We start from the raw sequence: 288,358 nt of genomic DNA on the forward strand, positions 1-288,358 counted from the left end.
ACCACATAAACCACTTTAAAAAGTTTTTATGTCTTTCTGTATTTGTAGAAGCCAACAAACAACTGTTCTGTTTCTGAAATTAGCATAACTCCCTTGCATGGGAAGGATAATAAATCACATCTGTGAAGTCATCTTCCCTGCTTACACCAGCATCTGGACAAGTAATCCCCTTTCACCAGCCTATGAAGGCAGCTCCTCTTTGCACAGCTTCTGGTCACCATCAGTCTGCACCTCTGTCTTTCTCTTCTCTGTCTTCCCCCTTGGCCAACACCTGGGAGCATTTCAGCCCTTTCTGAACCCGTAGCTATTTTCGACAGTATGGTAGGAGCGCACATCCCAGTGATGCAGGACTGACTAACAGGAGATGGAGACTGATGGCTCCCCATCATTCACAGCAGCTTCACCCACCTCAGCTTGAAACTGGTTTGACAGAGTATTTATGAGCAGAAGGCAGCCAGGCCTCTCTGCGTTGTTTCCTCTGAGAGGGAGATTAAAGGAGTCATTTATTTCAAAGGCAAGGACGTCTGTGAATGATATGAACAAGCTTTTAGCAGGGAAGAGTTACAGCCCTAGCTGTCCCCCTCCTGCTACAAACCAGTCAAAGTCACAACCTCTGCACCCTGATTTTCTCCCTATGAACAAAAATAAGAATGACAGCACTTGCCCAAAGCACTAAAGAACATGGCTGTAATATATGGACAGGGCCAAGCAAAAGGCTGGTATTGTTAAGTGGCTCTTTCTGTCTTATTTGAAGGTGCACACACCAAGGGCCATGATTTATGCCTGAGACAGGCTTGACGCTGATCTGGTGTAAGGTGCAAGCACGAAGGGGTTGTTCTGTAAACTCAACAGCGTATGTAGCTGCCAGCTCATTTTGACCAGCTCATTCTAGATTGCAACACACACACACACAAAGAGTCAAGTTGTAGGTGATGCTTATTTCAAGTAACATTTCTGAATGTGTATACAACAAAAGACTGAATGGTTACAGTTACCTATGAGTAATAGTTGAGGGAAACTTGGGGAAACAGTCTGCCAAGAGCTTGATTATGTCTTGAAAATCTGAGAGGCAGGCCACAGGGGTGAGCAGCACTGTCCAACCCTGCCCCATGACACCAGAAAACACCTGCTCACCATCCGCCAGGTTTTCTGAAATGGATCCAAAGCTACCTAGAAAAGACTCACAAGCACTATTTGTTCTTGTCTGTGTTTTGCTTCTAATATCTATTCCGTCTGAATCCTTCCTTCATGAAGATTGTTTAAAAATATCAGAGGTGAAACTCATTATGCTCTTATGAAGAAACTGTGTTTTAGATACCTGTTTTTCTGTACCCTAGATTCTGTGTCTCTAAGTGGCATGTCCTGCAGGGTGCATGCACTCCCACAGGGCTGAGCTGTAGCAGAAAAGTGAGTATTTCAGATCTGAATCATTTTGAACAGAGGGGGCCAAATTCCTCCCCCGTGTAAGCTGGCAGAGTCAAAGGTAGAGGGTGACCCATTTCTGCATTCTGCTCTTCAATCTCCCACTACAGACTATGGACACAACGCTCCTTGCCGATGGCCTTGCTGATGTCTCTGAGGGTGCACACACTGATTTGGTGGGACCTGGGCCTTTAACTGGGAATGTGGGGACGATATCAAATGCAGGAGTATGAGGTATTTTCTCTCCCCCACATAGCCAGCTCTGTCTGGTACACACAGTGCAAAACAGGGCATACAACGTGACAGACGCATTGTGAACATCAGTCACAAGTGAAATACTTAGGTTATTCCAACACTAGCCCAAACACCTGCACTCCTTGAAAAAAAAAAAACAACATACAAGCCTAAGTTATGAACTGCTTCTCCTCACCCAACTGTTTTTACTCATCATCCAGGAATCCTCACTTTGTCCACATAACTTTTAGGTTTAGTTAGTTTAGTATTTATTGGGTTATGTGCTTTTTAAAAAAATGTTATTCTCGAGGACATGTTAACTTCTGCTCATTTTAAGGTTTCCTCAGTTGGACTCCTTGTTTCTCAAATCACAATGTACTGACCATAAAGCAGATCCTCTGCCTCACCCTTATCTCTCTGGCTGCAGACTGCCACGTCTCCTTTCCCACAGATGACCAGGAAACTGCACAAGGACAGCTGACATGTATGTGTTGGCTTAAACACATTTTACTTGAGGTCCTGAGAAAACAATCTCTCCTTCCACCACCTTGTCTTGCACAGAAGTTCAGATCTAACTCTCCTCTTTGTAGAGAAGAATAAAAATAGAAATGTTTCTATGGGCTTGTGGTTTTACTGGTGGGTACCTGGTCACCCCACAAAATCAGCTTATCTGTCTAGCTATGAAAAACTGTTTCTCCATCTCTTCCTTTAAAGCACTTACAAGCACCATCCTGCATCGGCATGCTTTGCAAACTACATGTACTTGCAGATCAGCGTAACGTTAGTCCTTCTAGTTAAAGCAGTGACCTGATTCTCAGGTAATACAGGGTCACTTCAAAGAACTGGCACAGATTTCTTATATGAGCTAAGTTGCCTCTCTCTTTACAGGTGTTTTTTTTTTCCCCTTCTTTGTCTCTTTAGAACTGGACTTTCCAAGGAGACCAATGGATTGACACCCCTGATTTCAGATGGGGCAGGGTATTTCACCTATTTTGCAGATGCCAGTCTTAGGTAGCAAGCTTCCAGTGGGTTGGAGCTGAGCTGAGCATGCAGCTGCAGTATACAGCAGCTTGTGACATTGGCTTTAAGACCTATCATACTACTGGTTCCAAAGCAAGGGAATAGGATTGCTGCAGAAGACAACCCTAGCATGGAGCCAGAGGTGAATTTAGGGTTCACAGGCCACACATTGGTTGCCCTTCACCTAACAGTCTGCAGCTGAGCTATTACTGAAGGATAAATAAAAGCTGAGCTCTACTGTTCAAAGTTATCATACAGGTCTGTGCAGATCCCTGGCCTCACATTTTTTGAATCAGGAACAACGAAGCAATTCATCCTCTCCAAACAGCCCTGTTCCTTGCTGTATGTGCTCGCTACCCATGGAGCTCAGCTATGCGCTAGTTCCCCTCCTTCTCTCTCTGCGCTTTTCTGCAGTGTATATTTGCTAAATATAATCTGACAGCTTACTTGCTCAGGTCCACAGCCTCAACACCCATGCATTGCTTCTCTGTGCCAGCAGCTCTATTTTACAAGTCAAGCCATAGTCTCCCTCCCAGCTCCTCTTGCATGAGGAATGAGCCCATCCTCATGTCCTCTCCCTTTTCACACTCCACTCTTCTCTTCTTTTGGAAGGGGCTCACACAGCCATTTGCAGTAGCACACCCCTCCATTACCTAGCAGCCTCAGAGCCACACAACCAAGAATTAATTGTTGTGGTTGTTTTGTACAGGCAGCCCTCAGCTCTACTTAGTTTGTCTTCCTCCACTAGTTCTACTTTTGTCTTAATTCTAAGTCTCCCTGAAGCCATAATACATGTAGAATTTCATTGCATAAGGGGGCTCTCACATCCATGCAGTATCTCACTATTTTTACAAAAAGTGCCCATATTCCTCCATTGTGCATCCACTGAAATGCCCAACCGAAATCTACTTTGTAGTTGTATTACCTGGCCTACTGTACACCAAATCTCAGGGACCCATTATTTATTCTAGAAAACTCTGGTCCGAGTCTCTATATGCAACATCTCCAGCCAAAGGGTTCATTTAATCACCTGCTAGCTGTACTCTTTGATTCAGGAATTCATAGAGTGTTGTTTAAGTATATACATTGCTAGGATGAAGAGACTGATTTGGGGCAGAGACTGGCTATCATTTCTAATATGTAGGAAGGGGAGGAGAGAAGCACACATATACTGCCAGGCTACTTTTGTTCCTCTATTGTCAAACTGATTTTTCAAGCTGTTTTTATACAAAGAAAAAAAAAAGCAGACCAGAGAAATCCTTATCTTAAAAAAATGTCTGGGAGCTCAGTGAGTTCAGCAGTTCTTAGGATAAAATACCCGCAGTAGCCTTCCCCCTCCCCTACCTCCTCAGGAACCAGCAGTATTTCTCACTGCTTTCCATTAACTACTTTTATTATCTGAATGTCTGCCCACATGAGTAATTGAGTGAGTCACATCGACAAAAGACTTGGAGTTTTATGAGGAAGCTGCACGGTTACATTTTTTTTAAATCACAGTTTAATTTACAGAATGAGGAGTTTTAGCTGTGATGACAATTTCAAGACCAGTGCAGTAGTGGGAGAAAGAAACACAGAGGTGATAAGGATTTCTAGTTCTTGAGGGTAATTGAGAAAATGTGATTGCTCGACTCAGTTTACCCCACTGGAACAGTACAGCTCTAAGATATATAAAGGCTAATGCAGGATGTAGGTTTTGCAGTGTTTTTACCTTTACTGGGTAAAGGGACCAATAAGCTTCCTCAAACACCGAAGAGGTTCACTATGAACTATGCACATCCAGCAACAGGCCCTACCTGGTTGGTGCTGCTACCGGGGTATGAAACCAGACGCCAGATCCTTTTCTTTGCTTTATGACAATACCAGATTTACAAAGACGCCTAGGCACTTAAATAGTCAGGTAGGTGCTTGATGGGACATTCAAAATCCAAACACCTGAACAGCTTCAAAAATTTAGTTTCTAGTTACTAAAAGCCACAACTACGTCATAGGCTAATATATGAATAGTCAATGGCATTCAATGCAATCACACAGCATAAATAATAGTCACAGTCATACAAAGGTTTGCAGGCCTGGGCCCACGCCTGAGGTTAATTTAGAGCAGACTGTTAGCAAGCAATGAGTTTTCTCCTTTCTTTTACAAGAAAAATGCCATCAAATCAAGGCATAGGCTCCTGCAAATTTAATATGAATTCTGCATGACGGAAATACTAAGTGCTTCAAACACCCTCTCTGTTCCCAAATACCTCACTCAACAATGAACGTGGGGTAGCTGCAACCATTGGTCCAGCTGATTTTCTACAATACACAATGGTGTATTCTTGCAGGCATCCCTGTCAGCTCGCATTAACTCACAGGGCTCACTCTTCTCCCAAGGCACCTTTCCCCCATTCAGATTCCTGGAAGAGCTTGCAAAAACAGGACGGCCACACCACAGAGACAGGACATGGTCAGAAGGTAATTTGCCACACAGTGGGCAACCTCCTTTCTCCCCAGGCAAGACAGGCAGGCAGCCAGCCTGCCAGAAGGTACATCTTTTTGGCCTGGAAACTGTTTTTGCAGAAGCTTAGAAATATATGAGGATGTTCATATGTGGTGCAACAATGGAGCAGTTCAAGGGGGCAGCAATCCACCTACTGCCATCTAATGCCCATGGTGTCCTGAACCCCATCACTGTAACAGGCTATCCTACAAGCACCTAAAGATGGAGTAAGAAACAGCTTGTGACATACTGGATGCTGAAGGCTGCCAAACAGGGATTGAAGTTGCTGCACTTCTGCTATTTAGATATCCCAGAGCTGTCGCATCTCCCCGGGTTCAGCTGTAAGGCAAATGCATGGAGCTAGAGCATCAGTTTGTAGCACAAAATACCACAGCAGTCTGAACGGAAGGGATAGAATAAACATGATATATTTAATCAATAACTCACAGCTAACAAGCCCTGCATCAGCAAGACAGTAGCTTTTCAGTCCAAGAAATTACAAAGCCCAAGTATGCATTTTCATGTTAGTGCTGACATCAGGGCTTGAATGTTAGTCCCAGAATTTACAATAACGTATCTGCTAACAGTGAATTCCAATAGAGGATCCATAAAAAGTTAATTTTTCCACACTGCCTGTAGGCTTTATCAATCAAGACACAGGGAAGCTGACAAGGGACATAGTCACCTTAGCTAGATGAGTGTTGTTTATTCTGTATCAGGGTCTCAGCCAATACAAAATGCTACCAGGTGGCAATTTCCAGTCTGACAATATGAACTTTGCTTTTCAGACACCCTTATTTGTTTCCCCTCTCTCACCTCAGAAGATAAATACCCAAATATGACTTACTACATTTCTCTTTAGTGTTTCAATAGATCTTTGTTTCTTTATAGGATTCTCAGCCTAGGGAAATTTGCTCAGGGCAAGAGCCTTAATGGACAAATCTCATCCTCTCTTTATGTATGACTATTCTTTTCCTCCCAGCCTCCTCTCCCCAAGACTGCTAAACACAAAGAACTTGTAGGAATCATTCAGTCTATTGCTGAAACACAGCCCTGTAGCCAGCAGGGTCACAGCACTGTAGGAACATCTGGTTCAATCAGGTAACTTAAAGAACTGAATCCAGGTGATGGCTGTGCCCAGCAAGGTCTGGCTTTTCAGAGAGGATACCCAGGGCCTTCTGCTGTAAAGGGCTGAAAGGGAAGATGATCGCTTTACCCTTGCTGCAGTGTCTGAGTCATTATTGAGTTGGAAGCAACTGCTAAAAAAAAAAAAAAAAAGCCTATTTTGGTGAGATGAGAAAGTTGGCAGCCAAGCAGGCTCAGCACTGGCTGTCTCGCTGCCAGGCTTGTGACAGAGCTGACCTGCCTGGATTCCAGCAGGGAGGTGAGAGCAGCACAGAGCATGCCAGTGCCTCCAAGTTGCTCAGCTCTGCAGATAGGAGCAGAAAAGCTTCAGAGATTCAGGGGTAGCCCCAGCACTGATAACTCATAAAGAGTAAATATTTCTTGCCTAATAGTGTCACAGGAACATCCGCTGGCTACCTACAATGATTTTTCACTGTCATTGTGGCAACGAAGGCACTCACCAGGGACGCATTTTACCCAGCTCCTCTGCTCTTTCAGTTCTACATCCTCTCCTCTTTGGCCAAGGCCAAAGACCTCAGTTACCTTAAAACCACTATCACTTAGCTGAGAGTCAACCATAAAGGTCTTGCTCTGATTTACACGGGATTTAACCTGGAATGCTGTAGGTTTGTCCTTTTGACTTTGCACTGGCCTAACATTGTTCTAATTAAACTACTTTTCCCATTAAAGACATGATCAAATGCTTGGGCCAGAGATGTCAGTGCAGATACGGTACCATGACCAATGCTTCTTGCTCTTGGAAAGGCCTTTCTTTACAGGAGCGTTAGCATCAGAGCGATTGCATGTACTTAATTTATCTTAGGTTCAGGCTCCTATGTAAAAGGAGGAATGACCTGAAAAGCAGGGGAAAAAATCTTTCCACTCCAGCCCTCCCCCAAATCTTTTTGTGGGAAACACAACTGTGTTTTGAATGCTAAAATTCACACAGATTTAAATATACTTATCTTCAAGGAATGTTGCCATGGAAACCCTTATCTTCTCTCCTTCCCCACCCTCCATATGTGAGGAACATTTTCTTCATCTTTTTTTTTTTTTTCCTGCGTGTGGTAGTTCCTCTTCTCCGTCTGCTGCTGCCAAAAACCTGGCATTGAATCCTAAGAGATGTCAAACAGGCCTTTTGTTTAGTTGAAGACTGATTGCTAAAAAACAGTCCTGAGCTCAACTAGAGAGATGCCAAGATGGGTGCATACTCCTAGGCTACAGAGAAAGATACCTATAATATTTTCCAGCAATTTCTGATTTGGACAAGTGGAAAGCAGCGACAAGCTGCCACGGTAACCACAACAGTTCTACTTCCTGGTGGCATAACCCACTAGTGATGAAGATTTGACTCTTCATTACAAGCCTTTTTCATCCTTTTCTGTCATTCTTGATAGAAGGGGTAGGGAATTGAGTGAAGTCCTGTATGCTCTAAGTGCTTTCGTAAAGGTACTGCTCTACTTGCTTCCATTTGCCCCCAAGCTACAGGAGGATCTGAGCTTAGAAAAGAAGCCAGTAAGTTGTAGACTTCACTCTGCTGATTAGGATACATCTATATCCAAGGGTGCCTGCCAGAAAGCCCTTCCTGCAGAAATAACAGAAACCTCAGGAAGGTCAGCCATGCTGAGTGGTAACACCTGTTTTAAATGAGAATGCGTGCACAGCACCTGAGACAGAGATTAGGAAGGCAACACAAGTTAATTGTGGGTTAAGGAGTACCAAAATGTTGATAAATTAACTATGCAGTGAGACAGATAAGTGGTTTCCCCATTTTGCATTGCCAGCAGCCCCTGGTTCATGTAATTGCACAGCTAATGGGAGAGCTGGCAGAAGAGCAGCCCAAGGTATTTTAAATTAGCAAACATCCACTCTGTCCAACAACTGACACTTACTTTTGCAGCAAGCAAGACAGAAGTTGCAAAGACCATCCTTCCCATTTAATGACAGAAAATAAAATGTACAGTCCTCAGCCCTGAGCTGCATGCCACAGCTATTACTGGCAAGTCCTGAACTGCTGGGAAAAGAAGAGGAATATTACTACATTGCAATAATAACTCTATATGCAGCCCAGGTTAATTAAAACCTAGACATAACATCACTCATGGACATTTTGGAGGTACTGGGAAGCAAGCTCAGGTAACTTACTGAAGCAGACAGCTTACTAACTGTTTCACCAGTTGCAACCAGTATGAGGGGCAAAAGTATACACCTGTGTCAGACAGAAACACCCATGACAATCAATTTGCAATGGCCTGACTGCTCCCAGCACCTGTGCTGGCTGCCTGCTTCTGAGAGCAGCAGGTTAGCCTCTTGCCTTCCATTAATTTGTAGCCCTCTGTTGAAGCTTGTTCTACAGTAAAAGCCCAAGGAATGAAATGACAGCTTTTCTGTATACTCTTCAAAACCACCCAGTGGAATTTGTGAAGTAGCTTTCTGGTGCAGAACAGGAATGTGAAGCATAAAAAGCAATAGTTTCCTATAATATAGAAGCAACCTTCCTCCTCTCAATTCCTAGACTATGGCATTTTCTTCCACAGGTTGCAATACTGCTTGCACCCCCATGTCATGGCCAGAACGTGTGTCTTTAGTGTGTGGGGTCTATGAGCAGCAGGAGTGACAAAACCCGATTCCCTACTGACTGGACTTCTGAGAGAATCTACTCTCAGGTTTCTGCTACATTGCAGGCTCTGACTCAGGTTTTTCTGCAGGCTGGCATCTAGCAATGCTTTGGCTTTGGATGCAATCTTGTGACACATCTAGAATACACTCTCTTCCCTATGACCAGCCGTTTTTTCACAAAATTTGTAGGAACAAGGTTGTGTTGAGATTTCAAACCCAAGTCCCTGCCAAATGCAGCTATTTGACCCAAGGGCTCAAAGCTACTTCTTGTGAGAGGCACAGAGAGGGGAAGCAGTCAGACATAAGTGGGGTGGGGGCACACTCTGAACACAGGCCTTTCTCAGGAAACCAGGCCAAAAAAGAACCACTTGACAGTGCATGTGGGACAAGGGGTGAGGGGAGAAATGGAACAAAATTGGTATTTCAGTTTTCCAACTGAAATATATTAAACCTTCAGAGACAGCTCTGATCTACGGAAGATTCCCATACAAAGAAGGGGTTTTATTGCATAAGAAAAGGAGCTACAGCTGGATTGAGCAGTGGTGTGCTGCATCTTGAGAGTTAAGCTGTTTGAAATGACCGACACAAAAGAGTGAGCAATGGAAACTTACAGACTGCAGCAAACAATGTGGCTGTGCCCTCGGTGTCACTCCGAGCAATGTATAGTGAATGCCTGAGAGATCCTCACTCCCCTTCTTTCTCCCAACACTTCACACATACCTTTAACTGATGAGCCAGGGACTTTTTTGGCAGTAGGTTTGAGCAAATGCAAACTAACCATTGGCTTTCTTGAGCACTTTGAGCCACACTCTTGTCTCCTAGCAGCCACAAACTCCCTTTTGGCTACTGGCCCACACTGAGAATACTGTCTTAAAGGATGCAATACCTGTGCAGACTGACAGAAAATTTGTAACAAATTATACAGAATTACTCCTATTTTTGATTCCTGCAACTGGGTAAAAACTATTGCAAGTCAGTTGGCCCATGCAACTCCAGCAAGGCAGAGAAACACTGTTAACAAAGTCTGAACAATTACTCCTGGGAAGCTTTCTGCTGTGTGAAAGCTTCCCTAGCACCACATGGCTGTAATAAAGCAGATCTTAGCCACTCAATTATATGACCAAGTCAGCTATTCCTAGTGTGGTTCTTAGCAGGGACAGTGCTATGCTACCATTTTTTCTCCAAGAAGGCAATAACTTCCCTTCTATTTTGCCTCCTCTGTACACCAGGGATGCTTTAAAGTAAAATCCTTTACCACACTGATTTCTCCAGAAGGTTTAGGGAACATCTGCAGCCTTCAAGAAAGAGGCATTTCTACATAAGCAGTGAAGCAAAGTCTAACATGAATTGCCATCTGGGGACATGACCAACCTTCAGTTAAATGGAGGTCAGATTAGCAAAAGCTTTCTTGCAGTTCATTATAAAAATCAATGCATGAGAGGCAGCAAGATGAACTGCACAACTCTCCTTTTCCTGCCCAGCAGACAAAAAGCAGTAGAACAGAATCTCTGTCCTACATCTCCCCCAACACACACTGCACTGCGGGGGGGGGGGGGGGGGGAGGAATCTGAATCTCCACAGCTCCACCAAAAGCAGAGCTGACACATTAAACCCAAGAGCTGAATTTTCTTTGTCTGGTGCCCACAGAGGCCGGCATCAGATATTAACCCTGTGAGAGCTGAAAGGACTGCATTCAGGCCAGCACTTGGCAGATACACAACAGCCAAAATATTTTTGTAAAAGCAGCAGATTTCCTGACCTGGAAGGTGACAGTGAAAGAAATAACGTCTGTAGAAATGGGAATTGCTGTTACTCAGATACGTGAAGAAACAGGTATACCTGTGTGAAGTGTGCCCTGTCTACAGAGGCAGTGAAACTGGGAGCCACACGTTCCTGACCTTTTCTGTGACGCATCAGTAGCTGCGTGCAAAAGCAGCTCGGGCACATGTAGCTGCAGACTGAGCAACAGTTCACCTATGACAACACTGCATTTGGATAGGAAGGGGGCTTGGAACTCATGTTAACAGAGAAGTCAGGTTTACGGGGAACAGACCTACTGAGATCAGGTAAAGGGTGATTCTGTGTAGAATGGGAAGAGAAACAGAACCGTAGTAGGTTGGATGGCAATAAGTAGTACTGAGATAAAGGGGTAAGAGGTCCCTGCCTTGCAAGCCATTCAGTTGGGCTCTGAAAAATCTTCCACAGGATTGCCTGTTACAGCTAAGAGAGGGAGAAAGAAGCAGGAAAAGCACGTGAACATGTGGCTGCTTTGGCTCACACACGTTTTGGAAGAGGGCTCTCTGAAAGGCTTTTAAGTTATTAAGCACAACATTAATTCAGAGCCCTATAAAATCAGCACTCTCCCTTTCCAGTACTTGCATGTCCAGTCTCATGCTGACCCAGAGCTCAATGAATTGCAAGCATCTGTCATCAATTTCTGATGCTGATTAGATTGGACACTGCCCTCAGAACTGTCAGGATAGAGAATCCCTTTCTCAGGGCTTTGTTCTGTGGTTTTATTTCATTTCATTATATCATTACTAATGCTTCTGTTTTCTCAGGGGCCAAACCAATTTTATTCCTCCTGTTTACTAGCATTTCTCAGTCATCCTTTCTCTTGCAACCCCAGAGCACAGCAAGATTACATACTCAGCATGAGACCCGATGGTGCAATTCCCACCCCACTTTCTTTTTCTTTCTCTCACACACACTCACACATACTTCTCACAAGATATATCTGCTCTTCTTGACAGTTATAGCTCTAGCTCACGGGTAGGAAAGACACTTTGAATAAAAATACCTATATATAGAGAAAGATTGTGTCCTTGTGTCTCCAAGGTCTTATCTGGCTGGGATCCACAAAGAACTATTCCCTGTGGCACAGTCCTTTCCTTATCCAGATCTGGCTGTTGTCGGAAAGGGACTAGACTAACCAGCAGCCTGGTCTTTGACTAGCTGGAACCCAGCAATTCATATATACACTGCTGCAAGTGCTTTTTTGTTTGTTTGTTTTTGTTTGTTTTTGTTTTTGCTTCCTTTACAATGGTTTGGGCAAAAAGTAATTGTAAAGAAGCATACAGATTAAATCTACTTTAATATGACTATTCGTTGAGTTAGAAAAAGTACCCAAGCATATGTGGTTAAGAATGTGGAAGGTAACAATATATGCATGTAAAATTCCCTGGCTGTGTCCTTGTGCTGCCAGCACGATTCCCTCTATGACACTTGCCCAGGACTTCACTACTGGCACTTTCAGACCCTTGTTTTGCTTGTTCTTAGCTTCTCTTGGACACCGTAATCCAGGCTTCCTCTTTCGGTGTGGTTACCAGCTCATATTTGGTCTCCATGACTTGTCCTTTCACTGGGTGCAGGTACAGTTTCCTTACTAGGATGCTGAGCAGAACTGTAGCCACCATATAGGCAAACCTGAGGAAGGAGGCAGAAGAGAACAAAAACCTTGCCATGATATAAATCTGCCAACGAACAACTGCCAGCTTGGACAGATTGTCTCAGCAGTAACAGGAATGGGCTGAAACAAACTCCTCTTTTCTCTACCACAGAAATGCGCAGAGACCTGCTTCCCTTTGCTCACCTCAACTCTGGGCACTCCTGGCTTCCTGAGAAACCCAACAAGGAAAGGTTTTTCATGGCTGATTCCTCATTGAATCTCTCTGGGTCAAATCTACAAAACACAAAACACAGAGGCTTTTCGTGAGGGCACAGAACCCTTCCTCTGGACACATGTCCACACACACACAAGAGTAAGAAACTGGCAATGAAATACAGAATCTCACTAATTTGCAAACAGCATCAATCTAGTGCCTCCTCTCTCTAAATCATGCTGGGTAATTCCACACAGATATAGGAAGGCAACTGTGCATCACTACATCTAAGTTTCCAGATGGTCAGCTGTGCCCCAGCTTGGTCAAAATGCTGAATAACTGAGTTACTGTGATACAGGGTTAGAACTAATATGCATGAACTCTCAGCAGTGGGTATTTAGCTCGAGTACACAGCTGAGCTGATGCTTTAACTTGCCACCTATTTCCCTCCAGGGCACACACAACCTGATTTGTCTCCCTCTCCCCCTCTCCCACCCCATCTCTCTGCATCCCTCCCTCTCTCACTTCCAAAAATATTTTCCTTTTTTTCCTTGCCCCTCGCCCTTCTCTTCAAGCAGCTGGTGTGTGTGTATGTGTATATGCTGGGGGAGGGAAGCTGGTGACTCATTCAAGTGAGAAAAGTGGCTTCCAGCATTAGGATGGTGGAGGCTGTGAAAAAAAATATTATTCGGGACTAGCACAAGTTAAAACGAGATTCCCACAATCCACTAACCCAAAGGAGACTAACAGAATACCATTCAATTTAAACATATGGTATTACAGAATAAAAAAGCAAACAAACAAACCCCAGGAAATTTAATGGCCAGGAGGTAGTTCTCTTTCACTTTCTGTTAAATATTTCTTCTTATACTTCAAGTCTTCGGGTCCCTGCCTAAACATCCAAGCTCTACTTCTACCAAGGTGAACAGGTATGTGGGTGCTGACCCTCAGTTAAAGCAACATCAGGCTTACATTCCCTCTGAAGTGGCACATTGCAGATACTGTAATAGGAAAGAAATCACAGCTGTCTAGCCATTAAAAATAAATAGGGAGGACAAAGAGCCATACATATTGTTTTTATATGGTAGGTAGGACAGAAGACCACAAAGTGCTGATTTCTTGTCCCTGTCATGTACATACATACAGATCTGTCTCAGGCTCAAGCACAATCTCAACCCTCCTTTTTCTTGGAATAAACAATGTTCACAGCACTCCTCACCTGTTATTTCCCTGTGGCCCCCAGTGAACCTCTCCTAAACACAGTGCCTGCTCTATCCTACTGAGCAATCAATCCCTGCCGAGATATTCATAGGTCGTGCATCAATGCGTGACCCCTTTGCAAGACCTATGCTTGCAGGAGCAGACAAGCACTGTTCCAAGGGCTCTGTTCTTTCTCCTAGATTTCAGCTGTCTCTTCTCTCTCTCTAGAATAACTGACCCATATTTTTTTCTAGCCCAAGTGAAAGAAGTCAAACTAATGTTAGTATTTGCCACCTAGAGGCCACAATAAGCTACAGCATTTTATTTCTTTAACCTCCAAAATACTACCTGAAATCCAGAATTGTTTTCCCAAAGTAATGAAGTAGCACTTTCTTCCCCCTGAAAACAAAACTTCCGACTGGCTGTTCCTCCCTTGTGTCACTGTTTCATGTTAACAAGCAGTGATTCCATAACCATTCAAATCATTCTTTTTCTCCCTTTCTCCCCTCTTTCCTCCAAAAACCTTAAAAAGAATTTACAAGCTTGTCAGGGAAGCAGTGTGTGTGGGAAAAACAAAAAACAAAAAACAACTACTAAAACCCGACAGACACACACAAAAACAGACTGGAGCCCAGGACGATCGTAACTTGAATTACCCCATATTCCTGCCCATGGAGACCAACAAATCAAGATCTTCATAAATAGATTTTCTTACAGACTGCCTTTCATCTCCAAAATCTGCTTAAGGCAGGTCCTGCAGTAAAGCAGGCTGTGCATGGAAGTAAGATCTAAAGAGTATCAATTAAAAAAGGAAAGGAATTAGTTTGGAAAGGAATAAAGATCTTGATTCTACATACTTGTATGGTGACAGCCAAGATGAACTATCCTGCAGCATCACACCAAGAGCATAAAGTACAAGTGTCTGCAAAGAAAATGAGGACAAATATGTCAGACCAGGATGAAATGCATGATTAAAGACAACTCTGGACAACTCTGCCAGACAATTATTCTGTGGACCGCTCATTTTAGTAAGTTGTTTAAAAACATAGTATGTTATACATGTATTCATCTACGGATTTCTATAAACACACACATTAGGATTTTAACTTCTTAAGGCCCATACTGCAACTCTTAGCAGTTAGAGAAGGCCAGATCCCATTCCTTTACTCTTACTGGCATGCATGTATGCACTACTTTATTCTCTGCAATGGAGGGTACTACTCTGTGTGGGAAGCATGAGTGATATGATTAGTCCTGAAATCATACACTGTTTTGCACAGCTGAGCTCATAAACCCCTTCAAAGGATGATTCATCCCTGATGGACCCAGAACCAGAGGCAAACCTGCTCAGGAAGAGAACATGAATCCCAGAGCCTATCCCACAGAGGAACCACATGGAAAACTTTGACTATATTGCACTTACAGATGACAGACCAGCTGCTCAGATTAAATGAGTGACGGAAGAAACGCTCTCCCTCTGTCAGCCCTCCATGGGAAGAAGTATGATAGAAGAGGAAACAGCAAATTCCCCTCCAGGAAATCAGGGTGGCCTAGTACTGCCCTACCTCTTTGGGGATAGTATGTTGGTCAACTCTGCCCTCCAGCTCCTGCAGCTGTGCAGCAATGGGAGTAAGCTTTGCTGTTCGCACTGTCTCACACAGGACTTGCCGACAGTATCTGCAACCAATAAGTCTGGGTCAATTTAACCCTCCCAGAAAGATGCTTATCCATGTCCTTGTTGTAGGCAAGGAGAGTTGAGTCACCTGCTGCATTCAGGGTCACAGTCTGCTCCTGGAGCTTTCTCCAGCCACAATTAAGAGCTTCTTTTTTTTTTTTTTTTTTTTTTCCTGACAAGTAGTCCCAGCATCTTTCCAATAAGCATTAAATCTCATCAGCAACATTTTCCAGATTTTAAACCAAATTATCCCCACTAAAAAGCATAAACATACTATTCCTTTTCCTAGAGCTCTCAGCCATACAAGAAGCAGCAGGAAATCCATATGCATTCTCCTTTACTGAAACCCTAACACCAGTACAAATACAAAATACACCCAGTTGAACCACCACACACAATTAAAAAAAAAAGGCACAGTTTTTCAGGCAGCCAGGGTACTGACTCTGTGCTCTTCTCCCCTGCCCATGAACCTAAAGAGTTTCCTATAGGCACCCTGACGAGAACAGCCTGGTCCCCATTGTCTGGAGCCCTACAGCAGATTCTCTGCAAGTCATCCTCTGGTTTGATCACTTACAGGAAAAGATGCAAGTAGCTTTTGGATGCCTTCTGCTGGTCCAGTGTAGACTGGGCATCAGCCTCCAGCACATGAAGCCCCTGTCCCTACTTCACAAGATAACCTTCCACTGCAATTCCTTTCAAGGGACCCACCTAAGTTGCTCAATTTTCTCATGCGTTATTGGTCCCTTCCCTAGAACACGGTCCACCTCCTTGTAGAGATTCTGCTGGACATCTTCAGAGGTTGCCAGAAAATAGACTGCCCAGGTGCACACTAGGGAAGAAACCAAGACAATATTAGTTCAAGAAAATTCAAACTTCACTAACTGTATTTGGTTTTCTTACTTGCTGTATTTGCAATGTTATTTTTCTGACCCCAAAAAGGGTGACCTCTGTTCTCAGCAGGTTGTACTGATTCTCTGTTCAGAGGGAGAAGAAGAGGTTGAACTCTTGTGTAACAAGAGACTCTACAAGCTTAAATTCTCTTTCCAATGCTATGAGGAACTTAGAAAGCTGTGCAGGAGACTGACCCATTCACTTCACAGTCCTGGGGAAGGGACCACACAGCCCAGCAAAGCATCAGTCAAAGAGTTTCTCTTTCCCAGTACGTCTAACAGCTGTGATGCTCCAGCAATTACCCCTTCTAGGGAACCAGGGTTTTTAGACCAAACATTCATCTGAAAGGCTGGTTTGTCCACAGCATTGGAAAACCCCCTTATTTAGCTGATTTCCTCAGCACACTTCTGACAAGTGATGCCAGGCACCCAATGTCCGGGCTCCTGACAGCGAGAGAGAAGAACAATATAGCTCTCTACACCAGGATGACCAGCATTTTTCTCCTCCACATCTATTTTGTGAGGTTCTCAGGAGATATCTTCAACAGCACAATGAAAAAAAAAGAAGCCTTGCATAAGAAATAAGTGTGTAGGATGCAGTTTCTCTAAAGCTACAAGGGAATGTTTCTAGCATTCCTAACTGTCTATTCCTGAGAACTTTCTGGCAATCTCTAAGGAGTCAAGCTTCTTTAAAAGACTATCTTCCTGAAGTACTTGGAGAGTATACTCTCTGGGGATGTTATTAACATAGCTGCCATTTTTACTTTCCACGTACCCAGCAGCACCTGAGAGTTTTTCTTTGGAGTTCCAGTCCCACTGGCTAAGATAGAGGGCCTGATAATCAGGGGTTCAGTTTAAATCATCCTCATATCATAAGAGATTTTACACAGCCCCGGTTTGTATTTTCATTTGCCTTTTTTTTTTTAAATCTAAATCCCAATGTAGCTCCTTGGAAAATCTTCCCTATATGGAACATACCTATCCTCCATAGATTTAAAGCAGCCAGTCAGATTTTAGCACTCTGCTCTGATTTCTTTCCTGTGTACCAGAACCTATTTTATATCATGATCTTTGTGGCTTGCAATTTTTGGTGCTCTTTCATCAAATTTAGCATCACTTGAGTCTGAGCAAAAAACAACAGGAAGAAATTCTAAGGCTCGCCAAAAGAATGGGGAAGTTGTCAAACCTCAGTTTCAACTCATTAGCTATGAGGCTGTATTGAATGTCTGCTATAAAATTAGCTGCTTCTATACATGTGTAGCTCAAGAGTGACAGAACGACGAGCATCACTTTTTATTAGTCTAGATTAAGTCTCATGTCATCATTCTCAGTTTTAGGCAACTGAGTCCAAGGATAGAAAGTTACCTGCAATCTATACTTACAGTTAGCAGTAATTGTGCATCCTGCCAAGGAGAAAATCATTGCATCTTCCAGAATCTAGGAAACAAAATCTAGTTCAGAGAATGAAGTCTGTAAGATGCAAAGATTAAAAAGAAGCAGCACATTCTCCACTCAAGCACATGAAATCCCTTTAGTGCAGAGAGCAGGAAATTCATCTAGAAGACTGAACTCTCCACAGAACTTCTACTGTAATAGCACTTGAGACATGCTTAATACTAACACACTTCTGGTTTATAAAAATAGCAATGAAAACAGTGACAAGGAAAGCTACTGATGTCTAATTCAATTAAGCACTGTAGAAATGGAAAAAGAACCAGAGAGAATGCTGCTTTAGTAAGGAATCTGACCCCTGCCAGATGCAAAAGCTTAGATTAATCAAAGGCTACAGTGTAATGAGTTGCCAATCTACTAGAATTCCATTACTCCCAAATGACATAACAGCTGCACAGACCTGCTGGTCACTCAGGCTCCCCTGCAGCAAAGTGTCTATAAAGACATGCCTGTTGAATGATCTGCCTCGACGTTCCTTTGTGACTTTCCTTAAGGTAGATTCCATCTCCTTCAGAGCTTTGGAAGCAAAAAGAAATGGTTATTTTAAAACCTGGTCAGATTGAGAGCTGCAGAGACGTGAATCCATCTCCCCAAGCAGATTTTCAGACCAGCTGTCCTTGCTGGGCTCACTTACAGAAGCAGCCTCTGTTACACATTAGCGTCAGTTTGGAAGGTGTATCTCTAATTTAGTTGAAAATGTAGGAACCAAATATCACAGGCTGCCTACAACAAGTCGCCCTTACAGGTATAATCAAGACATGTAATCTGTGAGTTGAGATCATGTAAAGGAAGGTCAAATAAGTTAGTTTCAACACTATAACCACCAGATAACATGTTTAAACAGCTCTCATAAAAAAATAAAATGTTTGAACCAGATAACTTCTTGCATTGCCTGCTGAGTTATAATTACTAGTGCCACGACACCTCCAACTACTGATATTCTCCCTTTTGCTAGGGGTTCTATAGACATAATGCTAGAGGAAAGCTAAAATGTCTGCGGATTTTGGCACAAAGGTTCTACTTATCTGAAGATATTTGGGTGCCTAACTCCTAGTGGCTGTTCTGGGAACTGGGGAGAGTTAGGCAACAGCATCTAGGTCCATGTCTCATTTAAGTGACCTAATTCAGATAACCCAAGAAACATGGAGCAGAAGCTGGATCTGAAACTTGATTTCCCAAGATCCAATGCAACCCTTTCATCTTAGATCTATCTGTCCTCTCTCATCTCTTCTCTGTACAGGAAGGCCAGCAATGCTTAAACACCAAACCTTACCAACCGGAGTTTGTGAAATTGCATCCTTAATACAAATCAGGAACAAGTATCTGTGGCAGAAGCCCATTTTAGTGGGGTAGTATCTGACTTAAGGCTCTTAAACCCACAGAATCAGCAACATGAGGAAGGAAACACTGGGTTGAAGGATTTACAAGCAAATCTAGATACAGGCTACTTTTCTGTAACATCTTATCAATCAATATTAAGAAGTCTTAACTATGAACAACTAAAAAGACTGGAAAATTGAAGAATAAAAAAAAAATTCAATCTTAAGTGGCAGCACATTCATAAAATGGTGCATCATAGGAATGATTATACAAGCCAGACCAAATGACCTCATCTTTTTCCACTTAGCACAGTTGCCTGCCTCCAACAGAGGTCAAAAGCAGATACTAGGACACAGAACAGGAAGGTAGCAAGCACACCAAGATCTCAGAACTAGACCTAGATGCAGAGTTCTAGTCCTATACACTTTTTGTACAATGGCAGGCTTGTCACTGAACTGCAAAACAATGATTCCTTTTGATCTTCTGCACATCTATGGAGGACACATCCAGTAGCTTATGTCATGGTGATCAACTGCAGAAAAGCCAATACAGCTGGACGAATTCAGTGCTTCCATATGCTAACTAACTCTAAGCATTTATCAGAGTGGAGCAGGGGGGTGACTGTGATTTTGGAAGGAACCTACCATCTTCATACAGCTTCTTCCTAGTCGTGTTTTTGTCAAGGGACCCATCCAAGAAACCTTTCCCAATCTCCGACCAGATCTGAAAGAAGGACAGAGAGAAGAGCACCATCACTTACCACAGGCGAATGCTGGGACTCTTTTATTCTTCCCTATTCATCAAAATGAAAACATCAAATAAAGACTTTCTCTGAATATGAATCTGGTCTCCTCTTTAGAGCATCATGCCTCATCCCATTTATTACGTTTATAATAGCTGAAGCTGAGTTCAAATGAAAAAACTCTAATTGAAGCTGTAAGGGAAAAAGCATGGGCATCCTGAGTAGGAGATGAAATAGCTTCTTTCCCATCCTATCACCAACAGATTTAACATCCCCAGATGTGGACATAGCTTGACATCTCCACAGTTTTAATTTTCTTCACAATGCCAAAGAGCTTTCAAAAGATCCCTGAAAATGTGAAGTTCCACTGGCGTTCCCTGGAGAGAGTTTAACTGACATAGGTACCAAACACCTCCCAACTGCCATTGGATCTGGGTTCCTGATTCTCACACACCCTTTAGAAATATCTGGCCTTAGACTAATAACAGCAGGATTAGCAGTAGGATCTTTCTGATTGTTTTGGTTTGGCACAACTGAGTAAGAGCTCTTAACCTTAATGTTAGTTTAATGTTAATGTCTCAGCAGTAGCTTGTGCTATCCCTTACTACACTGCACACAGATGCAAACTGTTTGCTGTTGGCTTGGAAAAATGGCACAGGAAATTTCCTGGCTCTTCATGACACTTACTGCATCATGGTGTCTGCGGAATCGGATGACTTCCCGGTCATCTTCAAAACTGCTGCCCATAGCTGCCTGCGTAACAGACTTCATGGCAAAGCCCAGCATGTGCTGGCAGAGCGGCACATGTTGTGCCTCAGGCAGGGAGAGCCATTTGGCTAGCAACTCTTCTGACAACTTAAAGAGGAAAGGAACCATTAGTTGGCAGTAATAGGAGCAGCCTATTTACAAAACATATCCCAAACTGGAGGCATTCCCACCCTAAGTTGCTAAGGCAGAACATGCTTTCAAGGCCATGGCACTCATCTATTCTCTTTTCAGGGTTTCCTTTCATTGTTATCTTAAACCAGCAACATTTTAGTCTCATATATCCTGCCTGGCCGCATGGTTTTCCCCCCAGTAAGACAGCTCTGTCCATCTCTATTGTTCCCTCTGTTGCAGAAAACACATTAAACTCTGTAATACTAGTAGCTCACTATTGGGAAGATGGACCTTATTCTGGCTGCTGGACTGAGGTAACAGAGCAGTTCTCCACCTGTTCATGGTTCCAACAGCTGGTTCCTTGCTCCTCCCTCCTGTCCTGTAAAATAAATCTAGAAATCAGATGCTACCTTTAACTGCATCTGATGCCTTGGCATAAAATGACACAAGGCCAACCCTTTCCCCCAAACCCACTGGAGCTAACAGAAACCAAATTTTCACATTGTGCTCAAACAGGCAGAGGCTGTTCTATGTCTCAGATGCTTGTAGTTCCAGCACAAATCTGAATGCAGCTCCTTTATCCTAGTAATCATTCTCATTAAACTTTCCCCTGTGAGCCACACAGGGCTTCTCTGCTGCAGAAAAGCAAGTTACCTTCTGGATGAGAGCTAAGTTACTTTGAAGGGACTTGGTCACACCATTTTCATACAGCTTTCTCCTCAGGTGGCTCTCTCCTGTATCCCCATTCAGGCTGGGCTGGTACCTCAGGAAGGACTTCAATATTGCCTCGAAGGGATTTGCTGAAAGCAAGTAAAGGAAACACTATTCTAGTGTGACGACCACCTGGTCACAATAGCAAGAGTGGTAGGTACACTCCTTCCCCTTCTCCTCCATCTCTCTTGCCTGATCTGCAGCCCCCCTAGCAGATTGCCTCTTCACAACTGGGGTACCCTCCTGCTCCGACTACATCTAAGCACACAAGCCCTACCAGCTCACAAGAGTTTAGCCAGCCAGAGCTGCCTCCAGCGGAGAAGCTGCAGGTCTCTCACAGAAAACAGTGCCCCATTAAGCTACAGAATGCCTTCTACATCTAACCGCTTTCCATCTTCCTTGCACACAGACTCTTGCAGCAGTGTATAAATAAGGCAAAAACACAAATCCCCCATCTCCTATAACCACAGCTTGCTTCAGTTACATCTTTAACTTTGAATTTCATCACCAGGGGCCTCTACTTAATTAACCTGCTGAAGTACACTAGTAGTCAATGCAAAAACATGCAATAAGGCATGGTCTACTACATGCTTTTCTGTTTCTGTACAATTTTCTGTTGGTCTCACGAACTGGCAGAATCTTTAAGGAACTGTTTGGAAGTAGCATTCGGGAAAGTTTCAAAAGAGACTTTCACTATTTATCACAGTCTGTTATTTCTCCCACATGGAGAAAGAAGCCTCTGAGGCATCAGAAAACATCAAGGCTAGGCTAGACACCTATGACTCAACCTACTGTGGATGAGTCTAACATTCCCAGCAGAGATCAGGGCCTCATTATGCTACCGGACAAACATCCAACAAGAGACAATTCCTACTTTCAGAGGACTTACCAGCTAATAACACAAAGGCAGCTAATGAGGCCAGAGACAAGAACACAGTAAACTTTCCTAAATGCTTTTTTTCTCATGCCATTTCCCTTCCAATGTTTTAAAGCTTTACAGCTCGCCCTGTTTCCTACTTCAAATGACAAGAAGTGTACGCATATGCCTTGTGGCACAGCAGATGGTACCTGTGGCTCTGCACGTGGAACAGGCTGTTGTGTGACTCTAGCTGCTGCTGACAATTCCTCCTCCATGGTACTTTGCCATGAAGTGGCTGCTGCTATTCATGCCACCATCCCCTGCTGATGGGAAAGCCCACAAAGCAATCTGGCATGCAGAGGCATTTGGAGAGGCCAGAGGATGCTTAGCACCATCATCTGCAGAAATTGCATAGTTCTCCTGGTGTGTGTGAAAGAAAACTGCTGGTTCAGTGATGGGCTCCATTTTTTTTCCTTCCCCGTTCCTAGCACAAACCATCCATCCTATGCCACTGCTACACTCACTGTTGTGAGTTTGGGACTTCAGAGACTAGGCTGCCCTTTGCAGACGGTTGCCCTCATCTTGTAGTGTTTGGGTAACATCTGTTTTTCCACAACTACAGGAGACTAATGACTCCACAAGGCCATCCTCCACAAACCATCTCTCAGAAACAGAATACTGTCCTACCAAGCACTTCCACAGACTTCATTTGTGCTTTGTCCTGGTCTTGAAAACAGCACTAGGATTACGTTTACACCTTTTAGTGAAGCATATCAGACTTTTAATGGTTTGATAGCCTAGCAATACCGTTCTATCACTTTCCTTCTTTGGAAATCTGATTATCAAAGAAGCATGGTACGACCACACTTTATTGCATTTCCCACTTATCCCTTCCTTAAAAAGTATTTTTTAGCCCTCAGCATCTGTATGAGGTCAGACTAGTCTGTAGCTGCCCTGGTCACCTAACTTCCTGCGTTTAAGCCCAGGTACTGTATTTGTTTTCCTCCAGTATTTGGATACTCTCCCAAATTCAGTACATTTCTGAAAACTTGTCTGCTCAAGGGCCTGTCACCATTTCTCTGAACTTTGAGAAAGTGTCTGCTCAATGTTCCCCAAGCACACTTGAGTGCATTCAGATTTTTCAGGGTGTGTTTCCACCTTCTGGTGTGCCACTGCTATCCGCTATGTCTTGCTGATCTTTGTTAACTCCTACGCCTTTCCCAGATCATCAGCGTTTTTTTGAGTCTGACATGCAAACGTACAAGAAGCTCACCCGTCATGACCCCAGCGTAAAGTGATGCTGAGATATCTGCCTGTGCCTGAAAATAACCTACACTATCAGGTCGGAGGTGTGCAACCAGCACCTCAATCTACCCTAGAGGATGAGAACTGGAAAAACAGCAGGTTAAACCCGAGCATCAGCCTAGTCAACTTACTGTCTGTGATCACCTTCTGAAGCAAAACCTCTGAGAGGCTTACTCTAGAAATTAAAACACTCTCCCAGGACTAAGCAGGTCAACTCAACAACCAGTTCCACTAACCACTTCCAAGGCTAGAAGATCATTAGTGTTTGACTCAAAACTCTATAACTCAAAGTAAAATGAAAATTAAAGAACTTCTTGAAATAACACTTTAAAAATCTCCACATTGAACCGCACACGGAAGCTATCACAGAATATCAGAGCTCTTTTCAGACTTCATTTAGCAATATTCCCCATCTTCAATCATACTTCAAGTTGCTTTTAAATTGTACCTCAAGTTGCTACAGGATCTTCACCTGGCTGCTTCAAGTGACTAACGAACGTGATGCTCTCTCTCCACAAATATTTGCCCTTAGGCAGAAGGTAAAAGGCAGAAGCACAGGAATTTTTGACAGCCACTGAACAGCAGCAACTCTAGATCGCTGACATTCAAGTCCAGTAAGCAGGACCACAGATGTGTCTGCTGCAACTTAAGGTTCATTTTCTTTCTACTCAGAACGAAATCCCAGCTGCCTTTGTTTGACACAGATGCTCAGCAAGGCCAGAAGGAACAAATAATCTCAAAGACAAGGCAGAGGGCACTTACATATCCGGTTGGGGTTGATGTGTTGTTTCAAGAGATCAATGGAGCCAATGCTGACAACAAGGCGCCTTCCAAACCAGAAAGAGACCACTGGGCCATATTTCTCATGAAGGTTCACCAGGAACTCGTGCAGACTTCTGCTAGCAACGATATCTGGCAGATTGCCGTCCCTGAGGAACACAAGGAGGTTACCTGGGCACGAGCCGCACACAGTGCCGAGGCTGAACGTGATCAAGGTGCAGATGGGAAGCACTTACTTCTCGTCAGTCGGAGCTAGCCCGGGGATACCCGATGCTTGCCGAGATGCCTGGAGAGCAAAGGGAACACGTCAGCCTCTCTGAACTTAGGTTTTAGGCGGACTCCCCTGCAAGAGCGCTAGACCTCCGAGCAGTGAAGCCTTCCCAAGAGGGGCTCGAGGGGGCTGGTTACACGCGGGGTGCCGCAGGGCGCTGACGCCCAGCAGGGTGCAGGCGCGGCCCGGCCCGGCCCGGCCGCCACGTCCCAGGCCGATGGCAGGGGCCGGGCCGGGCCCCGCAGCCGCCCGCTGCCTGCCCCGGGACCGTGCCGCGCCCCTGCCGCCATTACCGGGTAGAGGTAGAGCACGGCGCCCACCAGGACCAGCAGGAAGGTGACAGCGAAGATGGCGAAGTCCAGCATGGCCGGGCCGGGACCGGGGCCGGGGCCGGGGCCGGGGCAGGGGAGAGGCCCGGCCCCCACCACGGGGCAGGAAGGGGCGGGCCGGGCCGGGCCGGGCCGAGCTGAGGCAGGGCGAGGCATGGGGTGCCCCCGGCGCCTGCTGCTGGTCTCCAACTCCACCCTGCACGGAGGGGGGTACCTGGGCCACTGCCAGCAGCACATCCAGAGCTTCCTCGGGGGGTAAGCGCCGGGGGGGGACCCAAGGAGGGGGGCAGAGCCCTGGGGGGCTCCAGCAAACCCGTGCCCTCTTCCCGCAGGAAGGTGAAGCGGGTGCTCTTCGTGCCCTACGCCCTGCACGACCGGGACGCCTACGCCCGCACCGCCAGGGAGAAGTTTGAGAGCCTGGGTAAGGGGGGACCCCGGGGGGACGGGGACGGGGACAGGGGAGCTCTGGCGAGTCCTGCTTCAGCTCCGGTCAGTGAGAGGGTGAGAGCAGCAGGGAGCGAGCTGCTTGCAAACTTTCACCTAGAAGTGGGTACTTCAGAGGCCTCCGGCAGAAAGCGCCTTGCGAACACTTGTAACCAGTTCAGGGAGGAAGCTCGTACGCCCGGATGCAAAGCAGCGTATTTTTATCCTCCGTAATGACACGGGGGAACACTTCTTCCCGTATACATTAAGCCTCTGCTCAAGCTGTGCACCTACTGCTAGGTGAAGAAGACCATTACTGTAATGTGCTGCAGGCAGGTGTTTGCAGGATGAGCAGTGACTGAGCTTTGCTATGAGCAAAGATCTTGCCAGAGTGGCCTACTGCAACAGCCCTAGTATGTGTCTGTAACCTTCCTGGTAACTTTGGACTTGTTACTGTAGTAACAATCAATACTCACTTCCTGGTGTATCACACTTTGCTCCTTATCTTGCAGAAAGATTGCTATCAACTGTCCATGTTCTTCTGGGGCTCCTGGCACATGCTATACTCAGTGAACCACAGCAGAGCAAATCTGTCAAAGCCAAACATTTTAACCATTACAAAAAATATGTTCAAATACAACATTCATACTACTAATGATAGAGCAACAATGGCAGACTGTTCAGACTCATAGCCGCACTGGGCAGTGACAGCTTTTTCCTCGTTTTCTAGCTAACTGGTAGTGCTCAGCAGGACTTCGTACCACAGCCAGCACCTGCTGACTGAAATGCTCTGCTGTTTTAGACACTGAGCATCTATATCTTTAAAAGAAACATTTGCTTTGGTACAGCTGCACACAGAAGCCCTGCATGAACATAGGGTATATAGCGTTTTTCCTCCTAGAGGTCTCTGAAGGTTCCCTGGTTGTATTGTGAGATGTTTGGGTAGAAGGGGGGCAGAGAACAGGATGGGGGGATTGAACGTATATTCCTCCTCCAAACTGAAGCAGCAAAGGTAAAAAAACTTTTAATTTAAGGTTACGGGCTGGACAGCATTCATGAATCCTGTGATCCAGTGGAAGCGGTAAGGAAATCTGAAGCAATATTTATTGGTAAGTTTTACTTCTTGCTCTCTGAAGAGGGCTTATATAAGATGCTGCATTAGTCTTTGGTAGAGCTGGTACTGTAGAGACAAGCATGAAAAAGTCTCACCTCACAATTAGAAGCAGCTACAGAAAACAGTACTTTATTTGGGAACAGTAAGACCCTAAATTTAGTGGTGGGAATAGAAGTAGGGAAGACCTATCAATGGAACTGCTCCTTAAGTAAGTTTCAAACTCTTCACTTGAACAGTACTTCAGCATTAAAAACATGATTCTAGATGTTTTATCATCATTTTATCAAGACTAAGAGGATCCAGGCCTACTGTGCTCAGATTGAGCGCAGTCCTAACACCACACTCAAGGGTATTAGAATAGTATCTGCTGTCAAAGAGCCAGTGTCATTTGTCAGAAGGACCTGGGACACAAGCCCGTGGCCTGCCAGACAATCATTCATCTGAAGCTTCCGGGTTTTTTGTTGCTCAAAGCAGGATACTGTCCTGAACAGAGCATTGAGTCTGGCAAGCTTGTAATGGCATCAATTAAAATCAATGGTAAAGCACATTAAATAAGCTGGACTCTTTTTCTGCAGGAGGTGGCAACACATTCCGTCTCCTGAAAGCTCTCTATGACAACAGTCTGATACAGGAGATCAGGAAGAGAGTTCTTGAGGTAACAACTAGATGACTCAGGCCAAGTCTGAATGATAGGATCTCATGCATAAACATTTGTTCAGACAAATTCAAGTTGATTCTACGTCTTTGTTTCTAATGTACTTCAAATATTGAGCCATCTCTTGCAAGCTGGTGATCTGAAAGCTGTGGCCAAATGAAGCTGTCATTAGTCATGAAAGCCTGAAAAGACTAGGGTCAGTAAACCATCCTACAGCAGTTTCTACGATATGGGACTGCAAGACTTTAGGATGTACAATGCTATGCCATACCTTAGAAGTAAGCCCCTCAACTTAAAATACCAATGAGGAGCAGTGCAAGGAATTAATCATTGGCCAAAACCCGTGTTTTTCAGGTTATGTTCACTTTTCATCTTGTTAATAGATATGCTCAAGCTGCAGGTTATCTAATAGTAAACCAACAGTACAATTTAATCTGCCTGTGCCTTTTAGACAATCAAGTAAATGAGAAAGTGTTGTAATTAACTTGGGTGTCTGTTTGACATAAAATTGAGAGAGACGAATGCCATCAAGCCCTTCCAGTCAGCAGCCCATTCTAGCATAGTGAATCTCATAAAGCACAGCAAAGATAGGTCACCAGTAGAAGACAACAGAAGCAAGGTGATCCCCTAGTAATGTGGAACTGTGAATTACTTCAGACAAATTTATGCAAGCCACAGAATGTTTGAAGAGGCCAGCTGCCAAGAATAAGGGTCAGGTAGGCCATCTTAATATACACAAATACACAATGCGGCAGCACGGTGCTCAGCTTTGGGTGATCCCAAATACCCTGTTTAGAAGCTAGTTAAAAGCTACTTCTGATATTTCCTGTAACTGCAACATAGGCAAGCCGCATCTCTTAATAGCAAAGTCTGTCTGAAATGACAACCTTGCAAGTTTTCCTCTTGTGAGAGGATCACCCTGTTGTGAGTACAGGGCATTCCCTAGTTAGTTCTCTGCCAACTATTATTACATAGAAACTATTGCCCACCTCAAACTGTGAGATCTTCTTTTTCTGCTTTTCACTTGTGAAGTTAGCAGTGAGATGAGCTAGAAGGACTAAGTCTGATCTGACTGCTGAGTCTCCAAGACTGATAGAAGATGCTATAAAATGTTGTTCCCAATTGTGTTACCTCATACTAATTATTGCTTTTGTCTTTCAGGATGGGGTTCCGTACATGGGATCCAGTGCAGGAACTAATGTTGCTACCGTCAGCATCAATACTACCAATGACATGCCAATTGTTTATCCGCCTTCCCTGCAAGCCCTAGGTTTAGTTCCTTTTAACATTAACCCTCACTACCTGGATCCAGATGATAAAAGCACTCACATGGGTGTAAGTAAAGCATGCCACAGCAAATGCAGGGCACCAAGGTGTAATGATAGTGTGCATTTGCAAGGGATTACAAAGCTATAGAATGTCTTAACAGCTGCTCCCTCAAACAGTTGGAAATACCAAAGAGGCAATAACATTTTACTCCCTCCTAAAGCTTTTCTTTGAGTGGGAAGAGGAGCTGGCAACAGTGGTACTGAGGTGGAACAAAGTGTTTTTCACAAACAGCAGCTTTGCAATGTCTGAAATAGTGTTAGTTCATACCTGGCATGGAATTGGGGAAAAACCAAAACAAAACAAAAAAAAAACAAAAACAAACAAACAAAAAAAAACCTTAATGTGAAGATGAAATGCAGTGTGTTTCTGGAAAGTCCTGGAATATGCTGCTTTGCTTCCTGATCTAGAAGACCTAATTTAAGCATACTTTAAGAGGCTTAAACATCTAAACACCTGAAATAGCTATCAGAACAGGGAAAGCTTAAGATTGCATGCAAACCTGTAATATAAGAAAATACCTACGTGTGAGTGTCCCTGCAAAGAGTACACCTTGTAACAGCCAGTACTAAGTAAACACATATACTAGTATAGCTGAAAGAAAAATGGTTAAACATCAGGCACAGAGATTGACATCTCCACTGTATGGAAGAGCTTTTTCTTAAATAGCTAGTCAGGAGCTAACCAGGAAGCAGTTTCTGGAGTGCATCCATTAACAGCCCAAATACTTTTTGCCCTTGTAATCAGAATTTCTCTGTGGCTAGTGGAAGTATTAAGAATAAGGGAATAATGAAGAGATGGAAGATCAAGATGTGCTTCTAGAATTCAGATGAAGTTGTAGGTGGTCACTTAATCTGCTCGCTTGTCTCTAGATAAGCAAGAGATATTTACAGGAAAAAGACTGCCTGCTATTTTTCCGAGAGGAGGATGGAAATTCTGTGCTGCAACAAGTACCTGTTGTGTTCCTATGTTTCCTTATCAACAAAGCCTTCTGGTTTGATTTTTTTAACTGCTGTTGTTCAGTTGAGAAGCAGCAACCCTCAGGAAACATGGCAGAGCCATTCACAGAAGAAAATTCTTCATTGTGATTCCTACTTGAGAAGGAAGAAACAGATATTTAATTAGTGGAAATCCTTGGCTCACTATCATCTTTCATGAAGAAGGCACCTCAGGCATCTGCTTCCTCTGTACTCTTGTTCTGAGAGTGAGCACATAGAGAAAATATTTGAAAAGATAAAAAAAAAAAAAAGCTGGATGAATTAACTGGAAGCTTTTGGGCTTTCAGGGGTTGGGACTATGCAAGTTCTGTTTGATCAAGCTACAATGGCTGCTAATGATGAAAGGGAAAAAATGTATCTACTGAAGTCAATCCTGCCACTTTCTTCAATACATTAGTCTAATTAAAGCATTCTCCTCAAGGGGAAGTGCCTGCTTTGCTTATCATTAAGAAGTTGCTGAGTGTCATAGTACTTGGATGGCTTTAACTTCTACTTTACTGCCTGGGCAGCTAAATCTACACTCATTATTGCAGGAGACAAGAGAGGAAAGAATTCGCCAATATCATGAAGAACCAAATACCCCTCCAGTTTTGGTAAGTAGTAGTTTCCAGTCAGGAAAGTCATGGCTGTAGCATGGTAAGCACTTTAAATGCATCCTTGCTAGTTTTCAGTGTGGGTTCCTCCTGACAAGCCTTCCAGAACTCTAGCAAGAAAGGCTAGTTATACTGTTGCTAACAGCTTCAGCCTTGGATTTTGCTCATTTGTTCCATGTGCCAGCTTTTAACTTGAAGTATAAAGTTTGCACTCTAACAAACCCAGCTTATTGTTGCTTGGACAAAAGTGAATCTAAGAATGGGGGGTTACAGAAGTAATTGTGGAACATTTTTCTTTTTCTCCTTAATGGTTTCTATAGCCTTCCTTAAAAGCAAAATTAAATACACAAGAAAACCAGCTTCTAAAATAAAATAACCCACCTACCTTTGTCTTTGCATCTTTGTTAAAAAAACTGAGCCAGGAAATCTTGTTTGTAGTCATGAGGAGCTACACTTAAAACCGCCCTGCTTGTGACAAGTGTTCTAGCTTTTCAAATAACTTGAAAATAACATTAAAATGTTTCCATGTTAGGGCTTGCGGGAAGGTGCAATGCTGCTAGTAGAAGGAGACAAAGCCACCTTACAAGGAGTAACAGGAGCACGACTATTTTTGAGGTAAATGGCTTCATTTGAATTTGAGTGAAATACAAAAAGAGAGATTTCTGTTAAACTCCTGGCCCATACTGCCTATCCCTCATGTCAGAAGTTATTTAATCCTTTGCTTCCATTTCTCTTTAGGGAACACATGAGTATTGCTTAATGTTCCAAAAGAGCAGTCAGTATGACAACACTCTGAAGTGCTATGGCACCACATACATGGATGCTCACGTTTCTGATCGAATAACTACCATTCATCCAGAGTGCCCCAGCAGTCAGGCTGTGGTCTGTACTGAAGGCCAGGGGAATGCTAATTTGATCCTAATTATACCGTTTTATAGAAAAAGGGGTCTCAGGACTTCAGTTGTATGACCATTACTAAGAAATCAAATCTGTATATCCCAGGATGGAGGCAAGGAAGGGAGTCAAAGCTGCTAGTTAGGAACAAGGATGCCTCATTCAATCCCTGGTAACAAATGGAAGAGCAGTACTGCTAGCTGCTGTGCAAACTTACAGCATGGTTGATCTTGTTTACAGGGGTAAGAAACCAACTGAACACGAGCCTGGAACAGATTTCAGTTTCCTCCTGATTGACAGTAATCTCCAGAAGCTGTAGCCTTGCATATTCTGCAGCAGAAGTCGGCACATGAGGAGGAAGGGAAGAGATGCTTCTAGTCCTAGGGTGGGTGGCAAGCCTTAACTTTATAAATAAAGATAAATATGCATTATTGGACTCTTTTCCTCCACCCTGTTCACTTCTCAGACACATTTCTTTTCCAAGAAAAATGACATTTTTATTGCAATACTTGAGTAATAATAGAATAAGAATAGCCTTACTCTGAAATGTTCTGTACCTTCCATGCATCTCCACTTTGATTCCTCCCCCATCAAAAAAGTTACCTTAACACAATTAAGTCAAGACACTGAGTCAGCTGTTCCTGCTCCCTTGTTTTACCTGTGTAATAAAAGAATTGCTCATTTAGTGTACTCCCACAGCATTAGTTTCATTTTTACACTATTAATAAAGTGAGAAGTTGTGCATTCAATTATTTTTATTGGCTTCAGACTCATGTTAAATATATACAATGCTGATCATGTACAAAAGTGTGCATGTTAAAAATTGTTAGGTTACAAACTTGCAAATCCTAGAAAAGTGCAAAATTTTAAAACATCTTCCACCATGCTGTACAGAAAAAAAATCCATCATTAGCCAATATACACACTCTCAAAACATACTGATCAAACCGAAATAAGACATACAGTATACACTTAAAGCACCCAGAAGGGAGATATTGCACAGAAGACTGACAGCAAGTTTGTTACAGGGCCCGAAGGCATATTTTTGAAAGCAGATATTTTCAACACTCCTCAGACCTAACATTTAATTCTTAAAAAGGCATTTTTTGGCATTCAAAAATCCATTTGTAATCACATAATTGCACAAGGTGTAAGAATCAGAAGATACGATTAACTGTTGCTGTAAGGAAGGACTCTATTTGCACTGCCCCATTAGCTTTAGTAATTAAAAAAAAAAATGCTGAGACATGTTGAAGTGTCTTGCTTACCAAATTTCATCACGCAAACTAAGTAGCAGCACAACTTCCAACAAAAGACTGACCAAAGGGAGGTAAGTCTTACAAGCAGTGTTTCTCTAATTTTATATTAAGATGCTCCTGCATAAGCTAGGGGTTGAATCAGAACTTATCAAGTTTGCCTTGATTTTTTTTCCTCATGGCTTTAAGTAATAGCTCAAAGCTATATATGATTAAAGCAGTACTACCAGATACATGATTAAATTTATTTTAAACATTTCCTCAAGGCAAAAAATATGGCTCCCTCAAGAGGAAATACAGATTAGATAGGAAATTAAATACACAAGTGGCCTCTAACTTCACTTAGATATATGATACATATGGCTGGATGTTTTATATTTCAAATTCAAGACACCTTAGCAGCATTAAACTATAATCTCTACTGATGATCATGCTTCTGGGATAAAACGTAAGTCAAGACATTGTGTCTGCACAGAATCTAGTCACAGACCTAAGCTCTGGAAATACCTTCCAAATTTCCCAAGTCCAGAAGACAAAAATAGAAAGCACACACAACTGAAGGAATTCTCTCCTGAAGAAAACTGAAATGCTTATTCTATTTGGGCCCTTTAGGTAAACAGTAACTAAAAGAAAAACATGAGTTTTCTTCTACAGATGCACTGCAAAAAAAGTGAATTAAAACTGAACAAAGGGTATCTTTGAATAAGCACCACAAGCAGTTCCTCACCTATGGGGTGCTCCAGACTGCAATAAGATGAATAATAGCACTTGACTGAAAAGTAAACCTGTGCAGATCATGCTGAACTGCCACTCAGGCATCTGATGACTATAGTAGTGAAGAAGGGGACAATAATATTCTACCATTTTTTATAAACTGCAGTAGCTTTTCATGAAACCCTGGCTTTCTTTAAAAGTATGTGCCTCCAAGAGCTATTAGTAATAACAAGGAGAATTTGATTCCTTGAGATAGAAAGGAAGATATCTTCCAATCACTGGAGTCTGATGTTGGTAATACGATGAACTCACATCCATACGACTGCACAAAAACTTTCTGCTCCTAGAAGGTGGAAGTATGTCTTGTGTTACTGCCTGGACCTGCACAGTCTTAGCCAAATAAATGTGCACAATTTTAAAGCAATGCAAGTTAATACAATCTGTTGATGGGTTGCCTTTTCATTAACTTCGTTATAGTTGCTGTGCTGTTACTGATTTATTACAGCACCAAATATGACTGACTGCAAAAACAAGGTTCAAGTTCAGCAAGATGAATGAAAAAAGGTCTGCAGAAGTGTAGCACTATGTGGCATATCTCATTTGAGAACTATCCACTTCTCCCATCTATAATACTTCCTGAAGGTTTTGCTAATATATGCTGGTAACTAGATCAGAGAGTATATATACTTGCACAGCTTAAGTCCATTCTCAGCAGAACTTTCACAAGCAACTGACTTCTACCAAAGTGTCACGTTTACATCTGAAAACTCCATAGGTTTTAAACCAAAAGGCATGAAAAGCCCATTCAAGAAAGCACTGAATACTTAAATTCCCACCAAATTAAATATAACCCTTTATAGTGTTTTAATCTCACAATATGTATTAGATTAGGCCTTAGGTTCACATTAGGATACATATTTATATGCAGGAGAAATGTAGTTTAAGATTGGGATTATTATTTTGTGCTGGTGTTGGTAAAGTACACAGGTGATAGAAGACATGGTTTCTAGATATCCTATGATTTAGTATTAGATAACAAGTATATTAATATGGTATAATCCGCATAAGTTAGATGCTACCTTGAACTGCAAACATTTCACTTTCTGAATGCTGGTATAGTATAAAAACTGCACAGATGAGATTCTTCACTATAGATATAAAAGACAATTAAAAATACTATCAACAGTTACAAGTAAATTGTGAAAATTAAACGTTTTTCTTGAAATAAGGGAGAGATGTATTCTAAGTATCATCCTTTGGTATACACTTTTAAGTTCTATGGAAAATTTAATCAATACTGCTAGCTGCTTGATCTAGACTATACACAAGCATCAAAAGAAAGTTTTCAATACATGTGTGTGTATATATATATATATATATATATGCATATATATATATATAGTTACACAGATGCTTCCTTACTCAGCTTCAGAGATAAGTATATATTTAGCTTTGATAAATATCATTAAAGTTGTTCCAAAAATTAAATGCAAGAAAAGTACCACCAAGAAGGTCTTGACAAATCTAGTGTTATGAACAACTATGTTTATTCTGAATTCCTATTCAGAATTGTTTCATCTCACAGCTTTACTTTTTAACACTTAAATAAATATTAGTTCAAAAACAGAGGATAATCTTACTTCACAAGTACGCATTTTTCTACATGAAAAGCAACATGGTGGGATCCAAAGCTTCACTTAACTTGAAGGAATCAAAAGTAAGAGATCAGTTCACTAATACATAATAGATTGCAATTCAGTCAACCTTAACAGCTGATTAGAAAAATGATTTTCTACTTGAAAAAGACATAAAACTAAGTTCAAACAGAAACAAAATACCAGCTAATGCTCACACTTACCACCTATATCTTTTATTTAAAGCTGGTTTTAAATAAAGGCAAAGTGCAGACCTTCAAACCTTTGGAGTCGTTCCAAAAACACTGTGATGGTATATACCCCTCATCCTCAAGGACCATATAAAAGATGAAAAGGTAATAGTGTATGTTGCCATTCTGCATAGAGCATGAAGTAGCTCAGAGTTCATCTCTCCCCATCCTCATTCTGCTGCTACTTTGTGCAGAGCACAAACTGTTCTCAAGCCTGACAGCCCTGAAACTGTCTACATTTCAGCCTGTCCCACATATTTGCGAAGATCACCCAATGCTCATGATGCACTGAAATGACAGCACTCAAATGTCAAAACTGTTCACTACAAATCCTCTCATCCTCAATTATTTCAACTATATATTTTACTTTAGCTGACACCATGTATTCAGTATTCCTGAATATTAAATTACTAAAAAAAATTAATCCATCTCTTGTATAAACTTGTCTAAAACAGAGGATGATTTCAAACCTTTATGTGATCTTCTGTGCAAGTGACAAAGGTCTTTTGTAGGGTTTGGTGAGTACATATCTCGATACTTTTTTCCACTTGATTCTGCTAACCTAAACCAAAATCTCCACTCCCTTCCCCTGCAAGCATACACTTAATCTCATATATGCATTTAAGCAGAACATGTATGTGTACTTACAAAAAACGTCACTGCAATGCCCCAAATGATGTGCTTCTTTTTTCAACTTCCCACAACACAGAAGATTCTTACATTCAAAGCTGCAATTCTTAGGAACTACTCTCAAAAGAGCTCCCCTGAAATCCCTTCTTCATGAAATCATAATGGACAAACATACTTCACATTCTCATATACACATTTAATACTTCCAGAGTATCCTTAGTATTCTCATTGGATAGGCAAGTGATTAAAAACAGTATTTCACTTCGCTTTTGGAAATGTAATGCTCTCTTGGCAAGCAACTCAGGGAAATTATTCTGATTTTCTCCTGACAATCAGACAATCCAGTCTGTCACAGTGATCAGTTTGAATATTGCAACTATGGATAGACCCACTTGTTCACAAGGCTGATTTACTATTTCATTTACAAAAGAAAAAACAACACAACTTTCTTTACAGAGCACACAATCAGTCATTAAGAGGAGGAAGAGTAAACAGTTTTCTTGAAACTAATTGGACTTTTAAAGATTATCTTTTTCCACGGGGCAAGGATTAACTTTATTTCTATAAAGATAATAAATATTATGCCAAAATTTAATGAAATGAGATTATACATAATGGAGTTCTCAGGTAGTTCAACAGGTCCCTAGTCACAGGGAATACCTGATAACCTTTACAGGAGGTACAACACATTCACATCCATAAATAAATAAAAATAACACAAAAAAGTGATGGCAGAGGGAAGAGACGGGTAGCCAAAAGGGAATATACTAGCTAGCAATCAAATTAGAGCTCTGCCTTATATTTATACTCTCCTTACGATAAAAGATGCAAGGGGAATATCTTCTCTTTTTAACAGACAAACATACATGTATATACATATATATACATAGACACATATACACACATGCACACATACCTTTGCACACCGGTCAAAAAAATCATGTTTTTCCCTCAGCACCAGGCTTTTCCAGCAGTATAAGGTTTATAACTTAAATCACTAATATTATAAAAACGCCAGAATGACAGGAAAACACAATCCCTTCTACATCATATATTACATAACAAAAAAACATTCAGTAATGGCTTTTCCAAAATACAGCAACAAATCCGTAACCATTTTGTTGTGTATAGAGCATGTAAGGATCTGATATTTTCTTCCCCCAGTTATTAAACACATCTTGAAAACGGATACATCATCTGTTTTCCTGCTTGTTTTACAGAAATAAAAATATGGATAACAACTGGTTTGGTGAATACCAAGCCAAGAAACAAACAGGTGCTTTTTCATTAAGTTGTTCTGCAGTGTTGTTTAAATGATTTTGCAGCGAAAATTTGTTGCCTTACTAATGAAGAGGATAGATCTTTGACCAACAGGGATATGTGATTTTTCCTGTTATTTCTTCAAGATAGTAACTATATTATGGGATTTCTTAGTGTGCATCTTAGTCTACTTAATATAAATAATTTTCAGCAGCAAGTATTTCCTACCTCCTTCTGCTCCTTCACCACCTTCAACTTCTTTGAAGTTATTCACGTCTGTACTTTAAAGAATTTCTGATAATCAAGTAGTGCAACACAGATGTTCCTTGCAGAACAGCCTAAAACTGGAACTACATAAAGGAAGATAGCAATAGGCATTTACAGGAACAAATCACAGTGAGTTGTTCATTGGTCTAAAAAACATACTGAAAAGGTCATAATTGTCAGCTATCCCAGTTTTGAATCATACCACTGCAACAGACAATTTTAGACTGACTGCTGGGGAATTACAGTGCTGTGAAAGCAATGCCAAATATCTTTCCTGTGATCAAGGAGCATCTGGCCCTATTCATCTTTAAATCAAATGGTACTTATCTTAAGTTCAATTAGCAAGCTTGGGTTTGGAGGTCTGGTGTTTTTGGTTTGTGTGTTTAGGTTTTTTGTTTTCCTGAAACACTGTTTTAGCAGCTGTTTAGAGAGGGATTTTGTTGTGACCAAATCAACACGGTTAAGGAAAAATGTGCAAGCAAGCTAACTTGCATGGGTACATACGCTTATTACTAAACCTCTACCGTAAGTTTGTCTTCAACAGACTGTTAACAGTCAAGCCCCTGAAAGCTGAGATATACATTTAAAGTGACCAAAAGATTAAATATGTTTCTGGCATCCATGAGAGAAGGTAGAAGCAGCAATCACTTGGAATCTTGAGTGTTATATTCAGTCTCTCCTGATGAAATCTGGCTGAGCCGTTTGCTTGATCCCCACAGCTTTCGGGAAAGCTGACCTGAGCGCATCTGTTTAAAAGTAATTCAGAGAAACAAAAGGAAGGGGAAGGGATAAGGTGGATAAATTAAAAAGGAACTTCAGACACTGATTTTGGTGAAATGCAGACATTACAATGTACTGCATAAACAAAATTACACTAACAAAAGTCATTAAAAAACAAACCAAAAGTTTACACTTAGGAATGATTCTTGGGACTGACAAAAAAAAACAAACAACAACAAACAACAGACAAAACACTAATCCCTGTTGTCTTTGACTTCGAACTGCTAAAGGGATATTGCCTAGTAATGCATATTCAATACTTAGCCAACTTTTAACACCCTAGAAACAGTGTTGAGTTTAGATATTTTGATTGGAAGAAAGAAAAAAAAAGAGGTTAATGTCAAAAAAAATGAATCAAATTAGCAGAAAGGACACTTTATTTTAGAGAATTCAAACAGAAAATTGCTAGAATTTAAAAGGAAAAGATCACCAAAACTGATCCTTGAATATTTCTTTCAAGTGATGGAGTATCACAGGACAGTTATGACAGATTGAAGGAAGGAAAAAACAAAGGATATCTCCTGGTTTCAAATTTACACCAGCTTCCAAAGATCCTGGGTGAAGTGCTCAGAGTAAAATTTAAACCAGAAATAATTCATACTGAATATCCCGTAAGTAAACATAGATAACAAGCAACCAGAAGCCATCAAATCCAGCACCTGGTGAATCTGCCATCTGACAACAATTTATAAGAAACATTTAATTCACTTATTAAGTATAGAACTTATGATTGGCTAGTAGCAATTAACCTGGCAGCTGATTAGGTTATGAAATGCCTTGCAATTTAATAAACAAGATGCATGCCTTAACAGTACAAGCTTGAGAACCATTCCCAACAGTTAGTACTATGGCTAAACTTGCTTAAAAACCGTATCATCACAGCAGCAAGGTTGTAGAAAAGGCACAGTGCTGCTTACAGGTGATAATCCCACAGGCTTTTGCAACATCCCAAACAGCTAAGAGATTGTTAAAAACACAAAAACATTTATTATACTTTACTTCATAGTGGCTGCTGTCTGTTGATGCAGAAAGACTAAAGGCCAATCTTAACACCAAGCAGCATTTCACTTTGTGCACAATAAACAAGCTATTTCCTTTTAACCCTATGGATCAGTATCACCATCAATAGTCAAAACTAAAGTGTTTTCTGTATAAGGATAAAATTCTTCTAATTCCTAACTACAAATAAATAAATAAATACCCCTCCCCCCCCCCCCCACACACACTTTGCAAGTATATTGGTTGATGCCATTATAGAAAACTAGAAAATCTGTGACATAATTTTGTTCCTCATATATGTGTGTGTGTATATAAATATATATATAATCTATTTACATGGATATTAAGCTTGCAGATCATCTGAGTTATAAACAGAAAATCCTGGAAAAAAAGTTGTTGGAAAACCTCTACATTCACAAAAGGAATCCAGACCTTGAAACAAAACCTTCTTCACAGTTAGAAAAATGTGATTAAGAACTGAAGAGGAGAGAGCTGAAAGCCTTCAGTCTAATGAAATACATACATTTCAGCCTACAAAAGATATTTTCTATGGATTAGGAAACAGAAGTGAAAGTGACTTTAAAGCTGTTGTTACAAACATATGTTTAACAACATCATAAGCAGCTCTTTATCAACTCTACAGTAGGAAAAAACTGTCCAGCTGGAAGGCAGTGGAAACTTCCCCTCCCTACTTGCTGCAACCAAGATTAGACTACCATTCCATGAAGCCTTTTTAAAATATTGAACAGCATATCTCCTATCTAAAACATTTTCAAACACTGATAAGTAAAGCTGCTCTGTTTTTACAACCCAACTATAAAATTGGGACAAACTCTTCTGGCATGTACTAAAGGTCATGCAAGAGTGGTTACCACAATTTCAAGTAAATACACTGCAGCACAATGGAAATCAAGTTATAAAGAGAGGCAAGTTTAAGTTAACTAAAGCACTTTGAAAGTTATGACAAGAAGTACTTAGAGCAAAACCTGTGTTTTGCACAAGAAAAAATGGGCATAGCTATTTGACAGATGGATGCTCTGTATTTGATATTGCATATGCAGTACCAACAAGTTTATATTCACCATATGGAGCACAGAGCATATGGGGAACCTACACAAGTAATTCTTTACGCATTACAATTAGACACTCTTAACAGCAAGTAATTTGTTTTCCCCAATGTCAGTCAATGCATATTAAAGGACATCTGATGGAAACCATAAAAAAAATAAAATAAGCTTGCTCTCTTTAGTTTCCATTTTTCTTCTGGAAATTGTTTCATCAGAAAGTGGCTGACAACACTATCACATACAGAAGAGAATAGCTACTAAGATTTTGCTTATTCAGATGTCAGTGATAAAGTCTGCAAGTTAGTCCAGCTGAGCTTCCCATCTGCGATCCCTATATATCTTTGATTCTTTATAAGAAATTTCAGTACAGCAGTCTCAAAAGTTATTTCTTTCCCACTGAAAACTGAAACTTGCTCTTAAATTTACCCTGCCATAGAGGAGACCTCTTGCTCAGCTGGAAAGCAGAAATAAGTGAACTTCCCACTGTTCGGTAGAAAAAGTTCTTGATGGTGGGTTTTACCTCTGCTGGCTTGCCAACACCAACGATAATCAACTTGCCATCCTCCAAGCCAACAAGGATGTGGCTATACTCTTTAGTGACAGAAATGCAATGAATTGGCAGTCGCATGGCTAATGGGGAGATGCTCAGATTCAGGCTGAAATGAACAAGAGACAAAGTACATTATGCATGTTTTTTTCATATTGAAAAGAATCACATTGCAGTTGAGATCACAGATCATAGGACGTGCTATAAAAGAGTTTCTCAAAGATCCAGTTTGCAATTCTGATTATTATGAACTTTTACAGAAAGCTCAAATCATACCTCAGAATACAGCTTCAATAATAAGAAGGGACACAGCAGGTTAAGTCAGAAAATTAAGAGACTCTGACTGGAAGATCAGTAACATTAGTCCTACAACTGCCTAAGTGACAAAGATCACTCCCCATTCTGAGAACCAATGGAGCTCTACAGAGCAGTGCAGAACTATACAAGGTTTGATCATGATACCAAGTTGTTGCTGAGCTCCCAATGACTAACCAGACACGGGGACAACCACAAGTTGCCTGCATTAGACACAGCTCTTTCTAAGTTTTGTCAGCAACAGGTCTACGGTTGGGATATATGTGTGGGAGGAAAGTAGACTGGTACAACTTCTCATTTTTCATTCTCCCACCTTAGTTCCCCTTAGGTGTTTTTTGTTGTTGTTTTTTTCCTCTTCAGGAACACAGAAAAAAAGCAATTGCTACCACCTATAGCACCAAGCAGAATCAATATTACAACAGCCATTTCTAAATGAACCTCTCTATTTGCATCTCAATCAATTCATTGGTTGCACATTACCTGTAGAGATCCCGTATGGAAAGAAATCCCTGTAAGCTGCCCATCACAATATACTCTCCCGTCACACACATATCTGACACTTCTTCCTTCAGAGTCTCAGAACTCAGATGCTTTCCATTGACAGAATAGAGATGTAATGCATTCTTATCCTGAATAAATCAAAAATAAATATATCACAGAGGACTGGTTGGCTTAAAAATTTATTATCTGTATATTTAGTTCACTGATAAGAGTTGACTTGGACAGTAACCTACAGATAATATCGCTGACAACAGCTTGCTTGTTGAGTGATATGAGAACTGAGCCCATGTCTTACATGTACGTATACCTGGTCCTGTATGGAAAGTTTTGAAGTTACTTTTCATTACCTCTTGAGGTAACATAACAACATCCTACCTATCAATGTAATCAATTCGAAATTTTCTGGAAACATCCATGGACTTAATGGACAGGTGTTTTTGTCTTCTGGTGTTTTTTTGTTAAGGAAGAAGGAAAAAGCCCTCTTATCTTCAGCCCCCTCACCTCACCCTGAATTGAAAAGCAGAAGGAAACAAGTTTATTTTGTCAAACTACAGCTGGAAGCACTTCTTGGACAAGGCAACAAATTCTTGATGGATTGAAGACACGGCTAACATGACCTTCTGAAGTTCTTCCAGCCTGGCAACACCTTGGTGTTTCATCTCTCCCCAGTCTTCCCAATGCAGCTAGCATACCTATATCCAATAAATTTGTCTTACAGGAAAATTCCCATTCTCACAGAAATCATAACAGTTCTACACTTAGAACAACTACACAGCCACTCAATAGACAGAGTAAGCTATATAGCAAACCTTATAGGTGTCTCTCCAATCCAAAACTAAGAAACGTTGGTGTAGTCCCTGAGCATCTTGCATCTACAACTTACTTCTCCCCTTATGAACCTCTGTTTTTGTGAGTAGTGGAACTTGCAAAACTCCTAGTTTTGCATTTCAAAACAGCTCTCACAGGATGATTAATTAGTGCATGCCTGGGCATCTGCCTTGCAGGTGTTTGGAGATTCTTGTGAAACATACAGGAGCACAGTATGTCTGTGATTTACTGTATCATCAAATTACACTAAAATTGGCTAGCAAAACTTAAAACAAACAAACAAACAAACAAACAACATGTCATGATCAAAAAAGCCTCATTTTTTAAGGAAATAATGAGGGTAAAATCATGCACATTTATGATTAAAACCTTCAGCAAAAGAAACAGAGGTATTCCATGAAGCTAAGTACCTTAAGAGTGGTCTTTCCTTCTATGCTGGTGTGAACAACTATATGGCCTTCCCAGGACACAGCCAGATTGGGAACAGTCAGCAGGAGGGAACTCTCACAAGGTGGTCGCAAAGTTCTCATGTATTGACCTTTCCGAATAGTGCGCATAATAACTGTCCCATCCTGCAGAGACCAAATTTAGGTAAGTTTTTGGCAACAACCTCTGAAGTAAGTTACCGTAACAGATACAATGAGTATTTAAATAGAAATGAATTATTTTTAAAGTACTTAAAATCTTAACTGGAGATTAGGACTTCTGAGCTTTAGGAACCCTGCATGAGGAATCCTTCCCCCTCAAGGCCATGTACTATAGGCATATGTAAAAACAAATGCAAACAGAGCAAGGGGGCAGGATAGACAACAAATCAGCCGTTTTAGAGGCCACATTTATGACTGGGCATTATGTGCATTACAGAGTTCAGAAGCCTGACAGTGCAGTACAGAAATGCAGAGCTTGAGTAAGCTGCAAAGAGCCTTCAAGGTTAAGCAAGCAGGGAAGGAGCTGTCACAGAATTGTTTCTGTGAGAAGGTTAAGTTCTCCAAATAAGTCCATACACTTAAAAGCTCATCTGTACAAACTAGCACAACATGGGTAGCTGAGGCCTATGCTGTGTAGAGCACTGTTTGAGACAGATTGATTTAAGTAGGCAGCAAGGGAGATGGCACATATGTTCTTGATGTGCAAGGCTGAAGAAAAAACAATGTGAAATAGTCACATTTTTGGTATTATTCTTCAAACGTGCTCTACCATTTTATCGAAGAAATGGCAAAGAAGGGAAAAGTATTAAAATTCTTACCTTGGATCCTGACACTGCCATGTCCAGTTCAGTGCTGATGCCAACACTCGTAACTTCATCAGTGTGCCCATAAAGGATCTGTAATGGCTTAGGTGCCAGGCCGACAGGCACTCCTCCCTGAGAGTAACAAAAAGTGCAATGACACATTCTCTTGCAGCTGAAGGACAAACAAAAATAAGTTTCTGGTATCTTCAGCATTAGTTGTGCGATATGTATATTTGACATAGGCCAAAACCAAAAGCACAACTCACCCATTCCAATTTCAATTTATTCTTTTATGTCAGCAGTCTTATTTACTGAAATCAAGGAATGAATGCACATACAGGTACTATGTGGATGTGAACGACAGAATTACTTAGTTGATTTCTTTCTAGCTATTCAGATGACTGTGTGTGCAACTACCACAGCAAGCAGTCCTAACAGGAGTCATTTGTCCATCCACCTATTTTTTCTTTGTCCATGTGTCTGGGCTTATTCAATTCTTACAGCTTACCACAGAATTAAGCACTGCCTTCATAGGTTTCATATTCCTTGAGATTAGCTATTTTTTTGCTTAAAAATGAAAGTAACTGTTCTATTTTCTAGGGGAAAAGCAAGTAAATAATACTTCTAAGTGACTGCTGCTAGTATGATATAAAATAGAAATCTTGCAATAATGCCCATTAAAAATAGTAAGCTAACTGCTCACATGACTGCAGGATGTCAAAACAATTTAATACTTTTGTTCCAGTAAGCATACTCTCAGCATATAAAGACATTCTCAGACCAGTTCTGAGGCAAGATCTGTGCTTACAGAAAAGGAGTTCTGCAGAGAACTCTCCAGTCTAGTTTGTGTGTTAGAAATCTGCCAACCAAGTCCTGAAATCCTGAAGCATACAGGAAATGCAGAACAAGTGTCAGATTAAAGAGCTGGGAAAGAAGAGACAATACAGGGCAGAGAAGTAGAACAGAAGTTGCAGTCTGCAGAACATTACTGTCACTTTGTAAAGACCAAGATAAAACTCTCATGAGAAGAATTTACAATACATAAAACATCACATATATCCACTAAATAAAAAAGTAATTAAAAATACTAAAGCAAAACAATTCTAAACGGTAATCATCTCCAGAGAAGGACTCATCATTCAACTCACTCTGAAAAGATAAACTATGAAGTTTCTAACACTTATTCTGTCTTGAGAAAAAAAAAAAAAAAAATCTGTTTTAAGCACTTAGGTCTTGCCTTTTTGATGATGCACTATTTTGTACAAAGTACAGAATATGTCTTGAAAAAAACTATAAATACTCTCATCATAAAAGACAGCTAACTTTTCACAGCATGCATCCACTAAACACAGTTATGTACCACATATGGTTTAATGTGCTAACTTTAGGTTCAGTGGTAAGAACAGGGTGACATGACCAAATGTCCTGTCCATAACATGTAACAGGCCCATTCTGCAATTAATGCTATTTGTACTTGCATGAAGCAGCAGAAATGAACTTTTAAAATGCATAACAATGGAGATACCTCACACCGAGTGTAAGCACACACATGCATCACACAACCTCTTTCACAGGGTGAAAACAATATCAAAGAATTCTAAAATGCCTATGTAAATTCATATAACATATTAGTGATATCTTTGCTAACTCCTGGTTACCATGCATCAGTACTTCCCACAGAGAAAATACAATGTTAAAATGCAACTATTATAGTTAACAGCAGCCTAGAAATGTAAAAATCCCTAACTATAAGCATTGCTTTAGCCTTTGTTCTAATTCCTGTAGTCTCAAGCAGTGTTTCTGTTCTCCCATTCTTCTGTCTGTACAATAGGGATGATATTAGCCTATCCTGAAAATAACCTGTGAAATCTTTGATAGTGCCTTTAAATAGAGCAAAGTAACCTCAAAGAACGATCAGCGTTACTGTACTTTAGCTATATAGTAACTCATGTATGTAGTAAATATTTCAAACATAGAAGATAATGGGACTAACAAAATTACTAAGTTAATCAGGTTTTATGGGCTATTTTTCCCTGCAAAGCTGGCAGAAAGGAAATCAATAAACCATCACAGCAAAACAATGAAACAAAAGAAGCATGCAGAAACAGCTTCTCAGAGTATGCCTAAACAACATACCTGCTGAACTATTTGCCATATGATACAGGTAGTATCTCTGGAGCCTGAAATTAAATGGATTCCACAGTAATCTATTGCCAAGCAGGTCACAATATCTAGACAAAGAAAGGATAACAAGAAGTTGATATAGTTTAAGACTAATTTCTCCACAATTTGACAAAAAGCACACAAGATGTCAACAATGTATCCTCTTTTACAGCCAGCATGAAGCATTCTGCTGCAATAAGGACTGATGAGATTGTATCAACCAATGACACCATTACACAACCAGATGTACCAGCATGATTTAAACATGTTTGTTACCTAAAAAAGGAAGTCTTATTTTGAAACTATATTAAACCATCACTACAATTACTAAAAAGCCATACTCAAATATATGTGTATAATTACAGTTTAAGTATTCCTCTGTTGTTACATTGCCATTCTTTTATGACCACCTTGCCTACCAGCCCAGGTGCACTGAGTATAATTTGATCAAGAAGGACAAGAGTCACGGTGCAATACATAGAATCGTAGAAACATTAAGGTTGGAAAAGACCTCAAAGAACACCTGGTCCAACCGTCCCCGTACCACCATTATTACTCACTAAACCACGTCCCTACGCAACACATCCAACCTTTCCTTAAACACCCTCAGGGACAGTGACTCCATCACCTCCCTGGGCAACCTGTTCCAATGCCTGACTACTCCTTCTGAGAAAAAAAATCTCCTATTTTCCAACATAAAACCTTTTATTTCACTTTAGAGGTACTAACCCATGTGCCTGATGTGCTGTCCGATCAGCTTTCCTTTTGTAAGAGATGTCACTCTGATGCTATTGTCCCAGTGTCCTCCACTAAAGAGGAGTTTTGCATCATGCGATACTGCAAACAACTTAGAGGTGATCTCCAGCCCAGGTGCAAAAGGACCACTCATGGTGCGCTGTGTTCTGTAGGCAAATGATGAGCAGTTGAAATTAAACTCAGTTCAAATCAAGTTATCTTGCACCTCTTATATCCTTCAAAAGTAATAAGTTCTATCTTTAGAAGAAGTTATACATAAATAAAGGTGAAATTTTGCCCCCCGATATCCATGGCAAAACTGTCACTGCCATCAGTGGAAACCAGATTTCACCTTACATCTTTTCAGTCATTTAATTCTGTACAGATAACTCATGTCCCTAGCAAATATTGGAATATTAAAGAAAAAAAGAATTTTCTCAAAAATCAAATACAAAAGTGCCGTGCTTTCACTACAGTTTAAGAATGTGCAAAGAATATTCATCTCAGATTTCAAGATGAGTTTTTATGATATGGTAACTAGAAAAAATAGAATTAGAAATAGCTCTAAGAATTGAGAACCCTGAAATGCTACTTAGAGGACTTTTTACTCGAACATTAGTATTGTTGAACATTAGAAGATATATTCTTAGCTGAAAACTTGGCCAATGAAAACAGTATAGTCCATTGATTATCAGACAATTACTGTATTTTGTTACCACAGATGCATTCATCTGTACCTATCGCCACCATTTGCTTACTTGGGATTTGTCACTGTGGTATCTCTGATGAATGTAAAATAGTTGGAGATGTTTTTATCATAAGGTAGCCAACCATGGGTTCCAATAATGCAATTCAGACTTGCTGTTACCTGAAAAAGTTTCAGAATTAAAATCGGTGAAACCCAGAGACTTATTTTCTGATATTGGAGCTTACATCAGGAAAAAAAAAACAAAAAACAAAAAAGCACAGACTTCTTGAGAGTTCACCACTAAGAAAAAAAAAAGGAACACCCCACACCCTTGCACATTAAAACAAAGTCCAGCTCAGATAAGTAGCTTCAACAAGGAAGGATCAAAAAAGCAAATCTACTTTCCTTTGCAAAGATTATAATCCACATGTGGTACTTATTACCAAGTAAAAATACTGCATGTTGTAGACAGGTCAAAGAAAGCTGATTTGTAAGAAGAAAAAGACAAAAACAACCAACCAATGCCCTCCAACCCCATACATTTAATTACGATTCTATCATTTAAGTTTTTTCTTCTCTTTGAAATAGTCACCAGTAATAGTTAACATATTAAAATAGGTAGTTTAAAAAAAAAATTGTACTACAGCTCTGTTTCTGAGAAAGCAAGGAAGAAGTTGAAATATTCAAGATTATTTTCATCATATATTTAGAATAAATACAATGAGAATTTTAGATGTTTTCAGATTCCAAGCGACAAACATACTACATGAAGCCAGGACAATGAATTTGACCTACAAAATATGAACGTCAGAAAGTATTATTTCCTAAAAAACACAGGGGCCATTATGCAGACCATGCATATAGACATAAATATGCCAACACTACCCTCCTTTCATCATTTGGACATATGCCATAGTATCAGAGCCTGTATTAGGCAGTGTGAAGTTTAATTTTAGGAACAGTATAAGCCTTTGGAGTGTGCACATGCCAGACACGGCACAGTTTAAGATATGGATTGGAAAATAATGATAAATGTAATGGTGTCATTAATAACTAACCCTGTTGTTTTAAAGCCGGACTGCTTTACATTAGGAGATTGATTGCTATTATGGAAGTGGATCAGGTAGACAACTTACAATACACCTCACCACTACTTACTCTCATGTCTCATAAACACTTAAATGCCATTCAACAAATCTGTCTGACTTCTCCAGAAGACCAAGTTTTAACTGATAGCTGATGTTCATCATAGGTAAAGGAACACATTTCAACAGGAACAGAAAGTATTTCTCTACAAACTTTGTATGAAAAAAAAAAAAAACTTTATATAAAAAAATGCACCTATTTGTTTTGACTGCTGTCAGTCTCCAAGTTTAATATTAACACGTGTAACTCACCAAGATCTCTGGGCTTCCCTGGGACATAAAGGAACGTGACTGATTCCTGGGGACAACAGCTTTGACAATGGGGACACCATCACTGATTCCCTAAGAGAAATGACATGATTTTGGTCTAATTATAAACAAGAGCTGAGGGACAAATACAGAACCTGTAAAGAGTAAGACCCAAAGCCTCTGGAATCAATACCAGACCCATAACGTACTCTTGGACATGATACACATGCTCAGTTCATACAGGTATAGAGCATAACAAATACCAGAGCTTAAACCCTGGCTCTGTCCCAAATCAGTGAATTTAGCTACCAAACTCAGTGAGCCTCCAGATATCACCAGTGTTGTTCTTAGTTTTCATGGAGTGCTGGCTAACTCAATACTTAAACAAGGTGCCAGCAGACACAAATATATCAACTTTTACAAAGCTAACTAAAAAGGCAGACAAAAATTGTATTTAAAAATATTTCCTTCAAACAGGAAGTAAGTTTGTTTTCATCTAGGTTACTGCTTTTTGTTTCAAGTAGATCACAAGTTTCAGATTAGACTTTAGACAATCTTGAATAATGTGTCTACCTCTATGAAGAATGACTTCAGTTCAGTGAGGTGCTGGAAGAGATTCAGAGTAGAGGTATCACTTCTAGTTAGTTTTTGCACTACCTCTTCTGCCGACAGCCTTTGAGGATGGGGCTCCTAGAAGACATTTGAAGGAGTATCAAATTAGACAATCAAATTAGAGAAATCTACCAATTCTTCAAGTCATACATGGTACTCAGAATCTTATTGACAATCAACAGGAAAACAGACTCTTAAGCACCTAATTCACTTCCTGAAAGAATACTAATTTCTGTGAAAATGCTATGCTAAATTTCCGTCAATGTGACCCTTATACATGTTGATGTGGCAAAGACTTAACTTTCTTAAAATTACAAACCATTATCTTTTACAAGTCCTTTGTAATTCAGTTGGATTTAACCTCAAAGATCTGACTGAGAAGGAACAAACAGCATTACCTTTAACAGCTGACAGGGAGTTTGCCCAAAATTGTTTATCATTCCTTCTAAAGCTTTCCTTTCTTTTTCGTCTGTTAAAGCATCCAAATCCACAGCCCCTGGATCACAACACGAAAGATGAAGGGTAGAAAAAAAGAAACATAAACTAAACAATATATTGAGCAAAGACATGGCAAACAAATGTAACAAAACAAATTAATTGCAGCATTCTCAGCCTTTCCCCCAAGAAAGCCTCCAAACAATGCCTCCACATAAAATATAATCTGAAAAGTCTACTCTGCATGTGGAGTTCTAAGTATATCTGCCAGTGCAAGAGTTGCAGGGCTTTGTCTTGCCACATGGATTTAATATACTTCATGTATGCAGTACACTGCACACAAAAGTCACCCAAAACTCAATTTTGGTATTAATAGACTGCGTCTTCAACATATTTATTATTTATTTATACATTTTTCCTTGACCCCAATCCATGAGAAACCCCTTCACACAAATGTTTTTAGTCAAGCGAACGAAGAGCTAACAACAACAACAAAAAGTCCCCATCACATTTAGAAACAAAACACAAGCACTTGAAATAGTCCCCTCTTTTAAAACCTTTATTAACATTTTAGGTTCACAACTTCTGATCAAAGCATCAAATATTCTAGGTGTCTGATAACAAATTATAAGTTATGCTGCCACATTTCAGCCATAATTCTCTTGCTTTACCATATGCTACTATGTGGCATGATCACAAATCAAGTCCTCTGTAGCTTATACTGAAACCCCACAATTCTGATGACAATGACAGAAAAGCATACTGCTTTGTACCTTCATAAGTACAATAATAGAACACATTGAGTGCTTCCACTGCAGCTGGTCCCCTCTGCTTGTAGCCAAAAATCAAATCTATCCATTCATGAAGATGAGCAGAAACATACTCAGATTCCTGGAAGAAAAAAACACTCTTGTAATGTGAAAAGTCTGCTCCCTTCTTGAAGTATTTACTATTTTCTGTGAAAAAGATTTAATTCCTAAACTAAGAGTATTTACAAACTAGGTATATACTAACATATAGAGCAGAAGCATTAGAATATATATATGCATTAAGTGCACTAACTGCCATGTAAGATGGAACTTTAATACAGCAAAGCAGCACATCTAAGATGTCAAAGCCCTGTCACCCAAAAACACCTAATTCTGCATTTTATCTCCTCAGGCAGCAAACTCCCAAATCATTAGCATCCTCAGGCTTTATTTTTTTCCTTCCTTTCAAGCATTTTATTTACATGAACAGGACTTTAAAGTGAAAATTCTAGTGATACTTGTAGCATCAAATTCAACACCAACTCCAGTTCAAACGTAGTCCAAGTATTTTATATTTGAGCCACAGTGACAATGTGTAGATATACTTTCTTTATCATTATTTCAGATGCATAACCATCATCTTACCAGAGCCTTCCTATGTTTACAAATGAAGTCTTCTGGAGAGTGGGCCCATTTGGGGAGAACAACATCATTTACCACTTCTTTGGATATTTGAAGCTGACCCAAGTTAAAACCTAATGAATAATTTGGAGAATTTTGTTACTACAAAATACTTAAAAAAAATAAAATAAAATAAAATAAAATAAAATAAATCTCCATTTCTTTATAGAGATTAAAAGGGTTCTTTCTCAATGCATGGGAAGGATATTGAAAAATTCTTTATATAAATCTACAATAACCCTACTACTGATGTAGGAGACTAAGTTCTGCTATGAATCTTTAAAATGTTAAGTGAAACGTAAGTTAACCAAAGCACTCAAATGATTTAAAAGCTGCAGTGCCAATCTCAGAAGTAACATTAATCATTTTCACACCTAACTTTAAACATATCTGCACTTGCTTTATTTTACCAGGATTAAGAGTCCAAAATATTTAAAAGAGAGTATTTGTTCACAGCTATGAAGTTACTTAGAGGTTTAAGTTATTGCAGAATCAAGGCTTTTAAGCCTTAAATCCCACCAGCTTTCATTAGAATAACTCTAAATATTTAAATAACTTTTGAAAGCATGACTTAGGTGTTTCAAATTTTTATAACTTAGAACTCCAGTAGACTGTAGCTACCAGACAAAATTATCAGCAGCATAAACACACAAATCTATTTTTAAATTATCTAGTAGGGAGAACAATTCTCCTATGCACTAAATGTGAGGAAAAAAATAGCTAGGAGTCCTATACTAGAATGCAATGTTGTCTTTCTAGTCAACATTACATGTTACTGAAACAGCTTATTCTCCACACGCACACATCCTTCTTCTGATGGGTATTGGAATCTTACATAGCTCTAAAATCAAGTGACTTAACATTGCATTGGTAGGTAACAATAAAAAGCAGCAAATACACCAATTGCCTGGAACAAGTATGAGACCTCACTTTTGAAGATGTCCAGACTATCACGCAACAAAACCAATAAAACAAATACTAATTAATCTCCACTAACTTCCACTATCTGCTCAGTATGAACTCTTTTGTTAACCTTCTCATTTTTAAATACCCTAATGAGTACTTCTGATCTTTTACATTAGGCAGACAACACTATTTTAGCCATCCTTAAGATCCCAATCTTAAGTTTTAAACAACGTTCAGGCTGCTGCCTAATGCAACTGGTGTCTCACTAAACAGTTTGAAGCCAGTGTGATGACTGAAGTAATTTACACAAATACATTATAAAACTTAAATAATGAGTGTTCCACAGCATTCATAACTGCTTGTATTTCTTTTCAGAAGAATACAAGAAGAGAGTTCTATGCAGAATATTCTGAGCAATCTATTTACCATTTTGATTCTCCAGGAACTCTGGGAAGTAAAAGAACTCTGGGATAAGTTCCTTGACATCATTGGGGTTATCCATGAGTGCCTGCCAGGTAGCAGGAATAGAGTGGAACTGTCGATCAGCACAGTCAAACCTGCGGGGGGTCAGAGAACTCAGATCAGGCCATTCATCCTCTTGGTAAAATAAGGAAGAAAATACAGGTGCTGTTTACATGCTCACAGTATACCTTCCACTTTGAAGTTGGATATGAAGTGTTGTGAAAGGTTCTACCCGAATGAGGTAATGCATAACACCAGCAGCATTTGAGTAATGTGTTCCATAGTGAAATTTGTCAATCATCCCAAGGGGATCCTCAAAATTCTCGTATCTGCAAAAAAAAAAAAAAACAATAAAGAAAATATTTATAACCATAAATAGAATTGAGCACTACAGCTGATATACACATGGATTGTACCTATTGGAGGAAAGGATTCAAAAGAAATGATCACAGGAATTTGTAAGATAAAAATACATCACGTTCTATTAAACATGAGAATTCAAATTCTGTCTCAGAGTCCCCAAGCAAAAGACTACAGAAAGACAGAAATGTACATGAGATGATGGATCACCCTTTTCATACTCATTCTTATACTCTTCCCTCGGCATTTGCTATCAGCCATCAGAAACTGGATAAAGGGCAAGACAAGCTTGATTTAGCATGACTGTAGATAAGAGATAAAACAACCAAAAAAAAAACCAACAGAAACACATGAATAAGGCTGAATATTTATTACTGAAAAAGGACTTGAGAGAGTTTCCTGCAAGATTAAAAAAAAAAAAAAAAACAAGCATGTGTGATTGTCTCAGGATGCAGAGAAGAGATTTATTTAACACTCATGCCTATTTTCCTTTTCTACTGGCAAACTCTCTACAGCACTGTGCCACCATCTGGCTGATATATTCTTTAAATCACAAGGCCAGAAAGAGAAATTACAGCTAAACATACTGCTAGGAAACTAGTTTCATTACAGTCAGGGATAGACCCTCATCATTCAAAGAAAATGCTCTGTGTTCAAAGTTTTCTGAAAAAAGATGGTTTTGCAAGCAGCCTGGCAAATGCAATCTGGTATGACAGCACTCACTCCTCACACTAGCAAAAAGGAAGGATAGCTACACTGATGTGTGGATGTAAGTACTTGTCACTCCTACCTACAGAGGAGTTGCTGGAAGTGACTGAGTTATATTTTATTTCAAAGATAATAATCTATGCTCAAAAAAAGAAAGAACAGGAGGCACAGATCTAGGGATCAGTGCTACCTTTCAGCACAGACAGCTCAACTCATCAGTAGGATTTCACATTCCTCATCTTGAAACAGATATAGGACACAGTATGTCTCTTCAAACTGCTGGACCATTAAATTGAGCATCTCTACATACTGTTTCTCATCTCCACATCTGAGAAACAACAGTAAATTGTCCTTTCAGTGCTGTATAAGCTAACTAATCTGAATGCAGCAGGAACCAAGAATCAACAATCTTTGCAAAACCATCTGTGATGTTATAAAACTAGCTTTTAAAAATTTTAGTGTCAACACTTTATTTATTTACACATATTATTAGCCTCGAGTCTCAGAAAAGACAGAAATATAAGCTTTCAGATACATACTTCTCTTTCACAGCCTTAGCATTCTTCTCATTTACCACCCCTATGGGTTTGGACAGATCCCTAAAGACTGCTGGATTATTCAGGTCCAGTTCTTCTGAAGTATAATCTCGTAAAATCCAGGGGAACTGAAAAAAATAAAGTCAAAGATCAAACAGATTAAAGATCCCTCTTTTAAAAACAGGAAAAGTGCACTCCCTCAGCTAAAACTAAAAAATTAATTTTTTTAAATTACCACAGGATATTGAGCAAGGTCGTTGTAAGTTCGTCCTGCCATTGTGTTCAGCTGAATAAGGTAGTCGAAATTGGATATTTCTCTATTCACCCATTTCTGAAGGACAAAAAGAAAAAATAGATACCACGGAAGTCATTATATCAAAGCTACTACTACTGCAAAATACACGTCTTGTCAGTATTTATCTGCTAGGGGATAGTATTCACAAGTAAAAGGCACGAGTCTATAAATATGGTATGAATGTTCAAATTTCTCATAATTGATTTTATTTCCCCTTTGATTCAGTGATCGTACTGCATTTCACTGAAGCATTATATCTCATTGAAATGCATTGATTGTGTTGAAATTCACTGAAATTGTGTCTGTGATCAATACCAGTTCTGTTGTAAAATACAATGCAGCTGACAATTAGCTGCCCCAGAATAAAAAAGTGGAAGCAACACAAAAGTGAAAGAAACAAAGAGAAAGAAGGTAAAACAGGTATTGAGAAAAAGGAGAACAGAAATTTGAAATCCATTAAAGTTTTAAGGTCAAAGCTTATTTATGAATTGTTCTCCCATTGATTAGCAGTACAGGAATTTGTAAATTTAGTATCCTTGCTCCTCTGTTCTATTATTGTATTTTAAACTAAAGAACAGACAGGGCTGTGTTCAGAAGGTCTCAAAATCTTTCTGTAGCATGATGGAGACGTTTCATTACAGAAAATGTTTTTCTCTACTTAGGTATGCAACATGATACCCCATGTCCCTGGGCAAGAAAAAAAAGTGAAGAAAAAGTGAAGTACTCCTAATATTCTTTATCTGTTCTGTAAAGCTCCCTCAGAGAAAACCATGATCATGTCATAAACAGATGGAAAATAAAAATATATTTAATCTATTTAGATAAATTATCTATGTTTAGGGTAATATAGACATTTTGACATTTTATTATTATACCAAAGTTACCAATTCCTTTAACACCATACTTCATACTCAATCTTCACACAGGCTTTGTTGAAAGCCTTATAATGAAGAGATAGCAGGGAACATTGTTTGCACGGGTACTGAGAGAAGTTCCAAAATGTACATTAAGAACCATGGACTAAAAACAGAAGAAAGTCTGCTGCATATTCTCCATTCTTGTTGGAACACTTGCTGTAATCACATCAGAGCTGAGCTCTATCCATTTACCATGGCATAAACTCACTGACTGCAAACACAAAACACAGCAATTCTAAAAATATGCATGTTAAAGTTCAGACACTGGACTGAGGGTACGGAAGTTGGCAATTGCCATCTAAAATACTGAAAAAAACACTCAGAACTCTGGAACCTTCCAGGATTCCTTCAAGAAGCAGAGGAATGCCCTAGACTGTTTATGCTCAAGTCTCATACCTGCATCAAACCTGAAGCTTTAAAGAGTTCCTGTGGAGATCTCGTTCCAGAAATATTTGGAGAGCGCAGGGACAATATTCGACTGTATACTTTGTTTCTTACCTGTTTGAAAACAGCATAGAAATATTTGTTCTAGAAATTAAAGCTGACAATTAAACAATTGCTCTGTTAATTAAAATGTGAAGTAAATGGAACGCGGTTACACTTTTAAGCACTCCTGTCTCTTGCTGTATAAACCTTTGGTGTGTATAGATATAACAACCTTCAATTTCAGGATATAAAGGCAGTATACTTTATGAAGTAACTTCTTTTTTATTGATGCTACACCAAAAAAATTATTCCCATGGAACTCTTCTAGGAAGACTGCTGTTCAAATAAAATTACACCATACTGATATGTTCCCTACCAAACTACTACAATGATTTATTTATTTAAAAAGCCATTTTACAGCAGCTATTCTTAAACTGACCTACTAGTACGTAAATCACCTTAAGTTCTGATAGTTCCACAATGGATCACTTAGAGTAATGCAGAGGAACACAAAGGTCACTAATCCTACGCTATGGAATACAGAAATATCAATGATTTCCAATGTTGTGGTAAAATAAAAGCTCTTTTACTTTGTAATTAATATACTCAGATTATTTTTTAAGATGCGTGGGCTTAAAGTTAGATTATTACTGATATAACTTTGGTTGAATAATAGTTCTGTATTATTAAGGAGAAAGAGACAGGAAAAAGTCTTGCTTTATTTATCCTTTCAGTTACTCAGTTTCTAGATGCCAGACTGAGGTTTTCAGAGACTGCAGTCTGATTTCCCATAATGACTGTATCTAGCAAATATTTTGTTATTAATGCTCTAGTATTATGAAAGACACCAGACTCACACTAGATACGATCAGTGAACTAAAATTTGACACTTGTGCTAATAACACAAATCAAGGAAATTTGGGAAATGTGTACCTCCTTATTGAAGTTGAGGAAGTAGTTGGTTTGATCCATAAGGAAGATCTCCAAAGCCGACCTCCTCAGGTTGTACCGACGCAAATGTATCTCTCGAATTTGAGAAAGGTGACATTTGAAATCAAAACCAACCCCTAGGAAGAACGTTTTGATTACTGACTTGAAATATATCAAAAACTTTTCATATACACACAATGCAGTATTATTTTCAATCACCCTAGAAAGAGCAAATTTTATACATGGCTTAGTTAACCATTTTGCTAGAAAATATTCCTAGCTTCATTTTCTACTGAAAGATTGAGACAACAGAAAATATCTAATGGGATGGAGAATATCTTTGCATTCTGGTCGAAGACACTTTAAAAATGTATTGACAAAAACATAAACCAAAACCCCTTTCATTTCTTAGTTGGGCTCAAAAAGAAGATTTTTGTAGATAGAATTTCCGAAAGGCCAGCTTTTTGATATATCGATTTCTTCTTTCTTTCTTTCTTTCTTTATTTTTTTTTTTTACTTTACATCTATTGGTCAAATGTTTCAGTTCACTGTTTTCATACTTAGCCATGCATATTCCATTAAAGTTCGTGTTAATTTTTACATACTACTACTTCTTAATCATCACTTACTAGAACTTTTTAATCAATGTACAGGTGAAACATTTGTCATGTAGAACATAATTGCCATTTAAGAAACAACTTAGAGGAAATGACACATTTTGTTCATTAGCTAGACAGCCAGCACACAGGTTATTTATTTTTTTTTAATAAAGAAATGCTAAGAATATTGAATCAATTTAACAGGTCAGTATGTATAGTTCCAGATTTCTGATTCTGAAGTCATCAGCTGACCTCTGACCCCCAAGAGGAATATTAATTACAGATCCTCACCATTTATTTTCACAATTAGTTTGGCACTCATTCTCAAAAATCAAGTTTACTAAAAACAGAATGCTGAATTGCACTGTAAAGAAGGAACTATTGATCACACTTACCTTCCTCTTTTTCAAGGCTACCATCAAAGAAATAGATGTGCTGGGTAGTGATCTCCAGTCTGCCAGGTATCACATCAATTACCGTAATGAGTTCACAGTCTTCAGACAATATTAGCTTTTCTTTCTGACTCTGCTCATCCTTCTCATCCCTACAAAAATACCATTAAGTGTTATGGGGTTGGGTAGATAATATAATTGCTGAGGTACTTGGCAAGAGCACAGTTCAGAGAAGAATCAAATTTGAAGTGCATTACAAGTACATCATAAATGACTATATGAAGTTACTTTCATTAGCAGTCCTGAATGTTTCAGACTAGACTACTAGGTATTTTTTAGTCTTGTTCTTCAGGCTTGCTATTTCAGTCTGATGCTCAATGAACTTGACTCCCCTTGAAGTATCACTCCAAGTAAAAAAAAAAAAAAAAAAAAAAAAAAAAAAGCCATGTCTCTACCAGACTTCAAACTGCATACACACACAAGCATATGCACAACTTCATGCATCCAGTAACTGGAGTTACTGGAATGAAGCATTTGCCGTCTCCTTCTGCCTGACCATGAACACAAAAGAACATGAAGGAAGTGCAGCAGGCCTTCTTCCCTGAATGAGAATCAGGGTATTCTCCATTAAGGGCAGGTAGGCAAATATCCACATTATACAGCTGGTGCCACATAGAACAGCTCTAGCACCTGCAGGCAAGAGCTGGTTCCACTCTGGTCTATGGCTTTGCGGGGTAGACCATTTCTTGAGAGTTATAACCAAGGTACATGTACATCATAGAAAGCCTCAGCAACTCTGCGGCATCAGACCAACTGTGGACAGTGAATCACTGATGAATCCTCACAAGCATCTTCTCCGTAATCTGAGTACTCTGCACTCAGAACTTCTCTTCCTTGAGGTTCTTCATGTATTGCTGTTTACAACAAGAAATCCAATAGCAGCTTTCTAATGTTCACAATTATCAGAGCCCTGAACTGGACTGTTAAGAACAGGCAAAGAGGGAAGTTTTGCATGCTAATCAACTCCAGAATTTGCTTCCCATTCCTTCCCACTTCCGATGCACGGAAACAAATTTCAACTGTTCTGTGCCCCTGTACTTACATACTGGAACTGGCTGTTGTGTCTTCCTCTGGTAGTTCCAGTATATCATCTTCCAAGTCACTCACTTTCACTTGCTTTACCACTTCCAGAAGTAGAGACTCACTAGAGGGCTGTGTCTGGTGCACACCTATTGTAATAGACGCATCATCAGCTCAGATTTTTTTTTTTTTTGCTACAGCATTTTTGGAAAGTTAAACTACTGAGTGTATCTTCCACTGTTGAATATTGTTTTTATCTGAGTAACAAGTAATCAGATTTCTTAAATGAAGAAATCTGTTAGGCAAGCAGAACATTTCAAAAATGCTCCTCCAATTACATTGAAATATATGTCAAATTAATTGGTAAAAGTACAGTTCAGAAAAGAATCAAATTTGAATGCCGAAGTGTATCATTACATATGTATATTTATATATGTCAATTATCTCTCTCCCTCCTCTATGAATTTCACCTAACTATAAGAAGAATACAGAAACACCTCAGAAAAACTTTAAACTCAACTGTAATGCGGACATTTCCAGTTAAATATTTTGTAGTGTTTTGTCAAACACTCTTACAGCATGCAGGCTTCATGGAAATACACTTTTTTTTTTTTTTTTTGCTAACTTGCGTTTACAAGACTGAGATTTAAATGACTTTGTTTGTTTGTTTGTTTGCATCTTGATATCCAAGAACCCTAACTTAAAGAAAAGATTACACCATTACATCTTAAGAAAAGATTACAACACAGCTTTTGGGTACACTTCAAAAAAAAACAAAAAAAAAAACAGTTCATACCTACACATTTTAATCAAATGTTTAAAGTTTTTAAAACAATACTGCCTACTTATTCTGATCTCATTGTTTATTTTTCTTGAAAAAATAAGACTACCCAAGAAAGGTATGCAACTGCTTATTTTAAAGCAAAGGAGTTCTTAATTATTTTTTCCTTCAGTAAAAATACACACTTGAATGAGCAAGAGGAAATGAAGTACTCTTTCCAAGGGAAAGATGCTGTTTCAGGTCAAAGCACCTCTCTTATGTTACACATTTTACTATAGGAAAAATAAAGACAAATCATGATTTAAGTACCTACAATATACTGATTCTTAAATACACAGATCTATCAGTGAAGACTGAGGAAACCATGTAAGCTAGTAAATACAGTAGAATATTACCTAAATTATCTCTCAGGTCACTAGCATCCTGATGAGAGTTGAAATTGTAATTCTGCACTAGTTTTAGTCTCATACGTGAAAAATTTTCCACATTTGAAAGTTTCCAGTGGATAGGATGCTGTTTCCTGTGAAAACATGAATATCCACAAAAACAGTTAAAAGGTTAAAAAACAACTATGAATGAATTAATTACAAAAGAATACGTATTTAGAAAAATCCTGAAGTCACCCCCCCATCAGTAGACTGCAAAGCACAGAAGCAGTAAACTGCATCTTAACTATAATTTGATATTGTGGCTTTTATCATCCTAAAGCATTTTGTAAGCAGTATTTAGTTTCTACTGAAACGCAGCAAATTGGTTACACTTTCTATTAATAACTATTAGAAGATCACAAAAAAAAAATCTCTATCCAGAGGTCACCCAAAAGACAAGACAGGCAAACTGTAATCTTTTAAATTGAAATTAGCTCTATGCATAAAAATGGCAATTTTTTATTTGTCACTTGGCAAAAAAATCTAGCAACCAGGTAACAGCTCAACATTGTACTTCAAACTTACCTTGATAATTAAAATACAGAAAACATTATCAAGCATTAATTCAATATTAACTTTACATCTCAAGAATGGCTATCCAAGTCAATTTGACAAGGTTCTAACCATACGAAATAGTGAGTAAATCATTGAGAAAATTCCTTTCAAACATCACATACAGTTTGATTCAAAGAACTTTGCTCTTACATTTCTGACCAAGGACCACGTTCAGAGAGCAAGTAAAGCTGGGCTGCTCTCCACTGTCTCAGAGTAGCTGTGTGTTGACTATTAAGTTGCTTTAGCATACTGTTGTACCGCAGATTTTCCTGTCGAGCCTTTCTGCTGAATGGTTCCACAAAATGCTCCTGAAAGACCATTAAAAATAAATCTAGCACTGAAGTAACAGTTTTGCAATTTGCAAGAATGCTTGCAAATGAAGAATGAGCAAAGAAGTTCAGCAATAGACATTTCTGAAAATTTAAGGTACTGCTTACAAGAGAAATTTTAAAAAGCTTAGTACTGGAAGAAATGGCACCAAACACTGACTTAAAGGCTTGAAGAGAGGGTTATCAATGCTGAATCCAAATGAAGGCAATTTTTCATGATCAGAAAAGTGGTCACTAGGCAAAATCCAATTATGGTAAATAGGCTTTTTCTTTAAATTCTGGTATTCCAGAATGTGATTCATACCGTATTCTACCTACAGTTACTAGAATAAAGAAAAGCTTACTACATGAATCTTAAGGCAACATAGGGAAAATAAGAGAAATGCAACTTAGCTATGACATTTGCTGTAGTTTAACGGTAAATTCTAGCACTTTAATGGATTCTGAACCTTATAAGGACAGGTCACTTCAGACAGTTTTTCCACACAGTAAGAACTTCTAACTGTTTTAAGTGTTTTCATTGAAGCAGGATTAAATTTGCACCACTAACTCATCTCATAACAGGGAAGAGGTTTTAATAGCTGAGCATAATTCTAGGTTGCTGTACTATGGAGGAAGACCTAATGTCTTGGAGTAACTCTGCTTATAGATATGGCGCTTAAATATAAAGAACAGAACTAAAAAGCATATACTAGAAGTATATATAGTCAAACTGCCCATAAAATCTTCAGCAAAACAACCAACATCCTTGCAGTAACTTGAATTTGGTCATCTTGGAATTCAATTTCTCCATTGTTTATGATGTGAATCCTGAGATGCAAGTTGCTCTTAGAAGAGTTCAAAACCTTACCTGAAATTTAAGCTTGCTTTCTCCTCTCTCCCGATCTCGTTTATGCATGTTCACCATAAACGCTTCATAACAATCTTTCCAATAAAGTGCCATCTGCTCATGACCATGTCTGAATGAATTCTCTTCATACTGCTTCATATTTGGAATAATCTGTTTCCACCAAAACAAAACAGAAAGTGCAACATGATTTCTGAATATGAATTCCTCTGCTGCAGTGTCCAAAAAGAGGAGAAGATGCTACAAAAAGAATCTACTACTTACATATTTATCAATGTACACTTGCCACTCATCAGAGCGGCAGTATTCTTGAAAGTCCTCAAAGAAAGAGGGGCTGCCATTGGTAGGAGGCAAAGAAGGGAGATGCAGATTCATGAAGAGAAGTTCATAAATTTTGGATACCAGCGTCCGAACAAGGGGAATCAAAAATGAATACGTTTCTGTTTTCTCTTCTATTGATCTACTCAAGATGCCCTCCAGCTTCCCCAAGAGGTAGCATGCTTCAGGTTGGCTCTCTATTACTTTAGTCTGAAGAAGGGTGTTTAGTTTGGCTGCTGCCATAGCACAGACCTACACAGGAAAAACAATGAAAAATGAATGCAATTCTCAAAATACTAATTTTGAGCACTTATCTTTTAGCACAGGAGACTGTACATATTCTTGTTGTATCTCAGACAGCTTGAGGGCACACATACATTGTATACAGGCACTGATCACTTATTTATCCTGTGATGACCAAACCCGAGTCACTTAGCTGCATTAAGACAATCACATACCTAAACTAACAGTCCTGGCTTTTCTGATGGGTTCATTATTTCAGACTCAGGTTTTTGTGCACTTATTCTATCTAAATGTGAAACTACTCAGCGTATTTTACTGTAAAGATGAAAAGTCACAATTCGGATTGCCGTCTTACTGCTACTAGCACTTACATTGCCCCATCTTCAAACAGCCTGCCCTCTATCTTGTTCACATACTCAGGATGTGCACATTGACAGGACTGCAGAGTAAGCTTGCAAAAGGCAAGACCTGATAAAATATTCGCATATACAAAGATGAAAGACTGCTATCAGTCTACTCAATGGCATAAGCAGATCCCCCAAAACCATAACAGTTACACCAAATGAGCACTTTAAACATTGCCATTTGCAGGAATTTGCAACAAACCTGTAAGTTGTCTTGTGCAATGAATCCAAGGAGTAACTGGACTTGCACCTGTGAAAGCCAGGTTGCTTCTGGGCCAGCAGAATACCAGACTGACAGGCTATCCATGAGAGTCACTAACTCCTCCAAGAGCTATCATAAAAGCAGAAGATTGGCAAGTAAAACAAGTCAGAAATCATCAGCAAATACTCCAGCTGGAGTTATAGTAATTTCAAAGAAATGAAGAATTCACACTTCGAACTTACTCAAAACCATAAAATCCCAGAAGACTGCAGCTACACCAGTCATTTGAAAAAATTCATGACTATAAAATATGGCTAGCCTAGTATGTTAACTCAAGTACCTCCCCAGTAAGGCCAAAAACAGCATACACATGCCTGTCTTCTTCCTGTAACTTAACTGCAGGAAATGCCAATTCTTTAAAAATGTTACAGATTCCAGGAACAGGATTATTGGTATGCATGCCTTTTTAGTTGCAGTATTACAGGTATCATACCAACTTGAAATTTATGGTTCAGTATTTATAGGTTTTTCTTTCTTTCTTTTGTTTTGTCTTATGCGATGTAAATGTAATACTAACATAGTTTACCAGCAACAGTAATATGTATGGTATACTGAGAAAGAAAGCAAGGCTTCTTTCATGAATATCTGATTTAGTATAATGCTTGAAGCTTCATAGCTATCAGTATCTTAAATAAGTTAGGAAACACTCCTTTCTGTCAGCAGATTAGGCGACATCCAAACTTTATTATTAAAAGAAGCTATTCCTAAGGTAAGTGACACATTTTACCGTCTAGAAATGTTTGTTCAGAACAAATATACCTTGATGAATTCCCTAATAAATTACTCAAATATTTGTTATTCCGTTCTATTCTGTTAAGGCCCAAACTCATGTGAAGGCTTCTGTGCTTGGCTGAAAGCTCTTATCTTAAAATATTACAGTGCTATTACAGGCACAGTGGAAGATAATTTATGAGAGCTCTATTATTTTCAATTCAGAGTTGGCAATAAGCACAAATCCTATTGCTCCAAAGTTCAGAACTCATTCCTAATCAGATTTCACAAAGCTAAGTCACAACTAAAAGCAAAACCTTCACCTAGAGCAGACTTTCTAAAAACAAACAAACAAATGTAAGCTTTGTGATTAAGCTATGTTTGTTTCTAAGCATGCATCATGAAAAATAGCTTAGCAATTACTCTGTTGTGATGACTCTTAACATTACACTTTTAGAAACAAGTAAACAGTAGCTTTTTAATTTTTTTCTCTCTTTTTTTTTTTTTTTTTTTTTTAGGGATTTATTATGACATAATTTAGGCTTCCATACAATACTTCTCTTGCCTTCAGCCTCAAAAAATAGAAAAGCAATTACACTGCTCAGAAAGTAAAAGAAAAAAAAACATTGCTTCTAATATGAAAAAATAAGGCAAACTACGTATCTCTAAAATTTACATCAAGAAGTCAGAAAACAGAGCAGGAAGACAAAGTTTCTTTATCTTATTACTTCCTGTGTTTGCTAGTCATTTACTTCCTCAGAATTCATATTTCTGACTCCCAAGGTATGTAAAATTAACCTATTTACAAATATATGCACAAAAGCATGGTAAAACTCCAATATGGGTAAAAACCTAGCAGTGATATTCCTCATGTTGCAATTGCAATCAAGGTTTTGGCTAGTGTTTTATTCAGGACGCATACACTGAGTCATACGTTCTGATAAGAGGTACCAAATTTTCTTAGGCTGCAACTGACATTGTTATATTAGCTCCTATCAGATCTTTGCTAGTCTGAAAAGACTTAGATTTTCAATAAAGAGTACCACTATAGACCTATTTAACTTGCAACAATAACATTATATATACTACGGGGAATATTGTTTTCCCATTAAGGGACAATCTAATTCATTTCAATATGAGCCCTCACTCCCTAACATCTAGTTTAAAAATACAAACCTAGAAGAAGTAAAATTATCAAAGTTGACAATTTTTTCATTACTATTTCAGCCTATATACAGTATTTCCATTATGCAGTTACCGTACCTTTTCTGTCCACAAGTTTGAATTAACTACTCCCTCTGCCTGCAGGAAATCTTGTACAATTAGTAAGAGCCGGAAGGCATTTTCAGCGTGTGTAGGGAGAGCTTTTGAATCCCTGTTGTCAGTGACTGCCCATTCTAACATCTTCTCCAGCAGGCTGCATGTAAAAAAAAAAATAAATAAATAAATCCCAAAGCAGTTATTACATGTTCCAAATATAAGTGGCTTTAAAAAAAATCCAATTAAGTATTTAATTGAATCTCTCACTCCACAGCTATAACTATAGTCTTCTTGATAAGCCAATCACGTAAAAGAGATTTTGAAAAGCGCATGAAGCCTGGGATACAGATTTTCAAAACCTTACAGTCCCGTTACACTGCCAAATAGGTAGCAAAATATATTGAGAATATATGAAAATAGAGCAAAGAAAGTTATATCTTGATAATAAATATCCACCCCTTTCTACCTTAAATAAAGACCCTTTTTTCCCTTTTTCATCAAAAAAGTGACAGAACCTGTCCTTAAGCTGTACACTCACTTGAGTTTTATTTCATCAGACGGTCGCAACAACTCATTAGATATTCCCAGTTTGGTCAGTGCAGAAAATACCTGTCCTCTCTCAATCCAAGCATCATCATCAGATCTTTCAATGCCTTTCCACATTATACACAGTAGAATGTCTGTAAGTAACTGTATCAGTTCATTATCACCTCCCTACAAAAGAAAATAAATATTTACAACCTTTCTAGTGCAAAAAGCTTAATTCATCACAGTCCCTATGCTTGCATGTTTTGGCATTTTTGAGAACTGTGCAGTCTAAGGACTAATCACTAAACACATGAAAATGCAAATATGAGGCACTGGCTTCCCTGAATCTGTAATACATACTGACTTGACTTCTGCATCATTACTTAAACCTAAATTTTAGCTACCCTTGATTTTTTCATATCAAGCCTGTATCACTTCTCCTTTGGAAGATAAAGGGATGTTGAAATACTGAAGGTTTTTTGTTGTTTGTTTTTTATTTCCCTTCTCCCCCCTTGCCCAAGCTATTCCAACCAGAAAACAAAAAAAGACATTACATTACAGGTGCCTCTACTCACTGTAAGAGAGCTGTATTGCTATTTCCCTTTGGAAGGTGAAAGGAAAAAAAGATGACAATGATTATCCCATTAAGGAGACAACTAAAAAAGCAATTGAAGACATCTTGAGAAATTAACCACATAGGGAAAGAATTACTTACTCCTTGGTTTTCAAATAAAGATAGATCAGCACTGAAGCCCACATCATTTATGACACCCAGATCTTTGTCAGGCTGTCCAGAAAATGGTTTTGTGCTCTCTATAGGCGACGGTGTGCTGGGCAGGCTATCTGTCATCTGATTCACATCAGCCAGTTCGTACGAGTCAACACTGGACAGATCTAAACTCAGATGTGAAGGATTACTGTGCCACAATTCTTCTTGGTCCTCTGACCTAAAAGACATCTCTCCTGTGGATGCATCTTCCAGAGGCATAGCAGAGAAATGAGCTGGGACATCCAATGATTTGTTGTCTTCTAAACTCCACCGATCAAACAAACCATTAACAGATGCAAAGTTACCAGCTTTATTTCCCTCCATCTTATCAGCATGGTGTCTCTGAAGATCTTCAGCAGGAGGCTTTTTTTCCTCCTCCCTTGAGGAATCAGCCCTGTTCTCTCTAAAGCCAATCCGGACCTCAGACTTTTCTTTCAGGAACAGTCTAACCAAAGTGTCCTGCCAGCCTAGCTGCTGAGAAATCTGTTGTGCTGCATCCAATTGGGAATGTAAAAGGTGCAAAACCTAGAGATAGAAGATATTCCATACCCACATATTAATTTTAGCTTGAAACTGCGTTAATTCTTTCAAGTTACAAGGTTGTAAAATGTCTAATTTATTTTGCCTTTTTAAGATCTTGTAAAAGGGCCACAATTGGTTAACAGAAAACATGAGTACCACCAATTAATTAAATAAATAAATAAATCACTCTTCTCATTAGAAATGTATATATTTAAAAGAAATATCATCTCAGGAATGAGAGGAAAAAAGCTATCAAAGCATATCAGTAAGTCTCCATATTTCAGTAACTCTTCTGCAATAATACCTGGAAAAAACAGTTATCACAACAAATAGCTGTATGCAGCCACTTAGTCTACAAAACGAATAAAATAACTGGCATGTGAAATATGATTGATTAGAAACTATTATATAACAATGAAGAAAACTACAATATTAATAGCTTACTGATAGCATACATTTGGTTTTCTTTGAGAAACTTTGGCAGATAGCACAGTACCTCACAGTACTGCTAATTTCAGTGACACAAGCCAGAGAGCTCAGTTAAGGAAAGAGTACTTTTTACTCTCTTCCCTGCACCCACAACTGCTCTTTTGAACCATATGTTCTATCAAAGTAACACATTAGGAATACAAACAAAATGTATTCCATGTTTGTGATCTTATGCATCCTTTGAGAAAACTCAGTAATTCAAGGAATCCAATACCTCTAAACCCTAAAAACATGCTATTTGAGCATCTTTATAAAGGCTTTGTGTTTTGTTTCCTTTTTTTTTTAAAAAAAAAAAAAAAGTTGTTTTTTTTTTAAAGGACCTGAACTTTTTTTAAAGGACTTGAACTTTGAAAAAAAAGTTGTTTTTTTTTTTTTTTAAAGGACTTGAACACACTAAGTTCAACATAAAGTGACAGATTGGCTTCGTTCCTAACATCCTAAGTTATTGCTAAAGAAAGCAGCAACAGCAGCAACCAACACAGCCACAACATCCAAATAAATAAGATACCAAACTGTATAACTTATGGACTTAACATTATTCCAGTTTTAAAGATGACAACTAACCTTTCTACAGATGACCACTCTCACGTTTATATCTGATTTATGTGCCAGATGCACTACAGCTACGAGATCTTTACAATTCACAACAGGATCTGTAGGGGAGAAAGAAGAATATACGTATATCAAACTATACCATGCAAGTGAACGTAAGAGCTATCTGTTAAAAATAGCTTTGGAGGTCACTTCTGTTTCCTTTACTATCCCTGGATGTAAACTTCAGGAAACTAAGAAAACAACTGAGGCTACTGTGGACTGCAAATAAAAACAGATCTGTAAGGTAACAGCTCTCCTTCCTTAGCAAAAACCAAACATGTTCACCTCTGAGCAACAGGAGCTTACTAATAGCAGACATAACACTTCCCAATTACCTGCATACAGAACTTGGTTAAGAAGGTTTTTTATGAGAGAAACAGGAAGTGGTGATTCATTCAGAAGGAGTCCCAGTCCAGAGTATCCCACTTCTCTCAGTCTCATACGGTGCTTACTGCGTTCGTAAACTTTAGTACATTTCAGCATCTCTTCCACAATCTGCAGGAAACAGTACACACAAATGCAATATAAGCAGAAGGAAACATCCAGACCTCTTAAACTTAATAGTGAACGACATAGCATGCTTTTCCATAGCTTACAAAATAAATTTTAAAAACAAACTCAAACAGCACAGACTAATTTTTAAACTTATGCTTGACATCAAGAGAACACTAATTCCATTGCGACTATGGCAGTAAGCAATAATATCTAGCTAACTTATCAGAAGAAAGAATTCAACTTGAACAACTAGCATCTTTCCAAGTGCATGCACTTCTGCAACCAGACCATTGGAAAACAGATTCATGTACCAGTGATTAATTTATGAACATATCATTCAATTTATTACCTTGAACACAAGTTCTCTAAGCCGATCAGAGTATCTTTGATGCAGTAACAAAGCGTAAAGAATATCAGCATTTCCTGGTTCAAAAAGCAGTAAAAAAAGCTGGTCTGGGGTTGGGCTGGAATGAAGTAGGCTGAAGAGAATATCCAGAATTCCACAAAGCTGCAAAATTAAGACCACTGAATGAATCCACAATTCATGCAGACTTCATACTGTGCATGGGGGAAATTTTCCCAGCTTTTAAATTTCACCCTTCACTTGTTATACAATGTACCTTGTCTGCTCATTATTACCACATTTAAAATTAGGGTGTTTTTCTTTGGACTACTTTGTATATACAGAACACTTTATCAAACTGCAATCAGAACTACAAAGCAAATTCAAGTAGTGAAAATATCTACAAAATAGCGATCTGTATCACTACAACAAGTGATCTGTTAAACTGCAATTCATTTGGTTTTGTAACCTAAAGGAATTTTTCTAATGGCAGTATTACACATGTGCTTTTCTGCCCCTCACCTGCAGAGCACTTTTGTCAAGGTTCTAGTGTGTTTCTACATACAACCTGCCTGAGCTACATCTAAATAGAACTATATACTAAGTAACACTATGCTTGTGGTCTTGCGCCTACTTTTTAAACACACAAAACATTAAGAACTCTAAACAGAACAGTACAGAATATCCCAAGTTGGAAGGGACCCACAAGGATCATTGAGACCAACTCCTAATCATCATAAAACAAAACAAAATCACTTTGAGTTTAAAGTACTAATTTATGTCATATTGGATACCTGTTCCTCTTCAGTGGTGGCAGCAATGTATCCTATGATGCTCTGTATTTCTTCATGTGTTCCACCTTTGCTTAGGAAATATTTGATCAGTCCATAAAGGGATGTCCGTATTGTTCTCAGGTCATCAGGAGCCAAATCACTGTCTCTACAGCCACTCCTACGCATCAACAGACAAGAAAAACAACTCAAGCAAGTGCTCCATGATTCAGTAATAGCTATTTGGTTGTGCTGGTTTGGAATTTTTCATGTATCTTGATATTACGGCACAATCTTTCTACTGAAGTAAGGCAACTGAGCAGCAATAAGACTTACCAAGCCTATAAAAAACCATGAAATGTAGTCTTTTCCTGATCTGAATACAGGTCAGAACTTCATCTTCCTCCCTCACACCCTCTAGCCAATCTTCCCCAATTACATACTTATGAATATAAGTGGATATAAATTATTTCAAGTCTACACCACGATTGAAAACTAAATTTCCAAATTCCTAAAAATAAAAATCTACTTCAAATGCCACAAGTATATAAAAGAACAAAGTGTCTTAAAATGATGAGCATCCTCTCTTTTCATAAAGGCCATCATCTGTGACTTAATTTGTGTTGTTGATAACAAGTCCTTCAAATTAATAACTTTAATGACTTTTCCAAGCCATTTCCAGTATCATTGGCATAAATTTTATATAATCCCATAATAAAAGTCAAGGATTAGTAATAAGTAAAGCAGAAAAATATTAATGCAATTTTGAAAATGAAGTGAACCACTAAAAGCCAGACTGCAGCTTTCTTTTCTCACTAGGACAAGTGGGGGCATAGGGTGAAAGACATGGACATGACACAACAGCTACACATAACAAATGAGAAGGAGTTATAAGAGGTAAAACTCATACCCATAATAAACCCTGAGTGTGTCTAGAAGAAACTGTACTCCATACTTCTTTCTGAAGAGCCTTCTGCTGTCTTTGATGATTGTAGAAAGATATTGTATATGCCCTACAATATAAAGCTTCCTGTTAGAGCCTGGATAAAGATTTATGTCAAGTGAAAAGTTCTGCGTCTTTGTGCAGTTACTGAAGTCCAAAAGCTCACCAATTCTGAAGGGGAAGTCCCCACTGTTCCAGATGCTGAAGTCAAAAAGTAAGTGTTGATACATCTGTTGTAAAAGCTGCATGTTCTTTTCTACTGAGACTTGCTCTATCAACAACTGTACAGCCATCAGTACATTCACATCCATTAAGTTGCTTGGCACCTTTCAAAAGAACACCATGTTTTAATACTCAAAATATGAAGAGATTCTTAAGATATTCTCTTTTTTTAAACATTTTTTTTTTTTTAGAAAATGAAGATTTTCTCTTCTATAGCAAGTCTGCAGTTATTAAAGCAATAATATACATGCAAACCAGTCTAGTTTGAAAAAAAACATAATACAGTATCAATAACCAAAAAAAAAGTAGAAGAGGAAATAAAGACTAAACACCATGTTTCACTTTGTAGACCAAGATCAACTCCTTATATCTTCTTGTTTTTCAGATATATGAGAAAGAAGAGCATAGATGAAGTAAGTCTTTGAGAGAAGCCTTGCATCCTGTACAAATTAAGAATGTTTCAAAGTAATCAGGACTTCATTCATAACTTGCATTACTACTCAGCTGTAACATTCATTACTATGGGTTGTTTCTCAAATTTGCTCACCTTCTGTAACAAGGCTCCTAGGGTGGCAACTCCATGGGAGTGAATCAGATTTTCCTGATTAACATGATGCCTCTGAATAAAGTGTTTTATCACCAAGATGAAAGTTGCAACAACATTCTTCTCCAGCCGTGCTTCTGCAAAACAGAACAGTAGCAAAAGCCTCATGGATGACTGTTGGACAGTGAGGGGAAAAGTAAGATGAAGTGTTTATATTCGTCACTATTTCCTGAACTTCCTTACTCCTGATGCATTATTTCCAGAGCTGTAGGCTGTCTTTAGACTTTTTTCCAATGAAGAATCAGTCTTTCATTGCCCCTCCAGAACAAAGTGACCCAGTTGCTTCATCTATCTGGCTATAGCATAGACAGACCTCTCTCCTTTCAGTTACAGGCTTTTGCATATGCTGCAGTTATTCTCCCTCTGCAGTTGCAAAGTCAAACTTTCTAGACATATGTAAGAATTGGGAGGAGGGAAATATACAAATATAGATATTTATTCCACCATCTCAAATTCAAAACAAACAAAAATGTTGTTTCCCTTGCAAGCCTTGGTTTCCCAGTGTTTGCTGACAAAAGTTTATTTCCAATTTATATCAGTAGAGTGGATTTTTTTTTTTTCTTGATTTGTCTCTGTGGACATTTTCCTAAGAAAATTAAAGTTTAACTGAAGTCTACACAGCACTGTTCTGATACTGCAAAGTTTGTGTTTGGCTGTCTGACCCAGCATTCATGTTGCAGGAAAGCTCCTCCTATTGATATTAGCAGGTTTTACATTAAAAAAATATATTTCTCAAAATAATAAGAACCACTTTTTCAGACGAGAAATAAAAATAACTGCATATTTTGACGCTAATATAAGAGTAAATCATTAAAAGAAAAGTAATGCTATCAAATACATTTATATTTGCAATATATTATTAAGTTATTTTTACATAGTGCTGAACTGCTGGCGTTCAGTAACCATATCATATGAGTAACAGGAACAGTCTGTCAGCTGTACATTGCTACTTTGGAAAACCAGCACGTAATAGAATGGCTGTCATTCACAGGAAGATTTTTAATTAAAATCAAGCTTAAGAACAATTTCATCTCAACTGTACTTTTCTACCTGATGCCTTTGTGGATGCCAATACCACCCAGTCACCCTCTACAGGAGTCACTGCTTCTGGAGGTGGTAGAGTTTCCCCTTCAGACTTCTCAGGCACCTGTCCACCAAGGAAACTGATCTGCTCCAGCAACGGAAACAGCACATTTATTCCGCCAATGCAGTTGATCATATCCTAAATCAAGAGAAATGGGAGAAAAAGGTCACTATAAATAAAACCCTCTGAACTATGTAACCAAAATCCACTCTACATACAAGGAACCTTATGAACTCACAAATCAGACTATTTCATGTCACTTTGAAACTAGTTTAAAATACTGAATTTAACAAGAGAATTGCTGTAGCTTTAGGCGCTGTAGTTACACATGCCTGCTCTTGCTCTCAAAGTGTATTTTTGCATTTCCTTCCACCTCCCCTCAACAACGCAGGAACCTGAAGGATACAACTATTGGACAGAATCTTCTATTAAAAATATTTCAAAAACAGAGAAATATATTTTTCTGTTACCTCAGTTACTTGCAGCAAGCAGGAAGGAAACTATATATCTGTGTTTTAATCCTATTCCTGCAAGATTTCAATTTCAGGCTATTTAAAAAAAATCAAGTTTGATTTTTTTAAAGTAACTTCACATATACCTCAATTCTAATCCTCATTTTTAGAATTCAAGTCTCCTAAGATACATTTTATTTCCCTTCCTCTCAAACAGGGGTAGCACAACACTTCCAATAAAGTTCCTTGCGTTAAGGTATAATATATTCAAATCACAAGATTCCTAGAAGTGATTCCAAATGTCACTTTAAAAAAATCTGGGTCTCAGATAGTAACCAGAAAGCTAGCCAGAGATACCTGTTCACCTGCCCAGCTTAGTTCAGTGAAAACTATTGTTACCTAAAAGTTTAAAAAAACAAATAAAAACAACATTCTGTAAGCCAGTCTATTAATGCAGGATATCACTCTCCCTTCCTGGAAATGTTGGAGAGAAGTGGAGGAAACCATTCTTTTTACCTCCATCATGTTCCAGTTTTTCAATTGTTACTGTATTACATATGTCTTTATGATGTTCCTTCCCAGTCCAGGTATCCTCGTGTTTATTAAGGTGAATTTAATGATAATTGAACAGAAAATAAGGAAGTTTAAAAAAAAAAAAATTTGCAAAATTTATCTCATGGATGAAGCTTTCTAGTTAGCTGGGCAAAACAATAACCACGACATTTTTGAAAGTTGAAAAAACAGAATTTCTGTGAACCTAAAGCCAGCAGTAGCTTTAACTCCTTTCAGGCTGTAGCTATCTCCTTATGAGCTCCTCCTGATCAGCATCACATTTTATGTCTTCTCAAGAGGGTGCCAAATCCCATCGTGTTTGTTAATGAAGTCCAACTATTTTTCTAAGACTTGTACTCTCGATATGCTTTCCCACGAAGCTAGAGATATTAACCATCCTCACCCACCCCTCTTCCCACTACTGGGGATAAGGGCAACAAATTACATTTTCTGCAAAGTATTAAGCGAAGTTAACTAGCAGGCATATTTGAATTTTCTTAACATTAATCTCCACTAGTTAGAGCATATGCACAGCATTCATACATTTACCTTCATTTACCTTTACTTTTGTTGTAAGAAAAGATCATCTACAGAACAGAATTGAATATAATCCATCTAAATTAAAATACCTTTTATCATGTCAGTGTTTCTAGATCAAGCTCCTTTGCTGAAAATAAGTTGACTTTCTCATTGACATTGAGAAGCCTGACTTGAATTTTTTATGTTAATATGTGCTTGTGATTTTGGAACTAATAAGCAAACAGGTAGAGGAAAATATTTATTAAGCTGGGGTGCACTTCACAGTGAGTTTTAAGTCTATAGTATAATGTCAGACCTGACCTGTCAGTCTTAGAGAGCTGATCAACCAGAAGAACATATGGATCCCCCTAAGTGTTGAATAAGAAGGAAGAGAACAAACAAACGAAGAAAAAATACAGATAGGACAGTTTTGCTATAATAGAATGTTTGAGCAAGAGACTAGAAACTGATTTAGCCAGAAAATGTAAAATCTTAATCACCAATACTAAAGAAACAGTAGTACTGTTATTATAACTGCTGGCAAAAGTTAAACGAAGATGATTTGCATGGCCCGTATGAATCAGATAACCCCATTAAGAGCAGCAACCCTTGTAAATTCTCATTAAAGGTAAGGCAACACTACTCCAGCTACAGCATTAGCCCATTAATGGTCATTACAAAACCTGTCTGTATCAGTTAAATGTCATTAGCAATATGACAATAACCTCCAGCATTCCAAAAGGTAGGTGAACATGTATGGCTACTATCACATTTCCATCAGGCTTTGCCAGTTCAGTATGCATTTACCTTGATGTCCCAGTTCACTACTTTGTTTCCAGTTAGTCTTCCATGTAAGAGATTAGCAGACAGGTCAAGACAAATTGGATTTCTGCAGGCCTGTTAAACAAATTAAAAGGCTACAGTATTATTTAAGAAACAAGGTACAGATGCTTCAACATCAAATAAGGTTTCTAAATGACGTATGTTTCAGAAAGTTTGTGCCATTGTGTTGGTAGTATTTAAACAATTTAGGACCCCTGGAATATAATTTATGTTATCTTAGATTTGACATTTGCAATTGCACAAGATAATTTTGTCCTTTTGCCAAATAAAAATAACACTTTAATAGGTTACCCTGTACAACAGTTTAAAAAAGCTCTCACTGCTCTTCATCTTTCCTTAATCACAGCATAAAAATGCTATATTCACTTGTTCTATTGAAATAGCAATAGCAAAACAATAAGGAACATCTAGAACAAGTTTGAAAATTATTGCAGGTTATGTAAACAAAGTAAAACTACATATTATTTCATACCTTTGGTGTGTAATGAAGCAACACCTTACTGGGGAGGTCTGCTACTTCAGACTCTTGAGATTTCCATGGAGTTAAGCAGTTTGGACCTATAAAATAAATGTACATAATTATTAGTTTTCATTTTTAAGAGTTCACTGAATATTAATGTTGATATTCACAAATTTTATACTACTATTCTTTGTTGGAACCTTTAATTGGACACCCCAAAACACACTTATTTGAGACATGCTTTGAAGTAATCTTTTGATCTAAGTCATCCATTCAATACAGTCTTCTTAAAACGAAACACATATTCTTGGTAAAATGCTAAATAAAATGCTATTTAAAGATATTTTAGTCTGTATAAACAGCTATGGTTCTGTCTTTAAAAACACCTGTCTCCTGATACTTGCCACCAATCCATTTGTCATCAAGCCCAAATGACCAGACAGTGAGTAATCTTCAAGACATCTTTGTTTAGTAACAGAAAATAATTCCTTTAAACGGAAGTACTTCCGTGCTTATCTCTAACAACTGCAGGTCAGTATGGAACTTACTGCCTTAACACCTTAAACCATAAGACATAGCTTACCAGAATATATATGTATTTTAAATCACCCCTAAATTGATTGATTTTTGTGGAAAAATCCTCAAGCATACATCACCTCAATGGCTTATCAACAGCAGCAAAACTTTAAATCATTTCAACTGTAAGCACACATGTAAGCAAACAGTAGGAAAAAATTAAGAACTCAACAGTGAAAATATTATATAAAATTTTAATTTTGGCAGGTTTGTGCATATAAATAGATGAGCTTAAGTAAACCTAACATTTCAAATAAAACTAAAAATACTTAGAATTCCATTTAGAGCTTTGTTGTAAGTCCCTCTTAGCAAACCCATTTAGGTTAGCTCTGCAATTCTTCTGGATTTTCACTTCATCGTTATGTGTATGTATAGAGCAAAACTCAGTGGGGTACTTCCATAACTCATCCATTTTGTTCCACTAAACCAGTATAATCACTGCTTACCTGCTAAATACAACGCTTTCACCTGAGAGGGTTGCAGTGCTTCATGAAAGATGATAACTGATCCAAGGTGTCCCTCCAAAGATGTTGGACATCCCCATTCACTATCCTGAGTCCCTGCTGAGATCATCTTGGTGATCAGCTCCGGTTTTGCAAGCATTCCACCCCAACTTCCTGGAGACAGAATGCCCCCAAGTGACGTACGATGGGGCATGATAGGGGAGGAAAAAGGTGGGTCTGGTATCTGAGATGGAGGAGGAGTCGTTGTTCTTTGGCCAGCTGAACCAATGCAGCAAGAAGTAAAAGGCTGGACAGTCAAGCATGGGAAAAAAAAAGACACACTAAATCTAAGCTCCTTCTCCCCCCCACCCCATCAGTTTGCAAACCAAATCTGAAGACTCTGGCAAACCTGAACTAAATAAATTAAATCAGGAGTAGCAAGTTCTGGCATGTCCTCTAGAATCAGTAATCCAGCATAGTATGAAAAGAATGCGCGCTCTCCATAACAGCAGAGAGTGCCCCTTCTACGATCAAAAGCAAATTTGGTAACCTCAGCTGTTGGCGTGCCAAAAAAAGCTGGCAGGAGCAGAGCCAGGAAGGATGGTACCTTGGTAAGATACCCGGGTAGATATTTCTCTTCTGGATTATATTTGAAAATACTAGCCGCAGCATATGTGCTACTGTATTCTTCTTGTTACTCCACTCAAATAGATGCCCTCATGGGGAGGCTTACCTGCCTGACATTTAGCTACATTACTTAATAGTGCTTCTTCTACAATTGAGCCAAAATCCAGAGTTTTATCTTGCAATGGAAATAGCATTTACTTGTTATACCATGACCATGTCCAATTTAAATGTTCGCTAAATGTTTACTAAATTACTAAATGTTTACTAAGTGTTTACAAAAATTACTCACAATACTTAACAAATATCAAAGGAGGACTTAGAAAAAGAGGAAAAATGGTCAGTATTGTACCCAATTTAAAAATGATTTGTTCCACACAAAGAATGGACAATGCTTTCAAAGAAAACTGAACATGGTATATACTCATTTTGATGGCTTAAATGAGATTTTAGGTTAAATACATACACATTTGAAATGTTTAGATTAGCTGCATGCACACTGCTTATCCAGCTAACAAAGCAGGTGTAAGACTAGCCTGTATTATGGGGACACACAGAAAATACAAGTAAGTATTTCTGAGTGAGTACTACCACACCAATCCTACTTGCAGAGGTGACTATTCATCATGAAGTATGTCAGTATGTCTGACAGCTCCCCTACCATCTAAACAAGGTAAACTCTTTTTTAGTTTTGTTTTTAAATTGAGATGACTATGCAAGCATTACTTGGTTAGTTACACTTATTCACCCATTTGATAGTCTGCACACTGACCAAAATTGAACATAATAGCAATACGCTAACTATCATAAACTTACTCAAATTCCTTATTAAAAAGAAGCCAACTCTGTTCTCGTTCCTCTATGCGAGTTCATCAGGACAGGGGTATGACACAGAAGGTGAACTTACTTCATTCATGGCAGGGAATCGAAGTGGAGCAGAGATCTTCTGCTGTCCGTTGACATAGATGTATACAAGGCTCTGACCAAATGGCCTCTTTCCAGGCATGTGAACAATTGTTATGTTGTGCTGGTTAATAAAATAAATAAGACATTATTAAAAAGTACTGCATGAAAATGACAGAATCACAGAAGTGACCGTACATTATTATTTAACTTCATCTCTACTAATCTGGTGAGGAAACCATTTAAGAAACTGCTTTGGAAAATAAATCCATAGTATAAAGAAGATACCACCAGCTGTCAACTGCTTCTATTTCCAAGTAGTTTACTTTTTAAACAGGTTTTGGGAAGAAAAGAGGTATAGCTCTTACATGATAATGCATATCAGTCCTTAAATATGGGAATAGAAAAAGGCAAGGCATAAACACAGTAGTGTGCACTTAGCATCACATCCAATATGCTTGTTTTAATTAAATATAAAAAATCTGCACGTTAAAAAAACTCCACTAAAAAAAAACCACACCTCTATAAAAAAAACACAACACTAATCATCAGCTTATCAATAACAATGATCATAACAATATAGTTGTAATTTATCTTAATCAACTGCTAATCTACATGGAAAATGCTTGTATCATTTGAGTTTAATTAATTACATAAGATCAAAACCAAGTATGATAAAATAGACTTTATAGACCTTTTATAAAACCACAAACAAACAATCAAACAAACAAACAAAACAAAACAAAAAAAAAACAACAAAAAAAAAAAACCCTTGTGACTTCTGAGCTAACAGTACTGTCCTAAACAATGTTTTTCAGTATCAAATCTTACCCAGAGTGAGTCAAAAAAACAGTGGTCTGGAAGCATCACTGTCGTATATTCCCTCTTTGTGCAAACTGCAACCACCAATACCCCAGAGCACGTAATAAAGGCTTCAAAACCCATACCACTTCCCGTAAAAAAGCTATAGAAAGACAACAGAACACACAGTCAAGGACTTACTCCATCAAACCTACTGGAAGTCGCCTAACAGTATTTTCATTAGGAGAGAAGCAACTCAAGCTGTTTGTCGCTGCTCACATATTTACTATTTGACTAGTTATCACTTTTGTTCCAAAGAACAAGACACAGAACTACTACAAGGAAGGGAAGTGATTTTTAAGGATTTTTTTTTTCTTAACATGTGATTATCTGTCAGCAAGAACCTTAATGCAAAATAATATATATAACAATGACTACACTTATTTCACTCAGTATAATGAAGATCAGCTATCAGCAACTATCTATAAATAAGCCCTGCAAGCACAGGCGTGTCATGAGAAATCTTTTTTTTTTTTTTAAGTGACACTGGAATTTTTAATATTTCTTTGTACTAATTTCAATACAGAATATGTACATTCATTATTGCCAATATCAATGCCCTGTAACAAAAATACATCAATATTGCCCTACAATGAAGCTACAGATTCTGTACTGAAATTATACACAGCTTCAAATATCTGGCATAATTTCGTCAAAATTATACATAAAATGATAGAAAAACAGCCAGTTATTGGTATAGCAGCATCACATAGAAAAAAAAAGCCGTAAATAGACTTTTTTTTTTTTTTTTTAACTTCATAGTGTAATTCCACCATGGTTTTCTAGGACCACAGTCCATTTAAGAACTTCAGTGGCACACACTGACCAACTGAAAACAGTGTTATGACAGTTCATCAGGTGGCACCCTTCATCAGGGCTCTGCTGTATAAATACTGCTGACGTTCCTATTGAACATTTGTACCCAGATAGTTAACCCACACTTAAATAAACTATCAAGAACAAACCATGCCAATGTCTATTTAAACTGATGAAGGTGCCCTTTTTGTTGCTCTTTTGTATGAAACACAGATTCCACTGCCTTCACAGAAAACAGTGGGAAGACTATTGTTTTGGGGTGTTTTGCTGTTGTTGTTTTTAAGCTACATACCTTAAAAACGTGATTCAGAGTCGTGGATAATGAAACTGCAGACAAGAACTACAGATAAGGAAGTAGTGTAATTGAGAAACTACATGCTTATTTCCTAACACAGCCTGGTTGTGGCGAAGGATGATATTGCTCCCTTTTGCAAACTAACCAAACTAAGTGCTATATATTGCATACTATGAAGAAGAGATTGAATACCGCATGTAATAGGGTGCCATATGCCACAGGGAACAGATGACCTAGATTTGTGCTGCTGAAGTCATTATGATAACCGTACCTATAGAGTTGCTTCCGCTTGCCGTTTTTGTTAGTTGTGCTAGGGTCCACCTGGTCCTGGTCAAGGCAAAGCCAAGCACTGAAAGAAAATGCAGAGCCCGGCCACTTCTGAATTGATGGAACTGCAATTCCTGCCATGCTGTGATACAAGTTGAAATACTGCAAGGCACTCGCCATGCCTTGCTTGCGGGCCATTGCCAGAATGGCTCGCATCACTGGAACAACGTAAGGGTGAGCCCGCCTTGGTTCCTCTGTCCTCAGGAGCCGTATTAGCTGAAGCAATTCTTCTGATCCCATTGACTGGCTCCCCAAAGAGCCCAAAAGGGCAATCAGGTTCTCTGCACAAGTACAGTGGAGCGCAGAATGGGAATTTAATGTCTCAATAATACGGATGACCATGTTCGCATTGACACATGTGGCACGACTCTGTCTGTTAATACAGCAGATCCGCCTCAACCAATTTGAGATGAAAATCTGCAGGTCGTGTGACTCTAGCTCTGGAAGCCACTGGATAAGCAGCAATAATGGCTGGACATTACTAATGCCTAGTATTCCAACAGCCATGTGGTCACCTTCAACAGCCTGAAAAACAGCAGAAAAATCAGATATGAAACACCATAAAAGTAGAATTACTGCTGAAGAGGCATAAGCATTTTAGACAGCATTCAAAGAAAGCATATCTCACCATATTCATGAGTTCTTCTAGTAATTCCCGTGAGGGTTGACCCAGCGATTTTAGTACCTCATATATATGCGCATAACCAATTCTCTCCTTGAAGACCTCCTGAGGATAAAAATCCAAGTCTCAATAACAAATAGAAGGGACACAAGTTTTTCTTCTACTGCAACAAGTTTAATTTAACAAAATATTAGATACAAAATAATTAGAATGCAAAAATAATATTTTACAGGCTAGAAATCCTTCCGTTAATAAGCCCATTTTGCTACAGAAGGATCTCACTACAGCATGCAGAAAAAGATCAAAATTACATTTTAGTAATTACTTATACAAAAATATAATTGCTTTGGTATACTCAAAATGTTAAGTCTATCACAAAATACCAATAGCCTTATTTTGTTTAACACAAACTACAATGAAATGGACTGGTTATGTTGAGAATTTTAAGTATCCAGATATTTTCAGGGTAAAAGATTTTCCTAAACCAGCTTGATTAAAAATCACCCATCCTAAACATTCCAAAAATTAGAAAAGTGTTCTAGGAAAGTTTTTTTGTTTGTTTGTTTGTTTGTTTTTTTTAAAATGAGTCACTTCTATGTGAAGGAAAAAATAAATCATGCCACAAAATCCAGAATGTAGTACTTTTTTTTTTTTTTTTTTTTTTTTTAACTTAGTAGACAGAAAACACCTCATACAAAATGCATATTCTTCTCCCCACTGTATTCTGTACTGAAATTAAAATAGATGGATGAATGTATCAGCAGAAATGATACAATTGCTTAAGCAAATATGCGAAGATATGTATGTTGCAGTGGAAGCACAGGTAAAAAGTTTACTGACCTTTGTGAATTACGAGTTCCCAACCCTACCACACAACTTTTACCGGGCTTCCCAGAGACAGTGGAGATATGAGTACTCTGAGTTATGCTTTGGAGGAGCCTAATTTACTACCTTATCATTTCTCACTCAGACTGTACTGAAAGTAGCAACCAAATCAGGTGATTTCCAGTCTTATGTTGGCCTGCACTGTGCAGTCATACCCCTTTCCCTGTGCCAGGAATCATTCAGCCACAGGGTGAATCTAACAGACTAAGCAATCTAAGAATAACTCTACTTCTCTGCAGCCTCAGCTTCTAGTCAGATTCACAAACTAACCACTGCCTATCTATTTATCAAACAACAAGAATAACTACAAAGGAAAGGCAGGGTAATGGCAAGACCACCATTTAGACAGCAGTATGGTCCTGGATTAAAGACACAGTAAAGCTACAATACCTACTCCTCTCTGAAGCTATACTCTGCAAATACTCATTAATTCTATCCCAGGTATTCATGGGACAAGTAACGATGTACTACTCCCTTTACAACAGCTCCAAATACCATTAGTGCTCCATTCTTCCAGTTTTGATATCAAAATATCTCAAATCCAGCCATTGGAAACAAATAAAAAGATAAGGGATGCCAATCAACTGCTCCTATCTGGCGGAAATTAGCAGACACAAGTTGCTCATCTTAATTAGCAAGATTCCTTATCAAGAATTTTTCAATAAAAATGCTAACTGGAGACAGCATCAGGAGGTCTATTGCGAGTAGACCACTGCACATGTACCGTTACCTTTGCAGCTGGAGACTTGAGCATTACTGCTGTGAGGGCTTGAATGGTTGATACCGCCAAGCAGTCTAGGTGTCCCTGAAACACCTGAAAGTAGCAGGTATAGAAGTTACATACAAATGTGCAAAGACCATTCTATTCCAAAATCCATACCATGCCCTTCTGCCAAGATGAAAACCAAGAGTTTACCAACATGCTCCAAAAATCATCTCCCCACCAATAAAGATTTCGTAACGCCCACAGCCTACAAGAAAGATTGCATTAACAATAGACAATACTTCAGGAAGAAGAGAGAAGCATTCACAAAACTCATTGCACTTGAAATATTCTGATGGACAAACAGGTTCTCCTCATGCAGCTAATGGACAACCTCAAGAGGGAGGGAGGAAAACAAATTAAGAAGTTTCTTGTAAGGTGTGTGTGTGCTGCTTGACAATCCATCAGGCATGTGCATTTCATACAAAGTGTTTTATTTAACATCTAAGTCCCTATATACCAATGCAACCCACACACAAATTATAAGAGATTAGTCACACCAGCACAGTAAGGTGGCGTCCTCATCCATAACCTCATCTCATTGCTTAACATCTCCTTTTCCCATTTCAAGTTATCTTTTTTTGCTGTTAGTTTTTCCCTCTAATTTTTGTTTATGGTGGTATCTCTATGCTGGTTTTAAGGTCAAAAAAATCAGAGCACCATCTCATGTCCATCAGTAAACCTAGAGCAAAACTGTGCAAACATACTCAGTTTCATTATCCCTGAAATATTAAACTGCATATCAGAAATATTTTGACAATGAAATGTCAAGAATCAGAAGACCGTTAGATGTGAATAAACATTTACATGCAGTTAGTCTCGCACTGAGTTTCTAAAAAAGCCAAACCTATTATAATCACAATTTGTAGATTACCACACTTCGTACTTCGCATCTTTACATATTTCATCAGAGTAAATTATTCTACTACAAAATTAATATAACAACAATTTCCATCTGGTACTTTCCACAACATTACGGGAAAATTAAAGCAACAGGCTATTCCTACCTCCCTGATTCAGCCTGTCCATTGTTTTGTGAACATCTGTTCTTGATGACAAGCACAGAATCAGGACATCAAATACAACCACTGAGATTCACAAACAAGGCCCCAGAATCCAAAACACCACAGTGCTGAGACAAAGAAGCAAAAAAGAGGAAAGGGAAGGAAAAAAATCACCAGCTTGATAGAATTTAGATTCTATTCATGTACTTCACCTTTTAAAAATGCATAACTGATGCTCAATTTATTGAAATATCTGCAATGTGAAGCAGATAAATAAAACTGAAGTTGAATTCAATCAGGAAAATTACTTTCCACAGATAGAAAATACTGATGGCTGCAGCAACATAAGGATTGCTGCAAAAGGCTTAAAGAGGATCATTAAGGTGAAGCACAGGAACCAATTTTCCTGTCGTTGTGTCTCAACCTCAACTGAAGCAAAATACAGATTAGGTAGGTACCTGGTCCTCATTCATTTCTGTCAGTAATTTGTTGGCAAGGTCTTTTTCACTCTTGTCTGCCACTTTATTGTTAGCATTTAAAAACAGCTGTTAGAAACAGAGACAAGAATAATGGAAATAATTGCATTAAACAGTTACCTCCAGCCAAACCTGCGGAGGCTGCCCTAGATTTGTGTTTAACATACAAGTGAGTTCTCACACTGGTGAGATGCAATCCTCCGTTAACATTAATCTTCTGTTAATTCTTAGAACACTGAAGATTACTCTGTATTTTTGCTGGACACTTATTGCACTTTTTTTCCCCTGAATTAGATGTCAGTATGTAATCACTAAGACAAGGAAACAGACCTATCTAGAAGTTAAAAGTGGTCAACAGCTTAGCAACTGATTTCATTTACTAAATGCAACATGATGAAAATTTACTTTTAAGAAATAAAGACAAAAACGGAACGTTGGCAAAGAAATGGATACAGGTGCCTCACTGGTGCCCACTTATGTCTCATCCTACGTGAAGGCTGAAGATATCTAGACAAAATATTTAAACTGTCTAACAGCAACAGCAGTAGAATTTCTGGGGCACATAAGCCTTCAGGACAGGAAGAAGGGTAAAATATCTGCTTTTATTTTAAGAATCTGACAGGTTGTAAATAAAACATATACCTATCATGCATTTTAAGCATAAGCTGCTCTGTGTATAGCAGCTAGATTCCTCCCCTCTCCACCTGAATTCAGAAGTTTGAAACTCACTCAAGTATCTTCATAATCCATTGCAGTCACTTTGTGTGCAAATTTCAGTCATAATCTAATCAAGACTAAAATTTTTCTTCTGTTTTTACATTCTAAAGAGACATGTTAAATATTCCATGATCAAAATGATTTAAAAATCCTTTTAAAAACAAAACAAACAAAACCAATAACAACCACAAAAAATATATATATCTTTCCTTCAGTGGGTGAAAACTAAGCATTCCCCATTTTTTCCTCATACATTTCCTTCCATTACCTATTAGGCATTCTCTCCTTCGAGGAGCAACCTAGGAAATCAGCTTCCATAAATAAGGGTAAAAAAAAAAAAAAAAAAAAAAAGGAGGACACTCAAGATACACTTACTTAGGCATGAAAGCACATAGAAATATAAGTCAGTTTAAAAAGTACATGACAGTCAAGAGCACTTAATACTTCAGAATTACAACAATACATTCAGAGGGTTATAGCATTAACAAGTGCAAATAAGAACCTTAAACAAAAGGAAATGCAGACGTGCAAAAAAAAAAAAAAAAGGCAATTTTTTCAGATGGGTTACTTTAACTCTGACAATATATGTCAAAAGTATTCTATGTAAAAGCTGTTCAGACAATAGTCACACATTTTCAACCAGGCATTCTGCTAGAGGTAATAGTGCTTTGCTCAAAGTCTGATCTCCAAAAGAATTTAATCAAAGAGAACAGATTCAGGACTTACGAGCAACTAGTTACATGTCTTAGCATAGAAGGAGCCCCTTCTGATACCTCTTAAAATACAGTCCCTCTTCTTGGATATCACAGACTAAAGGTGACATTCAGATCACCAAAACTTAACTGAGTAGTTTTAAGAAGCTCTTGTGGTGATCTCTAATCCTAGAGCATAGTTCAGGCAAGACAATTTGTCCATAAGGCTTAAAACCAGCAAATATGGGGAAAAAAAAAGATTTAAGTTTTAGAAGACTGATGAAGAGCAAATGATTTTAAAGTATGGGCTTGAATACCTCAAATTGAGATAGCTATAGTAATAGAAACAGTGGTATGAATTTTCTTTGACCCTCCTTTCTCTCCATGAAAGTTTCTCTCTTCAGATCTGCTGAAGATCAAATACATTCCCGAGTTTCATATCTGTGTCTGAGCTCTCCTGCTATCTGACACAGAACTGCAGAACTGTGTTTTACACAGCTTGCTAATGAATCCAGTAACAAGATCTTCATGCGCAGGGAAGAAAAAAATTAAAATCTAGAAATAGGGTCTTCTTCCTCCAGTAACAAGGGGAAATCATAATTCCAATACTAAATTCATCTTTGCCATTTGATGTTCAAAAAGTGTAAAGATGTACTGGAAAACACAACATCTTTCCCAGATCCACACACCCCTTCCCATTTATCATCCTTGGGGATATTTTCACTAAAAAAAAAAGCAAAAAAGTTAATAAAAATACTATGTGGTAACCTGGCAGCATTGATAGCCAATTCATCACAGTAGCATGTAAGACTATCGCAAGATAAAAACTCCAAAATGCGTATCTTATGACAGACATACAAGCAGAGTGGAAATGAAAGGAACAATCAAAAAAAGAAGTAAGCATTCCTGCTTTCCTAAATTATAAATCCCACTTGTTTACATAAGAGCAGGAACAAAGACAGAGTCTCCATGAACAGGTAATTGTCTCACTGCTTGATGATTTAAGAAGAAACTAGGAAAGAAGTTTCTTACAGAGTACAAGGTCAGTATAAGAATAGGCACAGATGCCCAAACACAGTAGGAGAATGGAAAGGTGAACTATTTTCAGAACAGATGAAAAACAAACAAAAAACACAAACACTGTTCAAAACATTTCAAGTAAATTAGCATTCCACCACTGATTATGAGTACAGTTAAATCATAATCCAAACAATTTTTTCATATATTGCTGAATATGAAGAAGAAAATTAAATCTACAGAGGAATCAGTGGAAGACGCTGGCTTGCAAATCCTGGGATCAAGATTAATAAGTGTTACTGTAAACACTAGACCCTACGTAGGAGAAGAACAATCTAATAACATTTGTAACAGCTTGAGCAGTGTCTATAAAGGTCTTTTTGCTCAGAACTCAAAATGAGTATTTTTAATTATAATACAGACAAGCAATATACTTCATTAGCAAAAAATACACAATTAGACCAACTTAGATCTTTCAGATCTTTCACAGTATTTATGGCTCTAGCCAAACTAAAGTTTTACTTTCAGCATGTAGACACTAAAAAGATCATAACTTATTTAGAAGGAATATATAATTGGAATTAATATAACTGCAACATTGCAAAACTGGTTTTGTTAAAAAACACAGATAAGAGAGAACTTACCTTGCAGTTCTGCAACAGTCGAATGAGATGCTCAAAGCAGTTACTGTTAAGGAAAATTGCCTGCAGAACAGGCCTATCTGTGCAGTCTAACATGGCTGTGATGGTATCTACAAAATTAAAACAGAACTGCCATCAAAAACAAGATACTTCCCAAATCCATTAAGCTTTTTTTTTTTTTTTTTTAATCTGTTACCTTTGGAACACAATCAGAAATGGTACATAATAAACATGAAAAAATTTTACAACAAACTATACACCATATATTCTATGTTCAAAAATTATGTACATTTTAAGCACAGAGCACTAGACCTAAAGCTACACGTTTTGACATTGTAAAAATCACATAACCTAGCATATCTGGAAAAAAATTGATCTATATAATATCTTGGATTGTTTTAGGGCTCTGTTTAAAGACTGCCATTTTTAAGTACCTAACCATCATGTCTTTTTTTTAAAAGCACAGAAATACTAGCTTCCTCATCAAGCAGTTTCTCTGTATTCTACAGCAGCTTTTCATTGTAAGCATTTGTCACCTTAATACTACTCCAGTTTTCTTGGAAGTTTTGGGGAAGGAAATACCTATATTTATATTTGCCACTCTGAACAACAAAGTGGAGGAAAAAAAAAAAGAACACAAATCCTGAATGCTTATCTTTTTAATCCTCCAATGACCTAGCACCAACTGTTTAAGACCATCATCTTTGGCCAGTGTTTATAGTAATGCCATCTGAAAAGCAAACCATCACAAAATGGACATCATATGGGTATTTTATTACAGACCCTCCTTACTCTGCAGTTATGAAGACCATCAGCTGTTGCCTAGCAAAAAAAATTTCAACAGAAACTGGCAGTCCACGAACCTTGACACTTTGATTAAATATGATTGTGAAAGAGCATGTCTAAAGTAACATCAACGAGAAGAATTGTTTGAAAATTTTCAATTGCATAGCAAGGGAAACACTTATTTGTAAAGCATCTGGCTATATTAGTATTATGATTGAATCATTACTTGTTTCTGAGTTATTAAGAGATATTTAAAGGAACTGCACAATTGGGTACTCACTCAGCATTTGGATCTGAAGAGCTATGAACCTGCTCTCCCACTGCCTACATCGCCTTGAATTAGGTAAAGCTGAATGGTCTGAATTAAGCAGCTTAAAATAGTTCTCCAATATTGTACTGGTCTCCACTTGCCGCTGGTCAGAACTGCTGGTAAGAAGGATATGGACAACTTCTGTCAGGCACTTCAGAGTAAGCTCTGCCTTTCTGCTCACTTCCTCAGGACTCCCATCATCCCAGTTGTCACAGTCTGCTAGAACACGCATCAAAACTTCCATGGTAGCAGGAGATACTGCTTGAAGAGCATTCCTCTGAAACCCATGGGGAAAAAAATTAAGGATGAAAACAACTCAAATGGAAACTGCTGGTTTGAAAATACCTGAATCATGCAACGTGTGATATTGTGTCCATTCTAATTTATGCACTGTAATTGTTAAGTGAATATGAAACATTCTGCTTGAATTACATTGAAGGCTACAGATAAAATGTGACCCATTTTGTCCACTTAACTAGGCCTTCTTTCTCAAAATAGAATGCTTATATGGAAAAGGAAACATCATTTAAACAGATGTCAAAATTCTTATGAAGTAACCTTGATAACCTCCTAGTATTAAATAAACCTTAATTTGAAACTTCATTTTAGATCTGTGTTTTCACACAAACTCCCTGTACCTCCTACTGAAACACGCAAGGAAATAAGCAAGGAAATAATTCCATGTGATGATATAAAATTTACATCTTTATAACTAAACTAAGTTTCTATCTGCAAAGGAATATAATTCTTATGACGCAAAAATATTATAGTAAGTTCTTATGAACCTGTAGTTACAGATAGCAACTGCTATTTGAAAAAAGAACCAATCTTTTATCTTTTAGATACTATTGTACAGAATGGCCTCACATTTCACAAGATTAACAACTAATTCATAGTAAGCAAATTCTTCTTGATTATGGGGGTATGTGTAAGCCTTTAACAATGAAAAGGAGGTTGAAGACTTCAGCAGCTGAAAAAAAATTTAGAACATCCTTACCTGACCACCAGCCACAATAGCTCCAAAGAGATGTAGCAGGCAACATTTCAGGCTTTCCTTGAGATGTTCACTTTCTTGAAAGCATTCTGATTGGAATAAATAAAAAGTACAAGGCTTCCTTATTTTGGTCACATAAATTATACAAAGTTTTTGTCCCCCGCGCCTCTCAAAAACACAGGAATAATAAAAAATAAGCTCCCCTGCTCCTTGTCACCATGCGAACTTAATACAAAATGTCAACTATGTGATCTCCACTTTTTTTCCATGTAAATGACAGACACAAATGCACCCCTTTCAGCATTATCAGAAGAACATGACAACATTACATTTATCAGCAATTCACTAGGCCAAACCTTCAACTCACATAAAACATGTTTCAGGAAGCCTGACAGACGTATAGAGGTACAGCAACTGTACCAAAATGCAAAATAAGCCCTTTTTTGAGGGCTATTTACTATTATTTACTATTTATTATTGAGGACATGCTAATACGCAAAGCAGTGAGTATACACTAACACAACACTCATAGAAGCTGCAACTGAAACCAGGAAGGACTCTTATTCGGAATTACCCATTGTAAAACATTAGTAACTTCCAAGATAAAAATGTTAATGACTTGGTTTTCTAAAAACTGAAATTCTAAACAAAAAACAGATATTGAAAGTGTAAGAATTCCATATTCATTAAAATAATAATGTAACTTTTAAGACAACTACAAGTTACCAGTAAGAAACATTTCTATACACACTGAAAGCATAAGTCTTCTTTTAAAAGAAAATTGCACAGTTCTTTTTACAACCTGGTCTTGAAAGGAAACAAAGGCCACTACTTCCTTGACTTTATAGCCTCTGAATCTTTTGGGGAGCTTGAGACAAATTAAAATCATTCGTAGAATGTGGAAAATCATGATATTGAGTAGACCAGAAAAAGTCTTTAGTACTACCATGTCCTACCTATTACTACTAATGTCCTAAGCACATATTCAACAATTTAAATATATGGAAAAGTTGAGAATTCACAGAGACAACCCTATTAAACCACAGTAGGCACTGAAAGAAGCCTGAAAATAAATAAATAAAAGGCCAGGTTTTCAAAGACAAGTAAGGATGGCAAGATGGTGCCGCCCAGAGCAAAAAGGAAGAAAAAGCATCTCAATTCATTCAGCCTCAGAAAGCAAGTAAGATGCAAGTAAGATTTATCAAACATTCTTTGGGGAATAGAACTTAGAATTATTAACTTCACTCCTCCAAAGAATAACGTTTTCAAACATGCTGCTGATAATACTTACGATAAAAGAAAGGGACAAACTCAACCGTGAGAGAAGCCGGTTTATACTTCTGTCTGCTCTTTTCAACTGTACTTAGGATACGTCTGAAATTACATTTAAAAAGATAAGACACTTTGTTTATAATTTATTACTTCATGACTTCATCATAGAGAATCCTGCCAAAAATTAAAAGTTTTGCCTGCGGGTCCAAAAAACAATAAGAAGTATTTCACCCTGAAAAAACGAATCACAACTAACCATGAGTTTACTTACTGTTCCACTCTTTTGAAAAATGTATTGTTTTACCATATGGTTTGGTCGAAAACAAACAAAAAAAACATCAAGTCCTATTTAGTCTTTGCTTATTGTAACTAAGTCATCAGCTGGACTGCCAAAGTTCTTAGCCATGCAATTTGAAATGGGGACAAAACATTATTGTGAGTTCATTATGAGAGGTAGGGAGAACAAAATAAAGGGAGTTAATTCTACCAATACACCTACAAACTTATTTTCAAAGATGCAACATATTTATACTGTGATCTTCAAAAATTTATTTTGCTCTAATTCAACTGCTTTCACCTGCCCCTTTCCCTCTGGCTTCCTTGTTCCAATAGTTTAAAGAAACGAGCAAATTTTTGAAAGGAAAAAGCAACGGAAAGAGCTTCATGTTGGTCAGTTACAAACTCAAAACAAAACGTGAGATTTATAACCTCATTTAAAAAACAAAAACAAATAACTCTAAACTGTCAGAAAATACATGTAGTCTTTGAAATGTACCTAAATCACATCCAGTTTCAGAAAATATAACATTTTCTACAATGTGGTTATATTGATTCATTGTAATATTCTGTTTACTTCGTGAACAGCGATTCAAGCTGTTATGGAAAAAAAAGACAGTATTACTAGCTTTAGTATTGCTTGTTTTATCTAACCTAGTACTAAATAATACTAGATTAAACGTTGGACTAGTTAGTCATAGAATCATTCAGGTTGGAAAAAACCTCTAAGATCGTGATTCTACTGTGAAAGACAGCCTCCTAAAACCTGCAGTCCATGCAGTGTTATAACATACTACAGGTTGCCAGCTACAAAGAAACCCCAGAAACCAGGGTACATCACTCTGTGTGACCTCCACTCTGTATGTGTAGAAACAGAAGCAACTTGCTGCACAAATGCAGCCCAGTTCTACAGGATATAAACTGTGAAAAGGGACCCTAAATTTTACAAGACTAAGTAAGATGAGATGTGTTCTTTCTATGCCTTTAGTTATTTCCATGAATAAGTCCAATATTTAGTATGCATATCAAAAGTTTCCTGATAGAAATAAAACTAAGGAACTAAAGGAAGAGCAGCTCTGAATGATAGCAGCAAGGAGCAATCAACAACTCCAGGACTTGTAGACACAGCAGAAAAACTTGTTGACTATACTGTGGAAGACCACATACGTTTAATATTATTCTAATAAATTTGGTAGTAATAAGGGAGAATTGTACATGAAAAATCTCATAGGAATTTTTAACAGCTAGACTCTGAAGAGCCAGTTACAGCAGAAAGTGAATCACTAGCAGCTTCTAAGAGCAGGGCCTGAGCCTAAAATGACAGAAGTTTATCTCAGAAAGCCCATTTCCTGGCTCTCTACCCACTTTTCAAAACGACTCAGAGCTGTTTTACCACTGAACAGAACAGGATATACCAGTACTGACAACTCTGGTGGCACTGAAGTTCACTTTCAAGAGTGCCTGCTCAATGTTTAATTTGGTAAAAAAAAAAATAAAAAATAAAAAAAAATCATTAACTCTATTCTCAAGTGTCTTTGAAAAAAACTAACACAGCATCAAATCAAATGCTTATGACTATCAACTCAAACAGCTGTACAATGCAACAGCACAACAGCTGTGCACACAACTACATTTTATTGTAGTTTGACATAAGGCAGCAGTAGTTCTGTTAGAAACCTAATATATATAATTTATCTGCAGTTATAAAACACAGTTTATGATCCAGTCCTGATCCCCACTTACCCTGCAACTCGCTGCCTCCAGTTTCGATATGGATCGTAGAGACTTTCACAAAAAGCCAGTGCATGTCTCACAAATTCTTCTATTGGGGTCTGATCTGCCATTTCTTTCTCTTTTGTTTTGCTTTTTAACTGCAGAATGGGGGTAAAAAAAAAAAAAAAAAAAAAGCTGTTGTCAGACGATTTCTAATAACTAAAAATTAATTAAAATTCATTCCTGTACTCCTCCAGAAGCTCTGAACCCTCATGTTCTCCCCCACAAACACTTTCTTACTTAGAGGGGGATCACATAAGCCAGAGCAGGAAGTATCAGATGGGGAAAATAACAGACAATTAGTAAACACATACCTGTTGAACGTATAATGTAGTCATGGTAATAACGTGGTTAATGTACGAACACATTCCAATCTCTTCCACATTAGCCAAATTTCTATGAAGGCAACACAGAAACCACAAATGTACACAGTGTACTATCTATCTGAGGCTAGTTCAAACAATGTTTGTTTTAGTAGTCAATCTATAATCATAGAAAATTGTATCAGCATTTCAAAATTACTCCCCAAAAGACTGCATGTACTCAAATGTTTATTTCTGTCACAGTAACATAGTACACAAGCTTTCTTCTAACAGGAAGGAAAAGAAAGGCCTGAGTCTCCCAGCTGTAGGCCAGCTCTATCTGGAATTTGGGGTTTCAGAGGTTAAGCAGATTCCCAGGACACTTTAAATAGAAAGCTTATAAATGGTATCTGATAACAGAGACAATAAATTCAATTTCTTCCACATTACTAGAACTTTACAAGGAGACTGATACTGCAGTCACGTACACTGTCTACAAGTTTAAGCAAATATATTACCTAGAAGCTGTCATGCACTTGAAATTCTCCCAAGGAAAAGAAACATCTAAGATTATTTTAGAACACTAAATTCAGCAGCAACAAAGAGGCATTCAGAACACCAAATAAATCAACAGCAACAAAGAGGCATTATTTCTCACTTTTAGGAACGTCACAAAGATGAAATACTAAAGCAATGATGTAAGGAGAACTTTTCAGCAACTTAGACTTAAAACAGCTGGTAATTCATAAACACAGCAGCCACCATCTACTCAACTTATTTTTAATATTCTAGGATACTTAAACACTGCCCTACACCTCTTTGTACTGTTTTAGGGATAAGGAAGATCAAAGGACTCAAAAAAGCTTAAGTACCTCTCAGAACAGAGGAATCCCTATTATATATGTTATCCTCTTTCAATGCAGTTTGGAATAAAAATTTGAAGAAATGTGGAGAAATACATCCCTAAAAACAGAAGCGTTTACCTGCTCGAACAGTATTACAAAATAAAGCATAAGTCTCAGAAGGAAGCCAATTGCATTAATAGAATAAGTCAGATCCCTAAGCTGTTTATGGAATTATAAGCATGTTAAGAATGTAAAGCAGTTCTTCCTGTACAATCCTCTTTCGAGTTCTTTCATATCCAACACTAGCTAAAGTGTGCCTTTTCTTTAACAAGTATTTCTTACACCAGGTACACCATGCTTTCAATTCACATAAATATATCTTATATAATTACAAAGAATTTTGTGTCTAAGCCCCTTCTACTCCATTTTCCATAGCAAACGTCACTGACTGTGTTGCTCCCTCTTTCTTTAGTTTGAAGATTGTGAAAAGTGGCACTTTGTTTCTATTAGAAGGTGTCAAATCACATTGTATATGTCATTAGAATCTATAGGCTGCATCTAGAATACTGAAACAAAACAATATCCTTGTTGAGGTAGCAACCAAAACAAATACCTGCAAAGGATGATAAAGAATTTCACAAGCAGAAGTGACAGAGCCTGCTGCTGCTCTTCTAGTCCATCTGACATTTTCTGGACACACTGAAGCAGCTGGAGCCTAAGGACCTGAAGAATATTGTCAGGAAGCAGTGATATTCCTGGAGGGACATCATCCACCCTAAAAATAAAAAAACAAACACACAGAATTCTTAATCATGGGATTGACACATTAGCATCTATTTCAGTGAGCTAATGTAGAGTACCAATAAACCTGTATAAGAAAGGTTACTGAATTGTAGCAACTGATTGTTCATAAGTACTTCCTATGAAGTACAAGGAAATGCCTGGTGCCAATAAGGCAGCTTGAGCTTCCTCTTCCTCAAAGAACTGCATTAAAAAATAAAAATTTAAAAAAAAAAAAAAAAGATAAGAATACTTTAGGTGGATTCCTAAATTCTCTTACACAAGTTGATCTACTTTAATCACCACAGAGAAATCTATGATCTTCAGTAGGTAAATAAAAAGCCTGCAAAAATTCCTAAACAAGGCCACAGCGAAATAAAACATGAAACTAAACACAAGGGAACATTTTCAACCTTGTACTTAAGACTAAAATAAGTTAGATGCCAATTTCTGAGTAGTTATAGAAGCCCAGTTGGCAATAATGCATGAGAAACTTAATGTATTTCTTACACAAACTACCCAAACTAGGAAAAAATGAGGTTTAATACCGAAAAAATAGCTTTTTAGATTTAATGCAGAAAAAAAAACACAACAGTTCACAGTAAAATTAAATGAAGGAAGATTTGAAAATCAGGATCTGAATGTGCAAGAGGGAGAGCTCCCAGCAACTCACCTGACTGCTGGTACACGGATTTTGCATGAAAGCCTGACCCATCCATACTACTTTGAGTGTCCTTAACTCAGCAAATAGCTCCCCCTGCCACGCACACACTTTTTTTTTTTTTTTTTTTCTTAATCTTGTTTTATAGCTAACTATTTTTAGGTGCCAAAAAAAAAGACTCTTGTGTTGGTCTTAAATTCAACAACTCCATCAAGGCCAGACAGGGCCCTGGAGGACATTAGGTACTCTCACTCATTGTTTTGTTAAACATTTGTAGAAATACACCAGTGAGAACCAAAAGAAGGAAAATAAAATAAAACCAGTAGCTAAGCCAGTGCTTCTAGAATAGCCATACAGTAACCCATTTCAGCAACACTGTAGTAATTTATAGGTGTGTTAAAGCATTCTCTGGGATGAAGACTGTTTATTGAAGCTCCTTTTGGCTCATGTTAAAGGGCAGCTGTCTCTCAGCAAGCTGTACGTCCACTGCTTCACATGGCAGAGCTTGCCTGTGGCATCAGCCATTTACCCTGACACATTTGCTACAAACCCTACACAGGAAGAGGAAGACAAGCTGGAGCCTTACAGCTTACAGAAGCTTTTAATACAGCCAAGCCCAGGGAAAAATTACCAAAAAAAATCACGCAAGAAACACTGCTAACTTGGGAACTCGTTATGACATGCATGTACATATTTGTGTAAGAAAATGCTTCAAAAGGCAGTGGGAAATGCAGTGAGTGACAACAACGTGATACCAATAAATTGAGGAAAAGGAGGAGCAATGTATCAACTACATTGAAAAGGAAGTTGAAAAGGAAGCTTATATGAAAGAGAGACCACTTAATAAAGCAACTCCACAGGCACAAGTGACAGCAAGTTCCCAGGTCTCAGAAAAGAAACGTTCCCCTACATGGATACAGAGGACCTAATACTGTTCATTCTCTTGCTTCTGCAGTTATGTGATTTGCTTTTCAGATCTTGCTCAAGGGATCTGAAAAGTTTTGACAGAAATTTTCATAGGACCTAGGCTCTAGCTGACAAAACCGCGAGCAACTGCTTTTTTCACCGCACAGCTGCCAAAAAAAGACAAAGAAATGTTAACTGCTGTGATAGCAGCTTCATCCCTCAAGATGCCAGCAGATCCATACCCTCTGGGACCACAAGTATTGCTCATAATAAGCTGCTAATTCACCACCTCTGTATTAAGAACATAATTTTGACAACTGAAGTCCTACGTCAGAAGTAATTTTGCTAAAACGGCCAATGAGTCTTTTTCAGTATGATCACAAAATGCTTCCTAGGTAAGCAAATGGCACTCCCTCTATGCCTCATGTACCACAGATCGTTCCCTCCACAGTCGGCACACGTCTTTGCCATCAACCAACCCCTAAGATTTAACTGCTTTGTGTGAGACCAGCTCAAGAAATGCTCATCTTCTGGGATTTCTCAGACTGAATATATTTGCAGAGCTTAAACAATTGAACTTCTTTCCAGCCCAGAGCAAGTCACCATGGTATTACCATACAAATTTAAAAGTTAGACGTATGTATCTAACATCTGTGCTTTTTTTTTCCCCTGACAAGACTTGTTGTATAAACTAGCTACTCAAAAGGGGAAAAAAAATTAAAAAAAAAAAAAACCATACCTTAACTGATAGTCTTATGTGATTACTAGTACCCTACCTCAAAAATCTGAGTTCTTGATGCATTTGGGTTCTCCTATTTACCATCTACTTGCACCACAGTATAATGGTTACGCAGCAGCATAAATTATTATCCCAGGTGTTTTGAAAGGAACTTAAATTCATCTTTACAGTGTATTTATCCAATTACAGCCCAAATCCGCACAGTGGGACTCAGCCGCTCCTCCACCAAAGCAGTGAGCAAGCGCTTTGGAACAAAGGCTGCAGAAAAGCAGGCGTCACTTTCCAGCAGCCAGTTTCTAGTAACCATGTAATCAGCTTTACTCTCATGATTCCTGCATCTTTTTTTATGTGGGTTTGGAGTCCATATGTTAACTAAGTATGGTGTCTGTGGTACTTTGCATGAGTTTCCTTTAAGCTCTTTTGTGCGACAGCATGCAAACCAAAGCCAGAAAAAGAGCATGACAACACTCTGGAGATCTTTGTTGTTTCTGAAAGCATTAAACCAAATGACAATTTATTCCCTTCAGTGATGGGGAAAAAACCTCCCACCAGCTGGTAAACATTTTATCCTATCCAGTGTAAATACTGATGAGATGGCTGGTTTGTTGTGTTGGTTGTTGTTTTTTTTTGTTTTTAGGAAGAGATGTGCATTAATCCTTTGTGCTCAATGTTCAAAGTTGCCGGCAGTTATTTTCTTGTGCAATATCCTCATTTTCCCAGTAAAAAAATCACTGTAGACACCATTGATAACCATTTCACTTAAAAATATAGGGAAGATGCACAAAGATGTAGGTAGAACTGAATTTGTATAACTTTTTGTATAACTGAGCTGTATAAACTCTACTTATTATTACAGCCAAATCATACCAATGGATACACTCATCCGCCAAGTTTTGAGATTTCCAAGTTCTCTATTATGTGCATTTTTCCAATTTCCAAAACAGATTTCAAGAAATAATATATCCTGATTTATAGAAGAAAGTCTTATCAGTTAAATCAGCAAGTGACACTCCTACTTAAGAGTACTGCTTTCAGAAAAAAAAAAGACTAACATTTTTATTACATTTCTTAAGTGTTGTTTTCTTGAACAAAAAACAAAACATGTTTTACATTGACATGAAACGCCATGGCAGTCTTCCAAAAGGTTAATTTTGTCCAGCAATTTGTACAAGCTTCCTTGTCCTAACACAGTTGCTCATCATTTCCTGGCTTTTGCCCTTCAATACACAAGGTCTTTCAGGCACTTAGCTGGAAAGCACACCAAAACTTACATAATAAAAAAGCAGGGTCATGTCAGTCCCTGTTTTTTTGTGTGAATTTTTTGTTAATTTTAAATTTTTTTTAAATCCATCCATCAAAGCACAAGAATAACTTGCCTTCATTCCTACCTTGTTTTGATACATTTTCTCTACATCTATTGTACAAATGACTAAATCTACACAAAACTATTCTTTCAGGCTAAACCACTAATCCTGTCATTAACCTCGGAAAAATATGGGATTTTACGTTCACAAAACCATTATTTAGCACAATGAAGATGCTGCTATTATTCTGCACAGATAAGCTTCATGTTTCCTTTTAAAATTTTACTGAGTTGTTGTAAAAAACAACAAAACATGAGCACAAAAAAAGAGAAGAGTACCAAAATACCCTTCTCTTCCATTGATCACATTTCAATATTAAATAGTATGTTAAAAGATAGCTTGTGTTAAAGGAAAAACCTTTTTCCTGAACTAAACACATGATGTATTTTTGATATCTCACTGCAAAGATAACATATCTTCTGAAAGAGTACAGAATTAATTTGTAGCTTTTGCTTAGTGGTTGAATTAATATAAGCACAAAGAAGAAAAATTTCATAGAAATAGATTAGATGCCCAGTTTTCATCCAGTGAGATCCAGTTGCAGCATTCTTCATTTCCTTGTAACAGGAGAGGCTATCACTTACACTTCAAACAGGATCTGATCCAAAGTCCATTAGAGAATTTCCATTGATTTCAACAGGGCTTGGACTGCAGCCATCATGCAGAGAGAGGCATTCTTTGTATTCACTCACGGGTAGCGATAGCAGCCACATAACTGACACCGGTTCTCATGATTTCTGAGCGCTCTAACATTTGTTTTTTCTTAAAACCCTTAGTTCATGCAAGCATCTCAAAGAAATCCAGTCTAAGGTTTCTATTCCTCATTTGCAAAGTTAGTTAGTCTTGAAAGCACAATCCTGAGAGCACAGAAAGCAATTCAAAATAGTAAAGATGAATACCTGAAATTAGACTTCAATACCCATCTCATGAATATATTTTCATGATTGCGGTCAACATCATAGGTGAAGTCACTAATGCTCTTGCCACTGAACTCAAGTCTTCACAGATGCAAAGATCCCTTGAAAGTCCATCATTTGTGCATTTTAATTTTTAGAAAGTTTTCAGATAAAAAAAAAAATTAATTGAGCATTTCACCTCATCCTCACTCTTGAAGCAATGCCAGAAATAATATTACAGACCTCTCTCCCTAGACCTTACTTCTATTCAGACACTACTGGTACAGATAGCAAATACTAATACTAATACTATTTCATCTGTAACATTTAATAATGAATACATATTCCACAAATTCACAAGGAAGAATGATTATATTTCTGTGAGCAGGAACAAGTGAACACCGAGATGCCATCTGCTGCTATAATACAAACACCAGTATTTGCCTAGTTTCATCATTCCCAGCCCAACTTGACCTTCAAAAAACAGGAGTGCCACTCAACAATTAAAAGCATTCTTTTGTTTAAAAGCGGTATTGATATTGAAAGAGACTGGGCTCTCAGCCAGGTCTGGTTCAGATATCAAAGGTAAACAGATCTGTAATTCTACATACCTAGTTGGCAGTTTCTCAAAGTCCACATCCAGAAACTGTTCGTAGCTAGAAACAAAACTATCCAACCAAAGCTTCAGGTAATCTGGATCTTTCTGTAAAAGAAAAAAAGGGTGGGAGAACATTAAGTAATACAGTACCTGAGATCATTAGTCAGCAACTCTGTAGTATTAACTTGAATGGAAAGCTTTCTTTAACACATTTCAGCTGGGCGAAAGGAGTGAATAGACTCATTTTTTACAATCAAAGTTTTAAAAAGTTGTTTAAAGAAATTGTGTCCTTCAGAATTCTCAGCGATGTTACACGATGTGACATTCTTGCTCTGGGTATCTATTGGTTAGTTCATGTTACTGGTGTCAATGCCAACCAATGTATTTCAGCTTCCCAACCCCACTCCCCAAACAACCATTACTTACTCTTCAGAGGTTACTAGTTTTCTAATACATACCAACTTTAAAAATTTACTAGTATATTGTATTCTTGATAGCATGGAAATTAGTAGATAACTAGTAAATAACATTGTATAAATCTTATGAAATTAAGCAATAACTCGTGACAATTCTAAGCACAAAAAATAATTTGCATTCTTCTTCATTCATTGATCAACACAGCAGCTAGTAGCAGATCAGATGAAGCGTTCCCAGAAGCTATGCAGAGCTACTAGTGTACAAGCTACTTGTACACTAGATATCTATAAAATAGATAGATTATAAATGCAAACTGTTCTTGGTAGAGCACATGCATTTTGTTCATGACCAGCAATCCCTCAGCAGTAGATACAGTGCCAGCAGGGAGGGCAGATACTAGAACCTATAGGGTGTCAAACAGACAAGACTTGCAAAAGCAACAGGTAAACTGTTTGCCAGAAGCATTTGGCTGATAACACATTGACAACTTCAGGCTAGGATAAGACCAAAGAAAACAAACAAAAAACCTATTTATTCTAGCTTCTACTGATTTACTTGCTGTAATAACAAGGCTTCTCTTATGCCACACTGTCATGATGGTATCACATGCGGGGTCACACCCTGGCAAACTCAAACACATCAGAAAACTTACATCTCGGTGTGGTAGCCCTAAACCTAAAAAGCATGTACAAGCTTTATATTTCCAAACACAATTGTGCTTATAATTTACATCAGACCATTCTAAGTATAGCAAGATATTCAAACAAAGAAAAAAAATCAAGGGACATTAATAATACACTCTGAAGGGGACACCTTGCATTATGAACATGCATAGGAAAGGTGTCAGCTCTTCAGTTCAGGAAAGCTGCCAGAGAGATTTTAACTTGATTCTTCCTCCTTACAGAAAATCCTACTCCATCCACTTTACAACTGATTTACTACATATAAAGCAGTGTGGGAGTACCACACTTGGGATTATCAAGGAAAAAATCAATTTTAGTAAAAGCAGGATAAAAATCAGCTTCACTACATTATTGTCTTTTGATTGAACATGAAATGCCATTACCAATGCAGCGCAAGGAATCTGAGGCCATGGTTGCTACCTTTTTAATAATTAATGAATGTGACCAACCCAGCCGCCAATATGTTCTTCTGTCACCTCACTGTTCCCTATCTGAAACCTCAAAGTAATTGACTTACAGATAGGGAGGAAGGAGGATACTAAAACAACAAACAAGAAAAAATAAAAAAAAAAGGAAAATTCTCTCAAAAAAGTCATTTGAAATAGTCTCACTTTAAAAGTCAATCTGCTTAACTTTCAGTAGCAAGCTGCCAGACCAAAACCAACAGCTTCCTTAACAAGGACTGAGCAACGGATTCTGCTCATGTCCATTAACACACATCCATGCTGTCCCATATTTTGTTATAGTTTTTTAAATAGTTTTAAAATATTTGCATACTGTATTTTAGATTTTACTGAATCTAATCCACAATTTATAAAATTTTCAAAAAGTTTTGAAGTTTTGCTCATCCTTCCCTTCTCTCTTTTCTATATCTCCTCCCTTTTCCTTGTTGCCTTTATATTACCACAGATGTTCCCAAACAAGAGATTATTTCCCTGCCATGTTAAGACCAAGGAGCAGTCTGTAAACAACACAAACACACACAGCATTCAGGGGGCAATGCTGAGGTAAAAGAACAAGTCACCAAGACAGACTTGCACACAGAGTCCTCTCAGTTCGAGACACCTACATGCAAAAGAGCCTACCAGGAGGAAAACAGCACAAAATAAAAATGCAAACCCAGAATGTGAAGCACTGCAAACCTTTTTTCAGTGCTCTTTCCACAGCATCTACACGTAAACTGTAAAGCATAGCAATTCCCTTTGCATTCTAGACTCTTCATCCTGCCTCCAAGACCCTCTTTAACTCTACCAGTACCAGAAACCCTGACACAATTTACTTCACCATTAATTACATATGTTCAGATACTGTGACAACATGCACCAAATGAAACTCTCAGCTAGATATGTATCTTCTGAGAGACTATTTGCTTTCATTGCCTTCATTATGTTTTCTTGTTCATTTTCCCTAGATTTTTCCCCTTCTTCTATTTAATTTCTGATTTCACCTTTCTTCATAATCTTTCTTCTCCCTGTCCCTGCTTTTTTTCCTCCTTGTGATGGTTTTCTTTTTGAAGTCATCAGTGGATTTGTTCTCTTCCCACTCCCCTTTTCAACTAAGCCCTCTTTTCTCATGACAGAAGAACTTTCTGCGACAGCGCATGCTGCAATCCGACAAACGGCTGTGTAGCCACACAGCAGGAGGTTGCAGCCCAGGCATATGGGAGTACTTCAGATCTGCATCGCTACTGAGAGCAGCAAATCACTGACCTGCAACCCCAGCTCCAAACAATTCACTGTAACTTGTTAGCTCTCCCATTTTCTCTGTTGTCCTCCTAAGGAAGATGTATAACTTCAGCAGACCATAACAAAGCGTCTTAAATACTCAAAAGCCTTGTCACCAGTTAAAACGGTGAAAACCATGGAATATATTCTCTTTTTCACTGCTTTCATAATTACCATTTTGTTATCATTCTGCAGACAGGTAGCTGGAGGCTGTATGTCAGACTGCAGCTCCGAATTATTTTTAGTTGTGCTAGCTGGAGATATACCATGCTTTTAAAACACAGCTTACAAATCAAGCTATGTTTTGATAACACACCACAAGGACATACCGTGATAAACCAAGCTGAGTTCAGTACTCTTTCCCAACCTCCTCCCTACACACACACACACACACTCTGCAGACATGCCCCATAAGGTCAGCAAGAAAGACAGAAGGAACTTTTTGGTTTGGACAACATCAGTAAAAGCTGGGAAAAAAAAAAAAAAAGATGCAAGTGGTAATAAAACATCTTCCACTAATTACAACTTTCCAATCACTAGAAAATAACAAAATGTTGATTGTAGAAACCTTACAGCTTTTTAAGTCACTACCTTAAGCAATTAATTTCTTTACCTGAAACTTGGCTAGCTTTTGTGCAAGACAGACATATATATACACACATTCTTATCTGAATAATTCATATATAGAAAATGCATGTTTTGAAAATTCAGGAAATTTTTTTTTTGTCAAAGCTCAAAATTCCCAGAAGCTAAAATCCACCTTCAATTGGCTGTTTCTCTTCAGAATGACACAATCATACTTTTAACAAAGCAAACAAAGCTGTGTCACTATAAGGATATGTGAAAAGCTGTAAGGAGGAGAGGAGGAAAAAAAACAACTCAACTACAAAGCTCTTTAGGTGATAACTGTGAAGCAAACCACAAACACGTAGGACCTAAACTTGGGCTTCTGAGCTCACTGAATTGCAGTAAAGGCCTGTGAAACTGCTGTAGCAACAATCATTCACCTTCACTAATGAAAAGAATTATTTTAAGCCTATTAAATCAACCAGCTCAGAGCACCTGAAAGCAAAAACACTTCCTTATACCTCCCTTTATTTAAATACTACTATTTTTTAAAAACATGCTTTAGGCCTCCATTTTTATACAATTTCCTTAGCACAGTAATAGTCACCACAGCCCTTTAAAATGAAACACTGCCAGGTCTGAGCAGTAGCATGTTTCCAACAGGTACAAAACCAAAAACAAACAACAACAACAAAACACCCAGAAGTCTTTGTTGTTGTTTTTTCAACATGCATAGTGCAATACTAAAAGGAAAAGAGTTGCTAAGTAAGATCAGTTGATCTCCACACTGTACTCCAATACGTAACACAATACTGCAGTTAAATGCTGCCAACCAGCAATTTTCACATGGAGTCCACTGTTTTAACAGTTGCACTATACAGAAACTTTAGCAAGGCCACACTTAGCCTTGGCACAACTGGGAAACAAGCTCCTAACACCAGCACTAAAGCGAAGCCTAAAAAGAAAAGGATTTGTCTAAAGCCATTCTGACAGATACGCTCTACAGCAATGAAAATTAAAGAAACTAAGTAAAATCTACACTAACTTGAGACAAGCTCTTATCTTTGATATAATAAGTTATCTACAAGTTATAATAGCTTTGTCTACTCTTTATGAAGACTGACGAAGTGAAAAAAAGCTAATCCAGCTTTTTTTTTTTTTTCTCAGCAACTAGCATGCCTAAGCAAAAAGGTCATCAGGAAAAGGCAATTTTTACATCAGTGAAAACATTTTTAAAATTCCTAATAATCTATTTAGTATTGAACTCTTACAGATTACTCCAAGTTAAATGTAAACTTTCTACACGAACCTGGCACTGAAGTCCTCCCACTAAGTCTTCAGCCAAGCCACCCACGACTTCAAATCAACATTATTGATGCAATTATGTAAGTGTTTTTTTTTTGTTTGTTTGTTTGTTTTTTGTTTTTAAATGTACTAATTAGCTACCCTCTATTTCTGCAAAAGTTTCCTATTATGTGTAGTTTGAAGATGATGCTCTGCTGAGGCTTCAAATAAAAAAAACGCAGGGCAATGGGCGAAGATCAGCACAATTTTTACAGCCACGTTGAGGAAGTTGCTAAAAACAAAAGCTGGATCCACCCGAGGCTATTTTCAGTGCCGCATTCCACGCTCCAAAGGCAAAATCTTCCTGCAGGGCAGCTCAGGGCGCGCCTGCCTGCCTCATCCCACAAGGCAGTTGTTTGAAGTCCTTAAATGCAACGTGCAGGCATAAAATAGCCAGCCTGCTTTGACCACTGCGTGTAATAGTCAGTCAATCTGCAAAGTGGATTTCAGTTTACCAGCACTGCCACCAAATCTCACCAGCACTGGTACTATAGTAACTAATCCCCCATCCCCAAGCACTGTGTTTAAGCTGACAGCAATCCTTTGGTGTTAAGGCTGAATTGTACCTACTATAAGTAACATTTAAATATTATATAGGAAAGACTATTCAACTTACCCATGTTACCCGTGATCTAAAGGTGGTATTAAAAGTAACAGAACTAGTCTGTATAACGCAAAAATCAACAGTTTGAAAGAAGCTATTCATTAGGGGATCAGGCTTGTTAGGTTTGAATTGTGGTTTGGAAGTGGCACCTGACTGCCACCATCCATGGGATGAGCCCAGTTACCAGAGCTCTTCAATTTCTTTGCATTTGCTAGAAAGAACTACAGGTAAATTCTGCGTACAGGCTGGTATGTGGCATTTCTGTGCTCCAGAGTCCTCTGCACAGTGCACTTACCAGAAATTTACCAGGCTGTGAAGTGTTATCATCTATTAACTCACTTTTCCCCTCAAAATTAATACAACGAAAAGCAGTAACAGATGGAAGATGTATTTAAAAAAGTAATCAGGGAATAAGAAGTATTTTGAATAATCCAAATGCAACCAGAATGACATGGTGTCAAAATTCTGCAGTGTCAAGATAAGCCTCGATTTAATGCAAATGCAGACCATAGCTTAAGAAAGGTTTAGGGTTTAATGCCTGATTGCTTTGAAATTCCAAGTTCCGTCATCAATTTAAATAAGAAAAGGACTGAGCTGCAGCAACAACGCACAAAGCCAGCTTTCGCCCCATCACTTTCCAACTTTCACTGTGATGCAAGAGACAATATAGAAGAACAGGGAGAGACCAAAACAAAGCAGGGCGGTGCACCATTATTTCACCTAATTAATAGCTAGATATTGTCGAGTCTTTGAGCAGATACAGAAAACTTCTGAGAACTTGGGTACAACTTATCAAATAAATCTGTATTCGTTTCAAAGCATCACACGGTTACTTTCCACCTAATTCTGCCTAAAGTGAATTCTTATTTCCTTAGCCATGGATTTAACTGTTTGCGTTTGTCTTCTCAACCTCATTGTCTCTTAGATTAACGTTGGACTACAGCTAATAACAAACTGAAGGTACAAAAACCCCAAATGAGCTTTTCTGCACCCTGAAAAAATCAAAGACTCAAAAACTAAGACATAGCAGAATTTGTGTTACTGGTGCAATTCTATTTGGTATCCATTTCACTCCTGCTGGTACAATTTTAAAATTATTATCACAGGTAAATAATGAGATCAGGTTTCTGCAAATATCATGCTTCTTCTCTGTGCCCTGCTTTTTCCTCAAGAGCTTTGTCTATCCAGCACATCAAAAGCTGCGTGGAACTGGGGAGGGAAAAACAAAACAAAACAAAACAAAACACAACAGTATGCAGTCATACCTGAGCCAGTGTTCTCACTGGCACTCTCAAAACCATTTTTGTATTTTAGGTTATACCAAAGATGCATCTTTCTCATCACAATATTTTCTCTCCCAAATTCCAAGTTTGCCCTTGAAAGCATGTGAACAGTACAGACTTAATTAAAGAGTTTTGAAAAGACATATATTAAGGAGCTCCATAAATATAACCATTTTCCTCCTTGCTTCTCAGAACTTGCTAAACCATTTAACTGACATTTCCCACGCAGCTTCAGTCATTTATCAAGGAAATTGTTCATTCCACCTAGTCAAAAGTTCAGCAAAAACACAGGTAAATGAAAGCCAAGTTTTGTGTAATTGAACACATTAGCCAAGCACTTATCACCAGAGTTGGTGATGTGACTTACACAGCCTGCACCTGCCACAACCATTTTCTACAAAACTCATGTAGATTATGTCACTTGAAACTCTGGGCTGACGTCCCACATGGATTGTCAGTTTACAGCTACAATCACTCTTCCAGAAGAGCCAAGGATTTACTCTTTGTTTAATGCTTCTAGTTCCAATAACTTTTAAAACTTTTTTCAGTTCCTCTACTCTCCTTGCACATTCCAAGTGAAAACTGATAGCAAACTATATGAAGGTATGATGGTTTCCTAAAATGATTACTTCTAATTTAAGAATAATCTTGTAATCTTTTTAAAGGAGTCAAATTGCCCCCTTTTTACTCTGCTTTTTATGGATGTTTCTTCTATCACTGCTGAATTCTTACCTCCAATATAAGTGCCACCTTTTCAACCCCTGCCTTAGCTATTAGTTTTTAAATGTATTAATGGGACGCTCTTACAGGTTCTTATGCAGAACAGGTTATTGGACAATAATACAAGTACTTAGCTCTCCCTACATTGACAATTAAAAGCAAATATATTCACTGCTTTCATCCAGACTTCAGGAATATGTCCTCAAAGATTTGTCTTCATCCCCATGCCCCTTGCAAATTCCAGAATTACTAGGACTAGTTATTTAAATAAAGGTATATTTTCTCTGTTAAATTACTATCCATTGTATAATTAAGGGTTTACCATCTGCTTTGATTTCATGCTCTCTTTGTGTTATATAGAAGTAATATTTAACAATGAATTTATTTTGAGGTTTTGTTTATGCCTCCCTCAAACATCCTTTAGGTAAAGTTTTTAAATGAAGCTGTAAAGGCTTCTAAATCTCTTAAATTTCCTCAACTGCTTTAAAATATACTATACTTTTAGATAATAGCATTATTAGTTATTCTTGCAGTTTAATTGAATTCCTAAATTTACTCATTCACAATCAACAGTGTTACTCAGTGGTCAAACAGTTATTTAATGCATTTTATTCCTTATTACAGGTACAGGGAATCCTCAGTCATAAACCAGACAACCAGATTATCATAAATACTTGAAATATCAGGGAAATTATCAATACAAGCCAATATTTTATCAGCACAGAAATCTAACTCCTGATGTTGGGATTTGCAGATGCATAGAGCATCTGAAAACAGCATTTAATATAAGAATAATCAAGTTTGGTTTTCACTTATTGGTGTTCCTGCTGTATCTCCCAACTTCCTCTATTGCAGCCTCTCTTTTACTGGAAGATAAATTGGAAAAATTAGCTGAAAAAATGACTTCTAAAAAAAAAAAAAAAAAAAAAAAAGGATTCCTATCTTTATTGTTGAGATGTATGCATGCTTTGATGTTTGTTTGGTTTTCTTTTCCTTATATAAATTTATGTCATCAAGAAAAACTCCGTAATTAAAGAAGCTCTTTTTCATGGCAGCTGTTCAGCCTTTCTAAAGCCTGTAAATATTTTAACAGTATCTATTGACAACATTTGGATTCAGGCATTAAGCTCCAATGCTGTTCAATGGGCAGTTGGCAAGCCTTCCTCCCAGTTCCATTTGTGTATTAGAGCACAAACACACTGCACATTTGAGTTGATCCTGCAATATTATTTTATCAGGACACATGCTGTCCCCAGATCTGAATCAGATGATCCATTGAAAAGTGCCATACCTCAGATACCACACAACAGCCCAACGTTTCCTGTATTTACTCTTATAGTACATCACACAGAACCAGAAGGCTGTTTTTCTTGCACTGTGATAAATCAATCCCTGGAAGAGACACTGAATTCTTTCAATTCATTAAAAGTTTCCTCTGAAATATTTTCTACATTTGCTGGTATGTTTTGAACTGGATGTTTCTCATTAAAACTGTAAAGCAGCTACATGTACGTATTGTGAAATATATAATAATACAGAACAAAAATAATTTCCCTGTAGCTAGCAAAATGCTAGGGTTTTCTAACATTTCTGTTCTGTTTAGATATATCTGCTGTCTCATCTCAATCTGAAGCCTGCGTTATCTGTGGCAGAGTCCCTGTTCTGGTTCGAACAACTGTCAACACCAGCACTAATTATGTTAGCTCTCAAACTATGAGAAGTCCCTTTAAATAGCAGACAGTAAAATCAGAATGGAAGACCAACTGTTCCTGTTTACCTCTTATCCATTCTTAGTTTAGCATCTTCAAGGCAGAACAAGGGTAGTGTCACCAACCCACTGGCCCAAGTGACTTGGGACGTGTTCTTTTGCAAGTTACATACTCGCAGAATGGCAGAGACGTATTTAAAGCAATCTTTTATGCATAAAACATTTCATTACACAATTGTTGCATAAATCTTCATTCACTTTTTTTGGCAAAGGAATGAATTTACATGACAGTGGTCTATGAAGAGTTACTTTTACTGAACACTTAGTTTGATCAAGCATTCATCTAGCTGTTAGCTGAATACTTCTTTATCTAATGTAACAAAGGCAATATATAGCAATGTGATATGAATCACTGTCAAATCAGCAATTGCACAAGAAGGAAGACAACTGCAAGCTGAAGTCAGGATGAGATCACATTTAGGATGCAAAGGTCAGTGTTTCACAGAACTTCCAATTTAACACCAAAGATTAGGCTGTTGTTGAATTACATGCTTCTCATCACAACTAAAGACAATTTTGAAAAAAAACAAAAAACAATAAAAACACATTTTTAAAGAAAGTGTAACATCATTTAGTTGAACAAATTCAGTTCAATCATACTGTTTTATGTAGCCTTACAAGAAACTTGTCTAAAAGCTGACCTGATCATAACTTTTTTAGTGTTTAAAAATACTCTGATTTTATACAGAGATACAGGTTAAAGTCAAGCCAAATTTCACAATATTTAAGATAAACTTAATACTCCCTTATAATTTCACAATACTCCTCTGGAACTCATGTATTTGCTCTCACTTGCTGAATGCCACATGAAATCCCCATTTTTTGATGCAGGTGGCTAAGACTGAACTACAAAATATTGTCAGGAAACAATACTTCATGAATGAGTAGTGAGAGGACTGCCTGACAATACTAAAGGACCACTTGACAGCCAGTTAGTAGGTCAGCTTACCAAGTCTGTCACACCACATACTGAGGAAACTGGTACATTCTTGCTCCAAGTCAACTTTTCTTTAAATATAAAGATCATTCCAGTTTCATGTCATTTTTGGCCTAACACAAGGTGGACGATGCTAATGGAATTCCCCCCTTGAAAGGATCCAAAGGAACCTAAATTCTCACAACTTAGGATCGAATTTCTTTTAGTTCTATACAGATCTTAGTACTATGAATGCACAGAAATTACTCTTTCACAGACTCTTCTCACAGCACAGAGCATGCATTAATTTAATTGAACTGTTTAGTCCTCATAATGCCAACATAAGTTTAGCTCAAGCAAGTTAAATGTGTGTGTTTGTGTTAAAGCTCCAGCTTCAAGCATTTGCATTGCAATGGTGTTACCATCTTGGAGAAAGCCACAGAATTACAGAGAAGCTAGCACTGCCAGCACACCACTGCCTGTAGCACTTCACTCTTCACAGAGGTCTGTTCCCGACTAACAAAGAAATCGTGGTTTCCCACAGGACCACTTATTTTTATCATTCAAGTCTTATGATTCCTGTGAGGCACCCTATAAGGACCCAGAATCTCACTGGAGATTCTTCCCAGACGAGGAAGAAAATAACTCAAATAACAGGACTTGAAATACACCAGGACATTTTTACAATACCGCATGTACTCATTTCATTATTTTTTTTTTCTGTACAGCTTTTGATCTAGAACTAAAATGCTCTCCTATAAGAAGTATGACTTCTCTTTCCATGCTGTAATATTATTTTAAAAAGGAAAGATAACTTACAGATATCGCTCACCAAACCAGAAAAAAAAGGGCAGCACATTTATCTCAATAAAATTGTATCTGGTTTAAAAAAAAAGCAATACAATGCAACATATGAAAGTACATTTCTTAAGAAGATGGGCTATCTACAAGTCAGCTCTTCTGATCACAGAAAGTGATGTGATTGTCTCAGCTGCCTGTGTTAGTAAAGACCAGAATGTTGTAATTAGCCTTATAACTGTTAATATACGGAATCTACTAATGATGCTAAGATCGAATACTCCTCCTTTGAAAGGGGAAGCACAGGCTAGAAACTGGCTGACAAACAGACAGACTCACGGCTTTCCCTTCAAGCTATTGTATCACCTATCAGATAAGGAAGTGCTGAAATGAAAGCATGACTTTACTGAAGACGAAAGATTAAGAAAAAGCCCAGGACCAATTACTGTGTGAAACCCTGCCTGGCACAATTACAATTCTGAAAGGGGAGAAAGTCGTCTTGACAGGACTCAGCTAACACAGCACCACCATCCTTTGAATAGCTAATTCTGATGATACACTATCTTGCATGCTTTTCACTAGCTGCCTAACAAAGCAGATTCGTTTTTAAAGGAGCCAACCCAGTTTAAAAGCCTTTTACAGCGCTTTCATCACATTCAAAAAACTTTGGCATGAGTCTTGACCCAGCAGCAGTGTCCTTTACACACTACAAGCCTAATCCTGAAATGATTTTAAATTACATTTTGGATTTACAATTCATCAAGTTGTCCTGGCCCCTCAGTTAAGAGCAGCACTTAATGTCTGCTTCAACCTGTTTTTATAGATATTACTTGAAAGCATCAGCTCTTCTCAGACTTTTTTGAGCTGTCAACCCTGTTTTATAGACAACTTTCAGCATATTCTTCTGAAAATTGATCATTAAGCTTTTAGGAAAAAGATTTTCACGTTGCTTTTACTGTACTACCCACAAGCCCTGTGAAATGCTCATGAAGAGCCAAGGGCTTCATATTTAAACTTCCCTTTGCAAAGCATTCAGGTTTTTTTTAGAGGCATTTGTAAGTATTCAAGTAAAGTAAGGAGTATGAAGTTGTGACATATTACTCTATACGTTTAAAGAATAAACAATTTCAAGAAAAGAATATGGTAGAGGGTTAGTGGATCTAACCATTATTATTAGGTTTTGTTTTCATGTAAGCTGCAGCTCTTGTTTCAGCATCACTTATCAGCCATTGTTCAGATTATTAAATAAACTAGATTACTGAAAATCTTCAGCTTCTAGAAAAACAAAAATTCTTTCTTCCTAGAAGATATTTTCCCCCAAACATTTATTGTCTGTTTCCTGTCCCATTCCCCCACCCCGAGTTTCCACCCAGTATAAAAATCAATCAATTTTGATCTAGTCAGAATTCTATAGTAACTATGCACACACAGTACTACTTAACCACGTTCACTTCATTGATACTCTGTATGCTACATTTTCTGCATCTATTTCAAATACATAAGATGCTAGGAAAGACCAGCTTTTAAAGACCATAAGTAACACAGTGCAAACAAAAAAAATCAAAAATCCTAACATACTTTATGTCAAGGAGTCTGAAATACCTATCAGAAAAACTGGAGAAGATGAAATGCACATGGTTAAATTATCACAGATACAATGCAGGTTGAATCTCTTTAATTTGAATCTGCAGTAAAAGTCACTTTAGAGGATAACAAGACATGAATTAATTTTGCATTCTGGTACATAATTAACATCTAAGAAAAGGTTAATCACCTAAGATTACAACAGTAATACTGTTACAGCTATGCTGGTCTAAGAATACAAGGCAAGACTGGTAGAGCAGATCTAATGGAAGAGATTACTTCAGTCACATGAACATGAAAAGGTCACAGAAACACTTCCATGAAAGCAGCCCTTTCCCTAGACTACCTCAGTTCATCCAGTAGATGGAGATTTATATCTCCTGCTATAAACTTAGCTTACTGAAGCATTTTCAGGTATCTGCTGCATACTCACTTCAGTAAGGGTTTTATGTTCCTATGTAGATGATATTTAAGGCTTCAAACTGATGATCAATAAGCTAGTGTTTGGTACTACCTTTGTCTACTTAGCCTGCTGCAGAACTTTTGCTAGTGAACTCTATAGAAAAGACTTGTGTTATCTATTCTACATTTATCTCAATTACCTCAGAAAACACACAGTCCTCCATTCAGATGAAAGACAGCAGCTTGCATTCATATCAACATTCAAGTGAGTAACAGCATTGTACATTAACAGAAAATCAAAATTAGAAAAAAAAATCACCAAAAACAATCATGACAGCAATATGCATCTTTATGCATCTTTAACATTGTTGGTTTTTTTTTTTTTCAGCAATTTTGACAGCATTTCAAAAAAGAAAAAAGAACAGAAAAAAAAAAGAAAAAGAACAACTCGAGGCAGAAACAGCTCAAACAATTAACAATACAGTGCTGTGATATTTAAGTCCCAGTGACTCAAAACTAAACTTGACTAAATTTAATGAGCTTCTAAACTGCTTCCAGGCAACACCAAAAGCACTGTCAGTCACGTGTGGCTATGACTTTCATCGGGCATCTAAACAGCAGACAAATCTGCAGCTTTGTAGCTACTGGCCTATAGAGCACAGCTTTTAAAGGAACAGAATCACAGAGGGAAAAAAAGCACCACCACCAAAACTAACATTAGAAACTGCCAGATGAAAAACAACAGAACACCAACTAAAACCAAACTTTTGCAGCGATCAAAACACAACTTTAAGATAAAAAAATAAAACAGTACATCACACGCAATATCGTTCAAAGACTGCTTCTGTAGACATGCTGGCTACATGCTGATGTCTGCCCAAGTCTCCAATTGCTGATAGTGCACAAACTTCAATGAAAATACAGAGAGCCCCTCCTAATGTTACTTTGCACAAAAGTAAGTGTTGCAGCTTGTGCTTGTCACTGCACTGGGATGTAAAGTGATCACAGAACAAGAACTGTTACTGGGATTAATGGTAAAATACTAACACTATCTATCATCCACCACTTTAAAACAGTAAGAAGTTTAGAAGTTTTGTTGCTGTAGCACACAGTGCTGTATTTTACATACTATTACTGAGAGCCTGATCACCTGAAAAAGACAAACTAAAAGGCTAGTTATTATTGCCAATGTCAGGCATCACAGAAAAAAAAAAAAAAAAAAAAAAGAAAAGGATTTCACTGTTGCTTTAGCTAACAAGGCTGCAATCCCCAAAGCTGTACACTGGAGATATGTGAACTCGAGATCATTTACTCAGATGTTTCTGTAGTTTGGAGACATCTTGCCTTTCCAGAAGAAGGCTGTCAGCCACAACGAAGTCACCTGCAGGTTATGGAGCTACACTTCTAACTTTATCGTGTTACTGGTGATTACTGCTACATCTTCCCATTGTGCTATATGCTCTAAGGAAAGCCAAGTACAGCACATTCTAGATGATCCTGATGTATGACTGACTGAACAATCTTATTTACGTTACAACTGCACAACACTTTACACCCTAACACCTAAACTGCTTCAGTTGCTCTTAACTCCACAAAACTCAACCCAAAACAGAATACTTTTTTTCTGGTGCCTGCCTCAAGCAGAGAGAGAAATCATTTTAACCTGAATGAGATAGATAGATATATATATAGAGAGAGAGAGAAATAAATAAATAAAGGTTGTGTGCCCAGCTTTTTTGGAAGAAGTGAAGACTGTTTTTGGAGTCACTCTCGTTGCCTGGAAATTTCAAGCTGTTTTTTTATAGCATAAATATTTCTACTTGAGAAAAAAATATATAAATCCATGTAATTGTGCCCGTAACATATAATCCTAGAAGGAAAAAAAAAAATCAAACAAAATCCCAAAAGTGAAGTCTCTGACAGCTTACAATGGCTGAGTACATCAGAAGTTTTGTTTGTTTGTTTTCCTGTTAGGGTCTAAATAAGTCTATTCCTGCCATGTTAGTGCAAACCAGAGGACACATTCATCGTTCCTATTAAGAAACTGAGCATCCTCTTACTGATCTGAAGCATACACTGTATACCTTCCATTTCCGTGTTGTCTGTATGCCAGCAAGAAGGTTGCATAAAGAAAGCTGAACTAGTTACAATTTGAATGAAACGTTCAAGCAAAGGGGGAAAAGGTGTAAGAGAGAAAAGAAATTTACGAAGAACTAGGGAAGAAAGAGACAGACTGTCTAAGCACGAAAACTCGGAGTTTGGCTCATCTCCCCAGTCCTGTCTCTCCCAAAGCTGAGGAAAGACTGGATTCTTGGAGCCTGTTCCAGGAGTCCTTGTTCTTCTCACATCGATGAACTCACTGGCAAAACATCCTTCTCCTTCAGTACTAGTCTAGTTCCCGCTGCCATTGATGTTACTACATCAGTTTAAATGGCAAAGGTCTACACAAACACATTTCAACCCAACAGATAACCCACGTGGCTATCAGTAAGATGTCACACCGTGCTGTTATGTTTGCACTAGTTTTATTTTTAACTACAAATAGAGCATTAGGGTTACAAACTCAGACAAATTAAGAAAAGCTACAATTAAGACAGCCTTGTGCAACCCTCATCCACCACTTTGTGTGCTTGTATTAAGACAGTCTGTACTTAAAATCCCGCATTCTGTGTTCTTGAGGTGGATGTTCTCTACAAATGAACCCGGAAACAGAACAAGAAAATGTTTACTCTACCCTTAATGCCTTACTGGTTTGAAAAGTTTAGGAGCCTGTGATGCATACATAATGTAAGACTGCAAAGAGAAAAGGCAAAAGGAAACCAGGGAACAAGGCCACCAAAAGCTTTCCTTGCCACAGCCACAAGGTTTCTACACAGTAGGCCGGTTCCTTCCCCAGTCTTTACATTTTGTATGTTTTTTAATGTTTCTTATTTTATGAATATCTATTTAGATAATCTGGAATCTAATTTGTGCACATACTCAGCACTTCTGGTGGCAACTCTGACCTCTGCTTTAAACATAGGAATTGCTTTACACTATGAAGTACAAATAGAGACAAGACAGTATTTTAATAACATTCCTGTTAGGTGAACGAAGTTCATTACTATTAATTACTTTGATGTTATGTTGATAACCAGCAAAGGAGTACTCAGAACTAACTTAATATATCTGCTGTTTGAGAAGGCTTTGGCTAATATAGTTTAAATAAAACTGGTCCTACACAGAAAACCCTAAGGTTAAGACCAAATACCAGACAGCAGCGGATTAAGTGAATACAATCTATCTTAATGCCACAGCTGTATGAAAAAATAATTTGTACATATGCATTCACATAGCTAAAAGGTATAGCTAAAATAAGTGCTTATGCTGAGCCATAACCCTGCACAATTCATACCTCATCACAAAAAAAGCCCAACTTGAAGAGTAAATCAAGAGCTGAAGTTGTAAATAGCGTAAGAAGTTCAGTTATACCCTTAGAGAAGCCATGCAAGTTGCTACGCAACTTCTAAGCAAAGGAATTGTGCTAAGAGATGTTACAAAAAAAATTTAAATACCCAATTTACAAATAAAAGGAAGAAGACACTTACCTTATTGCAGTAAAGCATCCAGAGCTCATACAGCCTCTCCCGGGATGCCATTCCTCCCCTTCCTCTTCTGCCTGACACCAGCGACTTCTGTTCAAGATCCTACCATGCTCCGTTCTCAAGTGCTCTTTCCGCAGTTTTTGGTTTATTATTAGTTATATCATAACCCAAGAAGAAGTCAAGGATTAAAATAACAGGGTCTCAGCCTCTCCTTTTTGGGTAAACAACGTAGCACAACACAAGAGACTGAAGACAACAGTCGAGCATGTCCGTTCTTCGCCAGGGGCACTTCGGGCGTAATCTCTGGAAGTGAAAACATACCCTTCAGGCCTGTGGGCGAGGAAGAAGGAAAAAAAAAAAAAAAAAACACACAAATCCGGACTTTAAAGCCCACAGACGACCTCGGGAACTACACGGAGGCCGGTCGCGTTGCTTTCGTGCCCGGCACTACGCTCGCTGCCTTATCCTTCTCGGAAGGAGCGAGCTGAGGGGAGGCAAGGTGGCGGCACCGCGCCTCGCCCGCCCGCCACAGGGCACGCCACGGCCCCGGCTCGGCAGCCGCAGCCCTAGCCCCGGGCTCCACAGCCGGCCGCAGAGCCCGGCAAGCCGAGGCGGCGGCTGCCCCAACACCGCCGCCGGCCGCGGCCTTTTCCGTTCCCCGCGGGAGAAGCCCAGCGCCGCGCTTCGCCGCCGCCTCCCGGGCCAGCCCCGCCGCCCCTCGCCGCCACCTACCGCGCCCACGACCTCTCCCGGCTCCCCCCCCGCACCACCGCGGCCTCTCCCCGCAGCCTACCCGGGCCACGGCGGGGGACGACCGGGCAACGCCGGGCTGTGGAGGGGGCCGGGCCTCGCCACATCGCCCGCCCCGCCCGCATTCCGGCACACGCCCCGGGCCGCCGCCGGGGGGCGGGCAGCCCGCGGCCGCCATCTTGGCCGCGCCGGCCGGGCACGGCCTCCCTGCGGGCGGAGCGCCCGGGGCTGGGCTCCTGAGGGAGACTGTACCTCACACACACACAGCTCGCGTAGAGAGAGAGCACTCCTAAAATGACAGATTTCTAAAAGAATTGTGAAAAGGCTTCCCTCTGCTTACTGGTGTGGCCCTTCTCAAGCACATCAGCAGTGTGCTGAACAACCCAAGGCAGGACACGCACAGCAAAGGGCTTTTCCTGCGTGCTGCTTCCATAACATGACACTTCCAGTGCTGCTGGAGGGATCTCCCGGACAGTGAGGCACACGGGCACCCCTCCATCCATCTGCTCCCTCAGAAAGTGAGGCTGGAGATAAATCAGGGCAAGGCAGCTGCAAGGAGACATCTTCTAGGGGCAGCATTTTTTTCCCTGTGTTCTGTCAGGAGAATCCCATCCCTACGATCCCAAGGCTTCAGCTCTACTCCTGCCACCCTTTCGTCTCACCCAGGTAAATCTCAGGCAGCTTCACTTGAAGCAGAACTCACCATTCCCTGTATAGTCAATTCATTTGTAGGGGATTTCCACAGCTCTCCAATGGTTCATGGTGTATTTGGAAACCCCCTGCAAAGGAATTCATTGATTGTGCTACGTAGTCGTATCATCTGCTGTATAAAAAATTGCTAGAGTTGGATATGTGTTACGAAGAGCACAGATAGTTTGAGATCAATCCCTGCACATACCTTTGATTGCTTTATTCTTCAAGAAGTTTCCCTGTAAACATTTAAGAACTGATCAATGCTCGGTGTTAGGCCATGCCAATCAGCAGTGCAAGTGTAGAAGTATATTTCCCTGCAACATCTGAACATAGTTCTTGCCATGGGTGGAAGGAAACTGACAAAAAAACAAAACAAAAACAAAAAAACACCACAAACACTCTAAAATTATATTTAGTTGTGTCATACATGTGTTTTGGTTCTCAGTACTAGCCACAATGCTCTCCCACCTTGAGGTTGCTATGTGATTTTTTTTTTCAGTCAATAAAAAAAAACAAGTTCAGAGTCCAGTACTATCCTCAGAGCAGGGTCTGCTATGCTTAAAGTACCTCAGACCCCTGCCCAAAGGCAGTCTTCAGGAAGGGGGGACATCCCACCTCCTCCCTGAAGAACTTACCTCAGGGCTTGAGTTACGCTGGCAGCTCCTCCCTGACAGCCAACCTGCGTCGCCTGTAGAGTAAATGCAAGTCAGTATTATTTGTCCTTTCACAATAACGAGGTGAAAAACAAGCTCTTTGTAACATGCTTTGACATTTAAGAGTTATTTCATCTTCTTAGTGTCTTTTCTAGAATACACAAAAGCTTATTTCAAGCTTTCCTTACAACTTGCTTCTTTTGAGGCCTATGGAACACTAAATACAAACTCAAACTTTCTTTGAGATATTGCTCTATTTTCTTTTATTACTAATTTTTGTAAGTGATAATACCTGTTCCCACATACAAAATACTGCAGTAGGCCTCAAGGAAGCAACAGGCTTACACAATAATAAAAATGTGATACACCTGCCTTATTAAGTACTTCCACCCACCTAATTGAGATGCTCACAGACTATAAAGCAGCCATTTTCCCCTCTGTTAAAGCTCTAGAAGTATAGTAGATCTTAACAGTTTAGGTAATGACTGATATTTTTTCCTTTTGGTACAGATATTTGGTAGGTGTTTTGTATTCACTAACTCTGTAATGAGTTTTTTATTGTGGTAGAAAAATAAGAGTTGTGTGGAAGAAGGTGGGCTACAGTTTCGTTCTTGTAGGTCTAGTATACTTTTTAGCCATGTCTTAATGCTTATCTTCAGAAAAATCTAGTTAGGGCGATAAAAGTCAAAGAACAGAGGAAAACTTTATTTTCTAGAAAAGAGTTACCACCTATAAACATACGCTTTAAAGTGTGAGTACTTACAGAGTAATCTATTTATGAAAGTTAATTGTAAACTTTTTATTGCTTGGCTGACTTTTTATCATCTTCATTTCTATAACTACGTACTAATTGCTTCATGAACCTCAAGCAGCCAGGTAAGAGGTGTTCATTTGTGTTTCATTGTCCTTGAGCTACTGTCTTGTGGTAAGTGTCTGTTTACAACAGTGGTTTTTCCCACACTCTCTTCATCACTTGTGGTTTTGTACCTTATATCTCTTTAGTAGCTGTATGTTAGTGTCTTACTACACATTGAACTTGTCAGTTAGAAAGTTTTACTGATAGAATGGGGGGAGAGAAAGATACAGGTAGGGAAAAAGGCAATAATTTGAGATCAAGAAGAGTATTACTGATAGAACTGGCTGTATTTGTTTGCAGCTTTGAACCCAGCTGTCTCCAAAGCTAAAAACCAAAAAAAAACAACAAAGAACAGACATCTTATAATAATGTTATTTCTAAGTTATATTTTTCTTTAGAAGCAAATGGGGTAGTCCATACTGACTTTCAGATAAAATCAAACAGGGTTCTTTCTAAGGCTTTTTCTAAGATCGTGCCCTGGGTCAGCAGAAGAGCTAAGATATTTGGCAGAGCTGGAATCTGAGGTTTTCCTTCATGTCTTAAGGCTGATGTATTGTTTACAAATAAAATGCTAACAATGAGAATGTGAAATATGCTCAGAAATGGACCTGGCTCTAAACTTTTCCATTTTTCTTTAGCCACAGAGTCTTGTGAGGAATCAGGGAGTAATCTTTATATTGTAAGTGGCCTTGGTATCTAGGTGTAAATCTCCAGCTACCAAAGTACCTTTTCCTGTATGTAAAGAAATAAGTATTTGTGAATCCTACTTTCTAGGCCCTCAGGCCTGGTTAACCTGGGATTGCATGTGGGGTGGCTATTGGAGAGGAGCATGCTGGCTGTTGCAAGATGCCAAGGCCTCTGAGATGGTGGTTTGCAGAGGGCAGCACAATGCTGGCTTCCCTTGAGTTTCTCTTCCTTGATTACTCAAACTGAGTGTGCACTTGTTGCAATGGGTATGGTAGCAAACTTAATCAGCATTCAGCTTTCCTTCTGTCACCATGTTCATGTTGTGCCCCAGGTAGTTTAGGACTTGTTAATTGTTTGCAGGATTTGGAAATGGGAAGGAATTTGTTTGCCCCTTGATACATAAGCTAGTATCTAAGGATTTTAGTTGCTTTTCTTTCCAAATGTTGGAGACTGGCCACAGTTGTATGTGGGAAGTGATGATCTGGCTAATAGCATTAAGTCCCTTTTGTCCTTGGTTGCACTGCTTTTATGTATTCAGGCTTAAAACATTCAGCAGACTTAACTTCAAGAAGGAATTTACCCCAGGATGGCCTGGAACCACGGTGGTTTTGTCCTCTGTACTTTCAGCTTGCTTCCCTAAGGGACCTTCAATATAACGAATTCTGTTGTAAGGGCCTGGGCAGTAGTTTGATCTCTTTTACTCCTTTTCTGTATCAGGAGCTTCTTTACTAGAAGCCTTAAATCTGAAGTTGTGCTGGGAGTGTTCTTGTATGTGGTGCACTTCCAGACTAGTTAGTATGCAATAATAGAGACTGTTCTCCTTCAAAACTGGAACTGGCTTCTCATGCAAAGAAAACCACCTCTTTGTATCTACCATATTATTGCCAGTGCTCAGTAATGCTTACATGTCAGATCATTCTGGTTTGGTTAAGAAGTCATTCAACAAATGATTTCATTATGTTCCAGTGCTTAGAAGGTCTACTGTTACTCCTGAAAACATTTAGTGCCAAAAAAAACCCACCCAACAACATGGCAGCAGTCAGGGGTTGTGAATGTGTAGGTATTGGCAGTCTGTGGCAAGCTGTCTGGACTCCTTACCTTCTCTGATGGCAGGGTAAGGCTGTTTGGAGAATGTGAGCTAAATAAATTTACAGCCTGTGGGCCCCCTGTCAGGTTAACTTCCTCTTGGCTTGGGAAGGACCCATATAAAGGGAAGCAACTGAAGGTAAATGGGCTCAGGAAAGCTCCAATGCTGCTAAAGGTGGTGTTCTTGCAAGATGTTAGTGTTGTGGTCTCCCAGAAGCAGGGCTGTTGGCTGCAGCACAGTACCTCCCTCTGAGTGAGGTGTGAAACCTGCCCTCTGCCCATGTGAATCCTCCAAGGGCTCTGCTAAACCAACTTTGGACACAGAAAGGGCATACAGACCTGAATGATGACCAGTGTTGTAAAACGGGAAAGCAGAGTTTTTAGAAGATCCTGCAGTGTTGTGTAAACAGAATGTTGGTAAAGTATGTGTGAGATTTCTGGGGGCCCACCTGCATACTGAAAGGGTTGTAGACTCCTAGCATAATGGGGCTCTCTTCTAGTTTCTGACCTGAGACCCTAGGGAAAGCTACTCCTTCTCCCTGCTACTGAGGGTCAGCAGGAGTTCATGCCTACAAAGTGTGAGGTCCTGGCTAAACAAAGGAGCACACTGTAAGCCCTGATCAGGAAATGGGAGCTCTGCAGTCTTGCACAGAACTGCCTGATTTGATGCCAAATGGCAACAGGAACTGTTGGGCACTATGACTTTTTTCATCATGAAGAAGTGATTAAGCAACTGAAGTTTATTTTGGTATCAGAGTGTCAAATAGTCATTTACAGAAGTAATTGGTCAATATTGCAAATACTGTAAATGCTTCTCTCTGGCTGAAGTCAGAGACCTAGTGTTACCACTGAAAGGTGGCTGGGCAGTACCTCTCTGATGAAAGTGGCTATGAACGTACTACTTGAACTGTTTTTGAGAGTAGCATAGCTTTTATGGGGCCCTTTAAGATGTAAGGTATGCCCTATAGTAAATTCAAGCATAGTGCTGATCCCATGGGTTCAGTTGCAGGTAGGATTTGTTGGTGTATTCTTTTCCTGATCATAAATTAAGAATGTATTTAATTTTTTTCCACTAGGGTCTGAGAAAATACTTTTCTTCAGAGGTGCTTTTTTTTTTTTTTTTGATTTGGGACTGCAGATAAAAATTCAGCTTGGCAATTTAGATGCAGATTTCTTCTGTGCTTGGGCATCACTCAGTGTTGGCTCATCTCCACTGGCTGCAGGGCAACTGCTCCTACCAGTAAAGCAAGGACAGGTTTTGAAACCCACCACAGTCACCAGATAGTTTCTGACTGCTGGGCTTTCAGTCGAAGGCTTAAAAGCATTGCAAGAAATAGGAGCCTAGCCCACATAGGCTCTAGAACTCCTTGGCCTTAATAAAGCACTAATGGCACTACTCAGAGGAGTGTAGCTTAAGGAACTGCTGATTAGGAAATGTCCAGTGTTGGCTGAAAGGATCCAACTCTGGCAGTCATGGTGCCCCAGTCACTGAATTGCCTGTACTTGCCAGGCTGCAGGAGGTGCTGCGGTCTCCGGAACTGTAGCTGCTCATTTAAAAAAAAAAAAAAAAAAACAAAACACCTTTCTTTAGGGATGTGATGAGACAGGATGTCCCCGCAGTTGTTCTCTTGCAGAGAAGGGCAGTCACTCCTGAACTCCAGCATCCTGCCTCTGAAGTCATTCCTCTCATAGGTCTGTAGCTGGCTGTGCTCCTGGGGCTGCAAAAGCAAATCCAAATGTGGTTGCTTGGGATGTCAAGCAGCAGTTTGCAGGTGCATTCCGGATGCTAGTAGCACAGCAGTGAATAGCCACTGATGTGTGGAGAAACATAAGTTTAGTCAAATCTGACTGGGCCCTGATACATAAAGCAGCACTATTGTGGGTCCTTTTTCTCTCTGGTGAGAGCAGGACTGCTGCTGCTTTGGAAGAGTTGCAGTAGGGCAGGGAGCACAAGTGGGGACTACCTGAGATCACTACAATGCAGCTATTGTGCAGTTAGGAAATAAAGGAATTAGGTCTCCTACATCTGGACTGTGCTAAAGCTTTCATCTCTTCTAATGATGCAGGAACAAAACAAGATCATTGTGATCAAGTTAATTATTGAGCACTCCAGGTCTTAGTGGGCAGCAGTATTTTAGTAGCAGTGACATTGGGTTAGAGAAATTTAAATCAAGTGGCATTGTCTTGTGATATTACATTTGTTTGAAATACAGCACTTCAACCTTATTTTCCTGTATATCTTAGAAGTATAAAAATAGGTGAAGCTTTAGGTCTCTTTCAGCAGCTGACAAACTCAAAGGAAAACCAGACAAAAATTAAAACAATGTTTCTGTGTTTGAAAGCTTCCAAGTACACTAAAGCCTTTCTTCAAGTCAAGTTCTAGAAGGCCTAGGTAACAAACTAACATTTGGCATTTCCTCTCTGTTATTGACAGACTACTGAATGATCTTTACAAACACGCTTATCCCCAAGGAGTTATATGTGGACTAGGTTGTTTGTCAGTGCTCTGTTCATTTGCTGTTCATACCTTTGCCATTTTTGCCAGGGTTTAACTGTGAGACTTGAGCTTGTGGGAGGAGCTAGCAGTCCTTTATATAAAAGGTACAGTGCTGCATCCAGAGGAATAGGATATATATATATATTTTATTCTTTAGAAAGAATAGATGTGTTTTCCTCTCTGTTGGCTTTCTCTAAAAAAAAAAAAGGCAAAAACAGTAGATTCTGGGGTACCAACTTTGTAACCCTCAGTAAGCAGAGGATCAAAGCGAAGAGTAAGTCAAGTGATATTTCCTTTGTTTTACTGATGGGAACATGTGCAAGAGAAAGTGCTGGAACTGCTGTGTCTGAATTGCCTCATGTCACTTTATTTTTAATCTCTCCCTGTTCCTTCATTATATGAGACAAAGGCTTTCTAAAGCATATGGATTCCTGGTGACTTTGCTGTAAAACAACTATCAGAGTGTGCTAATAAAAACTGCCCTGGCTTTCAACAGCCTTCAGAACCTGTGGGTTCATCTTAGACTTGAGCCAAAATATCTGCAGTCACACAGTATCTGTGATGTGAGGAGCCTGGTTATTCACATCTTCCAACTGCCTGCAACTGGTATGTTGTTGTGACAGCTGTTTTTTACATGGAGACTTGAGTTTTTCTGGGGTGCAAAAGCACTCAGTGTAAGCTGGAGAAAACACCCTGCAGGCCAACAACTGTAGTGCCTTCCACCAACCATAAAATAAGTTTATGTAAACTCAGAAGACTTGTTGACAAAAACTTGGATGCTATCTGTGAATTGCCAGTACTCCTCTCCCTCTCTAGCACCCTTTTTCTTTACTTAATGTGAGCTTGACATTCTCTGAGCATTTGCAAACAAAAGCAAGTAAAACCTCCCAATGCTTCTTGAAAACCAGGTGTTTTCAGGTGGAGAACTTGAGTCATTTACTCTGAAAATTGTAGGACAGGGCAGTCAGGAATCCAGGTACCCTGACTATCCCTCTGATCACTGAGTAACACACTTCTGTTCATTCTTGCCTTTGCCAAAAGGAATGCCAATGTGTAGCGTACACATCACTACAGAGCCGTGTTTCTCAATTGCACTAATGGAGCTAGATACTTTGGAGTACATCAGCATATTGTAATTGCCATCTGCAGAGCTGGTCTGTTTTCCTTCATTTCAGTCTTGCTGAAAGCAAAGACTGAAATTTTGATTCTGAGCAGGCAAGCAGATAACTGTGCTTGAACTGATGTTATTTTGCAAACCTGTGTTAGTAAATTAACCCAAGCATGGTGGCACGTCCATTTGCAGTTCCTACAAATGCACAGTATTCAGCATTTGTGAACAAGAGGAAATACTTTTTCAAACCTCTGCCTTGGGAGCTGAATGTTTCATGCTCCATTGCTCTTTGGCTGAAGAATGGTGTTCTGCAAACCAGATGATTGTGGCAGCTGGACAGCCTACTTTGTGCAATAAGGAAGGGCAGGCAGGAGGACAGAGCGTTCCATGTACAAAAGAAAGGAAGGTAAGGGTAAGACACTATTTGCCTCCTCAGTGTTGCCAGGGAAAGGTTTGTGAAGCTCACTAACAGGTTGTTATTGCTAATGGGTTGTATTTGAGTGTGAGACAATGGATAAATGAGGCCTCTGGTACAGCAAGTAGAAAAATGGATTTTAAGCAGTCTGCCTCACTGCTGTAGGAGTTGCTTGGCTTTATTAAAGGACTCCATTAACTGAGTGTTTACCAAGTAAAACAAATAAAAGCCAGCCATTTAAAGCCCAGATGAAATGACTTAAAGATGTAGATAAAGTTACAGGGTGTCCTGGTGATTCAGTTCTTTCTACTGCTTTCTCTTTCCAAATCTCCAGCACTTTGATAAAGAGGGTCAGTATACCTCTAACTGTGCATGAAAGTCACTTGGAGGGAGCAGGGGATATTTAGAACCTACTAGCCAAATTAGGGAGAGGTTAAGATGTGAGATCCCCTAACTGTGTTTTGTTACATTTTATGATGGCTCTCATTCATTACTGCACAGAGTGCCTGCTGGCACAGAATTCAGGTGATTAGTAAGCATATATGTAATTACCTGAAGGATAATTAATGCTGCAGTAGACTTTCCCCAGCACAACAGGATGTGGTCCTGTTTCTAATCCACTCTGGTATGCTTATGTCATTCCTTCTGCATGCCGAATAGCCTGGCAACTGAGGGATTTGGCTGGATCTCCTGCCAGAGCAGATCAGTGCAGCTCTGAAGTTGGTAGAGGCAGTGTGACTGACGCCAGCTGATCGCCTAGCTCGTGAAGTACGGGTTCACTGAAAGGTGCTTCATATAGGTGGTGTGATTTAAGGAGTTAAAATAATTTCTGGAGGAAACTGAGTACAGCTGGGACTGGGGTGGCAAGCATTGCTGGACTAGTGGTAGCATGGAGTAGCTTGTTTGTACCATGGGGTGTAAAGAATTTGATGCCAAATACAGTGTTCACTTTGTTCTGTGTTCCACTTCATCCTTCTGTCCTTTTTCACCTCAGTATATCACTGGATATAACTATTAATAGATCTGATTCCCTCATCTTATTTTTTCCTCAATTTTACATGTTCTGATCTAGGAATGGGTGCCAGTTCTATGGAGTCTGGTTAGCAATATGCAGTCAGACCTTTAACATTTATTTAATGTACTCTGAAGAAGCTGGATAATTAGTAGTTTTTTTGTAGGTGTTATCCCTTTCCTCTGAAAACGCAAAAGAAATCAGATTTCACTCTGGACTGCACAGCTATAATTCATTTGTAGTATTGTAGGAACATTAGTTTGAACAAGGATTTTGGAATGCAGTCACTGTTTACTTAGCATGGGAGCAATAACTTGGTGCAAGTCAACCAACCTCCGCAAAGAGCATTTTGGTATTTACTGCATCATAGCAAAGGAATCTTTTGTATTCCCCAGGTTTCAGCCTGAAGTTGAGCATCTCATACAAGATTCAAGAATCATCTAAAACACTGAGGGAATAGGTCTCAGGGAGAGGGCTGTCTTCTTCTTGGGCTGATGGGCAAGCATCAGTGAGTTCATTTGACCTTGGAAGCTGCCTATTTCATAAAACTAAATCTTATGGGAAACAGATCTTAGCAGTGGCAAACATAGCAGAAATGTATGAAAGACTGGAATTTAACTCTCTGATATTACTGAACAGTTTTTCTGCAGAGCTATGAGAAGCATGGGTATGTAGGGTACTTCCATAGTTGGTAAGATACTATACAGTGTAACCCAGAGCAGTGGAAGTGCTTTAACAAGTACTAATTCTTTGTTACGATTCAATGACAAAAAACATGTTAAGTCAGATTTGAAATAGGTATAACTTTCCTAGCATAAAATGGTTCAATTGGTTATGAGCAAGCTGTGCACATCGTCCCACAGCAGCACTTGACAATGGCTTGTGCTGCTAGATGTTCTTTGCCACCAGGTAAAGAATGTTTTTATATTACACAATCAGCTTTACTTACTCATTTAAGTATGAGCAGGCCCTGGAAATAGCACTGACATTAAACAGCTTATTTACTTCATCTCCAGTGAGATTTTGCACTGCGTTCCTGAATGTTGCCTGTCTCTTGAGTTACTGGAGGAGGGTGTGTAACTATACTCTTAAAGGGTAAAGCAGGTTTTTCAAACTGATAGAATGCCAAGGAGAACTCACCTGTAGTATTACATGGCAAGATCTGATGGAGCTGCTGAGACTGAACCACTTCTGGAAGTCAGGATAGTCTCCCTGTCTTAAGTACTGGTATCTTCAGCAATTGGGCTTTATGTAAGTCATTTTTCCCACCCGCATGCAGTTGCATTGTTTCACATGGAGTTGTACATCAGGGTGGTCACTGCTGCATTCATAACAGTAGCCCCAGAAGCTCTTGTCTTCATTTAAAAAAAAAAAAAAAGCTATAAACTCTTGTGAAGACTCCTAGTCCATCCTAGTATGTCTCAGGGCAGGGTTCTGGCACTCTGGGTCTTCCACTACCTTTCCTGTTTTGGCAGCTTGCTGAGGTGAAAGCTGAGAGTTGTGAGCAAACACTGGTTGCTTTTATATACCATAGTCCTGCTTCTGCATCTGCAAAGTGTAACACAAGGGCCCATTCTAAGCTCTGAGGAGACCTTGTGGGTTTTTTTTTTGTTTGTTTCAGTTACTATGTTCATTCCATTTACATCATAGGGGTTTTTTTTAATCATTTGCTGATGCTGTAAGGAAATTACTGTGTAACTGTAGAGTGGCTGTGCTTTGAGCTGGTATCAACTGCTTCAGGTGGTGTAACTGACCCAACGGGGATGTGTCTAAAAACTTCTTTATAGTACTTCCTTGTCTGAAAAGCCATCGAACTGGGTGGACCTGAGCAATTTCTAGGTCTGTTGTACCTCTTTACTCTGATCACACCTTTGTCTAAATCTGTTCCATGGTGGTTCAGTCTTCTTTTTGTGAGAGCAGGAGAGGAGCTCTGCTTCCACTTTGTCACCTGTCTCTATCTCAAGTGGTGGTGTTGGCTTTTTGACTTCTAATCTCTTTTATTGTGTACTGATTTCTAACATAGCCATGTGTTATGAGGAAATAGCAATGAAAACTATTTCTGTTCATGGTGGGTGGTTAACTGCTGCATCCCTGAGGACTACACAGATTGCTACATCAAATGTAGGAACAACTCAAAGGGTTCTATTAGATGTTTATCAGTGTATCTGAATTAGTTGCTGATACTATAAATCAGTTCTTTCCTGTGAAAGTTTATTTTAAAAAATGAAGAGAAGCAAGCTACATCAAACCTGAGTTTCTCTCTATCTGGAACTGGAAAGTGTTGTTTTAGCACTAAAGCATAGCTATTGTGTTATGGAAAACTTTATACCTTCCTTTTGGAGCTTCTCCTGTCGTTTTTTCCTGCTTGTTTGATGTGGGGCTGGATCAAACCTTGACTAGTTCTATGGTTATCAGTTTCTTGAACCTAGATCTTAGGCTCTTTAAAAATGGGCTACACCATAGAATATGCAAAGCTGGTTATATAAATGTTTTGTAACACCACTAGGTGAGACTTAAGATCAAAAGAAAACTACTGTACTCCAAAAACAGAGTTATGATCTTACATGTTTGGGAAAACTCATTCAAGCACGTAAAGACCTTGTCAACATGATTTGTCAGCTAACTTGGCATGCACCTTTGTAGATCTAATTTAAGAGCTCTGTTTGCAAGTATGTAGTCTCCACCTCCAATGGAACAAAAGAGCATTTGTGGATGCAGAAGGTTTGGGAGACCTAGAGTACAGCTTTGCTTACAGGGTTTCAGGCCAAAGAAAAGGGCTTTCAGTGCTGTGGTAAAGAAGGAAAGAGGTATCTTCTGGGGTGGGGGGAATGCCATCTTAGTCTTGGCATAGGCTCATACTCAGGTTGTTTCCTCTCAGCTCCTATTAAGGATTCAGTTCTGAATCCCATAACATGAGTTTGGGCCTGAATCTCAAGTTCATCAATGAAACAAGGTATGAAAGTCAGCATCTGCCCAGTTCTAAGTGAACTTTGCCCCTCATATCCTTCCATTATATACCACTTAATTGCTGTTGTTTTTAACTTTATCCCTATTAAATAATAGGGTATAATGTGCACTCCTCAGTTCCAATGAGGTTAGATGTCCTTTTTAGTATATTCAGCCCTATTCTTTTGAGCTTTCTGGGTTGCCTCAGACATTCTGCCTTCATCCTCTTGGATTTCCTTTGCTCATTGCCTTGTGGTGGTTGCTTGACTGTTCTGGTACTTGATTTGGTATATTGTTACTGTTACTGAGCTTGATTTTTTTTTTTGTGTGTTCAGTCTGGATTGCTGAATTGGCAATGGGCAGTATGAGCATGCAAGAAATAACCAATACAAAAAAACGTAGTGCAAAGTTGGCTTGGTGGTTTGAAGCAACACTTAATTATTTCAAAGTGTAATCCCTTGTGCGTGGCAAACTGGTGGATAGATTTTAACTGTTCCTGTACATCATTCATCTTTATTGCTGCATGGATTGCGCATAAGAGTTGTTTGAGCAATGAATGTTAATGCAGGTCCCTGTGGAAAGCCACAAAGTCTGGCCACAGCTGACTTTGGCAGCCATGGCACATACTTGCTTCATGTAAACTGACTGCATATTTAACACTGGCAATGTGCAAGCAACTTGCAGATCACTTTCATGACATCTGACCTGGTGACAGTCTGTAGAAACTGACTCTACTTTGTTACAAACAAGTTCTTTCTTGGAGCTGGTGTGGGCTAATTCTTATTTTGAGCACCTCTGGCCATGGTTAACTATGGAAACCTGTCGTGGTTCCGCTCGAGTGGGCAGCCGAGCTCCACCACAGCCGCTCTCTCACTCCCCCTCCTCAAAGAGGAATGGGGAGAAAATATGTGAAAAGGGCTCAAGGATTGAGATAGGGACGAGAAAATCACGCAATAATTATTGTAACGGGCAAAACAGACTCGGCATAAGGAGATAGTAAGATTTATTGCCTACAACTAACAAGCGAGAGAAGTGAGAAAACAAAGAACAAAAAACCAAAAGCACCTTCCCCCCCCATCCACCCTCTTCCACCTCCTCCCCCCGAGCGGCGCAGGGGAACGGGGAATGGGGGTTATGGTCAGTCTACAGCACTTCTTCTCTGCCGCTCCTTCTCGGTCACTCTCGTCCCCTGTGCTGTGGGGTCCCACCCACGGGATGCAGTCCTTGATGAACTGATCCGGCGTGGGCTTCCCACAGGCAGCAGCTCTTCCAGAACTGCTCCAGATATGGGTCCGTACCACGGGGTCCATCCCTCAGGAGAAAACTGCTCCAACCTGGCTCCCCTACGGGCAGCAGCTCCTGCCAGATCACCTGCTCCTGCGTGGGCTCCTCTCCACGGGCTACAGGTCCGGCCCAGAATCTGCTCCGGCAGGGGTCTTCCACAGGCGGCAGCCTCCATCGGTGCAGGGCCACCTGCTCCACCGTGGTCTCCTCCACGGGCTGCAGCGTGGAACCCTGCTCCACCGTGGTACTCCATGGGCTGCAGGGGGACATCCTGCTTCACCATGGTCCTCACCACAGGCCGCAGGGGACTTCTGCTCCGGCGCCTGGAGCACCTCTCCCCCTCCTTCTACACTGACCTTGGCGCAAGGCTGTTCCTCGCTCCTCTCACTCTCCCGGCTGCTGTGTGGCGCAGCGTTTTTTCCCTGTCTTAAATATGCTCTCACAGAGGCGAAAAACAACATCGCTTATTGGCTCGGATCTGGAAAACAATGGGGCCCTTCCCAAACATGGGGCAGCTTCTAGATCTTTCTCACAGAAACCACCCCTATGGCTCCCTGCTACCAAAACCTTGCCACGTAAACCCACTACAAAACCACAGCAGAAAAGTGGAATTTTTCAAGTGTAACTCCTCTTGTGGAGCCAGCATCACTTACCACAACACTGTTGTGGACAGATGGAGTAAACCTCAATCTCTCATTGCTTTGACTCCAGTGCTTGTTCTTGTTGCTGTCTGTCTTTTGAAGGTGCATAGTCCTGTGCTACTGATTATCTTGGTTATCCTGTTGCTTCCTCCAAACTCCAACAGGCTTCTCTGTAACAAGCAGGAAACGTTAGCCATTGAAAAATGAAGACCATGGCGGTAATCTAATAGCAAAGACAGTGTTGTAACAAAACAGCTAATGACCTATTTATTTGTTCAAGTCTTGCTGTTTATTGCAGGTCAGTGAACAGAAATCAGTCACGAGATGTTAAGCTCTCTCTCTAGCTGTTTAATCTTAACCCATCCCCCTTCCATTGTTCTGCTACTCCTGTGCTCACAGCAGTACCCCCAGCAATACCCCTCCCATCTTGTATTGACCTCATTTCAAAGCACAGTTTTTGCCTTTCAAGGGATCAGACTGGTGCTGTTTGAGTTGGGATTAATTTTGCTCAGGTCCTGGCACTAGCTGCTGCCTACTGCTCTACTGACCTTGTTTGCAGGCAAAACAGGAGTCTGTTTAGAAGCTGATGGATGCCCTGAGTGCCTGTGCTGAGTGTGACAGGGCAGGCCTGTCCTGGCAGTGAATGTGGGCCATGGAGAGGCAGAAGCTGCTAGATGGGACTGGACCGTGAGTTCTGCAATCCTGCTTCCTGCAGGGTGGTGAATCAGCCAGGTCGAAACAGCCAATGCTGTAAAAATTCATGGGTCAATACTTGCTGGCTTCCTGTTTTAGGGAGGACTATTGTTGATGATCTGAAGTCTATTTTAGCCCCCTGGTCTGAGTCTCATAGGCCTTGAATTTTGATTCAGATGGCTTGAAGGGGAAATGGAGAGAGGCGTGCTATGGCTGAGAAGCCCCATCAATGTCAGAATGGAAACTTACTAGTCAATTTGTAGTTTTTGAATGTACCATGTATACTGAAGTCTTCATGGGCAGTTCAGAAATGAGATGAGTAGTGTTTACAGCAACTACTTTAGATTGATCTCAAAAGGAAACTTGTGATACATTCTTTTTTCTTTTAAAAAAGAACTGCACCTGATGAGTTGAGATCAAGTTTTGAGTCTGAGAACTTCTAAAAGACCCTTGGAATCTCTGATTCAGTGTAACTATTGTCAGGTTTTCTTGTGCAGTGCTGTCTCCTGGCATCTCTGTAAATAGACTCAGTGTCTGAGGACCAACAGGCATAAGAATAAAAATGGTTTTGCTTTCCAAGTGTTTATTGATTTATTTTTTAGTATTTCTGCATTAGGATATAGGACCATCTCTAAGCTATGGGTTAATGCAGTTGTACAGTATGTGACCCTACTTTGGATGGCTATCACCTGGCTAGAAGTAGCAGGGAGTCCTTAATTCTGTCATTCTTATATATAAAAAGCTCTTATGGAGTCTCTCTATCCCGCAGTGAGTGTTAAATGCACCTCTCAGCAGTGGTGTGTTTAACACTTCAATACTTCTACTGCCCTACAGAGCCCTGAAAGCCATGTGCCCAGGCTTCCAGTCAGAGGAAGGGAGGGATATGGAGAGGAAATGATGGGCACCCAAATCTTATCCCAAGGTGTAGAGGTAGTACAAGGATGATAGTTGTGACAGTCCATCTAGGAAAAGGGGAGTGTTCAAGGAGTGTTATGGGCTGCGCAGCATGGATGTAACTAAGCTAAATCATTAGAGACCTACAAAGAGAATGGAAGATGGGCTTCAGTGCTGCAATGGCACTGCAGAAGACAGCTTTTTTTGTATCTGAGTCCCTTAAGAAAGTAAGAAAGGATGGTCAAAGGGGATAACTGGAGAAAATGGGATCACCCTAATAGGTACAACCCCTATGTCACGTGCAGGGATGCTTATTCCTGTCCTGCTCTGGATCATGAGTGGGAGTTGCACAGCCCTGTAGGAAGGGGAAAATGTGTAATTCTTGCCTCTGAAGTGCTGCATCCTCTCTTTGGCTCTGTAAAAATAGCATGGTGGGTTGAGAAGCAGTAGGAATGTACTGGGAAAATGTAAGCTTCCAACACAGAGAAGCAGGAGAAAGGGAGCTATGGGAAGAGAAGGAAATGTGAGTCTTGGGTACATGAGGAGTGGGAAGGAAGGAATGGTGAGTAAGATCTTAAAAACACAAGTGCATTACCAAAGCCAAATTAAAGACATTAATTAGTTCACTTAGAGCTGAGTGAGGTACATGAAGTCTGGGTCTTTGTTGCATATTTGCTTTCTTTGCATTCTTTGCTTTCAAGTCTGGTCCAGGCTTCTCTGGAGAGACTCCTTGTTCTGCTTCTGTAGCTCGCTGCAGGATACAAATGTTAATAAATGAAAGCACAGCATGTGGGGCTGAACCATTAGGAGAGATGGGGGCTGTGTGGCAGATCAGCTTCCCTCCTGCTGTGTGACATGTGGTGCACATTGAAGTTGGGGCTGGGGGGAGCCCCCTTATTCAGCTCCATAAATCCAGCCCTGCTGTTGCAAAACTGCTGTGCTGACTTGTTTGTTTCTCCTCATGTACTTTGTCAACCTGTTATTTTCTTCTGGTCAGTGGGTTTGGTTGCTTGCTGTCCTTTTTAGCCCTCTGTACTGCATGAGGGTCAGTTCTTTGATTTGCTGCTGTTATCTGGTACTTAATCCCTTGGGAGAAAGAGCCTTGTGTCATCTTGGGCTTATAGAGTGCCCCCAGGGTGGTTTACAGACTTATTCTGTGGGATCAGTTGTGATCCGTGGTTGGAGGTGAAGAGTTCCACTTCAAATTCCCTAATGGCCCTGGAGTTTTTCTCACTTCTGTCACATCAGGAGAAGCAGTGGAGATGAGAAGTAGCTCTTTCACTGGCCAGTAGCATAACTGACCTATGCAAATGTCCTGATCTTAGTCCAAGCTTAAGAACAAACGTGATTGTGAGATATGAAGACCTGTCCTACAATCTTATTGTTTACCTGAAGTTGAGGAAAATATTCCTCTTGCAATTGTCACAAACTTCAGGAGCCCGAGCCAGATGTTATTTCTAAGTTACAAGGGGAAAAATGCCTGTACTTTCCCCACACCCAAAAGAACAGGCACAGACCAAGATTTATTCTTTCATTTCCATGTGCAGCTGCTGGAGCTCAGCAGGCCCCAACTTGGTGGCACTGCTGGGCCAGGTGCAGCTGCCCCATGTTGCCCTGCCCTGGCCTCCTGGGAGTTGGGGTGAAATGTACTCAGTGTGCCTCCAGGTGTACTCTGCAGCTTTGGGGGCAGTCAGCATGGCAAATGGATGCAGGGAGGGCTTGAAAGGTTGAATCCAGTGGACCTGGAAGGACAATTCACAGATGAGTATTCTGCAGAAACTCTGTGCCAAGCCACACGGGTGCACTCCGCTTGTGGTCAGCTGAAAGTGAGACAACTGCTTCAGAGCCCTGATGGACAGAAGAGGACAGCTCTGCTGGTAGCATCTGGTCTGACCGCTTGGCCCACCCAGCTTCTTGAAGTGCCCAGCCCTGCTGCACAAGCATCTCAGTTGTCCACACAGTAGATGAACTGCTGCAGTTTATAGCCCTGTGTGTACTGGAATAGCACAGGGATTGTGGTCTACTGTAATATCCTGGTGGCAGGTGCCACATGAACAGCTGAGCTGCTGAAATGTCTGGACAGTAGGATGAGAAACTCTGAGAAGCAGCAGGCAGTTGTTAGAGCTATCATCATGTCTTCCTCAGGCTAGGATGTCCCTGTGCATGAATCAGAAATCTTCTGGATCCTAAATCCCACTTGGATGTGACTTAAACTCCATAAGTAGCTATGCATCTAAGTAAAGCTGGTGCTGGATTTTTTGAGGAGACCTAAGTCAAGGCTCCAGAAGTGATGGGGGATAATAGGAATCTCCATTACTCCGTTTTGATGGGAAATGTGGGGGAAGATAATCTGAGATGAACAAACAGAATTCTGAGATGGCTGCATTCCAGTTCCTTGGCTTTTGAACTCTTAAGGATGCGTAAGTTGTCTTCCAAGAGTTGCTGTTAATGAAAACAGTAGATTTAACCACCTAAACTAATTAGGGCTTTGGAAAATGAACTACCCTTAGTCTCCAAATTCAGCAAAAATTTCAGTTCTGTTCTCAGCATAGGAATGAGTTTAAACCCATACTTACAATGTCACTTAATTTTTGGCTGAAATAGGAACTGGAGATCCTGATAACAAGGGATTATGTTCATCTTGAGAAAACTTTGTAACTTTGCTACCTCATGACCATCAAGGAAGTATCCCTGAGTCCACAAGGGGTGGGATTTAGGCAAGTGCACAGTAACGCCACATGAGCAGAAACTACTTCTGTTCTTTGTCTCTGTTTGCATAATACCAGAATATAAATCAAAGAGGGGAGGGAAAAACCACCATGGGAAACAGCATGAGTAGCTGGAAAACTTACAAGAAAATGTCACTCCTCTGCAGTGTGTGGTGTGCACTTACAAGGGTGACCTCTAAAAATAGAAATTACTACAGAGAAAGGTTCTGGCCCATGGTGACCACGACAGCAAAAATATCTAGTGTAATGCTCACAGAAAAAGGAGGGAGAGCTGATCGATCAGCTTCACCCAGGAGCTGAGGGGAAAATTCCTCATCTCAATAAATAGGCTGTGAAATGCCCCCAAGTGGCATCTGGTGGCACTTCCAGTCCTTGCCATGAGAAAATTCAACAAAGGTTATCGCCTCGGCTGTTCTGCTGCATTCAATCGGGAGCTAGAGTGTAGCTGTAGCCCTTTCTGGACGCCAGGTGGCAGTCCATCATTAATATTAAAGCCAAGCAAGACCTTGTGTACCAGAAACTCCCAAATTTCATGTGCAACGTCTATTACGGTCTGATTACAATTCCACAGCAGTTTAGCTGTTGCTTAATGAACTGTCACTGAAAAGGAATCCTACATATTCCAGCAGAAATTCTCTTTTGTTAACGGCTGGGCCATACAGAATATTTTTGACTTGAGTTATTCATAAAAGTTTATAGTACGCTATTTTTAAGGGGTGATTGACTAAAGATTGTAAAAGTATGACTAAATATTTATATCTAGAGAGACTTGTTCTGAACACAGACATGGCACTTCTGAAGCAAGCTATATCTCCTTGGACCTGTCTTCCTTTCCCACTTCTAATTAGCATTAGAGTACACTGGTAGGACTGCTCCTCTATAAAGTATTATGCCAAAGCCACAGAAGCTCAATCTCTTTAGAAGCTCATCTCTGTAATTAGCTTTTACTGATCATTGTCAGAGTAATACAGTTAATAACTTTTTCCTACATCCTTCAGAGTTATCAGTAGCCCTGCAGTTAAAGGGAATAGGATAGGAAATAGGAAGTCTGGTTATTAAAGTCTGGTTATTACTATCTTATCTAGAGAAGTGGGCTGCCTTTGTCCACTTGGATCAAATCCATTTTCTCATAGTTTGATGCCAACATAATCTCCCCTTAAAGCAAGAAAACATCTTTGAATTACAACTGGTTCTAAGTAATCCAGTGCTTGAGAAATGTAGGATGACACCAGAGTTAGTGCAAAATTGGGACTAAATTTGCTGTAAGTCAGTACTAGGGACCTTCTGCAGGATTCCTCACAGACCCCTACTGCTTTGAAAAGCTGTTAATTTTGATGCATCACTACTGCTAATCTTAGCTTCCCTCCAACCATGTTGTTATATTACCAAAAAGCTCCAAAATATATGAAGAAATAAAAACATAAATCAACTATTAGAGAAGTCTGGGGGCTCTAAGAAGTTCATTGTACAGGGAGAAGACTGAAAGATGCTTCACTGATGCTTGGTTTTCTCCCTTTTAGAGGGCCTGATTCAGCAACCTTATTTCAGACTGAGTACTACTGATCCATGCAAGGAGTCCTAGGGAGGATGGGTACGGGACTCACATGAAGTAGAGGAAACATTGCTTACATTTCCTAAGAGTTATCTGCTGGGCACCCCTTAATCAGAGAGCATGAGATGCTGTTGCATAAGCTAGGAGATTCCTTCCAGACAGCTGCTGCACTGGCTGTGTACTGACTGCACAGCAAGAGAGGAACTCTGCACCTCCCTGTTCACTTCCACTTCCACAGAGCAAGTTCTGTGCTGGGACCTCACACTGCAGATTGCATGTAGGCTGTATGAGAAAATGAGGATCACAGAATCATTTAGATTGGAAAAGACTTTTAAGATCATCTGGTCCAACCTTTAACCTAGCACTGCCAAGTTCACCATTAAACCATGTCACTAAGCACTACATCCACATGTTTTTTGAAGACCTGTAGGGATGGTGACTCAACTACTTCCCTGGGCAGCCTGTTCCGATACTTTACAACCTTTTTGGTGAAGCTTTTTTTCCTAATATCCAACATAAGTCTCCCCTGGCACAAATTAAAGCCATCTCCTCTTGTCATACATCTCAGATGACATCTGTTGGTGCTTTTCAGCAAAAGAAGACAAAGGATTTACAGCTATTGTCCAGCTAAGTCTTACAATTCTTTGCAATGAAAACAAGTCTATCTGAAATGCAGTGCAGGAAGTTGTGGGCAGTTACAACTTACAAGAGTTCTTCAATCTTGTTGTTTAGGCATTTTCTTTCCATGTCTGGAGATACTCTGGCTGTCACTGTAACATAAGTGACCCAATGAGATCTAGGAGAGAGAAAAAGTGCATCCTGCCAAGTGCTTTTATCAGTGAAAAAACTTGAATTAGAGATAAAGAGTATGGGACACTTGGAGACTAACTTCAAAAATCTGGCCAAAATCAATTTCCAGGCAGGATTGCAATAGAAACTGGGAGAAAACCTAATCAAGGAAGAGAAGACATTCACAGTGCTGAAAGAGAGGGTAAGGAGTTTGGTAATGGCAAATAGGCAGGGTAGGCCCATTTAATAGGGCCGTCTATCTTGAGTGTCAGCTAGCAGGTTGCTTGCATCCCCATCACAGTGATGTATGTTCTTTTGCATAATGCAATGTATTAACCTGCTGCCAATTCTGAGTTGTTTAGCACACGGCTTGCCTTCCTTACTGTGTATTATCAGATCTATGGGGTACAAAGGTAGTTAGTTAGCTGTATATCACTGAATGGACTGGGAATAAGATAGATTGGAAGAGATGAGTGAACAGCTGGCCTGACAGGACGTAGCAAAAAGAGCAGTGCACACTTGACCCACCAATTAATTGTAAACTCAAAGTGCACGCTTTACTTCTGTTCCATAATACACAAACTAATGATGTGCCTCATAAGCTCACTGTTACTGAATATTATTCCCATATTCTCTTTCACATGCACACAAGAAATTAGGCACTGCCTGTATCAGCTCTTGTAATAGGCTTCAGGATCTGGGTTTGGAGCTTCTCTGACTTCAGATAAATAAGAGATGCATTTCCCTCTTGATGTGGCTGTTCCTTTCTTGCCTCTGTCACTGAGTGCATGTGCAAGGGAAATTGAGCTATGGCTTCATGCAGGACTGTAGTTTTCTCTTGTTTCTTAGAAACAATACCGCTGAGCTGAGAGAAATTAAAATGGAAAAAAATAAAAACCACCCACAGAAAAGAGGTTAAAACTGCACCCTGAGGTTCAGCTATCAGCCTCAAGTTAAATGATCCTTTTATGCTTTTAGGAATTGAGTTTCACTGTTGAGTGGCTAGTTGGAAACATAGATGACTTGCTGACAAGAGAGGCTGAGACCATTCACTGCTTTTTCTGATGGATCTAACTGCTTGTAAAAGAAGCTATCAGTAGAGGCAGGGTTATGGAACAGTGAAAAACTAAAACAGTACCAATGGTATATGGCATGGATCCTGCTAGTTGCTCTTTCATCAATGTTATGTTTTTGCTTACAGTGTTAGGAAGAACTCTAACAGCCAGGAAATCCCAACATAACCTACTCTGTTCTGCCGTTGTCCTTCCAAAGGATGCGGGGCATGTCTTGCACAGGGTAATATATTAGTATCAGCTAATACATTAACAAATACCACATAAAATAGTAGTAGGGGTAGGATTTAGGACTCCTGCAAAGAGCTGCCATTCCCATTTGGCACTTCCAGCCAGACGTGGCAGCAGGCAGAAAGCATTTTTACCAGTCTTATTTGTATAGCAAATCACCTCTGCACCTCTGTAAGCTGCTGTTCTTCAGACTATTTTGGATGCTTTGCTTTATGACATTCCCTTAAAATGTTTAACATCTTCATATGCAATGTCAACTTCTTGAAGATAAACTTAAAGGTGCTTGGAAAGTTATGCACAAATTTGGACTAAAATGTAAATTACTGTGAAAGAAAAATTTCTTATAGAACAGTTCGGTTTTGATACTGAGCTGAAAGGACAAATGGTCTCTTCCTTGATAGAACAAGAATCAGATTTGACGTGCTTTATTTGCAGATAGGTCAAACTTCACTATGTTTAGTTAGCTAGAAGGAAGTCTGGAAACTTTGTGTTACTTAACCAACTTCATCTGTAAGAAAATACAGACTTGTATGTCAAAGTGAGGGCAAGATGATCCAGGCCTGGAGGATGTGTCAGAAGAAGATTAGGTGAGGAAGTCATGCTATGTGTATGTCCTTGGATGTGTAACCGACTAAGCTCAATACACATGCCGAAGCTGAAACAGTGTGATAAGAAAGAACAGAGCCTGAGCATGCACAGGAACTGGGTTCAACCAGTGAACACAGTGAGGAAGACTACCGATGACACCAGAGACCCCCAAAAGACCACTGGTGGATACAAATGCAGGTGTCAGAGGCATTTACATAGTTTAATGAGCTATGGGAAATAGTGTGAATATGTTAACTATTTCACAAAAATCTGATGAATATTTGATTGTATATAACCTCCATAGTTTGGACAACTCTGTACACACGCTATGTGGAGGATCTGATCCCCTGCACGTCCAGCACCACAGTTAAAGAATGCCTGCTTTCTGCAACTCCAAACTGAGTCTCAGAGAGCTTCTCTGACTGACGTTTATGGTAACAGTTGGAAGGGACATTTGAAGATCATTGAGTCCAACTGCCTGACCTCTCCAGGGCTAACCGCAAGTTAAAGCATATAAATGAGGGCAGTGGCCAAATGTCTCTTAAACACTGTCAGGTGTGGGCTATCAACCTTTTAAAGGGCTGTAAAATGTCTTTTTTTTTTTTTTTTTTAATTTTCTTCAGGAGAATGTTACAAGCTAGGGCCCTGGTGCCGAGTTCTGCAGCTGCCCAAGCCCTAACTTTGGGGTCTGTGCTTCCGACAGATTTTCCGGCTTCTCTGAAGCGTTTTTAGGAGCGTTTCAGCCCTGTGTGCCTGGGGCCGGCTGCCGGCAGGAGCAGCGCCTGAGGCACGCTGCCCGCAGCTATCGGCGGCGCTGAGGTGGCAGGCGGGTCCCCGGGCTGCCCCTAACATGGCGGCGCGGCCTGCCGGAGCCTGCCGGTGCCGCAGCACGGGCACCGCGGGCTCTCTCTGCACGCCGCAGCCCCGCTCGCCGCCAGAACGCGGACCGAGGCCGGGCACCCGCAGCCGTTGACGCCCCGTCACGGTGCCGGTGGGCGGAGGGGGGCGGCCGCCATTTGGCGGGGCGGGGCGAGGGGCGGGCTGCCGCCGCCCTGTTTGCGTTCAAAAATCTGCGGGCGGCGGGGCCGCTGCTGCTCGGGGCCATCCTTCACAGCTCCCCAGGCGGAGGGCTCGGGGGGCTCTCGCGGCTGCCGTGCCTGTGGCCGCGACCTCCCTGCGGGTCAGGAGGGGCCGGGGAGGCGGCTCTCGCCGGGAGGAGCGGAGGGCTTCGCTGGGGAGCGCTCGCTGCGGGTGCTGAGCCTGCTGCGTGTGGCTCTCTCCAGCCATGGCATCGCAGGATGTGTCCGAGGCGCTCTCCTTCAGCCTGAGCGGCGTGAGGGAGCGGATGCGGGAGAAGAGAAACGGCGTCTTGAGAACCGCGAAGCTGAACGCATCGCTCGCGTCGAAAATCAAAACGAAAATCCTGAGTGAGTACAGCTCGCCTTGCAGTACGCGTGGAGGGGCAGGTCGAACCTGCGCCTCTGGCCTGGGGAGGAAAGGGGAGGCAGCCTCTTACCCGGAGCTGAGAGCTAACAACGGCTTCTCGGCCTCCGGCTGCCTGGGGAATTCAGTACCCGGCAGCGCAGAGTGCCCTGAGGTGCCTGAAGGTGCCTGAGGTGAATGTGACAAGTGTAACAAGCTGTGGAGGGATCGTGCTGCTTTCAAATAGCAGCTGGGGCTGTTGCAGGCCGCTGTAGTAGCGTTTCCGATGGCATTAGGTAACTCTGCTTGTGTAGCTGAGTCCTCAGGATCCATGCTGGGGGTCCAAACACCAGAAGTGAGTGTAAAAAGTATTTTGATATTTATGTAATCTATTGTAGAAGCTAGCTCAACTGTAATTTCTGTTTTTTTTTTTTTTTTTTTTTTTTTTTTTTGGGGGGGAGGATACTGATGAAGTAATGCATAGGGTTATATGGATTACCTTGAAAAAGTTAGATGTTATTGTTACTTCTATTTATTTATTTTGAAATTGGGAAATAAGGTTTTAAATCTGCTCAAATGATGCTGTAGAGGAAGGCAGGTTTTTCTCCTTTTTGGATGGAGATGAGGACAGAGCTATAGCTGACTTCCTCAACCAGAAGGATGTCTGTCTGTACTCAGCTCCTGAACCATACCATCATTTATTAAGAACTGAGGTAGTAGCTTGCTGACTGAGCATGACCCTCTGGGACTGCAGAAGGTGTCAGTGTCTGAAGTGTGGAAGGTTATTATGGAAAGTTTCTCTGCTGCTGTCTGGAGAATTCGGTAGTTACCTCTGTATGGGAAGGAACTATACCACTGACTGTGTGGAGGACTACTGAGTTGTAGAGATCTGAGCCTGAGGGGAAGCTCATCTGGGAAGGGGAAGGCATGGATGTGACCTGAATGTTGATTCTTTGTGTACTTATCTATTGCTTACAGATAACTCCTCCACTATTAAAGTTTCCCTAAAGCACAACAATAAAGCACTGGCACTGGCCCTCAATGCGGAGAAAGCCAATGCACAGAGGCTTATCCAGGAGAAGATCAGCTTGCAGAAGGAGGTGGAGCACTGCCACTTCCAGAATGCCATGCTGCGGCACAAGCTCTTCTTACTGGTATGGCACTGACAGAGGGGCCCTCATTGGGAGGGGTGGTGGGCAGCACTAGTACCTCAGTCTTGGGAGAGGTGTGTGAGCTGTCACTGACTGTATCTTCTGCATCTGAAACAAGTCCCCATATTAGTATTTATTGTTTCTTCTAAGCTGTGTTCTTCCCAGCAGGGCTGAACTTTTTTTTCTGGCTACCTTTGTCGTTGTTGGAACATATATTTAGATTTAATGCACTTACTGCTTCTCTCTATTACCTCAATGTAGAGTAACACCATGAAAGAACTTGAAAACCTTGTGGCTGCAGTTAAGATGGCTCGTCTGTCTGAGGTAAACCATAGGAGATACGAATGCATTGGTTGTACTAGAAATGAGGCTGTGTTTCTCTTGCGTTGTGTCCCTTGAAGTGTTTGATGTTTCTTCTGTTTTTCTTGGCTTGCTTGCTGGCTGCATTCTCATTTTAAGGTTGGTGCTAATGATTTTTAGGGTTGGATCTTGGGTAACTTCCACAGCAGAGGCTAAGGTTATAAGCTGTCTTCCTCTGGGTCATTGGCTGTATTGACCAGGCGACTTCTGCTTAGGCCAGGTTGTGTTTTTTTGCATGCTGGTCCTGTCTGTTGCCATGGTGACTTGGAATAGGGAACAAGACATTTCACATATGGTATGTCATTTGGGGTGTTCGGGGAAACCTTCTTCCTAGTCTCAGATTATCTGAACTACCTAAAGTATATTCTTAAGCCTGTGGAGGCAGAATCTGACTCTGCTGCAATTCATTGAGCATAACTTGTAGTAAATGACTTCTGTAAACCAGCAAATAGCTGTATGAGCCAAGGCCTGTGCCTGCAAATATCCTCCTGGAAGCTGGACAAGCAGCCTTCTGCAAAAGACTCCGTTCTTTTGAAACATTGGAGCGGGAGGATGGGATCTCTGGTTGTGCAGTTTTAAACTGAAGAGGGTAATTGGTATATTTGACAGTTTTCTGGGTGAAACTGAGTTGCTGCTGTCTCTGTGCAAGGGGCTGCACAGGTGATTGCAAGAGCTCTAAACCAACCTTCTATTTCTCTGTTCTACAGTTCCATACAAGTCCTTCGTCCCTGTCCCATGGCCGGAAGAGCAGCATAACTGAAGATAGTTGGTTTGACATTAGTGCAGATGGTCATTTTGTGAGGTGGGCCTTAAAATGTCAGATTCTGGAATTCCTTGTGTTTTGTGTGTGTGCCCAGTTATCTCTTTCCCATAAGATGCCTTCTTTAGAAAACCAGTTTGGTATTTTCCTTTACCCTGTGTCTTTCTGCTGCCATTTCTTGTCTTACTTGCCTTAGTGCCAAGTCTTTGTATGAATTTACCCTTCTCCCTCCTGTGTTTGAAAACACATGTGGTGGTTTTAAACAACTGGGCAGTTGAGCTCTACCACAATGCTCTCACTCCCCCTCGTCAAAGGGAAAGGGGGAGAAAATAATGATGAAAAGGGCTCAAGGGTTGAGATAAGGATGGGGAGATCACTTGACAATGTATTGTCATGGGCAAAACAGACTCAGCATAGGGAGACTAATAAAATTTATTGCCTATTACTAAAAAGCTAGAGAAGGGAGAAACAAAGAAAACAAACCAAGAACTCTTTCCTCTATCCACCATCTTTCACCTCCTCTGCCCCAGGCAGCACAGGGGAATGGGGTCTGTGGTCAGTCCATAGCACTTCGCCTCTGCTGCTCCTTCACAGTCCCTCCCACAGGATGCTGTCCTGCCTGAACGCATCCTGCAGGGGCTTCCCACAGGCAGCAGCTCTTCAAGAACCGTTCCCACACAGCTCTGTACCACGGGGTCCATCCATCCCCCAGGAGCAAACTGCTCCAGCACGGGTCCCCCACAGGTGGGTGGCAGCTCTCCCCAGCCCCCTGCTCCTGCGGGGGCTCTCCATGGGCCACAGCCTCCTTCAGGCCACCTCCACCTGCTACACCAGGGGCTCTTCCACAGGCTGCATCATGGAGATCTGCGCCATGTGGGACCAATGGGCTGCAGGGGGACAGCCTGCTCCACCAGGGGCCTCTCCACAGGCTGCAGGGGAACTGCTGCTGTGTGCCTGGAGCACCTCCTGCTGCACTGACTTGGGATCTGCAGGGCTGGTTCTCACTCCTCTCTGCCAGGTGCTGATGTGCAGCAGTTTTTTTCCCTTTCTTAAATATGTTCTCACAGAGGTCCAAACAACATTGCTTAGTGGCTTGGCTCCGGACAGTGGTGGGTCTGTTTGGAGCTGTCTGAAACTGGCCCTTATTCAACATGGGGCAGCTTCTGGATTCTCAGAAAGGCCACCCTTGCAGCCCCCTGCTACTAAAACCTTGCCACATAAACCCACTGCAACACATGACTTTCAGATAGTTTTCACCAGCCACAGAGAAAAAAGTTTTCTTCCCCAGCCCATGTTCTGTGTAGCTTCACAGACAGTAGATCATAGATCATTAAGGCTGGAAAAGACCTCCAATATCATCTGGTCCTACCACCACTGTCACCCCACTAAACCATGTTCCTAAGCACCACATCCAGTCTTTCCTTAAACATCCCCAGGGATGGTCACTCCATTGCCTCCCTGTTCTTTTGGCTTCTGAGGCCTGTTGCAGGTATGAAACATGCTCTACTGCTGTTTTTTCTCACCAGTGGTGAGCTGATGTCACTGAGGGTGCCTGTTTCAAAGCCACGTGATGAGGGACAGCACGGTGGCAGCTCCACAGCTGTACGGAAGTCCTTGGTCAGTCTTCGGAGATCTGCTTCTGATAAGCCTCAGGAAATTGTGCCTGTTGTCTCCAAAGATGCTTTGCCATCAAAGCTTGCTAAGAAGCCTCAGTCCCACCAGGAAGAAAATAGGAATAAGCAGAGTGAAGCAATGGAAGCACAAGAGGTTTTCCTTGGCTCTTCTCTCTCTGGAGGTATGTGCATCTTCTGTGGTTGTTGTGGTGTGATTTGGTATGTGTGTAGATGTTGTGTATGAGTGTAGTACCATAGCTCCCCTTCGCTCCTAACTATTGCCCTGGTAGCTTCTAATTACAGTTAGGATCTATGTGCTCCAGTGACACTGATACTACCAGAGCTCTGGGTATCCCAGAATGGGATGTCTCAGTGGGAATGACTGACATTTGCAGTATCTCAGGACTACTCATTAGTTTTCCCAAATAATAGGGACTGAACTTACATAAGATTTTTTCGGAAGTGCTTGAAGGTGCTATTCCCCAGAACATAACTGGGTGCACAGCTCCTGTTCCATGTGGCTTTGCCATATGAATAACTTTCATATACATCCTGAGCACCCCTAAATATTAGGGCTGTTTAAGGGGTTTTGCTTCAGGTTGCCTTTGTGTTCTGAGCAAAGTCAGCTGAGCAATTCTGTTACTATGGTGAATTTGGGGAGTCCCTGTGGAACAAAACCCTGCCTTTTCTATCTTCGGGCTTCCTGGTAGTATGCAGGACATGTGTCTAGTGGTACTGAGAAAGCTGACTTCTGCCTGCTATGTTCCTCAGTCTTAGGAATTAATTTTGTCTTTCCAACAGAGTCCTTGTGCACCACTCAACAAAATCTCAATGATTCGCCAGCACTTGCTTGGGAAAGTCAGCCACTTCCATATGAGGATGATGAGATGGTGAAGCAATTTTGTGATCGTCTCTCAAAAGGGCATGTTACTCAGAGAAAAAAGCGTTCCACCCTGTTTGCAACAAGCACTCTGTCTTCTAGTGAGGATACCTTCCCACATGTCAGCTCTACTGAGGCAACCCCGTGCAGTTTGACTAAGGACAGAAGCAGCTCCAGCAAGAGCAACACACAGGCACAGCTGAAATCTCCCAGCTACCCGGTTTCATCTTCTCAAGCCACTGTTAGTCCCAATAAAAAATCTTTGGGTAAAGAGACTTGCTGTGATCAGCCACAGGCTGAAGAAACTGGGTGTGGTGTTGAAATGGATCCCAGCCATAGCAAAGTCTTGAAGCTTATTCCTGTAAAGGTTAAAAGTAAGGGTAACTGTAAAACTAGTGAGAAAAAAACTGTTAAAAAGGCAAGCACAGGAAAGAAAAAAAAAAAAGTTAAAAACAATGTGGAAAATAGCCCTGATATACCTCAAGATGAAGGGAGTACCCTAAATGCAAAGAAGCTTTTTCAGTCAGAAGTTGCAACATGTTCTAGTGAGTCAGAAGCCTCAGATATGAGGCAGAAGACTTGTGTGGGGTCTTTGGAGAGGAAGAACAGAGGCTGTAGTGTGGAGCAACATTCCCATTGTCCTGATGAAGTCCAAGTTCCCAGAAGAACATACGTGGTGAATCCAGCACAACTGAATAGTCTTGGAAGTGCTGACTTACCGCAACAAGTTAAGAAAGATGCTATCTTTGAGTTTGAAAGCATGGAGGATTTATTAAAAAGTCCAGTTCATGCCTTCTCAAGTCATAAAGTTTCCTCAGATGAGTCCACTTTACAAAACTCAGTTTTGCTGAGGAATGAGACTTCAAATGCACGTGCTTTACAGGACTTACCAAGTGTGAGCACAAAGAGCATCAGACAGAAAGCCAACAGAAAAACTATAGTAATTAGGCAAATAAATGACTCTGGGGAGACTCTCGTAAGCAATGTGAAGATACCTGAAGCCAAAGCTGAAAAACAGTCTAAAAGAAGCCAGACAAGCAGGAGGAAGACTGTCAGGGTAAGCGGTTGTAGCGATCAGAGAAATGAAGATAATTTTGGATCCTGTATAGGTGTTCCAGAAGTAGCTAAGGAGTGCATGAAGAATTCACTAGATAAATGTAGCAGGAAGACTTATGTTGTTTGTCCTTCAGGTCTTACAGGAAACTTGGTTAGTGTCCAGACAAATTCTGAAGGAAATGAAATTGTACCTTCTACGTCTATTTCTGGGAGCCAAGCTAGCAAAATTCCCAGACTTCAGAAGATGATAGCTGCTCAGAACAATAAAAAAGAACCAGGGGACCTTCAAGAAAAGGAGCAAGCTGAAGATGACAGCACAAATGCTCAGCAAAAAGGGGCTGATCCCAAAGCAAAGCCTCGGAGGAACAGGAACACCCCTACTCCTCCAAAGATGGATTTCCTCACCAGACAGAGCAATGGTGCCAATGTGCTCCCTGGAAGTTCAGTGGAACTTGCATCAAAGCAAACTGTCCTGATGGGGAAACTTTCCTGCACGGCAGATCTGCTGTCTGAGCCAGTTGTCTCCCTGGAGGAGCAGATCGCTGAGATACCACATACAAAAAATCTTACGGGCTCTTCACAAAGTCTTGAGTCCTCTTCTGTGATCTGCTCTGGAGCTTTACATTTCAGAGCCGGCCTTACAGATGTACTGGTTTCCAAGAGCTTAAGTACTGAGGGCAACAGAATCCCAGAGAAATCCTCTCTTTGGCCAGAGTGCTCTCAGGTTTTTAAAGAAAGGGATGGAGAAGTACCTGGGGAAAGAAACCAGCATGGGTCAAGTTCTGAAGATCATTCTCAGAATTCATCTTTGGAGAAATGTGGTAGGTGGTGGGCTGGGGAAGGGACCTGTGTTTGTAGACGAGTACCAAAGGATGCAGATCGTGCTTATACTCTCATGGTTTATGGAGTTAAAGATCAATGTTCAGTACGCAATTTATGCTTCTACTTATGCTGGTCAGTCACTTCCATGGCTGCATTTGTTTGTAGTTTATCAGCTTTTCTGTTGAAACTTCTGGTGGTCTTTCATGCATAGGTACTGGGAGGTTAAGAGCATATGCTGGAAGTCTCTTTTTCCCATGCTTGTTATCTACAGGGCATGCCTGTCAATTTAAAAAACTGACCTGCTCAACAGTTGAAAGGCATAACCTGATGCTAACCCTGGCCACTGGAGTTGGCATTACTGGGGCACAGCAATTAATTACTGTGCAATTAAAAATAACAGCTCTTCATCCCAAATGGTTAATGCTGCAAGGGTTCAGACTTTATACTTTTAAGTGGCAACATCAATGAAACTTCTTCAGGAGCTACATAAGCTTTTTTTTTTTTTTTCTTCCCCCATTGGGGATTTCTTTTTTTTCCATTTTGTTTCCCAAAGGATTTGGAGGTATATCCCATGTCTGGTAGCAGTAGTTACTTTGACTCTTTCCGGGAGCTTGTTATTGCATGTTCTGTGAACAGTTATGTGCGGTTGTGGAGAAGGGGGGAAGTTTGTTCTGTCTTCTTGGCTGACTTTATTTTGAAAGCTGCAGTAAACATTGGCATGGTCCTGCTTTGCAGGAAGCCTTGCTGGAAGTCTCCTAGGTTGTTGAGGTGCTTTAAACTTGATTTCTACAACGTGTAAACTTCTGGGGGGCGTTAGAGCTGTCAACTACCATTTCTGCAAGGAGAGGCTGCTACAGCTGGGCACAATTATATTTGCGGTATTAGTGACTGTAGTATTTGCAGTATTTTTCAGTGAGTAACCTAGTTTGATCCATGAGCTGAATTTTGAGAAGCACCTCTGGAATTTTGGGACAAAAATGGCCTCCTGAGTTTAGAGGTGACATGATTAGATTCAGGATTATGTGGTGTTCAGAGGAACCTGGTAATGCAGACATTCTCTGTTTGGCAGCTGTTTTTCTAAATTACTTTGATTTGGAAACACTATGATCAACTCGTGTGCATGTCTCTCTTTATAGAGTCCAAACCACTGCAGGACCTTACCAATGCCAGGACTCTGTCCCTCCCCAGCTCGGAAGAAGTGTCAGGGCGCTTAATCAGGCGGAGACGAGAACCAACCTGCTACAAGGAGCCAAAAATCGCAAGGTTAGGACTTAAACTATTCCTTCCTGTGACTTTTCTTATGCTGCAAACCCTTGCTCTCCTTTCATACACTTGATCTCCAAGGCTGGATCCTCTGTCGCTTTCTTTGTCTTTAGTCCCTCTTACCCTTCATGTTTCTGTGAGTCCTTCTGCCACAGTGTGGTTAAACAGAAATTCTGCATTAGTATAGATGCATGTGCAGGCTTCTGGTAACATGCTGCCAAAGAGCAATTTCCCTCACCAAACAAAAACTTGTCTTAGCAGACTTTGTACGTGGTAGCCTAGTGCTAGTGAGGGATTAACATGAGGTTAAAATGTAGGATAAATAAAGAGAATAAAGGGAAAGCCCTGCTTTTCCTTGTTGCTGTTCTGTGCTATTTGAAGTTCTAGACAACAATTAAGTAATACCTCAATTTTAATCAGATTTCAGTGAAAGAAATGCAAGATTTTGAGGAGGATGTCTCCCCATGTACTCAGTGTATGTGGCAGGGTTTTGGTAGGGGAGGGGAGCTGACAGGGTGTCCTCGGTGAGAACAGTACAGAAGCTGCCCCATGTTAGATAAGAGCCAGTTCCAGATGGCTTCAGAAGGGACCTGCTGCTGGCCAGAGCTGAGCCAATAAGCAATGCTGCTTGCACTTGTGAGTGTATTTAAGAAAGCAGAAAAAAGATACTGCACAGCAGCTGGGAGCGAGGAGTGAGAACGTAGAGGAAAAACAGCCCTGCAGGCACCAAGGTCAGTGAAGAAGGAGGGCAGGAGATGCTCCAGGCATGGAGCAGCAGTTCCCCTGTGGAGAGGCTCCTGGCAGAGCAGGTTGTCCCTCTGCAGCCTGTGGTGTATCACACCAGAGCAGATCTCCATGCTGCAGCCCGTGGTGGAACAGTTGGATATGGCCTGAAGGAGACTGCAGCCCTTGGAGAGAGAGCCCACACAGCAGACTCTGGGCCAGAAGTGCAGCCTGTGGAGGCGAGCTCACAGAGGAGCAAGAGTTGCCACCTGTGGGTGACCCATGCTGGAGCAGTTTGTTCCAGCAGGACTGCACCCCATGCTACAGACCCATATTGGAGCAGCTCTTGAAGAACTGTAGCCTGTGGGAAGCCCCCAGAGGACCAGTTCAAGAAGGACTGTGTCCTGTGGGAGGAACCCCACATTGAAGTGGGGCAGACAGTGACCGTGAAGGAGCGATGGAGACGAACCATTCAGGACTGACCACAGCCCCCCATTCACCTGCACTGCTCAGGAAGAGGAGATGGAAGAGGATGGATGGGAGGAAGGCTTTTTTAGTTTGCTTTTAGCTCTCACTGCTCTAGTCTGTTAGTAGTAGGCAATAAATTACATTAATTTCCCTTAGGCTGAATCTGTTCTGCCTGTGATAGTAATTGGTGAGTGATTTCCCTCTCCTGATTTCTAGTTATGAACAGTTTTTCATCATACTTCCTCCCTCTGTTCTGTTGAGGAAGGAGAGTGAGAGAACAGTGTGTTGGAGCTTAGCTAGCCATTGGTGTGTAACCACCGCACCCCATGAGCAGGTTGGGTAATGTTTGCTGCTTCTGGCAGGGATGAGTACCAGAGCAAGGAGCTGCATCTCTTCCCTAATAAACTGTTGCATTATCTAGTAGCTACTGTTCAGAAGCACTGAATTCCTAAAATGATGTCTTCTGTTAAATTGATTTTGTTAAAACAATGCCTGTGCTGGCTAGGTGATGCTGTGTTTTTCCCTGAAAAGTACTGTAATGTGAATTTCATGTGAGAAATTAGTTATAATGGTTCAGAAAGTACTCTGTATGGGTATAGCTGATCCAGTAGGGGACAACAACTAAACCGTACTACCCAGTCATCTTATGGTAGAAGCATCTCAGTAAAAACAGAAACTTTAGAGACTCAAATCATACGTGTATTCGAGAAACCTCTTGATGGTTCAGTCTAACCCTTTTGGTTCTGCAGCAAACTGAGACGAGGTGACCCATTTACAGACACGGAGTTCCTCCACTCCCCTATCTACAAAAGCAAAAAGAAGATCAAAGCCAAGGAAATGACCAAGAAGATCAAAGAGGAAAAAGATTTCTGAATAGTGTACTGGTGCTAAGGCAAGCAAACTGATAACAAGGGGGGAAGAAGGAGCCAGAAGTGAAATAGTGGTTAATTGGCAGCCATCAAGCTCCTGGCTTGTGTATCTTTGCTAGAATGTATCTAGTATTGTGTGTATATTTTTAAAAATATAAATAAAATCTATGTGGACAGTATAAAAAGCTTTGTGACATTTGATCTATCTCTGGTTGTCCCTGTTTCTCCCCCCTCTCTGCCAGTCCTCTCTTGGCTCAACACAAGCCAGGAAAGAATACACCTGGGAGGGGAGAGCTCATCTTCTGGCACTGCAGATACCACAAGACTGCTGCCTGGAGTTTCAAAAGAGTGCAGCAGCCTGGGCTTTGACAGCAAGCAGAAGAGGAGGCTAATGTACTGCCCAGTGTTACCTCCTGGTGGAAGGTGGTTTCTGTATGGGCAGAAAGTTGCTGGGGAATCATGTTTAGGATTGAATGCTAAAGCATTGGACACCCCTAGAAGTCAGAGCTCTGCTGCTCTCAAAGGGAGCCATGTCAGAGAACTGATGTACATGTATTTGCTTTCTGAGGATTTGCATATATGTGGAGTTGAAAACAGCCTTCCACCACCAGTCTTAAGCATGAAACATGTACACATCTAACTACATCAGTGTCAGCCCTAAAGGTAAGTTAGGCCTTACTTTGCTTATGGACAACTTTTTGCTGGTGCTCACTGCTGGGACTGTTGGTGCAAGGTGGTGTTAATGTTAGTGAGAGCCACAAGGGTCCAAGAGCTCTGAGTTTGCTGGTACACTGCAAAGTAGATGATCACGTTTCATGAAATCCTGTACTGTTCCATTGCACACTGAGTGTCCACTGACCTCCAGCTCTTGATGTGATAGGATCTACTGGTGTTTAACTTTGAAGGCTATTGATGTTTGAGTGAGTGATAGGGAAAAAAAAAAGGAACATACTAGTCATAAAGGAGAGAGGGAATGAGTATCCACAGAAGCAGGAAAAGTAGTCCCTCATTCTCCGTGGCAGAGCAGGCAAAGCTCACATTGCCTTTTTTTCCCTCCTAATGCAGAGGCAATACTGCTTGCTCTCCTCAGTACTACAGCAGCACTCTTCAGTTCATTTAGATAGATTGGGTCCTGCTGTACCCTATGGAGTCCTCCAGAAGGTGGAAATTTTGTGTTGGTGCAGAAGGAAAGCTATACTGTCAGGGAATTAAAAACAAAACGGAAGTATAAGCTTTAATTCCCCTTCCCACTTAGTTTGTTCTGTTCCCTGAAAAGGGCTAAGATTCTCCCTGTATTCTGTAATGCCAGAGGCTGGGTAGGAGCTAGTAAGTAACAAGACAATTTGTCAGAGGTGCTGCTGTATTATGACCCATCTGATTGTGGCGTGCTACTTGTGCCCACAGGCAGGTAGGCACGTAGATCAAGATATTTCTGATGGATATTTCCATTGTCTCAAGAGTATTCAGAAATAACTTTTCTAGGTGCACTTTTTACATGCTGTTGTTAATACCAGACTACCACACTGAGTGTTGTGTTCATTCATGCTGTGGTCAGTGACAGCTGCTAGTAATTGCAGAGCTGTGTTTCAAACACATGCTCAGCCCTAGAGAACTGTTAATGCTAGCTGATTCAATTTGATCAATTTTGCATTTCCATCCTAACCCACACTTAAGACACCCTGCAGCTGACCAGCTATTTTATCTATAACCAGTTTCTGATCTTCACTGAGTGGTGATGTATTAATTTGATGCAAGTTTCACTTAGAAATATTTCTGTTTTCATTGTAGCTATATGCTGGCTCTGAACAGGAAGTCTACTTTGTTGGCTATGTCTGTATGATGCTGGCAGCAGGACATAACAGAAAATGGGGAGTAAAACTTGTGCACTAGTATTTGTATGTCACTGCTTTGTAACAGTGCTCATGTTAAGAAAAATGGGAGGTAAGCTCTGCAAGTCTGACTTCAGCTACATCCTCACTCATTCCTGCTGAGTTCACATATTGTCTTTCTACCTGTCACCTGGCAACTACGTCAATGTAGCATAGACAGCACTGCACCTGGATTAGCCATGAAAATTGGTTTGAGCTCAAAACCCCTTTTTCTGTACAGCCATTAGCCTCCCCTTTTCATGTCATAGTTAATGAAGTCTCTGGGAGAATAGACCACTTTTTGTTGTTGGGAACTACCAGCACCCTGTAGAGATTAAGTATTCTTAGAGGGGCTACTTTGTTTTTACCAACCCTTTCTTTGGGGTCCCATGCTAGTTGGGTATAAGGATGGGAATATAGAGCCACTCTGGGTGGTCTTGCATAGACTGGCACCCCTCTTGCAGGCTTCACCGCATTTTTTTTTTTTTTTAAGACGATTTAGCATATAGTGAGTGAGGCTTTCAGCACTTCAAGATTAGTTTTACAAGGGGCTCCTTCAAGTCAGGTGTTTGTTGGTTACTTACTGTTGTAGGTAGGCCTTTTTGTTTTGAAGGGTTTGAGTCCTGCTTGGGGACCTGCAAGGAATAAGCCAGCCAGCCCTGTGCTCTGCCTCCAGCAGCATGGAGTTGCTAGCCTGTACTTACCAAAATGGTGCTCTTAGGCTCAGGAGAAAATATCAGTGGAAGGGGTACTTTTAAGTTCTTATGTACTACCTGATGCTTACCCCCCACCTTGCAGCTGACATATGGCCATCTCAGTCACAACAATTAACTTCTCTCCCTTCTTGGAGCAGAGTTTTATTTCATGTTTGTATCACATTCTGATGGTCTATCCTAATATGCACTGTGCTGAAAGGTACTAGAATCTGTTTCTGAGGTAGAATTTGGCCTGTAGCTGCTAATCACACAAAGGAAAGAGAAACAAAGAATGTTAGTCAGCTTTTATTTTAGTCTGCACTAAAATATTCTTTAAAAAATGGATGGAATAGTTCTTCAGTCATAATCTGACCTGCTTTATCACAATAAGAAGTAAGAGTCCAGACAACTGGAAAAAAGTTTTGCACCGTTATGAATTACATGGGAAGGGAGGAGGGAACAGTTCCTATGTTCACATCCAGTCAGACAGAATATAACAACACATGTACTGTATTTAGGACACTGCAGCATGGTTTTATTAGGCTCTTAGCCTATAGGGCTTGTTTCCAGCATTTACTAAGTGCTTCTTTCCAAAATGCTAGTCCTCCTTTAAGAAATACCTTGTAATCAGGATAACTATGCTCCAGTTGGCACTAAAAATATACATTAAGAGAGGGGCTGCAGTGGAGCTGTGACAGTCCTGTGAGCTCATTTATACTCAGTGGACACTACTGGAGCAATAAGGACGGTTCTGGTTTCTAAGATCTGTTGGACAGTAAGTCACTGCTGGTTTGACCAGAGGTGTGACAGAGACTGGATTTCAGTCTGAGAGGAAAGGAGGGAAAAAAAAATAAATCACAGAAAGTCAGAGAAGAACCTCAACTCTGCTATGAATGACATAAGGAATCTAGTCCCACATTGAACTTGAACACTACCACATTCAGCTGCTTAGAAAAAAGTAAGGCATAGCCTAGCAGCTCAAGGGGTTTAAGAAAACAGTATCTTTTAAACATTTAAAGTTTACATTTTTTTGTCTAGTATTTGAAATGTTACACAATAGTGATACAGTGTCACTTAAACCACAGTATATGTGGGAATTTCCTTGTTAGCAGAGCTTGAGTAGAACCCATGCCTTAAAGTTTGGGCAGAGAAGCTAGCTTCCCCTTCAAGTTTTCAGCAAGCTTGTCCATGAACTCAAAAGTGTTCAAGTAGTCAGAACGTGTGACACTGTGGGGGAAACAAAACAAGACAGGCATTAGTTATAAAGCTTGTCACTTTGAGCACTGAGCTAAGACTGGTCAGAGGGGTGTTTAAGCCCTTCTCTGAAACCAGCAGAATCATCTGTTCATCAAGATGTCTTTTTTGTGAAAAGGCTCCAGAGAAGAGGTAGCTAGGTGGTAATTTGCAGTGAAGCAGGTATTTATCCTAAGAAATGGACAGGATGACATCTAACCAATGCACCCAGACTTAAAAAAAAAAAAAATAAAAAGGAACAGCTAAGAAACCTTTATATTATTTCCCCCCGCCAAGCACTTGTCATAAGAGCAGGGGCAGAGCAACCTAGACACTAAGCTACTTGGGGCAGGGAGTGTTACATGCTCTCTCTGTATAGCATCAGCTGCAGAAGAGCCCAGTTCTGTGACCAAGCACCTGCAATTGCTCACCATGTCCACTAGTAAAACAACATTCCAACAAACATCAAGTAAAACCAAGCCCCTTCCAAACAGAGTTGATTACTTCATTTACTTACTTAGGTAGGCCTTTGATACAGGCAGCAAGGTCTTTTGTCATGAAGCCTGATTCAATGGTCTCGATACACACTTCTTCCAGGGCAGCTGCAAAGGTCTTGAGGCTAGTGTTGTTGTCCAGTTTAGCTCTGTGAGCTAGTCCTCTTGTCCATGCAAATATGGAGGCTGAGAGAAAACACTAGATCAGTGTTCTTCTAGAACTCCTTACATGTTGTACTAAACATATGTGGAACTGTTATTTTAACATTAGTAACACTGAAAACAGAAGGAAGTTTGGTGTTCTCTTTCTTATTACCAAACTTTCTATCTTCAGCTAGAAAAGCAGAACTTGGAAACTATCCCCTACCTCCAGCAATCTCCTCTGTGTATCTGCTACTTTACCTTATTTTGTTCCTTCCCAAGTCAGAATGAATGACCTGTAAAGAGGCTCTGATTACAAAGAAAGCTGCCCTCATGACAGAGAACTTATGACAGCTGCCCTTAAGACACTCTTCTTCCTGGTATTACATTACATAGCATGGTCCTTGTGCAATTGTAGAGGACTCTTCTCTTCATATACCATTCTAGTTGCATTTACACTTTAAGCATGTACATGGCCTAGAGAATGGCTGGGTTTTATCTGAGCACCAGGGAGGGGAATGGCTGGGTTTTATCTGAGCACCAGGGAGGGGAATAAAGTAACTAAACAACCTAAACCTTAAGCCCTCTCTGGCTATACACACATTATTTGGGGAAGAGCGAAAGCATGTTTCAAATTTTATGCTTATGTCTAGCTCATTGCTCACAAACTCCATTCCAGCCTGCTTTGGCTTGAGGGATCTCCCTAGTAGACAAGTGCATTATGAACTACCAGTGTCACTACTACTACTAGTGTTAGGCTCTCCAGAAAAGATGTTCTTATACCAAAAAGGTGTTCTTATACCAAACCTGTTCTTTTATGTGTAGAGATCAAAGGGCACTGAAAGGCAGCTCACCAATGGGGTTAGTGGAAGTTTCTTGGCCTTTCTGGTGCATGCGGTAGTGACGAGTAACTGTGCCATGAGCAGCTTCTGCTTCAACAGTCTTGCCATCAGGGCAGATCAGCACGCTGGTCATCATCCCCAGGGAACCATAGCCTACAGGATACATGGCTCAAAAAGTTTAGTGTCTCCTTCAGAGAGCTTTATCTAAATTGCTCTTAATCCCCCCATCCTACAAAACTCTCGTAGCCTTGCTGTATTCATAAACAGCAGAGCTGCTGCTGCAACTGACTGACTAGTTTTGACTGTTTAAAGTTAGACAGCTCATCAGAGCAGAAAGTACTGCTGAACCATGAGATAAAGACATGTAGACATTCTGTCCCACTTCAAGAACATTAATATTCTCACCTTAAGACTTTTTTTTTTTTTAAACTGAAAAAGGGCAATCTGAGACTCCTAAGCAAGCAGCATTCATCTGACAGTTACTATCTCACCCAGATGGGATAGGAAACAAATTTGGGTTCTGAAAATTTTCTTGCTCGTCTGTCTAGCACCTGCCAGTATGCTCACCACTGGTCAACCATTAGAATAGAACACATCTTGGTTATTATATTGCTAGGAACTGCCATCCAGTTAAGAAATACAACTAAATACATGGTTTGCATTCAGTGGATTTTCTTGTTAAAGTGAAATCAGAATTGTTTGCTTTTTTGATAGCCACAGGTGTGAAGTTTCCAAGACCCAACACCACATCTTGGGCCACTACATAAGATATGACAAAGAGACTGCTACTGAGTTTACTGCAGTACAGCACAGAAAGCATCTCATACCTTGTGCAACAGAATCAGACTGCACATCCCCGTCATAGTTCTTGCAGGCCCAGACAAAGCCTCCTTCAGATTTCAGGGCCTGAGCAACCATATCATCAATGAGCCTATGTTCATACCAGATCTTCTTGGCTTCAAACTGGGACTTGTATTCTCTAGAAAACAAAACCCAGAACACCCTGATATATAAAAACAAGCTGCACAACTCATGCAAGTAACTGTGCATAGGGGCGAGTTAAACAATGCTGGAAGAAGTGTGCGTCATCTTTGCTTTTTTCTTTTTTCTTAATTGTTATGGTCAGTGCAAGTCTGTTCAGAAACATAGAAGAACCAATATGGAATCCATGGCTTTCTGTTAGAAGAGATGAACACCATAGCCTTAAATAGTAGTGTGTCCTGCAGGACATGGCAGACTGTGACAGGGAAGGCGCACAGACCCCCAAAGTAATTAACAGCAACAGCTCATAAGACTGCAGAAAATGTTTCTGCTACAGAATGACACACTGTAGTAGGAAGTTAGTAGGAAGTAGACAACCACCATAATTACCTGTCATAGATCTCTTGGAAGATGTCTTTGAAGCGGCCATCGTATTTCTTCAGGATGGTATTCTTAGTGCTCATGTAGAGAGGCCAGCCTTTAGACAGCGCCATTTGGAAGGAACTGTGGGCAAAGTCCTTGATAGACTGGTCAAGATTGTACATTCCCATGGCTACACCACCACAGCCTGTTAGCAGAGAGAGAACAGATTTCAATTGGATTTAATTTTGCTTAAGAATTCGCCAGTCTTATGGCAGGTAGGCATTATTCCCAGATAACAGTTTTCATTTTAATGCTGGTTCTTTCAGAACAAGATTCACTTTGCACCATCAGCTCAAAGCTGGAGCAGTCCCGTGGATAAGAAAGGTTCTTGTTTTAAAGGTCATAGTATTAAGATGTACTTAGCTAATACCCTTAAGATGCTTCTACCTAATCCACATCTAAGAAGCAAAACTGTGACAGGAGTGAGCATGCTTGAATTTCTACTAATGGGATAAATAATGGAGACTGTTTTCCATTAAAGCAGCAGGAGGAGGTTTGGAGTAGGGGACTCAGTCAAAGCTAGAAGTGGGTTTGCTCCCATCAGGCTTCCACTACACTGCAGAACTAGCTCCAGCAATAAGAGCCTGCCTTTTTTTTTTTTTTTTTAAACCCAGCTCGGGTAAACAGGCCCCCACATGCATTCCTGCCTCTTTGTTTGCATGTGTTTGGCATACCCTGCAGCTTTGTTTCACCTGCTCAGGCTCACTTCCTGCAAGTTGTGGAGAGAATATACCAGTCATCTGGGTGCAAGGTAAAGTCTCCAAAAGAAGACTGAGGAACCATCGGTGTTCACATGACTTAGACTGTATAATGCATATGGATTAGCAGCCTGAATGGGAGTGCCTTAAACTTACAGCCCAGCTCACCTGCGGGAAAGCAGCATTCAGATCATGTGAAAGGCTGGTTGGGGGAGTGAAGGTAGGGTCTAGGGCTTAGTGACAAAGCTTTGTCATCTTCAGAACAGCTTTTTGTGCTCTTAAGTGAAAAAGGAGCTATGTTCTTCATTTCAAGCATCTTACTATTGTCACTTCTGTGGTTTGTTGTGCCTTTATCAGGGATCTTTGCTCTGGAAACAACCCAGGTTTATTTTACTTTGATATTGTGAAAAAAAAAAAAAACCTTTGTTTTCAATCTGTCCTTACCTCCAGATTATTATATGGATATGCATGCTGGATAAGCCTCCTCTGGCTTTTCCCCTCTTTATCTGCTTGCCAAGATAGCAAGGTCATTTAAGTTGGTATTGGCAGGGAATGGAATTCTTGCTGTTACCAGTGAAAATACATGTTGTCCCCCTGCCTCAGTCAAGGGCAGAACAGGGTCTGACCAAAGACTGTTGCCTCAGGAGCCATGATTTCATAGGTAGCTGGACAACAGCTATTACGTTTTACTCAAATACTTATTTGCATATAGGTAGAAAGCTTGTTGCAATCATGCAATCCTACAGCCAATTAAAGCCTCTCAATCCAGTGTCAGGGTTGAAGATATTAGTATAACGATGGGACAAGCTTCCTTTATGCACAGTGGAGGTGTGCTGGCACAGCAGCTGCCTGTGAGGTGGGGAACTCCCCCAGAGCAACAGCAGTAACTTGCTGTGTCTGCACTACCTTGCTTTCTGCTTGCTGACTCAGCACACCAGAGCAGTGAATCAGTCCGGCAGCTAGGACTGCCAGACACCTCCAGTACAGGCTCTCCAGTCACTTAGCGAATGAAAACATATTAGAACTGACAGCGAAGCAGGTGAACTCTGGGTGAGAGACTGCAACAAGAGACACTAGAGATTTGGTTTCCTGTGAGCAAGAATGCCAGAGAAATCAAGCATTACATACAGTCAAATAGTAGTTTTGGGACTTGGTTCCCAAGCTAAATGCATACAAACTAGGATTCTGTGTTGTCTGCGTTGTTTACATGGACATATTAGGTCTTTGCAGCTAGAAATAAAGCATTGCACACTCACATACACAGGTCAGCATCAGGCTTCAAATCCTGAACCCTCTGATCACTGAAAGGCAAGATAGATGGCTGATGTGATGTTTTCCTCAGTCCTGCCTCTGAACACCGTGGATTCTAGCAAGGTGTATATAACTGTTTTCACACAAAGCCCAGTAGTGTCAGCACTCCCCCTCCTGAGACTAGCAACGCCTACAACCAGCACAACATTGCCCAAATGCCTTTGTGACTCCATCTGTTAAAACACAGAGCCTACACATCCAGGATCACCCTTGTCAAATCTCCTTTCTACCTTTTAGAGTTATTGTCAGTTCTCACTTCTATTGAGAAAGACTGCTTAATAAAGAAGGGTACAAACTGAAAAGGTGTATAGAGCCCAGCAAGACAAACTAGAACCAGGAAGAATTGTACCTGAATTGTTCTTAAATACTGTTCCCCTCGGGTCAAACACTATTTAGCAAGTTTCCCTCTAATCAGAGGTAAAAGCATGTTATTACCAGAGTCATTATACAATAACACAGCAGGTGGCCAGTCTAGTACGGTTGGGTATTTGATGTGCTGCTTTGATCCCAGGAAGATTTGAAGTAACTTTCAGTACTTCCCAGATGAATAACAAAGGCTCTAACCTTCTCCTACCTCTGCCTCCTGAAGTCATATTGTACCATCAAACATATCCAACTAATAACTGAATTAAGCCAGAAATACCAGTTCCAAGGAAAACAGGGGTAGTACCTACTTTCAAAGTTATGGACCAGATAGGTGACTGGTTTGCCTCCATCTCCTGGAGTGTATGTCATCTCTACTTTTCCAGGCCCAGGTACCACAAAATCCGTTGCTCTGTACTATAAAAATAAAAAAATAAAATCACCACAATTACTTTATGTATCAGGAGCCATAAAGATAATGAGGGTAGGGTAAAGATGTAGAAATAAACAGTTGTAAAAAAAACCAAACAAACACAACAAAACAAAGGGCATTGAACAGGCTGTTATTTACTCAGCCATGTGTTCATTGGACTATCCTACTGGAGAGGAGAAAGACAAGAACTCAAGAGTCTGCCTGTGTCAGAAGTGACTTTCCTCTTCAGGGGAAAAAGCTTGCAGATTCTTGAGCTCCATCAATTGTCAGAGCATTTATTTTTGCAAATGCATAGAAGTTTTAAAGTGACAAGTATCCAGAATGTTGTGTGGTTTTTGAGTAGAAATCTTTCTTTCTCCCCTCCAAGCTATTCATATCCCAACTGATCACAAGAATAAAGAAAAATCATACAGCATCTAAACAAAAGCCACTACTTCTATCCATTGTATGACACTTATAAGGCCAACTTGTAGTAAGAATTCTTGGAGTTCTGTAAATTGCTACACATTTTGCTCCTTTGAGCTGCACGGACTCAAGAGCCAACAGGTACTTCAAGTTTTTTAAGTGGTGTCTCATCTTTCCAACTGTCCAGAAGAGTACTATTTAAGGTCACATTTCCTAGAAGTCTATCATCCATTTTCATGTAGTTTCCCTTTTATGAGAAAATCTGTTTCTGTAACTTCAGAACAGCTCAAGAAGTGTCTTGCTAGCATGTCCTTCACATTATTCCTTCCATTTTTATCTTATACCTTGGCAGGGTATTAATCCTCCCCTTCAATCCATTGTTTCTCATTATTTTGACCTTCTCAATTATTCGGTACTGTTAAGTATTTTGGGCCACATTCTTTTCCACTGTCAGGACTCATTTTACCTTCCCACCCCAGCTAATCTTACAGCTTGCCCTCAGTGTTGGATTTACTCATTTAAGCAGTTGCCTTTTCATGGAAAACTTCCCTTCTGTCATGCCTGGCTGCTTTACAGGGCATCATTTCCTAAGTATAACAGTATGGCTGATACTTATCCTCTGGACTGCCCAGAGGCCACTACACTGAGTGCCACACAACTTTTCATTGCCTTGTACTACCTCTGCCAATGGACATTTCCCTCCTTCCATTCTGCAGCCTGATGTGTCTACTGTGAATACCAGCCCTGCCGGAGCGCTGTCTGAAACCCAGTTGTTGATGTCAAGCTTAAGAGGCAGAGCACAGTTTAAAAGAAAAACTGTGTAAAATAACTTCTCCCATTTGAGAAGTCACTCAGATCTTTCACCATGAGCAACATTTGCCACCAGGAAGCCCTTATGAGAAGCAAAAAGATGGGCTGTGTAAAGCATATTTTCTAAAGGCATTTATATGTAGGGAGGAGGGTTCTGTAGAAGTGAAGAAAACAGCTTAGAGGAAAGGAGTTGTATCCTGCATTTAGGTATAGCCCTGTCTAATCCAAGCAGGGGTCCCTGAACACTGTTTGTTAAACAGTGCAGCTGTATAAACAAAGGCATGAAACAGACTCTCCCACATTTTGTCAGGTGCTGTATCAAGTGCTAGCAAGTACCCACTCCCAAGTGGACTGCAAGGGATAAAGCAGCAGCACAGGGATATCTGAGTGCTCTGAAGCTCTACACTAGTTTAGGACTAAGGCTGTTTGTATAGCAAGAGAAGAGGGGGTAAGCACTGAAGTGACTCACTTGATCCCCATAAGCGTGACGGCCAATGACAATGGGTTTTACCCATCCAGACACCAACCGAGGGATGTTCTTGCAGATAATAGCCTCCCTGAAGACAGTTCCACCTAGGATGTTTCTAATTGTCCCATTGGGAGACTTCCACATCTGCTTCAGCTTGAACTCCTCCACTCTTTTCTCATCAGGAGTGATGGTTGCACACTTTATGCCAACATGGTATTTCTTTATGGCTTCAGCAGCTTCCACAGTCACTTTATCATTTGTAGCATCACGATGCTCAATGCCCAAGTCATAGCTAGAACAAACCCACAAAGACAGTCAGAATTGCCCAGGGCATTGGTTCACATCCAACAGGAAAGAAACCAGACCCCATAGTTCCAGCACTCTTCCCTAACTGAAGTTATTTCCCTTCCACTCCAGCAGCATTCACACTGGAAGAACATAGAGGCTGGTGGGAAGGTGGACAAAAAAAAAACCAAAAAAAAAAAACCACAAAAAACACAAAACAGCTTCAGTTTATGTCTGAGTCTCTCTTCCAGTGTGGGACATAGCCAGTATCTTCTTCGCCTTCCCTCCTAGGCTTCCTGACAGTGGAGCTTCCAGCCTGGGTTTCTCATGGCACGGAACAGCACAATGCCCAAGTGAATATAGGCCTTTATTTCAAGCCTCATACTGAGGGTTTTGGCTTCCTTTATATACTGAGTGTGTGAAGCAACACCAGGCTTCAAATTGAAAACTGCTTTGACAATGGACCCACAATCCTGCTCTGGCAGCACAACTGCTGAGAGTCCCCTCAAACAGTCAGAGGAAGCATGTTTCCTCCACTGTTTCACTAGCTTTTTGAGAACAATGGGTGCCCAGTGTGGGCTAGTCCTGAAGCATAGCCAGCTCTACATGAATCTAGCTATTGTGCCAGCTCAGCTGGGGGTCTGTTTTGCCTCCTCCCACCCCTCTTTGAAAAGGGAGGTTCTCCAGTCTGTGTGCATGTATTATGCTGCTGAGTTCCTGTTTGTCTGGGTCTCAACACCAGCAAGAAAAAGCCTGATGTAGGTGGCATACAAATGACATCAGGAACAGGGGAAGAGGTCAGACCTGTGGGTTTAATAATGGCAGCTACCACTGAAGGCCTTTTTCCACACAGCTAGGAGCAACACAGCTGGATATTTATCTAATAATTATAGCTCAGAGGCTAAAAAGGAAAGGAATTGTTTATTCTGCTTGACCAGATGCTGTACATAGCATGCATGTCCTTTTTGCCTTAACAGCTGTATTTATTTTTTCCAAAAAGGAAGCATAGGACAGCCTAGGTTCAGGGAATAATTGCAAGTTGCTCTCACTGCCAGCGGCAGAGGTCAAGCTTGGCAATGGCTTGACAACATGGCAGAATTTGTGCCCTACAGCTGCCCTTTTGCCCTCTGGGCAGGTCTCCAAAAACCTGCTCAGAGTTCACAGATGTTAGGCTTCAAGACAAAGAATGGCTGAAAAAAATAATGTTTCTAATTTTTTAGGCTGCAGGAAACCATGCAAGCTGCCCAGGTACTGGAAAGCAAAGACAGAGAAGATGAAGACGCAGACCATGGCCATAAGGGAACTTCTTAGAGGCACAGCAGAAAACAGGTAATTCGTTATTAAACATTCACTGCCTACTGCTGTGAAGAACCCCCAAAGGTGCTGCCAGTGGAGAGTTAGCCAAACTATCTTCATCATGAATCCACATTTTCCACAGTACTTAGTGAAATTGGTCCTTTAGGTAAGCTGACCAGGAAGTCAACTTGGAATTCTACCAGTGTAAAAATGGGCTAGTAGCCTCTCTGCACTAGTGCTGGAAGAGCTACAAGTCTCTCAGTGATAAGTGAAACCTGATCAATGCTTAATGACACATGCAAATTGTAGCACCAGTCAGCTGTATGCCATAAAGAGCAATTACCTGTGCAAATCCAGATCTACATAAGGAAATATCAGCTTTTCTTTAATTAGATCCCAGATGACCCGTGTCATTTCATCTCCTTGCATCTCCACAACAGAGCCTCCTTGGATTTTTTTAGACATCTTTGTCTGTAGTAGATTAAATAAAAACAAAACCAAATCTGAGTTAAAATACACCAGTGATATACCAATACATGTACCCTGTGCTTTTACAACACAATGACTAGAGAGGTACTAACACTGCATACAGGACCTCTCCTGAGGTCTTGAGAACAACTAACTGGTATTTTTCTTGAAGCCCCAGCTCCCAGACAGATCTACCTGGAAATAAAATAAAAAGATTAACAGCTGAGAGTCAAGGGCCTGTGTTCTGAGCTTTAATTATGGCTTTACAAGGGAATTTGAAAGCATGACCAAACTGCTCCCCCCAAATTCCACAGAAATAGATGAGCACTTTTTAAGATTTCATGAGTTCTAGTCCAGTTGCCTATTTTCCTCTTTTTTTCTGGAAAATGGTTGTTAATGAGCATATATTTTAATGACAGTTCAGATTACTGGCACTATTAATATTAATACATTATCAGATTCTTTATTAGCTTCCTTCCCCAAGGAAGATAGAAGCAGGTACAGAAACCCAAGGGCCACATCAACAGTACTTGCTCCTGGCAAGGTTTACTTCTGCTGTAAAAATAAATACCAGACTTTTTTTTTCCTGCATGGTACAGAGGTTTCCTAAGATATTTGTTCAGGCTTTAAAAAAAATCAACCCTGAACTCTACCCTTCCAGTTGCACTTTGATCCTTGACAAAGAACAACCTCACAAGCCACTGGACTTTCTTAACATAGTGCCCGGCTTTCTAACATCCATAGTTTCTTGATTCTTAACTCTGATTATGCAAGAGCTATGACTTGGCATTTTCTTCCTCCCAAGACAGTCCAGTTCTTGTATGCAGCTGCTAGGATAGTACAGTGAGATACCAAGCCCTTGCACCTGGATTTACAGTCTCACAGATACCAAGGCCCATGAATGGCTTTACCTAGATGAATAGACCCAGTGTTCAGGAGGGCTCCTAATTCTGGATGCAGTTATTCAGAGGTAAAACGTTTGTAGTGCAAGGGCCCCTGGCTAAAAATGCCTGGGGAGACTGCTCCCAACAGCAAGAACTACAATGAAAAAAAGCAAGCAAATACTCAGTAACTCACAGCCTCATATTGCTCAATTTCACATGAGCACATAAACTTGAAAGAATGAACTAGTCAGGCACTTTTATCCCAGAGGAAGATAAAAATCTTGGCTCACGTTAGATCTTTCTAGTCCTCATGGAACACTAACTTGTTTGCTCACACGCAGTGCCTGTACTCAGTTTATTTATGCAAGTATTTCATGCCTAATTTTCAGTGATGACAGCTTAAATAGGGACCTTCTCACACTCCTGTGGCCAAGGCACAGGGTTACCAGCCAGGAGACTTCAGTTTTGCTCTTGGCACTTACACATTTGGAGAAACTTTGGTGATTCATTTAAGACAAAATGTACACCAACTCTCACCCACCAGGGCTTGTTTTGTGGTTTGATCCCTACTTAAGCAAGGCAAATCAGACAATGTCAGTCTCCCCAGAGCAACAGGTTTTGCAAAGCTAGCTTAGGACCTACACAGCAGCATTGTCACGAGGGGAAGACATGGTACACGAGATGTGCCTGCACTTGAGATGCACACCTCCACCAAGATGTGGAAATCGCAGCTTCTTTAGCAACTCTGCCAGTGCCGTATGTGTTCGTCCGATCACGGCAGCAGCACCTTTCCTCCCCTGCAGCCCTTGCCCTGCGTACAGGCACAGCCCTGCAGCATCCTCCTTCCTCTGAGCGCCGGTGCTGCCGTGCCGCCGGCTGCGCTTCCCCAGAGCACACCCTTCCCTGCAGTGTCAGTCGTCCCCTTGGATTTTGCACTCTCCAGCACTGCCAAAGGTCAGCAGGGTCCTTTCCCCACCCCTCCCCTTCTCAGCCATTTAACCAGAGCACCAGCGGGTAACAACCCCCGAGCTCCCCTGGGTCTGCAGCGGGGCCCACAGCCGGCAGTTTGCGATTTCGACACCTCAGCTCCCGGCTGCAGAAGCCGTCTCCCGACCAGGCCTGCCCGGGGGCGAGCCGTGGCGGCTGGGGCAGGCCCTGCCTGCACTTGTCTCCCGGCCCCAGCCCCAACCCAGCCCCAGCCCCCCCAGCCCCAGCCCACCGGCGGCGGGGCGAGGCCGGGCCCAGCGGGGAGCGGCGCCGAGGGGCGGTGGCGGATGGCGAAGGGAGGATCCGCCCGCTGCGGGTCTCCAGCCCGCAACACCAAAACAAAAAAAAACACCACAAAAACCCGAAAAACGCCAAGCCGCCGTTCCGGGGTCTCCCTGCGGGGAGGGGACACGGCACACCCGGGGGGCGAGGACAAAAGGCACGGCCCCGTCCCCAGCCCCCCCTCCCCGCTACCTGCAGCACTGCCCAGCTCCTCCTGCGGCGCTCCCAGCGGTGCGGGCCCGGCCGCCTGCGGAGCCTCTTATGGGGCCGCGCCCCCGCCCGGCTCCTCCTTGCTGCTGCTCCTCCTCCTGCTGCTCCTCCTCCTCCTCCTGCTCCTCCTCCTCCTCCTCCTGCTCCTCCTCCTCCTCCTGCTGCTCCTCCTCCTCCTCCTGCTCCTCCCGGCGGCGGGGCGGGGCCCGCGGCTGCCGGACACGGACACGGCCCCGAGCCCGGAACCGGCCGCCCCCCGCCCGGCTGTGCGCCCCGCTGCCGGGCAGCGCCTGCCCGCCCCGCTCCCTGCCCGGTCCAGCCCAGCCCTGCCCGGCCCAGCCTGCGGGCACAGGCGGCACGGAGGCCCGGCGGGTGCCGCAGCGCTGCCCCCTGCCTGCGGGGCCGGCCGGGGGGGCTCGGCGGCCCCGTCCCGCAGGTACCCGGCCGGGGGCGGGCGGGTCGGGGCCGGTTGGCGCTGCCTCGGCCGCCATCGGCGGCGATCGCGCAGGGCTGGGGCGGGGGGGGCCGCCGGGCCCGGCCCGCAGGCGGCAGGCGATCGGCCCCGGGGGCTTGAAACGCCGCCGAGGCCCCGGGGAGCCGGGCCCGGCCCCGCCAGGCGAGCGCCGCCCCCGCGGGAGCAGCGGCTGCGCCCTCCGGCTCCTCCGGGCCGCGGCCGTGCGGGTCCCGCCGGGCCCCAGCCGGGCAGGGAGCGGGGAGGGGGGCTCAGAGCTGCTGCTCGCCTCCTGAGGGGGCTTGGCAGGCGGCGGCGGGGGCGGCGTAGGCCTGGCTTGCGTTTAGGAAGCAAGTGCCCAGTGGCCCGAGGTGTCGAAGGAAGGATTGCGGATCTGCCTGAAGGCATTTCCCGTGAGGCGCGGTGTCCACGCGCCTTCAGCTATCTGTTGTCTGAATGGCTTTGCAGGAACGCACAATGGTTGATATATACTATGGCTTGCAGGAGGGAAAGGTGTGGAAGCCTTCCAGCCCATAACACAAACTTACGTAAAGTACGACCAAAATTGCTCTTAAAACTTTGTTTGTGATGTCTTTTTTCCTTATGGTTTTGTGTATATTGGGAGAAACTGTTCCAGAGGTGCTCGCTGTACCGAGCAGTAAGCAGGTCCTGCAGAGCCGTACAGCCTCCAGATGTGTGCCTTTGTGCGCTGCTGGTAGGAGTGGTCAGGCCCCGTGGGCTGCAGCAGCTGGGGAGCAGTGCCCCTGCCACCCGGCAGCCACGTGGATCTCCTCTGGACTGCGCAGACTTTTCCTGTGGGTTCCTAGAGCTCGGATGAAAGCATTCTAGCCAGCAAAATACACGTATGCCCAAGGGGAAACTTGAAACCTTCTCCCATGAAGGAGCGTGTATCAGCTGCAAAGCAGGAAGCGGACTTGGAGAGCTTTGATCCTTGGTGTGGATAAAGGGTGTCAGCCGTCACTCGTGTGCTCTGTCAGCTGCCGGGGTTCCAGCTCTGTCAGATGTTTCATCGAGTCTTGCTGAACAAAGATGAAGGTAGTAAGCGCCTTAGCTTGTGGGGAAAGACGTGTAGGCTTTGTGAGGGGGAGTGGAAGAAATCAGGTGTGTATTGAGGTTAAATAATACTGAGTGTGGGAAGGTATGACTCTTGGCCATATGAAGGCTTTGATACACAGCAGGTGGGGTCAACAATTATAGACAGCTTTTTTTTTTTTTTTTTTCTCCTTCCCTTGATGTAGCTACTTGTGAAAATAAGGAAGATGGGAGGTGTTACATATGAGAAGAGACCACAGGTTGGGTTGCTGCCCTGGTGACTTGCACAGGGTCATTGTACCACAGAGGGAAAGGAAGCAGTGCGCAACCAAACAAACTTAATCTTTCAGTCATGCTTTTATTTGCATTTAATTTATTTCTCGTTCTGAAGTTAACCTGGCCAAATATCCAGTATGCTGTGTGCTTGCTGAGGTGTTCCAGGTTTCTTGTTACAAGGGCTGTAGAGGTTGCAGCACTGACAGGTCTTCTCTCTTTAGATGAAGTTGGAATGGTAGTACATTGCATGTGGAGCCTCCATTTGAAAACTTCAAGCAAGTCAGTTTCCATAGGGCGTCAACCAGAGCATGCTGCCAGACAGCCGAGTGGCTGTTTACTTTCTTAATCTGGTTGCTCTGGATGTTGCTCTAGCAGCTCTGAATTGCTATCTCTGAAGATGCTGCTATCTTGCCACTGACCAGACAGGGGAGTTGGGCTCCTAATTTTGGCCATCTGACCTGTGCTAATAGCAGATGTTTGTGGTAGGTAGGGTGAACACCTCGCTCAGCATCTAATGAGACACCTCCTCTTCAGCTGACTGAAAATGTTCTGCTTCACCACCCTGTGTATAATGCATGTTGCTGAACTCTTTCCAGGGCACGTGAAATGGCAGCAGATGACAAACGGTCTCCGACGCTGGATTCTGCCAGTGATCTACCTCGTTCTCCTAGCAGTCCATCTCATCTCACTCACTTCAAACCCCTGACTCCTGACCAGGATGAGCCTCCTTTTAAATCGGCCTACAGCTCTTTTGTAAACCTCTTTCGCTTCAGCAAGGGTAAGTGCTTGGAGGAACATGTATATGTGGATTTTGCATCCTATTGATTTTATTGATGGCCTCTGCTGCTGCATAAACTTATAAAATCACCTCCAAACACAGGAGTATATTGTAAGACTACTGGCCAGTCAGATGGTGAGCCAGTCTTTTGCAACTTGCTCTTGGGTGACATAGCAGAGCTGTGCCATGGGAGAAGACGGCCAGCATCTTGCAGTTAGTACTTGTGGCTGCCAGTGAAGGTCGAAGACAAGCTAGTCTGCAGACAGTAATATATATAGCTTCTTATCTGGGTGTTTGGATGTCCCTTGTCTTTATGAAACTTTCAGGGCTAAAAGCAGGAGTAACCCTCTGTCAGCCTATATGAGCAAAATACATGCCTGCCATTTCAAAGCAAGTTCTTATTCCTGTGTGTCTTGTACCTTTATTTGGGTGGCATACAGCTGAGCTACAATAAAGCAGCATGCTTATATGAGGTCCATTCTTAATTTGCATGGCTTAGGTGTTCCCAAATGGTGTTATGAAAGTTTTCTATATTTAAAAAGTCCTATTTGATGTTGGCCTTTGTGTTGCATGTGTCAGAAAACACTTGTGTTTTCAGTAAGCAAGCTCTTAAAGAACTTAGTTCTTGCTTTTTGCTTCTTAGGTGAATCTTGCATTATGATAGCTTGCAATCTTGCAGTATGGTATTTGCATCATACTGCAAATATCTTTGCTGGAGATAGCAGCCTGGTCTCCTGCTTTTGTGTAGTGCGTTCGTTTTCCAGCTCTGTCAAGCATACGTCTGAAATGTTTGGGCTGGGGAAAAAGGGCCAAGATTAGTTTTTTGCATAAGTAAACTGATCTGTTAAGAATAATTACTTCTTATGACTGCTGTTAGTTTGTACAGTAGAATATCACTTGTCCTGATTAATTTATTGACAATAACATGAATTTGGTCAGTATTGGCTTCACTTGTTTGTCTCTGGTAAATGTAGCTGGAGTCAGCGAAGTTTTGTTTTGAAAGTATGGGAAAACTGCTTTGAAACAGCACACAAAATGGGCATGTTGCTGGAATCAATGAGAACCTGTCTATACTTGATCCTCTGATGGAGGAGGGTGGTTTATTAAAGACTGCAGTAACTGTAGTGTGACCACAGTACTGGCTTCTAACATAACTGAAAATCTCCTCTCAGGGCAGAAACTGATAATAAAAGGTGACTATTCCATATGTCAAGAATAATTCACATCTGCCATTTTTTTAATCACTTTTCACATTAGGGATATTTCTGCAATAGCTTGAGCCTTGCCAGACAAGTTCTACGTACTGGCCTATTTCCACATTTTTATGCCACTTTTCAGACTAAAAATTCATGTCCTTTTTATGTATAATAATGATCCAAATGAGCTGTTCATGAGGGTTTTGCATGTGATACTGTTTTTTTCTGTCACATATGAACCGTTGATTTCTTGTTCTTTTTGTCACCTCCAGATGATGGCAGGCTTTCATCCTCAGCAGAGAGAGCAGAGGCAGCACAGGCTGATCCACAGGCGCTGAGTGGTGGCTGGTCCAGTCCTCAGCATCCCACCAGAGCTCAGTCTCTGAGGTCACCAGTTCCTTACAAAAAACAACTATCTGGTGAGCTGCAAAGAAGAGCTTCTACAGCGCTGGGTAATTTCAACTCTTTATGCTACAAGGGAATATTGTACCGGCCGGTCTGGGATGCTTTGGAGTGAGGTGAAAGGAGGTAACAAAGGGTTCATTATGTAGATTGATAGCAGAACTTTTTGGTGAGCTTGAACTTTGATCTCAGAATAGTCCCGCAACATTTCTCAGTGTTCCAGCAAGACACTGTTTGTTGTTCTGCTGTTTCAGTTGCAAAGCACTGGAACAAAAAAGCCTGCTAAAACATGTTCGACATCTTAAAGCCACTTGAACCTTGATTGTGAAAATCGGTGTTGTCTTGAGAGACTTCAGTTTCTTAACAGCTACAAGCAGACTACAACTTCAGAGCTCACACTGAATGGGGTTGATGTTGGTGTCTTCAAGGAAGCTTTAAGTGCATTTTTTTTTTCTTGTAGCTGTTATGAGGGTAATTGAATAGGTACTTGTCTGAATCTTTTTATTTGTAACCTGGGGACTATTATCACATGCTGTGGTGTATTTCTTGTAGGTGGAATGGGAATCAAATGTCATCTCAGACGTGCAACTGTGTAATGGCATTATGAAAGGCTGGAAGAGCTTGTTAGTAGATTGCAGGGACTCCTGTTGAGATCTTCTTGCTTGTTATTAGCAGTTTAAGGTAGTCTTGAGCAAACTGCTAAGCTGGGTAAAGATCCTGTACCAGACAGTATTTCAAAGACGATGGTACTCAATGCAAACAAATCTGATATTAAATATTGTTAATTTGTGTGGGTTTTTCAGAAAAGTGTCTAGTCCTGGTAACCATGCCTAGTATAGACAACTTGTATTTTCATCTTTTTAGGTTATTTGCATTCTGTCTCATTGGATATGTTTATCATCTTCCTCTTTCCCCTTCAGTGCTGTTTGTGCTATTCAGTTGTACCTGTCACAACAAACCAAATAAGTCAGCTTGTTTGATGTTTTTTTTTTCCTTTCTTAAGCCTTTTCTCAGGCACCACAAGTACGGCTGTGTGCTCTTGACTGATTTGCCAATTTACCTTACTTCATTCTTAGTCACCTCTTGTAAATCACTTAAGTATTATCTCTGGATTGTCGGTTAGAACCCTTGAGGCAAGGTAGGTCATTTGGTACATAAAAGGCAGGAATAATCTTCATGTTTGACATTCATCGGCAGTAGGCAGTCAGGGAACTGAGATTTAGTCAAATGTGTGCTGCAACAAAACTGTTGCTGCATTATTCCAACTCCTTTTCAGGACCTCCATGCCTGTCCTTGGGTTTAGATGAAAGTATGCGTAGAAAAACATGATGTTGAATCAGCCTGGCAAGGAGTAAAGCTAGACCAAGTAAGACTTGCTGACTTTTTGAAGAGATTTCTGTGGTATTGGGTACTGAGTGGCCTGACTCATGGGTGAGTACCTTATCCCAGATGTGCTACTAACCTTGGTGCACTGTATCTGGCTGGGATGGAGTAAACTTTCTGTCCCCACAGCAGCCTGTATAGTGCTGTGCTCTGCCCTTCTAGCTAGAACAGCCTTGATACCGCACCCAGGTTTTGTCTATTGCTGAGCAGTGCTGGCACAGCACCAAGACTCCCTCTGCCCCGCCCCCAGCCAGCATGCTAGGGGTGGGCAAGAGCAGCTGACCTGAACTGAGAAAAGGGATATTCCGTACTGTGTGCTGTCATGCTCAGCAATAAGAGGTGGGGAAGGAGAGGTGTGTGTGTGTGCATGTGAGCTCTTGTTATGAAAACATCTGTCCTCACAAACAACCACTGTGGGAAGGCCCTGCTTCCCACAGTGTGGCTGAACATTGCTTGTGGATGGGAAGTAGAGAATAATTGTTATCTTTCTTTGCTTCCGTGTGGCCTTTGCTTGTGTTTTTTTTTTTTTTTTCTCCTCTTCTTTTTTTTTTTCTTTCCCTGTACTTAAATTTTCCTTATCTCAATCCATTAGGGTTTTTTTCCCCATCATATTTTCTTCTCCCCACACACCTACTTTGAGGGGTAGGGGGAACTGAGAGACTAGTTGTGGTTCTCATTTGGTACTCTTAACAAAGATGAGCTGTGTAATTCAAGTAAAAGTCTACAGGGTGGGTGGGGAGGTTTCAGAGGGGCTTTTCAGGTCCTTCTTGCTGTATTTGAAGAGGGAAAAGGCCTTGCATCTTGCCTCTCCCAAAATCAGCCTTTCTGTTGAAGCAAGCTTTAGAAAATCATTTTTCCTGCTTTCTTTCCTCTTAAGAGGTGCTGAATAAACAGACCATTGAGGATTTCTGAATATGGAACAGAAGAGAATTTTACTTCTGCCATTGCAGCTGGTGCTGGGTTGCACAAATAATCTTAGAGATTATTCTCCGTAAAGAATCACAAATATATTTATAGCTCCTATCACAAGTATTTTTCTTTGCTCAGATACCAAAGGGTTGAAGTAAGTGATGTGATATACATAAACAAACACCTAGATGTGTAGATTGACTCACCCAGTCAGTTCAGTGACAGTGAGGTGTCTGATCGAGCTGAGTTTTCTTGCAACCTCATATCTGTCAGTCTCCAAGTGCTCTAGGCCTGGCCATTACTCCTAAGAGGTGCTTCTTCCTAATCGCATGGGCAAGTATAGGCAGGAAAATGTTTAAGTCCCTCATGAAGGTCTCCCTAGCCTCCTTGAGTTTAAATAACACACCAAGTTTAAACAAACTGAAATGAATAAATAAAAGACTGAGCAAGGCTGCTGGTGCCTCTAAAGAAAGGCGGAATGCAATTGCTCCTGAAGATGCAAGAAGATGACTCCTATCCCAGTCTCTCCCTCAGCCAGCACTGTCTGTGCAGCAGATACTTCTGGTCCTCAGGGACCGCGCTTTCTGACAACTGCAGGTGCAGAATAAGAAGGGATGATGGCTTTTGTAGGAAAGTGTCTAGCATCAAATATGTAGGAATTCAGTTGTGTGCTTCCTTGTGACTGCTTACACCAAAACATTATAATAGCATCTTCATGGCTTTTGCAAAAATGGGAGAAGTTGCTGGATACTGGGTTAGGTCAGAGATGTTTTCTAGGTTGTGTGGCGGAAGAACCAGTACTGAAACTCTGCACTGGCTTGTGGCCTCCCTCTAGGGTAATCTGTTGTATCCTTATTTACAGCAGTAGGGTGCTGGAGAGCTGGAACCACTTCTACAGAGGCAGCGTGCCCAGCTGGCTGTACTGGAGTGTGTGTGGTGTGTGTGCCACCTCTGTGTGCTGCCAGCTGAGTGATTTCAAAGTGCTGAAATGAACAAAGATAATCTGGTACTGAGATGATGTCACAGCTTCCATTTGAAGGAAAACTAGAAGTGCTAACTTATTGGAGGTGGGGGAATTGTTAGTAAAAGCAATTCTAGCTTGTCCCCCCCGTCTTGCAGGATAATGCTGTTGGTGCTATGAGATTGTAGCTGACTGGCAATAAGACGGAATGGGAAAGGGGCTTAGCAGGAGTAAGGAAAGGCCAGCCAGTGCATGAGGGAGGAAAAAAGCCTGAGGAAAGCCTGTGGTGGCTATTGGGAAGCATCAAGTACGTGACCACAGCCTCTTTTCCGTTGGAAAAGGCCTTGGGAAATGAGGTATTTCACATCTTCCTCGAGTCACTGACATACAGTGTTTGAGCTGTCAGAGTGCAGTTGAATGTGCAATTATGTACTTTGGCAATGGATAACTAGAAAGCAGTTTGGGTTGTACTAGCAAAACTGTGGCATCCCTGGCAGGGTTGATTTTTTAGTGTTGAAACTGTGTGAAGCTGCCTGTTCTACATCTGCAGGTAGTGTATGGTCAGCTGCCTGTAAACTGAAATTACCAGTTAGGTTGCAACAAAGGAGTTATTGTAACATTTTTAACTTGTCATTCACCTTAAAATGAATAGCTGGGATGGTATTCCAGGTTCCCAGAACTGATCACTGTTCAGATGAGGAGAAAAACATGCAGTGTTTCAGAGGGTATGTTTTTTGGTTTTCCCAAAAAACTTTTCTACTTTGAATACATACAGGAAGGATGAGGCTTACTGTTGACATGTGTAAATGTTTTTTGGATCTGTAGGAGTTAATTTTTTGCTTATGGAGAACAAATAGCTTAGAAATAAGCCAAATTGGAAATATAAATGTTGTTCCTTTCATATGTAGAGGTTGTGTTTAGTGAATGTACAGATGAGAAAGAAAAGGATAGAAAACATGATTGCTGCATAAGCTGGTTGTCCTGAAAAGACTTTGATGTTTGTGAAAGTGAAGGTGATTTTTGCAGATTTATTGATGAAATAAGCAAATACAGATGTTTATGCTTTCAGTACTGTAACGGTAAATCATGTATGCATTAACTAAGAAGGTGACCGTGGTGCTTACAGTGATGGAGTTTGAATCAGGAGCAAGAGTTAACCTTGCTCCTTATCAAGTTAAGCTTGATAGAGGTGAATCCTTTTGTGAGAGTGGTGTTTTGGACAGAGTGTGTCCTGTACTGCAGGGACTATAGCTTATTCCAATAATTTCCTGACAATGATTTCCTGAATTGGAAGCAACATTCCTGGAAAGAAGATACTCTTGAAAAGTCACAGCAGGAAAGTCCAGGAAGTAAATGCAGCATAGACCTTTTGATAGAAGTAAGGAGGAGCCAAAGACTTCTACAGTATTATTGTTTTCTTGAAATATTAAAGTCACTTTATTCACCCTAAAATATTCAACTTGGTCCTGCCAAAAAATATATTTATTTATTTTTTTCAATAAATCCCAAGTGGCTAGCCATGAAACTGCATTTAAGCACTCTAGGGTCTCTTTAAAATCCTCTGTGTATTCTTTGTTGCACAGAGGTCACTATGTGCACGTGTGGGTTGATTAACTAAAAATACCTACTAAGAACCTGAAAAGGAGGCACGGAATCCCACAGTTTTAATCACATTACTCTAAGGGCTTTGATTTCCTGCCCAGAGAGGCATAGCCTGCTTCTTGCTGCACTGCAACAGTTAACACCCTTCTGCTAGCGCTGCTGCCAGCGTTCCTGCTGACATCAGTGGTCTCTAAAGCAGTAAACAGAAAGCCGCCATGTCTGCTCCTCCTGGACTCGGGAAATCAAAATGAAATGCTAGTCAGATGGAGAGCAGCGAAGCTGGTAAGAAAGTTCAAACTGTTCAGGAAAGTTGTCGATATAGAAAAGTGACTCTGAAAACGTTTAGATGTTAAGGTAAATACAGCACTGTCTGCAGATCCTTCCGGAGAGAAGGACCATTTTTGCTTTGAATCATTGCTGTACTAGTTACGATCAGGAATTTTGTAGGAAAGAAATTATCTGTTACTTTCTTATTCAATATTCTCTTTGGTATAGTTAAACAAGAATACCTGTACAAATTCTCAACAGCTCCACTTTTTAAAAAAAAACTTTTTCAACAAAAAAACTGCCTAAACTTCTGGATAAATTTTATTGTGAGTTACTGTTTTGTAATAGAAACTGAGTATGGAGTCCTTAGACTTGCTATAGTCATGTTTAAGTATGTTCAGGTTAAGGCATTGGCTTATACCAGTCCTACAATGAATGTAGAAATTATTACAGTTATTTTTTGAGTATTAATATCCTAGAAGGCATTTTTAAATGCCTTCAGTGCTTTCTAAATGATTACAAGATTCCTGTTGTAGACTGAATCTCACTTTTCTTCTGTAAAAGATGTTTTTATTCTCAGAATTTAAATCAGTTCTTGTAAACACTTGGAGACTAGGATTTTAAATGTCAAAGTAAGCTATCTGGCATTAGAAGCTCCTTTTGGGGAAGAGGAATGTAGGGCAAGAAATAATAATACACACTAACTTTGTAATGTGCATATATATATACACAAACATTTTTCTCTCTAATGCACTTTCATATTGTCATGTAAATAATGTAAATATGTATATGTCATGGAAGAAATATTACTGTTCTCCCTTCCTTTCCAGACAATCGAAGGAAAGTGGAACCACCTCTTGGAAGTCATGATCCTCGAACAGCAGTTCAGTTAAGAAGCCTCAGCACTGTCTTAAAGCGCCTCAAAGAAATCATGGAGGGGAAGAGCCAGGTACTTCTTTTAGGAGGGCTTGTAGGCTGAAGTATCTAGAAACTGAACGGTTTACTGGGCTTCCTTGAGCTTTGTTTTTGAATACATCATGCAGATTTTTTTTTATTTAGATGTATGAAGAATGAGTGAATAAGTTCAAAACTTACTGTGTGAGCCCAGGGGAAACAAATTTAAGTTGATGCTGAATTCTGACATGTCAGAATCAGAAATCTGCCAGTTGTTCAGTTTTCTGAACCTGGACCAGGTGTTCTCATTTTACATTCCTTCCTATTTCTGTATTACCTTGTCTTGTATTTCCTGACTGTTTTCTTCCTTGAAGGAAGGAAATGGGAGGAAGTGAAACACGTTGACAGTCACAAGTAGTAAGAATTCTGGGAGTGAATTAAATCTACTTACCATGGTAATAGATATTCAGCAATATTTGCTTGAAAATCTTGTCCTATTAACCAATTTGATTCAAATGGCTAAGGGTCTGGTGGTTGCTACTGACTTGCTGCTTTTGCCTCCCTCTCCTCTTTTGGATGATGCCTTTAAAAGGAGGACCTAGTTGAGAAAAGAAGCCACAACTATTTATAAGTCATGATATAAATAGCTGTGTCTGGGACCAAGATGTGAGGAAGCAAAAGTAAAGGGGGCTTATAAAAAAAAAAGATGGAGAACAACTTTTTGCTTGGGCAGTTAATGAACAGGGCAAAGGTTTTAAACTAAAAGAGAAGAGATTTAGATTAGATGTTAGGAAAAAATTCTTTACTCAGAGGATGGTGAGGCACTGGAACAGGTTGTCCAGGGAAGCTGTGGATGCCACATCCCCAGAAGGTCAGGTTGGATGGGGCCCTGGGGAACTTGGTCTAGTGGATGGCATCCCTGCCCATAGTAGGGGGTTTTGGAACTAGTTTTTAAGGTCCCTTCCAACCAAAGCCATTCTATAGTTCTATGAAAGTACATTTAATCAAATTGTTTAAACTGGAAAAAGGCTTTTGGCTTGATAATCTTCTACAGGTAGACTTTGAGTAAACTCACTTAACTTTCAGTCCCATTCTGCTTGTAAAAATAACTTTGTTTTGTCAGAGTGATATTTTTGAGGGCAAAACTCAAGCCTTTCATTGCAGCGAGCAGTACAGTGAGGGTGGCCCCTACTAATTTTTCAACTTGGGTCAGCTTCTGAAGGCACTGGAAATTCAGATGTCTTTGAGGCTGTTGGAGAAGTTAGTGCTCAAACAGGCAAGTTGCAGCAGTAAATGAATGAGTTAAGATCTGTCTCTGGAAGCAGTCTGTTGTCAGCATCTGTACAAATGGTAATGCCTTGCTGCCTCTGCCTGCATCTATGTCTTGCTTGAGTCACTTCAGGCAAGAGTTTCTTTCACTGTGGAGTTGGTTTAGTTCTACAGAAGGACACTTTACTATTGTAGAAAGCATGTCAGATCCTGAAAGGTGCTGTTCAAAGCAACCTTTACTGCTAACAGGGGCCAGACCTCTTTTCCGAATCCTACCTTGAAGGCTGTTCCTGTCATGAATGTTGGTTCCAGCGTGAGTGAAGCAGAGAGCTGGAAGGTGTCTCTAGTTTCCTGCCTCCTTACTTCTCTCTAAATACGGAGAAACCAGCAATGGCAGAGTTTCTGAACACCCAGCCACGTGCAAGTGTGGCAGAGTCAGTGTGGGAGGGATGGTGGGCAGAGGCTCCAGAAGCTATGCGCTGCTGCTTGGAATAGCCCCTCTGTCCATGTGGCACAAACAGAGACTTGACTCATCCTGCAGAGCCACAGCAAAAACTGTTTATCGGGGTCCCCACCAGCTTTGCAGCAGTTCCTTGGCAAAGTTTTTCTTTGCATCTTTTCCTGCTTGAAGTTTAATATTCATGTTAAAGGTTTCTAGACTTTCTTGAACAGTTTTGGACTCTTTCTGTGTGAGTTGTCTTGAATGAAGAGCAAGAAATTGTTGTTGTGTTAATCACAGATGCTTTAGCTGCTAGTTAAATTTTGAGGCCATGTCAAACCTCGCTTTGTGAACATCCAAAAATAAGCCCCAGTTCAGGGTATGCTTTTTTTCCCTTATGTGAAAATTGGAGTACAGATAAGCTTTATTTTCTGTGCTTACTCCTGGCTTGTTTTGAGAAAATTCATGCAGTGTTTTCTCTTCCTAAGAAAAATCACACACATTCAGTTCCTCTGAAAAGGCTAGTTACCAGAACTGAACTCGAGCAAAGAATGATTCACAGTCAGAGCCATCATGTGACCGCTAGCAGTTGCCTCCATCCATGGTGATTGTGTCTGCTGTGCTCAGAATTTTAACAGAGATTTGTCCTGTTCTTTTTTTATAGCTACAGTAACAAATAGAGGTTTCGCCTCTTTGTTTTCAAACCTTAAAAATGAGACAAAACTTCCTGTGGCTGCAGCAATGCTGCATAACCAGTATATGATGTTACCTGCTCAATGTGTATGCCACAGGTGTCTTCACGTGGCAGTTAACTTGGAGTTTTGAACCTACACCAGTCTAAGACAAGGGTTTTACAACTGTTTACTGTTCTGAAGAGTTTGACCATGTAATAAAACTTTTTTACATTTATCCATAATTGTTTCAAAGTACATCCTAATGTTAGCTATTGGAATTATCTTTGCATTGAAAATTCCTGATAGCTTAATTTACCCCGGAAAACTGAACTTCAGCTGATTTTAAACTGTGCTGGTTAAGGGCCTGTTGTGCCAGGGGCAAATTAGAAAGAAGAACAAGTAATACTTCGTATGTTTGCTGCTTCTTGACCTTTATCTACACTTCTTGATATTTTTTTTTGCTTGTTTATTTTGCTTTTCCTCTCGTTATTTGCCTCTCATGCTGGATCAAGAAAGCAAAGGCTTATTAAACATAGTCTCACAGCTAAGAACTGCTGTAGCTTTCTGGCTTCTTATAAAACCCTGTGAAAAATTCTTTCTGTGCATGTATGTGTTTATACCCAAGAGCGTGCACATGCACAGATGGACGTGAATAAGTGATATTGTCATTTTATGTGCACAGTCTACAAAGCAATCATCAATGTAAACATGCTTTTTGTATTCACAAATGAATTTTCTCTGCTGCCTTCACTTGTAGGACAGTGACTTGAAGCAGTATTGGATGCCTGACAGCCAGTGCAAAGAATGCTATGACTGCAGTGAGAAATTCACCACCTTCCGGCGGAGACACCACTGTCGACTTTGCGGACAGATCTTCTGTAGTCGATGCTGCAATCAAGAAATCCCTGGAAAATTCATGGGCTACACAGGTAGGGTTTATTCTCTGAGAAGTAGAACATTGTCCGTGTGCTCAACTCTGTTTGGACTACTGCATTTTAGATTTTGACATCTGCTAGAGATGTTGTACGGGTCTCCAGCAGTCTTAGAAATAAGCATAAGGAATGACAGGACTTAATTCGACTGTTTTGTCCATGTGCATTGGTGGGTTGTGCCATATCTGTTTGTTTGTAACAACACTGTTCATGATGACAAAACAAATAAGGCCACTGTGTAACAAGGATGTTTGCTGCAAAAAGTGTGCCCAAGTAAAAGCTATGCTTAATAATAGTAATTTTAAAACATAATGGGCTGTGTGCTCTAGTTGAGGGTGAGAGAAATTTCCAATACCAAATGTGAGACATCTCCTGAAGGAAGTCCTTACCTCCAAACACTGGCTGGTAAGTCATATCTGACTGGCTGTTGTATCATGTGTTACCCATCATTTGACTCAGAGAAAAACCCTTAGTGTATAATTATTTGGGGTTTTGCTCTTTAAGGGAATATGAGAACTGGACTTAAATATGCAAAGAGGTTCTGAAGCAGGAAATCATTTTTTTCCCCACCACTGCACACCTCTGATCCTGCAGGAACACAGCACTCTTTGTTCCTGTTCACTTACACTGTCTGGTTCCTCTTTTCATAGGGGATCTCCGAGCCTGTACTTACTGCCGCAAAATAGCCTTAAGCTATGCACACTCCACAGATAGCAACTCCATTGGAGAAGACTTAAATGCTCTGTCAGATTCTGCCTGTTCTGTGTCAGTGCTGGATCCTGGCGAGCCTCGTACACCGGTTGGGAGCCGTAAAGCTAGCCGCAACATCTTTCTGGAGGAGGATCTAACCTGGCAGAGGTAAGGCGAATGGCTTCATGCTAAGCTCTAGAATCTTAACTGTATTTTCAGGCTGTCACCTGCTGAGACAAAAGCTGGTGGTTTATATTTGGTAAACTTAGAAGCATTTGTCTTGTCAAAAGATTCTAGTCTTGTGCTTGTTTTTAATTTTCTCAAGTTGAAATGTGAAAACTTTTCTAGTGGAATTTTAAATTATTTTCAGTTTTTCATTTAACTTACTGAAGCATCGGTTCTATACCAGTGACAGAGCAGAGGCTTTGGTATTGGTGTATGGGTGTGGTATTTTTTTTTTAATCGCTTCTAACCACCACTGTATTGAGAGAAGTCAGTGTAACACTGATAAGTTACTTGTCAGGTTTGTGATTGGGCAAGAGAACGTAAGAGATGCTCCCTGTGTAAATAAGAGAAATGGTGGCAGTCGCCATCTGTGTCAGCTGAAGGGACAGCTATAAGGGTTCTCTGATCTCCTTTCAAAATATGTTTCTTTCTATCCCTCTTGAATTAGGGAGTTTTTATTTTTGGAAGATAAGTAAAATAAGTCAAGGTCTTCAGCAACTAACTTGCATACTGTTTGAGTAGAAGTACTATGTTCTTTTAATATGTGGGGGAGGAAGAAATAATCAAATATGGTGTTTGTGCTCATTTCCCTAAAAACAGAAGAGCAGTCAAGTGTGAAACTACTGAAGAAGCTTTGAATCAGAGCCTTTCTGAGGGCTCTGGACTGAGGGGCAACATTAGTGATATATGCCTCTTTCAGGAGAGCTCTTCTAGTGGTTCTGAAAGTATGAAAGGAAAAATCTCAGCGGGAACCATCTTTAGAAGATATCCTGACTCCTGCTTTGCATATTGCTCTTCAGAGTGTGGTGCTCCTATATGGAAGCAATGAAATAATCGGCATAAGGCCTAAATATAGGGAAGTACCCTTAGTTTAATGTCATAGTCATCCAAAGCAGCATATTGAAGTGCTTGGGATAAATACTACCACATTTTGAATTGGGGAATATTGTGTGTTCAGAATGCTCTTTCAGGTACAGAGTAATAGGAGGTATTATTACTTCCATCTTCTGATCTGTTTATTAGTATCTGTGTCATCTCAATACAACAGATTCTAGTCATGGGCATGTACAGAAAGTATTTGTCTTTATTATGGGCAGTTTATAGCACTGGAGGGCAGTGGTGTCTGTTCTTGAAAGGCTGATAACTGTTGCTCTTCTAGAATGCTTAGTCTTTCTGGGAGACCCTGCCTAAACATGATCTGTTTTTATCTATGAGAGGGACAAAGACTAAAATTAGGTAGTTTATTATTGCTTAAGGGGGATTCAGTGTTTCTTCAGTGCTTGTTGCTGTTAAAATAAAAAACTCCACAATGGGTTGCAGTGCTTTTTTAATAGTGCATTTGGTAAATTCCTAATTGATCTTCAGAAGTTTAAATTCAGGACATCAAACTTAAACTGCAGCGCAGTAGAAAGCGGGAACTTGGTGCTCTATGAAAGCAAACCTTTCTATATGTGGTTTCTTTATGTGAAGTAGTTTGCTTCAAAAGAAAACTTGGAGGTTAAGTCTCTTCCCAAAATGTATGTAAGATGAGGCTTATGCCTCTACTCCTGTTCTGTGGTGCAAAGCAGTGAGAAAGGCATTTAGGAGAGTGCTGCTGTGTTTACTTGTCTGATGCTGCTCTAATCTTTGAACTGTTGTAGCATAGAGGCATAGCTGCCTGCTTTAACTAACTTGAAGGGCCGTGTCCTTTAACAGCCAAAGAGTAAAGTGGGAAAGTACAGCTAAGCTACTCAGGCAAAGTTGTATTGTGTACGTTTTCTTGTGAAGACCGCTTATTATGCTGGTAACATGTCTGCAACCCAGAGCACAGCCAGCACAGCTGTTATCAGCTGGAGTGTGGTGGCTTGTATCTCGTAGTTTAACCAGTAGGAATTTATGTTGTAGGTCTCTGTACATCTGATCTCCTCCTTCCTGGGGTGGAAGGAAGAGGGCAAAGGTGATAAGGATAAGGTTAAACAATTACAGAAGCTTTTCTGTATCTTAATAAAAGCTGTTAAGCAATAGCTGCAGATAGCATCGCTTGTATTGCAAAGATGAGGTGTTGGAGATGGAGGCAATGCCTCTACCTCCAAAGCACAGAACAGTAGCATGTAATAAAAGGGAGAATCTGTAAGAAATGGATGTAAGAGAAGAGTGCAGAAAAGCAGGTTAATATAAGAGGGTTGAAGAGTTCAGGACTTGAGTCTGAAAGGGGACTTAAATGCTGTCCCCCTGTTTTCATCAGCCAACATACAGGGAAAGATTTCCTTATGTCACTGATTTAGCTATAATGGGTGTGAATATGAGGTAGCATTATAAGGAACTGTATTTTAATTCCAGCTGTTCTGATGCTGCTGCAAGTGACAAGTCTTTCAAACTTCTTTAGCATGCTCTTTTTTTTTTTTTTTTTTTCCCCGTACAGTTTGATTCACCCAGACTCTTCAACTACCACTTTGTCTGCACGCCTTGGGTCTGTTCAGGAGGATGCAGGGAAGTCTCCAGCTAGAAATAGGTAACTAATCGTATCTGTGTATTTCCTGTTCTGGATGCAATCCTAGCACACTCTTCACTGTAAAGCCTGTATTCTGGGTCTTGTTTTTACTGAGCATGCTGTTACATGTCTAAAACTGGACTCCCTGAATTTGTATGTCATGGTACGGAAAGACCACTTCTGTACATGAGACCTTGAGGGTACTTTTCTGCTTCCTGTGTGCATTGATATTGTCTACTTTAAAAGCATGTTTTCTTCCTACATGCTACAGTAAAGGGATGATTCTAAGCTGGCTGTGGCAGGCCCAAACTACTTGTTGAAATTAACATTTATGTCTATGCCTATTCATGATCTAGCTGTAGTATATAATATCCACTAAATACACTTGAGTCCTGGATTTAATTGGTGTTGATAAGCACACAGATATGAAATGGAGCGTGACTGTTCTGGCCTAGCTTAATGTCCTTTCATGTAAATTAAAAATCCCTGCTGCTTACAGATAGGCAACACAGTTAAAGTAGCTCTTGTGAAATAAGTGGGAGGAATACTTAATAAGGGGCTTTAATGTCAGTCTCATGTTCCATGTAAGAAGGAGCTGTTCAGCTGCATTACACTGCCAGACTGATTTATCAGTTCTGATTCTGTTCAACTTCAGGACATCTGAGTAGTAGAAGACAGGCAGAGTTTTAGCCTCACTTGAATGCCTAGGACAGAAAAATTTTGCTTATTATCCCTAAGTGTATAAGGATGTGTAATGCCAACATAGTTTCCTTTTGATTTTGCATACATGACTAAAAAGGAACCAAGTAAAACTCTTTATCAGCCTAGTATTCCTGCTCAAAAAAAAAAAAAAAAAGTAGCTGTTTCTATTGTACTTTCAATGCATACTACCTTGCTGAAGCAATGCCACCCTAATTCAGCTTTTGTATTTAGCACTTGGGCTTGGCCATATTTTCCATTGAGAATTCTTGGAAACAGAGTATCTGTTAAACAGAGCTTGCTAATTGGCTGAGTTTCATTCCAAAGGCTATGGGCTGGCACCAGTTCTCACTACTGAGACTACTGCAAGCCTCTTGGGTCAGTTCAGCATTGAAATGTTGATCTTCCCTGTTGTTGTATGCAGAAATGTTCTCCATGTGCACTCCTTATAGCACTGTTAGCATTACTAGCTTATGCTGCATGTTTGCAGCTGCTGTGTGATAAGAACTTGCACTCTTGTTATTCAGAGGCTTAATCTAGCCATGGGATACTGGAGCAGAGGTTATTTGGAGTTTGTATGTGCGTTTGTAGCTTTGCAATGATTATTGCAAAATGGTATGTTTGCATTGGAGTGCATAGCCCAGATTTCCTAACAGTTGGGCTTAAGATCAGGTGAATGCTCTGTATCACAGTACAAGGAAAATTGCCAGCTGGACAGGACTCCAGGTCCAGCAGACAGTCTAACAAACTTCTGACCACTGCAAACTGTCAGTCATGTATTTCAGAGATGTGAGGAGAAGGAATTTTGAATGGTTCAAGGGTAGGGAGAATGTCTGTGCCCTGTGACAGGGATCCTGGTGTTGGCTGCCCTTTCTGGCATCTGCTTTGCGTTCAAACAGCTGGACCTTCTGATTATTCAGCACCTCATTCCTTTCCCACTCTATTCAAATGCAGGCATGTATGAATTGCTGTGCCTAAACTTAGCACTTTGTAGAAAACAGATAAAGCTTTATAAGAGTTTTCATTTAACTTGGATGTTCCAGAAGAATATATACTTGCTTCCTAGGGATCTGTTCTTCTCCTTTTACTGGGAGGGAAAAAGGGGAGCTTTAAGCAAAGTCTGTACCGAGGAGGGAGAACAGCGTCAAGGAGTTAAGCTCCTTCTGAGCATGCTGTAAGATCACTGCCTGCTCCCATGAAGCAACTCACAATGAACACTCACACTTCAAACCTTCTCCCTCGTACTTCAGGTCAGCCAGCATCACTAACTTGTCGCTGGATCGCTCGGGTTCACCGATGGTGCCTACCTACGAGACATCTGTCAGCCCCCAAGCCAGTCGCACGCATATGAAGGCAGAGACCAGTGAGGATGAGCGCAAAATCCTTCTGGTACGTTTCATGTTTCTTTTTGTCTTGCTCTGTGAAGGCAGTAACATTGGGCTTCCTTGTATCATGCAGTGGGAGAATCTTGCTGCCTTTAAGGAGCCTTTTCTGACCTCTGCACCACCTGGACCTCTCCTCCAGGTGGTGCAGGGATGGAGAATATTGATACTGCTTTGGGCTTTTCTGTCCTCCTGAAGCAAATCATAGTTCTATGTGGTGTTTGCATAAAGATGTGTAGAGTTGTAGTCTTGGGAAATGCGTTAGTGTGTGGAGTTGGTATACCATAGCTTTGTGTGGATTCAGCTTGCCACAAGTGCAGTTGAAACCACATGATCTGATTCTGTATATCTCCACGTTCTTTGTAGCCTACATAAAAGGGAATTTTAAATGGTTGTTTCAGAATGTTACACCCTGATGAATGATTTAAAACTGTTGAAGCTTATTGGACCTAAACAAAACTTGGCCCCTCCCCTTGTTTGCAGAATGAATGTAAATGATTTTTTAGAAGGTCGTTGTAACATACTTGTTCAAAGAAAAATCAATGTGTAACAACAAAGTGTTCTAAGTAATTCTATTATCTCCTCCCTTCTGATGGGAGCACTGTAGGTGGCAGTTATTTTACAATGTTAAGTAGAAAATGGTGTTCCTTTTTGTGGGGAAGAGAAAAGTTTCCAACAAATGAGGCAAAACAAGATGGAGCAAAAGGGAGGGGACTGCTTTTTCACACTCAAAAATTCAAGATAACCTTCCTGATTTTAAATGACAACGGAAAGTAAACTTGTCAGGTATTTCATAGAATGAATCATTAAATTGCTTGGGTCAGAAGGGACCTTAAAGATCATCTAGTTGCAACCCCCCCTGCCACAGGCATTTGTCTTATGTCAGCAGAATGTATGTGAGTAAGTTGAAACACTTCTGGGTTGCACAGCTCTGTAAAGAGACAGCCATGTGAGACAGAAGCATTTTTAAGGCATGTCTTTACAACCCTTCTGCCCCACACACAAGTTAATGCAGAAAAAGCAAAATCTAAAATGCTATGAATGCACGTTGGAGCAAGATGATCAAGTTCCAGTGCATTTCAGCTTCACATTGTTTAATTTTGTTGTTCGTTTTCTTAGCTGGGGGAAAAGGGGCTTGGTAGTATCACTTCTGTTCATGTAAGTACATGAAGTAGATGTAGTGTTAGTTAATGTCGGATTTGCTGTGAATTCCCACTGTTTGTGTAATGCCTTTAGCATGTGGGGCTGACTTTGTATCAGGACATAATTGAAAGGTTAGCACACTGCATTCAGAAAACTAATGAACTTCGCTTATGAAACAGTGGGAAGATGTACGTACATGGAGTAAGCACATACTTCTATAAAACAGAGGTCACAGTCCTTGAGTTGAAAGGATTTGTTGTGTTCTGCCAGTTTGTCCAGCTTTCTGAACTCCCTTTGTGAGTTAAGGGTAAAATTCAAGGCAGCTAACTGTGGAATTGCCACGTGCATGAAATCTCATGGTCCTGTGACACATACAGTGTCAAATGGGGGAGGTACAGAACCTGGTGTGGCAGTGGAGCTGCTGACATTGGCTCTAAGATGATGCCCAGGACAGCCAGTGCTGGAAATAAAAACAGAAAGGCAGCTGGTAACAAAAGTGGAGCAAAACCCTTAGATCTCATGGCACCCTTGGGAAAATAGAATAATACGGGTCTGGCAGTTAAGTGGAAAGCTGGAATTAGTTAAAATTTAATTAAAGTTTTTTTATTGTTGCACAAAAGTAGAATGAGTAAGGCATTTGAGAAAGTGAGCTGCAGTGGCACTTCTCTCCATTCCTTGGGGTGCTCTGTTGCTCTTGAAACAATCCCAGGGTATATACCAAGTTGCTCCCACTCAGCAGCAACAGTTGTTCTGTGCCAAACCTGGGTGCATTTGTGAAAGCAAAAGGGTCTGGGTGCAAAGCAGACAGTTCAGTTTGGATGGAGCATAGCCTAAACAAGAGCTGGCACACATGCTTAACAGGCCTGAAAATAAGGTCAGGGCACAGGTTAAAGTGTTCCAGTTGGTGAGAAGAGATCTGTAACTTCAAAAGGGATTAGTTAATTTGTTGTTGTTGTTGTTTTTTTTTATTTTTATTTTTTTCCTTAGTGGCCAAAATTAGTGGTGGCTAAAAGAGACTGACTTCATACTGGATGCTACAAAAGGGGGCACTCAAATGGTATATCAGAATGTGAATGTGGCAGAGTGCGTCGCAGTGTCAAGTACTTGCTTTCTCTAGGCTGGATAATGAATTAGGGTGCTTCACAAAGCCTAGGATGAGCATGGAACAACCCTCTTCCAAAGGATGAGTTTTCCTTGGCCTTGCACACACCACCTGAGTTTGAGACGAGGGTGCAAGAAGGCAGCAGCGAGAGCATAAATATGTTGTAGGTAGTAGAAAAACTTGGTCTGTTAAAACCCCAAACCCTCTTAACTCTTTTGTGTAACCACCTTGTTTCTTACTTATTCTCTTTTTTGTATAAAGGATGCAAGGAGCTGATCTCATGTTAGTCTGCCATTTCTGTTTTACAACTTTGCATAGGTTGAGCAGAATGACTTAGATTTTATACCTGTTTCTAGAGGGTTCTTGATCTAGAAGCTTATCTGAGGATCAAGGCTGATGCTCTTGAAACCAATGCTGAGGTCAGACTAGTAAGTAACTTGCGCATTTCCCTATCCAGGACTCAGTCCAGTTGAAAGATCTGTGGAAGAAGATCTGCCATCACAACAGTGGGATGGAGTTCCAAGACCATCGCTACTGGCTGCGGACACATCCCAACTGCATCGTGGGAAAAGACCTGGTCAACTGGCTCATCAGAAATGGGCACATAACCACAAGGTAACCCTGCTGCATTAGGAAGACAGGTTTTGTCTGACTCTGTAGCAGGAGGATGTGATTTTCAGTTAATGTTAGGTACTTCAGACTCCAGAGATAGATCACTTTGCAGGAAAATGAGAAAGAAACAAAATTCAGACCTACCTCTTTGCTGCCTACCAAAGCAGGTAGGGTTCTGATTCACTGTTGCCCAAATAAAACAAGGAACAGGGTGCTGGCTGGTTCAGAAGCTGATGTGAGAGGCAGATTTATGGGTTAAATATCACTCAATGGGCAGAGAACCATGAATACATTATAAAAACTCTCTTTAAAAATAAATAAATAAAAAAATCTAGACCTCTGCTATCCTTTTGTAAATGGAAAGCAATTGCAGAGTCACAGAGCAATGGATGTTTTGGATACCTTTTAGCAAAAGCCTCTACTTCATAACATACAGGTCAAAATGAAAGTGTGTTCTCCCAGCTCCACAAAAGAGATTTTGGCCATGCAAAGCATTTCCGTGTTGCTAAATGGGGAAAAATCCACTTTAATCTGTTCACCTCTGGAGTGCAATACAGAAGAAAGCAAACTGTGGAGTTCACCAATATTTCAAAGGGCCAGTCTGACCTTGGGATCAAAAATCACTAGTAGAGTTTGATAGCTAAATTTTAGGTGGGCTCTCAGTATTGTAAATAGGTATAAAGAATCAGGTGTATTTAACTATGCAAGAGAGATAAAACTAAGATGGTTTTCATATTTGTCTAGCCAGGGTTCTCACTGAACAGATCAATATCTATAACTCAAGCTAAAGCTATACTGTTTATACTCCTCCAATTACCTTCTCAGTTTAGAGCACTGAGAACTTCTTCGTCTAACTCCATACTTGAACAATACACTCTGCTGCCTCTCCACAACATTTTAAATAGTGTCTGCTTAAATATGTCAGTGGAATACAGGAGTCAGTGTAGCAAATGATTTTTTTTTCCACTTGTACCGTATGCGTTTAAAACCAGACTTAAAAACAGTCTCTGTTCTTATACCTCCAGAGTCCAAGCCATTGCAATAGGACAAGCACTGGTTGATGGACGTTGGCTAGATTGTGTCAGTCATCATGATCAGCTCTTCCGAGACGAGTATGCCCTGTACCGACCGTTACAGGTAAAAGGGTGAATCTGATTTGAGGGAGGGAGCAGGAATACTATGGTCCTTGCTGTGTTTGGCTGCTGACTAGAATCTCTTTCAGTCCCTTTCTCAGCAGCCAATGTGTTTCTCTAAATAAGCTCTCCTGTGTAGAGAATTAGAGTCCATGACTTTTCCCTTAGTGGTTTAAAGCCTGAGGAAGCTGCATTTGCCCAGAAAACTTTGCGGCTTTCCTTTGTGGAGGATGAGTTGCTACACTTAGTGCCTAAAGGGGAGGAAAAGGCCTTCAGTCTTGGCCAGTGCCTCTCGTGGTGGACATCTTCCAGAGGCCTTGGAATGGCAGAGTCAGTGTTTCTGGCAGCTGTTTGTAATGTGCATAGTCTACAGTCTGCTGTGCGATGACTGGTACTGAGCTTCGTTAAAACTTTTCAAAGAATGAATGTTTTAGATATACAGTGCTGGACATAAGGTAACCTTCTTCCAATCTCCAGTGACAGCAGCAATAAGGAATTCAGTACCTTAGCCGTGTAATTAAGGACTGGGAGGAGGTCTCTGTCATGCCTGCCAATTAGGACTGGCTAACTGAGGGGAAAGCAGGGAACCAGTGATCAGAGATGCTATCCTGCCATATTTCATTGCAGTCAAACTTGATGAGGGGTAAAAGCAGTCGCTGGCCAGAGTGGATTGCAGTGTTTTCTTGTTTTACTTTTTTCACTCGAACAGGATACATCTAGTCTCTGTTACCTGTAAGCATTTAGTTTTAAGTCTTGCATGTTCTGCAGCTTCTCACAGTGAAGAATAGCTCAGTTTTCCTGTGAGCCACAGTCAGAAAGCTTGCAGCCATTAGCATCCTGTTTTCATTGCATGTTTCAGCTTTTGGCCATAATCACGTGGTCTTCTGTTGAAATTGCTCTGAACTTCATCCAGAATCTCAGCTGGTTAACCACATTATCCCAGCTCGCTATTAAAACCTTGCCCTTAACTAGCAAATGCTTGTGGATCTGTTTGTAACTATTTGTAAGGGAATTACATTACTCAAGTTTTAAAGCCAATTCTTTTCTCACAGTTGAAGCTGCTATGTGATCCCATTTCTCCTGGTTTAAACAAGAGTCAGGAGAAACTGTTGGTGACTCAGTTGCTTGCTGCACTTGCTGTAGCCAAAGGAATGATAGTAAGAATTTCATGTTGAGGTGGCATGGGGCATCAGACTGGCTGATGGTTATTACTTAGGTAGTCTCTGGGTTATCTGGTGCTATAGCCAGGTGTTCTGACACAGGAGCCCCAGACAGAGCCTGACAGAGCCGGTTTCATGTGAGTGAAACTTAGAGCTGCTCTGACTGGTCAATCACAGAATCACTCCAGTGGTTTAGGCTTAGTCTGCTGGATTCTGGGCAAAGGATAAGATCATCACCCGCTTCTGTTGGGGATAACAAACATTCAGAACTGCTTAGGTGGGTGCGGTGACAGAAAATGTGTAGTAGAATGAACTTGTCCTTTAGTGCCACTTAGTCACAACTTCTCTGGAAGTGGGGAGGAAGCAAAGACCAGACAATGTGGGAAGTGTAAGGAATTGCTTGTTTCCCATTCAAAACTGTTCCTGTTCTGTGCTGAAGGATCATTTTATGACTAACCTGCCTCAGCCCAGAAGTATTCTCTAATTTTAAAAAAATGTGATCTGCATTTGTAACTGGCTGCTTTTTAAGGCTGCTTAATGAATATGCTGAAATCATCAGAGCTGCACTTTAACACCTTTTTTCTTCCTTGTCTACTTAGAGCACAGAGTTTTCGGAAACCCCCTCTCCAGACAGTGACTCCGTGAACTCTGTAGAGGGGCACTCTGAGCCATCCTGGTTCAAAGACATCAAGTTTGATGACAGTGACACAGAGCAGATTGCTGATGAAGGAGAAGATAACTTGGCCAGTGAGTTTCAGCTGAGTCTCGTTCTCATTCTGCCTTCTTCCCTGTTATCCGCAGTCCTTCAGGACATAGTAGTTTAACCATGTCTTGCTTTACTTGTATGTATGTGTGCATGGGGCTGTAGGGATCTAAGCAAACTATAACCTAGCTAGTTTTCCTGTTTCTTCTGATGGATGCAGTGTTTTTTGTATTTAGTGGAACTGAAAAAGCTTCATACTTCTAGTGGAGGAGAAGCATGTAAACTGCCTTCTGTTTCTCAAGCAGACTTCTGCTTGATTTGTGGCTCTATAGTAATGCACTGAAGAATGCTGACCCAATATGTCAGCATGCACAGATCAAGATAAAGTAAGAACTATGAAAATACTGTATTCCTGTAGTATTTCACACTGGTCTTTATGTATTAAAGACAATTTTTCTCCTCTCTGGTACCCTCATGATACCCGTTTGAACCCGTCTCCTCCATGTATCTTCCCCCTTACCCAACACTAAAAGACTCCGCCAGCCCTAGCAAGCGCACTTCAGTCAGCAGCTTCCAGTCCACAATGGACAGTGATTCAGCCGCCTCCATCAGCCTGAACGTGGAGCTGGACAACGTGAACTTCCATATCAAGAAGCACTCCAAGTACCCACATGTGCCCCCTCACCCTGCCGACCAAAAAGGTATGAGGTAGTCACCAGCTGGAGTTGCACATGATGGAGAGCTGGGCCCTAATAACACTGATTGATTTGGACACTACTTTAGTAGCTGTCTTACAGAGGGGGAAGTGTGATATCTAGCTGGCACTTGCTTGCAGTTTTGATACGCTTACCTCTGAGGAGGCTCAGGAGACATGTTGAACTGCCTTCTCTGCAGTGTGTGTAACTTCCCCTGTGACTTTCTCTTTGCAGTTGAAAGGAGGTATCCTGCGGTCCACACATAGTAGGGCATATCCATGCATAAAGTTTCTGGCTTGCTGGGGTGGAAAAATAGTCCATGCATAAACCGGTTTGATACCCATCTCTCCAGTTTGAGATGAAACTGGAAAAGCAAGCAGAAAAAAAACACCAAATGAACAAAAATAAACTGATGAACTCTACTGGCTTCTAATCCTACCTCAGTAAACTTATATTTGACAGAAGAATAATATTATTAATGGGCAGTATGGCTTAACTTAATCCATATACATTCCATTTTTTTCAAGAGAACCTTCTCTTAAGTAGGAAGAAATCAAATAGTGTTGAAAACCTCTTTAGATTTTTTTCTCTTAAATGCTGAATTGAAAGATTCCAAATATGAGCAAAAGACTAAATGTGAGCAAAAAAAAAAAATAGTGCCTACCTGTTTATAGTTGCATTACATAAATTGCAAAAGAACTTAATGAGTCCAGAGCTTGCCAGTGTCATGGGCGTAGTATATTCTAGTTGTTTTACATTCTGGGTATTTTGATGTCAAAGACAATTGATGTCTTTGCTTTCTTTCTTTACAAGTTACAACAACTTTGCAAAGTTTTGTCCTTTAGTGCTTCTGAGGAGTTTCTTATTCTTAATTATGTCTCCACTCCCATAACACCCCCCTACAGAATTTCCAACTTTAAAAGATGATCCAGTGTTAAATAACTGGAACTCCTTCTAATGAGTTCATCCTTCCATGAAGTCTAGCAGGTCTCTTCTGTTAACATGGATCAGTTTACAAGATTTAGCTTTATGCTTACATACAGATTGCATTCTCTGAAACTGTGAAATTCTCTCTGAAGAGAAGGAGGGAGAAGAAATACTACCTGCTGACTTGCTATGTATGTTAGATATTTAGGGAGGGAGAGTGAGGAAAATTAGAGGGAGCATTTATCAGTAGTTATTCAAGTCACCCTTTTGTTATTTGCTAAAAATATATCTAGAAGAACTGATTTTTTTTTTAAATTTCCCCTTCTCCTTAAAAAGGATCACAGGAATTCTGAAATTTGAGTTGATCACAATGACTTAAAATAGGGAGAGTTGTCAGCACTACTGACAACAGTTTGTTAATGGTACCTTTTGTCTTGTTTCCAGCTCATGCCCTAAACAAATGAAAAATTAATACATCTACAAGGGAAGCAAAAATGTGGAGAGGGAAAATGTAACAAGGAATTCCTATTAGGAAAGAGAGATGTTGGATTAAGAGAGCTTGAACAAGGCCCAGGTGTGTTGCAGTATCCTATGAATTTACAGCTGTAGTAGGTTTATCTTTATCAGCGTGTGTTGGCATTAAAACAGGCTGTAGTCAGCTGCTTTGAAACTGGCTTTGGCTAGCGTTAAAAGACTTGTAGAGCAGTAATCCTGGTTTTGGACGTGTCTTGGTCTTTCTATGCAAAAAGCTTTACGTGATGAAGGGGAAACGTGAGAGAGCCTACCTCTCTCAGAAGCTGTTAACTAGGTCAATGCTTTTCATAGCCAAAACTGAAGCTCTTGTGAAAAAGATTTTAACAACAGAGCGCTCAAAGAAGATCATCAGAGAAGGCAAGTACGTGTAGTGAGGGAACTGAAAGGAAAGACACTTCTGCTTTTTGAATTGTATGTACTGACAGCGCTGTGCTGTCTTTGGATCTCAGCTATCTGGTGTTTTAGTTATTCCTGAAATGTGTGGTTCCTTAATCAGGTTATTCTGTAGGAGTGTAGTTTATAGTAGAATACTGGAAAGAATTCCGTTTAAGAGAATGGATTTCCCTTAAGAAGAAAAATATCAGTAATACACCTAGAATTCAGATAAAGTGGAGGTGTCAGTTGTTAAAACACGTTGTGGAGAGGTAAATATTATTCTGTAGTTTTTGGAAAAATTGGTACCCTTTGCAGGTACAGAGGACTTATTGCAGGTCTTGTTTTATCTTTCTATCCTGACAGTCTTTAGTGGGAAGAACTAACCAGGAAGCAACAACTTAAAATGACTGCCAACATTTAAAATGGCAGGAAATGCTTCCTGGCAACAGGGAAACTGAAATTTCTTAGGTACTCAGATATTTGCTGTAGAAGGCTTCCGAAAATTAGATAGGACAAAACCGTGTGTTGCACAAGGTAATGAAATATCTGGCTTTAAAAACTTTGTTCCCGAACGTATTGAAGTCTGAGTGAAAGCAAAGACTTTTGGCCAGGGTAAGTTGAAAACACAGGCTATTTTCTACAAAAGGTATGTTCTAAGGTATTGCTGGTTATTACGGTGATGCTGTTCAGACAGTCAAGACTAGATAAACTTCTATACAAAATGGGACATGTTTATTTTAATAACAGAGCACTTACAGTTACTCAGTGGCACTGTGTTTGTAGCTTCCCTGTGCCAATTATGTCAAGAGCAAAGGGCTAGATTTCATCCTAATTGCCTTGTCTTTAGGCTAGGTGACAGTGATTTCATTTTCATTAGAAAAATGAAGCAAAATTGAAGATGATGCCCACATTTTGAGTGTAGTAATTCCTTTTCCTCACAGTTGTGTAAATTACAGTCACTAGGAGAGTACTGAGGGGGTAAAACATCAGTGCTAGAAGTGTGGGTTAACTTTGATCTAAGTGGTTACTGAGTTTCTTCATCTAATTAAGGGATATGCAGCAATTTTCACTGGTCAGAGGTCAGCTGATTTGAAGCAATAGCCTGTGATATACTGGCTGAGGTGTATAACAGTGATTTGTGTATAGTCTGGGTCTAGTGGCAGGACTTCTTGTGATGTTATAGGCTGACTAATGTCCAATGTGTTCCTGTGAAATTCTAGTGACTCTAAGTTAGCTGGCATGTAGTATCTTACAAACGAATATAGTGACTCATTTACAGTATCATCTACCCAAAGATAACGGTACTTTCTGGGATGTATCAAAATTGGAAACCAAGTGATACTGCTCTCTGTATTTAAATTGGGGGAGGAGACTTAGTGATGGGATCAATTTATTTTAAATGTTACTTTTAATTGCAGTTTTCAAAGAGGATACAGTCGTCAATATGGGAGACTATTTTCAAAATGTCCTTGCAGCCGAGTATCTGTGATCCTGGTAGGGCAGGTGTTTTGGGAGTTTTTGATAGCAGCATCTACTTAGGAAAGGGAAAGAAGATTTTTAGAGTCCGGTTGTCAGAAGGTGCACCAAAAGAGCTCCTATTAAGAAGCTACTTGCTGGTTTACACTGGAGACCTTTGAATTTGCGTGCATTGTGGTATTGGCTTCCCTTAAATATTAGACTTAGGAATTTGTATATTCTGGGGAGGTGTGTTTTTTTTTTTTTTTTTTTTTTTTTTGGGGGGGGGGGGGAAGGGAAGTTGATCAGGGCAGTATATATGATAATTTATTAACAGCTAACTGCTTGCAAACAGGGTGGAAAATATGCCATGGGAACCTCTGGGTGTCTTTGTGTCCTGTTCTTCCCCTCCATGGAGTGTGATAAAAATAGGGATGATGTGAGGTGACAATTGTGTGTATTAGCCACTCGCACCTATTGGTGTGTTATCTTTCTGGTCTAGTAAGAGGTGTGGATTTCTTACCTTGTCAGGAGCTTCCCTTGGGACACAAGTGGAAGGAAGCAAAGTTACAGGAGGTGAAGCTCTATTTTTGAGAAGTTTTCTTGGTTTGAAGGTGTCACCTGCTTCTTTGGCCAGAGAAAAACTGAGGTTAGGTTTCAGCTAGGGATTACTCCTGCTTTGGCCATGCCAGGCAGGGTTATAAGTCAGATCTAATTTCAGTGTGTTTAAAGTAAGAGCTTCTGCCCTGAGGCTGTTGCAAGGTAGAGAGGGTTCGAGGTGTTGGTATACATGTTTGTGCATAGGGGCAGTCTGCCACGACTTTTTCTAGCTAATCTGTGGAGCTGTGGGTGAATGCTGAAGGTGAGACAATTTATATAATAAGGTAGGTTGCTTCTAACACTAAATGCTTAATCTAAGCAAGAGGTGAAAGGAGTCTGCAAATAACCATTGAGCTGCAACAGATACTTGCACCTCCTTGTTGTGCCCCTTAAGTTTGGAGCACTGATCATCTGTTGAATATGTGGTTTCAAACTGGGTAACTGCAGACAAGCTCAGATCTTTAAAATGGTGGTATGTAAAGGGTCTCTTGAATGCTGCTGTTCAGAGTTGTGATTGCTTGTGTCTTGTCAACTTCATGTTGCTTTCTGTTGGAGTATGAAGCCTGGCTTTGCATTGTTTGTGGCAGTAAGTCTGGACTGTCCTCAGGAAAGGTGATAATGAATGGTCACACTGCATAAGAAATGGAGCTACTGTTTGTTTTCCTTCTAAAATCCCTCCTTGTAGAAGCTAGTAAACTAAATGCACAACAGGCTAATGGTCTCTAGAGGAAACAAGATTTGTGTAGCCAGACGGTCTGCTTGAAAGATCACTGTGCTATTTTAGTTGTGGTGATCTAGCAAGCTAAAGAAGTGTAGTAGGTAGAGCTTCGTCTGATTTCCCAAATGTAAACTGCCTTTGCTTCCTTCACTGTGCAAGATAAATCTTAAGGCCGGTCTCTCACTGAGTCTGAGATAACACCAAAATATTTTATTGGAGTGTGAGATCAGAATGGCTTCGGAAGCTGCATTTTTAGATCAGAATGAGGAGGCCATTTGCTGTCTGGACATTCCCGTGGTGTCTTCTCACAGCCTGACACAACTGTATTCAGATCTTTAAGAAGTGTGTGCCAGTTGAGGGAGCAGACTCTTTAAGGGCTAGTTCAGTCTGTGCTCATCTCTGCTTTGCTTCCTTGTTTTCTTTGCAGTAATAAATAGTGTTTTCTTGTCTTCCTAGAGCTTTTTGATAGAACAAGACTGAGAGGATATTCTTGTCTTGATCACTCACTGATTTAGCAACAGCTTGATGACTAAACGCTTACATGAGTAATGCTGCTTCTTCTGGTGTGGGCGTGTACATCATAATTATATGGGCATACCAGTATAACCTGTCATTTTTGTCTCCGCCTATCTCCCTCTTCTCTTTTCTTTCAGAGTACTTGAATCCTGACAACGGAGGGCAGCAGATGTTCTCTATAAGTGATGCTTTTATTAAAGGTAAGGGGAAACTTCAAATGTTGCAGTTGTGTGCGTGCTTTAATATAATTATGCAAGTTCTTCAGTAGTTCTTTAACAGGTTTTTGACCTTTTAGAAATATTTTCTTGATAGTGAAAATGAAGCTACTTGTGGCAAAACTGGTATATAGACTATATTTGGTTGTTTTTTAATGTGCTTACAAGCTCAAATTTCTTTCACTTCTCAAATTTTTCATTCAAAAACACTCAACCTTTTATTTTATTAAAGTAAGTGTAAGTAGCAGGGTTCATCACTTTTGTTTGTAACTTCCTCACCCACAAACATTTATAAGACACCAATTCTAACTTTCTGTGCAAAAAAAAGATGTGATAGGATTAATTGCACTCCTTCTACAGAGCAATTCAAAGCTTCATCTCATTTTTTTCTGGATTTCTGGTCACCAGCACTACTACTTCTGAAATGAAATGTGATCAGACACAGTTGTGAGTTGTAAAATCATCTGCCTTCCAATATTGTAGTCAGGTGCACTTGTGGGATTTTTGTTTCCATTTGATATTCTTGATTTTAGTGAGCTCAAAGGAGAGAAGGAAACAAATGGGGAAATCCCAGTGTCTGTGCAGCCAGAAGAATTAAGTCTTTGGCTAAACTAATACTTAGCTTTTAACTGAACTTTTGCAGGAGAGGAGTAAAAGGAGAAACCCAGCTTAAATTCCTCTTACCTTCTATACAGACAACTTTGAGTATGGAGTGCGTGGAAGAAGTAAATTTTTTTTTTTCCAGAATTCCTGCTCAGGTTATTATTAAGGATTTTGCATTCAGATCATGCACTCTTAGTTGTTTTAAGCTTGAACTCTGAAGACTTATATACTTGCTGATGAGAAGTTACACACCAGTAGCATAAAAGATTTGTAATATAGTCAGCCATTATGTGAATGGGGAAGTTATGATTTGGAATATCATAATACCTATGTGGGAAATAACTTAGTTTTCTGCAATTTGAAAAGAGTTACTGTGTAATGAAATAACCTCTAATCTTGGTAATGCAAAACACAGGATGTTTTCAAGGCATACTAAACAGTGATTGAAAGTAGCAGTTACCCCCTCTAAGTGGGGACTCTTCTGCACTGTTGAAACATGGTTTCTCTTTCCAAAACCAGAAATAAATAGTGTGTTGATGCTTAGAATTTAAAAAAAAAAAAAAAAAAAAGTATTTAGTGGATACAGCCTTTGTTGGCGTCCTGTTTAACATACTGAAGAGTATATGATAGGTGAAAGGGTATGAGAAGATGTGCTGAGATTTTCTGAAAACTTCTGCTACTTTCTTTACAGAAAATTCTTAAACTTCAGAGAGAAAAGAGAGTTCTGTTGTATTAAATACTGTGGCTTAGGCTAGTTGAGCCAGCCTGCTTGCAGCTCACTCTGCACCAGACTAGCAAGGGGGGTGGTGGTTTGGTTCAGGGCTACAAGTCATGTAAAGGTTCATCAGTAGCATAGTATTTTTTTTAATGTGTTTGGCAGACATGCTAAACAAGACCTTTACCAAGATATTTTGGCTACTTGTACTGCAGCCTGAATGGATTAACTTGATCTTTCTACTGCCACTTACATGTATAGGTCTTTAAAGCAACAGTTTTCTGTGGATCAAATTAGTGCCTGTGACTAATATTCTAAGCCTAAAAGGCATTATGATTGTGTATTATAAATATATAATGTATTTTGAATTTGCTGCTTATTTATGGGTAAAACTGGGATATAACTTCTGTTTTCTCATGTCTTAATTTGTTCTTCTGGAACTTAACTATGTGCTGTATGCTACCAGTACAAGAATTTCACTAATTCTCTTTTCCTCAGTGTACTCACAACTATTGTACTTGATATTGTTTGCAGTCTCCTATTACCATGACTTCTCAAACTCAGTCTTTCAAGAGGCTTAGACTTACGTCTTAGTAAATTCTTTCATTTTCTAGATAGCCTTTCAGAAAGGTGAAGGAATTCAACAACAAATTTTACATTAACAAGGTTCGTTTATCTCTTGCAGAGTCATTATTCAATAGGAGAGTGGAGGAGAAGTCCAAAGAACTCTTTTTCACACCATTAGGCTGGCACCATAGCAACCTGGATCTGCTGAGGGAAGAGAATGGGGAGAAACAAGCCATGGAAAGGCTGCTGTAAGAAAAATATAGAAAAAAGAATTTGCATATTTTGAGTAACCATTTCTGAAGTCCTCCTGTTCCACTAGCTTTCAGTAGGACTTGATCTTCTGTGGACAATACAATGAACTAATTTGCATTAAGAAAACAGCATTTCTACAGTATATTTTGATTGCTTTCTTCCATGTGGTTTTCTATGTTGAAACAGAGGACCAGAGAGTCCACTCTCTGAAAGTAACTTCTGAAAGGTGACTTCAGTTGAACTCTGCTCTGTATCTTTTTCACTTTTTTTCTTTTTTACAGCTCTGCTAATCACAACCACATGATGGCACTGCTTCAGCAACTTCTATACAATGAGTCCCTGTCCCTGTCATGGAGGGATATCATTGTACCTGTGGTCTGTCAGGTAGTTCAGACAGTACGGCCTGATGTCAAGAACAGAGATGATGACATGGATATCCGCCAGTTTGTCCACATCAAAAAAGTAAGTTTCAGACACTGAATGTAGGGAAAGAAAGTATGGAGTTGCTGGTAGCACCTGCTGTTTGAAGAGAAGGGTCATCCCCACTCCCCTCAGCATGCTCAGTGGTGTAGTTGGCCAACATGGCATTTAGATAATGTGGGTTTCTAGGAAAAGTTGTATAGAAAGAACTTTGTATCCTGGGAAAGGTGTTTTAATGCCCTGGAGCTGGCCTCTTCTTTCAGGCTGTAAGCTGCAGAAGGCAGGAAAGAGCAACACCTCTGTAATGACTTGTTTCCTTTTTGGGCGTCTGCTTGTTTTATGCTTGGATTGGAGAGGTACTAAACACAGGATAAGTAAATTTCAAGACTCTGTATAGCAATATATTGCTCTGTAATTCCCTGTTATGGAGGATTTAACTCCTCCCATGCTAATTGCAATTACTTTTTGTGGAGGAAAACTTGATTGTTATGGGATAGTGCATTTAGGTCTGCCAGATGGCAAAGACATGACATTGCTGAACTGTATGGCTGGATTTTTGGCATGCAGAGTTTCTTCTCAGAGGCTGATGTGAAACTAACCTCTAAGGAAATAGCCTCACTGAGGCTCACAGGCTCAGGCTTATTTTTGCATTGCATAAGCAAGTTAAGATATGAGGAGAGCCTTGTGTCACTCCTGACAGTTCTGTAGGCTCTCTTGAGGCAGCAACAACTGATGCTGCCTGTCCTGAAGCACAGTTTCAAAAAGCAGATGTTCATAAGTGAAAACTCTCATAGGTATTTATATATGCCAGTACCAGAAATGTTCTCTGAAACATGTCATTAGGAATCTGTTTCATGTTTATTACTCCTGCGATTGGTTGTGACTCTAGGCACACCAGTCAACTGCTTGTGTTCAAATAGTAAGTAGAGGTTTGTTTATTCTCTTTTGTCATTACAACTCCTGTCCATTATTAGTGAAAATGGTATGTGCAAAGGCATATGCTCCTGATGGCCTGTAGAAACTTGCATTCCCTTACTGTCTTCCTGAGTGTGCTTGATTTCACAAATATGTATTTGCTGGGAGGATCTTGGAGATCCTGGAACTTAATACTTGCTTTCATGTTGTTGTTTCTAGTTTACCAGACTTTAAAGGAAAAGTTGTATGTCCAGCATGACAGCATCTGGTCTTTCATCTGGTAATTGAGGGTATAGATGAAGTTTGCACAATAGCCACAATAGCTATTCTGTTAGGTTTACAGCATTTAAGTTATGGGAATGTATAACAGTTCTAAGTGTTTGGCTTCCTTTGCTCTGTTAGATTCCTGGTGGAAAGAAGTTTGACTCCATGGTGGTGAATGGATTTGTTTGCACTAAGAATGTTGCCCACAAAAAGGTAATGCGGACTGGATTAATTGAGTGCTGGCTATAGTGCATGATGAGGAAACACATGTCCCATGACTTCCTTTGCACTAGAGGCTTTTCTCACTAATCTGGAGGTGTATGGGCTTTTTTCAGTTTGCACAGCACCTGAATGAGAACATGTTTTAATGTGTTTCTTTTCAAAGCTGTTTTCTTTTGTCTCAGATTCTAGTGTAGGGAGGAGAAAAGGCTTTCCTCGTGCATGTATAGCAAAATATTTTTTCCGCCCCTATCGCTCCAGAATGTATCTAATGATTACCCCAAGGGTTAGCTGAAAAAAAAAAAAGACCTTTATGGTCATGATCTTTGACAGTACAATAAAGTGAAACTTTATTTAAAGCTGGAGGTCAAAGTAGAAGTGATCTGAATGGAGGCTCCAAAGTATTTGAAGAGTTAGTGTGACTTGGTGTAGTTGGGAGGGGACTGCAGAAACTTCCAACACTTCACTCTTACTGGAGAGTAGCTGTGAAATTCCAAGAACTGGGTGTAACATGCTCATAAAGAAGAAAAATGTGTAGTTGGTGTAGAGAATAACTGAGATGCCTCTGTTTAAATACAGTGATGGGTAGTCTGATATGTTTTTTTCCCTATTTACTTTTCCAGCTGTATGTCTTCTAACTGTTTTGTTTCTTTCCTAGATGAACTCTTGCATAAAAAATCCCAAAATTCTTCTGCTGAAATGCTCAATTGAGTACCTCTATCGAGAAGAAACCAAGTTTACCTGCATAGACCCCATAGTGCTGCAGGTAAGAGCATGGTTTTGTTCATGGTTGAAGTTGCCTGAGACTGATTCACCCTTTTGAAGTGCACATCTGATTATTCAGTATGTAAGGTTGACTTTAGTTATTGGGATTGTGTACCAAAGAGATTTCCTCCTTTAACAGCTAGCTAGGAAAACTTTTGCACTGAATAGAGTACAGACTTGTAGTCTTCTGAGGGTTTTTGCCATCAAGAATTACACATACTGGTAGATCTTGATCCTTACAATTAACAATTTTAAGAAACATTTTTCATTTTTAATGATAGACTGTGTAAGGAACACACAGTTCAGAAAGTCACAGCTAGGCATGGCTTAAGTGTGCAGAGAAATACTTAAGAAGTGAGTATAAGTGAGAGTTCAGTTGTACCCACATTATTCTTTGTCAAGCTTGAACAAATGGGACAACACCCAACCTAATGAAGTGATGAACTACAAAATGTCACTTTGGAACAGGTGCCCAGCCCTTGAGAGCAGGGAGGTGCTTGTGTATGAAAACACTGAAATGGGTGGATGCTCTTTAATGTACTGCATTACTCTGAGTAATTAGTCTGAGGATCAGTTTTCAGGTTTTTGGTAGGATATTTGTAATTTGGGTATTTGGTGCCTTACTGAGCTCGGGCCATGTTTTTTTTCCCCATCTTTGTCTGTTTCCTTAAAATTCATTTAAGACCGCTTTCATTTGGTGCTTAATAGACAGACTTACAGATATAAAAACTTACTTCTGAAGAGTGAGCTGGTTTTCCAGTAAAAGCTAAAGCTGAGTCCTGTCCTTTGTCTTGACAATGTAGAGGTATCTACTGTTCTTTTTGACTGCTGGTTGCTGTGTTTGTTTCAGTATCCGCTTCAGAATGTGATCATAAGCTTTTGTGTATCTGCTTTTAAGGCCTATATGGCGGAGAATACTACAGAAATACTAGTTCAGTTGAAAAGGTCAGCTTCTGCTGGATGGCAAACTGCTTTTGTGGTACCTTTCTTTTGCCCAGAACCTCTAAAACTTGACTACCGTGAGTCACAATAACACAACTGAAAATACCTGACTTGGGAAGCTGTATTATATTATACCTGATCAGGGTATATAGCAAACTACTGATAAACTGGGTGGTGCGGAAATGTGCACAATGGAAAACTGATGGTGTTTTCTGGGTAGCTGGTTTCCCTGTTCCATAGGAAAGGTCAATATATTAAGTGAGAAAGTAATACTAAGCATTTAAATTGTTTTTTAGACAGGTTTACTCTATTTAATTGTCATGCATTGTTCTTTCTGCAGGAAAGGGAGTTCTTGAAGAACTATGTACAGCGGATAGTTGACGTTAGGCCCAACTTGGTCCTTGTTGAGAAGACTGTGTCCCGAATCGCGCAGGACATGCTGCTGGAGCATGGTATCACTCTTGTCATCAATGTCAAGCCGGTGAGCGTTTCGTGTCAGACATCAGACCGTATCTTGTGGTGGATCTCTAACTCTTCTTTGTAGGAAGTGTATTTTTTTTAATGGTCTTCGCTTTCAAGGAGACAAAACAGATCTAGAAAGTAATTTTTCCTCACTAATCTATACCTACTCTCTGCTGTGCCCTTGGTGGCAGGTCTTTGTACCCTGGCTGTGTTTTAGTTAACTCTGAGTCATATTTGTAGCAAATGCTACAATATTCCCTCTCACCAGTAATAACTGCCAAACTGCTTTTCTATGTTTTGTATGTATTGGGGTGTGCTTGTGAATGACTGGATTTAATCCAGAGTTTACCTCACAAGGTGGGAGGTTGCCTGGATAGTACTGGCATGTTTTTTTAGAGCCATCTAAAAAATACTAATGTTTTGTTTGCACTGTAGATTCTTACTTTTTCTCTTTCACTTTCACAGCAAGTGCTAGACAGAGTAAGTCGAATGACCCAGGGAGACTTAGTGATGTCAATGGATCAACTGTTAACTAAACCACGTTTGGGAACCTGCCATAAATTTTATATGCAAGTGTTTCAGTTGCCCAACGGTGAGTAAATCTTAATGTGTCTTGGTCTGTGTGTGTAAGAGGCTAAACGCTTTGCTCTTGTTAACAAGGTTTGAACTGTTGGGTGCTTTGTGTTATCAAGTATTATCTTTTCTATTCATCTGTACTTCTGTTACATCTTGGAACTACAGCGAACTAAGTCTGAGCACACAAACTTCATCAAAAAGTACAAGGTCTTCCATTCTTGGTAAGGTGAAAGATGCCAGATTTTAATTAGACTGGTTCTTTCCACTGCCCTGAAGATTGTCTAGTCTAACATCCTGTTCAAAACAGGAAGGGTTAACTACAATGCAAGATCAGATTTCTCAGGGACTTGTCAGCAAAATGTTGAAAATATTGCAGAATGGAGATTTCACAACCAATCTGGGCAGCTGTTTAGCAGTTTAACAATCCTCACCATGAAGAATTCTTCCTCATTTCAAGAAGGCAAATTCTTATCGATTAACTGTGCACTCTACCTACTCTACTCTTGTCTTTTCATTGCACATGTTTGAGAAACTAGGTTCCTTTTCCTCTGTAACACCCTGTAGGTAGTGGAAGTCTTCAAAGGAAGTAACCTGGCAGATCATCAATGGTGCTGGCACACAAATGTGGATGCAGTTTTTGTGGCAATGTAGTCTTTGCATCTCTTCTCCTTCAGGTCTGCCTTACCTCCTTCCAAGTACTAAATTTCACTCAGTCTTGTAAGCTGTGATGCATAAGGATGAGTAAACATGCAAAGGAGGATAATGGTTCTTTTGCTTCACTACTGCATTCCCTGTCCCCAAGTCTGCAGCGATTGTAGAATAATCTGTTCAGATTGTATTCTATGTGGTCTGTGGACTGTACGGTGACTTTTTTTTCGTGAAACAGGAGGAGTTTTTAGCAAAAGCATGCTTTGCTTGCAAAAATAAATACCTCAGTACATTTTATATAAGCTTCTGCAGCTGGAATGTGCTACCAGTGTTCCTTGCTCCCAGTTTCCATTACAGTCTATTCAGTGTGTGAGACGCCTAAGAGCAGGTTGTCATCCTAACTCTGCTGGTTTTGTTTATTTTCCTTGTAGATCAAACAAAAACACTGATGTTCTTTGAAGGGTGTCCCCAGCACCTGGGCTGTACTATCAAATTGTGTGGTGCTGCAGAGTATGAGCTGGCCCGTGTGAAAGAGATCCTGATCTTCATGGTCTGTGTGGCTTATCATTCCCAGCTGGAAATCTCTTTCCTTATGGACGAGTTTGCTATGCCCCCTACTCTGACAAAAAACACCTCTTTTCACTCCCTTATTGAGGAACCAGGAGATGAAAACGAACAACAGAACCTCTTCAATGGTGAGGATTTCAGCACAGCAGTCAGAGACATTGAACTCTCCTCTGAAAAGCTTCCAGCAATCTCGGAGTCTGTGTCATCTCATGAGGTCACCTTGCTTGAACAAAGAGGATTATTTGAGAGAGGTGACCAAGAAAACAGTCAGCTAGAAACGATGTCCTCAAAACAGCAGGAGCACCTCAAATTGGACTCGTCATTTCCAGTGTTCCACTCTGTACCTCCTGCAATACCTGAAACATCTCTGCTGCCCCTCCATGGCATGGACCAGCACTTGGTCACTCTGGATAGCCAGCCACTAGAGCCTCTTCAACAGGCAGATGATCTGCAGGAATCCAAGAGTCAAATGAGAGTCTTCAGAGACCCTCTCCAGGATGATAGTGGTTTATATGTTACAGAAGAGGTAACTTCTTCTGAGGATCGTCTCAAGACTTACTCTGCAGCCTTTAAGCAGGAGTTGAAAGATGTTATTCTCTGTATTTCTCCTGTAATGGTGTTCCGTGAACCATTTCTTTTGACTGAAAAAGGCATGAGATGCCCTGCCCGAGAATACTTCCCTGAGCAAGTTTATTGGTCTCCTCTCCTTAATAAAGAATACAAGGAATTGGAAAGTAGGAGGAAGAGACAACTATTGCGGGATCTTTCTGGATTACAAGGGATGAATGGGAGTATACAAACCAAGGCTATACAAATCTTGCCTTCCCACGAGTTGGTTAACACTAGAATAGCAGAGCATCTAGGTGATAGCCAGAGCTTAGCCAGGATGCTGGCTGACTATCGGGCCAGAGGAGGGAGGATTCTACAGAGAAGTACAGATCCCTTTGCCCAAAGTAAGGATGCGTCCAGTGTCCCTACTGGAAAAACTGGTTGCAGGATTGAAGAGGATGAGAAAGGACTGGCTCAGAGTGAATCCTCTTGGTCTCATAAGGTAAAGATTCAAACTATGCTACTGAAAACACAGTTATATTATTTTTTCCTGGTAATAGAGAACATTAAGTGTTTAATACTGAATGTTAAACTGGAGGCTTTTGTGACTGGGTCAAATCTACATTTTGGATAGCAGTGCTCTGGGCACTTAAACCAATTTAACCAAGTACTAGGTAGATATGAGAGAGCAAAACAGACTGCAAAACTTCCCTGAGAAGGGTAAAGCCTGTGAGGCTCCATTTTCTCTTATCCTGAGAAGTGTACAAAATCAGCCCATAATCAGTTTAGTACATTGGCTGTTCAGCTCAGCTGCACACAACTGATTCATGAAAATGAATACATGGAGGGGGAAAAAAAAACCTTTTGTTTCTGAAACTGAACTTCCCTGCTGCGTGTACTGGTGATTTCTAAAAGTGTAATGCTCAGCCCTCTTTAGAGGGATTAGCGTCATGGAAACAGCAGTAGGCTGTAATTACATGGAAGTATTTGATTGTTTGCAAAAGTTTGGGTGATCTGGAGAAATGTGAGAATCTCTTAATGGAAAGGGTGGGATCTTGTTAGGAACTTCCATGTAAGGGAGTGTGTACTTGGAACCAAAAACATATAAAGGCATGGAAAACTGCCGTGACCACTGCTAATTTGCATCTGAGGGAAAATGTATTGGGACTTCTCTCGCACTGGAAGCTATGTAGGAAAAAAGTCAGTCAAGAGTAGCAGAACTGGTCTTGTAGCAGTTGTACATTTTGGAGCCACTATCAGCTCCTAAGTTCATGAGTAGAAATCACCTTTTAATTGATGCTAAATGTAAATCTATGTAGCTTCACAGGCAGTAATCTCTCAAGCTGTAAGAGTAGCTGTTGCTCTAGATCAAAGTGCTCTGTTCTGTATAAATTTATAAATAAAATTATAAAGTCGAACAATACCCTAAGTTGGAAGGAAGGTATAAGGGCACTGAGTCCGGGTCCTGGCTCTGCACAGGACCGCCCAAAAACCAGACCATGGGGCTTGAGAGCATTGTGCAAATGCTTCTTGAACTCTGCCAGGCTCAGTGCCATAACCACTGCCCTAGGGAGCTTGTCCCAGTGCCCGACCACCCTCTCAGTGAAGAACTTTTTCTTAACTTCCATCTCCATGCTGTTTTCTTGTGTCTTGTCGTTGTCCCCAGAGAGCAGAGCTCAGCGCCTGCCCTTCTGTTCCCCTCGTGAGGGAGCTGCAGGCTGCCATGAGGCCTCCCCTCAGCTTGCTCTGCTCTGGGCTGAACACACCAAGGGACCTCAGCTGCTCCTCATATGTCTTCCCCTTTAGACTTGTCACCATCTTTGTAGCCCTCCTTTGGATACTCTCTAATAGTTTTATGTTGTTTTTATATTGTGGTGCCCAAAACTGCATGCAGTACTCAAGATAAGGCTGCACCAGTGCAGAGCAGAGATAAAATCACTTCCTTCAACTAACTAGCAATGCTGTGCTTGAGGCACCCCAAGATACTTCTGGCCCTTTTGGCTGCCAGCGCACATTGATGCATATTCACCTTGCCATCAACCAGAAGCCCTGGATTCCTTTCTGTGGGGCTGCTCTCTAGCCTCAAAAATATTTGGTAACACCATAGTTCTGTAGGGAGTAAAAGTGGAAATGGTTCCATGCTGGCAGCAGAGTGGTAAATCTCTTTATAGAAAAAGGCAGAAAGTTTGAAGTCCTGTAGTCTCAGTGAGTAACTGAGGTGTAATATACTGGCAAAGACTTGACTCCAAGGTGCACTAAACCATTCAGTGTCTTGGAGACTCTGGACATCTGTCTTGGGTTTGGATTTCTGTTTTGGCCCCCCGTTTTCCTTTCCACAATAATATGGTTATGTTGTTTATATTGTATGTATTAGTTATAGCTTCTAAAAAATGACAGAACTTACATTATCTTTGAGCTTCAGGTAAATTTAGGATTAATTTGTAGAAAAGGAACAAACTGGGCTTTAAACTTAAATAAAATTATTGGAATAATATTTTGTCATTGGTTATGTGTGTGGATGGAGGTGTCTGTAACCAGTGAATGAGCTGTATTCTCTCTACCAGGTGGATTGTCTGAGTCCAGTAAACCATCAGAGACTCTGTGTTCTCTTCAGTAGCTCTTCTGCGCAGTCCAGCAATGCTCCAAGTGCCTGTGTTAGCCCCTGGTATGAAAAACTACTACTCTACAGCATGTGTAGTTATCTTTTTTTTGTTTCTGAAGGCAAGGTTAGTGCTCACTTCATAGAAGTACTTCTTTGAGGACTTCTTGGTAGGTTGTGACCATCTTCTAATGGGAACTGTTGCCAAAATTTCATCTTGCCTGATTAGGTGGGTCCAGAGCAATATTTCACAGCCTTTCTAATCCCTCAGGTATGAAGGAGAAAGCTCAGCCTGAAACTGAATGTGTTAGTTGGACTTCTGACTGCAGAGTAATGTGAGTGTAGCAAGGACACTGCAGCCGTGTGTGGAAGAGTTACTCTATATAAACAAAGAAGAATGTCCAAGCCCAAAAATAAATCTTGAAGAAGAATCTTAGACTACTTCTGAATTGTATTATATGAGAGTGGCATTTGAATATAGTACTTCCTGTCTCATAAAGTTAACAAGGTTAAGCTTTAACTGTAGTTTTAGCTTAGAGGGCTATAACTTGTCGATTATGTTGCAATTTATGACTTTTTTTAGCATAGCTCCTTGGACAGGTCTTTCACCTAGTTCAGGTGAAAATACAGAGATGTCTCTCGTACAGGAAATCTAAATCTTCCTCTGTAAAAGCTAAGGAATGAACAAAAAAAATGTTGAGCTTCTTAAAAAGAAGTGATAAAGGGGTATAAAGCAGTGATAGTTAGAAATGTCTGAATTGAGACTTAAATTGTTACTTATGCATTTCAAGTGGCTTGGTCACTTCAGATTCTGAGAAATTAAAGCTGTTACTAAATTTAAAGCTGTTCTTAAATTTTATATAAGATTTCTAGGATTTTTTTATGTACTGTGTGTGCCCCTGTTTAAATGTTAATATCCAAGGCTTCAAGCTGTGCCTAGACTTCTGTGCCTAGGTGTTCTTGAACGTGATCTTCAAAAGAGCAATTGAATTGTGTTCCACTTTTAAATGTTAAGTTTAAAGTTGTTCTAGTAAGAACTTAAATCTTGTTATTAGCAAACTCGACAGCAGGGAACCGGGAAGAGTAGTCAAGAGGTGGGGAAAAATAGCCTTTGGTATGCAGGGCTGAGAACAACCAAGCAGAAGGTACAGATCTGTGTACTTCAAGGCTATTGCACAGCCAGCAGTGGCAGGATATTCCCTCTAAAGCTTTTATTTTTTTTCTCTGCTTTAGGATTGTGACCATGGAATTCTATGGGAAAAATGACCTGACACTAGGGATTTTTCTGGAGCGTTACTGTTTCAGGTGAATTAATAGTAAACCTCATTCTAAACAAACCAAAAGCCTTTAACAGCTCAGTGAGGTTGAACTGACACTTTCTTTATAGACCCTACTTCCTGTGCATTCAGATTAGCATGAGCCTGTTGTATTCTAGGAAAGCTTACACCCTAAATTTGCTGCTCCCTTTGCTTAATGAGCATGCTGTAGTAAACTCTTAAACCTGGTTCCTGTTTTACTTCCTCATGCTCGCTTCTTACAAGCAAATACATCCACTACTTCCCTACTTCTGCCTTGTGCCTATTTATTCCATTATTAAGGTAGAATAAGTGGAATGGATTACAAAGCAAGAGTTGTAAATTCATAGAGTACAAGAAACTGTGCAGAAACAGCCTTCATTAAAGGCTTAGGAAACTTTTACAGTAAAGATAAATAGTACTGTGACGTTAAAAAGCATACTAAAGGTGTTGAATCAGCTCTTCAGCAGTGCCTAATGTATGATCATAAGCATTTCCATCTTTCTCTTTAAGGCCTTCCTACCAGTGCCCCAGCATGTTCTGTGAAACACCAATGGTTCACCACATTCGTCGTTTTGTACATGGGCAAGGATGTGTGCAAATTGTGTTAAAGGAGCTGGACTCCCCAGTTCCTGGGTACCAACACACGATTCTTACTTACTCTTGGTGTAGACTGTGCAAACAGGTAAGGATGAGGGCTTAAGAATTATTGCTATTCCAATTTAGTATTCCTATTGTGATTGGGCGTGCATGGAAAGAGTGGATTTTTGAGAAAGTGCTTATCCTTGGAGCTGTGGCTAAACTTGTACAAAGCCTGTTGTTAGTACAGATATTCTCATGTTTCTACAAATCACTCTTGTAGAAACTCTTGTAGAATTGTGGCTGTTGAGGGTGAAACAGACATAGTGTGGTGGAAACAAATTTCTGACACATGGAAAAACTAGAGTTCCCTTTAAGAGACAAAGAGCATTGTCTCTTCCCTGCAGTGAATCTATACAAGCATCAGAAGAATGTGCATATAGGGAAGGGCAGATGCTGAGGCCTACTGGCTTAGTAATTGGCTAAAACCACTTGGTGTTCTTTAATCTATTTTAGACTGGACAGTCTGTATTGAGTCAGTGTGATGTCTAGACTTCCTTTAGTAGTCATTAGAAAGTAAATAAAATCTTCATTAGAAAGATGAAAAACCACAAGGTTGCAAGATTTGTGTACTATCTGAAACTTGTTCTTTAATTTAGCTAAGAAAACATTGTCAGTTGGATACTCATCTCTGGCCAAACTTATTGTTAATCTTAAGAGCCTTCTAAGACAAGAATGAAGCTTAATTAAACAAGATTCATGCAATGCCTCAAACTTAAAGCATCTTAATTACCCATGCAAATGACTCAGTTCACGTACTTATGCTGGCTTAAACATAGGTGTTGGATGTAAAGATATCTGGAGGAAGTTAATGTAATTGCTGAAGGCAAGCCCTATGCTGCTGTGTGTATACCTGTTCTATAACCTTTTATTTCTGTATGCTCATGTAAACACTAATAAGCTTGTGGCTAATAGGTATGTTTAAATGGCTACTCTAAGCTTGCAAGCACTGCTGAAGTTGAAATATATGCTGATGTTGCTTTGCAGTATTCATAGGTAAAGAATCACCAGGGAAGAAGCATGCGATGAAACTGCTGCTGGTGACTGGACTGCTGGAAACTATCTCTATGCAGAGAAACAGCATCCCAGATTTAAGGATGTATTTGCACTCCCCTGACTAAGCACCTGTTATCATCAACTAGCAGTTGTCGCTTATCCAGTTTATTGCATCCATCTGTGTGTTGGGCTTAGCTTTGTATAAACACTGTCTTTGTTTGGTATCTTTCAGGGTTGTGTGTGCTTCTGATAATTGAAATACCTAGATTACAGTCTAGGTTAGCCTGTCCTTAATCCTAGTTGAAGGGTGAAATTAAGGCACTTTGCTTTTGATTTCAGGTGACACCAGTTGTTCCCCTTTCCAATGATTCTTGGTCTATGTCTTTTGCAAAATACCTCGAGCTGAGATTCTATGGGCACCAGTACACTCGAAGGGCCAATGTGGAGCCTTGTGGTCATTCCATTCACCATGACTATCACCAGTATTTTTCCTATAATCAGATGGTGGCATCTTTCAGGTGAGGTTCACTGCTTAAAATACATATATATTTATATATATATATATATATATTATATATATATATATATTTATATATATAATATATATATATATATATAAATAATATATATATATATAGGGCTAGAGAAGTTACACACACGCATATATGAAGTGCATGGCTCTAGTAAGGATTCTTCAGGTGTGTCCTTCGCTTTGAGTACAGCATGGGATAGCATGACTGCACTGTAACTACAAATGCAGAATTGTTTGCTGGTTTGCAGGAGGCTTTGCAGGTCCCATCATTGTCATGGATGGGATGGGAAATATTCTGAAAAATATACTGGCACAATTCATGATAAAGAAGGGAAACACTTCTGTTTAATCTGTAATACTTTTAGGACTTCATTTTTGCAATGTGATCTGTGGTTTTACTTTTTTCCTGAGATAAATGATGAAGGTGTTATGTGCTACTAAAGGTAACTAATGTTCCAGACATGTTGACAAGTACCCCTTTTTATAAAAGCCACAAGCTAAAAAGGTGTAGACTTAATATTACATGGGGAGTTATGAAAAGCTGTTGCATTGTCTTCTCAGCTACTCTCCAATCCGTCTGCTTGAAGTATGTGTCCCACTACCCAAAATCTACATCAAACGACAGGCTCCATTAAAAGTTACTATTCTGCAGGATCTCAAGGACTTCTCTCAAAAGTAAGTTTTTATTTTTAATGCCTTCCTTGACTTATATGTATTTTAGACTTCTAAGAAGACCACTAAACCATTTTTGCTGATGTAGATAATACACTTGCTAAATGTTCATGGTTTAGAAGGAAAGTGATGATTTTAAACATTCCACATTTATAGGTGTATATATAATTCTAGGGGAGGGTGGTATTGGATCCTTCTTTTATACCTTTACCCATTCCATCAATATTAACTCTCACCTTTTCATCTGGTGCAATATGGCTTAACTGTTTGCATTTCTGTCCACAGGGTGTCACAAGTGTACCTTGCTGTCGATGATCGCCTTGCTTCTCTGAAAACGGATACTTTTAGCAAAACAAGGGAAGAGAAGATGGAAGATCTGTTTGCACAAAAGGAGGTAATGGACTACTTCTGCGTCAGCAGAACATACACTGCAAAGCGCGTGGAGAAGTGACTTGGATTGAGTGTTAAGTCCTGTGACAGTACACTGACTATTTTTCTTTTGGCAGATGGAAGAGGGGGAGTTTCGAAACTGGACTGAGAAGATTCAGGCAAGACTGCTTTCATCGTCATTAGACACACCTCAACAGTTACAATCTGTTTTTGAGTCTCTGATAGCTAAAAAGCAAGGACTGTGTGAGATGCTGCAAGCCTGGAATAATAGGTAAGAGGACAGATACAAGAATCATGAGCAACACTGGTGCTGTGTTGGTTATAGAAGGGGAAGATGGTCATCAGTACTGTCTCCTCTTGTAGTGCAGTGGTTATACAGAGGGTGCTACAACAGCTTGTGATGAATGCCTTCTGCTGGTTGATTGATTGGAACAGAAAATCATTAAAGGCTCGATGTGAGTGTTGTGTTGTAGAGCACAACTTACACCTGAGAAGAGAAAGTTCTGTTTGAATAGAGGTGGAAGAGGGGAGCATGTGAAAGTGATTGGGTGAAACGATCTCAGAGATGGATAGAAGCCAAATTAAATGTTTGACAACTTTGTTACTGTGAAGGCTGTCCTCTCCCCTACTGCAATGTAAGTAGGGTGTAGTGTTTGGAAGATCTTCTGTTGCTATAGTGTTCATTAAGGCATGAGGAAAATGTTCTGTCTTGGGCTGTTTGAAGTATATCTTTAGCACATATTAGCAGCCATTTCAGTTTGCATTGAAGACTTGTGAAGGCATGCTTGGCTGTTTTCTAGTTTGGAGAAACATCACAATTTGTGCCTTTTACAGCTAATATGTGTAATCTATGTTTTGATTGTGTTTTGTTTTTGAAGATTGCAGGATCTCTTCCAACAAGAGAAAGGGAGAAAGCGCCCTTCAGTACCACCCAGTCCTGGAAGACTGAGGCAAGGCGAAGAAAGCAAGGTACTAGCAGCAGTCTGGACGTATACAGACTATTTGCTGTAGTATGAAGTTGAATTTTAGTTCACTTCAACAATTAGTTAATTTGTCTTACTTCATCATATAACTTTGATTTGCAAACATTTGAATTGCTTGTTAGCGTATGCATCTCTCTCTACAGACGTGAACCAAGAGCTTTATTATACAGAAAGAGAAGACTTCTGGACTGTTAATATAAATACTGACAGCAGAGAGCTGCACTCATTGCCAAGGGTACATCTAGATAGGAAGGAAGTAAGCTTGTTAGGCTCTAGGTTTGGATGAAAGTAGAGTGAGAAAATGACACAATGGCTATTACCTATGAAGCTTACCCTTGTGAAAAATAAAATAAATAAAAAAAAAAAGAATAAGGAGAGGCAGAGCAAAGAATGCAGGAAGAACTAATAATCCTGTAGGTTGTGTAAATGGGAGGATGTGTAAATGATCTTGTACTGTTGCCCCTCAAGAACCCTCTGTACGGGTACAGCTGGTAGTGTGCTGAACAACCACCCTGGGGGAGCTGGTACTCTGAGAAAATATCCAGACTGCAAGGCAGTACAATGTAATCATCGTACAGTAGTCATCATACAGAGGCTGAACTTTGAATAGTTCTAATGAATGCTAGCAAGATACGCAAAGAAATCCAGTGAGACCCTGGATTTGCTCAGCTGCATGCATATGTGTTGTTTCCACTTCACAAATTTGTTAATGCTAAAACACACTTAGCCTTGATCTAGCAGCAAGAAAGCTTATATAGAGGAAGAGCATTCTCTTTAAAGCAGCATACAGAAATGACAGCAGTCATGAGCAGTCTTGTGAAGCTGGGTTGCTCTTGCCTTGTCTCATTCATGTGCTGACAGAGATAGTGATGGTGCTGAAGCTGAGAACAGTGGGTGGGAGTTCTCTGCTGTGGTACATCTGCTTTTGCAGGTGTTCCACAGAGAGGAAGGGATACGTCTGTAAAGAGCCTGGCATCAACATTGATCACCTGATATTCTTCCTAGATCAGTAGCATGGATGCTTCCCCACGCAATGCTTCTCCAGCACTGCAAAATGGAGAGAAAGGTCTGTTATTTATTTATTTTTTCTTAGGCTATGAAAAGAAGCTTGCTGTAACCCTTTCTCTGACATAATGTGAGAGGTTTTGTACGACTAAACTATCAGATTTGATGGTGAATATCCATTGTACAAGGTGGAGATAAGCCAACTATAAGCTTACTATGCTAAGCTTCTAATGTGAGGTTGAGTTACTATTGATGCTAAGTAGGCTATCGAAGGCTTCCCTTTGAGTATTGTTCAAAAACTTTCAGAAGCTTTCTGAAGAACCGCATGGAATTTGGGAAATGCCTCTTGCATCTTCTGTGAAGTGGTTGTGGGTGCTGAGACCTCTTACCTGTGAGGCATGTGTAGTCTGTGGTAACTAAAGGTACTGGGTGTGTGTACATCTGCTGGAGCTTATATACAGTACATTGACTGGCTGCTAGTTCCTTTGCTCTGAGAGATGCTACCTGCTTTTTAAAGAAACTTCTTGAAAGTAGACGGTGGTGATAGCTTGGCCTGGAGGCAAGCAATATCACTTCAGACAGCAATGTAAAATGCTTAATGTTTTCCTCTGTACTTGACTTGACTGTCTTGGTGCTTTCAGAGGATCGTTTCCTGACTACTTTATCAAGTCAGAGTTCCACAGGCTCCACCCATCTTCAGTTGCCCACCCCTCCAGAGGTTGTATCGGAGCAACTGACTGGTGCTGGTACACTGTCTGAACAGGATACAACTAGTAGCTCAGAAGGTATAGTTCCATTGTGGTATTGTATTCCTTCTCTTCATTTCCTCTGGCAAGTGTATAAGATCTATGCAGAAAATGGCAAACGTGGTAATGTATCTGTGTTTCAGATGTGTTTGATGGACACTCATTGGGATCTACAGACAGCCAAGTGAAGGAGAAATCTACTATGAAAGCTATTTTGGCTAACTTGTTGCCTGGGAACAATTATAACCCCATTCCATTTCCCTTGTAAGTACTGCTAAATACACATTGTGCAAAATTAGCAGCCTGGTTAGGTTGTAAACAGCTATGCATGCTTCCTTTGCTTCACAGATAATTTAAGTCATCAACTGGGTTTGCATCCAAATAGACTAAAGATCTTGCTCAACGCAAGGAATCTTCTTTCCATTCTAGGGGTTTGTAGGTTACCCCCTTTTCCTGTTCATGTCACAGATATTTCTATGTCATCCTTGTGCATATGCATTATCAGTTTCCCTTCCTCCTAGTATGCATGTCTACTCAGAACTCTTGAGAGAAGTGAAAGGGAGGGGGAAAGAGGTACATTCTATCTTCCTAGCTGCAGGGAGAGAGCTGAAGTGTCCTTCCTCAGTAAAGACTTACTAAAGCTACCTGCCTGCTTCTTGTTTTTGCTTCTAGACCTCTTCCAAGGCTTGGACTCAAAAAGGCATTGTCTGGGTGTAGGTCAGGTTCAATGGCTACTGCATGTGCCCTCAAGTCCTTCTTTCACGTGAAAATGAGCAGGCTGGGAAGTTTTTCAGCTACTCTGTCTGCGTGTGTTGTAGTGTTTCTTGCTTGACTTGAACCTAATGTTTGGCAGCCTAACTTCTGAATTCTTCTCCAAGGTAGTAGTGGAGATCATTGGCTAGTGAGATTAAGGTTAAAAGTTAAATGACCCTACAGATAAGTAAATCTCTTAGAAATTGAGGAGGCTCTGGGGAGATTTTGGCGCTAAATTTCTTTGTCAAAAGAGTTCAAGCTTATCTCCTAACTTCACTCTGCAGGCTATACTGCAAGACAGTCAGAGCAAACTGGCAGGTTTTAGTGTTGTTAAACAGTGGCTGCTAAACAGAGAGAGACTCTTACTCTAACTTGGAGCTGATCCTCTGGTGTAAGAAGCTTGCTTGAAGTGATGATTGTTCTAACACATTGCTGGTTAGATTTAACCACATAACTTTGAACGTGTCTATTAGGAGAAGCTGATCTGGGGCACTTTGGCTCTGTGCTGAGACTTGCAGCTTGTGCCTGAAGTGCAGTGAAGAGATTTTGTGATTAACCAAACCTTGAACTTTTTTTCCCCACAGACTGTGATCTACTAACACTCTCCCTATTTCGTTTCCATTTAGTGACCCAGATAAGCACTACCTAATGTATGAGCATGAACGTGTACCTATTGCAGTCTGTGAGAAGGAACCAAGCTCCATCATAGCTTTCGCCCTCAGGTACTGGTGTGATTTGATCTTTGTCAAATGTACATATTCCTTGCACAGAAAAGCTGCAAGAGTAAGTTAAATCCTAGTGGTAGGGAACAAGCATGACATAATTTTTTCACTCAGCTGCTTTGAGAGCTTTTAAATATAGGTTTTCCAACTTGCAACTGGATTTCAGACATTCCTGTTGAGCTCAAGTACACAAAAGTGAATTGTGGTGTTCTGTGAAAGCTGATAGTATTAGTAAGCTTTATTTGCATTTCTTCTTTCAGTTCCCTAGCCTGGAGAAAGTGCAACTGAGTTAAGGAACGCCAATTGGGTGTTTGTAATGCAATCTCTCCCTTGTTTACCTTCAGTCATAGCAGCTCTTGCTACTACTTGGCTCTACGAGATTTACTGAAGCTGCTAGTCTGGGGCTTGTTTATCACCAGGCAGAAGACTTTCAGAGTAGCTCATTCTCTTAAATTGCAGAAGAGGGAGTAACAAGGGGGGACTTCATACCACAGGAAAAATCTAGAGCAGTTTCTGTCATAAGGGAATTAATCCTAGCTGTAAGGAAAAAACAAGGGGGAGGTTTCCTACTGTGGATTTGTTTCCTGTCTCTAAACTGAATCTTTGGGCAGGTATTGTGGGATCTATCAGAAAATTTTTCTTTTTCTTTTTCCTTCAGTTGCAAAGAATACAGAAACGCCCTGGATGAGTTGTCCAAAGCAACTGTGAAAAGCAGTTCTGAAGAAGGACCACAGCCGAACAGGTTAAATGCAAGAACTGCAGTATTTAGAGGAAAGGCAAAGTGATTGTGGTAAAGAAACCACAACTAGAATGGGGAAAGACCCTGAAAATATGCCTGTTAGGATTTCTGCTTTCTGATGGAATATGGCACAATCTGTGTGCCAACACATTCTTGCAGTATCTCAATTTCTGTTTAACGCTGGACGGTGTGCTGGCGCCCTCACCTGGTCCCTTGGCCATACACACATGGTAGGGAGCACTGGCCCTGCTCAACTTGCCGATGGTGATGGAAGCAACTGTTGCTATGGAGTTCTGAGAAGCAGGGAGGTAGAGACAGTCAACTTTAGAGACTTCTGCATCATTACCACTTTAAACTATATCACTTTCCCTTAGTGTTAGGCTTGGAAGAAACATAGCTCTGCAGGAGTAAAGCAGTATTATTTTGGGTAGCAGCGTATGTTGGTCTTATTATGACTTTTTTTTCCTTTCAGCATGTCAGACAGCAAACCAAAGAGCAGTAGCCCTGTCCGCCTGCCTGAGACTACCACGGGTCCTTCAAATCGTACTGCAGAACCTGAACAACGTAAGACAACTTTCCCAAAATCATATACATGATACTAAGCTCAGTTCAGATTTAAGTCTAATAAACCTGAGTTTAAAATAGTGTGAAAGTTATAACAAATTGAGTACTAAATTAAAATTGTTCCAAATGGGCTTGTTGAGCTTTGTCATGTTGAAGTTGTAATACATCTTGTAGTCGACTTGATGTAGAAAATGTTATATATTTTTAAGTCTGTAATCACCTTCTCTTGATTTTTATGAGATCACGTTATTATCTGCTTTAATGCGTTATTATGCAGTGTAACTGAAGTTATTCTTGGATCTAGCCTGTTCAGTGGGTCATGATGCCTCTGTTCTGACCTCTGCCTTGTTTAAAAAGTAGGCAATTTATTTTAAAATCGAGAGGAGGGAATACTTTTACGTTAAAGATCCTCACTTTGTTCTGTGTTTTTAAGATGCTATTCATTCTTCTAGTGGGGCGGGCTTCTGTGTTGTAGTTCTTCCTTTCCATGTTCTTAAATTACGACTGACTCTTCACAACTCCTGTTTTGAATTGTATTTTCTACATTTGAAATGTTGATGCTTCACCCCTGCAGTTGCAGTCATCTGAAGTGTTAATTCCCTGTTTCTGTGAAGTCTGCTATGTGAAATGACTCCAGCATTCCCCAGTGCTACTTAAGCCAATAAATCTGTTGACACTGATATTGGTTGCCTGAGGAATACCAAATTAGTTGAACAACATCACCCCTCCAGTTAGAACAATGAATGGAGAATTCTTTTATGAGACAAGCTTTTATTAAACTGCCTCTCATAATGCCAATACCAACTTCTTTATTCTTTTCACTGTAGCAAAGAAATCATCTGGCGTTTTGTCTTTCTTTCGTGGCACGGGAGGGAAGAGCCCAGACCTGTCTTCCCAGAAGAAAGAGACCTTACGTGGTGCTGACAGTGCCTACTACCAGGTTGGACAGATGGGCAAAGAGGGAGCAGAAAACCAAGGAGCAGAGCCTCAAGGTACATCACTCTGGCTCATTACTCTTTCAGCAGTTTACTTACCAATAGTTCATGTTTCAACCCAGTGTGCATTGAAAATGAATGATTTGAGTGTAAAATACAGGTTTCTTTTGATATTACTGCTTTGTTTTATGAGAAGAGAAATAGGGTGGAGGGCTTTCAAACCCCTGTAACTATAGGAACATTAAGATTTAACTTCCATTGTTTCAGCTCATGGATAATAAAGAAAACAAAGAAACTGAGAGAGCTTGTACTTGTGTTCCATGAATATCAATGACCTTCTAGCAGATGTATGATTACAGCTGTCTGATCCTACAGCTCATTATCTATTATTGAAGAAAAAATAATTTTCTTGTAATGAGTTTACAAGCAATATCTTGCATGGCTTTCTGGGTAATAATAATGAACAAATGTGACTGAGTGGTATTTTTATGCCTTCAGATGAGGTAGATGGAGGAGACGGACAGAAGAAGCAGCTGGTGAATCCCCATGTGGAACTCCGTGAGTTGCTGTACATAATAACTTGAAGTCTTAGCTGATAAACTCCTTTCTTTGTGTGAACATAACAAATCTTCAAGTTTGATTTATTTTTCCTTCCTGTCCCATATAAATGAAAAAAAAATCAAGAACAAAGCAATGCTGCTTTTTTACTTTAGTCAATCCATGGTACAGAAATACCACATAAAACTGTAGTTGTCTTTTGGTTTTGTGTGGTATGTTTCACTCCCCCCCCACCCCGCCCCGTGTTGGGCTGTTGTCTGGACGCTTTCACATATACTGTGAGCTATCCTAAAGGGGTTTGATTTTATTGCAGGCTTTTAATTTAACTCCTGTTGGTTTAAATTTCCAAGGTGCAATAGTTGTCAGATGCAGATATTAAGCAAAATAATGTTTTTCCAGACATGAGTAAAATCTAAGTATCATCTTAGGTAGTCAGTGAGTATTGTGCACTGTTATTGAGGAAGACCTTTTCTTGCAGAATTTTCAGATGCGAATGCCAAATTCTACTGCAGGATTTATTATGCTGGCGAGTTTCACAAGATGCGTGAAGTGATTCTGGGGAGCAGTGAAGAAGACTTCATTCGCTCCCTCTCTCACTCTATGCCCTGGCAAGCACGCGGTGGCAAGTCTGGGGCTGCGTTCTATGTGACTGAGGGTAAGTGGCCTCTTTCTCTTTCATAATTAGAGGGTGTTTGGGGGTAGTGATGGTTTTGTTGTATAATCCTTGTTCACGTCTAGCCAGAGAGTTGCTGACTGTCAAGTGACGACACAGAATGAAAAGCTGTATAGATTTCAGAAATCAAAAAGATCAGTATAATTCAAGGACAACTGTGGTTTTTAAAGAAACTTTTTTTTTAGATTTCCACATGTTGTAATTGATTTGTAGGTGTTTTTTTTTTTTTCAACAGTGGCTGATTCTAGGCTGATACTTTATACCCTTCATTCATGACTTGCTTTATAGCCTGTTTTTCATCCTATGTGTAAAGAGCCCATGCAGCTGAGGCAAATCAAACCTAGGCAGTCTTTTCTCCCTTGTTTACTACTGGGCTGAAATTCAGAACATATCCACTTAAAAAAAAAAAAATAATAAAATATTCTTAGCAACAGAAGTTGATTTCAAAGTTTATTTAAGAGAATTGCAGTCCTTTAATTTTTTGACCATTTCAGCTGCATGACTGTTTTAAGATCTTGCAAAAAATACATCACTTACAGTATGTAAGCCTGTTGTTTTTGTCTGATATTAAAACAGATGATAGATTCATCTTGAAGCAGATGCCTCGTCTGGAGGTCCAATCATTCCTTGACTTTGCTCCACACTATTTCACTTACATAACTAATGCAGTTCAGCAGAAGGTATGTTTTCTTTTTCTTTTTTTAAAAGAGGAACTGTATTTTAGGCAGTGTTCTGTATTTTACTGACTAGTAGCTGTTTCTATCACCTCTTTTCATTTAAGCAAAAAAGGGAAGTTGGAGGTATGAGTTACAATAATGTGTTTTTGAGATGAAAAGTGGGAATTCTGCTGGAGCTTCTAAGGTGTAATGCACAGTCAGGATAGTGGTACTTCTCATATATGATTGGTTTCCTTCACACTAAGATCTTACCCAATATCTTCTCACCAGAAACCCACAGCACTGGCTAAAATCCTTGGGGTGTATCGAATTGGGTACAAGAACTCTCAAAACAACACAGAGAAGAAGCTGGATCTGCTTGTCATGGAAAACCTTTTCTATGGAAGGAAGATGGCTCAGGTAAGGGTTAAAGTGCTGACTGTATGTGACCAAGCGTTCTGTTCCACTGCAGTGTAGTCTCTTTCCTGGCTGAGAGCAAGAGCAGGGTCACTGGTATGTATCTAGATAACTTTGCATGTGCTCAAAGTTGACACTTGGAGCCTGTTCCTTGTTATGTGATCCTCAGTAGCTTGATGACTGTATTGGCTAGTTCAGATTGCTGTAGTGCATGCTTCAGTTCTAAGTCTTTTGTCCTTACATCTCTCTTGGTTGCCAAAAACCAAAAGGTGTCCTTGCATCTCCTTTCTTTGGGAAAACTTGTCAAGCATTTATAAAATTCATTAGGATTACAGACTAATTTATTTAGAAGGAGAGCCTCACTAATGGTGATAGTGAGCTCTCTGTGAAGTTAGGGAAAACTAATAATGCTTTAAATCCACTCTTTCTGAACCACAAGGTTTTGAGTTCAACCATGCTCTTTAGCAAAGGGAGGGTGGCCTTTGAGGCAATAGAATGGAAACCTTAAAATGACTGAAAATTCTCTTCAAATACAGAATCAATACTGAAAAGGAAGTTCAAACAAATGTTGCATCTAGTACTATATAGCATCACTTCTTTCTTCCTTCCCTCCCCATACTTGACATCAAATAGTGGATAGCTATGGGAAGAAGTGAACTGAGAAAGATTGTGGACTCTGTCCCTGGAATTAGAGCAGGTTGTTCAAATCAAGATTTTACTAACTGGACATGCTTCAAGTTTAAAGCATTGGACTAGAGATCTCCAGAGGTCCTTTACAACCAGATTTGTTTACAAAACAAATGAAGTGGTCTGTCTCTAACCCTGCAAATGCCTGCTAAACAGTGCTTCATGCAAGACCCACCTCCCTCTTCAGTGCCTTTGCTGTTAGCATTTGAATCAATAAGCTGACTGGGAAGCTGAGTTTGCCCATACGTGTCAAAAGTAAGGACACAAGTTTTTTTTGTTTAGATTAGGCTAAATATTAGTGAAATAACTTGCCTGAAACTGTGGTTTGAAGTAGCAGAGCTTTCATGTAGGCTTACATACTACTGTCTGCTGAGGAAACTATTTTTTTCGTTGTATGAAAATACTTTGTTTGCTGTCTTTCTCCCTACTGAGAAGGCAAGAGTTGCTTTGCTGTGATGCCTGCTCAAGCACTGCACTCAGGCATGTTGGGGTCTTTAACCTCACAGAAAACTGAAGAAAAAAGAAAAATAGTAATGCCATTCTCCATTTGCAGGTTTTTGACCTAAAGGGCTCCCTCCGGAATAGAAATGTTAAAACAGACACGGGGAAGGAGAGCTGTGATGTAGTCCTGCTGGATGAGAACCTTCTGAAGATGGTCCGGGACAACCCTTTGTACATCCGTTCCCATTGCAAGGCTGTGCTAAGAGCTTCCATACACAGTGATTCCCAGTTCCTTTCCAGCCACCTCATCATAGACTACTCCCTGCTGGTGGGTCGTGACGATACAAACAATGAGCTGGTTGTTGGGATCATTGGTAGGTTGCCTTTTGCTTTTGCTTGCTTTCAGCGAGTGACACTGCTTTCTTTTGGTTTAGGCATTTTTAGTACTCTTAGAACTGCACCACCACCATGGGGATGTGAGTCAAGAAAGCTCATGTTCTCCCTGATGGAATACTGCGCTCACCTGTCATGGGTGTTCAGGGTGGTGGCAGGAAGTCTTTTCCTTGCAGCCCCCTTTTCCATTCAGGGTTTTTTATGATGTTTCCCATCCTTCATTTCATGAAGTGGCAAGTGTTTACTTTGAACCTGCAAGCAGCTACAATAACACTTAAAGCTTTTAACTGCCTGGGCAGTTTTTTGTTTGTTTGATTCGATAGTGAGCTTCCTGAACTCTTGAGCTATCGTATTCACCCCAACCAAATATAAGAAATCTTGAATAATCTGGAAAGAGAAGATGCTTGCAGGGGGAGCACCCAAGTCCTGTCTATGGAAGTCTACTGTGTTCTTCTCCCAGTTGGAGTAGGAATAGATACATTTTAGAACACATTGCTTGTGTTATAGCAGATATGATGTGTTTTTTCTTGCAACAGATTACATTCGCACTTTTACCTGGGACAAAAAACTTGAAATGGTAGTGAAGTCAACTGGAATCTTGGGAGGACAAGGTAAGGCTAGAATGAAGGAAAGACTTTTGATTGTGTTCATTCCTTACCTGGAAGCTTCTGATAACTGCTAGTAAACCTACAACTTCTCCAGTGTGTGAAATTGCTACACTTCAAATTAAGATGTGTAGAGTAGAGGAAGGAATAAGGAATTTCAGAAAAAATCCTACCTTTTAAGAGAGATCCTTTAAGTACTTGAAAGTCTGGGCATGGGAGATATATGACTGTTCTCTTGTGTTTTGTTGTTATCTGGTGCTCACACAAACATAACTGTAGAGACATGCTAGCAAAAGCCCTTGCTGCCTGGTTTCAGAAGTCTTGAGTCCAGAAAATCAGTTATCTTCTGGACTACTGGTGTGGAGGAGTCCCTATCAAATGACTGATTACTGCTACCCAGATTTTGAGGAGCTAAGTTCCCATTGTGGAAGTGAGAGGAGTACTTGTGCAGAATTGCATAGTATTGGCTGCATGCTAGTAGGTGGTCTAGAGAGGGGTGGGGGGAAAAAAAGGAAGGGAAACACTTGGACATCTGGAGAAGATAAGAGCATGTCCACAGAGTTAAATTCTTCCTGGGAGAAACTTGCTTCTCTGTGGGGAACGCCTGTAAAGATATGTAAATAAGAGAAAAACCAACTGGGGCTGGTTGTGAAAAGCCTAGATAGTTTCTCCAACTTGGTGCATCTGAGTTCACTGTTAAGGATGCAGACCTTGATCTCTTGTCTCCCAAATGTTTCAAAACTAAATAAAATCTAACAGTACTTGTTAGTTCCATGTACAGTACGCCTTCATTGTTGTACCATCTGATGCTGTAATTTCACGTGAAACCTGTCTGTACTGCAGTGTACTCTTTAGCCTATTTCTAACTGCTTTTGCCTCTTGCATGTTAGGTAAGATGCCAACTGTGGTCTCTCCAGAACTGTACCGGACCAGGTTTTGTGAAGCTATGGACAAATATTTCCTGATGGTGCCAGACCATTGGACAGGGCTGGGCCTGAATTGCTGAACTAAAGCCCATATTGGGAAAGCACAAGAGGACAATGATGTTACAGGCCACTCTTCCTGTGGCCTGCCCAGCAGTAAGCAAGAGGATTGCAGTTCCGTGTCTACACTGACCACGTGCATCATGTTGTGGAGTGAAATTTGCTTGTTGCACTTTAATCCTCTCTTGGAGGCTGATGGGTGAGCCAGCCTCATTAAGGATCTAAGCTGTAAGGTACCACTGAAGAGCGCTGATTGAGACATTCCCTCTGTCAGTATGGAAGGTGGTGCTATCTCCATGTATGAGCACTGAAACCTACTGTCCAGTTCTGGTGGTGTAGAAGTACATGGTCTCTGTAAGTCTTGCATTCCTTAAGGGGTGTTGAATATGAACAGCTTACATTTCTGTAGTGGATGTGTGGTACTGCAAATGTGAAATATCCTCCCACCCCATGAGGGTGAGTGAGAGAAGAATGAAGTTAATTCCTAAGTTCTGCTTTTTTTCTTCAGTGATCTGTAGTTGACCTGTTTAGGATCCAAGAATAACTTGTCCTGCTTACGCTTTGTAGCCTCCATTTTTACTAGGTTCTGTAAACAGTACTTGAGGATGGGGAAGTATGCGTGTGTGGATTTGTTTTGGTTTGTTTTTTTTTTAAGGCAGCTCCTTAAATGCCGTAACTCTCCAAATCACTACATCTTTTAATAGTGCAGTACAGCTCTGTCTCTGTAACTTCATTTTAGCTGAATCCCATGAAAATGGGTTGTCAGTGATCAGCATGCTGCAAACCTCAAACATATCCCTTCAATCCAAAACAGGAATTTGATCAAAATATTGCCCAACTCCCTGGAAATGGGTAACTAAAACATACCCTTTTATGTAACAAGGCTCAATTAATTATAGTTATGAAGCTGGTTAACTCTTCCCTTAATAGAAGTCACCAATTTGCCAGATGAAATGCATACAGCCTTAGTTTGACAACTTTCTCCTTAATGAAACCATTATGCCTGGCAGATCACTTAAAATCCATTTCAGTTCCTAAAGCCTTTGAAGCAATGTATTTACCTCATGGTGAAATTTTGCCAGGAGAATGCTGTTCTTGTTTGTGACATGCTGATGAGAATAAGCATCTAGATCTTATCACACCGTGCTATTCCAATGGAAAAAAAAAAAACTTTCTTCAGCAGTATTGATTTTTTTTTTTTGCACCACTAAGATGAATGTATTCTTCTGAAAAAAACTGAACTAACAAGTATCTTGTATGATGGATAAGATGTGCAGAGATCTGAGAATCTCTACGTTATGAAAATAAGCACCTCTTTCCATTTTTATTATTTTTACCTGTTTTGTAGGTGACAAGTTTACTTTTTAGATTCAGTATAATATAGGCCAGTAAATAAGAGTTATGTTTTTGTTGTTTTGTTTTTTTTTAAATGCAAGTTTGAGAAGCAAGAATACTGTCCTTGGACTTCCAGTCTCCAAGATGACTTCAGACATGGAGTCTGGGGCAATATAGCTCTTTATGACCACTTACTCATTCTGATCAGTTGCTTGGTGATTTCATCTTCACTGTAGCTGTGGGTTGAAGGGTGCATTTTTTTCACTCCTCCTCCTGTGTTCAGTATTTTCTTCTGCAGCAGATGGTGGTGGCTCTGGTCAGGAGTGACACCTGGGCAGCATTGGGCAAGGAGAGGACAGTGAAAACTGAATTGTTGGCTCTGAAAACAACCAGTGCATTTCAAGTCTGAGCTGCCAGGAGACAACAGTCATTTTTGTTGGAAGAAGTCTTCCCTACTCCCCACCATCATTTCCAATGATGAGCAAAAGTACTGGCCTTGAAGCAGCAGAAACAGAAGTATTCGTGCTTCCTCTGTGCAATGTAATCTCTGTTTCTGGGGGGTGCGGTTTGGAAGGCCTCAGTGATGTGTGCTGTGGAAAGATGACACAGTTCTGCTTGACTCCCTCTGGTATGGAATCCTTCCAGTTCAGCACAGGGCATCGGGTGAAGCTGATTGCCTCTGAGACATGTCATCTCCTGTATCGAAATGTGCTCCCAGGTTGGTTATTTGTGTAATGAGGAACCAACCTGTCCATCAGCTCAATGCTACTCATTTCTGTGGCTCCTGCCTTCTGTCTTGGTCCATTGATGTGCAAGAAAGAGCGTGACGTGTAGCCCGAGTCTGTTCTGTTCTCCATTATAGTTTACATGTCAATTTTCTCCTTCCTATCCTGAAGTTTATAGGGAAAATACTTGACTTGCCCAAAATCTGAGGTGACCCAACAGCGGGTGGTTATCTTTCACTTTAGTTAGTATGTGCAGTGGATGACGGACCATGAATATGGGCAGTGTCATGGCATCTGCATTAGTTTGATGCAGAGCTGGGCTGTGCTAGCCCTGTCTTGTCAACAGTAACCCTTGCTCCAGAGTGGTATGTGGCTGTTCTGCTTGTCTTCCAGAGCCCCAAGCAGCTGGCTGTAAACGAACTTGGTCATCTGATTGTAGTTAATGTTCCCCTGTGTGTAATAGCGTGAGGCCTTTGGCACTGGACAAAGTGGGAGAACACTCCCCTCTGGCCAGCTGTTCTGCAGCCTGTGAATGCAGAGCCCAGTTGTTTGAATTGCAGTCTTGGGCTGAAATCAACAGCTACCTTTTGGTCAGGATGTGGCTGATAGACTAGTACTGACCAGCCTGGAGTAGGTAGCAAACTACTAGTCATGGGTGAAACAGCAGCATTAACTGGAATTGGGACATCTTTGGGTGCCGTGTAACCTAAAACTGGAAGCATTGCTAGTTCAAGTCCCAGAAATTGAATAGATCACCCAGATGTTTCCTTTTCAGATTAAGAATTGTCCTAGCATTTCACTTGCTACAAAGCTGATGTTCTTGAAAGGAGAACAATAGTTCATGCAGAAGAGATCCTTCTTGTGGGGCTGGTAGGCCTGTGTCCCTGCAGCATGCCTAAGGATGTCTTAATGGAGTGGCCTGGGTATTAAATAAGCCCTTTGATTAGAGCATTTTATTTCCTTGTAACGCAGGTGTAGTGTGTGTTTGCATAAACAAAATCCAGTTGTAAATGCACTGTAAGACTATGTTTTTTTTCTGGAGTTGCAATGGCTCATCTGTTGTCTTGAACTGAGGCCTTGTGACAAACATCTAAATCTCGTCCCATTCAGAAGCAATGACTTGTTTCAAGTCGTGTAGACAGCAGGTTGCCTTGCAGTAGCCCAGGGCTGCGTTCTGTTCCCCAAAAGCACACATGAGGGACTCTTGCTAGTTAAGGAGCTCCACTGGGCTCAGGTGGAGTTACCTGTGGAGTGGGCTGTCCTCTGTGAGAATGACCAAAACCAAATTAATCACTCACTAGCAGGAGGCCAGACTAACCATTATTCAAAGCACTTCATGTATCATAATGTATGTATTTCTAATCTACCTTGGTTCAACTGTATTTTATAAGATTGATGTACTAAACTATTTGAGAGTAACTGCTTTGAGTACCTGGAGAATCAAAGTGTAATGTATATAGATAAAAATGCAAATAAAGTGACTAAAATATGCTTGGGTCCGTTCCACGTGGTGAAGTTCTGTCTCTTGTAGAATCCCACTTTCCTGATAAGAGGCCAAGCCCTGTGCCTGCTCTGCTGGAGGTTGCCTGCTTTGCATGCAGTGTAAGCATGCTTGCCATCTCTCTGCCTTGCAGCTTGGATCTTCTGATGGAGCAGGACCTCTGAGCAGCTCTCCAGGTCAGTGTTTATAGAATGTGCAAATAACCTGTCGTGCTCTTCTCCCGCCTTCTCCCCAGCTGCTTTACAACATAGTGCTGTGTGAGACAGGGAGCCAGTTTTGTCCACCAGGTGGTGATGTTTCTGTGGCCCAATTCTTCCAAGAGGTGGAGCATTCTTAGAAGTTCTCCAGGTATTTCTGTAGTTTTCTCTTAAATGGGTAAGATTTAATGATGATAATGATCATCCAAGGAGGTTTGAAAGCTAATGGCTTGTCTGGATTGCTTCATGTTTCTAGTATATAATAACTTCCTCTCTTACAGCTAAAAATGATGTGTGATTAGATCTGGGAAGGGGCCTTGTTGGTTCTTAGAATGTTAACCTCAACCTGAAACATAAGGATTTTACTTCCATTATATGACATCCTCACTTTTGCCAGGTGCGTTTGGCTTCTGTTGTCTACTGCTGTATGGAACTGCATCAGAAGCTGTCACAGCACAGGTGTGTGAGCAAGGAAAGAGGCGGGATGCTCAACTTAGGGTGGTGCTGCCTTTATAAGGTTGAGCAGCAGAACTTGAGGAGCTTCTCTTGGTTTGTTCACAATGAATCCCAGAATGATAGAGATCTGATGCAAAAGGAACTAAGTCCAGCTGCCTAACAAGTATAGGACCAAACAGCATCAGTACTTCCAGGTATGACTGTTGATACTCAGTAAAAGATAAACTTGTGCTTGTGTGAGTCAGCACAGGCAGGCAACAGGAACAACCAGACTCAGCTAAAATGCAAAGAGTAGATTTATTCTCGTTACCTTTTCAATTGGGGGATCCCTGAAGCAGCACCTGAGCAGAGGTATGTGAGCACAGGCACACAAGTGAGAATGCAGGAACTGCTAAACAAGGTCCATCCTAGAAGATTGCTGACCTCCTGGTTTCACCTGTTTTTACAAAACCTGTTTATTGTGCAGGCACAGTTTTTACCACCATGCTGTGATTCTCACTGTGGTTCTTTTTTTTTTTCCTGTACCAAAGCCCAGAGCTCAAGCACAAACAACAGCAGACATAACTCATGTTTTTTTCTGCATTGCTGCTCCCCAGACTTCATGCATTCCTAGCTTCAAGGTCACTTGAGCATATTTACAATCCTTCATGCTAGTTTCCTATTCTGATCCCATCCTCCTCACACACTTCTAGCCCATTCATCACAACAGTGCTCTAGGCAAAACTTCTTTTGGATTACGCTGAAGTCAGGGAGAGGGGCAGTAGGCTGAGCAGGGTGAAAATTACTGTTCTGAAAGTACTTTTTAAATTTTATTTTTTTTAACAGGCTGATTGCTTTCTAGAGGTAGAGAACTGGTCTGTGGAGTGTGGGAGGTGGCCAAGGGTTGCCATGTGCTGGTCACAGCTGGTTCCAATGAACCTCCTGCAGGGCACAGCTGAGCCCATCAGCAAAGCTGGTGGTGTCTGTGTGAAAAAGCACTTCAGGAAGACAGCAAAGGGAAAAAGAGAGTGAGGAACAGCCCTGTGAATGCCAAAGCTAGTGACCTGTGGGGAAGCCTGCACAAAAACATGTTCTCCTAATAGGAACTGTGACCTGTGAAAAGCCCAAACTGGAGCAAGCTTCTTCTGAATGACTGAAGCCCTTGGAGAGGGCCCACACTGAAGCAGGTGAAAAGCGTGAGGGGGTGGGAGCAGCAGAGGGAAGTTGTGGTGCCCTGACCATGGCCCCTTTCCCCTGCACTGCTTGCTGGGGGGTTTGTGTGTGTGGAGGAGTTGGGAGTGGGTGAGGCTGAGCTTGGAAAAGGTGGGGGGAGTTGGGGGAAGGTGGTTTCCAGTGTTTTAATTTAGCTAAATCTGATTAAATATGGTCATTAATCTCTAAGGAGTGAGGTAACACGTAAATGGACAAGAAGATAGGGAAATGATGACACTGAGCTGATTTGCTGTGGTAGTTTGCTCCCCACCATAGGCTGTACCCATGGGAGGTGCAGAAGATTGCCCTTCTTCTAAGGGGAGCTCTCAGTGCTGCCATGAGGCAGTCTGCTCCTCTCTCATTAGGGCAGAAACTGCTGGTGGCTGTGGTAGGCGGGAGGAAAGGCTCTTGTTAGGCCACCCTGAAATACCAAATGCTGCAGAGCTGAAAGGCTTCCTGGGTGGAAAGAACTTGAGGTGACTTCAAGATGTTGAAATGAGAAGGTATTTGTAGGAGGGCTGCCTGCCGGCCTTCACCTGAGTAAAACAGTACTGCCTAAATTGCAACAGAAAACTAGACCCAGGGAGCAGATGTGTATGACAAAACACACAGTGAGATCTTTCTGGGTGATAAATAAATGCATTTTGTGCACCTGGCTGTCCATTTGAAGGCAGGCTAGAGACTGAATAGTCTGCCTATTAAATCTGTGTTTTCTCCTGACTTCTCTGGTCTTTGTGTGAGAACCTGTAGGCTGAGTTTTCTCTGGCTGATTACAGCATGTTTTATAAATGTTTTCATTACAAGTTTGGCTGTGTCCAGCTCTGAGTTGACACTGCATGAGAAACACTTCCTGGAGGAGAAGCAGCAGATGGTGTTGATTTTTGAACAGGCTGCTTGCTTCCAATTTAGAAAAGAACAGTTTGGCTGGAAGGGACCTTCAAGGATCATTTAGGTCAGCTGCCTGACCGCTTCAAGGCTAAACAAAAGCTGAGGGGGCTTTCTGACTGACTCTTGAATACTGCCAGGTATAAGGCATGAAGTACCTATCTAGGAAGCATATTCCAGTATTTGACCACCTGCACAGTAAAGAAATTTTTCCTCACACTCGGTCTGTCCCTCCCCTGGCACAGCTTTGTGCCATTTCTCTGTGTCCTGCCATCTGCTCCCAGGGAGCAGAGACCGACACCTCCCTCTGGGCTGCCTCCCCTCAGGGAGCTGCAGGGAGCAGTGAGGTTGCTTCTCAGACAGCCCCAGGGCCCTCAGCCTCTCCTCATAGGGTGTGTCTCCCAGCCCTTTTACTAGCCTCCTCTGGGCTCTTTCAAGTACCTTAACATGCTTTTTATACTGTGGAGCCCTGAACTGTGTGTGGCTCATCCCAAATTGTGGGTGTGATTCTGATGTAAAAATGGTGGGTGCTAGCGTGTGAATTAGAGATAGCAACTACAGGACTGTAGCCTCTGACTACCTGAGATGATCCTGAAATTACAGTTCTGATCAAAACTTCATGAACTTGCAGCCTTCAAAACAATATGCTACTTTTTGGTATGAATTTGTAGGACGATGTCCTGTATGTTGATACTACTTGTATTAGGCATAGGGACAAACTGGCTTGAAAGCTTACTGCAGTTAGGAGGCTCTCTTCGCTGAAACGGTTTGTCTAAAGGGAAAAGCAGGTGACTGCGATATGGTTACAGCAGTGGGTGACAGGCGGCTTCGTTTTGCTTGTAAAATAATGGCGGGGGGGTCTGGTGGGCTGCAGAAGACTGAATCTTTGCTGCCACCTGCTGGCAATCCAGTTTAGTTTTTCAAATCCTTAGTACAAAGGCTGGCTGTATGTTTGCTTAAAAAACGTGACAGGATAGCAAAACAGGAAGACAAAATACGGTTTTAGTGAGAATTCCGTGTTGCAATTCAGGTAGTCTAAATGTACTGTCGGTCTACATAGGAAGAGGTGGAGGACTGATGTCGTGGAGTAGCTGAATAGGTACCTCAGAGAGGACAGAAATGTTAGTGTGTGTGGTCAGAAAAATGAGGGCAGTATTTTAGGCTGTATGTACGATGCCAGCTGTTGCACAGCATACACTTATTTTGTCTGATTGTGTTAATGCTTTCTTTGTGCATGTGTGGTTAAACAAGGTCTCCTGCTTTGACTAGGAATAAAGGCTTCCCCCCCCCCGCTTCCCCGGCCTCCTGAAAACTGTCAGAAATGGTAACTAGCAAAAAACCAAACATAAACCAGCCCCAGATTTTGAAAAATCGCTTGGAAGCCTGTGTAGTCTACAGCTCTCTTCTGTACTGAAGGTTTTCCTATAATCTATACATGTTATTTTTAATTTTAACTTTTTTTTTACAAAAAAACTTATACAGAATTGAATCTCAAAAATTAGCTTTTATTGATTCTTTTTTTTTTTAACTGAAATCCTGTGTTTCAAAGTAAGTAGCCCTTATAAGTCAGTGTGTAGGATATTTTTATGAGGAGAGTAATGATATCTTTTTATAGTAGTTATCTGTATATTCAGCTAAAATAGAAGGAAGTTGCATGTGCTTTTTATAAAAAAAAAAAAGTGAAGTATGAGTTGAGCCACAGTAAAGTCAGCACATTATGTTACTGAGGAGACTATCATGAGGTACTTGTATTTTAGTCCTACTATTCTATTCCTGTTAAAGGAGAAATAGTCCAATCCTATATTAGGTCATTTTTGTTTGGAATTCTAATAGTAGGATCAAGAATATGTAATGATGACCTTTGGCTTCAGGAAGAAAGGAGATAAGGAGGGAAGTTAAAATTAAACATGGATGTAACAGCTGACCAAAAGAATAGACTTTGTATTAAAGTCACCAGTATAAAAATGTTCCTTTTTTGACTGTGACTGAGTTTGAGATTTGATTTAGATGGGGGAAAGGTCAACTTGATTAAAAAAAAAAAGCACCATGCCATACCTTTTCTTCCTTATTAACATACTGCAGAACCCAAAGCAAGGAGGAGGAAGCATTAGAATGCTTCTAAGTTACTAGAATCTCTTCCTTTTATTTATTGCTGCTTTCTTTATAAAATAAATTACTTATGTATAAGTATTTACAAACTTAAAATACTCAAACACTACAGTGACTAGTCATGACAAATTAAATACATAGCAGGGGAGAAAAATCTGACACTCAGCAGCATTTTATTGAAAAAATGAAATACTTCAATGAACTAAATGTAATAGTTTGTCTTCAGTATTTTTTGTCTAGGGAGAAGCTATGAAAAATATTACTGTAAAAACAGGATTTATATTAAGATGCATGAGTAGATGTTGCAATGTACAGTGTTCATTATTAAATTAAAAAGGCACTTGCTATCCTATTTGCCAAATGACTATTTGAAACAAAACTCACGTCTTCAGAGAAAGGAAAGAGCGGTTAAACATGTCCACAGAATACATTCATATTTAAAAAAGACAATAGCAACATTATAAGCTAATACCTTAAACAGATTCTTCTATGGCATAATTCAAATCTTGAAAGTCAGTGAAACACAAAGTTCAAAGTCCTTGATTTATTTTTTGATTTAAAAAAAAAACACAAAACAACAAAAACCTCAAAGCCAAACAACAATAGAAGCTCTTCAATCTTAATCCTGGTACCACCACCAGTGCTACAGTAATGTGCTGAAGGGCAGGAACACTCCAATTCAATAAACCTATCCTGCTGCTAATTCTTGATTTTAATCTCTTAGCAACTGACTAAACAATAATACAAACCCAAAGCAGATTAACTGTTTGTCTTTCAACTAGACAATCCCTCATTGTGTTTCTGCATTGCAGAGTGGTTTGAGTGCATATTCAGCCATAGGCTGAGTGCCACATTCAAAAGTGTTTGGAAAGAGAAAAGAAGAACATAAGGAAATAGAAAATGGGTAGACAGAAGCAATACAGTCCATGTTTCTGGTCAACTCCAATGTTGGACTAGGAAGAAGGTAGTTGGTGTATCAAAAGAGGGACACAGTTCATTTGCAGCAACATTGAATGCCTCCACCAAAACAAAAATGCTTTCATCTCCCCACAGTTTAACAGAATTCATATACGCAGTCACATGTGCCCATGAACTCAAACTATTTTCATTTGTCTTGTCATGAATGTAACTGGCTTTGTTTTCCTTATGGTGTCTTCCATATTCACAGCTTCAGTGTACATGTATTTTTCATCTTATCTACTGCCTCCAGTACCATTTAGAGTTCATCCTAGTGACAGGAAAATAAATAGTTATTTTAATAGTACCAATAAGTCTTCAAGATTTTCTACCCCACTTGCAATGTTTTTTCTTTGATTTTAAGTACTAACTTATCTCAGTTGGACAAGTGTTTCTTAAAAAGAGTTAATACTTCTTCACAACTGCATATTATCTTCTGAGGTAAGATGTCAATCCCAATCTTGAACTAATCAGCCTCTGTCTTTGGGTGTTACGAGATTGGTAAATCTAGTCTAAGGATTGCACATACATTAAAGACTGTTGAGATGCACTGTATTTTCATACAAAAGGGGTGGTGTCTGTGAAACATGAAATCTATAAATTCATCGAAGTCCTGACAACTGATGTATCAGAATACTGCTGTTGTAATATCTATAGACATGGAAAACTGAATAGTAACCAAAATAAGCTGAAGTAAAATGTATCTGGTGCTGTCAGAAGAGATAGCATTTAATACCTCACAGAAAATGAACAAAGGCTAACGTTTTAAAGGGCTATTCTTTAAAATAATGTCTCTTGTAAAAATCCCCAGAATAAGTGTTCTTACCTTATTTCTAGATTTTCTTTTTCCTTTATCTTCAATTGCTTCTACTTTTTCATTCAAAATGTCAGCGATACCTTTTGCATCTCTGCTGTCTATATATTCCCCAAGAACACTTTTCTTTTTAAAAAAAACAAAACAGAAAACAATTACAATGTAGTAAAATATTATTCATGCTTTATACAGAATAGAATATGCGCTTGCTTTCATTTAAAATTCCAGAAGAATGCAGGGAGGCAGGCAATGACTTTTGCAGCTTGATTTGTGATTGATAGACATTTTGCCCGTTTCAACAATGCTGGTTCTTTTCTCTTACAAACCACTTTTGGCTGCTACATTTTTACAACTGTACAAGTGTTGTCTTGGTCATTAAACTTAAAGAAATACAAAATAGAGTTTTCTTGCATTCATTCAGCTAGCTATGTGATGTTGACAGCGATTAAAGTTTGTGACTTTGCTCTATATTCAATACATCTGTCAGTGTGGGTTCACTGCTTGGGAGACCTGAAAAGCCCCTACTCTTAACACAGAAAAGTCTCTCAGAATTTCATGGGATTGTGTGAGGAAGGATTTTAATACTTTAATACTCATTTAAAAGATTGAGCTTTAAAAAAAGCACAGTTGAATTGGTTTAACTATGAAGATGCATTGAATAGTATTCTAGACTAATAAATTTAAAAAGATGATTGCAACATTCTTGAAATTTAATAGCAGTCAATTGCTTTTATAGGAATAAAGGCAGTTTCCTAGAAGTGTCTGAACATTTCAATTTTAAAATCTAATATATTAATACTCCTATTAGTAGTGAGCATTAATAGGAGCTGGTAGTCTGATTAATTTTTAATTGAAGTGGTTTGTGAAGGTTTGAGGCAAAATGCAACTAAATATTTTATACCACTTTTCTATCTTGAAATAGTCTAATTCAAAATTATAATGAAATATTAATGATTACTTTGAAAGTATTTCTCTTTAACCAAAATTACGTTGTCCACATTTTGTTTTAAGAGAGACTTTACCTGCTTTGGGAGTTGGTGATTAAAAAAATTGTATCATTTGAGACTCCTGAAAAATTAAACCCTGGTTCTGGTTAAGTCTACATCTTGATTGCTATTCAATTAATTTACAATATATTTTTACAGTAACAGAGTGGTGTTGTATTATTTTCCTAGTGTTTTAAGTTTAACATGAAACTGAATGCAAAAAACTTTCTATAACATATCAAAGTACATTACTTAGATATTCAAGAGATACAATTATAATTGATTTCAGTAACACTTATCTCCTACCAGTAGCTACACAATGTGGTACACAAAGGAAACACTTTTTACCTTCATTCCTTGGTAGGGGTAGAACTTAACAGTAGGGTAGGCTCTGATATCAGCACTTCGACAGGTCTGACCATATGCTTGACAGTCTACTTTTCCAGCTTTTACTTTTCCTTTAACAGCCTAAAATGAAATATGTTAATTAGAATCAAAGATCACATTTTCAGGGCTGACTGTAAGCAAATAATATGAAATTTTAAAATGCAGCTGAATGAGCAAAAAAAAAAGTTGCTCAAATCTTTTAAAGAGTAGTCACTTGATTTGTTCTCACTGTTAACTCTTATAGCAGAAGCTACACCACATTCAGCAGAGCACTCTTGAGTTTAGAGCAAAGCATGTCACAGTTAAAAGGTTATCCTATCACGGGCTGACATCTACCTGAAAGGGTGGCCCTTGTGTGTGCACCTGTCTACACAAGGTGCAATACCCCCTGGCAAGTGGGACCTAAAATCATAGACTTCTACTAAGAACATCTGAAATTATGATCAGTGAAGTTTTGAAGACTTTGTAAAACTACACTAGACTTTTAGAAAATAAGAAATGTCTATAAAATGGCAAGAAACATTTTCATACTATCACCATAAACACAAAATGCTCTAATAAATTGCTACCTGTATCAGAACAAGAGGTGCCTACATTAAAAATACTGAAGGTGAATTAATGATTATGCCTCAAACTTAAAAGCCACAGTGAACTGTATAACAAACCTAGAAAGCAACAGTTATATTTCATTTTTTAAATACCCGAGTCTTTTTTTCTGTAAATAGAAAGAGGTATATGACCTTTGGATGGTTGCTAAGAACTAATGTGCTGTGGAGTATTGTAACCAATAGTAGTAGAAGAAAATTTGTTAATACCGTTAAAAACCTACCCTTGCAAGGATCTCAAATTCAGGAGCAAAATTTTGGCAAGGTCCGCACCAAGGAGCGTAAAAATCAATGACCCAGTGATCTTTCCCGTTCAGAACCTTTTCTGTGAAACTCTGAGGAGTCAGGTCTACAGACACTTGTGGTAAATATCTGAGGAAAGGGAGAGTAACAGTCATAATCAATTCAGTGCTTAAACCATATTCAATTTACACTTAAGGACAATAGAACTTTCTGAAATTAAGTGTACTAGTGATCTAGAAATCCTTACTTTATTTTTTCTATTATTAAGGAGTCACCTTTCAGATGTGGTAGATAAGATAATACAATCTTCATGAAATTGGTAGACAATAATGGTATTTCTCCCACTTTTAAAAGCTTAATTTAAAAAAGGTGGAAACAGTATCTTAAATAAAGCAATACATATACATCAGTGTTTCAAATGCTTGATTTATATACAATTTGGATATTGATTTCTCCTAGCAAGAAAACTATATGCACAGCTTGTGAACAAAAGTTTCATGCTGTAACTTACCCTAATGCCCAGCCTCTCAGTGAATACGAATCTCTGTGCCATCCATTGTAGCTACTATAAAAAGATTAAAAAGAAAAAAATCCAGTCAAACAGTAGTTTGAATTGTCTCTGGAGTACAGATGATGAAACAATGAACCTAAAAGCATATGCTTCAGAATGTATTTTTGCCTTGTTTCAAACCTGAGAAAGACTCAATACATTTCAAAGATACAGAATTAAGGACCAGAAGAACTAGAATGAAGAAAGGAAGAGGAAGAAAGTTATGTGTCAGGAAAGTAAGAAATTTGGTTTGAAGCACATGAACTTTGGTAGCTGGAAGTATTTTGAATGAAGGATCTTTGGTAATAACTCCCAGATAAAATTGCAGACACTAAGAAACATAAAAATCAAATAGAAGTATCTTTATGTGTTTTCCAATTGATGCCCCTTCATTAAAATACTACTATTACTAATTAGGCACATTATCCTCAATTTGTGGGTAGAAAAGTTAGGCAAACTAGTAACTTTGAAATGCCAAGAAAAAAATTAGGAAGTCATGATTCATATCTACTAATTTGCAACTTCATAACAGTATTTTCAATATACAGATACTAGTGACGATCTGACCTGATAGTGTTAGGTGAGTTTTATTTTAAGAGACAAATACCCATATTTTTGCTGGAAAAAAACAACCTTACCATTAGGAACTTGGTAACAGTCATGTACACTAACTTAATTATTTTCAACAGAAAAAAGAAATATGCTTTTTAAAGAAGCTTTTTCTAGCAGAATCAAATAAAAGCAATCCAGTGATGAGAGCTACTGCAGGCCTGCTATTAGGCACTGAGATAATATTATCATCTGCCAGCATTTAATCGGCTTTCTAATTTGTAAGAGAATGAAGAGACATCTACTATTTCAGACTTTTATGTATCTTTAAATATGCATATGCCTCCTGAAATCCCTGGATATTCAAACAGTACTGTGAAATGAAGGGGACAGGCTCTTTGGTTTTGGCCAGATTTAGTTTCCCATAGAATTTTTTTTACTCATTAGTGACTACTGTTTCCACACTAATCATACAATGAATGGGATAGCTAGATATATGAAGACAATTTTTGCAATGGAACTAAGACTGTTGCCAGTGAGGATGATCAGATGGCTATATCACACTGTTCTTTGAAGTTGCAATCAATTAGGCCTAATAATGTTTTTATGTTATGTGATTTATATCATCTACTTTAACAGACTACTGAACTTAAAAATCTGGCCTGCAATAAGAAATAAAAATCAAGGTTCCTGAGAGTTTCATTTCAACTTACTGAAACAGAAGAGCAAATTAAAATGGTATGTTTGAAGTATTGAAGTCAATAACATCTAGGACACCAAACAACACCATAGGATCCTATTTTAATAGCTTTGATGAACCTTTTCCATACAACAGAATATGCAAATACATTTTGTAACACAGCGTCTATCATTTTCCAAAATGAAGTAAACTACTTACTAATATTGATGAGTAGTCTTTGATTTTTGAGGAAAGAGTCTTATTTCAGGATATCCCTGGACACTTTCTTGGTGACAGAAAGAATAGTATTTTTGACAGTCCACACTGCCTACACTGATTAATCCATTTAACATCTAAAAAAAAAAAAAAAAAACAAACATGCTAGTCAATACTACTACAATTTCAGTAGTACTTCAGAATTTGTGCCTTAATCACTGGAATGCAAAGCTGGGGAGAAAAACCAACAACTCAAGGCTCTCATGAGGCTTTCTTTCCTGTAAATGTATCAGTGGTATCCAATGGGAGCCAGCTACCCAGGTGCATTCCCAGCATTCACATAATATTTTAGTGTGAACTGTACAGACATGGTTAATGGCACTTGTCTTACGTTAAAGGTACATACAAGCATGGCTATTTAGTTTGACTACCATCTTACCATGTTTTATATCACAGGCTCAGCAACTATGACAGATCCTGGTACAGTGTAGATGAGCTATCGCTTTCACAGTTTGTGTCTGTTTTGAACATGCTGGATTTGTTGCAAAGGCCTAAACCATGTGGCATGGGCAAAGAAGCCGATGATTACTGATCGTATACTATAGAACTAACAATACTTCCCAGACATTTGACCAGAACATAGGTAGAATCCTGGACAAAATTCCTAGTCCAAGTGAGTTTTAATGTCTGAAAGTTATGGACTAGTTTCATGTTTTAACCAAAGTTTCTAGTTCAAATTCCTGAAGCATACCTAGGAAAACCCAGATGGTTGTCAGTGATTGTGGTATTTGCAAATATTACTTTTGCAAATAGGAGAACGCTGTAATGACCTAGCAAAACAGAAACATCCTCTCTCAGTACCAATAATTGGGTAGTTAAGTGTATGGAATTCAGTTAACAGTCATCCTTAAAGCATATGGAATTTAACATTTATTTACTTTCAATGAAGGAAAAATAATCTCCAGAAAAAAAATCTTCTAAGAAATAATTAGGTAGGTAAGATTGAATTCCTTTAACCTAAAATTCAAATCAGAGATTTCACAAAGGTTTAAGTGCTATCTTAAAAGTGATTAATGATCATGAAGACTAACTGTGGATGAAGTGGCAAATTATTTCAACTAGTTCTTATCCTATCTATGGGTAAAGCTTTAATTTTTCATATTTTATTTTAAAGCAACGAAGGGTTGCTATTTCTGCAAAGCATTAAGCATTAAGTTAACTTTACTTGAAAGTTCCTCACAACTTCAAAAACTCACCTGTATCAACAGGAAAAACTGGGCTACAATATTAATGTATTAAGAAACAAAAGGAAAACTTTGGAACAATATAAAACTGTTAGGTAGGAATTTCCTATTTTGTCCATCGTATTAATCACCAGACTTTCTCAGTGACAAGTTTAAGCAATTGTTCAGTCTCAGTAACTGCATAAACAGGACACAAACAGAAAGTGATCTGAATGTCACTTACCCTGGCCATTTTTTTCCATTCTGGCATTAAAGCTTGACAAGGTCCACACCACGGAGCATAGAAATCAACCATCCAGATTTCCTCTCGTTTTCTTCTATCAACTAATTCAACAAAAGTCTCTGGTGTTAGGGAGATCACTGATGGATTCCTAAGGTCCTAAATCAAAGACAGTTTAAGGACATGTACCTTGCAATAATATCCTGTAAACCTGTACCTACTGTCATCACATACAGACTGTACAAAATTCTGAGAATGCCCCTTTTTTACTGAAATCTTCTTGATATTGTGGTAGGGAAGACTCCATACCACTGAAAGGCACGCACGCATCAGATGTCGCATGCCTGATTTGATGGGAAAAATGTATGGGAACAAAAACAAACCCTAAAAGACTGCAGAAGGGAGTTTTGTCTTCCTCTTCTGCATAAAGGGAGGCAAAATGCATGAAACTCAGCTCACCTGGCAAGAACAGGGATTATGAAATTCAGCCATGCATTTTAGATGGGGATGCAGTAGAATGCATATGGTGCATTAGGTGCCTTCGAGTACCAACTGAAAGAGACTGATCTCTACCTGTTCCTGCACAAGCGCTCTTGCACCCGCTTTTTTTTTTGTTTTTAATAAGCTGTCTGAAAAGAATGAACAGTCTCTTTGAAGAGGGAAAAACAGCCCATAGCTCTAGCAGTTGAGAGAACCTGCATGCTGGAGGAAAGATGGGTACAAGAACTCTGGCAGCAAGAATGCTGAGTATCAGTGATTTGCAGTTCTGTGAGTTAAAAAAGTTGGAGGAACAGACAAAGTATAGAGGGCAGCAAGTTAATTGACAAAAAAAATCCTCCTAATGTCAAGTTGTGTGAGATTTTCACCTTAATAATATAGCGCTTCATATTTTAATTTATTTATCTGTTCTGTGCTGTAGAAATCATTACTATTATTCTGTAAATTGGAAAGGATCTTAAGACATTTGCTAATGACATCAAAGGAATAGGCTGTCGGAGTAGGGAAATAAATCTGCTAAGTGTCAAGTCCCAGCCTGATAGTTGTTGCATCACTTCTTGCCCAACGTGTTTTTTCCACTCCTTGTCTTACTAGTCTAATTAAAATAAGTCTTAGAATCTTCCAACTAAAGAGGTATTGATATATATTGCAAATACAGCACAACTGCAACAAGGATTGTAACTTACATACCTCTATAAACTCCAAGATCTGTTCAGCAGAGTGATGTCCTTCATATTCATGAACATCAGACTGATTGAACACAACTGTTGTTGGATAAGCTCGAATATTATGCTAACAAAACAGACAGTGAGAAATTGCAAGGAATTAGTAGGCGTCCCATACTTTCCTTTAACTGCCATCGATATTGGTGGCTCACTTTATCCTTTCTGTGAAGTACAACTGCTTAAATATAAATGCAGGTGGGAGTTTGTAACAAACCAGTCCAGAAAAAAAATTGCCAATTGTATTTAGATAGTATAGTTTGTCCTGAAGTTAAAAAACAGCCAGTAATTCATTTGCTGTACTCTGCAATACAGAAATTAACCCACAGGCCTTCTAAGCCTTTAATTTTTAAGACTATCTTCAGGGCTCAGGTGGAAACACTTGTACCATATGAAGAACCATATTGTCTGCTATTGAACACAGATGCTCCCATGGTTTGAAATCATCAGTGTATAAGCACATCTACATGTAAAACACAACTTTAAAGTTGTTCCTTTTTTTTTTTTTAAACCTAGTTTTCATGTATTTTAAGACATTCACATTTTTAATATAGATACAATATTCTAACATACGCTCTTATAAACAATAAAACACACAGATGCAATTTGGCAGGAAATCTGCCAAACTGTATTTTCTGGAAATCAAGAAAGGCAATATTATTAGTTTTTACCCTGCTAAATTAATTGAAGCAAAAGCTAAGCAAATTTAAAAATGGAAAATTGGGCAAGATTTTAATAATCTATGTTTCATTCCATTACTATATTTTTGAATAAGCGTAAGCTGATAAGTAATAAGGTTTATTACTTCAAAACTGATCCTGCACTTAAGCCCCACAAAAGAAAAATCAGTCATTTAGGGTGAACTAAAATAGAAGTCTTTGCAGACACCTTCAAAAAATGCTGTATCAATATAAACCTTGTATTTTTTTTTACATGCTCTACTATTCCCTCTTCACACGTGAAGAACAAAATTAGTGCATGTATGCATTTACAGAAAAAAAAACAAACTTTCTGAATCTGCTTTTATTATTTTTATTTATTAAAGATAAAAAGAGGAATTTCTAAATTCTAATGGTTTCCTGAGTATTCCAATAACACTACCAAATCAGACCAAAATTTGACCTGTATTTTTGCATTTAGGTATTATCTGTAGCGACTGTATAGTTTTTTTTGCTTTGGAAAAAAATCTTGATACAAATGCCCTGTTGGGGTTACTGACCTTAAAAAAAAAAAAAAAAAAAATGGAAAACAAGCATTGTCTGTTCCCACCAATAAATATAAAAAATTTGATAGGATTTCCCCCCCCCAGTTTAAAATTCCTACAGCTTACCATGTTGCAAAGCCCTTCGTGGACAGTACAGTCTAGCGTTCCAAATTTAAGCTGACCATAAAGATGTTTTGATGCTTTTCTCAGCTCTGGTAACAAAGCTCGACAAGGAGGACACCACTAGAAAACAAAATGCAAATAAACACAATTGCTTTACCCTGCAGTTGGCTCTCAGGAGAATGTAAGCTGTTTGAAATGAATAATATGCTGCTTTGACAACAGACTCCACTAAATAAAAAGCCCACACAATCTAGGAACTAGTGCTGCCAAGGACTGAGAAATTACAGTACTGTCTCATGATGTCGAAGGATGCTTTCAAAATACTAATTGCATTTTGTTACATATTTACATAACAGATTTTAGAAAAGGGGAAATGTAGATATTAAATACTTACTGGTGCAAAGAAATCCACAAGCCATGGCTCCTTCTCTTTGCCAGGAAAATTCTGAGGTCCCAGTGTGATAACATGAGAGTTGACACTTTCTTTGGCAAATGCAACGATGTCATATAAGATCTTCTTTCCTTCAAAGAACAATGTAGAAAGGAAACTTTATTTTTCCCTACGAAGATCTCTTTAAAATATTATGTTGTTATAAATACTGGAAAAGATCTAGAAATGCTGTATGTATACAACCCCGTCTTCTTTGTAGGGGTGGAAACTGCAGGTATGTAAGGTTTTCCCCTGACAACACTCATTGGATGTATGGAATCATCTTCGCCCTTTAGATATGACTGATTTATCTAGGTGGTCAAATGATTTTCCCCTCTCTTCTTTAATATTACATTTTGACTGAGATTTCTTGCAAGCTGTTCCTAGTAGCTGAGACTAGAACCTCAGAATCAGAACCTCATCATGCATAACTGCCTTTTGCTGCATTCTGGATGAAGCTACACTGATTGTTGAAACAGAACTGTAGCAACTGGTGTTGTTCTCATACCATCATTTTTCAATCCTTTCAGAGGTATGCAGTAACATAGTTCCAACCTTTCATAGAACCAAACTACTACTCTGCAAATGAATGTAAGTGGCAACATCTCAGTATAGACTTTCTTGGATGGGAATCAATTAAGTAAGGAATTCATTTCAGTGCAATGACACAAAATCAAATCCAAGTTTATTATGTGGACAGCACTGTATATCTGGCACGTTAAGCCTCTGTGACTGGTGTGCCTTGCAGCATTCTTTGGCTGTTCTACCCAAAGCATAAGCTGTCTTGATCAGCTTCAGAGATTTCTTTCATATGTAAGGATGTAGATGACTGAAATAGACAAGACAGTAAATGCAAAATACATCTCTTAGCATATGGTGATCCCTTACTGGGGTGGAGGGGGGGGGGGGGACCAAAAAAAAAAAAACCACAAAGGAAATGATAGGTCTGTGCAAGGCTACAATAAGGTCACAGAAAAAAGAGCAAATACTAGGACTACAGAACTGTTCCTTTGGAAAAACAAATGCAGTGTGCCAAAGATGGTGTCATCTTAAAGTGATTATGTAAAGATTTAAGTTTGCCAAAGTTTCCCTTACCATGATGAATTTCATAATCTTCAATTCCTTTTCCTTTGAAGACTGCTAGACATGGCTGATAGACATATAGTTTGTTGCAGATGGTTGGTGAGGAAAGACAGTCAAACTTGCCAACCTATTTAACAGACAGCACCATTAAGGCATACAACTTTAAACAGACCAAGATATTCTGGAGGGCAGTAAAAGTTAGGATAAATTCACAATATAAAGGCTAAGTATGGACTAGTAGTAGCCTTTTTTTTTTTTTATAACAAATATCAGAGGTCTACTACAAAGTTTGAACTTGGTTTTCTCTTTATTTTCAAAATAATTATATATATATTTTTAAATTAAAATAGTTTCACATATATCAATTTGACACTATAGTGTTAAATTTTGATTGTTAACTGAAGAGAATCTGTAGTGACAACATTTGCTACAAGAGATGATTTAAATAGAATCTTACTTAACTACTTTTAAATCATTGAGACATTATTTAGTATGGAAAACTTCACTGCTTGCTTAATTTTAAAAGCATTACTACACATCTATCACAGTATAGCATCTCTCTTTGATACCTGAGGTGGCAATAACTAATAATGATAACAACATGCTGATTTGTGCTCTGAATGCAAAGGGAAGTTTAAAGTAGGTAAGCAAGCATTCTTACCTGAATATGCTCATCTTTAAGTAAAAATTTAAGTTTCTTAAATTCCTGTACACTTGATTTGTCATTTTCTCCAAACTGGAAGAAAATTAGCCATCTGTGATGAGCTAGACGGTCCTTTAAATGAGGTGGGAAAAAACACCATTATTTTTTCCTACTTATACCTGTTTATAAATTCCTTTTATGTTTTAGAATGACAAATGTCCAATTATTCACTTGTTCTTTAAGTGATGTCCTCCTCTTCAGTAAATTCTTTCATATAGTCCTTTCACTAAAATTCCTTCAGTGCATCTTAAGTGAACAGTGGAAGAAGTCTCAAACCAATCTGGCTACATGCTATTCTCTACACTTTGTTTCCATTGCATTTCCTATCAGAGGTCAGGCTGCCACTATTACAAGTGTCAAAAGAGCCTTCCTTTCCTTTCCCTCCCACTGCTGCAAAACATGACAAAGTTGATTGAAAAAAAATAACAACTAGAAGGTTACTGTTGCAGAGTGAGTTCCAAAGGCAATGTCTGTGGTTTTATATTTTCCTACTAAATATCTATCTACAAATAAAAATATGTACACCCTTCTGCCCCCACATTTATTGTGCTAAACTACACAAGTAGTAACTAGTAATAACTAATCTTGGCTAGAGGGGAAAAAATATCATTTTCAGCAACAACAATAGTAGGTTGTCATACCAACAGCATTTGAAAAATTTAAAACTAATAGTTGATAAAAGATTTTCATAGACATTGTAACTTTTTTTTTTTTTTTTTTTTTTAATAAATTTACCTCTAATGATGCTGCAGAAATAATTTCAAAGTCAGGCAGATGCTTCATTACTTCCTGATATATTTCTCTGGCATCCAAGGAGTTAAGAAACTAGAAAGGAAAGTTAACTTTGTTTAAGAAACCATGAATATCATCCTGATTATTGATGATCAGTACTCAAAGCATCAGGGAATTTATTTTGTTTTGCTCTTTTCCATTAACTGAAGGGTACAGTTCATGTTATTTGATCAGCTTTTTTCATTTTTACATATAATTTGACAACAGCACTCAGACTACTGCTTTTCAGATTGTTTTCCCACATCATTAAACTCAAGATACCATATTTTGAGTGCTGAAAGTCCTCAAATTCAAATTTCAAACCAAATTTTATGATCAAATTTACAAGATTTCAAGTCTATTTTTACAGCCTTCCCTGATTGCATCGTACAGATCTTTAAGTTTCAGTAATTTGTAAAATTTAGGAATTTGTATCTGTCAGTAATTCCAGAGGTGTGGTAAGGTACAATATTGTTGCCCAGAGAAGTTGTGGATTCTCTGTGCCTGGAAATGCTCAAGGTCAGGTTGGATGGGGCTTTGGGCAACAGGAACTAGCGTTCCTGACAGGGGGATTGGAACAGGATGGTGTTTAAGGTCCCTCCCAACCCCAACCATTCTGTGATTCTATGATAAAAGTTGAAAATGGGTAGGTTGCAAATCTAATTTCCTCCTATTGAGGCTAAAGGTAGTGACAACAGAGGAACAAGCCATACTTTAAACTGAGAAATGCCTCCTATCACTTAAGGAAGTTAAAATTACCATAAAAATGTAGGAGGAGGTTACAGTATTAGAATAGAGCCAAACAGCATAAGCCATACTGACAGACAATGTAGGAGTACTTTTATCACATATGTCAGTACTCTGTTTGGAGAAGCATTTCTCGAAGCTGTGATACGTGGGGCATATTCTTTCTGGAGTAAAAATTGGGGGCATATGGGAAATCTAAGCTTGTCCAGGATAGCTGGATAGCAGTTTCTGGACTAGGCTCTTGGGTCTGTCACAAAGCCCCCTGGATTCCCACAGCTACTCAGTGAGGCTCCTGAAGAGATGGTTCAGCAGAGTTACAGGCTGATGCTACTGCAGTGTTCTTGTTCACTCTCCCAGCATACCAGCAAGCTGGGGACTACCACCAGGGATCACTGCCTTAGAAACCAAGAGAGATACATACCAGGATACACAAGCTTAGAAGACAAAAAAAACAACTAAAAACATCTTTTCAGTTGTATATAATCAATCTGGTAATTATTTATACATTCCTTTGTCATCACCTTATCTTATCTAAATACAGAACTGTTTAGAAACAACTCGTACCAAAACACCTCCTTTCTCTTTGTTATTTATGGTGGCTCCAGGTGGAAAGTATGCTGTAGTACTAGATGAGATATCTAAATTATCACAAAGCTCACCCTGAGTGCCACAGTCCATCCAGCCTACATTAACAAGGCCTTCCTGTATTAAAACAAAACAAAAACGAAACACAACAAGACAACACAAAAACGAAGAATGGTATTTTTCAATGTCAGGTTCAGAAATGCTTTTAAAAATCCCAATACAACCAATTATGTACAACATTTTGAAAATGGAAGGAGACAACTGTCATTCATCACTTAATATTAATTCATTCATATTTTATATATATTAATATTTAAAAATAATGTAATCCCAACAGCTACTTAGTCAAAATATTTTGCTGTTCTGAAAATTAATGGGTGAAGTCATAGTTCCACTAAACTCAGTAAGAATTTAGCAATTCATGCTTTCAACTATGTTATTTTGTTTTAAATATAACAGGTGAAAAGTAAAGCACTGCTTACCAACATGCCAGCAAGCTTAAGACGTGTTTGGTAACTCAAGCAATCTGCAAAATAGAAGTGATTTACTTACAAACATAAGACTTCAAATTATTAATCCACTAAACATACTTTTGTTTAGAATTACCCCTTTCCTCCCAGTAAAGGTAACCGCTTTAACAGACATACTACCTAGCTAGTCACGCAACATTTTAGTGACTAAATTTTAACATCTAATAGTCATCACAATTGTATACTGTAAGTTAAAACATAGTGTGAACATTCTTTTGCCTCGTGAACAAACAATTCTCATTTTAAGTTATATTAAATTTTTATTTGCTGTACTAAGACTCACCTTAAAAAATTCTTGTATGACTCAATGTTTAAAAAACCACACCACATACATACATGCTGTCTTATAAGGAGATTTCAATTAATTCCCTGTGATTACAATAACTTAGTGTAATAAATATTAGATGCTCTAATTACCCATCCAGACTTAGTTTGAATAGTTAGCTTCTGATGCAGACTTTTCTGAAAAAAGATACATCAACCTCACTGTAACTAGACCAAAGTTGAAAACCTAATTACAAAAGGATTACAACTTGAAACCAAGCTATTTACAAATGTAAATCTAACGCTAACTCTGATTGTTCAATTCCCAGAACAAAAGTCTCTTCATAAGACTGGGAAATCTTTATTTGTTAAAGGTGTAGCAAATTTACTTAGCTCTATCAGCTAACCAAGGCAATTTTCTCCTACTGTATCCAATACTGATCCCAAGAAAGTCCATGACAAAACAAATACTGAAAATAATACAAATCTACACTCTGTTGTGACATTGGTAAGAGATGATTACTATGTCCCATCCTAACTTACAATTTGTTTTATGTATGTTAGATAGTATCTTTCTGTGTAAGCAGTGATCAATGTTGAGAAAGCTTTCAAATTAAGTCGTGCTTCTGTCCTTTCACAAACATGCTGAAGAAGTAGCAAATAAGTCTGGTAACTGGTTTCAAACCAATGGCTTATTAAAAACAAGAAGTCCAGCAACTTCAACAGTGTTTATTATTATAAGCAATGTGAGCATTGCACACAGACTGCTATCAGATGTGATGTCAAATCATAGAACAGATTTTTAATGGTAACACTAAGAACAACTAATTTTGGGGTATTGGTGGTTTAAAGTGAGATACATCCTTTCTTCTGGATGCCCCAATCCTGGAGGTGTTCAAGACCAGGCTTGGTCTAGTGTGTTGCATCCCTGCCCATGGCAGGGGGGTTGAAACTGGGTGATCTTTAATGTCCTTTGCAACCCAAGCCATTCTGTGATACAATAGGATTCTACTCAGGTACCATGACAAGCTGCTACGTGCCTATATGCAGTATCTGTCATTTGAGCTTGTGCTGGAAACTGAAGTCAGAGATACTTCTTTTCGACTTGTTCCCTTCCCTTAGGGGTTGTATTTGAGTGCTGTTCTAAGGACTCACATGACATTAGAGAAACACAATACCATAATCTTTCTATTAATGTCCCTTTTGTCAAACTGCCCACAGAATGGAGCTTAAGTGACCCACACTCCACATACTGTGGCTTCTAAGATTTTGAACAAATTTACTCTTTGTTATAAGTGAAAGGGATTATGTCATTGTCTACAAAAATACATTTTCATTTCCCCCCCTGCTCATTTTATTTGACTAGTATTTGACATACTTACCCCCACGTTCAGCACAGAAGGTGATCAACCAACCGAGGCCAGAAGCAAATGAAGTTTCAATGGCATTAACAAAGTTTCCTAAAAATAAATCAATTTGCATAAGTTTGTGACTGGTCTTGGTATAATTCAACGTGACTGAAACGAAGTTCTACATTAACAAACTAAAATAAATACTATTTTTAACCACAAATGTAACACTTAGCAACAGTGGACAGATTTGATTTCATACGTAGCTTCTGACGTCTTTTATAAAAGCATATAAAAGCAATTTCAAGAACAGCACCCCAAGTAAAAATACATGAAAATTACCTGCCCATAACTCTGTGACTGTGCTTGTAACATATTGCATAGCAAAGTTCTTTAAGCTTTCTTTTGACCTGTCTCCATAGTATTTCACAGGTTGCTATAGAAGACAAAGAATAAAGTTAAAAGAATTTAAATATACACACATGCCAGTGTTCTTCATAACAGTACTTATGCAATTGCTACACCTCCTTCTCTCCCTGAGACCTTAGCTCTGTTTTTAACCTCCTATATTGGAATGCCTGAAATTTAACCTTTATTTAAATTTCGTAATGTGATTTCTTCCTAAGTCAAGCAATGAAAGATAATTAAGTCTTAAAAATACCAGCTCCCAGTGATTGTATCTTTATTTAAATAAAAATTAAAATGGCTCGCATCAGTCCATTTGCATGTACGTACAATCTCTGCACCTAACCTGACAAATTTTATCATTGTCAAAATGCACCTAACTATTCAAGTCTTTGTACACCACTCCCAGAACTACTACTCAACAGGCAGTTACACAGCATGACGTACATAATTCCTCTTAGCATGGAGGAAGTCTTGTGGAAGCAATTTCCGAATTTCTTTAGGTAAACGGTCATATTCGTTGAACTCAAACCAGAGACCGTTCTTTGTATTTTACAAGTCCATTGCAATAGTATAACCGAAACCGTTCAAGTGCTTAGACTCACTGCTTTATTAATGCACCACTGCTGACAGTATCTTCCCAAATCAGAAGTTTACTGCTGCACAGTAAAATGCATTTTAGGAAGAAAATCAGAAGTTTATGGATGAATAGCAAAATGATTAATAAACAAACGGGAAAAAAAAAAAAAAGCACTGTATAAACCCGTTACTGAATTTAGCTGTATAAATTAGTTTAGGCAAGGTAAGGGTAGAGTAAAAGTAATTTCTTATAGAGAAGTTAAACAAACGGAAAGCTTTATATAGATACACAATTGAACAAGTATTAAAGAAACACTCTTCCAGATTTTAGTCATTCTAAAAAAATGCTTAAAGTTTTATCACTTACCATTCCAGTTTTGAAAACATACAGACTTGGATAACTGTTAATCCCTTTAATTCGACAAAGCATTCTATTATCTCCACAGTTGACAGCTCCAATGCGTATTACTCCATCCATTTCTTTAGCAAACTCCCTCCACTAGAAAAAAATAGGGAAAGGGAAAATGGATATTTTGCTATGAAGAAATACTGAACAATCAGCATATGTTCTCTTCCTGGAACCTTGAGTGATTGTCTTTGGTTTTGACTTCAGTGTAAAAATCTGCTTTGTTAAAATTCAAGTTGAGGAACTGAATTTTAAGAGTCGCTTGTTTGTTACACATACCGTAGGTGCTAAATCATGGCAGTGGGAACACCGAGGAGAATAAAAATTCACAAACCACAACTCTCCAGAGTTAACAGCAGCATCTAGATCAAGAGAAGAAAATCACATATAAGTAATGCACACCTACAATGTAGATATATCTCAAATGTACATTTTTACTATACTGTTTTCCTTGAAAGCCAAATTAAGTATTTCCTTATGTTAGACACAAGTTAGTAACAGTAACTGAAATTGGATAAAGATTGCACTTAACTCATTCACAAGTACTTGCTGCTGTAGGCAAACAAACAAAAATCATACTTTGCCACCCTGACTTTCAACATGTGTTCTATTAAGAATAATTAATCTTTACAGATTAACCTGAGATGTTTGATAGCGTAAGTTCAGTTACCTTAACAACAAAACACAAGTGCTAAAGCAATGTTACACGACAGTACTTTCCATTTCCTGATAATCACTTCTTTTCAGTATTCCACCAGGTAATGTTTTTAGGTAGAATCCCTGCCTAACTGGTAGAAAACACAACTTAATCAATATAGTTACTAGAAAACTCACGGGAAACAATGCAGTACTCTCACAAATTAAAGAAAACAACGGCAACAAAATATACGCATCCACATTATCAGCTTGAATTACATATCTTTCAGCCTCTGTATTTTTGGACATAGTTTTTACAGTGAGTTTTAGAGGTTATATTTGTCTATATTAAAATATTCCTTAATTTTCTTGCTTGTGAGGATATATAAGGAAAAAAATATTCTGAAAAAAATGAATAGAAATAAAACAGAAAAGTAATTCTATCAAGCACATTTTTAGACAAGACACCAGGAAGGTGTGATGAAAGATAAGGAGAAACTAAATAAGACAAATAAGTTCCTCTTACAGATCTCACAAACCAAACCAAATTGTTTATTGATAGAACTATTTGCTTACTAGCATTTGCCAGGAAGTGTTAGGGGTTTTTTGGTTCTCTCTTACGAAGATGATTTCCTGACAATTTTTTTTTTTTAAAGATATATTATAGAAGTTTATAGATATACAGCTAAGAACGTAAACATTTTTACTTTGGATTGTTAAACTAAGCTATCTATTTAAAGCTTACCAAATTCTCCTCGATCCAATGTTATAATTTCAGGATCATCATCATAAATACCTATCAAAAAGTAAACAACTCCTTTTAATTTCAACATTTTTAAAAAGAAGAAGCAAACCATAATTTTATTCACAACACAGGAAACAGAAAGCAGTACACATAAGTGAAAACAGCAGGCTGGCAGAGAGAGGTTTTTACAACTAAGCCATATTTATTTAGTAATATGTAACCTAAGTCTAATCTCATATGAGCTGTCTTGTCTTCATGCTACAAAAGCCACCAGCAGAACAGAAGAGTTCTTTTGGTATTTTAGTAGACCAATTACTGAGTGAGCAAGAAAATTGAACTACCACTTCCTATCAACAACAGGCTTCTAGGAGACAGTTATGGTGTTACAGCAAGCCTATTAGGAATAGTGTCAACTAGTTGTCAGATTATAATTCAAGAATCTCCAGCTCTCAGTAAGAGCACTATATGTAATGTCTGGAAGCTTGAATGTCTTCTCTGAGCCTCTAGTTATCTAAACTATTTACAACAAAAAGGTGTTTAAGCCACAACCTTTTTCACTAATAGAGTGTGCAAACAGTGGAATAAAGTGCACAGAATAAAGTTAAGAACAGCAGTTTTCCTAAAAAGCTACACAGTTCTACCTAGAGCGTCACTGCAACTGGTATACTACTTCAAGTACTCAAGAAAGCCATTAACGAGATACCAAAAGTACTATACGTTAAATTATACTACTATGACTACAGTTCTTTTACAGTACCTAACATGTTGGGATCCCATTTCACCTGAGGTATACAAGCATTAAATACAAATAAATGACAAGAAATTACTTTCCACGGTTGACAGGATAGTTTTTATGTTACTATCCATTCATATATAATTCAATACATTACACTCACCCATGCACTTAAAAAAATATATATAAATATTAAATCTGTATTTATACATACACATATATACAAGAATATATCCACATATATATATAAACTACTCCAAATGACTGGTTAATAGACTTTCAAGGATACTGTTTCTCAATTGCTGCCTAGAGTAATTTCTGTTTTTTTCTGTGATAGTTGCCTCTAGTTTAATCAATTCCAAACTGCACAGACTTTTTTTTTTAAGAGATGGGAACATATTACATCAACCTACACAAGGGAAAAAAAAAAAAAAAAAAAACACGGAAAAAACTACTGGCTTTGACTATTTTGCCAGGGTGGAGGTTCATTTCACCTTTCTTTTTCACATCAATCAAGCCATGTTCCTCAACTGCCTGTTTTAAACTTACTTCCGTCAAAATGGCTCTGAGAATAGTTCATCCCCCCTTTTTCCCACACCTATAAAAGCTCTGTTGAGATAAACATAAAATTATCTTGAGACAATTTATTTAATTTATGATTCTATTATTTTTCTTCATTTTCTTCTACCTCTAACTGTGTAAGTGAATGTAAAAATGGGCTTGCCAGTGCAGAAATCTCCTCTCAAAATCCACTTGAGAATGCAATTCCTACACCAAAAAGAATACCAATGAAACAGTAACATTGGAATTTAAAAAAAAAAAAAAAAAAAAAAAAAAAAAAGCACCTGACATAGAGTAAGAAGATAGGCAAGATAGGCAGCAGGAACAAAAGGCTAGGTAGATAGAGCAGAGCATCATGTTATTTTGTGGGTAGCCATTAACATGATAAATAAAAAATTGCCTCAGAATGAAAATGACAGCTACAGAACAACCAAGCAAGGAGAAGTCTGGACAAGATACATCAGAAGTTTATAAAAAGATTGATATAGATCTGAATATAGCATTTCCTTGTGACTGCCATAAACAAATCACAAACACACATCGTCACTTACCAAAATCATAGCGATAGAAGTGCCAGCTTTCATAACGACCTCCTTGCTGCTGATCTTCAAGGCCTTTCTCTCCATATTTATCATACTTCTTCCGTAGATCTTCATCTTTAAGTACTTCGTAGGCTCTATTTATTTTCAAAAAATTTTCATGTGCATTTGGATCGTTCTATTTAAGGAAAAACTATAATTAGTAATTAATAAACCGCATGGTATGCATAACGCTGAGAAAATAATCTTTGAAAATTTTTTGCCAGTTGCAGTGGAAGCTGACACTAGTGGTCTCCAAACAAACTACAGTAAAGTTTTCCTTTCCTAAAGCCTAATGCATATCCTTCTAATTTCTTGATTCTCACTAAGGTACCAACTGAAATACAAAGCAAACTGTTAGGAAGCTGTAACATTCTCCAGTGATGCCTCTTCTTTCAACTCTCCTAACTTTTGTTTGATCTCCTCTCCTTCCAGATTAAGTTTCCTGTGCAACTTCTATTCCCTTGAAAAGAATACACAATGTGTGTGTAGAAGTGGGGGCATACATGCAAATTTAGCAGGATGCTTCTTCCAACAAGTAAAACACTGGCAGTGCATCTCCCAGCTGAAAATATTTTGTCCTTCTGAGCTCAGCTCAGTAGATTAAATGAGTTATACTGGTATATGGACTTGAAAAAAAATACATTCCCTGTTTTCTCCTATTACTTTGGATCCTTGTATATAATGGACCTTGTTTTGCAAATACAGAGGAATGAAAAAAAAAAAAAACACAACACACACCAAAAATCCTTAAGAACGAAGACTTACGATTTCCGTATATCTCATGGCTTATAGGTTCCTTTACTTATCTGAAAAGCATTCTTAGTTCTAGGTATTCTAGGTTCTTAAGAATTAGAATAGTGAAAAATGTACTTGGAACTCCAGTTTGGGTCCTGAGCTGGTGCAGTGTAACAGTGGTGAACAAGATCTGTAGTGCTCTCTCCCACCTTTTTTACTTCTGCTTACACATTTCATTCAAAAAGCACTTCCTTAAAGATACTTCATTCTTAAAAATACTGCACGTAATTACATAGATGCACATGAAATTAATTGCTATTATGGAATTTGTGTAATGGCTTCATCGTCTACGATCATCTTCAATGTTGCAAGCAATATGTTGAAAAATTGTTTGTTGTATTTCAGTAATATTGGCATACATCGAAGCTATAGAATCTGATCTGAAATATTAATATTTTGAACGTTTAACCCAGTGAAACCATAGCTTGCTGTTAATAGGTACAAACCGGCATTTCTAACTTGGTTGGGATCTGGCTTTCTCTTTGAGCTTTGTCATACTCATATCCATTGTAAAAACATCGTTTGTACTATGTGCAGGCAGGCCGTCATCAGTGTCCTGTGTGTCTCTGTGCAGGTGTAGTTGCACATATACTTAGCACATAAGTGCCAAACCACCATATTTCCCATGAACTTCTGATTAATTAAGGAAATCTTGAAAAAAAATTATGGCAATTAAGTTTTTAAAAATTATTTCTTTGTACTTTGGAAAATACGGTATCACACACTGAACCATTCCCAGTCATGTTTCTCTAGTCACCCTACAGCTCCTTTTTACCCTCCTTCATTAGGCCTTGGCAGTCCTAGAATTTCTGCTTTGTTCTGTTTGACACCTGGAGACTGATGTCTCAGGACAGGCTGGTGTTGTTTGCTCTTTGGTTGAGACTTCACAGTAGGGAAACGGTAAGGTCCCCCAAGCTAAATAGAAAAAGATAAACTCATCAGTTTACCAACAAGGTAATATGGTACAGATACATGTTTTCTTGTATTTACAAAAATGCAACCAAGAAGCAAATGATACTGCATTTTTCCTTCAGCAATTTGACATGACCCAAATGTCAACAGAACCATGTATATTACCAGTCTACCCCTTCTGGTAAGTCTTCTCTACAGAAAATCTGAGCTAATCCACGTTGCCAGCTCTGTACATTACTTCACAAGAACAGAGAAACATTTTAGATAAAGTAAAAACACATCCTGTTTAAATATTAAGACCCCTTACCTCAACATCATTGACCTGTTAAAGATGAAACTTACCTGATTTTTATCAGGGTGTAACTTTAATGCCAGTTTTTTGAACGCTTGTCTTATTTCTCTACTGCTTGCTTCTTTGGATACTCCAAGTAAACTATAGTAGTCCTGATCAGTGCACACAAGAACTATTGCACATACTAAAACTAACAGTAAAAATCTCAGGTATCTGGTATGATCTCCTTTGGACAATACGAACTCCATCGTGAAGCTTCTGGAAAGTTTACAGGTTCTGATTCAAGCAGGCTTTGAGAAGAGTCTTTGGTAAATCCACTGATGTTTGGAGATGGGCTGTACTTATAACAGACCTCTTCAAAATCCTGGTTGTCCTACTTCACATCACAACTCTCGCAAGAATTACAATCTATAAAAAAGAGGGGGAAAAAAAAACAAACAAGTATATACTTCAAGTAATTCAATATACACGAGTAAAGAGCTGCATCGCCAGGTTTTGCGGTCTGCACATGAAGTTTCCTGACGGCTAGCTACCTGCTTCCCGAAGGCCACTCAACTAACAGACCAGCCCTGCATTCAGCGCCTTGTTGACTCAGGCAACGAAGCAAAGCCTGAACCAGGCGGCTGGCCCAAGCGCGTCCTGCCTCCGGCCCGCTCCTCCATCGCACTTACTCGCAGCGCCCCGGGGGACGCTTCTCCTCCCAGGGCCGGTGCTCGGGGCCGCCGGGCGCTTTCAGCCTCTCGCAGACCGGCCGGGCGCGGGGGCCGCCGCAGGGCCGCGGCCGTGAGGTAACGGAGCGGCGAGGCCGGGGGGCGCCGGGGGGCGCCGGGGGCCGCCCGGGGCAGGGTCGCCGCCTGCTCCGCTCCGCTCCCCGGCCGGGCCGTGCCCGCAGCGCGGCTCTCAGCGTGCGGCGGCGCCGGGCCGGGCGCGGAGCAGCATGGGGCGGCGGCGCCTTCTCCCCGTTGCCGGCGGAAGGGCGGCCCGCGCCGGGATCCGGCTCGGGGCCGGAGCGGGCGGGGCGGCTCCGGGATGACGTGGCGGCCGCGCCCGCCCCGGGCGGGGCTCGGCTCCTCCCGGCCGCTCCCTGCGGATCGGCCCGCCCCGCCCCGAGCGGGTTGGGGTACTACTACTACTGCTGCTGCTGCAGCCCGCGGGGCTGGCTGAGGGGTTGGCGACAGCCTCGCCGCGCCCCTCAGCGGGACGGAAAAAAGCTCGAGATAAGGGCAAGGAGGGCGGGCGGTCACCAGTTGTCCCTACGGGCACAGCACTGGCTTGAGGAAAATTAATTAATTAATTAATAACGGCAGAGCAGTGAGAGCTGAAAACAAACTGGAAACACCCTCCTCCCGCCCGCCCTCCTCTGCCTCTTCTTCCCGAGCGGGGCGGGGAATGGCGGCCAGCCCCGAGCGCTTCGGCTCCGGCACTTGGCCGTGGAGGCTGTCCCGCGAGGGGTCCCTCCCGCGGCAGGGCTGCTCCGCGGGGCTCTGTGGCACGGGATCCGTCCGTCAGGAGCGGGCTGCTCGGCACGGGTCCCCCAGGGCGGCAGCTCCCTTCAGGGCACATGCACCTGCTCCTCCAGGGGCTTCACACACCACAGCGGAACTTCTGCTCCAGCGCCTGGAGCACCTCCTGCCCTCCTCCTTCACTGACCTTGGCGTCTGCAGGGCTGCTTCTCTCACGTTTTCACTCCTCTCACACAGCTGTGGCACAGCGTTTCTTGCCTGTTCCTAGATACATCGCCACAGAGGTGCCACCAGCGTCGCTCACTGGCTTGGCTCTGGCCAGCGGCAAGTCTGTTGGAGACGGACAGAACCAGCTCTTACCTAACGTGGGGCAGATCCTGGGCTTTCCTCACAGAAACTGCCCCTGCTGCTCCCCCACTACCAAAACCTTGCCACACAAACCCAAAACACACACAAACGTGGCCATTATGTGTGAGGACCTGGCTGCATCCTCAGGGAGCCTCCAGCCAGCTGAGGGAGGCTGGTAGTGAAGAGATGCAAGTGGCAGGAGGAGGAGTGCTGAGGAAGCTCTGTGGTGCCAGGCCTGCCTGGGCACGACCGGGATGCTGACACAGCCCAAGCTCTCCAGTATGTGGCCAAGCCCTGATCTCTGTCCTGAGCCCAGAAGCCTCTCAGTGGGTGCCTGAAAGTCTCTGAAGATAAAGACAGTCAAGGAGCCCATTTCCTCAGGAGTGCTGTCCCACAGCACAGGGAGCTGCCCTCACCTCAGCGAGGCTCATGGCAGAGAGAGGCTTCAGGAACGGACAGGCTGCAGTGATCTCCTCACGGTTGGTCACTTGTCTTTCCTCACATATCTGCACAGGAGCATAAATGTCTGAAAAGAAACAGACCTGAAACATTGCTGGGGATGCCCTGCTGAACACAGTTCTTCCCACTGTGAGGAGGGAGGCAGAACAAGTAACCTGAGGTGTGGTGGGGTTGTGGGACCCCTCCAGGAGCGTGCTGGGGTATTCCTCGCCCAGGTCAGGCAAAGAAGCAAAGTCCCATTTGTCGCAGCGAGGGCCATTAAAGGATTCAGAAGTGGTATGGTCTTTTGAGGGAAGTGAGGGGCTTCTTTATAAAGCTCGAAAACGGTTAAAAACTGAGCTTGCTACACATTATTGCTATTTGCATAGACTTGTTTTCTGATCAAGGCCTGGAAAGTGGGTTCTCAAATAAATGTGCATTGCAAGAAATACTTGAAACACTGCCCATGCAATCCAGACATGCTTACAGTTTGACTCTCCACACAGGTGCTTAGTTTGAAATTATGTCAGATAATAGTTCTCTATCCTTTTTATGCAGACAAAACTGAATGTAAGTTACGTACTTCAGCCCGAGTCAAGCTGCCATAGAAGCGCTTTAAGGGTCATTGATGAAATGACTTGATTCATACTGTTTGTTTACTTTTCAGTCTCAGCTATATAAACAAATGTTTCCATTGTGAAATATTTGGGTAAAAAACAAACAAACAAAACAAAAACCAAACCAAACCAAACAAACAAAACCAACAACAGTTTAGCCAGTGAAGACAAAAATATGGACTGTACCTGAGAAATTAGTTTCTGATTTTCACGTTATGAAAACATTATGGAAATCAAAACATCTGTCAAACTAATGACAAATATATATATATATATCTGGTGAAACATTTAAATTTCCTCCCTAATAATTTTGTGACAAAGTAGGTTAAAGTGAAAGACACCATTATTTTTAATTTTCAATTTTAAAAAAATAAGTGATGCTTTATATTACACATTTAAATGCAACTTTTATCTCTTTATGTGGGCACTCACTGACTTGGTATCTTTCAGGTGGGGTAGGGACACTTACTGCAATTGTTAAACATAAGAGATATGTTAGTCCTAAGTTATTTTAGTTATTTTTTTTTTTTTTAATTTTTATTTTTTCCAGATCAAGCTTCAATGAGAGGAATACAAGCAACTGCTAGGTAAGTGAACTCAGTCATCGCTATGATATGTAGCTAGAAAGCAATGTTAGATGTATCATTCATTGCAAAGGGTAAAAGCTTTCTTGTTTAGCTAGAGGAATACAAGAAAAGGCTTTTCTTGATCTTCAGTCATGATTAAAGTGTAATAACTCTAACTTATTTTAAAGTAATGCAGGTACAGTGGTTATATATGTTATTGAAAACAATGAATGTCTAAAAATATTCCTGAAACTATTTGCTTCAGTTCCTAATGGTAGTGAGTTCCATGAGTTAATTATTCTGCTTTTCTTTTTGTCTGTGGTTGTGAATGCTGAATGTGAGTGTTAATGGAGATGAGAAGCAGACATTCCTACATAGTTGTAAGGACAGAGTTCACTTTAGCACCTGACTGTCCATTTATCATATTACTTCAATTTTCTACTGCTGATATTCTGATTTAGTCAATAAAATGCCATTTTCTTTTCTCAACTGCTATTTTAAGTCAAAATACGTCTGTACAACTAGATGGCAAAATAATGTTACTTCTGTGTTTTTCTGCAATGTACAGTAATATATAATGGACTGGGCTGTTACATAGTTGATTTTCATTAATTAAGGAATACCTATTAATGTTTTGGTTTGCTCCCCTACTCATTAGTGTGGGTTTGTGTTGGGTCAAGGTGATCAGAAAAGTCCTCCAAAGTTTCATGGAGTTCTGAGCTGTGCAGTGCTGAACAAATGCCTGGAAAGAACAAGAAAAGCTACTGTAGGTTAAAACACTCTCTAGTGGTAGAGCTTTTGATGTAGGTGGAGGGCGTAATGACCTGTGACCCTTGTGACTTTTCATGACTCACAAGCCAACTTCATCCTCTTCTGTGCTTCACTTTGATAGGCTTCTGTCATCTGCTTGTGCAAGGGTTGTAGTGAAGTGTAACTGAACAAGGCCATTGATGTATGCAATAAATGATAATACCTTTTCATGTGGATTTTATCCAGTTTGAACTATTAGCCATGAGAACGGTTTGAAGCTCATTCTAATCTATGGCTGTCTTTAGCAGTCATACACTTGAACAAGCACCCAGCTTACTGCTGTTATTTGTCTATTTTTACCTTTTACTACGTCAGTTTTGCATCTGCTTTAAAAAGTCATGCCAGTAACTATAAATAACGATAGTGAAAGTCGCTCTTTCACTTGACTTACCACATCGAATTTGTATTTAGTAATGATTTAATTAAAATTTTGACTGCTGTGCTCAGTCTTTCCCTTGCATTCCTCTTTTACTTCCAGTGATGTGACTGTGGTTTTATGGAACTAGGTAAACTGATTTTATTTTTTCCCTGGGGAACTCAGAGACAGCATACGTCTTCCCAATTGTCTTCCATTCATGACAGGAATTTCAAGCAATTTCTTTAAACTGTCTTCATTATTGTTTCGCTCAGATCTTTCCCACACATTTAGCTGTATCTTACTATGATAGTAACATCCATATCTATGTCTTGTTTGGAGTTGGTTTGAAGTCCTCCATAAAATAAATTCCATCTTATTTTTTTCTGTTTCTCTATTTTTATTTTTGTAAAGGGAATGGTATGGGAAAATCTAAAATACTGGCTTTTGAATTAGAACTATTTAAAATAAAGGAATCTAGCAGAATTATGAAAAAGATAGATGTTAGCATTATCCCAAAGAAGAAATAAGAAAGAGGTGCACCATTAAATTTTTCACCCGTATTAGAAAATAAACTAGATTTGTTAGTATTGGATATGAAGATTTTTATGAATTCTCATTTTAATATGGCATATATATAAAATTACTTTGTAATTTAAATTTTGAAAGCCAAATCAGAAAGAATGCCATCAGATAGAATTTTACAGAGTATATAAAATGTTTAATTAAGCAGTAAAGCCATGTAAACCATCTGCTTCTGTTTAAATAGTCAAGATGTTACAGAGCCATTTCTTGTAAGTTAAGACATCTATGCATTTTTGATTGCTTTAAAATTAGCATTCAGCTTTCATGAGGACTTCTACAGAAAGTCCTCAGGAAATACACAGTGAAATATATAATTGTTAGCAAAGAGGATGTTCTGCAGAAATTCTGTTAATTTTACTACATTTTGAATTTGAAATTATTGACTTTGGCATTTGAGTTTTTTATTCTTAGTAGCTTTAAACGGATAAAAGCTGAAGTAGATGGACTGTGAGAGTTTGAAGGTTTTCATATCATGGATAGTGGGTAACTTAGGAGGATTTGGGCTTTATTTTTTCCATTCATCGGCTGTGTTTTTTTCCTGTAATCTATTTGTTTGGTGTCATATGATACAGCTCTTCGGGTCCTTGTGTTTGCAAACTAGTTCCCGTTTCAGGTTGTTAAAGATCAACACAAACTCATGTTACATGGAGCTGGCAGGAGAAACTGAGCAGAAAGGATACATCTCTTGTGTCATTCCTGGTAGCAGGATTCCTGGGGAACCCTTGCACAGATGAAAACTACCTGCTGAATCCTAACTAAAGCCTAACACAGGCATTTCATAGCGTTCCTATCAGATTTTAAAATTCTGATATGTGGCATTTGGTGTTATAAACACTCAGAGCTTTATTCTATTGGAACTTCTCACTTTCTTTGGATTTTCTCTGATGCAATTGAAAAGCTGTTTGCAAGGTGCTTCTCAGAAGGACAGTTTCTGACAGTTTAGAAAAGATGAGAAGATAAAATGAGGTAAGACTGTGGGGGCAGAAGTTTCCTGTAACGTATACTTCAGCTTAAGGGTTTCTTCACAGATCTTGAATACACAACTCTACTTTCCATCTGACTTGATCTGCCAGTGGTTGATCTTATGAATTCCTGATTAAGGTTCTTTAAGGTGTTTTTCCCTTGTACAAGCCTTTTTTTGCTTTCTTATACCCTCAAAGAAAAAAATTATATGTTTTAATGCATGGTTTAACACATACAGATGTTGTTATAAGAGCATGAAGTGCTAACAAACACTTTTTAAAGTCTTTTTAAGTAGGATAATTTTTTATTTACAAGTAAGCTTTGAGTTGCAGTATTGTATAAGGTTTTCAGATATATTCTCTGAAGAGGTGTTCAGAGATTGCTTTTTTACCTTTACGTGGACTACAACAAAATTTAACAGACTTATTTCCAAAAGTCCTGTCTTTCCTCTACTCTTAGTAATGGCTTAACAGTTTTTCCTAACTCAGTAAAAATTTAAGGGTGAAGGTGACTGATTTGGTCACAACGTATCCATAAACTTCTAAAAAAACTCCATATCCCCTGAAGTGAGACTTTAGGTAGAAGTGGGCACGCAAACAGCCACAATGTAACAGATGGTGTATTTGTCCAAGTATTTCAACATTTGATGTTTTAAATATTGGTGAGTCAGTTCTTGAGTTCCTAGTATTCTTGAAAGTTTTATTTATTTATTTACTTTATTTATTAAACAATAGTAGTAACAACAATGCAGCTCTTCAAAAAAAATAAATATCTAAAACCAAGCAGAAACCTTCAAAAATGATTGCAGATGTGTTACTTCGGAGAGATTAGCAGAGACAGTCACCTGTTAATTGCATAAAAAAGAGAAGAAAGAGCAAACAAAGCATGGGAACCACTCTTAATGTTGACAGTATTTAGTAAATGGGCAAGATGGGCTTACTGTTTCTCATTAATTATTGATTAAAAATTTCCCAAAGGGAAAATCTAAGCATCCTATTTTTATAGGATTAGATAGCATCTTATTTTTATAGGTGAAATTTTTAGTTTCACATTTTTAGCATCCTATTTTAATTCTAATGATTTACTGCCATTTTGGATGCTGCACAAGTACTTTTTCACGACTATTAGCTGCCTGGCATGTTCTTGAAACAAAACAAACAAACAACAACAAAAACAAAGAAAACAAAACTAAATCAAAACATTCTTGTTGCAGCACTAAGATTACCCATCTTCACAAACTGCCATGGTCCCATGAACATCAAGTCATATTGCGTGACTTTAAACTGATGATATGAATCCAGATTAGATGAGACAGGTCTATATTAGTCTTCCTTCCTCCCTTCACTGCCCAGCTTTCTCATTTCTCAGCATTAGGTCTGCTAGCCTCTATGTGTACGTGTGACTGAATGCCCTGCTCCAGGCTGAAGCCCAGACTTCCAGCACTCCATTCATGGGCTTATGCCTAAGTGTTGTGCTCTTTGGAGTGTGGTTACTTCTGGTTGACCATCTAGTCCAAATTTAGCTAGACTGTAACTTTGACTAGAAACAGCTCTGCTCATGGGAAGAAGAGAGAAAAGACAGAAAGGAGGGATAAAAGTCAGTGATCAGGCACATGGAGTTGAGGTAGGCAGAGCTGGACATTTTTAGACTAGAGGATATAAAATCATGCCCGTCAAAGGGAGTGAAAGTGACTGATTGGCTCATACTGGGTTGGTTATTTAAAGATGAGTATTTTTCAAATTATTGGCTTAAGTTGTGATCCTTTACTCGCCAATGAATTCACAAAAATAGTTCTTTTGACATCACAAACATTATTCTTGTAAATGTTCTTCAAAGCAAGGGCTTCGTGATTGGGCTGTATGGTGCTATTTGTGGAGGGCAACTCCTCTCATCACCATGCAGGTGTGTCACAACTGTATTTTACTAGTCTTCATGCCTCAGTATTTCTTCAGGGCTGTTATATTTCTTCTAACCTGAACCATAACACTCAGTGTAGTGGAAACCATATGTTTTTAACAAATCTCTACATATTCTCATGCACTGTAGGAGCAAGCTGCGTGGCAGCTTCTTTGAAGACTAGAAACACAACTTTCTGTTGTCACTGAGGTTTAAAATCATCCTCCCTTGGGGTACAAAGATTATTCCTTTGGTATATTTAGTATTTTACCAGTGAAGGGTGGAGCAGGTGTTTGCCTGCTGTTGTTGGCAGTAATAATGCTACCCCTACCATTTTGCAAGCAGATAAAAGTTTATTCATTATGGACATATTCTAGCACTGGAGTATCAAATTGTGTACATGTATGTGGCATGTTAACATGACCTTTTCTACTTATGTTGTAGCTATCTAAGTATACAATAAGGTTTTTGTATTAGATACTATGCTTATTTTGATTTCTGCAGGTGACAATGTGAGTACAAGCCTTCTTTTCTACTGGTATGACACATATTGTTTATAATTCTAACTGTAAAAGGTGCTGCAGTTTCATCCTTTTCTGAGATAGTACAGGGAATTTAAAACTGATTGCCTTGCATTGTCCGTCTGTTTACCTTGTATGTGTAATTTTAATGAAAAGAAAATGTTTAAGAAGCCTGATAGAAAAAAAACAATGTATTTTACATTTCTTGTGGTTCATATTCAGTTATCATTAATGAGCCTGAAGAACAGTAACCAGCTAAACTTAGCTCATTAGTTTGGAGCTGATGTCAATGGTATTATTTTTATCTATATTCCTTCAAAATTGGTCCCTGTGCTCCTGTTAAAATTCATAATCCAAAAATAGATGCTTAATTTGCACTCTGAATCATCATATAGTTTTAACTTCTATGATGAAATTGTAAGAATGTGAAGATATCTAATAAACACTAGCTTTTTGAAGTATCTATCAATTCAGCAAGTTTGCCCATGAGATACTTGCAATAAACTTACATGCTAAAGACTAAATGCCGGGTTCAAATGTCCAGCATGCTTGCTGGGCCGGATCCTGAGCAGAGAACTCTGCTTTCACTGTGGTGTGAACTGGCATCGTTTTACAGAATTGAATGGGAGTTGTCACTGTGTCCTCTGCACAGCTTTGGAAATCTCAGCTTTCTGCAACTTCTTTAGTAGGTGATATTTGAATGAAGAAAGTCTGTTTATGATTGATTGTGACTCTGTGCTCAAATGGTGTTTAAGGTGAAAGGCCGTAATAATTGTGATCTCTTGTAAGCAAATTATGAGGATATTAGTAGGGCTGTTAGGTCTGATTTCAAAGTAGGAGGAAACTGCTTAGCACACATGGTCTCAGTTCTGTAGGCAATTTGCATTTATGTGCACATGGAAAACAAACGAAAAAAAAGACAACATTGAAGTGCTGTATACTTAAAAAAAAAAAAAAAGATATTTCTGTGTGCAAGTGTTTGCAGAATTTAAGTCTGTACAATCAAGGTAACAAATCTGACAGTTGTAGAAATGCCATAATGTATTAATGTGATCCAAGAATGTATTGAAACATGGTGGAAGCCAAAGCGACTGTGATTCATTTTTGTTATGTAAACTAGCATTCATACAGAGACTGCAAATCAAGATGCTTCAACCCTGACTGTCTTTGATGTTTATTTTAAACATGTAAGCATTTTTTAGCTGGTTGGCATTTGTTCAAACATGCAATATTTACTAAGAGCTTTGTAGCTGTTTTAAAAGTAAACAGCTTTAATATCAGTATTCATTTTTGTGACATTCAGTGCATTAGAAGAAAATGCAATGATTACCTCTTAAATCAGGTAGAGAAGAGCCTATTTGTCCTAAGATCTGTTTCTCAAAATACCTGTCTCAGTAAACTGTGGTTAACCAGACCTCACTGTTTGCATAGTTCTGGTCATGTTTCCATTCAGGAAGCCCCCCAAAGATGAAGCTGCCTGCCAGAATGGGATGGTGCCGTGGATTGGCACCAGGCAGAGTGGGCACAGGGCTCCACAGGGCTGTCCTCACCAGGCGCTACCTTCTCCTTACTTCTTGCTGGCAGCTGCAGCGCATTCTGTTCGCAGGACATGGCAGGTGCCAGCTTCATGGCAGGAAGATGCCAGGCTCAGCTGAGAGGGATGTTTTTAACTCTCATCTCCTTGGAAAGGAGAAAACCTGGTTGTCTCAGCTAGGATGCAGCAATTTAATGCTCAGACCTCTCAGTATTGACTTCATCCTGTCTACTGACGGTGTCAGTGCTCCCAGAAGTGTGCTGCCTAGCTTCTGGGTCAGGAGTATAAAATGCTTAGCCTCAGCTCAGCCCCAGGCCAGACACGCTGCTAGACTAGCAGCAGTAAGGGTGTGGAGCTGCAAAGTTACCCTGCTGGGGGTTGGCCGCCGTGGCTGCTGATTTCCTATGTAGACAACTGGTTTAGAGGAACTATTTAATTTATTCATGTTTGAACATATTTTTTGTAGGATGTTGTTATAAAATGGTTTTAATCACAGACTAAATGTTACTATGCTTTCAGATGGTGTATTGTAGGATGCCATGCACTGAGGTTTTGTGATACACATTTACTGAAAACCTTTTAAATAAAATATAGAGATACCAGAAGAGGTTCTCCCTGAAGAAATCTACCTTGATAGTCATTCATTCCTTTGATTATTTTTCAAAAACTTACCTTCCAAGCATGCTCAAACCGCACATCTTTTACCCAACTCATGGGGAGCTGTAGGACCTATGGAAAAGAAAGCATGCTAATGTGACTTCAAGGCACACTGAGCTCTGTAAGAAGTCCTGAATTGGTTGTAAACTTACTTGATGCTGTGTATAATATTTGATAGTCCTTTCCAACAGATGCTAGCATGTTTTATTAATGGATGAAACTATAAGGAAGATTTACCTGCATTAGTAACAGAAATTCATGTGATGTAATTATTTTGCACTGAAACATAAAGAAAGGAAAACATATATCATATAACGGATTTATTTCTATTTGTCTTGGTGCTTACAACCCAAATACAAAGTGCTTTTCAAAAATCATTAACTTTCCTAGAATACTGTTGCTCTTGGTCTGGAGTCCTATTTACCAACTGGACTCTGATGTACACGTATCAAAAGCCCAAGGGATTGCACGATTCCATTCAACCTGTTCTTCTCTTAAGCAGTGTCACTGTTATTTTAAGAGACTATAAAGAAAATTTCTGTGCTCGGTCTGTGTTTAAGGAAAACTGAGATAGCCAAGGCAGCAGGCTCTTGTTATACCTTTTCATGGCCAGATTGCAGAGAATGACTACGATATCTGTCCTAGCAGTACTTAGCAAACAGAAAACAAGAAATACGAAATAACTGATAATCTGCAGCAAAAATCTATGACAACTCCTCTTAACTGTTCTGAAGGAACCTTCAGAATTAAGAAGACATGTCTTAATCTAGTAATATGCTTTTTTTTTTTTTTTTTTTTTTTTTTTTTTTAAGGTACAGCATAAGATAGAAACTGCAGAGCAAAACGAGCATGAATACTAGCATTAGGAAGTGAAATGAGCATTTTTGGTTTGTTGTATCTCTGTTAATGACAAATTAATGTTAATCCACATGTTTATTTTGAGTTGTAATTTATGTATAACTAAGTTAATTACATAATTGTGATTGTCAATTTTATGAGGCAGTAGTGCTTTCTTCATTCTGGAAGAGGCTGCATGTCTACAATACACTGTTTCTCTGAAGGCAAAGGCTTTTTTTTTTCTTCTTCTTCTCCAAAGAGTGGGAAACAAAATAACATAAAAACACAAGGCTGGAAAGGTAACAGCTTATTGTTGTAAAATTAATGTATTTCCTTCCTTAGAATTCATCACTGCTGGTTGTATTAGGTGGAAAAAGAGGTACTATATATTTGCACCTCACAGAATTATGTCAGGGAGCATATACAGTCCGCTTCCCCTTTGCTTTAGAAGAAAAAAGAATGACAGCAGCTTTTTTCCTGGCTCAGCTTCTCCCCTATCTGTGCTTGTTCAGCTCTGCTGCCCTGGTGTATTTGGTGGGGGAGAAGACAGCCCAGCCTCACCCTGTTGTTCACCATCTTCCCTTCACACTCTGTCTTGAGGGGGGAAGACGAGCATAAGTGATGTGTTAAAATACAGCTTTCCATAGCTGATAGCAAAAGTTGCCCACCCACACTTCTTGTGCTCTTCTTTAATTACTTTGGAGCTAATAATCTGATGGCATGTTCTCATGTTCATACTGGTACAAAAGTGTCTATTGATGTGAATTAAACAAGATCAAACACTAAGGTAATGCAAGTTTTACTAGAATTACCACAAAAAATTTAAATGGTGTTTGAGGGGAAAAGAATGTTTTTCCATACTCTTAACATATTTATTTCAAGATCCATTTTTTTTTCATACAGATAGATGGTTCCAGTTCTACACTTCGCTTCAGGTTTTTGAAATATCTCAAAATTTATTTGGATCTTGTGGTAAATATATACAAGAACAAAATTTACTGTGCTGCATTACGAATTTAATTGATCTGTACAAATACACAAAACTATTTAACTGGGAATGTAGAATTTTCTCACTTGTGCTATCTCAGAACTTTTTTTTTTTGGAGAGGAACTGACTATGATGTTGATGCATATAAATGATCTATGCAATCTTTTTTAATTCAAAGTTTGTATCAGAGAAAAGACTCTAGAGGGAGCCCATTTCACAGTTTTCTGCAGTGAGAGAAATTGCTTTACAAAGATAATAAATCTATTTCTATTAATACGTAATTTAATGTAAAATCTTTTCTGTCTCTGAGATGCAGAAGAAATTATCTTGGCACTGTAGGACACTTATTTACCAATATCTTTGGAAATTTCTCAGTTCATAAAGTCATTGCTATCTCACCATTATCTGTGTTTTTTGAATGCTAGGGAAGATTTGTGGTTGAAGAAATACTATTTACATAATAAGAGACAATTTATGACCATTTTCTTTTAAAGAAGTCTCAAGGCACCCTGAGTGCAGTAACACAGAGGAAAGGCTTTCATCTGTGTGTCTTGAGGCGTTCTACTTGTGCAGGCAGTGAGAAAACAAGAAATTTGTTGAAGAGGTCGGAATATGGCATTCCATATTTGTGAAAGCATATATATTGCATGTAACTTCCTGCTACACATCAGTAGGCACGTGAAATTTAGTTTTAGTTTTGTAGTTGTGTTTTTTTTAAGCCATGATTTGTGACTAGCTAGCCATGTGTCCGGTGTCCAACTGGCAACAGACTTTGCATAGTGTTGCAGCAGCTTGGAGTTCATGGCTAGAGTGATAATTTAATTTTAGCCTGTTGATTGCATTTTTTCCACACTAAATAAATAAGCTTAAGGATTTATCAAGGTGCTTGTTCAAGACAGGTTGTTTAAGGTTGTATTTGCACCATATGATGTCCTTTCTACCCTGTAAGGCTGAGTTTCTTTCCCAAAATGCTTCCAGAGTGACAGGAGAGGAAGAGCAGGTGATGGTGCCCACCCAGGCACCTCCTGTTAGTCATGGTGCTTGCTCAAGTCCAGGAGATGGGAAGCATTCCCAGCTTTGGTCTGGATGCAGCTGGACTCACCCAAAGTGAGAGTGGAAGTCTGGATCAGAGTTTAAAGCACACTTTAGTTTCAGCTGCTTGGCCTTGTACACATTGTACTGGATACCTTCATTTCAAGGCATTGGGAGATGGAACATTTCCAAAATGTATATGAATAGAAAACAGTGGAGAAAAAACCTCTTGTTTTGATAAAATGCTAAAACAGAGGATTTATTAATTCTGTCAGATTCCATATTTCATGTAGCAATTTGCAAGGGATTTAGTACTGAAGACATTCAACCTCCTAATTGCACTTTATGTTTAGTTTCTTGGTTTATAAACGATAGAGCTAAATCCATCAAAAATCTGTTTACAAAGTCAGTATTCAGTATTAGATGCCTTTTGCTTGCATTCAATTCACTCTGTCAGGCTTCTAGCTAACACCAAGCATTTCTTCAACACTTCACATTAGCAGAAGATTATGTAAGTGTGTACTGCAACTTATTCACAGGGTAACTTGTACCAACATGGTATTTACAATTCAAATAGGAACAGAAATGTATGTAATTTATCAGGACACACTTTCTCCATCCATCTGTTACTTACAGCATGCTCTTAGAATGCTCTGTAAACTTAAAAGAATATTCAGAAAATACTAACCCAAACATCTTACCTCAGTGTATGTAACATTTGTCACCATGAGCTATGCTTGTGGTTTAGTCCAGTTTATTACCAAGGTACTTTCTTAATCACAAATAACTTGACTGAAATAGCTTTGCTAAGATTAATAGAAAGTGCTTAAAATAGTAAATCACAGCTGTTTGTACCTTTTTTTTTTTTTTTTTTTTTTAATTAGCAGCTGTTATGGTTGCTTGTGTGTGTGTGTTGTAGTATACTAAAAGACAGTAATTAGAAGATTATATGCATTTAGTACAAAGCTGTTCTTTGTATTTTTTTTTCCATGGTTAGTGCTTTGTTTCCTGCTCAGTTCTTAGCACAGAATTAAGACAGAGCTGTTAACTATAGGCCTTTCTGGTGCTTAGCATACATGTGCAACAACTTTGTAAATAGCAACCAGCTGATTTTTCACATTTCTCTGAAGCACAGGGCTCTCTCTATTCCCATTTTAAAACTGGCAATATGATACTCTGAAGATTAATACTAAAGCAACAAGCAATTTTATATGCACATTTAAGGAAAAGAAAATAAAAACCAAAAATGACCCAGCCTTCTGAAAATGAACATTGGCTCTAGATACATGTCCTGTTCTTGTTCCATCTGTACTTCCAGAGGTTACCAGCCCTCCTCTTTCTGTGAAAAAAATTCTTACCTGCTGGAGTCAAAATAAGCTGGGTAAGTTTAAACAGTAAGCATATAGTTCTTCCCTGGCACAAATTTTGTTTCTTACTAGAATGGGCCAGAGGGTACTGCCATGCAAGCACCCAGGCAGCAGGCTGGGAAGGTGTGACACCCTTTCTCAAGGAAAACAATGAGCAGTGGGAGACAGAGAGGCTGAGTTCTGTCAGCCTCTGTACTTCAGCTGGTACAGTGCCACAAAGATGAGATTAGCTCCAGGTTAGCAGGTTACTTCTAGCCTGCCAAACCGTCACATGTTAGCCAATCCTTTGTAATTACCTGCCACTTATTGGCCTTTTCCAATTACAGAATAACGTGTTAGTTTGCCTCACAAAGGCAGATGGACTTCAGTTTCTTTGTCCGTTCCCTGTCCATCCTTCTCAACCTTCTTTCCTGTTGCCTTGGGGATTTGGCTCTAAAAGGCATGGGACTGTACTGTTCAAGCAGCTCTTCCTGTTACATGTGGAGTATAATGAGCCTAAATGGGAGAAAGCTCTAAAGGACTGGCTGTAGGAGCAGGTTCTTCTTATGTTGAGAAAAGAGCTTCTGAATTCAAAGTGTTCCTCAGATGCCAGTTGACTTGGCTGGGACTGATGTATGAGACAGTATTCAGGCACTGGTGGAAGGCTGCTCTGATCAGACTTTGTGCCTGAAACTCAGCTTCAGAGTCTGGAGAAGCAGGCCAGAAGATCTCAGAAGAACTTTTCCAGGAGCTGGAGATTTCTGGACATAAGTGAAAGAACCTCTAACAGCAATCAGGCCTTGCAGGCAGAAAGGGACTGAGGCTAAGTAGCTACGAAAATTTTCAGAAAGCATAATTTGGAAGAAAAAAGTTATTTACTTGTCTGAATGACTGACAGTTCCATCAGCAGCAGTTTACACAGCCTAAATGCTCTTTCCATTAGACAAAGCAAAGATAAATATACTCTAGTCCTGCATCAGACTGATGCATTTAGCAATTAATTCTAGCTTTCTGTAGTTGTTTATGTGAATATTTATGTAGTTTGTTACATGTACTTTCGAGAGTATTCTTATGAGAAGAGGAAAACTTATAATATGGCATTTCCTATATCTTTCCGATTATTCTGAGCAATGTTTTGTTTGCATTCCCTCTCACTGCTGTGTGAAGGTGGGATGGTGGAGCTGTAGCCACAGGAAGAGATCTCTTGTGTATTTCAGTGAGTTATCTTGTCCTAAGGGTGTGGCAAGAGAAATAAGAAGCGAATGGAAATCTGTCCTTGAGCAGTTACAGAACCCAGAAATAGCACGTCCTGTGCCCTGTATTGCCCCATGTAGTAACTAGAAAGTTTATGTGGGCTTGAATTTATTTGGCTGGACTCTGAGGGATATTTTACTGCTGTGAGTAAACAGCAGCTTCTTGAGAATGGGCTCTGTTTAAATGAGAGTAATGTGCTGGCCAGCATACACGAAATATCTGGTAAACAGACGATGAGCCTTGTTCCAGCGCCTGTCTTCTAGCTGATTCACAAACTAGACACAAAATTTGCTGAAGGATTTTGTTTAATCTAAGTAGCGGGGACAAATGTTTCTACAATAAAATGCCCAGGACTTCATTTCAAAGGATGTGCAAATAAAGATGGATGTTTTCACCATATGTGAAATTAAGGGTTAATTCCAGAGGAATATACTTACATTGATTATTTACCTACATTGATTTTTAATGTCCCTTATGAGGCATTTTGCCCCCTCCATGTGGAATCTTGACCCCACTAAAGTAAGTCTTCTATTTACTGCATTTTACCTTAAAGTTTCAAAATGTGCTATTTTTCTTACGCCAACAAACTAAAAGTTTGTATTCTATAATGTCTTACTTCATATCCTTTGTCATATCTTCCCAGACCCCAATAAATTCTCCCTTTTATTTGTAGGAAGTGCCCTGTTGCTATTTATGCAATCAAAATGCATGTAACTTTTCTTTCCAAATCTTTTTTCACTATATGCATTTTTGTAGCCATTTATTTTCTAGCACATACTTGTGGAGCACAGCAAAAATTCTGATTGATGCTAAACCTAAATAAAATCCTCAGAAATACATCTGATTCAAATCAGATACTTTGCCTGATTCAAACATTAATTTTTCACTTTAGAAAAGGTCATGTTACATGCGAGTCTGATTGAAGAAAATGTTTCAGAATCTTACATATCCAAAGATGAGTAAGGGCTATGTCTAGCTTTACTTTTGAGTGATAATGACATAGTTTCTTCTTCACAGAATTGTAATTTCACGAGCTAATTAATTATTTTTGCAAATGAAACTGGAAATGGGTACTGATAAATCATATTCCAGTACTGATTAACAGTGTGGTCTAGGGTTAGTTGATTAAATGCATTATACATTTATTCAGAAAGGACAGATAGAATATGTCACTTGCAGCAAGGGGAAGCTTGTACTAAAATCATTGTTTTATTTTTCAAAAAGGAACCATTGAAGATAGAGGCTGATCTTTCAAATATATTGCAAATGAGATTAATGCACATACAGAAGTGGAGAAAAGTACTTTCTATAGAGACTACAGCATTTTCTAGCAAAGCATAGATCAACGTGAATAGCTTATTCTTAACTTGACATTTGCCTTGTGTTTGACATTCTAAAATTCAAATTATCTCCTTAAAATGCTGAATGTAAGGAATCTGTATCCTTATATTAACCTCTGCAATATATTAGAGAAGCCCAAATAAACTGTGAAAGGCTACTGGGTTTAAAAGTATGGAATATTTATATATATATAGATATTGATATATAGATAGATACAGGTATATATATAGATATATGGCATATGTGTATGTATATACATATGTACATAGGGGTATGATGGACAATGGAATTTTCTGTGTTCTCAGCTTTCTGTAGAATTATTGGTCTTTTTTTTTTTTTTTTAATATGTTTTTTAAAGTACTCTTTCAAAGGAGATCCTATTTCATAAGCATTGTATCACTTTTTCCCGACATTTTTAACAAGTATTTCTTCCTAAACATTATTCAAAGACAATAGACATTGCAGAGCCCTTTACAGAACGATGACTTTATGGTGTGCAGATTTGTTCTGTTAGTAAGAGTAACCACAGTAACGTGTGAGTGTATGTTTCTGTAGATCCAGAAAAGATATAGAAGATAATGTTAACAGAGTGATGATGCAGAGAACAGTAGAAAAGTGCTTAAATTATGAGAAAGGATTGCTGCGTTAAATATTTCAGGTGACAGAAATCATATATATATGTTCACTTTACTTTTTTTTTTTTTTATGTACTGCAATGGTAATGGCTGCTTTATCACTTTATTAGGATTAAAAAAATATTTTATATCCATGTAATGCAGCTATTTTTTTATCTTGCATTTATGGGCATTAACATCTTGCTATTTCATTCTTGATAAGAAAAGACTAGTCTATTTCTTTCTCTTCAATTTTGTATACCACACGTGGTAATGTAACTCAAAAGACAAAAAGCAATAGGTACCGCAAAAACATTCCACTGACAATTGCCCTTTTTGGTTAACAGATATGTTGTATGTAGGCCTTTTCTGCCCTGGTCTGAGTAGGGTGACTGTAGTGTAGTATCTCATGAGTGGTGTATAGTGAGGCTATTAGAAACTTGCATTTATTAGTTTATTTATTATTCTCTTGAATTAGAATGAGTTGGGCAATAATAAGCAGAAAATTGATGTGGAGACTGGTGGGAGAAGGCAGAAAACCATAACTCTGTGCTAAATAACAAAATGCTGATAGAGTTCTATAATCTAGGAAGAATATGTAGATCGGGACGGTGCTTTTAGCTTTTGGACTACTGAGTGAGTGCTGGGGGAATGTTGTGTTGTTGGAGGTGCTGCTTTCTAGAGAAGAAATTTCCATTTGCAAGTAAATGGCATTGGTAATTACAGAATGAGAGAAAACAGGGGTGTAGACATCCAACAGTTTCAAATGCATGCATTTCCTTAAAGATACTTTCTCTCATTGTACAAATAGTTGCATTGCAGCAGTTCTGTATGAGTGACTATTGTAGAGCTCAGTAATGTCTGTGTATGTCTTTTGCATCCTTTTCAAAGAAAGAATGTTTTACTAATAGTCATACATTTATATGAATAACTCTGTTCTTTCATGTCTAATACTGAGTAAGTAACTGAACTTCCATTCAAGACACAAAGCTGAAATCTAAGAAATTCTGAGAGCAAAATTCAGAGCTATGAATATCTATAATGTCAAGTAGTGGAAGGATTTAATTAAGTCCTTATGCACAGTTGAATACCTCCTGAATTTCATTTCAGTTGCTATTAAGCATCTGCAAATGGAGTCGATATAATCACAGGCTTTGTGACATTTGATAAAATATTTTTATTAGCAAAGATGAGAATCTGCATCAGCTATAAGACTTGAGAATACTTCTTCACTTTAGCTTTTGCAAGTCCAGTAGTAAAAGAAGGGTTTTACTTCATGGAAGGTCTAGTTGGTAGGATGTTTTAGGAAGGAAAGTTGTTTAAGGAATAAAGATTCTAAAATCTGGCAATAATTAAACAGAAAGTTTGAATTTAATGCTTAAGTTTTTGTGCTTTTATGCAGCTTTTAGAAATCGGACTCACTTTTCTATTTCCTTGGGGAACTGTGGGCTCCTAAGTGCTTGTGTCTTTTAAACAAGCCACGCGTCTCCAAAAAAGGCAAAATGTCATAGGAATGACATTTTAAAATAAACTGTATTTTTCCACATTAAAGTTTCTTGTTGAAAGACATAAGTTCCCTCATCCCCACCCTCTTACGGTAGAAATAGATACAGATTAGCATAACCACTTCTGCATGATAAATTATCATGTTGGACTTGGATAACCATAAAAATGTATCTACAGAAGAAATAGAATTGAAGAAATTTAAATTGTGCTTTCTGGTTGATAATGATATTAAAAAGCTTCAGTTGCAGTTACATTGCACATCCTGGGAAATTAAAGAAGCTCAGATATGGTTAGTTTCACTGAAGAGCCCTCAGCAATGGCAATGCCTCAAAGAGACATTAAAGATTGCCTGTAGCATGGAAATATGTTGGAAAGACAATGAAATTAGCAGGTCAAATTGCAGATCCTTTAGTTTCTCTACTTTATGCACTGAAGTTTTTACACTGATTAATTCACTCCCCGCCTATGATTCATTCAGTAGCATACCCAGCCATTGCTTTCGCATTTTGGAGCATTGACTACCAAGCTACTATTTTGGTCTCCAAAGCAGGCTCTCAGTTTTATGAAGTGTGCACCGCTTATCCCAAGTTTCACCTCTGGAATGAAAAGAACGGTGTTATTTTTCAAGGAAATGTACATGCTTAAAGAAAATCATAAGCACTCTGCTGTAACCAAGGTCTCATTATTGAACCAGGTATGTACAATTCCAAGGTCTAAGGAAATGCTGGCATTTTGCTGTAGATCTTAATGAAAGGTAAAAGATGTACAGTCCCTGGGTACAGTTTCCGTTCAGAGTACATAACTAATACCATGTCTCTGACTTTGGTGTTTTTAAGCCAGGCTCCTACCAGAAGGAGAAATCCTGCCTTCCCTTCCATCCTCTGCCATGCATTTTGCCCTGTCCCTTGGACTGGTGCCAACAGAGCACACAGTATGCTGAAGCAAGGAACCATTCTGATTGCAAATGAATCAGTTTTATGTTTTTTGCTGGCTTAGTTCCAGCCAAATCAGTTTTCTGAGAAGCTTACCATGTGGCCATAAAAATGTTTGCACTAATACAAGGCAGTAACACTCTACTTAGGGGTAGTGGGAAGCTAATAGGTATATAAAGGGGTAGTTGCCCCTTTAGGTAGCAGTGTCATATCAGATCAGATTCACATCTTCAATTGCAGCACATTCTTAGCTGACTGGCATTAAAAAATTAAACTGAGTAAAGCAGTTGCACTCATGTGACTGTTATCACTTATGTCTAGGGTCCTTCAACGGATTGGAAGTGCCTCTTACCTTTTCCACTTTCATTGCTCCACGTTCCCCATGGGGTCCATTATTACAGGAGTGCATAGCTGATGCATAGGGAAGCGTGGCAACAGAAAGCTCCTTCCTTTCCTAAAAGTAAAGGTCTGCTGTTGTTGGTGCTTGAGGGAAAGATGGGTCTTGTGCACACAGCCACTTTTGCCTCTGTCATCAAAAGCAATTAGCCACTAATATGGTGATACTGGTGGAGCTTTAAATGAAAGCAAGCAAGCAAGCTTGTTTCCAAGAGAGGTAAGCACTGCTATTAACAATGTTAGTGTTTGGAATTCTGTGTTGTTGTAGATACTAATTTTTGTTTATATCAGTAGTTAAAGCATTGGTTACTGTTAAACCAGACATACTTCCTGCGTTAGACTTCAGGTTTTTTTTTCCAAGGGTCCATTAATGGAAGTGGGTGGCTCCTTGCCATCTTCAGTAGGATGCTCTTCTAAAAGTATCCAGCTCTTAAGGGAAATAATTTAATAACTGTGCTTTAGGCATGCAAATTATCTTCCATAGTGTTAAACCAACTTACATACTTGAGTCAGGACTCCCAGTCCATCTGCCAGAAGACATTCTTGCTGCAGCTGCTCCTTCATTCAGCAGCATTTTATCCCAGCTTCCTGATTTTTCAGTGGGGTTTTAATTTTGCATCAACATAGCCTTTAGGAGTGGCAAAGATAGGTCCAAGCAAGATTCAGAAGTGGAGCCTCCCAACTTTTTAAAACAGACTTGTTCATTAGTCAATCTCAGCACTCAGACTGATACCCTCCAACACCCTGAGCACATCTTCAGAGAAAAGCTGCATCTGGTCTGACTGACTTGTGGCCAGATGTGTGATGGAGCAGGTGTGGAAGTGAAGAACTGCTGCTTTTTGTGGCAATGAATTACCACGTGCCTGCTGATCTGTGGTAAATGTCTACTTGTGGATGCTCACCTCTGGTAGGTGCAATGCCAGGCAGAGTGGCTTCCTCTTGCTTGTGCTGCTGCTTTTATAGGAGAAACAAAAAGAGGTGAAAGATTTATTTTAGTTACTGAAGTCAATAGCTGTTTCTGTTCTCAGTGTATATTCAAGAAAAATTGCCAGGTTAATATTTGTTTTTAGATTTTTTTTTTTAAATCCAAAGGTTCGAATGTTTTATGGAAGCCTTCATCCCTAAGTGATTGAATGTGGAGAGAACTGAATTCCAAGATAAAAACAGGTAGTAAAGAAGCAAATACTACAAAAATGGAAGTATTTACTGTCTTTATTCTATCAAAACATGTATGTGATACAAGTATATGACTTGCTTTCTTTTTTAACCAGCAATTTATTGTAGTTTGGAAATCCTCTAAGGCTTCCTGATTCCTTGCCAAATCTATAATTCATTAAATTTATGTCCCTATTCTTATAACAGAGCTTGCTCAGGGATATAAATCTCTCCTTTTTTAGAGGGTGAGAAAGACTCTCATGATTATATTTTGGTAAGCAGAATAATAGGGCCTCAATTTAAACACGGGAGCAATAAAAAGAAGCCTTAGATACCCTTGTTTTCAGGCTGTGTTTCTAATGTAACATCATGTAACTTTGATAATCCTTTTCAGCAAGAAATCCTTAATCCCATATAAGCAATGACATTTTTACAAACGATATGATTCATCACTAGCCTATGTGAATACACATCCATTAGTGCAGCTATTGCTAGGTGCTGTTTCTGTTGTTCTCATTTCTCAAGTATATGAGTGTTTAGACACAGTCAAATGAAAGGATATGTGATGAAATTGGAACATTTGGAACTTGCTTGGAAGTGAATTTTAGACTGTTTCATGTCAAGTTGCATTTCTCCTATTTTCTTGCTTTATTCTCTCTAACCATTAGATATTATCAGCTTTTCCAGTCTTGGGATTAATGTGAGCTTTAGATGTTTTTAAGGGGAGGGGTAAGGAAGAAAGATAGACATTTTCGAAGATTAAGTTCTGAATACTCTCATTAGAATTGCAGAATTTCTGCATTAGGTACAGCAAACAAAGAAATACCAGTACAAGAAAATAAAATGTCAGAAGCACTTTGTTGGTGATCAAATCCAGGTACTTAAGAGACGGTCACTGCCAAAACTGTTACAGTTTGATGGTTTTTACGTCTTGGAAGAAAGAAAAAGTTACTCGCTTAGCATGCTGTCAGACTTCACAAACCATTCTCCCTTACTCTCTGTCAAGCATGAATTCTGAAGTGCTAAAAATATATTCTTCCTGCTTGTTCTTATGGCACATTTCTCAAGAATTATTTAGTGATTTAAAACAAAACAAAACAAACAAAAACACACACACACAAAACAAAGAACACATTTTATTTGTGTTTTTGGGAGGTGATATTAAAAAAATAATAAAAATAAATTACAAGGAAACTGTTTTGGTGGAGGATATTTTGAGAGCAAATGAACTGAAGTGCACTCATGAACTATTCTCCTTCCTTTGACTATTTGTTTGATCTCTATTTTCATAATCAGTTTAATGAAAGTAAACATAGAAATTACTATTATTATCTCATTCTTTAAGATATCCAAGTTTTTGAAAAATTAATCAAATAGAGAATTAATAAAAGCACTTAATGTAGGACATATACACTTCATGCTGCCCTACTTCCATTAGTTGTCAGCTCTGATGAGTCGGGTTGGCATTTACATGTTTCCTTGTGAACACATGGGTACAGGCTTTTTAGTAGAAATCTTGCATCATAATAGCTAAACTACAGCTGGCTGAGTGTGCCTAGGAGCCATGCGTCTCAGCAGTCTTAAACCCTCCCGGTGTGTGGAAAAAGAAGTTATTCCCTGAAAATTTCCGATAATGCAGACACATCTGAAGGAACTGTAGCCAGAGGTGAATAATGAGCTGCTGTCACCAAATGAGCCGAAAAACTGTGCATGGCATTGTCGTCACTGTTGGCAGGAAAGGAAAAACAAACGCATCACTAAAGAACATCATGCAATTTTAGAGTTGGCCATTGTAATTATTTTGCACTCTTACTGCATATGAAATGAAAGAAAATAACATTTTAAAGAGAGAATGCAATTCAGATCTAATTAAGTTGCAGTATATTTAAGAATAGAAATCACCCTAAAGACATCTAAATATTGAATGTTTATAGTAAGGGATAATAGATGTTCCTAAATTACTTCTGTGTCAACAGAAACCTGACATTGTTTGATAAGATTGTGTTCAAAATGTAGTCTCAAGAGATTAGCAGATTAGTCCTGGATGATGGGCACAGAAGAAAACAAATTAATGCAAATGTGGAGTGGAACTGCTCTCTGAAATAAAGCTTCTGTAGAGGAGTGTGAGGCATTGTGGCTTACATTCAAATTCCCGCTCCCTCTTAGACAGGTTTTTACAACCCCATTCGTTCTAAGTCAGAGAGTTAATTTTACCCTAAAATATGCTTCTTCCAAATGTCAGGACAATGCCCCTGGTTCAAACACTCCTTTCAAATAACACTGAAAAAGTTTTAGTTTCCTTCCAGCATAGAATATCAAGAACAAAACCCTCACATTTCAAAATGTGTTGTGAAAAACGTCCTCATACAGAGCCCTGTTGTGAGTGAAAGCAATTTCTTGCTAAAATATTAGGCAGAATAAGGGACTTACTATTTTAATTACCTATTTATTTATTGAGACGTGGTTTTCTTTAAGAGTATTTAGAGCAGGGATGGTGAACCTCTACACATGAATCTCTTGTCCGCTGAAGGACGTTGTGTGACTAGCAGCACTTCTGCATTGTCAGAGGCCGTCTGGTGACCTGCACCTGGAGAAACAAGTGCTGCCCACCCATTTCCATTTGCAGCACCTTTGGGTGGTGTAACAGGGTTGTCTCCTGCCCATGACCTGTGCAGAAATGCCCTGGCTTCAGCTCTTCTGGGTGTGATGTCTGTGTCCTGCAGCTGCTATCTAAAGGTTCTGCCTCAGGGTTTTGATGGTCAGGAGGGTTGGCAACTCCAAGCTATTAACACTGGCCTTTGTAATTTACCTTGAATGACAAACAAACCAAATTCAAAAGTTGAAACAAACTGTGCACTCACCACTAGCTTCCAATTTTTAACATCAGAACTACTTCTAATTAGTATAATACTTAGGTAAATCTAGTTTCCATCTAGTTTCCATCACCTGGAAAGATCGCAGTGATTTGTCGGGGGTAGGTTTTGTTTCTCTCTCTCTCTCTCTATTTATTTATTTATTTATTTTAAAACAATTTGACACTTATTTTCCTACTGTAGTGATTTAACAAGCATTGAGATGCTACCTGATTTTTCACACTGGGGCTATTTTAAGTTTTGAAAGTTTCTGGGGGATTTTGACTGAAAGCTTCTTGACTAGTTACTGTTGCTGCTGACATAATTTTTTCCAAATGTGAAACTGTTGCAATTAGCCTTTGGTAAGATATGGGTGTGTGTTAGGATTCCTAGATGTTGCACAATAATTTTGTTTTACATCTCCAGAATAATGTGGCCAAAAGCAGAAGCACTTCTGGCCCTGAGCAGAACATTCCTGCTTTTTACCTTGTTTTCCTTTTGTGCAATATGTAGCTTGGCCAAACATATGATAAAGAAAATATTTACTTTAGTGGCATTACTCTGATTAATACTGGTGTGGCAGAAGACTATTGGGTTAAAGAGCCCCTGTGGGCCAGACTGCACAGCTGTTTGGAGCAAGAAACTGCCTTAAAGTCTAAGCCATATAAACTGTTTTATTGCTGTCATAAAGTTCCTTGTTATGACACAGGCTGGAATTCTCTAAAGTGCAGAACTGGTATTTCATATCCATCCCACAGTGATATGGGTTCAGCATTGTGCACAAATTAATTGTCGCATATTTATATTCTGTAGCCACGATCCAGGAAGTTTTGTAGTAATTCGGAAGCATCTTGAATCCCAAGTTGTCTGTTGACCTCAGCGCTGGCAGTTTCAACATATTCTTTCCAGTTCAGCAGGAGATTGTAAATCAGCAAAACTCTGGCAGTTTGCCAGGTTCTGTGCTGATATGCATGTACCTCAGAGGCGTCATTTGCAAATTTAATTTTGACAAAATTAAACTGGCTGAAGCCCTGAGCAATCCAACCTCAGAGTTGACCTGGCTTTGAGCAGAAACCAGGACTAGAGACCTCCTAAAGCCCCTTTTGACCTGAATTATTCTGATTCTAGATGGAAGGGGTATGTATTCCAACTTCAATTTTATTTGGATTTATTGTTGATCAATTCTTCCCCTTGACGGGACTATAGGAATTCAGGTTTAGGAAATTCTTCCATTTGTGGCTGTTCTACAGCTGAGAGTCTCATGGAGGAACAGAAACGAGTGGTTGCATAAGTGGACCTGAGAACTGATTTCCACTCCCTTTGACAGCAGAAATACTTATTTCACTGAACAGTGTAATTGCATTTTCCTTTAGTCTTTCATTGCAGCTTGTGACATAGGTGATCATAGTTTTGAATCACAAAAGCAAACCCTTTGCTACCCATTGGCATTTTCTACTTTGTTCTGTCATTTGCAGTTTTGATCTGTGTGTCTTTATAGAAAAAAGCAGTGCATATGAACTATACTCATAAAGTAGCCATCCACTGGGACCTGTAACCAGGTAGTTACATCTCCTGCTCATCCTCATCCCCTCTGGGTATAAACATTTTGGTCAGAGGTTATAGATAGAGACCATAGTATTCAGATGCTCCCTTTATCTCTCCAAAGACCAGCACTTCAGAACTGGCCCTGACTACGTCATAATAAAAAATAAAAAAATACATGTAAACCAGATCACAAATCAGAATTTTCCCTTTCAAAGTACACAGGAAAAGATCTGACAGCACAGACGTGCAGTTTGTCTTACTTGAAAAATATCTTCTGTTCTTTTTTTTGGCCTTATTTGTATGACCAGTTATTAACATGTACTAGCAATTTAGTAAGCACTTCTGTCATGAAAGTGGTGCTCTAATACCAGCACGGGTTGCCCAGAGAGGTTGTAGAGTTGCTGTCCATGCAGGTGTTCGATGTTCACAACCCAACAGGACGCAGTCTTGGGCAACCTGTTCAAGCAGTTCTTTCCAGCCTCAACTATTCTGTGATTCTTCTGTGATTCTCCAAAAGTTTTTTTTTTTTTTTTTCAACAGGAGAGCTGTGGTTCTTGTATTGGATTGTATTTATACTGTCAATAATCCTAACGTGAATTATTTCAACATTTTTTCACTATATATATCATCCCTAAGGATTTTAATCACAGTATAATGTCCTCCTATTGATTTTCACTCAGTTCCTGTTGACCCCCATGGCAGAGTATGGCTCTGAAGAGATCAATCAGTATTATACTCAAGTCTCCTAACACCTAATTTCCTACACAACTGAACTTCAGCACTTGTAAAATTTACTGCCTTGTGACCTTTTTAAAGGGCCATTTTGAATTTATAAACCATCCCTCAGCAATCGGGGGCTACTTTAAAATGAACTACATTGTGCAAGTGGGAGCTCTGTTGTATGTATACTGAAATATGAACAGCATTTAGCATCTGGATACAGTGAATCATTCAAATTATGACTGAAAAAAAACACCAAGGAATCTATTAAAATTTAATATTCCACTGGCATACAGAAAAGTCAGCACTTCTACCTAGCAATTTCTTTTAATCCGTTTAATAGACCGCTGAGTCATTGGTTCACAACTGAAGTTCAACAGCAATAAATGGTTTTATTTTAAATTCCTATAGCTTAGTAATTGCGTAGCTGATCATTCGATTATAGAAAATGTTTATAGGAAATAACCACCAGGTAGAAACACCTGCATAAAATGTTTGTTTATCTACAATATGCCTATGTCTCCTTGGTCCATGCAATTTCACTCTTTCCAATGACCAAAATCATGGCTCCATCTGAATTTCAATTCACCTTTAGTTTTGTGAGCTCCTTCTTTCATGGATCAGAACATTTGCTGTCTTAACCAGTTTTAAAATGTCTGAGGTGCAAGTCAGAGTCATGTGGCAGCACTGTACAGTAGCTAAGCAGTACTGAAATGTAAGTTGATGTGACTAAGTATTATTTCTGCAAAGGGTGCAGCTCTAGTACTCTTACTGAAAGAGTGTTTTTTATATCCCTCAGCATCGTCATTCCAAGAGTTAACTTCTTGACTATCAAGACTCATTAAGTGTCTCTCTAGTCTGGAGCTGACTATATACACGTCTGTGCTGAAGAGTTTTAAATCATGTAGAAATATGTATGGTAGAGGAAATGAACATCTTTTATGACTTTTCTCTTAACTGCAAATCCTTCAGACAGCTCAGCAGAAAGACTGTTATTTCTATTCTGTTTCCTTCTGGTTTTCCTAAGAAAGCTTCAGGACTTTGTTTTTATAGATTTCAAGCAATGTCAAAGTACATTTTTCTTTGATACTTACCAAAAACTGGGAAGGAAAAAAAAGGGCCTTTTTGGGGGAATGCCTCTTGTAATGCCCAGTTAGGCTCTTGGGCACAGAAAGTACTTTGGATAATGTGTACAAGTCCTGTGCCCATGTGGGGCACAGTCCATGGAGCCACTGTCTTGCTTCTTGGTTTTGGTCTGCTGTTTAGGTGTGACACACGGTGACTTTGATTTCAAACTCAGGAAACAGGGAGCTGGAAGCTCTGCTGAAGCTGGGTGTGAACACCAAATGGCAGCAGCAGCTGGCCACCTTGTTTGCCCTGGCTGGCATTGGATGCAGGCTTGGATGGGCTGCTGTCAGGGAGACTTGAAGCAGAGCCATGTTATTGTTAAAGGATGCTGCCAATGGTGACAAGCTGTGCAAGTCTTGGTCGCTCTGAAAGAATATCACTTAGGCCCTTAGGAGTCCCACAGATCCTCTGCATGTGGGAACAGTCAATAATGGGCATCTGGTTTTCAAGAGAGGAAGACCGACATTATGGCCCCCTGCCAAAAACTGGTGCCAGTTTGACAAATAGCATGGTTATTTCAGAGTTTCTGCCACACCGCAAATGAATCTCCTTCTGGATGCTGGCCACGGCAAATTCCTGAGGCTGTCCATACATCATCTTAATGCTGTGAAGTCTGTTGTGAGGCTGTGCAGCGAGGAGTGGTTGTTCAATTAGTGGTGTCTTTGTTCAAGGCTTGCACACACTGCATGTCCTGGCTCCAACAGGGAATGCTTTTGCTTATTTTAAGAGATCTAAATCCTTCATATCTTTCTGTGTTGCTGTTTACTGAAGTAAACACCTAAACCCCATTGTCAAACCCAGCAGGTACATGTGATAATCTGCATAATTTTGAACTTCAGCATTTGCACATCTGCCAACACTGTTGGTAGCATATCTGCTGTTGCCATGATGTCTATAGCCTTCATCTGAAAACAGTGATACCAGTGGAATGCTCTGGTGGGTCCTTAGTTCACTCCTAATGACCAGCAAATGTGCTGCAGGGTGCCTTAATTAGCAGTGTGTTTGCCCACAAAATCAGCGGGATCTGCAGACTCTGGAGCATATGTAGGATCTGTTATACAGGTAGCAAGGAGCCTTCTCAGCCCAAGCATGGGATGACAACAGAAACCTTGAAAGTAGTGGGACAAGATGGTACTGGAGACTGAACTAAAAGCTCACCATTGGCCAACTTCTGGTGCTTAAAAAAAAAAAGAAAAAGACTTGAAAACAGACAAAATTGGTTTTAAGGGTAAAAAAGAACAAGTATCTGATGTATGTGAAACACACCATGTCTGGTGAATTTGGACATAAGGCAGACTTGTAGACTAATAAAGAAACAACAAGGTGTAAAGACTAGTTAGAAAATATAAAAATAGCCCTGAGTGGACTGTAGGCTGGGGAGGAAGAAACCATCCAAGTAGTATCACACCTCATGCAAAAAAGATACCCCCTGGCACACTCCTGTCACCACATCACCACCACAATCATGATCCTCCCTGTGAAGACCTGGGACACTGAAGTCTCACCATGTGGACTGACTAACGCTGGGACCTGAAGGGGCAGTGAAAGGCTGAAATGGGTAGACTGCAGAAAGCTTGTGTTTTGATTACACAGAAAATATCTGTTTTGACTTGGCAGAATTTGAACTATAAATGTTAGTGTCACATTTCGACTGATCAGATAACTCTTTTATTAGACTGTTAAAGCTTTAAAAAAACAAACAACACCTAACATAAGGTATGACTTTGCCTTTAAGGAGTATTCCTTGTTTTACTTGGAAGATGTTGAGTACAGCATGAATCAGCAGCAGGCATGCACGCGTGTGCACAAACACACACCCACTGCTCCTTCCCTATCCAGTGTAACAATGCTGTAGGTATTTTCATTCCCATCCTGCGTTTTGGGGCACTGTGCGGGGAAGAGTTATATCCGTGAGATACATGGCATAGAACGGTGTAGACTGAAATCAGTTGTACCATATTTTTCCATCCTTTATTTTCTAGGGTGATCTGTGTATGAACAAAATCTTCGGAGACAAAATATTCTGCTTACGACTATGCATCTGCTATCTCGAAGGGCTTAAGAGGAAACATTTGGCTCTTTTGTGATTATAGTATTTTTCTCTGATAATTTCTGTAACATACTAGCTGGCCTCCTACATCAACTCCTGAATGGCAACTAACAGCATTTTTTTTCATGAAAAGAAATTTTTAATGGGCTGTACCATAAATAGCTGGGACTTGCTGTCCTATGTGGAAAATACAGGATATGAGTCATTATCAACAGTAGGAGACCTTAGATCCTCTGTAGTTGTACATATCTTCTGTGGCCATATCAAGGACTGCATTTAATCTGAGAAGCACATGTTCATTCCAGATAGCTACAGGAGACAACTTGGCTCCCACTGGCACGTTTTGTAGTATCTGTTCTCTAGTAAAACCTACTCTACTCTTTAAAGAAACTCCAGTTCATTTTGTAACCACTGAGTTTCTAGTACCTTAAAGTGATAGTGAGAAAAAATCAAAAATAGTTACTGCTGAATTACAATAACATTTACTGAATTATTGGCTTGTCTTCAAGACAAAAGAGAGAAACAGTCAGAAACCCAGTTCTTTCAGGAGTTTCTGATGTCCCATGTTCTTCCAGAGGGACCATTTTTGTCATAGATGTGATATCTTTCAGTGAATCTTTAAAGATCCTAACTAAGGTAACATTTTTTAACAAAGATAAATGAATTTTTACTATGACAATTTCTGCAACTCTCTAATTGTTTCTAACATTTTTAAGAATACAGTTCAAAAACAGTACCTTATATATATTTTTCTCCTTTTCCATTTCCAGGAGTTACATATGGATTTTGAAATTCTTGAATAAATTTTGCAGTTCACTCTTTCACAGATAAAAAAAGACAAGGAAACAAACAGTGTCATTAATTTCAATATAGGGATCAATGGGAGAGTAGAACACCAATACCCTCCAGACTTTTTGATCCCCATGACTGTGCTTTAATCAGACCCTATACTTCTGGGTACTTTAGCAGCAGAGTTAAACATGCTTAAATTAAGGAGACCTTATTGCTGGAAACCAGGGCTGAAAAAACTCTTTAATGGTTCACATATGGCAGCCTGATTCCCAAGTCTTCTTCTAAGGTTAAAAAAATAATTAAATATTTGTTTGGCACAAGTTGAGACAGTGATAATGGCAGCAAAGTCAGCAGGAACTTCCAGTGTGCTTTGAAGGCTAAGTAAAGTCTGCTTGAAATCTCTTCCACTTACTACTGCAGCATGCTATACTATGCTATGTTAAGTTATTACAAAACAGCAGCAGCAAGCATTAAATCACTTATGATAAAGCAGGTATCTGTTTCTCAGGGTGCTAGCTAGCTGCTAGGCCATAAAGAATAGAAAAGGGCTGAAGCACTGAATGAAGGCCTGGGGCCACCTGTCCATGTCAGCCTGGTACTTAAATAAGCTTTTTTACAAGCATAATCCATTAAGATCAAATTTCTGTTTCCCTTTGTGGGTCCCAGACTAGAAAGACTTAGTGAGAATGAAAGACTGAAACCAACCTAGTAGCTGTAAACTTGAAGAATTACCTGGAATTTTCTCAGCAAAGTTGCTGTGTCTGAGCACCATAACTATAGATATTTCTTCCCATCCAACTGTGCATATTGCATTTTTGAAATTAGCCTCCACAAGGAAATGATGGACTACTTAATTGCAATTTAGGCTTCAGATTTGCAATTGTAGATACAGAGAAATTCCATTTCCCAAAGAAATAAGTGAAGAGAACTTTAATTAGTTCTAAGGGCTCTTTCAACAATGAAAGTGAGTAATTCTGTTTTTCTTAACAGAGTTGCTGATATGGATGGAGATCTTTATTTATTTACTTTTTCCCCACACATTATGAATAAATGCATAAAAACAATGAAGAGATGATTTGAATCAAGTTTGACTTAAATTTTTAAAATATCTAGCATAGAAATCACTAGTTTGGATTTGTCCCCTTGGAAGAAAGGCAGGAGAAGGCTCAGAATTGTGGCTGGCTCTCCAATAATGCTAATGTATTTTTGGGCATCAAACATTACTAATTAAACAGAAAGTAGAAACAATACTTTTGCTTCAAATGTTGCTACACAGAGGCTTTTCAAAGTAGAAGAATTGTACGGTTGGCAATATTTAGTTTTATTTTAAATTATCATATATCCATTGCCTGTTAGATGTTGATTTTAGAGTGTGAGATGTCAGACTGGTACCATGAGGGGTTTGTTTTCATATAAGAAAACCCATTGCTTTACAGCTATGATATTGTATCATCAAAGGAACTAATGTGTGCAAGTACCAGTTTTGTGCATCAGGAACGAGGTGAAAATGGCGTAACAATTCTGACATTCCTTGAGAAGTAGTTTGGACTTGCTGGAAAATATATGATGTTATTTAGTGCCATGGACCAGCAGAAATTCTAAGCTGAATTTTCCTTCTGTACTGTGAAACCATCATCTGTAGCTGAACTTATTTAAATGCTAATGCTTACTTAGATCGTGATACTTTTATCAGTAACTGCATAAGCTGTTTGCATATCCTGCAAATAGCTTCTGAACTTTATGGTATACTAAGTCATACTGGAACTCCTGTTTAGCTGATTTCTGTGGCTGTGACAAGTCATGATGTGGAGATTTTGACTGTGGAATTATAAAAATCTTTATCATACTAACAGTAGGGTATGCATACCATGACTGGAAGGACATACCCATCTACAAAGCACCCATAGTGAGCTGCAGTTGAGATTCTGATCTAGATGCACACCTTTCAGGCCCCAGTTTCCAAATACTTTCCATTCCATAGAAGCTACACCTTCAGCTCTTACTTCAAATATATGTCAAGCGTATATATTTT

The 288,358-nt window shown here is 39.8% G+C and overlaps 6 protein-coding genes across 13 annotated transcripts; 2 read left to right on the forward strand and 4 right to left on the reverse strand.

Moving 5' to 3' along the window:
• Window positions 1–11,974: 11,974 nt before the first annotated feature.
• CYP20A1 (cytochrome P450 family 20 subfamily A member 1) lies at window positions 11,975–25,002 on the reverse strand. Its single transcript, XM_084289308.1, has 13 exons — window positions 24,879–25,002; window positions 24,551–24,600; window positions 24,297–24,463; window positions 21,314–21,459; window positions 20,468–20,635; window positions 19,683–19,761; window positions 18,119–18,234; window positions 17,649–17,703; window positions 16,085–16,205; window positions 15,267–15,378; window positions 14,559–14,623; window positions 12,492–12,581; window positions 11,975–12,325 (listed from the first exon to the last, which is right to left on the reverse strand). The coding sequence occupies exons 1-13, from the start codon at window positions 24,948–24,950 to the stop codon at window positions 12,175–12,177; spliced, it is 1,392 nt and encodes a 463-aa protein (XP_084145434.1). The 5' UTR covers window positions 24,951–25,002; the 3' UTR covers window positions 11,975–12,174.
• On the forward strand, window positions 24,919–31,546 carry LOC311210926 (alpha-aspartyl dipeptidase-like). The gene is made up of 8 exons (XM_084289309.1): window positions 24,919–25,169; window positions 25,247–25,335; window positions 26,372–26,446; window positions 27,027–27,106; window positions 28,268–28,441; window positions 29,964–30,023; window positions 30,556–30,638; window positions 31,158–31,546. Exons 1-8 carry the CDS (start codon window positions 24,934–24,936, stop codon window positions 31,234–31,236), a joined length of 876 nt encoding a protein of 291 aa, XP_084145435.1. The 5' UTR covers window positions 24,919–24,933; the 3' UTR covers window positions 31,237–31,546.
• Window positions 31,547–31,753: 207 nt separating this feature from the next.
• NBEAL1 (neurobeachin like 1) lies at window positions 31,754–115,950 on the reverse strand. Its single transcript, XM_084289310.1, has 55 exons — window positions 115,883–115,950; window positions 115,154–115,453; window positions 98,770–98,861; window positions 93,426–93,587; window positions 91,980–92,061; window positions 91,636–91,763; window positions 89,636–89,718; window positions 88,348–88,433; window positions 87,321–87,627; window positions 86,258–86,364; window positions 81,675–81,758; window positions 80,066–80,164; window positions 79,382–79,962; window positions 77,970–78,102; window positions 77,143–77,262; window positions 75,615–75,918; window positions 74,605–74,690; window positions 74,097–74,186; window positions 71,733–71,904; window positions 70,626–70,759; window positions 70,023–70,182; window positions 69,824–69,926; window positions 68,938–69,094; window positions 68,150–68,308; window positions 67,641–67,800; window positions 67,276–67,364; window positions 65,647–66,225; window positions 64,942–65,117; window positions 64,407–64,560; window positions 62,373–62,501; window positions 61,470–61,775; window positions 61,209–61,358; window positions 60,180–60,337; window positions 59,442–59,566; window positions 58,288–58,414; window positions 57,189–57,337; window positions 56,198–56,331; window positions 55,235–55,336; window positions 53,862–53,957; window positions 53,630–53,754; window positions 52,211–52,351; window positions 51,987–52,117; window positions 50,619–50,728; window positions 49,998–50,115; window positions 49,188–49,285; window positions 48,751–48,867; window positions 48,181–48,270; window positions 46,854–46,963; window positions 46,090–46,262; window positions 45,334–45,428; window positions 43,213–43,329; window positions 42,377–42,538; window positions 41,118–41,266; window positions 40,296–40,431; window positions 31,754–37,675 (listed from the first exon to the last, which is right to left on the reverse strand). Exons 2-55 carry the CDS (start codon window positions 115,202–115,204, stop codon window positions 37,574–37,576), a joined length of 8,088 nt encoding a protein of 2,695 aa, XP_084145436.1. The 5' UTR covers window positions 115,205–115,453; window positions 115,883–115,950; the 3' UTR covers window positions 31,754–37,573.
• A 36,620-nt stretch (window positions 115,951–152,570) lies between these two features.
• On the reverse strand, window positions 152,571–165,410 carry IDH1 (isocitrate dehydrogenase (NADP(+)) 1). 2 transcript variants are annotated; one of them, XM_084289431.1, is made up of 10 exons: window positions 165,278–165,330; window positions 163,046–163,127; window positions 162,808–162,935; window positions 160,884–161,175; window positions 159,078–159,183; window positions 156,362–156,539; window positions 155,818–155,969; window positions 155,003–155,143; window positions 154,031–154,193; window positions 152,571–153,507 (listed from the first exon to the last, which is right to left on the reverse strand). In XM_084289431.1, the coding sequence occupies exons 3-10, from the start codon at window positions 162,927–162,929 to the stop codon at window positions 153,414–153,416; spliced, it is 1,248 nt and encodes a 415-aa protein (XP_084145557.1). In that variant the 5' UTR covers window positions 162,930–162,935; window positions 163,046–163,127; window positions 165,278–165,330; the 3' UTR covers window positions 152,571–153,413. The 2 variants fall into 2 exon arrangements, with proteins under 2 accessions (XP_084145557.1, XP_084145556.1); XM_084289430.1 differs by lacking the exon at window positions 163,046–163,127 and having other exon boundaries at window positions 165,278–165,410.
• Window positions 165,411–165,615: 205 nt separating this feature from the next.
• Window positions 165,616–227,148, forward strand: PIKFYVE (phosphoinositide kinase, FYVE-type zinc finger containing). Of its 5 annotated transcripts, XR_014618576.1 has the most exons (44): window positions 165,616–165,731; window positions 167,672–167,853; window positions 169,322–169,501; window positions 175,404–175,522; window positions 178,607–178,778; window positions 179,432–179,639; window positions 182,098–182,187; window positions 184,116–184,254; window positions 186,950–187,107; window positions 188,130–188,241; window positions 189,997–190,144; window positions 190,634–190,801; window positions 196,058–196,120; window positions 198,139–198,268; window positions 198,554–198,734; window positions 200,010–200,084; window positions 200,749–200,856; window positions 202,138–202,278; window positions 202,725–202,851; window positions 203,915–205,101; window positions 207,164–207,264; window positions 208,432–208,503; window positions 209,007–209,178; window positions 210,468–210,646; window positions 211,222–211,335; window positions 211,618–211,726; window positions 211,839–211,993; window positions 212,601–212,691; window positions 213,711–213,771; window positions 214,352–214,495; window positions 214,600–214,720; window positions 215,129–215,173; window positions 215,836–215,931; window positions 216,590–216,673; window positions 217,143–217,234; window positions 218,062–218,226; window positions 218,668–218,727; window positions 219,206–219,382; window positions 219,977–220,080; window positions 220,348–220,476; window positions 221,714–221,975; window positions 222,531–222,605; window positions 223,490–223,936; window positions 225,201–227,148. XR_014618576.1 is itself a non-coding variant. In XM_084289432.1 (43 exons), exons 2-43 carry the CDS (start codon window positions 167,682–167,684, stop codon window positions 223,603–223,605), a joined length of 6,402 nt encoding a protein of 2,133 aa, XP_084145558.1. In that variant the 5' UTR covers window positions 165,616–165,731; window positions 167,672–167,681; the 3' UTR covers window positions 223,606–227,148. The 5 variants fall into 5 exon arrangements, 4 of the variants coding, with proteins under 4 accessions (XP_084145558.1, XP_084145559.1, XP_084145560.1 ...); XM_084289432.1 differs by having other exon boundaries at window positions 223,490–227,148; XM_084289433.1 differs by lacking the exon at window positions 215,129–215,173 and having other exon boundaries at window positions 223,490–227,148.
• Window positions 227,149–232,510: 5,362 nt separating this feature from the next.
• DNAJC10 (DnaJ heat shock protein family (Hsp40) member C10) lies at window positions 232,511–256,077 on the reverse strand. Of its 3 annotated transcripts, XM_084288897.1 has the most exons (23): window positions 255,757–256,077; window positions 255,136–255,493; window positions 253,057–253,222; window positions 251,212–251,262; window positions 250,110–250,192; window positions 249,792–249,923; window positions 248,783–248,876; window positions 248,474–248,551; window positions 246,780–246,823; window positions 246,277–246,414; window positions 244,930–245,019; window positions 244,153–244,266; window positions 243,504–243,618; window positions 242,373–242,500; window positions 241,982–242,098; window positions 240,620–240,721; window positions 239,435–239,590; window positions 237,971–238,104; window positions 236,485–236,538; window positions 235,955–236,102; window positions 235,087–235,206; window positions 233,765–233,878; window positions 232,511–233,209 (listed from the first exon to the last, which is right to left on the reverse strand). In XM_084288897.1, exons 2-23 carry the CDS (start codon window positions 255,331–255,333, stop codon window positions 233,198–233,200), a joined length of 2,388 nt encoding a protein of 795 aa, XP_084145023.1. In that variant the 5' UTR covers window positions 255,334–255,493; window positions 255,757–256,077; the 3' UTR covers window positions 232,511–233,197. The 3 variants fall into 3 exon arrangements, with proteins under 3 accessions (XP_084145023.1, XP_084145021.1, XP_084145022.1); XM_084288895.1 differs by having other exon boundaries at window positions 232,511–233,878; XM_084288896.1 differs by lacking the exon at window positions 255,757–256,077 and adding an exon at window positions 255,619–255,669 and having other exon boundaries at window positions 232,511–233,878.
• Window positions 256,078–288,358: the final 32,281 nt, after the last annotated feature.

The sequence above is a fragment of the Netta rufina genome (genome assembly GCF_964035555.1).
Source record: "Netta rufina genome assembly, chromosome: 6".
NCBI lineage: Eukaryota > Metazoa > Chordata > Aves > Anseriformes > Anatidae > Netta > Netta rufina.

Excerpts from the sequence above, each read along its gene's own strand:
- NBEAL1 (XM_084289310.1), bottom strand. The coding sequence starts at position 115,204 with ATGGCATCCCGGGAGAGGCTGTATGAGCTCTGGATGCTTTACTGCAAT. Across the intron at positions 68,309-68,937 it reads CCACCACTGAAGAGGAACAG|CTTTGTGGAATTCTGGATAT; the intron begins GTATCCAATATG and ends TTAATTTTGCAG. Across the intron at positions 50,116-50,618 it reads GTAAACATAGGAAGGCTCTG|GAATCTGAGTATGTTTCTGC; the intron begins GTAAGATGATGG and ends TTTTTCTTCCAG.
- LOC311210926 (XM_084289309.1), top strand. The coding sequence starts at position 24,934 with ATGGCGAAGTCCAGCATGGCCGGGCCGGGACCGGGGCCGGGGCCGGGG. Across the intron at positions 25,170-25,246 it reads ATCCAGAGCTTCCTCGGGGG|GAAGGTGAAGCGGGTGCTCT; the intron begins GTAAGCGCCGGG and ends CTCTTCCCGCAG. Across the intron at positions 30,639-31,157 it reads GGAGCACGACTATTTTTGAG|GGGTAAGAAACCAACTGAAC; the intron begins GTAAATGGCTTC and ends TCTTGTTTACAG.
- CYP20A1 (XM_084289308.1), bottom strand. The coding sequence starts at position 24,950 with ATGCTGGACTTCGCCATCTTCGCTGTCACCTTCCTGCTGGTCCTGGTG. Across the intron at positions 20,636-21,313 it reads ACTTAGCTCTCATCCAGAAG|TTGTCAGAAGAGTTGCTAGC; the intron begins GTAACTTGCTTT and ends TTCCTCTTTAAG. Across the intron at positions 12,326-12,491 it reads CAGGAGTGCCCAGAGTTGAG|GTTTGCCTATATGGTGGCTA; the intron begins GTGAGCAAAGGG and ends CTCCTTCCTCAG.
- PIKFYVE (XM_084289432.1), top strand. The coding sequence starts at position 167,682 with ATGGCAGCAGATGACAAACGGTCTCCGACGCTGGATTCTGCCAGTGAT. Across the intron at positions 209,179-210,467 it reads GGTGTAGACTGTGCAAACAG|GTGACACCAGTTGTTCCCCT; the intron begins GTAAGGATGAGG and ends TTTTGATTTCAG. Across the intron at positions 215,174-215,835 it reads AAGGCATTGTCTGGGTGTAG|TGACCCAGATAAGCACTACC; the intron begins GTCAGGTTCAAT and ends GTTTCCATTTAG.
- IDH1 (XM_084289430.1), bottom strand. The coding sequence starts at position 162,929 with ATGTCTAAAAAAATCCAAGGAGGCTCTGTTGTGGAGATGCAAGGAGAT. Across the intron at positions 161,176-162,807 it reads GTAGATCTGGATTTGCACAG|CTATGACTTGGGCATTGAGC; the intron begins GTAATTGCTCTT and ends GGTTTGTTCTAG. Across the intron at positions 155,970-156,361 it reads TTCCAAGAGATCTATGACAG|AGAATACAAGTCCCAGTTTG; the intron begins GTAATTATGGTG and ends TTTGTTTTCTAG.
- DNAJC10 (XM_084288895.1), bottom strand. The coding sequence starts at position 255,333 with ATGGAGTTCGTATTGTCCAAAGGAGATCATACCAGATACCTGAGATTT. Across the intron at positions 246,824-248,473 it reads CTTCTGTGCTGAACGTGGGG|ATTGCTTGAGTTACCAAACA; the intron begins GTAAGTATGTCA and ends TCTATTTTGCAG. Across the intron at positions 235,207-235,954 it reads AATTTGAGATCCTTGCAAGG|GCTGTTAAAGGAAAAGTAAA; the intron begins GTAGGTTTTTAA and ends ATTTCATTTTAG.